This window comes from Thamnophis sirtalis, unplaced genomic scaffold, assembly GCF_051295495.1.
Source record: "Thamnophis sirtalis isolate CommonGarterSnake01/CBP01778 unplaced genomic scaffold, rThaSir2_p1.2 scaffold_1, whole genome shotgun sequence".
Classification (NCBI taxonomy): domain Eukaryota; kingdom Metazoa; phylum Chordata; class Lepidosauria; order Squamata; family Natricidae; genus Thamnophis; species Thamnophis sirtalis.
This window is the reverse complement of record NW_028261381.1, coordinates 136,213,003-136,488,077: the sequence shown is the minus strand read 5'-3', so window position 1 is coordinate 136,488,077 and position 275,075 is coordinate 136,213,003. Positions and strand designations below refer to the sequence as shown.

The following is a 275,075-nucleotide window of genomic DNA, read 5'->3' as shown; positions in this document are numbered from 1 at the left end:
CATTGGCATTATAACCAGATCAATGCTCTAGAATTTATTTATCATACTTACCGTATATGCCCCCATCTCGCAAAAATGATCCTGAGCAATGTACAATAAAAAACAAAGTCACAATATTGAAAATTATTCTTAAAATATATTTTAATTTCAAAATTAAAACATTTAATTGCTAGAAAAGATTATTAGATGTTACAAGCAATGTAGCTTACCTCATTAAATCACCACTTGAATGTTGAATGTTTCTCACTTCCTTGAGATTCCCAAGCCTACCGAGAGCCAGGTTTTGGGGGACTTCTGCAAGGACATCAGAGATGGAGCCAATCTCACTCCCTCGGGAGGGATGGCATAATATTCCAAAGGGCAAACATTGCTTGGTTCATTGTCCTCCGTCAAAGGTAGGTGCTTGGGAAAATGCATGCTGAAGATACAGTCCCAATCCTGTAATAATCTGTAGCTGTCCAGAGTTGCCTTATAAGGGAGATGGACAGCATAAAAATTTAATAACAAAATGAAAATATGTTGTGATACAACAATTACCTTTGTATAAATAAGAACAAGCTATAATTTGAGGGCAAAGCAAAGCCCAGTTTACCTTCAGCTCTGTGATAACTAATGGCTCCTTTATGAACTTTTTGAAAATAATAGTGCATCACACAGGACAAAATGCATGCTCAATGTAAAACAAACAAACAAAGGACTATGGCCACTGGGCCCAGGAATATGATGTACTATATTATGGCCTAAATTAGCTTATATAAATTAACCCTGTTGGCTTCAGAAAGGGTTTTGAAATCTGGTTATACCTCTGGGCATTGGCCCAGGAAAAGCACAGCTCCATGGGGAGTAAAGTATAAATATGAGCCAGGGCGCCTATGATTACCAATTGCCTGGTTTTTTTTTTGTAAGCCACCTAGAGTTGAGAGAAGAATCTTCATCAGGTTTCTGACCATATTTGGTTTGAATCATCAAATAGTAGTGTTATGCTTATTCAGGTCCAAACATGAACTTTTTAAACGGCTGAAGTATGCATTTTCACAAAAAACACGGAAAAAAACCTGGGGAAAAAAACACTGCAAATGGGGACTTCTAAAGAAGAAATGGCAAACTGAAGACAGAGCTGACAACTCTGGCAGAAGAACTAACAAGTAGACTGTCTCTTCATAATTTCTCTTTGGACAGAGAAGACCCAGAAGTGCTCCGTACAGTACTCCTTGTGAGGAGAATGCAGTAGTCTCTGGTAGGTTTGGAGCTCTGGCAATGAGAATAGCCATCTCTCTCAAACCAAGTTAGGGCTTTCCAAATGATTCTGGGTTCACACACTTACTTTTCTAACCACTTTTAGAAATTGGTTGTTAACAGATATTAGGAACCTTTGAAGCAACCAGTTTTACAGCATCAGTCTTACCAAAAGACATTTTAAATCCAAGGACTTAATTTTTTTAAAAAGAAAATTCTTTTGAAATTAACAGCAAAAGGTGATTAGCACTATGATTTTGGATTTGAAATAATATTTTTCAATTACTTATAAGACTCCTTCCCGTGGGAAAATTCTTTGGTTTTGAAGTATCTTGAAAAGAAACATGATATATTTGAATATTGGACACTAGAGGGAACCTGAAAAAAGTTTACAATTAAATACTTAAATTTGACTTTCTAATAAAGAATGGAGCAAACTATTTTAACATTGGACATACTGAAGGATATTTTTGAACAATGGACCCAGAAGTTAATATTAACAGTGTCTGCCTCTATAAATAGATTGTTTTAATGTGATGGAAGAGGAACACATTTTTTTGGACAAGACTGACACTACAAAGTTCAAGGCTACAAAAACGATACAGAAAAAGATACTATATTGGATATACAAATGAAACTGGCTGATGTCTTAATAATGATCAGGGATATACAAATAACTAATCAGTAGCCTGGATAACTTTCCAATACTTTAGCAACCATTCAAAATTACAACCGCGCTGAAAAACAAAGTGACTTACAACCCGTCTTTGCGCTTATGACCGTCTAAAGATTTGGGAAACGGACTAAAAATGAAGACGGCATCTATTGCGAAAGTATTTTTTTTAATCGTACTGGAACTGAATAAAAAGGGCTCTTATTGTTCATAAACACTGATGAAATCACAAAGGAGGGGAAGCCACAAGTATTTCTGGATACCTTATAATCCTGTTAAATATTTCACATTTGTCTACGCGGGGAAAAGGTCTAAGATCTATCCTCAAAGAATAGGAATGCAGTTGCATGTCGAGCTGGGTTTAGCCACGGTAAAATGGATTTCCAAAAAGCGCCGTGATTGCGCCGCCCAAATTTTTGGAAGGACTGGGGGGTGGGGGGTAAAGCCAGGTGAAACTAAAGCTACCTTTCCGGTCCTCCTTAGGCTGAGAGCGCGCAACCTTTCCGCCCTCCAGCGTCCCGTCGACCTTTGTTTCTTGAGACGCCAACAGGGCGCTCTACCCTGTGGTGCTCTATGATGAGCTGGAGGTGTCATGGCGGCCGTTGAGGTGGCAGCTCGATCTGGAGGCCTTACAGCTGATTGAATAACCCCGGTCGTGACAGCTGGCCAGTAGAAATCCTACCCAAAAAAGTCACCCGGGAGCTTGTTGCTCTGCTTGAAGCGACTAAACCGAAGGGACGCACCCGACTTGGGTGTGGGAAAGCAGCGTCGGAGACCCCAGCTGATTGTTACTGCCGTGCTTTCTCTCTTTCTCCGGGGACTGTGTTGAGCCTGGACTGGGATGTCGTCGTGGCTGGGGGGCCTCGGTGCGGGTTTCGGCCAGTCCCTGGTGGGACAGGTCGGAGGCAGCTTGTCGACACTAACCGGGCAAATCTCCAGCTTCACCAAGGATATGCTGTTAGAAGGGACAGAAGAGGTGGGAGGTAAGAAAAGGCGGAGATGGGGATGGGGTGGGTGGGTGGGTTAGGGTTAGGATCAAGCGGCAAAGACCCAGAAGGTCAGGGTATGACAGGTTAGAGGTTTTCGGATTTGGCGATGGGGATTCCCCCTCCCCCCCAAAAAAAATTTCTCCAATGAGGTTGTGGAGATATTCTCTGTAAATATTAACCTGTGTCCTGCAGGTGGAGAATGGTGGCATATGTTTCCCTTATGTGGGAAAAACAAGGAAGAGATCTTGGACCAGGTACTTCTGAAAGAGAGGAAGGCAGTTGTTTTGAATGTAGGATGTTTTCTTTTTTAATTCAGCCTCTGTCCCTTAAATAATAACAACTCTGAATGTTGGAACAAGCAAGCAAAAGAATATCTCCCACCTGGTATACTACAAAGAATGTGGAACTGCAACTTTCATTATAGACTGTATTTTTTGGAGTATAAAATGCACCAGAGTATAAGACGCACCAAGGTTTTGAAGAGGCTTTTTTTTTTTTAAAGTAGGTAGGTAGATAGAGAGGGAGAGAAAGACAGAGAAATACAGTAGGTAAGTAGAGGGGGGGGGAGAAATAGAGAGAGAAAGAGAGTAGGTAGGTAGGGAGAGAAAGAGAGTAGGTAGGTAGGTAGATGTTTCCAGGTGTATTTATCCATGTGCCGGAGAAGGAAATCGCTGACAATCTGCAGCACCTAAGACTTTGTTTCTGCTGGTGCAGCACTTGATCAATGTAATTCTCATCAATCAGTTAAAGAGATTTCCAAAAGGGAAAAAAAAAGTTTTTGCACTCTGCAAACCTCCCAAAAACGACCCATTTTTTGCGAGAACGCGCCCGCCTTTTTTTCAGAAAATAAGGCATGAATAGCCTTGGGGGGCTTGCAGAGTGCTGGGGAGGGGGGGGGGCAAAACAAGCAAAAACATTGCATGGATAGCCTTAGGGAGGCTTATAGAGTGCTGCTGGGGGCTGGGGGGGAGCAAAAAAGGCACATTTTTTGCTCATTTCTGCCCTCCCCAGCCCTCAGGAGCTCTCTGAAAGCCTCCATAAAGGTATGCACTGCCATTTTGGTGAAGGAGGTGGGGCTTCGGGAGGCAAAAAATGCTGTATTCAATGTATAAGATGCACCCAGATTTTCAGCCTCTTTTTTGAGGAAAAAAGGTTCGTCTTATACTCTGAAAATTACAGTATTTAAAATATTTATATACTGTAGCCACTCGACATATCAAGCTCTGGGTTTCTCTCGGTCAACAATTAAAGCAAAGCAATATATATATGAATTAAAACTATCCCAGCACTTTAAGGAAGGCTGGGAAGGTAAAGACTGCCATGGAAAAGACATACTTCCTAGAGCAATAAGATGGCAATATTTAAGGGAAGGGACTAGGAACATGCCCACCCTATCTAGTCTAGTAGGGAGTGGCAGCCCTGCAGATTACCGGACCTCATTGCGTATAAGCTTTTAAAGGTAATAAACAGCATCTTGACTTGCATCCAGAAGGAAACTGGGAGTCATTGCATCTCACACAACAGAGGTCCAATATGGGTAAACCTAGGGACACTGATAACTGCTTGCACCACCATTTTCTGGACCAGGTATAGCTTCTGAGAAGTCTTCAAATGCAGCCACATATACAGCATGTTGATGTAATCCATATGGAAAGTGGTCAAGGCCTTACAGTCCACTTTACACACCAGATGAATCTGAACATAGACACACACCCCCCCACACCAATAGCAAGCTATATAACAACAGATGGGATAAAAGAGAGAAAATGCCAAAGTCCAAGACCCATGTTATAAGTATTATTATGGTATTACATTCATATAAAACAGCAGCATTCCATAATTCCTGTACAGATTAGTGTTTTCTTCCATATGGATTACTTTCTTTTCAGAAAAGCTGCTTAATTAATATGCACAGTATACAGGTTATAGAATAGATTCTATTCTCCATTTTAGATCCAAAGCAAAAGCCATAGGTATACAAGGTAGTAAACTATCGCAAAATAATTTCTTGAAACTAAAAAAATAATAGGTTCTTTCTGTACCTCATTATTTGTATAGTACTCATTCTTTTCTTGCATGGACATGGCCTTCCCAACAATCACGTATTAATAAAGTCACCTCTTAGATATCATAATTTGTTGTAGAAGTTCTTTATTTTATTCTGAAGAAATAAAGTTGGTTGGGAGGGCTTATATAGCCTTATGTCTTATCTGCTTTGGGCTTGTTTTGATAGTTGTCCCTGTAGGGAGTTGTTGTTTTTCTATACTCTGAGTGTTACAAAATATGATGCCAAACAAGAAAAACTGTCTGGATGAATTTGTACGCCAAAGAGGCAGACCAGATGATTGGCATTATAGTTCCAGATTTGAAATTAATCTGGCAGATTGGTTAGAAAGGACCTCAGTAGCTAAATTGAAAATTAATTGATAGATTATGTGGTCTTAAGTTTGTTTCCTCTCTTTGCAAACATATAGATAGACTTTCTTCAGGATGCTCTTGTATTCAGTCTGGCCTTTTAAAGTTTCTCAGTGATGTATTCATTACTATTGTAATCAACTCCATCCTTCTTATTGCTGGTTACTCTTTTAGCCTCTTTCTTTCTTCTTTTCCCAATGTTATGGATTTATCTGGGGATGTAGGTCTTTGCATAATGCATCCAAATTCTTACAGCTTGAACCTGGTCATTTACACCTTGACTAAGAATTCTGATTTATTCCCTGATCCATTTGTTTGTTTTCATTGCTATTTATTGTTTTTCCAACACCAAAATTTAGTGTTCTTTCTATTCTGCTTCTTCAAAGGTCAATCTTTCACATCTATGGAATGTCACAAGGAAAGCCAATGTTTATATGATTCTAATCTCTAATCTAATGACATGTTATAGCATCTGATTATCTTTTACAAAGTTTATTTGAAAATATAATCAGATGCTGTATATTTCATTTATACCCCACTACGTTCTAGTTTGTAGTGTATTTTTGACTGATGGTTCCTTTACTGTAGAGAGCTGATCCTAAAACAGAAAATATCTACTATTTCTGTGTTTTCATTGTCAGTTCTAAGGCTGTTTACTGAACCTTTGACATGGTCTTTTTAATTAACCACAGTCCTAGTTTTTCACTATTTTATTACTAGATCTTGCAAATAATTTGAATGTTAATAATAACAACAACAACAACAACAACAACAATAATTAAACTTGCATGCCACCCAACTATGACTGGGTGGCTGTGCAATTATCTAAATTATGTTAACCTCAAGGGGCAGATTATTCATGTTTCTTTCTTCAGTTTTAAAACCATGCTCATTGTTTCCAATTCAATGTACAGTATACAGGCATTCCTCGCCATATGACCAATATTGGGGCCAGAACATTTGTTGTTAAGCAGGGCAGTCATTAAATCAGGTTTCACACGATTGCATTTGATTTTATAAATATATTTGCCAGGGTCACTAAGCAAGAGATCAAATGACTGTGTCTTATAACCTCCTGGCAGTTTCCCTGTTGACTTTTCTTGTCAGAAACCAGCTGGGAAGGTTGCAAATGATGATCATGTGACCTTGGGACACTTCAAATATCATAAATACCTGCTGGTTGTTAAGCATCCAAATGATGTTCAGGTGACCACAGCAATCCTGTGATGGTCCTAAGTACAAGGATTGGTCATAAATTGCTTTTTTTTAATGCTGTTGTAACTTTGAATAGTCACTAAATGAATGGTCGTAAGACTACCTGTATTCAGAATACAGCTTGAATAAATAAGGAGAGAGTATGCAGTCTTTCTTATTACTTGACCACTTGACCACACCAGAGCCAGTCTGTTTTGCCATGTTCTGTTTGGCTTGTGGCTATCTGTCCTGCACATAGATTTGGCATGAGGACAGTATAATATTCTGGGATTTCTTTTTCTTAAGGACATTCTCAGAGCTGACGTAACTCAAAGGTTTTGTGTAGTAAGTGAAGCATATTTTGACTATTTCTGAGGATTTTTGGCTTTCTCATTTATACAGCATGCCACAGCAATAATGTATCTTCTTCCTCAGTCTTTTCTAAAGCCAGTTTGAATGTCTAATATTTCCCTTTACCTAGAGGACTCAAATCTACATTGGACGAACCTAAGTATTATATTTCTCTAGCATGGGAAATTATGGATATTATGCAATAGTTTGTACAGTTTGTTAGATTTCAGTTCTTTGCTATTGTATGTAACCCCGTCTCTTCCAATTTTTGGCTACTGTGGCTTTGCCAACTGAAAGTCCAATTGAAATTAGCCAGATAAACAGTATCCAGAAGCACCTGGAATTGTGAAGCTGCTAAATTCTCAGTTGCTTTTGTGAAATGGGATGCTTGAAACTGACTTATAATTGCTCAATCTTCTGATGCAAGGAAATGTTTCTTCAAGAGTAGACTTATAACTGGCTTTTTTAAAGCAGGGTGGAATATACCTCACCTCATCTAAAGGAGATATATATGCAGTAGATAATCTCCTTTAATTTTGGGTTGAGTCTTGCCTAACTGATTTAGTCATTCAATCATACAGTTAAAAGGGGCCATTTAGGCTATTGCGTCTAACATCTGTTCAATGCAGGGATACCAGATGGATTGCAGTCTAGCCTTCTGTTGAACAAAAGGAGCAAAAGGAAGAGGAATTTGTGAAAGAGGAGCCTGGCACTTTGTTGGGTATTTGGTTCCACTGTCACACTGTTGGGCTGGGTTTTTTTGTGTGTGATATCTAGTAAAGTTTCTGTGTCTGAACTTTGGAATGAGAAAGAGCAATTCTTGACTTTATGTATGATCATTGGGATTTGAACAGTGCAATTGTATCCCCCCCCCCCAAAGTTGGATATATTTTTCTAGATTAAACTTGCTCATCTCTTTTAATGTCTTTTCATAGGACTTAGTTTCTAGTCCCCTAATCATTCTTATTGATTGGTCTGAACCTATCATAATTTTTTCTGAGTTCTGTTCAAAGAGTGCAGGACTCAAGGGTGGAAATCTATTTAAAGAAAGATATAGTTGAATAAATACTTATTGTGAGTTCCACAATTCTATTTGTTTTGGTGCATTTGCATTTTTGGAGTCACATCCCACTGTTGGCTTAATGCTGAAATGTAAAGGCAGATTTGATCAATGTTATCTGCAAAAGATATTAAAGGTCATTCAAAGTGAGGCACTTTCATCTCCCTAGAATTAAATAGAAATCCCATGTTTGGTACTTGTGGTGGTGTAATGTGTGTGTGTGTGTGAGAGAGAGAGAGATAGAGAGGGGGGAGGGAGAGAGAGAATGACTATATAATATCTTCATCTTCTTTCCCTTTCTGCTCTTTTCAGGTGCTGCAGTTGATTTTCCTGTATCTGACAATAGTCTGAAAGATGTAGAAAGCCTTCATTCCACACTGCGATCAGAGGTAGGATGCTATTTCTAAAAAACAAATAAAAGCAAATAGAAAAAAATACATATTTGTTCTTGTGTTTGGAAGTCAGACCTAGTATGTATTCTGGGTTAAATTAGTTTTAGGCTCTTGTTTATTAATGTTTCAATGCATTTTTCTCTAGAATGAAAGGTTGAAAAAGATTTGTAATGATCTTGAAGAAAAGAACGAAGTAGCAGAGCTTCAGATAAAGCAAAAATCTATAGATTACCGCAATCAGCTACAGCAGAAAGAGGTAAATGATGGCTCAAGCTAGTTGAACAATGTTTAATTTTGTGACTTTATATACTAAATAGGATGGCAACCTATTTTGTAAAGACAGGGATGCAACATGGCTGTTTCTTGTAAAGGTGTGTTATGTGGCATCAAACCTTTCTACAAGTCATACTTTACCTTGAATTGTTAAGAATTGGCATAACAAGATATTCTTTATGTTGTCTTTATATTGTTCTACTTATGTTTAAGAAAGCTTATGGTTCATTGGTAATATAACTTTTTTTGAAACAGGAATAGCTACTGTTCTTTATGAAATCTGGAATTAGTTCAGGGAGATTGCTGAAATTTCTCTAGAGCAGTGTTTCTCAACCTTGGCCACTTGAAGATGTCCGGACTTCAACTCCCAGAATTCCATGGTTGAAGTCCGGACATCTTCAAGTGGCCAAGGTTGAGAAACACTGCTGTAGAGTATTGAACCCTAGTAATATGGTATATAGATATATAAAAATCAGTACAGCATAGACTATGTTTCAACAGCTGATATGCGGTATTCCGGGAGGCAGATCCAACTGTGAATCAGTTGCTTGTGCTAAATCAGGCTGTGCAGAAACTGACCAGGCTGTTTGCTGTTTGCTACAAGGAGGGAAATTACTGGGAGGCAGAGGCAGATTTTTTCCCCTCCTTATTTCCTCCCCAAAACTAGGTGCATCTTATAATCTGAAAAATATGGTAATTGATTTCATGGAGGCCTTATTGTAGGATTCTGATAAAAAAATAATCACATAAGTGATACTATTCAGCAGCCTTGACGATATTATTCATGTAAGATTGATGTATGGTTGTTGGAACTGGGTATGCCTAGTCTGATGAAAAAAGGACTAGGGGTGACATGATAACCAATTCTGTTGTATACTTGAAGTACAATGACAATAAAGGCTTTGAACTATGATAGCAGTCTTCCAATATCTCAGGGGCTGCTGCAAAGAAGAGGGAGTCTATTCTCCAAAGCACCTGAAGGTAGGACAAGAAGCAGTGGGTGGAACTAATCAAGGAGAGAAGCAACTTAGAATTAAGGATAAATTTCCTGACAGTTAGAACAATTAATCAGTGGAACAACTTGCCTCCAGAAGTTGTGAATGCTCCAACACTGGAAGTTTTTAAGATGTTGGATAACCATTTGTCTGAAGTGGTTTCCTGCCTAAGCAGGGGGTTGGTCTAGAAAACCTCCAAGGTCCCTTCCAACTCTATTATTCTATTCTATTATGAACAAGATAAGTAAAAGTGGCTTGATTAGTTTTCAGATGGGAGATAACCAAATCTTATCCTGGGAAGCCAGAAATAAAAGTCTCAAGAGTGTAGTGGATAACCACTATGTTGTTGACAAAAACTGACAAGGAAATGCCCATGCAATTGAAAGAAGTTGGTCTTAATTTAAGGGATTCTTCTTAGTACTGAAACAAAAGAAAAAGGTACAATTAATGAAATATTTTAATGCAATAAGGATAATTTTAGTAGCTGTTAGCTAAATTAAACAATATTTAAAAGATAAATTGAAATTAAAAGTCACCATTAATGTTGGATTGAACATTTTCTTTACTGAAATGTACATGTCTTGATCTAGGTGGAAATCAGCCATCTTAAAGCCAGGCAGAATGCTTTACAGGAGCAACTACAGAAAGTACAGTCAGCTGCTCAGTCATCACAGTTAAAACCCGTTGTTTCTCCATCAGCTTCTTTTGTTCCTGTTGTTAGACATCATTCTTCTGATTTTCATAGAGATGATATGGATTTTGGAGATGTGATCTGGTCTCAACAAGAAATAAACAGACTGTCCAGTGAAATTTCTAGGCTCGAATCTGAAATTGAGCACTGGAAGCAGATTGCACAGGTGTGTCTCTTTTCAGATTAACGTAATATAGATTACATATATCAGGGGTGTCAAACTCAAGGCCCAGGGGCCAGATCCAGCCCACAATGAAGCCGAATTCAGCTGTATGGCCATCCTGGAAACTATAAGGTCTGACCCGTGTCTCTTCGGCCCGACCCACACCATCCCTGCAAGCGCAGACAGGGTCAGTTCTCCATCGCCAGTAATCTGTGGGACTATGGTAAAAAAAATAGTTCAGACCGTCCAACCTCACGAGATCATTTTTTTTCTGTGAGAAGTTGGAAGACCTGAACTATTTTTTTTACTGTAGTTCCACAGACTACTTTAGTTGCCCTGCACGCGGTGACAGAGAACGTTCCTGGAAAGCAGGTTAGTGAAGAGGTGTGACTGCCCTAGGATGGTGGTTGAGGGTTTGGTATGGGTGGTCTGGCTGCAAGGCCCTTAGGTAAGCCAGGGTGGGGCAACTCCGCACCCCCTGCCTTGCTTCCTCCTCCACCCCCCCGCCTTGCTTCAGTCTTCATTCTTCATCACTTCTCGCTTGGCGCCATAACCTAGCAGGAGGCTGAGCAATGCACTGGTGCAGCGGCCACAAAGCGAGGTGGTGGTGAGTGGAGGACTAAGTTAGTCAGGGGGCGTGGAGCTAACCTGCACCAGCTTACTTGAGTGCTCCGCCAGGCACTGAAGCACTGCAACTGCCGCTGCAGGGAGACAGAGGGAGGAGGGGGGGCTCTTCAAACTGTGTGTGTGGTTGAGAGAGAGAGAGACTGCGATCCCTGGTTCAGCTGGGGCACTCATGCTGCTGGCAGTGGCAGGGGGAGCAGGAGTCACCTGAGCAGCCATGATCCTCCTCTCCCCAACCAGCCAGCCCCACCTGACCTGCTCCCTTGGTCTTGCCATTCTTCTCCTCTTCCTCCCCACTCAAGTAGTGGCAGGCTCTGCGGGACAGCAGGGCCTCTCATTTCTCCCCTGTAGTGATGAACTCCGGCTTCAGTTGGGTCATTCAAGCTGCTGGTAGCAGTGGCAGCCACCTAAGCAGCCATGATTCCCCCCTCCCCAACCAGCCAGCTCCACCTGATCTGCTCCCTGCCTTTTTCCTTTAAATGGCAGTATGACTTAGTAAGAGAGGTATTATTAATTATCTAATTTCTAAATTTAATATTAATGGAACTTGCCTGAGTGGCACAAGAGTTGTTTATTTCCAGTGACAGTGTTCTGTTTAATATTTGATTCAGAGTCCACAATTCTGCAGGTTTGTAATTTAATTGTATATCATTACATATTTTTTTTATTTGTGGCAATGAATAAAAAATATACAGGTAGTCCTCGACTTACAACAGGTAATTTAGTGACCATTCAAAGTTAAAACAGTACTGAAAAAAATGGCATGACCTTTTCACTTATGATTATTGCATCATCCCAATGGTCACATGATTTGCATTCATATGCTTGACAACCGACTCACGTTTACTTAACAACTGTATTGCTAATTTAAGAACTGCAGTGATTCACTTAACAAATGTGGTGAAAAAAGTTGTAACACGAGGCAAAACTCACTGAACAAATTTCTTACTTAGCAACATAAATTTTGGGCTCAATTTTGGTCGTAAGCTGAGGATTACCTGTACCAACATTGATAACTATGTTGCAGCCCCCCCACCCCCCAGCATCAGGATTTCTGAATAGTTAGCTGTGTATATTTCTGTAAAAGTTTCATCTTTCAGCATAAACATGAATCATAAGTTTATATTGGGAATGCATTGTTTCAGTATGTTTAATGAGGCAGGGTGGGGGAAAAAAGGCAAATTGTAAACTGCTGCACATAGAGCTGAGCTTTAGCTTATGAAGCTCCTAAATTATTAACTGAATTGAAGCTAACAGATGCAATTTGTATAACATAAGACACGTGCTTAATCCTTGTGGTGGTTCCTGGTGTTCTGTTCACTAAGCCACACTCGTCATATAGCTTGAAACTTTTGATTATTAAATACCATTCAAGAATAATTTTCTTAAGATCCTGCCTTGTTGCTGCTGCACATCATTTTTTAAATTTGTTAAGCGTAAACTACTTTCAGCATTTTAAATCTTTTTTCTCCATCATCTCATTTAGTTTTCTAAGCCTCAAGGAGAAAACAGTACAGATCAAAATGAAATCTGCAAGCTGCAAAATATTATCAAGGTAAAAAAACAACACCCACCCCTTTTTTCTTAAGTGAGATCACTCATAATTGCTATAGATTTAGGATAATCCTCTAATGCAGGGACATTTATGAATGCTTTTTGAAGTTATTTTGAATAAAATATTTGAATATGACTATGAATATAAATATACATCTTGAAATATTTAGAAATAATGCTTTCTTATGAAGGAAAGCAACGATTTGCATTGTATCTTTTGAGTGCTCCTTAATAAAACAACAAGGTACAATATCAGAATCACTCATGGACATTTTTTTACTAAAAGTTTCATATTTTCCTTTATAAGTGAGTGAGTCTTCAGATATTTTGCATTGTTAATGAATTAAGTATCCCAGAATGAACTTTAAACTTTAAATTTAAAATTTTAAACCATAATGAACTTTAAACTTTCAAATCATGAAATTTACTTTTCATTAATTACACATTTTAGGAAGTGAAACACAAGTTGAGCCAAGAAATAGACAAGCACCAGCATGAGCTTTCAGTATTGCAAGATGCACACCATCAGAAATTAACAGAGATAAGCCGACGTCATAGAGAAGAACTAAGTGAATATGAGGAACGAATAGAAGAATTGGAGGATCAATTACAGAAAGGTTTTTGTTTATTCTTCAGAATTCCAAAAGGATTTTTAAAAAGTTGTTATCATATTAAGCATGTAGAAAGAGTACCTGATTTCAAGTATAATTTTATTCCAAGCAGTAGTTTATATAATTTGCAAATTCTGGACTACTGAGCACCCAAAATGAATAATATCTTCATAGGTATAACCCTTCTAACTTACCAGTACAGTTCTCGTAAGAAAAACTGGAACTATAATATTTGTGAAACAGGAAACATTCATTATAATCAGTGAAATTATATGGCCAGTTAAAATCCTTGGAAACATAAATATCTCTAGTCCTGAAACTGGAAATGCTGTACTTCCAATGCTAGAAATATTTTTTAATTGGGATTATTTCAGAGACTTGATGCTACCATACAAACCTCTTACAGAAAACACAGATTTTGTCAGGATGACAAAATATGTATTATAATGTTATGATACATGCTTTGCCTGTTAAGTACCAAAGTGCAACATTGTGACACAAATACTAAAAATAGCATCAGTAAAGAAGTTCCTTAAGCTAAATCTTGATTCTTTGATTCTGTTTGGCTGGCTGGTAACCTGCAAGAAATAATTTTTAAAAATCATTTATTTGTTCTCTGTTATGTCCAACTGTAAATGAGTTTAAAAGGGAGCTTTATAAATGTGGAAATGATTGGACACCATGACCACATTGATGGTTGAGTTTCTCAGGCTTATGGTCTTGGGGACTTAACTTGAAGTAAATTGGTCATATGTATAAATATGATAAATATATAAATGAATAAACAAACCAACAAACAAATCTATCTTGAGCATAAAGTTGGAAATGGTTTAGGAATTCATGGCTACTATTGCAATTAAGGGCCTGACTTGAGCCATTGAGTGTGTGAAGTACATTGGGGTGGTGGAAGTAGAGCAGGATCTCAGAGTAATAGTGGCATGATGTGAATGTAAGGAACATTGCTATTGATTCTCCTGTTAGCCTTGGAATTTCATCCACTGAGATTCAGATCACAAATCCCAAAACTGTTAGCCTTTTGTAGAGTTGTGAAAGCATGCTTGTTCTCTTGTATATTGTACAGGATAGGTGGTAATTGAGCCTGTTTTCCTATAGAGTGATTACCTCTCTCATCCATCCTTAACTATTTTTATGATCGTTTTTGATATTTTGGTTTTTTATTACTTTTCATTTTTTGTTTCATTTTGTCTATTTTTTCTGTGCATATAGCTCACCTAGAGTCATAAGTATGAGTTGGGCAACCTTACAAATTTCATTCATAAATAAAATTTTTATGTAAAGTGAAACATTGATAAAATTAATTGATAATCCTTCAGTTAATTTCTTTAAAACTTAGGGTATAGTTGTTTGGCATTAATGGCATTAATGATGTTGTACTTCCTAGTTCTTCATATTCATGTGTTCTCCATTTTATACTATTAAAGATATCCAAGATATCTATTGTTTTCTGTGTAGTTTCTCTACAATGGAAAAGAGGAAAAGTAAGGAAGATATGCATGCAGGGCATATTATGTTTGTTTCAAGTATTTAGCAATATTTGCAAATCCAACAGAAAGGCCTTGCAATGCATCTCTCTTCATGTTATATAAACACAGAATGCCTGCTGTGTTTATAATGACTACTCTCCATTGTAACTACTAATGGAAAAGTATCCATTAAATCAGTAGGTCATGAGAAATAAAGCTTAATTTAAAACTATGAGAATATATACAATCCAGACATTTTTGTAGTGCAGTAAGCAATCAAGTACATTGCTTCCTTATCATTGGCAGTGAAAATTCTAATTTACCGGTAACCAAACCATGGCTGTGAGTTTCTACAAATAAGACTTGACAGCACCAGTAGAAATGCTGCAAAAAGCTTTGCAAAATACTTGTTTTTAATTTTCATGCAGAAGAAATTAAGAAATATTGAATTTTACAAAATATTTTGATTGATGTTTTAATTTTGTTATTTTTATTTATGTACTCAATATAATAATTATAGCATTATTATACAGTGCTTCTGGGTTCTAATATAAATTTATGTTTCCTTGCTTAGTTGGTGGAAATACTGAAGCGTCTTCTGAAATAGATCTACAAAATGGATCAAAACCACAAAACCTGAGTGACTTACAAATTAAAGTGGAATGTTTAAGTCAACAATTGTCTTCAGCAGAAGAGGAGAAAGATATTCTCTTGAAAGAACTTGAATTTGTAAAAAAAGAGAAAAATCAAGTAAGAGAAGAATACGAAAGTCTAAAATCTGAATGCCAAATATCTATTCCTGAAAAACAGGCCAGTGTAAAAGTAGAGGAAGTCCCTAGTTTTGTAGAAGAATCGTTGAAGGCTGAAGTGGAACGATTGCAACAAGCACTACTTGGTATGAAAACACTGCAAATTCACCATATGATATATTGTATTTTAACATCTGAACACAGTTCCATGAAACAAAGATTGGAGATTTATGCACAAAGTGCTTCTTCATTTAGCAGTGTTCTATTCTGGTACTTTCCTTTCGTGGTTTCCTCTGCCTCTTTCAGCATTAGAAGCTGCTGCTCAAAGAAGAAAGCTGAAAAGTGGTTGATTCCTATACTGCTTTTTGATTCCTAATCCAAGTATTGTATGTGAGGAAAATATTCATACCTAAAAAGAGATGATCAAGCCTTTCTAGAAAAAGAAGTTTAAGGGGAAACAAATCCCAAACCCGTTGGCCTGTTTGTATTGCTGTACTTTATTATATTGAAAAACAGTTCTTTTGGCTGTCTTTCTTCCTACCCCAAATTGTATTGAAATGCTACAAAAGATGATAATAAATGGACTTGTCATATTTAATTGTTGCTGTACTTTTACTCAGTATATTTCAAGAAACCATCACTTGACTCCACCTATCTGGACAATTTTTCATCTAGTTTCTCACCTTCCCTTTTTAGGGAAGGTGGTAGAAAGGTGGTCACATTGCAGCTCCAGAGGATCCTAGATGAAGTGAATTATCTAGACCCCTTCCAGTTGGGTTTCAGACCTGTTTAATTAGTTTGGGAAAGAAATAATATTGGTTGCATTATAGATGATTTCTAGCAAGAGTGGGATATGGGTAATGCCTCTATCTGGATCTCTTTGATCTTTGGGCAGCTTTCAGTATTATTGACCATAGCATCCTTTTGGGTCAGCTGCAGCATTTGAGGTTGAGGGACCCAGTTTTCTGCTGATTCAGCTCCTTCCAAGCTGGTCCCAGTCAGGGTTGATAAGGGAGTAAGAGGTCTAGCCCATGGATTGTCCTTTGTGGGGTGTTGCAGGATTGGCACTTGCTCCGCTTGTTTTTAGTATCTACATGAAACCACTGGGTGAGATCATCGGACACCATGAGACGAGAGATCTTCAGTACACTGATGATGCTCAACTGTATATCTCCATCATGGTTGACCCAAGTGATGCTGAAGTTGCCCTCATGGTGCTGGCATTTGTAGGGGTCTAGAAGGGGGACAATGGGCTTCAGCTGAAGCTTGGTAAGAGAGAGTGACTGCAGAGTTTCTTGGGATCTGGGAGTTCATCATCTATAGTTCTAGATAAAGTTGCACAACTTGGAGTCATCCTGGAATTACAACTCTTGCTTGCACCCTTTCCTGGATCGTGAGAACATGCACTCAGTCATTCATGCTTTAATCACCTTCCCTTTTGGACTATTGCAAGGAGCTTCAAGTGGGGCTATCCATGAAGAGTGTTTGGAAGGTATAGCTTATATAGAATCCGCCACTGGCCACTTTTAGCTGCTCCTAGAGTGGTACACATAACCTCCACATTATGAAATATGTCTGTATTTGAGGTCTACCTGGGTTGAAGTCTGCTCCCATATTTTTGGCTTTCTGGAAAAGAGATAAAACCTAGCTCTGCCTGTTGTCCAGAGACCTTAATGGGAGTGCTCCAAGTTGGAAGTTGTTAGTGAATTAACTGAGAAGATGCTACTGCTTTATTGATCTTCCTTTTTTTCCCTGCTTCTCTTTGTAGTTAATCTTTATAATATTTGTTATATTTATCATTTTAATTGTAAGCTGCCCAGAGTCACTTTTCAGAGTGAGATGAGCGGCATATAAACTTAATAAATAAAACTTGAAATATTCTATTAACAATTTGAATTCTCTGTTTCAATGAACTTTCTGCTTACATTTTTACAGATGCAGAAAGTGAAATAACAAAACTGAAAACATTAAATCAGGTAACTATGTAAAAGGTAATATAAAAATAATAAAAAATAATGTTCCTGAAATTGTATTATTGTATAGAAGTAAATATTTGCTATATGAGATAAAGTTTTTGAAATCAAGAAACCTGGTTCTATTTTGATTATAATAAAGACAATTCTCAGAAAATAAGACCAAGTCTTATTTTCTTTTAGACTTGAAAATAAGCACTTGGGCTTATTTTCGAAGTGGTCTTACTTTTTTTGAGGTGCAGCAGGCTGGACTTGGTGAGCTATAAGCGGCCCATCAAGCAGAAGCACTGCGCCCAGAAAGAGAAGGGCAAAAGTGGTATTTGCGCTGTTACAAGGAACCAGCGGGCTGCAGCTGGACAGTTTCCCCCCTGCGCTGCCACTTGTGTTGGCCACACCTATTCCCCCCGAACTTATTTTTGGGGTAGAGGTAATATTAGGCCCACCCCCAAAAAATTAGGGTTGGGCTTATTATTGGGGTGGGTTGTGTTTTTGGAGAAACATGATACTACCTATTTTTTTTAATTGGCACTACTATTGTTCTTATGAATAATTATTTGTATTCACATAAATACAAGCTTTAGTTATCTATATTTTTGGTCTGTAGTTCTTGCATTACCCCTTTTATCACACTATGTTCTACTCCCATGCAAACATGTTGCTAATTATGTTTAATTAATTTAATTGTTTTAACAGGTTTTATGTTCCAATTGTTAGTTTTATTGTACACTGCCAAATGTCACCTTATGTGAGATGAGTGGCCATGTACATTTGATAAATAAAAATAAGTACTATATGTTTATTTTGTCGTTTGCCAATAAGTATAACATTTCTGCATCAAATGGAGTATAGTGCAATATAGCATGCAAAAACTATGCTGTAAGTATAATTAGATTTTTGTTACATTTTAAGATGTTAGAAAAGCTAGTGTTCTTATATAAATAAAAAATTTAGAGCAACAGTTGTAAACCATTAACCTTCCAAAACTAATAACTAATATAACTATACAACTAATCACTTCAGTCTGAAATAAACAAAATCATATTGATAGACTAAGATAAGATAAAAAGAATATTATTAATGTAAAATTACAGAATACAGGAATTAAAAAACATCAAAACCTATCAAATTACAAATACTTTTACAATGAATTATGTAAATGCTATGAGATGTTAGTTCACTATAAAAGGACATAAATAATACTAAAATTTATAAAACACTACAAGAACAAAGCTTTTTTAGGATTGCTTAAGTTAAGACAATTATAATTCAACCAGTTATGACAAAAAATCAAAAGTAAATATTAAATATAGCCCAGTTCATATCAGAGCTGCAGTATGAGTAAACATAAACAACAAGTAATGTGCCTTACCTTGGTTTCTGTAACTCAATATTTTTCCTCTTCCCTCCCCCTTTTTCCCCTTCAGTATGCACATATCATTTAAGAAGTCATTGGCTTACATTTTCCACAAAGGGATACTCTTTTATTTTCAATTTAGCATCAGGCAAATATTTGAATTTAACTCGTTTTGGAATAAGGCAAGCAGTTCAGAGAATCAGTTATTGAACACACAAAAATCCTTTTTTAATAGTAATTTTATTAAAAACTGCAACTAACAAAACAAAAAAGAAAAAAATGAAGGTGCAAAAGAAAATAGAAAAATAGAAAAGAAAGAAAAAATAATATAGTAAAATGGAAGAGAAAACAAATATAAAGAGAACAAATATAATTTTTTTAGTAACTTACCACTTTTTCTTAAAATGCAGCAAATGGTATCTTCTTCCCATATTCCATCACTCCATAAATTACCATTCCATACAAAGGTACTTAAAAATCTCATCATTTCAGTCTTGATCAATAAAAGGTTACAAAAGATAACAATATAGCTATTTTAACCAAATAAACCAACTTTATATTCCTTCCATTTACTTTTAGCAATCTGAATCATTAGTTTTTTCATATAATGGTCTAAAATTTGAAATCTTTTCATTTTTCTCTTTGTCTCTTCTAACAAAATTCTTCAAACATCCCTCTTTTGTAAATCCAGTATAGGAAAATTAATCAGGTCACTCTCTTGGTTTGTTATTTGAATATCCTTTTTAATTATTAAGGCATCAACCAGTTTCTTTTTTGTGTCCAGTGTAGCATCTTTTTTCATACCATTCTTGTATCTTTAAACCTCCTTTCAGATCAGTCTCAGGCTTGTTCAATAGAACTTTTTCCTCTTCTGTAACATCTTTTAAACTCATCGTATCTCTACACCCTTAAAATTCATTTTTGGATCTATTGTTCAAAAATAACCTTCAATATGTCCAACATTAAAGGTCTATTGTTCAAAAATATCCTTCAGGATATTGAATGTTCTTCACCTTTAATTATAATATTTTGTTCCTTTTACTTCCCTCTAGTATCTAACCTTCAAAATCCCTTCCTACCATGTTTTTCCAATAGAAAGGATTCTTATAATTAAGAATCCAAAAGCTTCTTTCATATTTACCTGTCCCTGAGTCCATTTGAAACTTTCTAAAATTAAAAATGTAATCACTCCTTTGCTGTTTATTTCAGAAAAAAAATAAGTCTTTAAACAATTATGTTCAAATTGATTTTATCCTATTAAATTTAAGATATTTTTTGTGTCTAAATTAAGGGAGAAATTAACCAAGAAATGGGAGGTTTACAACCTGTTAGTACTATGAAAGAACAGAACTTGGAAAATCAGCTACAACACATGTTAAAGAAACAACATGAATTGAATGAAAGCAGTTCTGAAAAAGAAACTCTAATAGCAGAATTGGAAGAACTGGACAAGCAGAACCAAGAAGCTACCCAGGTGAGAAATGTAAGGAAGGGGCAAGAATACTGTGTAATTTACAAAAGATGTGCTTTTGTGTTTAAATATCTGCAACAAAACTATAAGAGTTTCTAGGCTTTCCTGATCAACTGTTGTTTTTTTAAATATTTCAAATGCCCTCTTCAGACCTCTTAACTAGTATAATTTACTTTTTCCTGGAAAAAGAGGAATTAGCATTTTTGAAAAAAGAAAAGATGAAAAAATACATTGAAAAGGGGGAAAGCAAAAAGGTAATTCCAGTAATTTTTGGCTGATGTCTCCTCCCCCATATAACCCCTAACAGATTTTCTTGAAATAATGCTCCCTCCCTTTGCTCTGATTTGTCAGTATCATGAATTGGGAATTAATGAAACCCTGAATGTCATTTTTCCTAGTTAAAAAATGGTAAAATGCAGTGTTGCTAGAGAGAGTATTTCTTTGGGAAAAGATATTGGCACTTTACAGTAACATAAATACAATGCTTTGAAAACATTGTGAAATAAGAGTATTTTGACTTAAAGCTTTACTTGTATGTCATAAATAAAAATATTTTTGTTTTATTTTAGCATATGATTATGTTAAAGGAACAACTAGCCAAACAAAATGCAGAAGCCGCTGAAGTTATCAGGCAGCTAAAACAGGATGTAAAATCTGGGGAAAAAACAATATCTATGTTGGAGGCACAGAAAATGGAAATGAGCAAAGAGGTGCAAAACCAGAAAGAAGCATTGAATCAATGCTCACTTGACCTTAACGATTTGCGCGTGGCTAACCAACACCAGGAAAATAAAATAAAAGAGTTGAAAGAACAACTTGAAATATCCCAACATTATAGCTCCAAAAATGAACAGGAAATTATAGAATTAAAGAAAAATCTAACTGAAAGAGAAGAAGAATGTTCTCTTCTCAAAAGTGAATTAACCAAGTTATGTCAAAAATCTGATAGTTATCAAGATCATTCAGTCACTGAAAGAGGAGAAGAAATATCAGTCCTGAAGCAGCAAATTTCTAAAAATAAATTAATAAATACAGATTTGGAGAAATCCATCACGAATCTTCAAACAGAAAAGGGAAGACTTCATTTAGCATGTGAGGAACTTAAACAGCAGTTGCAAATAGCTAATAGTGAGAAGAGTAAAATTGGTTTTGAAAAAGATACTCTGCTGGAAGCTTTGAAACTTGAGAAGGGACAGTTAGAAAGAGAATTAAACCAGACTGAAAAACGATTGTTGGAGCAGGCTCATAAATATGAACAGACCATTGAGGAGTTATCAAATGCCCGTAACATGGATACCACTGCATTACAATATGAACATGAACGGTTAGTAAAACTTTCTCAAGACAAAGACTTTGAGATAGCAAATCTCAAAAGGAACATTGAACAGATGGAAATAGATCATGAAGAAACTAAAGAGATGTTAACTACTAGCTTAGATGGGCAAAAACAACTGACAGAGCTCATAAAAGAGAAAGAAGTATTTGTTGAAAAATTTAAAGTCAGAGTTTTTGAGTTAGAGCAGCAACATGAAGATTATATTGAGAACATGAAAAGAATTGAGGGACTGAAGCAGAATTTAGAGGAAAGGGAGAAAAGTCTTTCAGCTATGAAAGAAGAGACCAGTCATTTGAAAGAAGAGAATGAGCGATTAAAAGAACAACAAAGTAGGTCCCCTCCTTTGGCTGAGCGCAAAACCTTGGATATCATCACAGAACTTGAAGCAGAAATAACACAAGTAACTATACTTAAAAATAGTCTGGAAGAAGAGGTGAAATTAAACAAAAAGACATTTGAGGATCAGAACTTGAAAATGGCTCAACTGCAGCAATCCCTACAAGAATACAAAAAGGAAACCGAGGAATCCAAATTTCAGCATGACCAAATGAACATAGTACATAGGCAGGTATGCATGGAGAAGGATGAAGAAATCCAAAGCCTGCAGAGAACAGTAGAACAAATGAAGACACAACTAAACAACCAAAGAAAGGTAATTCAGCAAGACTCTCCTGATCTTTTTCAGGAATCTAAAGTTCAGGCACTTAATGGTGAAAATGGGAATGAGAAGTATGACCTATCTAAGGTTGAAATTGAAAGGCTGATAAGAGGCATTAAGGAGAGAGAAAGGGAAATCAAGCTTCTGAATGAAAAGAACATTTCGCTAAGTAGACAGATTGACCAGTTATCTAATGATGAAGTTGGCAAACTTACCCAGATCATTCAAGAAAAAAACTTAGAAATACAAGCACTGCATGCAACGGTTTCCTCCCCATCTTACAAGCAAGATGTTCTTTTCCTTCAACAGCAATTACAGGCCTATGCCATGGAAAGGGAACAAGTGCTAGCAGTTCTTAGTGAAAAAACTAGAGAAAACAGTCAGTTAAAAACAGACTATCACAAATTAGTGGATATTGTTGCAGCTAAGGAATCAGCCATCAAAAAGTTACTAGAAGAAAACCAAAAGCTATCCAGCGAATTTGAAAGTAGCAGTCATGATATGTCTCGAGAAACTATAAAGAACTTATCCCGTATCATCCGAGAGAAAGATATTGAGATTGATGCTTTAAGTCAGAAATGCCAAACTTTATTAACTGTCCTGCAGTCTTCCAATATAAACTCAGGCAGTGAGTTACCAGGAATTAATAGTAATCAGTTTGAGGAACTTTTACAAGAACGTGACATGCTAAAACAGCAAGTAAAGAAAATGGAAGAGTGGAAGAAACAAGTAATGACTACTGTTCAAAATATGCAGCATGAGTCTGGTCATCTCCAAGAAGAACTACAAAAACTTCAGGTACAAATTTCAGTTGATAGTGAAAACAATTCCCACCTACAGCTAGAGTACAATGGCTTAATACAGGGCTATGAACAAAATGAGAAAAAGTTAAAAACCTTTACTCAAGAATTAGCCCAAGTTCAGCAGAGCATAGGAAACCTTAATAATACCCGGGATATAATTCTTGGAAAGCTTGACATGGTAACACCACCACGGTTGGTAACTTCTACTATTGAGGGGAAATCATTTGAAGTTCCCAGTAATACTTCTCAGATGTTTGACAGTGAGTGTAAATCAGTAAACGAGGGGCAAGAATTCATGAAGAAAACATTGCAGGAAAAGGATTTGCTTATCCAGACTTTACAAGAAAATAATCAGAGACTGTCTGATTCTATGGCTGTATCATCAGAGGCCGAAAGAAAGTGTCAACAGGAATTTGGCTTGGAAATAAAGCAGTTAAAGGAGAAATCTGACATTTTACAGATGTCCCTCAAAGAAAAAGATCTGCTGATAAAATCAAAAGGTGACCAGTTGCTTTCTCTGAGAGAAAATCTTGGTAATAAGGAGAGTGAAAATGAGTTGCTGAAGCAAAGTGTCACTAACCTGAAAGAGAGGACGCTGATTTTAGAAATGGATGTTTGTAAATTGAAGGAAGAAAATGACAGAATAGCAGCAAAAAGCCAGGAAAAAGAAACGGAATTCCGGGCACTGCAAGAGACCAACATGCAGTTTTCAATAATGTTAAGGGAGAAGGAATTTGAACATAATTCCATGAAGGAGAAAGCGCTTACATTTGAAAAGATGCTGAAAGAAAGAGAACAGGTATGCGATGAATTTGAATTCTTCTGCATCAAAGTCATACGATAGGAAGTGTGACTGACATTATGTCATGTTACTTAAACTTTGATGTAGGATTCCCATTTCCTATGCTGAATTCGGAAAGTGAATTCAGAACATAGGTAAGGAAAATGGAGCCTGGGAATGGCCACCTGACTTGAATTACTTTCTGGTTGGCCATAGGAGAAACACAATGGCAAATTTAGATGAGCCTTAATTGGATGTGATGGTCATGCAACATATAAATTTAATACTCCACTTATGACCACAATTAAGCCCAACATTTATGTTGTTAAGTGAGAAATTTGTTAAGTGAATTTTGCCCCATTTTATGACTTTTCTTCCCACATTGTTAAGTGAATCATTGAAGTTGTTAAATTAGTAACATGGTTGTTAAGTGAATCTGGCTTCCCCATTACCTTCGCTTGTCCGAAAGTTGCAAAAAGTGATCACGTGACCCGGGGGCCCTGCAGCTATCTCATGAATAATATGAACTAGCTGTCAAGCCTCCAATTGTAAATCATGTGACCATGGGGATGTTGTAACAGTCAGAAGTGTGAAAAATGGTCATAAGTAACTTTTTTCAGTGCCGTTGTAACTTCAAATGGTCACTAAACAAACTCTTGTAAGTCAAGGACTATCTCTAAATTATTTATTATCATCATGATCATCAACTCCTCACAGGGCTACACTTATATTCTTAAGGTCTTTTAATTAATTAATATGTATAGGAAGTTGGCATAATGCAAAACTTCAGTTTGTCAAATCAATTTTACTTAAAAGAATGTTTTGGGAATCCATGTGAGCTGCATAGGCAACGGCAGAAAATAAAATTGGTGGGTGGCCACATTTTTTTTGAACTCTTCTGCCTGTTCAAACAAACAAAATCTGCTTATCTTGACATGATATCCCAGAGCTTTAATCCGCTTGTTATTTTTATTTGTGAAAGGGAAAGACAGGAGAACTAAACCAGCTGCTAAATGAAGCCAAGTCAATGCATGAAAAAGCTGTTGCCTTTCAACAAGAGCGAGACCAAGTCATGTTGGCCCTCAAACAGAAACAAATGGAGACTAGCGCGCTACAGAATGAGGTAAATAAAGGGTGCAAGAATTTAGTGAGTGATTCATAGATGATAGTAACATAAGGAACTGAAAGAATATTGCTTCAATCCACATGCAGGTGCAATATTTACGTGAGAAGGAGCAGCGACTAAATCAAGAGCTAGACAGGTTACGCAATCATCTTTTGGAAAGGGAAGATACCTCCACACGTGAAGCTTTAGCCGCTGAGGATCGGGAATCAAAGCTAAAAAAGAAAGTCCGCGATTTGGAGGAAAAGCTTCAGTCTTCATCAACTGTAGTGGAAAATGTCAGGTAATAGTTTGTCTCCTCAGTAACTGCTGTTTGCATGGAGACATATTCAAAAAACGGATGCAAGAAATGTTACTTGGCCCAGTCATAATGGACTCTGGGCAGAGTATAATAAAGGCTCCTCCCCAAACATTTTAACTAGGCATGCGTGTAATAAAAGATAATACAAATTGGAAATAAAACATTAGTATTTCTAATACTATTTATGTTTTATTTGAAGCCATCAGGCAAGCATGCAGGTGGAATCTCTGCAAGAACAATTGAACCTTGCTACCGCACAAAGAGATGAGACTATGCTTCAGCTAACACTTTCCCAAGACCAAGTTAAACAGTATGCCATATCCCTCACAAACCTGCAGATGGTGCTAGAGCAATTTCAACGGGGTAAGTTTAAGTATACATTGCCATGATTGTCTTTCCTTGTAATCTAAAAATGTAATACTATTTTATTACTGATTTTTTTTTCTGTAGTGGGGCATTTTAAAATGGAAGTTCCATCCCATTCACTCTAGGGGCAGGGTTAGAAAAGTTTCTTTTCTGTAGCAGGAGATGTCTATGTTCTCTAATTCCAACACTTCCTTTTTTGTGGCAATTAGACACATTGTGAACTCTGCCGAACCTCCACCTGGAAAGTTCACTACACATATACCTTCATTACACATTTTGCTTGTTTGCTTTTTCCATTTGCTGTATTCTGGGCATCCTATAGAGTAACCTCAGGTCAATGACTAACAAAGTAAAGGAATTCCTTAAAGTTTTACAGCATCATATTCCCTTATCCCCCTCTTCTTATTCCTTCAGAACAATGCAATCAAACCAAAACTCCCAAATTAAACATTGCAGATTACTTTGACTCTTTCTGATTCAGCAACCATTTAAGTCAAATAAATAAAAAACCATGTGCCTCTTATCATTACTGGAATGTTTTATGGCTTGGGCAACCAGAGGAAATGAAAACCAAAGGCACCAGTTTTTCACCACCATCTCCTGGATCTTTGCCATCAAACTGGCAATACAATTAATCTTTGGCTTATTACCATAATTGGGCCCAGAATTATGGACTATGCCAGTTGTTAAGCAAGGCATTATGTGTACCACGATGACCAATTTTCTATCTTCTTTGCAGCAGGCATTAAAAGAACCACTGTGGTTATTAAATGGTTAAGTGGTTGTTAAGTGAATCCATTGTCTGCACGGACTTTTTTTGCCAAAAAAAGGAAGTAAATGCCAGAAAAAATGTGACCAAGTTTTCCTGTAATGAGGACTAGTTGCCCAAAAGGCGATCACATGACCTCAGGGAGTGTGGCGGCTATAGGAACTTCAAATCTGGATTACAAGTAGCCATGGGGAGGTCCATCATAACTTTGGTCACTAAGCTACCAGTTGTAAGTCTAGGACTACCTGTAGTCCCTTGTGAAGCATCAATGACTTTCTCTTCTCCAAAGAAGTGAAGGCAATAGGTTCCTAATATCAGAAGAGGTCCAACCCTGTGTCCACACACTCTTGGCAGAAACTGGAAAAGCAGGATGTCCAGTCTTGGGACCTGTAGCCAGAGGAGCAAGTAAAGTAAGGGGGAAAATCATACCAATCCCTCCTGTGTGTCCTGTACCTTTTTGGATCATTCTCATGACTCCTGCTGTAGAGGGTGAAGATTGTAGGAAAGAAAAAAGTCACTTGGTAGGGGCAAGGACATCTAATTCCACTCAGAGAAGTCTGTGAGAACTTAGGCCTAAAACACCAATGTTATTTTTCTACTGGGTCCCCCTTGGACATGCTAGCTACAAAGTTCTTCCTTGGTTTAGGAAGGCTAAAATCAGTTCATACATGCCGACAGTGAAAACATTTAAGGATGCTAGGATTATCTGTTTGATTTAATCATATCCCTGACTGGCAAGATGGTTGCACTGCTGACAAGATGGCACAGCCAGCTTGGCTCCCCTTGACATTTTTGGCACTCTGGTAACATTTGTAGGATTGCTATCTGGTATTTGTGCCATTCCTTATATAGCTCTATAAGATTAACTCTTGGCCAAAAGATCTTTTGCTAGGAATGTACTTCAGAAAATACTCCAGCAAAAAAGCCAGCCGCCTCCTCAGAGACTGATATCACACACACGCGCGCGCGCACACACACACACACACACACACACACCCCTATGGTATGCCCCATTTCAGAATTCCCTGGCTTCACTCTGAAAAAAAGACCTTCATGGTAAGCCCTGGGTACCGTTTTGATGACACTAAATCTGTTGAACAAGCTGTTCTCTCAATATCTGATTTTAATCATCAATGTGTTTTAAAGAGCTAAATAAGCATATTTTAACTTTAGAAGAGAAAGCCATGTATTCAGCTGAGCTACAAAAAGCCCAAAAGCAGACTGCAGAATGGAAGAAGAAAGCAGAGCAGTTACAAGACAAAGTGGTTTTGTTGCAAGTAAGTTGAGATGATTCTCTAGCTCAGCTTGTTTATTCAAACTGACTCAGCAAAGAAAAAGAATCAGAAAAATTTTAAGGAACGGTAACAGTTGTTGTACAATGCTGCTTAAAATCAGTGAACTCTTTTGAATTTTCAATATTTCTGCACAAATGCAACCTAAAACATGATCTGTTCTCTACGCAAGTCCTAACACTATGTAAAGACAACCCAGTTAAACAAATAAAACAAAAGTGTTATACTTGTTCATTTATTTATGAAGGAAAATGATCTGTGTACATATTTATGTGTGGCAAAAGTATGATTTTTCTTTCAGTAACCGGTGTGGCCCCCTTGGGCAGCAATAACTGCAACTAAATGTTTCCAATAGCTGTTGATCAGTCTAGCACAGGGGTGTCAAACTTGCAGCATCACGTTGTCATCACATGACATATCACGACTTTACCCCTTCACTAAAATGGGGGTGCGCATGGCCAGCGCATGACACATCCGACCCACGGGCCACGAGTTTGACACCCCTGATCTAGCACATCAGTTTGAAGGAATTTGAATCCCTTTCTCCTTAAAGAGCAATTTAACTCAGGGATGTTGGTGGGGTTCCTTGCATAAACTGTCTGCCTTGAGTTCTTCCCTAACATTTCTATAGGATTCAAGTTAGGACTTTAACTTGGCCATTCTAAAATATTAACTTTTTTTCTGCTTTAGCCAATCTTGAATCATACAGCTTGCTTGTTTTGAGTTGTTGCCTTGCTGAATGAGCCACTTTTTCTTAAGCTTCAGTTTACAGACCGATACTCTGACATTTTTCCTGAAGAATTTGCTGGTACAATTCAGAATTCATAGTTTTATTAATAGTGGCAAGCTGTCCTGGTCCTGAGGCAGCAAATTAGGCCCAAAATATTATATGCTAACCACCATGCTTCACAGATGAGTATAATAACTTTATTAAGCTGGGAAGTGGTGTTGCCTTTTGTTTAGTTTTCATTCAAGCCAAAAAGTTATATTTTAATCTACGTATTTATTCAGAAATATTGAAAATTCAAAAGGGCTCATAAACTTTTAAGCACCACTATAGGAAGCAAGATGCTAGATGACAGATTTAGAAAGATAAGAGTAAACAGTGTATGAAAGAATTTGTAAGAAGGATAGAAATGTCTCACTGCTTTCTTGCACTCACTGTCTATAACAAGTTTTACTTTAATAAAATTAATATATGTGTTTATGTGTGATCCATAAAAGTGAAATATAAGATAATTTTTTGTTTGCTCTGATAACCATGGTAAACTTACTTTAACAATTCATCTCATCATACAGGAAAGGTTGGATGAAGCAAATGACGCTCTAGGTTCTGCATCAAGATTAACAGAGCAACTAGATCTGAAAGAAGAACAAATTGAAGAATTTAAAAGACAAGGTAACAAGATTATTATTTTTTTAAAAAGTAAACAAAGTGCTAGTATGTAAATTATCTTCTATTTTACTAAGATTAAATGTCAGTATAAAGCTATGACTGAATCTTCCTCTTTAAAAGTCATTTTACTTTCTACAATTAATGAAAAAGAAAGTAAGTAGCTCCTTCGTATTTGTACAAATATTTCTTCCTTCATTAGTATTGTAGTGGATTCACTGATCACAACCACAGTATGCCCCATGTTGTTCTTACTCCAGTGAGGCAATTCTAGAATCAGAATAAGACATACTGTAACAGTTTAATTTAACAGAGTTGGAAGGAACCTTGGAGGTCTTCTAATAGAAACCCCTGCTCAAGCAGGAAACTTTATAACATTTCAGACAAATGGTGGTCCAATCTCTTCTTAAAAACCTCCAATGTTGGAGCATTCACAACTTCTGGAGGCAAGTTGTTCCACTGGTTAATTGTTCTCACTGTTAGGAAAATTCTCCTTGATTAGTTTTCCTCCATTGCTTCTTGTTCTGCTTTCAGTACAGTGGTAAAGCAGGATAAAAATGTGAATTAAAATATAAAAGAAAGACGTGGCAGAAGGGAGAGATAAAAGCCTGCTTGTAAGACTTGTACAAAAATAGGAAAATGTCACAAGCCCTAAACCACAGAAGTCCAGTAAAAGTTCCAGTAAAAGTTCTTATGTCAAATGTCCAAAATCACAGAGTTCAGCTAAAGTTCGTGCAGAGACACGTAGTCAGTACCTATGGTCCAAGACAAAAGGAGAAGACAGACAATATCTGCTTATGAGGCTTCTTTCCTCAAGGTAACCAATAAGAAATGAGTTGTTTCCATGTTACGCTGCCTTTGAGAATGTATAAGAATGTGTGCTTCAATGCTGAAGGTTGTTCAGAACTTGCAATACTAGCCTTTGACTAGTTTTCTGAACCTGGCTGCCAATAAACTTCTCCTTGAATCCCGAGACGTCTAAGCCCTGTCATTTTCTGCAACATTGGAAAATAGGTTGACCCCCCTCTTTTCTGTAGCAACCCCTTAGATATTGGAATACTGCTACTATGCCATCCTTGGTCTTTCTTTTCATTATACTAGACATACCCAATTTCTGCAACAATTCTTCATATGTTTTAGCCTCCATTTCCCATATCATCTTTGTTGCTCTTTGCTGTACTCATTGTAGAGTCTCAACATCTTTTTTTATATCATGGCGACTAACTGGATGCAATATTCCACGTGTAGCCTTACCAGGGCATTATAAAGTGGTATTAACACTTCTCATGATCTTGATTCTATCCCTATGTTAATGTAGACTGAGGCTGTGTTGGCCTTTTTGACAGCTGCAGCACACTGCTGGCTCATATTTAAGTGGTTACTATTATAATTGATTTAATAATAGTAATAATAGATAACAATACTATTACTGAGCCAAGTACCACCTATTCTATGCACTTGGTTTTTTCTTGTCTAAATGTAAAATCTTACTTTTCTTGCCACTGAATTTCACTTTGTTTGATAGGGTCCAGTGTTCTAGTCTGTCAAGAATCTTTCTGTATCTTGAGGACGTACAATTGAATTATTTCCGTATACTTTCATGAATATATTAATAGAAAATAAAAAGATCCTTTTTGATTGCTAACTTTTCCCTGAACACCATTAGAAATTTACACATATTTTCTGGACATTGTTTATTTTTATTAGAAAACTTCCAAAATAGGTAAGGTAAAATAGTTTCCTTAATTCTGTACTGCACATAAATTCTATTCTATAAAATCTATTGATCATTAAAATTAAGACATTTTGTCCTTGTAAGAAAATGGGAATTGGAAACTTGCTTTGTGAGGAATATAATCTAATCAAATTCCAACAATTTTTCATAAATAATATTTCATCAAAAAGTAAATCCTCTGTTTTCAACTTTTTTTATCTTCTCCAAATACAAATATTTAATTTCTTCATTGGGCAGATGAGAGCCAAGAATATTGCTACAGGTAAGGTATGTGTTAATTTGGTTTGTTGAGATTCATTGTACTTATGCTATAATGCTGTTTAATCCCTGCTCCCATTACATTCCTCTGTCAGGAAATACATTCCAGATACATACATACCTTTTTCAGAAGTTGAAAAGACCCTATTAATATTGATTCCTGCTACATGAAGTGCTTTCATTAATTTAAAGTTGGGTCAGCAGCTTGTTACCTTCCATGTATTTCTGAATTCTATTTTCCAGCATTTGTCATAATTGGCAAAACAACTGGTAACCATATTGGTTAAACAACTGGATTTGAAGCTGAGAGAAATGTGGTAGGGCCAAAGATGGTCGACAGCTGCTAAAATGTAGTGACGATTACAAGTATTATATTGATGCAATGAAATATGTATCAATATCTCCTTTCACAAGAAGAAACCTGTACTAGGTAGCTTTTCTATTCAGAAAATACAAACTTCTAGACTAAAAAACAACAATTTCAAGCACGCATTCGGCTGTACAAATATAGTGAATCCACTTGTGCATTTGCCTTCAACTTTGCCTCCTTATTTTTGGACTAAATATACTGAAGTGTTGATAAATGCTGTCACAATATATTTTATTTACATCTTGGCCAGACGGTAGAAAGATTTGCCAAGATAAACACTTTTTTTTCCAAAAATGAAGCTAATTCTGCTTATCTTAGTATTGCAAATATATATGTAAGAATAGCAGTGCAGACAAACTTATTTTGCATAACTCAGATGGAGATTGTTTCTTAATAGTGCAATTTAAATGTACTCATATGGACTTGTATTTTAATAAAATGTAGCCAAAATTCTCTTTATGGCAATATTTTTAATAAAATAAATATGCCTTTACAGCTCTCCTCTCATGGCAATCATTCGTTATTCTGCTGATTTCCTGAATGACGATTCTGTCAATCCAAAATGAGAATATTTACAGGAGAAAGAACAGCAGGCAAAAAGCCAGATTGTATTTTCATCATTACTTAATAATGCTCTCAAAAACATTCTGTTTTGTTTATTGTCCTTTAAAGAAAGCAGTTACCTCTACTAAGAAAAGTAAATAAAATCAAAGTGCTTTACAGTAATTAGAATCAGTTCAAAGCCTATAAACCGTATCTGGGTTATTCTGAGCAAGATACTATTTCACCTTACCCTCATGTAATGCACATCTGCTTTGATCATTAGATGTGAGAATAGTATTTGTGGTCTGTAAAGCAGTTGGGGATGTGGAGCAATTTGGGATTTGGCCACATGAGATCAGCAGCCACTGTACAAGAAACTGTGATGTTTATTGCTTAATTGCATAAACATTGCCCTAAATTCCAGCTGTGTGTTTTCAGTTTGTACTTTAATGGGATATTAGCACGTAAAGCACATAGTACATCCTGCAGCCAAGTTTCACTGTGCTTCATACCCATTGTTTTACCTTTGAATTGCCTTCTTGTAATTGGCATGCACAACATATTTTAGGTTATGGGATATTCTTTGCCATATCAAATCTTATTCTGAGATTTGTAGATCAGTATGTCAATATTTTCAGCAAATGAAGTGGCTGAAATTTCGTTCTCAAAAGCAATATCACAGAACAGATATATGGCCCAGCAGTTGGACAGGAGGGAACGTTCTGTAGTAGAACGAATCAAGCCATTTGGAGATGAACAGCTCACTGATACGAATGTGATGAGGCCCCCCTTTCATACACCTTATATTGCCTTTTGTTGGAATAAGAAGGAACATTTAAAGCACTTTTGGTCTGTTTCAACAGTAGTATTATATTGAAATGGGCATTATGATGTTATATTTCCTGCAAATGGTCAGTGAAGCAACTTCGTGCAGCAGCAAGCAGAACGTGTGCCTGAACTCAGAGTTTGGCAGCTGTCAATGCAGTTGAGCTATTCTATTCTGTAAGGAAGTCATTGGCTTTAAATCCAAGGAAAAGGGCAAGTGCTCCTTTTGAATACACAAATATTCAGGGCACAGGACAAAGCTTATCCCACAGAGATATGCTTTGCACTGTATAGGGGGAGAAAATTTGCAAAAATACTTCAGTAAATTACTGTGTAATAGACGAAGAACAATACTCTATATAGCCTGTTTCTTGATAGATTCAGAGCTATTAAAATATACTAGAGAACCCATGCCCTAATGGCATTGTTTCAGAGATATTACATTATCTTAGCAGAGCTTCAATCAGCAAGACAGGCAAAAACCAGTGGAAACAAAAACTGGTAGTTCCTGCCAACTTCTCCATTGAGTTTCCTTGTGGGAATCTGGAAGGGATGATCAGAAATCTTCCCTGTTCCTTTCCCTAAGCCTAACACAAACAGTTGTCAGCAGGCAGGTGGCTGCTCCTGGATGGCCACATGAGATCAGCAGCCACTGCACGAGAAACTGTGCAGTGAGGGAGCAAGGGATTGGGTGATTGGCTGGGAAACTCTCAAGGAACGTTGAAATGAAAGTTCCAATCTCAGTTGGTCACCAGGACCAAAGTTTTATTCTTCCAAATTTTTGGGCTCATGCTGGAGCCCATCATCAGGGAACCTTTCTCTCTCTCCAGAATATATGCACAGGGCAGTTCTATTTGCACATATTCTGGAGAGAGAGAATTTCCCTGATGATCAGCTCAAGCACGAGCCCAGAGTTTAGAAGAATAAATATTTGGTCCCGCTGACCAAATCATACTGGATCCTGGAACATTATCCTCGGTCACGTTTATATACCGTCATTTACTGAAAATGAAAATCACATGACCGCAGCAACAGCCATTAGCACTGAAGCATCCACAACTTCCCCAAATTTCATTCCTTTGGTAATTGTGGGTCCCAGATTTTGGACATATTCTGTAACCCCTTTAAGGTAACTTGGTTCAGAAATTGTTACCCTATGACACACCGTTTCGCCCAGTTAAAGGTCATGACAATGATTGGAGGTTAATATCTATCAAATTTTACCTTTAACTAGTCTACTTTTTTTCTTTTCTCAAGTAACGGAGACTTTATTCAAAGACTATTATTTGCACAAGAAAACATATAATGTCGTGTTGAATAGTGGCCAAATACATTCCTAGACAAGGTTTTCTTGGCCTGAACTGCTGAAGGATTTTTAAATTGATTATTTTGGCACCAGATATTACAATTGTGGAAAAACAAAAGACATACTAGATTTAGGTTTTTGAATTTCCATAAATGGTTAACAAATTGAAAGGCAATATTTTAAGCGTCTGGGTCAACAGAAGTTTTGAAATTTAGTCCTGTCTAAATCAGTTTTGTCATTGATAAAGTATTATATCAATTCCTGAATTTCGTCCTGTGTTAGAATAAATTGAGGTAGGCAGATACTTATTGATTAAATTAATTCACCTTGTAAGCACAGGGCACTTACAGAATTGTATTATCTAAAATTTACAGGAGTCAACTTTAAATCTAAGTATTTTATTACTCTTTGTTGTTGTTAGTCGTGAAGTCATGCTCGATCCATCGCGACCTCATAGACAATGTTCCTCTAGGCCTTCCTGTCCTTTACCATTCCCCGGAGTCCATTTAAGCTCACACCAACTGTTTCAGTGATTCCATCCAGCCACCTCATTCTCTATTGTCTCTTTCTTCTTTTGCCCTCAATCTTTCCAAGTATTAGGCTCTTCTCCAGTGAGTCCTTCCTTCTCATTAGGTGGCCAAAGTATTTGAGTTTCATCTTCAGGATCTGGCCTTCTAAAGAGCAGTCAAGGTTGATCTCCTCTAGGACTGACCGGTTTGATCGCCTTGCAGTCCAAGGGACTCGCAGGAGTGTCCTCCAAAACTATAGTTCAAAGGGGTCAATTCTTTGGCGCTCAGCCTTCCTTATGGTCCAACTTTCATAGCCATACATTGCGACTGGGAAAACCATAGCCTATACACACTTTTGTTGGCAGGATGATTACTATTCTAGAGATGCATTATTTATACTGCTGCACTAGAGGTATTGTCAATTAGACTTGTTTGGAGCTCAGTTGGGACTCGACAGCTCCTTCATCTCTTTGATCATGTGTCACTTGACTTTTAGCAATGGCATGGATATATTTTTCCCCATGACAGCCTGTTCTTAATCTGGTCTTCCAATGACACACTCTTGCCACTATTTTAATACATTGTTTATGAAATGCAGTATGTTAGTCACCCTTGACCACATTAGCTTTATAGTTATGGGTTTTATGATGGTCTTTTTTTAATGACTTTATTAGATCTGTGAACTTTTTATTCTATAATTTATGAGATTTTTAAAAAACCTCGCTCTTGCTTCATGCAGTTTTATTTAATGGTGCAAACATTTGAGAATCTATCTTTCTCAAATGACAATTCTCCACTAGATAGGGAATGGGTTATATCTAGTTGTGACATTGGGTAACATCTGGAAGAGATTGGAAGTGCACATGGAATGGGGAAAAAAGACAATTTCAACATCACTAATGTATTTAATCAGAATCATATTTTTTATGGAGGGAACTTAATTTCTCAATTTTAATTCATTTAACCGAAGCTGAATGGCTTTCATAATCTCACACCTTTAATGTATACCCTGCTGTTTGACAGAATCTGACAGATTCTAGACAGTGAAAAACACAGCACAAAAACAAATCTAAGATAATAAAAACGATTAATAGAAATTGAAAAACATGCTTGTATATGATAGCTTTTACTTATTCCTATTAGTGCATATCTCATTTTTAGAAATCTTTTTCCAGCTGAAGACTCAACTAATGCATCTCTTTTTCTTTTTGTCTTACTTAATACAATAAATATAACTTTTTTCTCTAGGTGCACTCAAACAAGAAATGTTGGAAGATGCGCAAAATAAATTAATGAACCTCATAAATAGTACTGAAGGAAAAGTAGATAAGTGAGTATTTGCTTTTCTACATTGTATTTTACTTGTAGATGCAAATTCTTTAGTTTGAGAGCCAGCACAAGTTCATAAAAATAAAACCGAACTAATTTTTAAATGGTCTTTAAATATTATACACTATTAAATTCATTATTCAATATGTCCAATTAATTAAAGTGCTCTTAATGGGAGGGATAACAATAATTTAAAACAGGAAGAGAGATGACATTTTTCTTCAATGTAATATTTTATTAACAGGGAATAATTTAAAAAAACTAATTTAAATAATTGAATTAGTTGAAGAAATAAAGCACTGCAAATTAAAAATTAGCTGTATTTTATTTCTGCAGTCTTGTGCTGGTGCTCAGAATAGAACTTTTGTAATTTCTGGCTTATCAATTGCATGTGCTAATCCTGTCATGATCTTTTAAGGATCATTCTTTTGGAAAGTTAGTTAGCATTAAATGTATTAGTTTAACTTTTTGTAATCTGGACCAGATTATTTGGAAATACTGTATGTTACTTTCTTCCGTAATGAGTACTTTTACATAAACTTGATTAACTGACAAAAATCAAGCAGCAAAATAATTAGGTATCAATACTGGTACTCATGATTACATGATTACATGATTATTTTGCAATACCATAGTGCTGATGATGGTTGAGAAGGCACAGGGCACACATCATCACTTCTAGGCTATTGTGTTGCTACGTAATTTTCATATCAAATGTGATGTTTGTTACAAGTAAATATATGCAAAGCTCTGCATGGAAGTTCTTCATATTTTTCATGATAGCCATTAATTTTAGTGCAATTGGGATAAACTTGCATTTTTCTTCATATATTTTCCCTCAGGCTAATACATTATCAGTGGCACAGAAAATATGAATTAGAGTTAGTGTATAACGTGTATCAAATAGGCGACAGTATACAAGAATAGCATATGCACTGCTTCCGTTCTGTGCTTGACACAGAATAGGAGAACACATAATCTTTATCCTTCATTCCCTATCAGGGTCAAAATTGCTTTCAAATATATCCATGTTCTAATCTCTTATTTAGAAATCCTTTCCATTCCTCTTCTCTCCCCTCCTTTTAAACTGCCTCCACATTATAACTGATGTTCCTTGTTATTTAAAAATAGCATTAGGAGAGATACACAATCATGGCAAAATACATATTGTATGCTTCCCCATCTTCTTTTCTCAGATTTAAGCCATTTGTTTTATTTTCATTTTAATAGAGTCTTGATGAGAAATCTTTTTATTGGGCATTTCCATACTCCAAAGAATAAGCGTCATGAGGTACTAAAGCTAATGGGAAGTATCCTAGGAATAAAAAAGGATGAACTGGAGGAGGTAATTTTTTTATCTCTCTGTGTTTTGTGTATTTAAATATCAACAATGTACTCTTATTCTTATTTAAATGCTGGGCTAAACTTGATGGATCTAGTGCCACACGTTGATTTAATTATTAGTGAGAAGAAAAAAAGTCCTTTGAGACAAACGTTCTTCCACTTTCTAGCTGTAGATTCTGATAAACATGGGAGAACAACAGTATTCCATATGGAAGAGTAGATTTTGCAATCTGAAGCAATGTAGTATTTCCATTCTTTAAGCATAAATTGTTTTTTCTTGTCAATAATGAAAAAGAAAAGTCTAATACTCTACTTGAAAAATAGCCAATTTGTATTTTTCCTTTTGATTTAAATTGCTTTTTAGTTATTGACTGAAGATCACAAAGGTGTTACACAATGGGTAACTGGTTGGTTTGGCGGAAGAGCTGCTGAATCCAAAAGTGTCCCCAACACACCTCTCAGACCAAGCCAACAATCGATTTTCAACAGGGTAAGTGTGTTAAGTAATTCCTCTATAGAAAATGTAGAACATTTTATGCCGTAAAAGCTGATGTTTGAGCCATTACTCTTAGACTTTAAGGGTTGAAGCTCTACTTTTATATTTTTATTTTACATTTACATTGTTGATAAATTTTTGTTATATACAATTCATTCAGGATTTTGCTCCAGAACTTTCTTCTTAATGTCTGTTGATTTTTATTTTAAAAAAAACACAAAGTGACAAAGATATTGTAATTAATGAGAATCCCAGCTGGTTCTGATTTTCTGTTCATAGGCTCTGGAATCATGGTGACCAAGTTAAAATATTATTTCCATAACAATATCCTTTTAGAGTGGGTAACATTTATTGGTTAACTGAAAATCTGGCAACAGAATCAAGTATTGAATAGAGAGGGAATATCATAAACTCAGGTTACTTTCCTTTCAAGTAAATATACTGGTAGACAATTTGATAAATTAAGAATATTCTTTTGGGCATTGGCCTTCATATGATCCAGGAACTTGATTCCTAGGAATTAGCTACCAAGTTGTCAAAATTTTAATGAAGGTGTCAAATTCTTAAGCAACCCATCTTGAATTGATAAGTGAAACGCATAATGTCTTGTACTGAACTGTTTGCAGTACTTTAATTGGGATCATCTTTTCAGTCTTTCTCAGAACTGTTTGTGAAGTTCCTTGAAACAGAATCATGCCCAACTCTCCCCCCACCAAAACTTTCTCTTGATAACATGAAGCCTTTAGGAATGACAGGAAGTACTAGTTCTTCCAGCAATGTGGCAGGTAATGTCTCCCATTTTCATAAATGTTATATTACATTGAATTTTATAATATTATATTGGATTTTCAAGGCTGTATTTGTTTAAATGGTTGCAGAGCATAAGGTGAAAGGTGAGTAGATTTAGACATGCTAATATGGCAATTTTTAATACTCTATTACCTGCACTAAGTGTGATATGAGCTCATAGAAATTATAAATGAATTCATTATAAATGAATTTTCTGATTTTTATTGTTATTACAGGATTATGAATTATGATCTGCATTTCAAAGGCAGCAAAATAATACATGGGGTATTGAATATAGTTTTTAATATGACATTAAAAGCTTGGTCCTGTAAAAAGAACATTGCTTGCTGCAGAGTTGCTAAAGTTTAGCACTTATAAATGTTGGCTTTAAATTACTGTAGTAAACTTGAAAGATTTCCAGTCTGAAACCTTATCTTGAAAGTTTGTATTTTCAGTCATTTATGTTTTATATTCCTTTTGTTCTCTTGTTGCTGTTAGTATAATAGTGAAAGTGCCCTGTTTTGCTTGGCGATCACCCAGTTTTCTTGTCTGGCTAAATCTTCGGAAAGACAAGTTCTATTCCAGGAATTGGATTGTTGCCTTTTAGAACCAGACATATACCCTCTATCCCTTAATTGTTTGGATAATGGATTGCTTTTTATATTAACAGTCGATTGACAGCCACAAATACATTTCTCATATCAATTTCTATGAATGAAAGATTTGTGACTGGTGTTTGTGAATTCTGTTTGTTTTAAAGAAAACAAAGTTTATGTTCAGATTCTTTAGAGAAAGCAAAGCTAAAGGCCTCAGTGGCAAACCTTTATGCAAATGTATGAAGCTCTGAAGATGCTTCTTGGGTGAGAAGCAAAATGTCTTCAAAGAAAAGCCAAAAAGTCTAGTTGCTTCTTCAAAAAGCACAGTTGAGACAATAAATAAGTTGTTGCACTTTTTAGACTGGAAAATTGACTTGATATTATTGGTAGGGCATTTGGACCAGAAAATGGACAGGGAGAATGCCACACACAAAAAAACCACCTCTGATTGTCTTGGATCTCTTAATGGCATTGTGTAATAAATAACTTTGACATGAAAATACTCCGATTCCAGAAACATAAATGACTAGTTTCAAAAAGATTAGACAAACGAGGATCCAGACAGAAGTCCAAAATTAAATTGTTGGCCACTGTAAGTCTCATGTTAACTATCGATATCATTATACAATCAATTTTTTATCAATTTCATAGTAATAGAATCACCAGAAGCATTTAACATTAACTTTACATTTTTCATCAGGTTTCAGCATTACAAAATTACAATTCAATTTCATAGTTAAATTTTATACGATTATATTTTAAAAATGATATTTTTGTTGTTAATTCACTTTTCATTATTCATTATTTTCTGTACTTCATTTAGTTATAAGCTTCAAATACCTGTAAAATAAAATGTTTTTTTTTACTTTATTATGATTTGCCTGCATATGTATATGAAATGTATATTGGTTTTGTCTCTCATATTTTTAGTGCTTGGAAAATCTTTAAAGGTGTTTCTTCTTTCTTCCAGGCTGTAAATTAATTTACTGTAAAATTTACAATTTACATGTCATTGTAGAGTTATTTCTTTATATTTTGCATACCATTCTCAATATTCAAATGGAAATGTGAGATATAAACTAAATAAATAATAATGTGTTATTAATGTCTGCATATTAAATCTTTAGAAAGGATTAAATTGGTCTTGTGGTGGATAAAAGAACAGCATATGGAGTTGTAAACTGAAAAGAAAACAGTTGTGAAGAATGTCTTGTGTGTTGTTGAATAATTAATTGTGTTACTGTGTTTTGTATTAAATGCAACAGGTTCAACCAGTCGAAGACCAGATATAAATCCATTCCTTGCGCCTCGATCAGCAGCAGTCCCATTCATCTCTCCAGCTAATCTTGGAACTAGCGGATCTGGGCATCTGCTTATGAAATCCATTTCAGATGCCTTGCCCACCTTCACCCCAATGCCAGTAGCACCTGATGCTAGTGCAGGTGCAGTTTTAAAAGACCTATTAAAGCAATAGACTTGGATGGATTGAAGAGAAAAGCACTTTAAACATACTATACTGTATTGATCACAAAGAGGCCTTTTGTAAAAAGTTGTTAATTTTCAATAACTTTAAGAGTAAAGCATTGTACAGGTAAAAACAAAAAAGTATTGGCTATCTAAATCTTTTATTCATAATTCTTCAACTATGCAACACCAGTTTCTACATACCGCTGTCAGTCTAATCACACTTTATCCCCCTTTCCCTTTCCTTTTCCTCAATAGGCATCTGCTGTTTGTGTTATTTTAATGTGTCCTTATGTATAAATCCAGTTTGATAGTGATAGAAATAGATGGTTTGGAAAACCCATCTGGTTTAGTAAAATACCACTGTAGCTATTCCCTCTCACACCTTAAGAGGGCCTGGAATGTTCAGGCAGGAACTATCTTCTGCTCCGTGTGACATCCCAATTCAGTCAGATTCTGATCTAATCTGGAGCAGAATTCTGTTAAATGAGGAATTGCATATTATCCAATTACAGTATCAATCTGGAATATTTTTGTGATCAGAATTAGATCAAAAGAAATTATAAAAGAATATGAATCAACTGATCAAGTGTATTTGGGGAGCATAAAATATTAAAAACAAGATAATGTCATCTCTGGATGGCTAAGTAATACTTGGCTGAGATAGAACATATACATTAGGAGGGGTTAGTTTTGTCTTCATTCTCTCTCTGTCTCTCTCTTTCAGTCTTTGTTTCTTTTTCTCTGACCCCACTCTCTCTCTCAAACACACACACACCATTCTTGAACTCTGATATAACTGGTTGTAAAAAAAAGAATGCTTTCTTAAAGTTCTGCAAGAACTAGAAATGCCATTATTTTTTGTGCAAAATGCTTTTGAATTTTTATTTATGAGTTGCCCTTTCCAAATGGACATTAAGATCATTAAGGAGATTGTGGACATTTTTCTGTTTTCTGCTGACCATATTTAGTGGTTGACCACTATTTAGAAATCTGATATGTAAATTCCTGGTGTAAGAATGTTTAACATAAAGTACTGTAATGACTTAAAATGTATATTTAAGAGATAATCATTTATATTCATAAGTTTCAGTGAGAATTTATGAATATATGTATAAAGCTGCAATGAGGGATGATGCTTAATCCAAATATGTAAATAAGCCCAAATAAGAACAAATAGATTTCTGCAAAACTATCTGTACAGATTTGTTCTTTTCCTTTTGGAGAAATTATTTGAGACCCAACACATTTTTCTACAAAGTGTTTTTTCCCATAAAACTATGGCATTATTCTTATGATTAGGATTAAATGAAAATTTTACATCAAATCCAGTTAGTTATTCTTGCTGTCGAATGGCTATCAGCTGAAGAGAAGTATCCCTCCCCCTTCCCCCAAATCCCTTATGTTTCAAAATATATAATGGTGGAGTAAATAGGACTGGTGGATGGTAGAACAAGGGGAAGGAAGTAGAAAATAATGTTATGTTGAATGAACAAAAGTTATTTAATAAAACCTTGGATTTGGGGTAGATGGTTTTTTTGAATTTGGAGCCTTGTTTTCTGCCATGCTTATTTTTTTCTCTGTTGTTTGAATTGATATTTAAATATAAAGTGAATCATGAAAATGTAGTTAGATACATCCAAATGCTTTAGATGCTCCCAAATGCATGGGGAAAGCCTTTTGCTTCTATTTAGAATTCCACATCCTTACAAATTTGCCAATCTTGCAAAAGTGACCATTAATAATTTTCATTTTTTTTAACTTTCATTTTCAGAATTTTTCATTGGTTCTAGTTTTTTATACATTGGAAGGGGATGTTTTATTCCAAATAGAAAGTCAAGAATGAATTGTGGCTTAGGAACTTTATATCAATTTCTGAAAAGTTAATTCTCAATATTAATTCATAAGCAATTTTTACTATCGCTTTACTATATGTTATATATCTATATTCTTTTGAATACATTTTTATATCAAAGTTTTTAGCATAAGGCCCAGATTGTTTATTGCTTATGAATGTAACAGATGGTACCTAAGAACAAGTAGAAGCTGCATTTATATACTAGTTCTTTTAATAAGAATTCTATACATTTCATATTTACACATTGCAAATACATAAATATGGCTACAAGTTCAGGTTGTTGGGATATCAGCATTCCTATTTAATCTTTAAATAAAACTCATAAACCTTAGCATTGTCAAGAGGGAGATGAAACCTTCTCTACAATAGTCCAAAAATTAATTCGCAGAATTTATAAGATAACAAATGATTTATGAGATTGAAATATTTATTTTTTGCATGCAATTTAGTGCATGCAGTCCTTTATTACATATAGTCCAACCTGTTGCCCAATAGCTTATAAGAAAACATTATTTAGAAGCCTTAAATGAAAATACTAAAATAAGATCATGGTTATATTAAAAATAAATTTTCATGTCCTTTCCTGAAATAATGTTTTTTATCATAACACAGGACTTGGTATCATTAGATCAGATCTTTGCAATCCTAGTTCTAGTATTTTCATTTTCCTTTAAAGACATTCTAGATATGCAAATTTATGTCTGATTGTGGCTTAACACTGCTACAAAATAATGTTCATTCTAATTGAAAATGAAACAGATGGATGACTTCTGGATTCATATCTGTGAGTATTAAAATACCTATCCATACATAAATATTTGGATTTAAATTTAGGTGCATATCCATAGGGAATGTATGTGTAGTAATACATAAATATATCTCATGAGTGGCACTTTATAATTATAGTAATACATGCAGATATACACATGATTACATAGGTGGTTTCAGTGAATTTTGTTTTTTGTTAACAATTAAAAACAGTTTAGGAACTTAATCTAAAAGGCAGACAGATGATTTTAGGAAAGTAATACCACAGGGCTGTAGTGTACATCCATATTTGAAATTTGACAATGATAAATTGTTTTTCATTAATGATTAATTTACAGACATTTGTTTATAAAGTCACTTCTTGCAGTTACTGTAAATTACAAATGTTTTAAATAAAACTGTTTAAAAATAATAATGTTTTAAATTTAAAAAATAGGGCAAATTTTCCTTTTCATTATGCCTAACTATCTTAACTATCAGTTTTACTTACTTTGTATTAGTTGGATAGTTTTTCACTCGATCGGTTTTCCTAATACTCCATCATTCATACAGAACAAATATCCTTGTTTGAAAGTGTCCCGAGTGACTGGAAGGGCTGAGGATGGGTCCAAAATACTAATCTTTTATAAAAATATGAAATTGCTTGAAAGCAAAATAACTAAGATTCACATTGGAGGAGGTTTGAGGTTAATATTTCTAAAATAACAGAATAAAATAATTATTTGCTCATGTACTTTCAACATTCTTATACAGTACCATCAAAAATATGTTGTTGAGTTCTCTATTATTTAGTATTAATTTGTTGTTGTTGTTTAGCTGCTACATATTAAATTAATTGCACTTATCTACATTTAAAGAAAGATGCCATGTTTTGGCTAGGTAAATGTCATTTTATAACTTTTCAAAGTCAATGTTACGAATACAGCATAAGACATTGGTAGTAAATGGTACTCAGTCCAGTGGCAATGTTCCCTCTAATTTTTTTTCAGTGTGTGCGGAAAAGTATAGTATTTGAGCAGCACATTTTCATGCCTGACCACCTGAATTTTTTTCACAGATGTTTCACAGAGCAATTGATTTATAGGATCCGAATTGGAATGGAGAAAAATGGTTTTGTGCGTGAGTGTGTGTGTGTGTGTGTGTGTGTTTGAGTGAGCGAGGGATCCAGTAAGGGAACTGCGTTTATTTAGGAAAGAATGTAAATTATTGCAAACATGATCAATCGAAGATAAGTATGGGGACAGGTTGGGCAGTAGAGAGAAAGTGATAAAAGAGTGGGAGAGAGGAAGAAAAAAGAGGGAAGAGAGACAGAAGAGAGACAGAAAGAGACAGAGAAGGACAGAGAAAGTGACAGAAGAGTGGGAAAGAAGGAGAGAGAAAGAGAGACAAAGAGAAAGAGGGTGAAAGAGACAGAAAGAGACAAAGAGGAGAGAGAAGGGAGAAGGAGAAGGGAGTGACAGAAGAATGGAAAAGAGGGAGAGAGAAAGAAGAGAGACAAAGAAAGAGGATGAGAGAGACAGAGAGAGAAGAGAGGAAGAGGAAGAGAGAACATCTCATTTCAACCCTGAGGTGCAAATATTCTCTTTGATTGGTAATTTTATTTGTCCATTTACTATCCAATACTCTCATTTCTCCTTAAATTTATCAAGAATTCCCTTCTTTTTATTGAATTTATCACAATACCATGAGAACAACTTTTTCAGCTTTACAGCTATTTAAAATATATAGTAATTTAGGTCAGGTTTTCAGAACATTAGTCTATTTATAAGTCACTAAGTGCAAAGAAACAGATTCAGAAAGTTGGCTTCCCTTTTTGTAATTGCCTATTGCCTGCTTAATTTTCTACCTACATTTTTGATAACTGATATTCACGTTGACCCAAAAAGCCCATCATAGAAATAAACGCTCCCTATGAACTTTGTTGGGTTTCCATGGAATGAAGTTTGATCTTTTTCTCAACCATACAGTAGCATATTCTTTCTAAGGAGGATATAATCAAGATAGTCCATAATTGCCTATCAATCTAACAGTATGGCGATTGACAATCTCTTTATATTTCAACTCTAACTCTTTCAGTCTTAAAGGTTTGGTGAGGAGAAATCCAAAAATTCTTTTAAAGAGGAAAAAAATGCTTGCACAATTGCACCTATTGAGACATGTATATATACACAACACACAGAGAAACAAACTTAACAAAGTGCTAAATCTGCCCACCAACTAACTAACTCTCTCTCTCTCTCCCTCCCTCTCTCTCTCTCTCTCTCTCTTAGAGAGAGGGAGAGAAAGAGAGAGAGAGAGAGAGAGAGAATCCCTCCTTCCTTCAGCCCAACACTCTTGCTGGCCTCCTGGACGAATGAGAGGGACTGCAGAGGGTCTCCTCGAGTCTAGGGCAGCGAGTCATTCGATGGGAAAGTTGCCTCTTGGAAGGAATGACCCGGATTGGCTCTCGCTTCATCTCTCCTGCTTTGTGTCTCCTGCCTCTTTGCTTCTCCGTTCAGTCTTTGTTTTTTTTTATTATTATTTATTTTATTTTATTTTATCAATTTCATATATACATTCACAATTATATGATCTCATAACTTATTAATAATATGTATTTATAACAATTTTTCCCTACTGTTAACAATATACTTGAAGATTGCTTTTTTAACATCCCATAGATCCATCTTATCTTACAACGGTCCTACTTCTTCTTCCCTCCCTCCCTCTTTCCTTCCCTTGTTTCTTCTCTCCTACTCCCCTTCCTTCCCTCCCTCCTTCCCCTTCCCTCCTTCTCTCCTTCCCTCCTTCCTTCCCTCCTTCCTTCCTTCCCTCCTTTCTTTTCTCCTTCTCTCCTTCCTTTCCCCCTTCCTTTCCTCCTCCCTTCCCCCTCCTTCTCTCCTACATTCCCTCCTTCCTTCCCTCCTTTCTTCTCTCCTTCTTCCTTCCCTCCTTTCTTCTCTCCTTCTCTCCTTCCTTCCCTCCTTGCTTCCCTCCCTCTTTCCTACCCCCTTTCTTCTCTTTCTTCTCTCCTTCCTTCCTTCCTCCTCTCCTTTCCCTTCTCTCTTTCCCCTTCCTGCCCTTTACCCTTCCCCTCTTCTTCCCATTCCTCCCCTCTTTCCTACTCTTACATTCCCTCCCATTCTTCCTCTGCCTTTCCCTTTCTCCTATTCCTCTCCTTTCTCCTCTCCTTCCTATCTTTCCTTCTACTCCTCCCTCCCTCCACTCTATCCGTTGTTGTGTTTACATATTCTTCTCTTCAGGGGATGACCTGGTTCTCTCTTTTTTTTCCCTTATTTGAAAGTTATATAAAAAAAGGCAAGATTTACAAAATACAAGATACAAAAATAGATAAAGCTCTTTACATATTTTCATCTCCCATTGCTTATCTCGCCTTACCTAGTATGAAACTAGGTTGCTAAGTCCATGCAGGTAGTTATAACGGATTACCTATCAGCTTTTCAAGTTTTTCCAACGTTGTGGTCTAATGGTGTTACTCAACGGTGAATTCTCACCTCTAATACATTTCTACTCTCATTTGTCCCTCTGTCTTTGTGTATTGTTTATTTGAGTTGTTGCTTAGATCATTTTAAGTTAGTCAACTATCTCCTTTTATATCTGAATCCTCACTGTCTCATCAAGCCATTTGTACAATTTCTCCCAGACTTTGTAAAAGTCTGTGTCTTCTTTATCGTTAATCCGCATTGTCAATCTGTTCATTTCTGCTAATTCTAAGATTTTGTTCATCACCATTGTGCTAGTGGGGGCATTTTCACTCTTCCAGCACTGCGTGTAAGCGATCCTTGCCGCCGTCAAGATGTGGACGAGAAGGTATTGATTGGTTTTACATATTTTTTGATCTGTTATCCCTAATAGAAACATTTCCAGCTTAAAACTTAATTTAATTGACATGATTTCATTCAGCCATCTTAGCGTTCGCTTCCAATATGTCTTAGCCACCGGACACGTCCACCACATGTGGTAGTACGTGCCCAGCGTTGTTTTGCATTTCCAGCATTTGGCCGATAATTTTGAGGAAATTTTTGCCAGTCTTGTCGGAGGGAGATGCCAGCGGTAGAACATTTTGTATATATTTTCTTTATAGGCCGTCGATTTTGTTAATTTCAGGTTCCACTCCCATACCCTTTCCCAGTCATCCAGGTCAATTGTGTGGCCGATATTCTGGGCCCAGGGTACCATGACTTCTTTCACTCTTTCTGCTTCCATTTTTCGGATCAGCAAGCAGTTATATATTTTTGAGATTAATTTCTCGTCTGGTCCTATTAAGATTTTATTCAATTCCTGGTCCTTGTCCTGAAAGCCAAATTGTGCTAGATCTGATTTGTATTTATTTTGTATTTGAAAGTATGGCCACCAATCAATATTTATTCCCATTTCAGCCAAATTTTCCCTGGAATTTAGTCTATTTTGGTCATCTAACAGCTGTTTGTAAATAACATTTTTGTCAAAATTTATCAAATTTGGGTATATCAGGGCTTCCGTTGGGGATATCCATTTGGGTAGTTGGATATAGAATTTCCTTCTAATTTCCAGCCAATCCTTAATCAGTACCCCTCTTAAATGGTGTCTTCTAAAATAATTGTGGACTTTATTTCCCTCACACCATAAGTAATTGTGCCAGTCTTTGGGTGGCAGATCGAAAGCGGAAGCTCACGTTCTCCCTCCCCTCCTCCTCCTCCCTCCCTTCCTCTCTCTCTCAATCAAATGGCAAATCCGAGCAGCCACTGCTGGGAGCCGGCCCGGTCCCATGCCTTCTCCCAACCCCCGCACCCCTTCTCTCAGCTACTTTCTGCCGTGATTGCTGTCTCCAGGCTGGCTCTTCCCTCGTGGAAAGCGTCTCACAAAAACCACTGGGAGTTGCAGTTAGAAACTGCTGCGCGGTGTTTTGTTGCCACGTGCGCGGCCGCTCACCCGCGTACCTTAGAGGGAACAGTGACACACACACACATATACACACTCACGCACAAAACCATTTTTCTCCATTCCAATTTGGATCCTATAAATCAATTGCTCCGTGAAACATCTATGAAAAAAATTCAGGTGCTCAGGCATGAAAATGTGCTGCTCAAATACTATACTTTTCCGCACACACTGAAAAAAAATTAGAGGGAACATTGTTCAGTAATCTTCTCTTTTTTATTTATATCCCCTTTCTAACCAATCATAAAAAATTAGGGAAGCTCTTCTGTGGAATGAAACCAGGCCCATGGCAAGGAATCGAGGTTTAATGCAGTGTTTGTTAGACAAGAAATGCTGGTGGGACTCTTTCCAGAGACCCCTGAGAGAAACTCCTCTCTACAAAGGGAGGCATTGTTATTGGTTGCTCGCTGAAAGGCGAGAGAGACTGCATGAGAACAGATGGTGTAAACCAAACATATTCATAGATAAAGGATCTGAAGTTATTACTTTCTGAAAACAGAAAGTTCTCCGCCCATTCAAAGTCTGCGGATCTGTGGCGACACAGTAATAAAAGTTTGTTTTGCATGGTAATAAAAGGCGCAATAGATGGAGAGAATTGGCAGGTGCTTATCTTCCGTTCTTCTGAGACTAGTAGCTACAGTGTTCTAACCAGATCTTTGGGGGTGCGGTGCATGTCTGCTGCAGTAATCTAACCTGGAGGATCGTGAGACTGGAGCTGGGACTCTCACTCAAGGACAGAGGGACCAGTGGTGGGTTGCCAATTTTCTTACTACCAGTTCAGACGCGCTCCCGCACTCGCTCGTGCTCAACGCTCTTACCACCGCTACTACTAGTTTGCCTGATCTGGGCTGAACTAGCAGCAACCCACCTCTGACTCAGTCCCTTGGAGAATTCCTAGTTATTTCTATTCATACGTAACAAAGAGACAATATTGGGAATGAAGATGTGACAACTGAAGAATAGCCTCTTAACAATGTCACTATTATTGTAATTCTCATGCTTAAATAACAATGAATCTACCAAATAATTGGTACATTCATTCAATATGATCCAATAGTCCATGATTTACAAATTATTCTGGCTGGATTAATGCCTTACACTAAGCCACAAACAAAGCAGTTTGGTTTTGTATGTTGTGTGAACCTAGTCAAATTCAAAAGTGGGGAGATGAAGAAGAAATCAGTTATCCACCAAGGATAGAAAACCTCAAAGTTTCCTTCCAAACTTATGATTCTATGGTAATGATCCAAAAATCAGGAGAGCTTGGAATTATAGCCACTTTCCCTTCAGGTAATAAACACTGGTCTGCACTTATTCCAAGAATCAAGACAAACTTACTGTGGATTATTTATTTATTTATTGAATTGTTGAATTATATTGCCACCTATTCACCCATGGCAACTCAAGGCAGCTTAGAGAATATATTGCCATAATATATTACAGTATTTATACTTACAGAAATTATACTGTGCATGTGGCTTATAAGTGTGCTTTAAAAGTTGAGATCATTTGAATGTGTTACAAAACAGTTGCACTAAGCAGCTGAGATCCAACTGGTGGTGTCATTTCATTGTTTACTTTATTGTTTGGAATTATTTGTATGACAATGTTAGTATTACCTAACATTGCCTATTTATATTTGGCATCTTCCTTGTTTTTGTTACTTTACTGAAAGATTATCAATATAAAAAAACTAACTGAAGATGACCTCTGTGGCAAAGGTCATCTAGAACTCTAGCAGTAAAAGAACAAAGGATAAAAATATATCTATAAATATAATCCATATAGAGTATAAAAATGGTAAGTATTTGACTGCTTTTTCAGGTAAAATGAATATTTAAAAAATTCAAAACAAATAATTTCTCAAAATTCATTTTAAGATAGAATTATAGTAAAATTCAATTAATGAATCTATTTATGTCTTCAATTATAGTACCTTAATAGTGACTTGATTTTCTCCATCAATAGTTAGTGGTTGTTAATCCACAATTTATTGGCATCGGTCAGAAGAAAATCTTAATTTAAGTTTGATGTCAGCGGTAAGATGTTCTTTGGTATAGAAATCACAACCAAAGTATTCATTTCATTATATTTCTCATAGAATTTAGTTGAAGTGTGTAATTATTTAAAATTTCTCCTATTGATAATTGTTAATAGTCCATAAATAAAGCTTTTAAATGGTTGTTTCAGAATTTTCATGAACATTAAATGTGTTTTGTAAGTAATTTCAGATTTACCTCTCATAAAAAGCGAGTACCGTAACCCACAAATGTTAACAAAATGAAATTAAAACCACAAAACCTGGCTTTAAACTTCAAATATTTTGACTCGTGGAGGATGTAATTCTTCATTTCAAAGTTCTTTCAAAATGTTTCTTTTAGATAGCCATCACAACTCCCAGTGTAAAAATAAATCATCATGTCATCATAATACTTTGCCCAAAGCAGTACATATTATGGAATGTAAGAGATGAGATTTTATATAATTCATAAAATACATTTTTGAAGAATGGTATTCAAAAGAGGGTACAGGTACCACAGTGTTTCTCTGCAAATACTAGAGTACAATCATACATAGCCTAGGACTCTGCTGTTGCTTCAGTCCAAACATTGTTCAGTCCAACACTTATTTTCCAAGTTATTAGTGTTTACAATAATAAATTCATCAATTAGCCTAAAATGTTTTAGCTGTTCTTGTTGGAAGTAGTTTACTAAAGGCAAGTAGTTTACTAATGGAATTTTTATAATCATATACAAAAAAAAAACAGAATTGCCAGTGTTTACTATATTAATGTTTTCCTCTACTTGCAGTGCAAATTGTCTCTAAAATTGGAACCTTACAAAACATACAGCAGGTTTAGTGACTTAAATAGAAATGCTTCAGTCACACTCTTATCCTTACCTCACTCTTACCTTATCATAGTTTGCATCAATTTAATATGCAATTTGTGGTGTTCTAGATGTTGGTTACCTCAGAAGTATGGTCACTGATGATATGATGATAATGGAAATACAATATTTGCTTAACTCTGCCTTTGTGCAGTGTATGCACAGTCAATATTATATATTTTCCATTTATCTCCCTCTGTGCCATCTAGTAACCCAGCCAACAGACTTTCATACCGTATGCTGCAAATATGTTGGGATCTTTCTGGAAGGGAGGAATGAGTTTTGGCTTAGAAGAAGATAAATCATGTGATGTAGGGCTACCATATCAGGTTTACAAAAATCCAGGGAACCTCAAAGTGGCCGCAAAGAGACTCAGAACTCCACCTCCACCACCATCACCATATAATGGACAGATTTTAGCAATACATATATGGCAGTTAGCCATACATATATGGTAGCATATATCTGCAGTGGACAGATGTTAGCAATACATACGTGATGTTAATCCTGCAAGGAAATGTTCACATGACTCCATTTTGGCAAAGTGAAGTCTTCATCCCAGACTTTTAGAGTATAAAAGTTCTTCAAACACTTTAATTTGTTACATATTTTGAATAACATACAATACAATAATTATTTCTGATCCTTGAAGTGGAAATTGACCAGATGTGGTATTCAGCCAGTTCGGACCGGTTTGCCGAACCGATTGCAGAAATCACAGGTGGGTCCGCCCACCCGCCCCGGCTCTATGCCGTCCTATATAGGCATGTTTTTGAGGCCGGACACATGCGCAGAAGGCTCATGCATGAGAAAAGTGCATGTGCGGAAGGGGCGCATGCAACAACAGCGAATCGGTGATAAAAAAACTGAGAAGTGACCGTGCGTGTAGAGAACTGGTGGTAACGATGTGAAACCCACAGCTGCAATTGATGTTAAAGTTATATCAGTTGGATGAAGCTATTTTCCGCATATTCTATTGGCAACAAATGGCTGATACCGGAGAAGAGAATGAGCCTCAAATAAGGTCTCAAGCAGACTTTCACAACCTGATGCCCTCCAAATATGCTGGGGTACAATTCTAGCATTCCCAGGCAGTCAAGACACTAAAGCACGGGTGTCAAACTCACGGCGTCACATTGCCATCACGTGACATATTGCAATGTTTTTCCCCTTCGCGGAACTGGAGTGAGCATGGCCTGTGTGTGACACATCCGGCCCGCAGGCCACAGTTTGACACCCCTGTTCTAGAGGAACAACTCAATATTTGCATATCTCTGCAGAACATCTTGATGGAAGTTGATTGCTCATGACAGTGTTGCCAAACCTGTAGTACACTGCTTAGGAAGTGTTTCTCTTGCTTTTATTTATTTCATTTTATTTTTCATCTGACAGGCTTCTTAGGAGTGTTGTAAGGAGTCTAGTCAGTTGGTGAGCTCTCTAATCTAAACCAGCTGCTCCTAGATTGAGGCCTCCCATTTGCATTGTTTTAACATACTTAGAAAATGAAGTATTCATTTTTAACATTCCTCCTCCAATTGGTTTAATGCTGAATTACAGAAGAGAACTAAGCAAAACCAGGTGCTTTTGCTGTATTCACTCCAGTGTCTGAGGAGGAGCAGACCTCTCTGATTCCCTTTCCTCTCCTCCCCTCCCTCCTCCTTCCTTCCCCTTCTTCCCCTCATTCTTTCTGTCTCTCTTTCTCTCTCTCCCCGCTTCTCTATGATTTGGCCTCTCATTCTCTGGAAATTAAATGATGGTAGGTCTGAAGTTCTAGCAAAAGATTTAATGTACAAAAGTATTTTTAGATATTCAGCTGTACGGGCATTATTGTTTTACCTCCTTGGCTTTATTCATCAGTTTTGGACATGACAGCATTTAAAAGGTATGTTCTTTGCATTACGTTACTATTTTGTTTCTTTTTTTGATAGTCTGCTGAGTGCAATTCTGAGTCAGCTACTTAAGTTATACATCCCATTATATTTTCAAGAGATTGTGTGGGAGAGAGGAGAAATAATTTTATTCCTTTAGTATTATGTAGATCTAACATCTGACAATATGCCTCTTTGTACTAAATTCAGTTGTTTATCACTGGAGCTATTTACAGAGTCTATGAAAAGTTTTTGTGCAAGAAGTGCATCAACATTTATTGTAGACCAAAATCAGTTTACAGCAGCGGGCTGTGCTTTTAAAAAATATTTTCCACTAATATGCTGCTGACTGACTCAATTTCTCCTGAGGGAACTATACAGACATATCATATGCTGTGGCTATTATTTTTTCCCGTGAAGATAACTATCTTGAAGAAGCAGTTCCAGATTGAACTCTTATAGGAGGACATTTCTCTTATTTTTCAAAGCAGGAAAAAACAAATTGCTGGAAACAAGAGGAAGTAACTGAAATTATAAAGAAAGATTGGATTGGTTTTTACATTGCTATTTACTATTTCAATAGCTGTGCTCAGTGTTCTTTATGGGGTTTCATAAAGGAAAGATCACGGCAGTAAAAAAGTACAGTTAGATTTTTAATAGAAGACATGACCGAGAAAGGGATACAACAATAAAAGGGAAAATACCTTGCACCTTCATGCTATTAGATTTACTTTCCTTCAGGTGTGACCTCTTTTTTCTTTTAATGCCTATGAAAATGAGTCCCTGTCAAGCAATGGACACAACTCAGAGGAATGCGAAAGTAGCATTTTTTAACATAGGAGTTTCTCTCAGGAGGAAAAATTATTTAATGACTGGATATTATAGGAAAGATTCAGGATTCAGCAGAATTTTTCCTGCTCTAGTAGAGTAATTATTTACCTTCATATGTTCCAGTCATGCAAAGTTCTTATGAGATATGACTCTAACCTGTATATGTATATCTAATCTAGATATGAATTTGCTTGTCAGGGTGCCTAAATTGGTTGCAATGAATTGCAGCACTGGCTGAATTGGACACTGGCTGGTTGAATTGGACATTGGCTGTCGCTTATGGCCAGTGTTTTGTCTTTCTTTTTGTCCTGTGAACTGACTCTTCCGTGAATAGAACAGAATAATAAAGTTGGAAGGGACTTTAGAGGTCTTCTAGTCCAATCCCCTGCACAAGCAGGAGACACTATACCATTTCAGACAATGGTTAAGATGTTTATCTCATCTTAAAAGCTTCCAGTGATGGAACACCCACAAGCCACTCCACTGATCAATTATTCTCACTGTAAGAAAATTTATCCTTAGTTCTAGGTTGCATCTCTCCTTGGTTAGTTTGCATACATTGCTTCTTGACTTGCCTTCTAGTGGTTTGGTTTCTATTCTTCTTTGTGGTAGCCACTCAAATATTGGAACACTACTATTATGTCACCCCTCATCAGGGTGGGTTCCAGCAAGCTTTACTGCTGGTTCACTCGTGCACACACTGTGTGTGCATGCACAGGTCAATTAAATTTGTTCTGCGCATGCGCAGAACTTAAAAACAAGATGGTGTTGTCGACGGCATCAATCAGAGAACTGGTTCAGGGACGTCACAGGCCTGGGTTGCTGCCATACCACTAGCAACCCACGCTGCCATACCACTACCGGTTCCGCTGAACGGGGATGAACCGGTAAGAACCCACTTCTGCCCCTTGTCCTTCTTTTCACTAGACTATACATATCTAATTCCTGCAACTGTTCTTCATATATTCTAACCTTCAGCCCCAACGAATCATCTTTGTTGCTCTTTTTTGCACCCTTTCAAGAATATATCTTTTTTATAATAGGGTGAGCAAAACTGAATGCAGTATTCTAAGTGTGGTCTTACTAAGACCACAATCTTACAATCTTCCTTGGAATACCATCTTCCTTTGGGATATGCATTTTGCCTTTGGACTTGCACCATTTCTCTGGAAAGATTTCAAAAGAAAGGAAATGATGGATGATACAGAAAGTTTACCCAGATGGGTACCTCTGATTATGTTGGAACTCCCAGCATCCTCACCCATTTTTCCTGCTCAGATTCTGCTGTCCTCAGTCCTCATCCATATCAATGGCTGTCTTCCTGTTGAGTGATGAACCATGGGGTTTTCCTAGGTGAAAAAAATACAATGAGAGGACCACTCGAAACTGGGGGGGGGGGGACAGTTATAAAGGAATGGATGAAAATTCATCTGAATTGCAGCCACTTTTGTCCAACAATCTTCTTCAATGTGCTGCCCTCTAGAATACTCAGACTGTAACTCCAAGAATTCCTGACCAACAGGATACCTGAGGTTTATAGTCCTAATCTCTCTAGGGGGAACTGCTACTGGAGGCTGTTCTGTTGGAGATCCAGGTTCCTCAGCTATGGGATCATACATTTTGTCTCTGAGCTGTTACTCTCCTGGCTATTTGAGACTTGATTTCAGGCTCTTTTATGTATAACATTTAAATATAATTTGAAATTACCATAAATTCAAAAATGGCAAAATAAAAGAGACCGATACAGAGTCAGTGTTCTTGGCAATTTCAGCCTCTATTATTCTGCTGTTTGTTTGTTTGCTTGCTTGTTTATGGTGTCTGTGCTGATTCTTGGCATCTGCCTGGACTACCCCTGCAGTTTACTTGGCAAAAGTTTTTCAGAATTGGTTTGCTTAAGGTTGAGTGTCAGGCTTGTCCCAGCTAGGGCATTTAGGCAAAAATGACTCCATTTATAGCAAAGGTACATTTAAATAAAGCCAAATGGTTACAACATAAGCAAAGCTGGATCTCAATATTCCCATTCAAAACCTGTCTTTTCCCTATTTCCTGTGCCCCCCCCCCCGCCTTAAACAATTCACGAGTGTCCAATGTTATTCAAATTTGGTGTTTTGGTAACAGCTTTAAGGTTTGATGTCTCTTAGGTGTAGTTTCGCATCCTATTCTCATGCTCATGTCCTTAGATACGCTGGCCTGTTCTGGATTGGCACCTCTGGTTCCTGTCATCCTGTTGTCCCTCCCCCTACAATCTCTTTCTCACCATTCCCACATTTTATGGAAGTATGCCAGCAAAGCGAAGCAGGCTGGAGCATTTCGCATGGCAGACTTGACACTAAGAGAGATTGAGTAGCCCAAGGTCACCCAGCTGATTTTGTGACTAAGCCAGAATTCAAATTCACAGTCTCCCAATTTCTAGCCTGATGTCTTAATTACTATATCAAACTGATTCAGTTCTGCCATGTCAACTATAAATTATTGCAGGTATTGTTATATATTATCAGAATGCAGTACTGAATTGTTTCATGGTTGGGAATCTGTGGCCCTCCAATTTTTTGTTTTGTTTTTTTTAAGATTTTTTTATCCTGTCTTTATTGTTTTTATAAATAACTCAAGGCAGAGGACATACTTAATACTCCTTCCTCCTCTAATTTTCTCCAAAATAATTTCATGACATAAATTGGGCTGATAGTGGATGGCACAAAGTCACCAATCACAGTCTCCTGTTTTCTAGCCTGGTGCTTTGATCATCAGATCAAATGGATTCTCTTGTTTTTTTGTTTCTTTCAAGTTTGATGCATTGTCTATGCATTGTTTGTTGTATTAGCAATGTCCATTTTGCTGTCTGGGAACTCGTGTTTCAGCCATATTAAATGATATGTATTCCCACTCTTGCTTTAGACACACTTCTTTCTCATGTAATTTTGGAAGCTGTGCTATTGTGCTTAAAAACAGCTGGTTTCTCTATACTCCAAATTGCTTTGGCAAATATATATATAATAACTTTGTTATACCTCTTGCAGGTTAATGCCCATTTTCATGGCTCTTGGTTGCCTCATTGGTCATGGAACGACACAGGTGAGAAACGGACTGTATGCGAAAGAAAGAAAAGGGTTACATGGGCTGGCATACAGGAAAGAGAATAATAACACAAAATTAAATTTATTATAAACTTTATCAAATATAAAAAATGCGTGTGGCTGTATCATCTCATCTTGCTAGCTTTTGTTCAATTAGCGATTAGGTTTTTTCATGTCTATTGCTACCAAGGGAAAAATAAAATATGATATTCACTCTGATTTATAATTTTGCATTCTTCCAATGATTCATTGTCTGATCCTCTTTTCTTTTCTGTTTAGCAACAATGCTCAAATGGGTTTGAGATGGATCGTTCGTCAGGCCAATGCTTAGGTAAGATTTTGATTATACCAGTTCCTCTGAGCTAATAGTGTACCACATGTTATAAGCAATGTGTGCTGGAAACTTTGGGTTATGTTTATTTGAATTAAAAAGTATGATTTATTAATTACATCTTCAAATCAATAAGACTAGATTCAACTAATTTAATTGGGTCTAACCATAAAAGGGAAGAATCAATGTCTTAATTGCTAAATTTGAAATATAACATCCAGTATGTATAGCTACAAAAAGACTAATTCTGAAGTTCTGCTTTATAATCAAGAAAATAAAACAAGAGCAAAAAATAAATAGAACTACTGCTATTGAAAGTCTGAAAATATTAAATAGAGATATAGAACTAAGACATTACAGAGCTTATGGAGGAAAAATTATTTATTTGTTTATTAAACAGATTTTTGTAGCTGCCGAACTCACACACAATTATTCTTGGTGACATACAACATTAGTTAAAAATTTACACCCACAATGACAACGACACAATTGGGCAAACTCTTTATTAAACAGAGCAATATATAGAGAAATGTATTTAGATTTAGTGCATTGATTCTGATGCAAATCTAATAATCAACAAAATGACAGCTTCCTTCATCACATCAGTCCCATTTGTAAATAGTGGAATAATTCAAGGAATGCCAATATGACATAAGTGTCTCTAAATACTATCTAGCATGCATTGCTAACTTAATATCCTCCAGATGTATGGCCTGCATATCTCATTCTCATTTGCCAACCAGGCACAACAAATGTCCATCCTGTTTACAAGTGATGGCAGTTGTCATCCATGACACTGGGCAGGAATTAAGTTCGGAAAGTTTGTCAGCAGTTTAGAAAAGTTAATTTTCTGAAACAAAAAGCCTGAAACTCAAGGACCACAGGACTTTTAGGTACAGTACAGCCACGAGAAGACCTCTAAACAGCATGGCCAAATCATAATCATTTTACAACAGAAAAGAAAAACTAGGAAATAATTGTTTTAAAATATTTAATTAATTAAAAGCATTGGTGATATAATTAAAATGTCAATTATATTAAATCCAACACATTTTTTTCCTGGCTCCATCCACTTCTTTGATCTGTCTCACTGTTTTTTGGAGGATGACCATTCAGAGTCAATATTTGTCTTCTGGGTCACTTTGGCCCTGCCTGGACAATGCAAGAGACTTGGTGGTCTCATCTCCTAATCATCCAACCATTTCAGTTTGTGAGTGTACTCTTTCTACACAAGGGAGTTTTGAGAAATTGCAGCCTCCTCTTTCTTTTGTTATTGTTGTTCTAGGCATCTTTATTTGCCATTAAATATAAATCAAACATAAACACAAATTTATAAAGCATTATTCAACTCTAATTGCAGCTAATCTCATTCAAGGATCATGCTGAATAAGCTGTTTTCTAGGTCTCTGCAGCAATTACCCTGAATCCGCTTTTCTAAGAGTTATGTTATAAATCATATCCTAAAGGGACAGAATGCACATCTCCTGCTGTGGAAAAGAGGTCATGATTTCCAAATGCTAATGATGTTGCATGTTATATCCCAGGCTTTGCATTCTTTCTCTCAAAGGGGACACACAGATGCGTGCATGTTCAAATAACAACATTGGTTTATTATTCTAAATGGGAATAGCCTTTGTTCTCCAAAATGGCTGTTGCTCTCTGATCTTATTCTTTCGTTTGTTCATGCCTTTCTGAGGTCAGTTTACAGTTTAGTACTCCATGAAAGTGCCTAAAATGTTGCTGAGAGCTAACAGAAGAATAGAATAACGGAGTTGGAAGGACCTTGAAGGTCTTCTAGTCCAACCCCCTGCTTAGGCAGGAAACCCTACACCACTTCAGACAAACGGATATCCAACATCTTCTTAAAAACTTCCAGTGTGGGATCATTCACAACTTCTGGAGGCAAGTTGTTGTTTCACTGATTAATTATTCTGTCAGGAAATTTCTCCTTAGTTCTAAGTTGCTTCTCTCCTTGATTAGTTTCCACACATTGCTTCTTGAACTGCCTTCAGGTACTTTGGAGAATAGTTTGACTCCATATTTAATGATTTAAGATCATTTAAGATCTTAAATGAATCTTCACAATCCAACATTTTGCAGTTTACACAAAAAAGAATATAAGACATGAAATTCTACATCAAAAGCCAGATTTTACAACCACCAAATCAATTCTTTGCTGCCGTCAGAAAACAAGCCAACCTAAAATGTGTGTGCCAATGCTATGACTTGAACAGGAAAAGGCTGTCATTTTTATAATTAGAAATAAAAAAACTACATTAGATGAAGAACAGGAAATCAGACCATTTCTACTTTTACTGGAAACAAAGGGCAAGGTAAGATGGATTTTTACTCAGCTGATACCAAAATAAGGTCAAAATAGTCTATGCCTTAATATATGGGGTGATCAGAGACAACTATGGGTGTTCACCAAATCATAATTTTGCAAATGTCTTAATTCACAAATCACATGTGCCAAAATGAAACAATCCACTTTATGAAAGGTAAATCAGTCTAGGGCTGGACACAGTGACGTGCGGTGAAGTTTATGGCTGGTGAGGTAAAAAGAAAGAAAGCTGCTTTTGGCCGCCCTGCCGCTATGTCAGACATAACAGCAGGGAAGCTTTTGCCCGCTTTCAAGAAAGCTTTCTTGAAAGCAGGCAAAAGGCACCCTGCCGCTATGTCCGACATAGAGGCATCCCGCCCCGGTGCTATGTCTGACATTTAAGAAAGTCTGGTCTAAGAGAAGAAGTAATTTCCTTGGCTCCATTTCTGAATTATCAGTCTATGGACAAAGCTTAAATTTGACAAAATTGGACATCTGAAATTCCAAAATAGTTGGGAGTAATAGAGAGGTAGCCTACAATGCCCTCCTGATCTATGGGGGTGTCTTACCCCTTATGGGGAATCTGCTGACTGGGCTAGCCTCAGGTAGCCGAGGAATCTTCCTGACTCGCGTAGGCTCCCTTAAATTCAGCTGCTGGACTTTTGGAGACCTCGACGAGCAGTGAAACCTCCAGAGCCTCATAGCAAGGCCCGATGGCCATTTTGAAACCTCCAACAGCAAGGTCTCATTGCAGCGGCCATTTTAAGTGCCACCACGTGGAGAATGCTGTGATTGGCTTAGAGATAAGCAGCAGTGGCAAGAGGCAAAGGAAAAAAAGCCTCGGAAGGTTCCCAATGCCGGAAACATCTTTGGAGCTATTCTAAGGGCTGTGAGTGCAAAGCCTGGCATAGCCATGGCCAGCGATAGCCCCATTGGGTAGCCAGGCATTTCCAGGGCTCAAAGCCACTGAAGTAAATTGAAAATGAAAAGCAGGATAAATAAACACATTATTTAATTAATTAGCTGACTGCAACAAGCGATTAATAGGACACAAACTATCAATCAGCAGAGACCCAAATTAATATTTACATTTCTATATTATTTCAGATGTTGATGAATGCCGCACTATTGCTGAGGCCTGTAGAGGAGATATGGTGTGTGTCAACCAAAACGGGGGCTATTTATGCATTCCACGAACAAATTCCAACCAGCGATCCCCATATACGAATCCTTACGGACCCAGTTTGTACCCACCGCCTCCAGTTCCAGCTTCTGTTCCAAATTATCCTTCTGTTGGAAGAGCACCTGCCATTTGTCGATTTGGGTATCGTATGAATGAAAACAACCAGTGTGTAGGTAAATAGCAAGATCTAACATTTATGCCTGTCATGTGTCGTTTTTTAGCTGATTGTCATGATGGCAAACCTATGGCACGCATGCCATAGGTCGCACGCAGAGCCCTCTCTGTGGGCACACAAGCTGTCACTCCAGCTCAGCTCCATCACGCATGCACATCCGCCTCCCGCTAGCCAGTTGTTTTTTGGGTCTCTGGTGCGCATGTGAATGCCTGGTGTGTGTGTGTGTGTGCAGTGTGTGTGTGTGCAGTGTGTGTGTGTGCAGTGTACCCCCCTGTGCCCCCTTTTGTTCCCAGGAGGCTTCAGGAAGGCCTACTAGGCCCAAAATGGAGCACGGGGGGGTGTTGTCACACACGCATGTGCATGGGGGCAGGACACATGGGGGATGTCAAGCGTGCGGGCACGCTTTCGGCATTCGATAACAAAAAGGTTAGCCATCACTGGCCTATTACAATTTGCTATCTGAACTGTGTGTGAGAGAGGAGGGAGACTGACAGATAGAGGGAAAGAGAGAGTACAGGTAGTCCTTGACTTACAACCATTCATTTAGTGGCCATTTGAAGTTACAACAGCACTGAAAAAAGTGACTTATGACTGTTTTTCACACATACGACCATTGCAGCATTCCCAGAGTCACGTGATCAAAATTCAAATGCTTGGCATCTGTCTCACATTTATGATGGTTGCAGTGTCCCAGGGTCACGTGATTACCTTTTTCAACCTCCTGACAAGCAAATTCAATGGGAAAGCCAGATTCATTGAACAACCATATTACTAACTTAACAACTGCAGTGATTCATTTAGCAACTGTGGCAAGAAAGGTCGTAAACTGGGGCAAAACTCACTTAACAAATATCTCACTTAGCAATGTAAATTTTGGGCTCAATTGTAGTCATTAGACAAGTTTTTTAGCTTGACTATGCATTGGTCCAAGTTTTCATGACTGAGGAGAAAAACACTGGGAAAAAGCCTACACAGGATTTTCCTGCTTTATTGTGCCTTGTTTATCTTTTAATAGGTCAATGGCTTCTGTACCACATTTGAATTGCTTATTCTGCCAAAGCAAGATATTTATCATGGATACATTTTTATGTTGTTATCTTGTCTTTTGGACTCTTACTTTACACGTGAGGCATGTAGATTCATGCTGATGGTTCTAACTGCCAGCTTTTTGAACGGTCTAATGGGGGATAAACAGTGGTGAAATTCAATTTTTTTTTACTACTGGTTCTGTGGGCGTGGCTTGGTGGACATGGCAGGGGAAGGATATTGCAAAATCTCCATTCCCTCCAAACCCTGGGGCCAACCAGAGGTGGCATTTGCCAGTTCACCGAACTACTGAAAATTTCCGCGACTGGTTCTTCAGAACTTGTCAGAACCTGCTGAATTTCACCCCTGGGGATAAATAGTAAATACACTTCATGTGTCACCTGCCTTCATGATGAGCTGCGGTGGCACAGTGGTTAGAGTGCAGTACTGCAGGCTACTACTGTTGATCGCTGGCTGCCAGGAGTTTGGGAGTTCAAATCTCACCAGGCTCAAGGTTGACTCAGCCTTCCTTCCTTCCGAGGTGAGTAAAATGGGGACCCAGATTGTTGGGGGCAATATGATGAATCTGTAAACTGCTTAGGGAGCGCTATAAAGCACTGCTATTGCATTGCTATTGCTATCAGGAAATACATGATTCTGAGTACAGCTATGCTGTTTTCTTTCAAACATCTTGGTGATTTGTTGCTTTAACAGCTATTTATTTGGGCAATTGCCACTTCCTTGCATTTTTTTAGTATACAGGTAGACCTCATTTAGCAACCACAATTGTCACTGGCAACTTGGTCATTAAGCAATATGGTCACTAACTGAAACCACAAGTGCACTTATGGTTTTCATTTAACTTTTCTTTTCGGTTTGTGCACTTGCAAAGATTATAAATGCAAAGATTGCTAATGAAATTGCACTTTCATCTCCTTTGTAAGTGCAAATGGACACTAAATGAGGCATTCACTAAATGAAGACTGCCTGTAATATGCTTCATAGTTGCTGTACAATCTGTTTTGTTTGGGAGACATTAGTCAGGGATCCTTGAATGCACATTCCTTAACCAGGCAATTTCAACTTAAAGAGTGTTCCATCCATTTTGTAAAACTGACTAAAAGAAATAAAGATTACGTATGTTGACATATTTGGATTATGAAAGTAGGCAACTCCAAGAAAAAGATGGATAGGAGAGAACACTTTGTTCTGTTCCTCAAAGGATGTGTGGTCAGGAAAGAATCCCCCTCCCCCGGTTTAACACATGAAAGAATAAACATGTAGATATTATTTATTGAATTCGATTTAAATAATACCCCCTCCCCCAACATCCATAGTAGATTCTGCACCCTGCAAGGTGACTGCTGATCATGATGCCTCATTCTGAGGGAAGACTCTTGTTTTTGGTCCTATGAATTGTCTTGATTATTGAACAGATACAGTAGCAGCTGCTGAGGAGTGTCATTAATGGTTCCTTACTGGCATTATCATGGGTTATCTTACAATGCACGTTTATCCAATTAGTAACTGGAAGTCTTTCAGCTAAAATTAATTCATGATAAAATTATGTTTTTGAAAGTTATTTTGGAATAAGCTATTTGTTGTAAGAGAGAATTGAGGAGGAGGAGGACTAAGGGAATATGCTGATAGTGAAACCTTGGCTGGATAACTTTTTGGAGGTCGTTATTCTGTCCCATGCCAGATGACGCCGATAATGCTGGTTGCATTTCTTGTTCTTTCTTTATAATTAGGCTAATACAGATTGGTTTATTCTGAATGTTCAGATTGACTACGCAGTACACCAAATTAATGCTTATTTGCTTTCTTTACATTGATTACCAATTGACTTGGTAATAGGTACCTCAAACAACTGTAAAGCCTTTAATTGCATCTGCACTGGATAAACGTGCTGTGGTTATGTTTACTTATTATGCGTGAGCCTCTGTGAAACTATATTTTAATGGTGTGATTTTGATTTATTGCTCATTGTTAATTCATTATCACTTAAAGATATACCTAGGAAAGAGATATGCTTACATCATAGTAGCAGAGAAGCATCTTTTCCAGAGTTGTTACACAGCATTATACCTTTGACCTCCCTTATTGTTTGAGGGTTACTGTCAGAGGTGGGTTTCTGCCAGTTCTAACCTCTTTTATAGAAGAGGTTCCACAAATCTATAGTGTCATTTAGAACCGGTTCCAGCTCCCTTCCCCCGCCCGCCCACACATCATCAAGATGAAAAACGAGAGGAGGAATTCTGGGAATTGAAGTCCACAAGTCTTAAAGCTGTCAAGTTTGAACACCCCTGGGTTTTTTTTCTAAAGAGTTAGGAGTGCAAGAGTCTTGTAACTTGACAGCTTTAAGACTTGCATGCTTCAAATGCCAGAGTTTCTGAGCCAACATTTTGGTTGCTAAGCAAGAGCATTGTTAAGTGAGTTTCACCACATTTTACAAGTTGGCCATGCCCACCCAGTGACATTGCTGGCAAGCCACTCCCACCCAATCACATGGCCGGCAACCCACTCTCACTCAGTCACATGGCCAGCAAGCCACTCCCACAAAGCAGGTCACACCTACAGAAGAGGTTCTAAAAAAATTTGAAACCAAATATCATCTCTGACTAATTCAAAAAAGTTGCTGGGAATTCAGCATGGACATTATGCCTCACAAAAAGTAATTAATTAGTCATTATAACTTCTTGGTTCTGGAGATGTTAGTTTGCAGAATTGTGGTTTACAGAGAATAGTAGAAGGGTGATGCAAAATTAGTCCCAGAACACTCAATATCAAAGAATCACTGAAGTGAAAAGAACAAAGTATGGCCCACTAATCTAAGAGATGAGAGAAAGATCAAAGGTAATGTTCCCTTTTTCATGGAGGTAAGATTTGATCTCTGGCAGCCCCCAGACATGAATTAATTGGACCACAGTAAACTGGAAAGATGACAGCTGCATTGAAAAATTTCAGCTGTATGAAAAAAATGCAAATTTCAATCTGGCAACTAAAAAAAAAAGGTTACACATCCTACACAGCCTAAATATAATGTTCCTAAAATACAGCAACCCAAATGCAGGCTGTTTGGCTAGATTCCTTCTCTTTTACACCATTGCAGGTGACTGCCTTTCCCTGTAAAATAAGTTTGGCGTATTAAATCAGGGGAGCCCAATCCCCAGTCCGTAGACTGGCACCAGTCCGCAGCATGCCAGCAACCGAGCCACACAAACAAGCCAAGCCACATCCAAGGTATGCAGGCAGGCTGCAAAACCACGCCTGCTCTGGGCCATGGAAAAAACTTTCTCCATGGAACTAGTCCCTGGTGCCCAAAAGGTTGGGAGCCTTTGCATTAAATGCATCAGTGATGGATTCACTTTTTTTACTACCAGTTCTGTGGGCTTGGCTTGGTGGGTGTGGTGTAGATTGGTGGGCATGGATTGGTGGGCGTGGCTGAGGAGTGATACTGCAAAATCCCTATTCCCTCACCACTCCTGGGGGGAGGATACTGCAATATCTCCATTTCCATCCCACTCCTGGGGGAAGGATACTGTAAAATCTCCATTCCCTCCCTACTCCATTAATCTGCTTTCCAGCTCTGTTCTGTGCAGGGCAAAAAAAAAGAAAACCCAGCCGATCAGCTGCGACTCCGATCAACTGGGACTCGGGAAGCAACAAATAGATGGAGGTGGGGCTAGTCAGAGATGGTATTCGACGGTTCTCCAAACTACTCAAAATTTCCGCTACCGATTCACCAGAACAAGTCAGAACCGGCTGAATACCACCTCTGCTATGCATGTCATGACAGGTACCATGTCTTCTTGCATAAAGATTGATGGAAAACAATCAAGCTGACCAAGTACCTGGTAATCCTTCCCTAATTATTGTCCTTGCTTCTTTGGAACAACCCTAAATTTTCAAAATTTAGTGTGGCTAAGCTAAAATGTGCACACATAAAGGATTTCCTTCTCTTTTAGTTCTAAGTCCACCCTCCTACATATCTCCCTAGGTCTCCTTAGAAATGTTTCCAATTTTACATTGGGATGGTGATTCCCTGCCCAAAATTAGCCTTCCCATTTTTTAAATCCCTCCACATCAGTATTCTTAGCACTTTATGCTTCTTAGTTTTTTTCCCCTTCTTTCTACAATCAGCCTTCAGATTCAGCCATCCTATTTTTACAGATGTAGAATTGAAGCTGAGGCATAATGTTTTTTCCCACCCAATGAGTCCATTTTTATGAGCTGGAATTTGAACTACTATTTCAGGTTCCAAATGTAACACCCTATCCTTTGGCTCTTCCCTTTCTCCATTTGTTTTTCATTCCTGATTGTTCATCTGGGACTAGAAGTACTAAATTTTAATATGTGTTGTCCCTATTCTTAATCATTTTTAGGATGTTTTTCAGTGTTGAAAGCACTAAAAAAGCACCATCTAATTCCAAATTACAGATTTATTGATTTTTTTTAAACAGTTTCTTGGCTTTTCCTTTGCTTGCTGATCTCCCTTAGTTGTATTCACTTTTATAAATGTGCAGTGAAGAGTTGGTTTCTCATGACGTTAAATTCCATAATTAAAAGTCAGTTTTCCTTTCATTGGGCAACACAGTCCTCACAATGCAACTTCCTGTCATTTGGGCTGGTTTATCAATCATAAGAGCAGGTCTGAACCGGAAAAAAAAACCTGATTCTCAAGACATGCAGAATTTAATTATATATTAAATTTTTGTTCTACTTTTCTTTCTGAGAAATTAGAACAGTGTTCATTTTGCATATTGCCTTTATAAAAATCCTGAGAGAAATGTTAGACTAAAGCCTGAAGCCAAAAGTTTCATTTCTGAGCAAGATTAAAATCTAGATTTGTTCAAACCTTCCATTGTAGCAAATGGAATTGATTATCATGTATATGATTTAGAGTGATGTGAATGAACCAGAGGTGGGTTTCTGGCTCCACTACTTCAGGTTTGCTCAGGGATGCGCTGCAGGCGCGCAGGCGCAGTACTATAAAAATGCTCTGTGCATGTGCAGAAGCAAAAAAACAAGATGGTACCACTGATAGAACCAGTTTGGGGGCATAGCCGGCCGAGTTACTACCTACTCAGCCGAACTGGGCCGAACCAGTAGAAACCCACCTCTGGAATGAACCTCAGAGTAATTTACTTCCTTCTCTTTCTTCATCAGCCCAGGTTTGCAATTTACTATAAAAAAATACCAGGAACAATTAAATTACATTGACCATTAGTAACTTTTGGTTATGTGCCATGAAATAATTGCGACAAAATTATCTGCACAGTGCACCAAAATCTTTTGCATATATATTTATGCAGGGATGGGCTTCAAAAATTTTAGCAAGGGGTTCTCTGTCCAGTTGCTGGGCAGGCATGGCCATGATGAGGGTAGCCAAGTCGGCCTCCTGCACCATGGCAGAGTGTCATTTTTGCCCTCCCCAGGCTCTGGAGGCTGGAAACAGTCCTGTTTCTGGCCTTCCTGAACTTCCGGTAGGCCCAATTTTCACACACATCCCCAAGCCTCCACGCGCACCCTGCACTTACCTCCATCCAAAGTGTTTGTGTGGGGCAGAGGTGGGTTTCAAAAATTACTCTGTGGGCGTGGCCTCCTTTGTGGGAGTGGCTTGCTGCCCATGTGACTAGATGGGAGTGGCTTGCCACCCATGTGACCATATGGGAGTGGCCTGGAACCCATGTGACCTGGTGGGAGTGGCCAAGACGATGTTATTACTAGATATTACTAATTACTAGATATTATTAATATTACTAGATCATTATTAATGTGTAGATAACTGCGGGACATTACACACACACACACACACATACATACACACACACACACACACTATGACAGTGCTAGAAAAACACCAAAAGAATAAGAATCCCCCCCCCAAAAAAAGACTGCCAATGAAACCACTTTTTTTTCCTAAGCCTAAGGACAGGAAAGACAAAGTCACTGGAATAAAAATCATCAAGGCAATGTGGAAAATTATAAATGACAGGTGCTCACAGAATCATCAACCACCTCAGAATTACCTAAACAAGGAGGGTGAAACACTGCCTTGCAACAAACCTGGCCTGCCCATAGAAAAGCAGCCACTTTGAGACACATAAACCTGGTCTGAACACTTAAAAGCAACATATTGCATCACAAATAAAACATTTGCAAAAAGGAATAACATTTCTTGTAATAAAGATTCTATAAACAATAAATAAATAAAAATTCCCTAAAATAATTAAAAACCACCACGTTCAGAGAACACCAAAGGACCCCACAGTCCTCTCCCTCCTTATCTTTTTCTTTTTTGTCCTAACTTTCTCCTCCTTCCCCCCCAACCCCACTCCCTTCTAGCACTGATGATGTTACCAAACTAGGAGTGCTGGAGAGGAGCTCTCACAGGGCGAAGAGCTTCCCGCTACAGGCACAATCTATCTGCAGCAATAAATGACTGCAAGCAGCAGCTTCAGGGACCTGCTCGCAGCTGACAGTTGCGTTTGGGAGCGGAGGTGGCGGCAGCGGAAGCAGGCACAGATGGGATGTCCCCGCTTGCTGAGTAGAAGGAGGCGGTGGGGATGTGTTGCTAGGCGGCCGGCAGGGCGGAGGTGGGTGCGGCGCTGCCGCACTTGCCCTTGGGGCTTTTCTTATGGACATGTTGGCTGGCGCTGCTTCAGGGTACCCCAGGCGCCGGCTCCTCTGAGTGCAGCCCATTCCCCCTCCCAAGAAGATCGTTTTCTTTTTAAAAATGCCTCTGCAGATGATCTTGAAAACCTGTGAGGTTGCTTTGGGAGGGGGAAGACAGGCAGCATTCCCCCACCCCATTTCTGGTTGCCTGCAGCCTCGGAGCCTTCTGCAACTTGCACAGTAAAGGCAATTAAGAACTTCTCTCGCTTGTGAGATTTTCTTTACTGTGCAAAGGCTTGCTTTAAGGCTGCAGGCTCCGAGGCTGCAGGCACTCAGGGAGGGGGTGAGTGGGACATCTGTCCCCTTCCAAAGCAACCTTGCAGGTTTTCAAGATCACCCGGAGAGGCGTTTTTTAAAAAGAAAATCCTGAAAAGCCACAAGATTTGGAGAGATGGGCAGCTGATCTTTTTTTTGGGGGGGGGGGAATCCCCAGAACCAGGAGTGCAACCCGCCAGTTCCTCTGAGTGCAGCCCATTCGCCCTCCCAAGAAAACCGTTTTCTTTTTAAAAACACCTCTGCAGATGATCTTGAAAACCTGCGAGGTTGCTTTGGGAGGGGGAAGACAGGCAGCATTCCCCCACCTCATCCCTGGTTGCCTGCAGCCTCGGAGCCTTCCGCAACTTACACAGTAAAGGTAATTAAGAACTTCTCTTGCTCGTGATATTTTCTTTACTGTGCAAAGGCTTGCTTTAAGGCTGCAGGCTCCGAGGCTGCAGGCACCCAGGGAGGGGGGCAGGGGGAAATGCTGCCCATCTGTCCCCTTTCAAAGCAACTTTGCAGGTTTTCAAGATCATCCGGATAGGCGTTTTTTAAAAAGAAAAACCCTGCAGGCACCCAGCGACAGGGGCCGGGAGCGGTACCGGCGTTCCCGGAAGTTAATTACTTCCAGGTTCACCGACCATCCGGTTCGCCCGAACCGGGGCGATCCGGGAGGAACCCACCCCTGGTGTGGGGCCAGCCAGGAGTGGGATTTGGGGGTTTTCCGAACTGCACAGAATCTTAGCTAGAGGTTCTCCCAAACCCCTGCGAACCCCCAGCAGCCTACACCTATATTTATGGCCTTGGATTAAGTTGGAGAAGTGACAGGTAGTCCTCAATTTACAATGGTTCATTTAACAATGGTTTGAAGTTACAACGGCCTTGGAAAAAATTGCAATATATGAACCATCCCTCACGGTCATGTAATTGCAATATGCTTTCTCTGGGGTACATCTTCTGTCAAAACTCTGAGAAAAAAGAGCTTGCAACGAAGGCTGTTCCAAGTTGCTAGTTTGGGTATTTTCCATGTTACTCTCCACTATGGAAACTTTCCTGAAGTCTCCACATGCCTTCTGTCATGTTGAAATAGTCTTCTGGAAAATCGTGCTGTCTTAGCTTTGATATAGCATCAAGAGATGGCAGCACTCTTATTGACACATCAAACGGATTGCTATTCTTGGCTTCTAGGTTTCTTGGTTCAGATTTATTTGTTCGTTTTGATTCCAGATCTACATCTGGCCGCATTCCTATGCCACAATCAAGATGTTTGGCCAAAATATATAGAAATATGAATTCGTTTATCAACATTTGCAGATTTGCCAGACAGCATTTTCAAATTTAAAGGGCACAGAATTGGCCAAAGCTGCTATAAGGAAAGGCAAACTTTGCTTTATTATCTTGTCTTAAGAACAAATGTATTTATTTTGCCGTTTAGAAACAAAAATACTGCATTTCACCTTGTGGACTTTTAATATACAGTATCTAACCTATTTTTTTCGCTGATTCTTACAGTTATATTCTTTTACTGAGCCTCTTTTCACATTATATGTGAAATGCATACATGCATATATGTTTTGTAAATGATCCAAATATTTAAAGTGTAACTACAACTAGAAATACCAATATATTTATCATAGAATCAATACTAACTGCAACATGCTGTTGATTGTATACTCAGTGGTCAACAAAAGATGTAACATGATATGGTATTTAAATTTCACAGGAAGCAATCTTCTTTTCCTTTAAGTGTCCTCACAGTCTGGGTAAACTATAAATATGCTATTTGTGATTTTATTGCATATGACAATTGGTGGAGTGTTTAAGTATTTAGATGTTAAGATATGCATCTCATTTCAATGTTAAGTTTAGTAAGAATCAATATAGGCATATGGAATTATTTTTAAATGTCCCTATTTTTCCTGTGTCCACCATGAGCTCCTTAATTTAGGATTCCCCCCCCCCCCAATAGTCAGTCATAATCTGTCCTCCTGCTATTTAAAACCATTATTTCATGTATTCTTCTCTAGAAAGAGAAAACAGATCTTGATGTTCTTCTATGTGACAATCTTTCAGATATTTGAAGAGCATATCATAGTTCCACTCACTAGTCATTTCTCAAAAAAAATGTCACACTTGGGTCCTTCAGCCTTTTTTTTTTGTAGAGTTTACTTTCTCACCTTCTGATCATTGCCCTTCTTTGAACCTGATCTGATTTATGTAAATTCTTCTTGAAGTGTGGTCCTCAAAACTGGTCATTGTACTTGAGATGGGAGTTAACCAGGGAACCCTTACTACAAATGATTGGGAAATAGTATTCTGATAAAGCTGTTAAGATTGCAACATCTTCTTTCAGTTCATATTGTTATTGTAATCAGATTGCAATTGAATCATATTCCAAGATCATTTTTTATCATTACTATTATCAAGCCCAATATTCATATACTATATTTGTGTATTTGGGTCTTGTTTCCTAAGAGAACTTTGCACCTTTTGTTAAGTTTTATTGCTATTTTCAACCCATTTCTCCAACCTATCAAGATCATTTAAAATTTTAATTCAGTATTCTAGGATATAAATTTTTTCATAACATTTTGTGACATTGCAGATTGAATAAGAATTATATCTACTTCTTCTTCCAAATCTTGCTACTCCAATTTGATGAGCGTTCTTAATTTTCAAGACAACTATGTAACCACTTTATTGCCATGACATCCAGCTCATAAGCTAGTTTCTCTAATAAGCATTTAATGGGATAGTTCATCAAACACTTTACTACAATCAAGATGTAATGTTTATACATGCCTGCCATCTAATAAAAATGAGTTAAGATATAAAGATTAATAGGATACACACATTTGCACACAGACACACGTGCTCAACATAGGAGCCAAATAGGATATGGGTCCAGCCCACCAATGGAAGATTTCTTACTACAAAGCATCCTGTCTATTTCCTTAGCTTGCACAAATTCAGAAAAATCTCAGATTACATTGCAAGATATCACTGTATGCATATTGCATGGCTCTGCCCAAATGTTGTTTATCTCTGAGTGAACATGACCAATTTTATCAACAAAGAAATGGACAAAACCATTGCAGTGGCTTGCAGGCTTCTTGCCCCTTATATCCCTGTTCCTCCCCAAATAGTTTGTATCATCCTGAACAGAGTTGTTGGGCAGGAATCTCTGGACACAACTTTATTGCAGTCTTACAATAATGTAGAATTAGCCATCTAGTTATATTTCCTGTCTGATTTACCTGGGAGGATGGACTTAATGCTTTGTTGCTCTGAAGTGTTTGTCAATGGAATAACGGTTCTGAGAATATTTCTGCAAAAATGATTGTCTCCGGCTCACTCAAATACTGTTTTGCATTTCCCTTTAGCTACCTTTTTGAGAATTTTATGGATTAGTTATGGCCCAATTCTACTTCCATTGTCATTCTACCCAATAGAATTATGCATTTCACAGTTACTTAAATATCTCTTGTGACATTTATTTTCATAACATCAGGTTGTTGTTAACATTTCATGCCAAAGCAGATAATTTCTATGTGAACAGGCCCTGCAGAACTATACATTATATTATGTGTTATCTGCAGCCACATTCTATGAAGTACCAAGTCCATTTTCTTTGACTTTGACAATATAGCAAATATGATGTATTGCAAAAAATAATCATCTGCAAATTCCAATTCTGAGACCAAAGACACAATAATAAAGCAAATGGCATGGAGCTTATAGAAAGAACTCAACTGTGCAAGGATTAAGCCTATTCTTCCCCTCAAGCTCCAGATGTGGATCCTTGAAATAGCCAAGGGATTCTTGAGCCAATATTCTTATGTGCAGAAATAGTTAATATCTAGCTTGATCCATGGTGTGCAGTGATATATTATTGCTTCAGTTGATGCATTCACTTAATGTAAAACGACAAAAGGATTCCTGCATGAGATGCTTATAATCTGAACTTTTGCATAAGAGGCAACGTGGAGTGGTGCAGAGATTAACAGCAGAGAGAACATGTATTCAGATCATAGATACATACCATCACAAAGATATTAGCTCTGTTGCAAATTTACCATTTAGTGTACAGCCCTAAGAATAACTATGATATTTCATTTTGTTCCTTTTCAGCCCTTTTCAGAGATTAAGATCTGGGCATGCTTATATACAGATGATCGCCTCTAGTTTCTTTTGGCCAGTAGCACAGAGAGCTATCACCCATTCAATATCTATACCCCTGCCATTAACTGACTGTCTGAAATCTGACCCCCAGTTCATGCTTACACTCCCTCTCCTTTTTCACCTGATTATATGCTTCCAATCTCTTCAAATTCTGATTGTCCAGTTCATAGACTTTATTATTTTGGGAGTACCATCATAATAATTCTTAGATGCATAAACAAATAACAACATATGCATATGTGGACCTAATAAAGCATTAGGCTATTTTATTTTAAATTAAAAGTCACGTAGAAGTGAAAAATTATTCTATGTGTTTCTCTGCCAAAATCTAACATAGCTTTGTTACTTTATCCTGCTAATTGCCTTCTTTAAACGTTTCAATACCATAAAGCAGTTTATTAAATGAACTACTAAGAATAAACTACACTCAACTAAATATTACATCAGATCCTGATTTCTTTCATTTATTCGTGTTTTAAAGCACCTTTTTAAATAAGTACTACCGGTAAATTGCAGCATAAATGAGTTATTCTTTGAACTGATATTAAAAGCATTTCTAAATAACTTTAGTACTTGAAAGAAGTAAAAGGGGATAAGGACTTTGTAATGTGTACATTTGTAAAAACATTACATAGACTCTATCCATTTAATGGCAATGAGGACACAGCTGTTATTTTTCAAGCCAAAACCACTCAAGGATGTTTCTCCAGTACTGGCATTTGTCCAATACATCTTCTTTGCTTAAAAAGAATCCCCAAAGCCACATTACTTAGAGAAGAATTAGTGTAGCTTTATGAAGGTTGCACTTGGAGCACAGCTGGCTAAGGAACAGACCCAAAATTTAATAACGTTTGAAAAGCAATTTACTTTCCCCTACATAAGCTGTCTGGCTTCAGCAAAGCCAAAGATCACACATAAAGAATGGACGATCTGTCGTTTTCCAGATATCAAGATTTTTCCCAATGCAACTGACAAGATGGTGGGTCATAGACACCAGTGAAAAATTCATCTTTTCCACCAACTCTCTTAAAGGATTCTTGTTATTTTTGAGCTAAAAGAAAATTCTTAAATATCATAAAGCTCATGAAAGCTTATGCTTATAATTAAAACTGGTTAGTTTTAAACAGCTTCTACCAAACTCTTTCTAAAAAATCATGCGTTACCATAATAGTGGCTATCAGGCACCAAGGCCAAAACACCTGTTCTTCTGATGTTTGGAACTAAGTCTGTTAGTCGGCTACAGAATACAAATGAGGCGTGCTGTGATTCAAGAGCTATCTGAGTTTGTTCCTGGGCTGGTTGTTATAATATAAAGCATAAAGTTGCACAGGCAGTCAGTAGTGTGTAGTCTCAGAATAATTTCATTTGTGCCCCATCAGTTGTTCCTAATGAGGAGTCTGTCCAAAAACAACATTCTGGAATATACCATTTGGTCACCTCACCTCGAAACGGATATCCTAAAACTAGAAAGCGCGCAGAAAGGGTCAAAGAAAACAAAGCTTAATGTCATTTTAATATTCATCTTGGTGGAAAGCCAACAAGCATTTCCAAGCATTCAGTTGGGAAAAATCTTCTGTGGGAGATGAGAATGATTCTGGAATGTTCACATGAGGGTGGGGAAGAAATTGACCATGAACTCTGGTCTAAAAGGACAAGCACAGGGAGAGAATTAGTATATCAAGAGAGACAGACCATTGCAATGTTACAAGACCAAAGGCAAGATAAAGAAGCTCCAGTATTGGTATAAATGAAAGCCAGAAGTTTGCTTTTATTTGTTTAAGAAATGCTTTTAATGGGGATGAGAGTAGGCAATTGAACAGCTAAACCGAAGGAAAAAAATAAATACGGTAGAAGATTGAATACATAAAGACACACTTTCCACATATGGGGATGGCTAAAAGAAATGTGAATTGATAAATCTGGATTGATGAATCTGAACTTGATGTATAGGAATAGTTTGCTGATGTATGCTGTTTGTCAATATTTTAAATAGTTTTTTTTTTCAGCCTTCCATATTCAAATGCTGATTAAGGTGCTGTCATTTGCCTTACTTCTTCTGTACAGTAATTTTATTTTTAAAAAAAGCAAAATACTCTTAGCAATCTCTTAATTTCCTTCTATTCTCCTGTTATTACAGCTGCTGTTATGGTTGACATCTTGCTTCTGATATATTAATATTATGAATGTTTTGGTATGATTGCATGGTGGAACAGAGGTTAGAATGCATACTGCAGGCTAACTCACTGCGCACTGCCAAGAGTTCCGTTCTCACTGGCTCAAGGTTGACTCAGCCTTCCATCCTTCCGAGGTTGGTAAAATGAGGATCCAGATTGTTCGGGGCAAGATGCTGACTCTGTAAACTATTTCGACTATAAAGCACTATGAAGTGGTATATACAAAATCTAAGTGCTATTGCTATTATTACTATCATCATCAAGACAGGCAGGGACTGGCCAATCAACCAGACATTATGATGGTAGACAAGGACCAGAAGAAAGCAGGGTGTCAGGCCTGCAATTATATTTCTTTTAGAATTTTGGCCTGCCACACTTTCTCTTATTTCATTATGCTGTTTCTTTAGTATAGTTGATGGGAGGGGGGAATAGACAGGAGTAGGATTGTGGAATGTGTTATTGTCATTCTTTTCTAGAAGACCAAGGTCATCTTTTGTCTCCGCACTTTTACACCTGACAGGAAGCAGCTGGGTGGAGACACCAGCGTGGAAGAAGAAGATTGGACCATGTGATGGATTATGGATATGGGGACAAGTTCATGAACTTTAACTGGGTGGAATTCTGATGTAATTTCCAAAATTGGGATTAACACAGATGTGCTAAGATGTCTGCTTTATTAAATTGGAACTTTAAGGATTGTTTTGCCTTGGATTCTGATTTAATTCTACATGATACTTGGAACACTGACACAGGGGTGATAAATGTAGTGGTGCCAAGTGACGCCAACATCAGGAAGAAAGAGTATGACAAGCTGGAGAAGTACCAGAGCCTGAAGGAAGATCTAGAAAGGGTGCGGAAAGTAAAGACTAAAGTGGTTTTAATGTTGGTAGGAGCACTTGAGGTTGTAAGCCCAAAACTGAGATAGTAGTTCCAACAGATCCCAGGAACAATATTGGAACTCTTTGCCCAGAAGAGTGTAATAGTAGGAACAGCTAAGATGCTGAACAGAACCTTCAATCTCGCAGCCTCTGATGGTGGGTCTGAGATTGAGGAAGACACATACCACTCATAGGAAGTTCCAAAGGTGCTTTTTCAAGAAGCAACTGGACTTTCTGGTTTTTCTTTGAAGACGTTTCACTTCTAATCCAAGAAGCTTCTTGGTTGAGAAGCAAAACATCTTCAAAAAAATGCCAGAAACTCCAGCACCTTTGGGACAAACATGACGTGGATGAGAATGGGAATCTCCATAGTCACTCGTAGGAAGAGAAGGTTTTTTAATTTATTTGTTGTATTATATTTTTATTCAGACTGATTTCATTGTATACCACCCAGAGCCAATTCAGAGTCATGTGGTGTCTAAATGGAATAAATTAAATGAATATGAATAAAAAGCAAAGGTTGCTGGCTTGGCCTTAAGAAAAAAATCCAAATCCGTATTAGGTAGACCATTTATTAGACCATCTTTACATTATAATGCCTAATGCAGGCTTTGAAAGACTTAAAAATGCTTTAAGAGGACATTTTACACATTTTTACATCTTTAGTTGAACTTGAAAATTACTGTCTTATTAAGGATTTTAGATTTTTTTATACATATACAGCCATTTTTCATGAGTATCCTGCTGATTGTTTGCATTATCAACATTACTGGGTTAATGTATTTGAATTTCTTTGTATAACTAATTCCAAAATGTCAGGAATCTAAGCATTTATTTAAACACAAAGTATGCATAGAAATCTACAGGCAGACTTGGACTTATGTGGGACAGTCATTAAGCAAGTCATCACATAACCGTTCTGATTTTACAACCTTTTTTTTAATGGTGATTGTTAAGCAAATGTGGAAGTCATAAAACAAAAGCCAAAGTTGTAAAGTGAATGCTGTGATCGTTAAGTGGCTGGAAATTGGAAGTAAATGGAGGTTTCTGGCAAAAGAATTATAAATTACATTATAACAATCATGGGACTACAGAATGCTACAAACAGCCTGGTTGCTGAGTGCCCAAAATGTGATCATGTCATATGGGGTAGGGGGTGGGGGTGGGGGAATATTACAACTTTGAATCCAGGTCATAAGTAGCTTTTTTGAATTGGTGAATTCTAGATTCTTTGAATTCTTGACTGTTTAAAAGGCTTGCACCAAACATTTTCATGACTTAGAGTAACAATCTCGAACCTTTTTGGCTTTGTTGAATGGCAGGGGTAGAAGGGATGGTTTTGTGTAAACGGTGAGGAAGTGCACATGCGTGGCTCCATTTGCGCATGCAGCGGGCATGTGTGCCCACCGCTTGCACAAATAGAACTTCTTATGTGCATGCTCACAGGGTACAAGTGGAGCTGCGTTCTGTGTACACGTACTCACCCACTGCTTCCGCAGCCCGGTTCTGAACAGTCTGTAGGCCAGTAATGAGCCCCGGTCCAGGGGTTGGGGACTCCAGACTTAGAGCAATTGTACCATTAGTAATTCACAAATTAATGGAATGTTAAGTGATCACGATTTGGAAAATCTACGAACTGTTGTTGGTTTGAGCTCCGAGCTTGGCAATTTGCTCACAAACATTTCATCCCCATTTGAGGAGACATCTTCAGTGCGCTTTTGATTGTGCTTGTCTGAGGGAGCACTGGCCTTTAAATAGCTTTCGGAGTCCTGGTCTGATTTCAGGTTATGTGATTGGTTGGCTATAGTTGGTGAGTCATGAACTGGCATTTCCCTTATTTCTACTAATGATTAATCCAAGCATCTTCAGGAAAGATAGCAACACAAATGGAGTAAGTCCAGCTGGATGTTATCAAAGGCTTATATTTACATATAATGTCTTTTGTACCGTACTCTGGAGTTTTAGAATGACTTGCCATTAATTTTGTAATTATGTAATTTCCAAGTGTTTAAATTATGGTTTTTCCTCATATGAGCAAACCTTTTCAACTAGATCATTGGATGCAAACACAACATCATATACAATGTGTTTCTGTAGATCAGAGAAAATTATAAAAGGTTATGACATAAACATGAAGCTGACAGTATAGAGGAGCAGTGTCTAAAAAGAAGAGATTTAATTTATCTTAAATATTGTTCATATTCTGCCAAATTTTGTTCAAGACCAGCGTTCTCAGAGAGTTCTATGTGCAAAACAAAGTCAGACTCCAATAAGGAATTAAAATAAAGGGTATTAAAGTAAATAAAGGGATGGTTAGTGAGTACAAGAAGGTCATTTGAGTGAAGGATGGTTACTATAATTAACATTGAAATTGTGCTGTTTTTTCATATTAACGCAGTATTAACATTGCAGACGATCTGCTTCTGGGTCACACATGGTGATTACTTTCTAATTTGGCCCATCAGACAAATTCTTTATAAAAGACAAAGTGAAAAAGTTGATAAACCGTATTTGGTTATATATTTCAGGGATGTTCCCAGTTCAAGGCTCTAGCAGCAGATTGGTGGGTTGCATTAAACTAAGCAATTGAATGGGGAAGTTGTGTTTGCATAATACTCTCTGGTCCATTTACTTTGCTAATAGTTTTCCAAAGAACAAAAAGATGCCAAAGAATGTCCTTGGAACACTTGTGTGTGTAGTTTCTCTCTTTCTCTCTCTCAGCTTTGTTTGATTTGATATTGTTTGGGTTTTGTGTATCTAGCTTCCTATAGTCAATAAGCCTACAAATTACTGTCTTTTCTAGAACAGTTGTCTTTGCTTTTTTCATATTATATTTTTTATTTCATCTCAATCCCCTCTTCTAATTTGACCTCAGGTTAAATATGGGCTACAGAAGACAGAGATGGGCTCAGTTTCTGGTTCTGAATGATGACTCTCACTAATAGAGGTAGCCCTTGACTTACGACCACAATTGAGCCCAATTTTTTGTTGCTAAGTGAAACATTTGTTAAGTGAATTTTGCTCCATTTTATGATCTTTCTTTTTTTTTTTAAACTTATATACCGCTTCATAGGGCTTTCAGCCCTCTGGGTCCTCATTTCACCCACCTCAGAAGGATGGAAGGCTGAGTCAACCTTGAGCCGGTGAGATTAGAACCACTGAACTGCAGATAACAGTCAGCTGAAGTAGCTGCAGTACTGCACCTTAACCACTGCGCCACCTCAGCTCTGTCACAGTTGTTAAGGGAATCAATGTAGTTGTTAAAAAAGTAACATGGTTGTTAAGTGAATCTGGTTTTCCCATCGACTTTGCTTGTCAAAAGGGGATCACATGACCCTGGGACACTACAACAGTCATAAATGTGAGTCAGTTTCCAAGTGTCTGAATATTGATCATGTGACCATGGGAATGCTGCAATGATTGTAAGTGAGAAAAATGGTCATAACTCACTTTTTCCAATGCCGTTGTAACATGGAATGGTGATGAAGTGAACTGTTGTAAGTACTATCTGCATTTCCTCCTTTCCTACTGACAATATTCAGTAGAATGTATTCAAGTAAAGCTGCCTTTTGCAATTGACTGATGGTGATTTTGTCAGTGCTGATGGTGTTAGTGGTACTCCAGTGTTTTGGGGATTGTACTCAAGCACCAATTACTATTGCCACCATCTTTGCTTTCTTTTGCCACAGTTGTTCTATATCTATTTGCAGGTCTTTGTATTTTGTCCATTTTTTTTCTTCTATTCTGCTGTCTCCAGATACTATCCAGATTTCTTTGTCTTCATTATCAGCAATTATTAATATTATTATTATTTTACCCTGCATTTTTTATATAAAATTCAAGGCATACTTAATTTTCTTGCCTCTTATTTTGCTCACAACAATCTTCTGAGGTGGGTTGGATTGGTCCAAAATTTTTAATAGCATTTATATCCTGTATTTTACTGTTCAGCCTTTGATCACATGACTGAAATTAATGGCAATAATAATAATAATCATAATTGTCCATGGTAGTAATAAGTCAATTAACTCTTAGCATAAAATTGTCACTGAAGTAGAAGCAGCACCAAAAAGGTGGATACATAGAGCTGTGTAAGATTGGCACCAAGTCAGGGAAGGAGTTCCATCAGTTATGGTGCTTATGAGACCATTCCCTCCCAGTGTTGTCTATCCATCCTGTGAGATATGGCAGGAGAGGCATGCTTTGTGTCCTGTCTGTGAAAAGATGTCACCTGTCATCATCCAAGAGGGTGGTAGCTTTGTGCTATGACTCACATCCTCTGGAATAACATCTCTTTCCTAATTAGACTTGCCCCAACCATGCTGCTTTTTGCAGGGCATAAAACCCCCGTTTTGTCATTAAGCCTGATCCCGTGTCATTGGTTGTGAGTTTTCTTAGCTGCTATTTTTACATTGTTTTTGTTTGGGCTATTTTGGTTGTGTTTCACTATTTATATTCTGTTTTAATTGTGTTTTAATTGTGAGCCGGCAAGAGTCATGTATATAAGATGGGCAGCCTATACATTTTTATCATTGACACCAATTTTTCCCCACTGATGAGGATTCTCCCCAAACTCTACCTCATTAACGTTCTTTTCTTTGCAACTGCTAAGCACAGTACTGTTACACTCAGTTTCCTAAATAATGCTGAAGAATGATTTTGCAGCAGCTCTTTCCATCCCTTGGGCTTTCTTCCCTGTAAAAACAAATGTAATGAAAAAGGACAGAAACAGGATGCTGGATGCTGAGTTGGTAGGAATTCAGAAATATTGTTTTCCAGGAATTGGACCAGTCAATGTAACACAAGAAATTACGAACACCCCCTGACATTGAATCAACTTGATAAGAGACAGAGTATCTGGTGGGTGTAGTACTGTCAATGATTTTGATCCATTCAGATCTTGGCACAGAGTGAATTATCTCCAAGGCCTCAGAGACATCCTGAAAGCAACTCCAACTTTATTTTGGCATTCCTTTTGATTTATTTAGTTACATGAATCTTTTTATGCTGTATCATAGGGATGGGACCCAGAACTTAAAATAAATGTGGCTTTCCTTCTGAATAATCAAGTAATCCTATATTATTCCCTGCATTGCAGATGTCGATGAATGTGCAACTGAATCACATCAATGCAACCCTACCCAAATCTGCATCAACACTGAAGGAGGATATACTTGTTCCTGCACTGAAGGATACTGGCTTTTAGAAGGCCAATGCTTAGGTAGGTTACAATGGGATCAGCTTCTCTTAGAAATGGCTTTCCGGAATTCCTACAGGATTCCCAGAAGAAATACCAGTGACCCTCCCCTTCCAAACCTCTATGAAATGGTAAGGATAATTTGGGAAAAGAAGGGGGAAGTTAACCTTACAAGTGGAGTTGAGCAAAGTAGTTAATGTTTTCCTTTCAACACAGGTAGTCCTCATTTAGTAACCAAAATTGGGACTGGCAACTTGGTCGTTAAGTGATATAGTGACTAAGTGAAATCGTGACTGTGCTTACCTTATTTCAGCTTTTTTTTCATTACAAGTCTGCAAAATTATTTTTTCATCACTGTAATAACTGTAAATGGTTGCTCAATGAGGCAGTTGCAAAATGAGTACTACCTGTAATGACTTGAGAACTTCTTGAGAGTGTTTCTTCTTGCTATTACTATTGAATGTCCCTCTCCAGATTCTGTCCAAACTCCAAGAGACATAAACAACATCAAGAGATTAACATATTTTCCTCTCTTCATTAGGGTGGAAAACATTCCCTTTACTTATTTAGTTACGCAATACCAGCACATAGCCAGATTATGGTGTTACATTGCCACTGTCACATTCATGATATGTTTATCAATTAATGAGATCATGAATTCCAACTATAAAGAGGAATTTTAAAAAATGTTATATGAAAGGACATGAAATTTGGGTGATCTTTTAAGAACCCCCAAAAACATGTGAGCTAGATCAATCATTATCAAAGGAATAAACTAGCTGAAACACTAGGAAAGTTCTATAATGGATTCTTTGCTTTGAATGCATTGCTTTTGTTGGCTGTGATTGGTTTTTCCAGCCTTTTAGGTCTGCTTTGAACTTTTGCAGTGGTCTAAGTTCCAGCTGATTTCATCAGATGGTAAAATACATTAGTACAGTCTAACAACCTTACTGGGAACAGCAGATAGCTGGCTTCTCTCCCTTCAGAACAATTTCCTGCCACATACTTTTGCTCATCATATAGTCATGATGACCAGACTGTGTATCTGTTTGTCCGACTGTCTATTATCTATCTCTCATCTCTCTCACACACTCTCTCTCTCTCTCATCTATGAATAAGCAAGGAGTTTCTTTTCATTCCTTTCTTGCTGCATTGTGCTTTTAAATTGCAAGGCATTGTGATTTTTCTATTCTTTCTATAGAATGAAACAAAATCTTTAGAATACTCCACTTATTATTTTCCTTTATATTGGTGCCAAATCTTGTGTGCTCATCAGGGCCGTGTTCCGGAAAAGCAGAACGTCTGGGTTCTACCACGCATGCACACCCAACAGCTGTCTGTGTAGTTCAGGATTTGCTTGGATTTTCATAGTTTCATGATAACTATGAGTTTATTCCAAATCATTATGGGCTCAGCATACATAGGGAGTCACTCTTGGGCTCCAGCTCTGGAATAGTGAGAATGTGCTCTGGATATGGAGAACATCATCATTTTTTGTCATGCTGACTATTCTGTGGTTACTATGAGTCTATCTTCGAAACATTCTTCAAAAGAGACATGAAGTAGGGTGTACTTTAAAAGATGTCTAAAATATTTGGGTATGGTGCGTTGGGCTGTAAAATAATATATATTTAACTGAATGTATAATATACTGTATGTTATCAACTGCTACGGATTTGTGTTTCTCCAGCTTTTTAAAACTGACCATATTATGTATATATATTTCGTACAACTGGAGTAGGCACAGTGCTACAATTGGCTTCCTCTTCCCAATTTCATTTTCAGGTGTTTGGATCCAGGCTTTCAATATTCTATGTACTGCATTATCATTTTCTTGTTCTTTGCTCATTCAAATTCAAATCTTTGCTTGGGCTATCTGGATGACTAAGTACATCCTTTAACAGTTGGAAGAACAAACGTTGACCAAGCATTAGGTGTTACTAATATTAGTCACCAATGTAGGAGAAGGGGTGGCAAAGCCTGGGGAGAGGAGGGTCAAAGAGAAGCTTAGAGTTTCTAGGTGGCATAAGCAGACTAAGTCCAACACATTTTGAATTCCATTAACCCTTATCTAGTGCCAAAATAGTGATAATCATTAGTTGGCTAGATTCTTGTGCATAGGCATGAGCACTAAATCAATTTAATTGGAACTTCACATGTGGCCCTTGACATATGCCTAATACTTCTGCATTTCTGCTCTAGGTGACAATTCAATTTTTTTTACTATCATTCAGCTGATAACAAAGTTATTAACTATGTTTAAAAAAATACATGCACCAAGCGGACAACAATCAACCTGTTAGCTGTTATGCCAAATAATCTATTGGTTATTTATTTATTATTTATTCATTATTAAATTTATTGGCCACCCACCTTACTATTACTTCTCTATTAATTTCATCCATCCATCTGTTATTCCTTTCTTCCTGATTTTGAATATTTGCCAACAATCTTAACACAATTTTAACAATCTGTGACCATTAAGAATTTGTGAATTAAATTTGTGCTAAATAATGCACAATTGCCTGAATTTGCATATTTAACTAAGCCATGCTTTACCAACCACAGATGTTCAATTAGGACAACCACGTAATGAACTGTTTTATATGAACTTCACCAGAGTAGATTGAATTATCTAAAGTAGCTATCCTCTAACTAGTACATTAGAGTATAACTCCCAGAATATTCTGTCTAATATCTGGCAGTTCATGAAGATGATCAAAAATGCCTTCCCCTATATACCTTTAAGTCTATTTAGGCATTTCAGTGGTCTTTTCCTCAAGAGAACTTAACAGAATGAAAATAACTGTCTACCATTTGGTTCCTCAATTGTGTTGTTGTGTCATCTGGCATGAAATAAGATTCAACTGCCAACCAATTGACATCTGTACATAGAAATGGAAGGGTAGCACCAGTTTCATTAACCCGGGAAGCAAAAAGTTTTGGACTTCATCAGCAGGTCATGCAATCAGGCCCTTCATATCTCAGCCCAGCTGTGTTATGCTTATCAAAAGCTCAAATAGGTATTTTGCTTATTGCCAGCCAAAGTTCCTGCCAGAGGATTTGCAGTATGGCCAAAAATGATCTGTGCTTCAGAGGAACATGTCAAACAGTTTGATCTCTGCTTGCATGGCTTGAATTAGGCTAAAAGCAAATAGAGTGCAGTTATAAAGAAGTGCCGATACCACTTGCCTGTAGTAAGCTGCTGAATGAGACTTTAAATGAAAGGAGATTGTAATATGTGATGAAATAAAATTGTGCATGCAATCTGATAGCAGGAACAACATACATAACTATTGATTACACCATATTATTTAAGGTCTGTTAATAAATATTGTTAAGAGATATTGGCTTCTAATTTTTTTCCAATGTGGCAAATGGTTTCACTTCTAATTCAATTCTTTTACTAGACATAGATGAATGTCGCTATGGATACTGTCAGCAGCTCTGTGCCAATGTAGCTGGCTCCTATTCCTGTACCTGCAACCCAGGATTTGTGCTAAATGAAGATGGGAGATCGTGTCAAGGTATTGTGTAGAGGAGGGGAGAGGGAGAAAAAGCAGGAATTCATGTCAACATTCATATAACATTCTACCAAGTTCAGAAAGCATCTCATTTCAACTCTGAGCTACAAATATTCTCCTCTATCAGTATTTACATAACATTATGTATATAATATTAACTGCATTAAACTCCAACCTTTAAGTATATATGCACATTTACAGGCTGGAAATGCCTAGGGATGATATGACTAATGTTTAATGGGAACTGAAAGCCACTACAACACATATATTTATTACTACTTTTTAAATTACATACTGAAGTGGCATGTTCTACATTTATTCTTTATGTCTGCTTTTTCCTTTTAGAAAAAATAAGCTCTCTTCGCCAGTAAAAATTGGATTCTTTGTATAAAATGGTTATTAAGCAAGTTCAAAAATGGGTCATTGGTCATGAGCACTAAGGGAATATTTATTGGTAGAATTCCATTTTATGTCTTGAGCCACAGAATAGTTTTTCAGGGGAATGAATTTGGCTTAAAAATAGAACAATCTTTTGAATGGCTATGTAATAAATGTTATGAACCATGGCAACTAATAAATATATGGAAATCAGAAGGAATTATATGTGAGTCTTCTGCTTTTCCACCTATGATCACAGGATTTCTGCTCATAAATGACTCTCTCATTGGCCTGCATTCCTCCTGGGTCCAGTACCACATATTTAGTAGTAACTTCTGATAGCATGTATAGTGCTTAAGACCACATTAAAGGATGCTTTATTGTACTTGGGGCAATACAATGTGTTTGTATTAATTCATTTTTCAATGCTTGTATTAGTTTCCAATGTTGTTTAGGCATTCACATTGTTAATGTTGAGAAAATTGGGAAAAAATATTTTACCCCAATCTATGTTTATCCTAAACTGACTTTTTGAAATATCTGTCCCTAAATGAGAGAAAGAAAAGGAGCACTATCTCTAAAGAAGAGAGATTAAACAACTGATACACATGTGCCAGATTGTAACCATGATTTATATATGTTTGTATACAAACACACAGTGTATGTGTGTGTGTGTGTGTATGTATGTGTGTGTGTGTATATGTGTGTGTGTATATATATGTATATATATATATATATATATATATATATATATATATATATGTATGTATGTATGTATGTATGTATGTATGTATGTATGTATGTTTGTTTGTTTGTTTGTTTGTTTAAAGTCACAACCCCTGATATGCCCAAATATGGGAGGAAGTTCACTGCTTCCATTCTCTGTCCATCGGCTCGTCATAAGAGACCATCCAATTATATATATATATCTCCACACTTACACATACCCATACACACACACACAAATCTTTATCAAAAGTTGGTTACTTTTGATTAAAGTTGGTTACATTTGGCTAACCAACAGATGATCTGGAAGGCCAATCAATGGGGTCAACATTTGCTACATTGTTGCAGATACTCATCTGTGGACTAATAGCAGATAAGGAAAAAAATTCAGATCTCCTGTATGAAGATTGGAGTACTGTGCATAATTACTTTGGAATAGAACCAAACAGAAATAAAGAGGGATTCTAGTTTTAGGATTTTGAGGGTGGGAAGTAATTATATTATTATTATAAACATCTAAGAGTACGCTTAGATTGCAGTATTCATTGTAGATATTTTTTCAAAGTTGTAAATATTAATTAAAGTTTGAGAAAGATCTTAATTTTCTAAGAACTGACTATCCACAGATGTGAATGAATGTACAAGTAGCAACCCATGTGTACAAAACTGTATGAACACCTATGGCTCATTCCTTTGTCGTTGTGATCCTGGCTATGAGTTGGAGACCGATGGCATCAGCTGTAGTGGTAAGTAGAAATTATTGTGGAGCATCTTGACTTTGGGAGGTAATAAATCTTTTTTGGAGGGGGAATAAACATGTTTATTTAACATTGAAGATAGAAATTCTGAAACTGTGTTACAATTAGTAACTTGATCATGAGCATACATTCGCTGTTCAATCATTTCAAATAATTCCACAGTACAGTAAATCTAAGGTTAGAAAAAGGAAAGGAAACCAAACTTTGGAGAAGAATGTATTCTGAAAGAAATTTTCAATTGGGAATTGAATCAAGTGGAAAATATATCTGTATCTAATAATAGTGGGGCAATTTGATGTAGTCGTTGAAGGCACTGGGCTTGAAATTGGAAAGCTATGAATTCTAATCTAGCTGAGTGACCTTGGGCCAGTCATTTTCTCTTAGCCCTAGGAAGAAGGCATTGGCAAATCACTTCGGAAGAACATTGTCAAGAAAATTGAAAGGACTTAACTATATATTGTAGTTGCCAGAAGTTTAGATTGATTTGAAGACACATACAAAGTAACTGTAAGCATATACAATGAGCACATTTGTTCTTCAGTTCTAAACATAATTTTATTTTGTTCTAAAAATATTTCAGTTCTAAAGATAAATTATAATTGGTCTGAAGCAGAGGTGGTATTCAGCAGGTTCTGACCAGTTCTGGAGAACCGGTAGCGGAAATTTTGAGTAGTTTGGAGAATGGTAAATACCACCTCTGACTGGCCCCGCTCCCATCTATTCTCTGCCTCCCAAGTCCCAGCTGACTGGGGATTTTGCAGTAACCTTCCCCTGGAGTAGGATGGGAATGGAGATTTTATAGTAACTTTTTCCTGCCATGCCCATCAAGCCATGCCCACCAAGTCATACCGGCAGAATTGGTAGAAATGTTTTTGAATCCCACCACTGGTCTGAAGTTCCCATCAATTGAAAAATTGTGTATGTATAAAAATACAACTTGTAGTATATCTGCTGGTGATTAGCACTGAACAATTACTCCCTGTAAAACAGGACACTCTGACCATTTGTCTGGGGACAGAGCACAAACAAACAATACTGACCTTGGATCTGTGGCATGCAAAGCCACCCATCCATCAGGGCCATTCAGAACTGGGCCTCTCTTTTATATCAGCTTATTGATTTATTAACTCTATCTCTCTGGTGAGGGGGGTTATGGAGGAATGAGAAAAAATTATACGTACAAAGAGAGATGCACCTCCAATAATCTTCTTCCCTGGTTGGTATAACCTAACAATATTTTTGAATTTTCATACTCAATTATTATTTGTCTTTGATATTTCTGACTTCATGTTCATCCCCAGTTTGGGGAATCAGATAAAACTTTGCATACTTGATGAAGTGGATTCCAATTCATGAAACTCTATGCCACAGTAAACACATTAATCTTATGCCCAGGGTTATAGCTGTGTATATTTTGTTGCACAAACATTCTCAGTTACAGATTGCTTGGTTTTCAGCAGTGAAACTGAAATGCATCAGACACAAAAGCTTTTAAAAATGACTACTTGAGTCAATTAATTTGAGCCCAGAATAGCAGCAAAAATTATATAATTATATTTGGAAAATTATGTGGTTTTTTTGGGGGGGGGGGTTCACACAAAGCATTTGGTTTAATATGAAAATGATATCCTATCCATTGTGCTTGTTTAAATGAAAATGCCTACTCAAGCAATGCAAAAAATGAGTATCAAGGCAGGGTGGGAATTCTCTTTTTTCCAATTTAATATAAGTAACTGTTACTTTTGCCTCCTGGAAGCTATAGGAACATGTGTAGAAAGTTATTTTAAACCACTTCAAGATCCAGACCTGGAGAAGGACATTTGACTTTTCTGCATCTTCCTATATTAGCATTTTCCCCATAATGTTGCACTGGATCAAGAATTAGCACAACTCATTCTAAACACTTATTTTTGACACATCACTCTAGGATAGAGCTGCTTATTTTCTTATTGGGGCAAATAATGAATATAAATATATCATTTACAATCCTTTTTCCAGAATCTGGTTTCATTAGTTATACAGTCCAAGGATTACTATATCTATGTGCCAAATCTCAATGCTCACATTACTTTTTATTTAAAAAAATAATGTAGAACTTGCTCAAAGGTTTAAAACAATGCTCTTTTATTTAGCACTCTTAAATATCTTTGCCTTCACCCCATTTTCATTCATAAATTTAGCAACTGGCACATATAAATGCCATACTTTCTCAAACTTAGTGTGGATAGTAAAACAAAATCTATATCAGTGTGGTTGATTATGGTCCACAAGAGACTTGAATCAGACTGTCAACAATGGTTTTACGTATGGCATCTTCAGGCTAAAGAGCTTTCTTTCTTTATTACCAGAAAATAAATTTACGCTAGTCAGATTTAATTCCAGGAGCCCAAAAATGAAAAAAAAATGCAATTGACTGTCTTAATTTCCTCTCCCCTATTATTGTCAAAGTGACTTAAACTATTATTGTCTTTTTCCCACTTGATTTATGCATTAAAATATTTTTGGCCTCTTTTCCCTAAATGTATTAAGTAACACAAATTGCATCTGGATTCCATCAAACTTTGTGAAGATTGCATAATCATCACAACATTGCAAAATTCTTTACTTGAGTAGCCCTTTGTAGAAATGACATTGAATTATTTATGTTCACAAGATTTTTGTGACTTTTCCAATATGCTATAGTCCAGATTTGCTGAAAATTAAGTTGCAAGAATTACCAGCTAGCAATGGCACATTAGGAAGGTACCAAGTTATGGAAGCCTGTTTTACAGAATAATTTATACAAAACAGAATCCCTCTTCCAGGAGAGAGAGAGTTTTAGAAAACCTGTGAATCACAAATACACGATATGAATAGACAATATTTGAACAGATTGTGAATTTATTTCTGAATGAATTCTGTAAGCAGAAAAAAGAAAAATAATTAGGAAGATTAAAATTAGTATGTTAGGAAATTATACTATACTGTATAATGAGGAATATGATGTGGACAAATGCACAATCAAGACTGATAGAACATGGAAAGTTATTTCTTCTTGCAGGCTTATCTAAGATTACATGGTACATTGTCATTTTCTATGAGCCTGACTCCAATCCAAGCAGTTATGAAGCATCCTTACAACTATTTTTCAGGAGCTTTAATCCCTATTAACTAATAGCAATTTTAGATAACAAGTAATAGCATTTCTATCAAGAATGAGCAAACTTTTTTTTCATATTCTTATATTTGTAGATATGGATGAATGCAGTTTCTCAGAATTTCTCTGCCAGCATGAATGTATTAATCAGCCAGGGAGTTACTACTGTTTCTGCCCGTCTGGCTACGTTCTTGTTGAGGACACTCGATGTCAGGGTAAGAATATTCCATACACTTTGTCTTTTAAATATAATTAGAGGGCAAATAAGTCAGTAGTTACTCTTCTGTAAATAGTAGAAATAATAGTAATGCATAAGGGAATCAGATGTTGCAAACTTCATTACAAAAAGATAGAATTGAAAGCTATTACACAATACCACTGAAGCATAACTAAATGAGAAATGTTAATGGATTTTCTGGCTAACCAACTATTTTCCAGAGCAGCTAAAGTTTACCTAATACTTTTCTACACATATTGTATATTGCATCATATTTTGCAATGGGGAAGGTTTTTATGGAGAAAACTGATTCTATACTAATTGCATTCTTATTTACTAGCAGAGGATTTTTTAAACATTCTGCAAGTATTTTATGGCTGCAAAACTTTTCTTTGTGCATCCAGGGAGCACATTTCAAAAGAACTGTTGATTGACTTACTTGGCAGAACTAAACTTTTATAACACAATTTCCTTTTCAGTAGTTTTTGTTTGTTTGCTGATGGGTATACATATAAGATTATTCGGTACATATCCTTCATGTGAGTGTACCATACCAGTAGTTCATAAATTTTCTACTTCATATTTAGGAAGAGGCCAAGATGCTTAAGCTTGTTGCCTTTCTTCCTCCAAAAAGCAATACAATTGGCATAGCTAATGCAACACAAATAAGTAGATTTACAGACAACCAATTGTTTATACATTTATATCCAAACTGAGAAAGGATAGTATAAGACTTTTAGTGAAAACTCAGTTTCTATCAGGGATATCTGCAGGCTATGGTTAAAAGTTCAAGATGTCAGCTACCATGGCTTAATCAAAGTTCCATCTGTTTTTTGTTTTGTTTTGTTTTTTTATGTGCAGGCTTTGATCAAATGTTAAATGAGAGCCAGTCTTGTATAGTAATTAAAGTGTTGAGCTAGAAATGGGTAAACCCAGGTTTAATGTAGTTTGGAAGATGTAGTGCACCTATCAAGATTGTGAGGCCAGTCACCCTCTCTCAGCCAAATCTACTTCACAGGATTTATTATTACAAGAGATGGTGTAGAAATTTGATAAATTAAATAAAAAATTAAATATTATGGAAAAACATAGGGGAAGTGTGATGCATACTGCTTTGAGTTCCTAAATGAAAAATAACATTTTTAATGAAACCTATATGTACTAAATGCTTATTTTTAATATAATTATTTGCTGCATTTCTATACTACTTTTCATTTAAAAACTTGAAGAAATTATCAAAAGATTATGCTAAAAAGGGGGAAATTGCAATAGAAACAGAAAAACCCTGAAATGACTAAAACACCAAAAACAAATTAATAAAAAATAATAACAGTAATTAGGGCATATAATAAAAAGAAAATAAAGAAACCAATAGAGGGCTTGGATAAACAGATAAGTTATTAATTTATGGTGAAACCCACCTAGAAAGGGAAAAGATCAACAGGTAATTGCCCTCACCTTTCCACGCCTCCTATTTACCCCTACAAACTGGAAAATTAAACAAATATATAAACGTACACATCTGCCAAAGTTATATCTGCATGATTTTTCCTAAGATCCTCAAACCATCCACAAACCGCCATAATTGACCTTAAACTGTCTACTGTTGATCTAACCCCAATCCTAAATGGTAAGTAGGGGCGTGCATACGTGCACCAGTGTGCCTAACGTTCCTGTCCTACTGTTCCCATTTATTTGTACTTGTTTCCCATGTTCTTATTTATGTTTATTCTTATTCCTATCATCTTGTACATGAGTGACAAACTAACTAACTAAATAAATAAAATAAGATATCCACGATAGGCAGAGCTAGTTAACTTACCTGCAAAGAATATTATTAATGGCTCACAATCTATTCCAGCTCCCTCCCTCAAAATATTGATGGAGAAGATCCTTAGCAATGTGTGGAACAGCAATATTGGCTTGCTCTTTGCAGATGCAAAGGAGGCAGAGAAGAAAGCATTGTAATCACTCATTGAATAATTACGGCAGCCCCCAACATGAATTGTAAAGTCCCCTAGGATAATTGTTTCGGCTTTTCCAAAGTACATCTGACATCCACACAGACAATAAAATTTAGGTGAGAAAAACCATCACAAAGCCTATCCTTACTTACTGTAGTACTATATTATGAACTCACATTCATAGTATGCAATAATATGGAATGAACTCGAGTGAGCTCACATCACAAAGATCAACCAGCCATTAGAGGTTAACTACTGCAAGTCTCCATAAACTCAACTGGTTATATTGACAGACTGGTTGAAAGAGGCCCCAAACATAAGAGGAGGCATAATGAATTATACAATTTACTCATTAGTAGTCAAATTACAAAAGCAGGGATCCTTTTTTGATGCTTGATAGTCTTCTCTCCTAAATTCTTCTCTTTATAATAAAATCATGTCCAAGTGATGCCTTCAAAACTTTTCAAGTATCTTCCTAGAAACTGTGACAAAAAGCCCATACAATTAAAAACTTAGTACATTTTGTAGAGATTTCAAATTTGAAAGCATGTTAAAAATGTAGAAAAATAGGGACCACTTTGGTGGGAAGGTAACAGTGTTCCGTGCATCTTGGGTGTTTATTCATGCCAGCCACATGACCACGGAGACATCTTCGGACAGCGCTGGCTCTTCAGCTTAGAAAGAGAGCTGAGCACCCTCCCTAGAGCCAGAAATGACTGGTACACATGTGCGGGGGAACTTTTACCTTTAAACATATTTCAATTATTAGTTCCCAATGCCTGTCAATGGCAATTAGCAAGAAAAAAAGGATTTTTGTTTTAGTTTGTTAAAGACAAGAGTGATGATTTTGTTTTAAATGTACTACTCTGAAAAATTATCAGAAGTGAAAGAAGTTATGTCCATTGGCTAACCAAAGAAGTTATATCAGAAGTGAAAGAAGTTATCACAGATGAGCAACAGGTGGTAGATAAAAAATAAAGATCTATATTCTCTCTTTATCCCTCTGATTGCTCATTATTTAAGAGATTGTTTTATTTATTTATTTAGCGTATGGCACACAATGTCAGGGAAGTCTACATATACTAGATACAATGCAGTCCTGACAGCCTAGATTGCTAATTGATTCCATTTGGTGCTTGCGCACCTATCCTTGGTGCACTGTGGAGACAAACTATCTTTACATCAATTGGCTAGCAGTGTTCAGGTTGTTGGCTCTTCCAGGCTCCTCTGCCGATCTCACCTTGCCTCATCTTGCAATGCCTTGCATCTGGCCAAGCCCAGCTTCCACTTTCCACACAAACAAATGCAGCTAAGTGCTGATCTTCTGCCTTACTTCCTAAACAAACTCAGAGAAAGCATTTTTTTTTATTCTTCTTATAAAATCTGCTGTAGTGATCATTGTTCAGTTATTGTTCTCACACATCAGAAAGCTTCATTCTTCAATATTATGCATAATGGAAACATGGATGAAGTTGTGGGTACATAAGCTCCCTAAGGATGCCCAGTGAGCTTCGTAGTGATGAGATTCAAGTCCAAATTTTCATGATCCATTTCCAATATCCCTATCTGTTACTCTCCATAGCTGTGTTAGATTTATATCAGATGATATTGCTATCATTGTTAACTGAAAGCAGGAATTAAAACCCAATACGTCCAAGACCACCAAACATTGAATAATGGTTTGGAAAAGACTCCATTAAACATACTAAATGTCATATTATGGAAGGGGACTATCTGATAGGACTGTTGCAAATTATGCAGTCATAAACCTTAGTCATGTAAAACCTCCCAGCCTTTATGGCAAATATTCAGACTACAAACTATGAGACTCAGGCAGACTTTCTATCATATATATATAAAAAGAGCTGCCTCCTCTTTGTTGGATTCATGAATTTGGGGGCTTTTTGGAAATTTGGGACATCATGGAAGGAAGCATATTCAAGAGATGTTGCTAGACCAAGCCATAAATCAGTGGCGTTCCCTAGTTTGCCATGGAATTAACTTATTGGTTTCCAGGAAAAGGGTTAATCCAGGTAGAATGAGTAGAATGAAGTAGGAAAATATCTATTTCAAGAGTCTATTTTATTCCATAGAAATAGATTAATGTTTTAACCAGGAATCTTACAGCTTTTCTACAGCAGTTTATAATCTTGCTCAATGCAAAGAATAAGCAAAGTGTAATAAATCACTGTGATCTGAATGTTGCATTACAGTTGTTTTATTTCCAATACTGAATTTCTGCAGTCTTTAAGAATTAAGGGATTAAAGGGAGATTGTAAGTAAGTCACTGCAGGGTATGAACTGGCAGTCCAAATCACCAGGCTGCTATTCAAAGCCAGGAAGGCAGGGCCAGAATATGCAGACCCAGAAGTGGGAGACCCCAGTCTTTCATCCTATGGGCTCAACTACAGATGGTATTCAGCAGGTTCTGACCAGTTCTGGAGAACCGATAGCGGAGATTTTGAGTAGTTTAGGGAACTGGTAAACACCACCTCTGGCTGGCCCTGCCTCCTTCTATTCTCTGTCTCCCGAGTCTCAGTTGATCAGGAGGGAGTGGGGATTCTGCAGTAACCTTCCCCTGGAGTGGGGAGGGAATGGAGATTTTACAGTATCCTTCCCCTGCCACACCCACCAAACCACGCCCACCAAGCCTTGCCACGGCCACAGAACCAGTAGTAAAAAAATTTGAATCCCATCACTGGGGTCAACCCTACAAGTTTTTAAAAACTTTTGTTTATATTATGAATGAACAATGTGCACTAACACATTTATTACAATGCCATGTTTTCTGTTTTTTTCTTTGTTTTAGATGTTAATGAATGTGAAGTTGGGAATCACACTTGTAATGTGCAGCAAACATGTTTTAATGTCCAAGGAGGATTCAAATGCCTAGATCCAGTAAGATGCGATGATCCTTATATCCGGATCAATGAAAAGTGAGTAATATGTAATAGAAAAAATTAGGGCAATCATGTTCTCCAGGAAGCACATTGTACAGTATAATGTGGCTACTTTTCAAATTGGTTACTTTTCAAATTGCACTTCCTATTTTTGGTAGTTAACCCTATTCAATCTTGATTTCAGAATGTTTTCTTTTATTTTTTTGAGAGATGAACTTAATATGAAATTCACCAATGACTGAAAATATTTATTTCCTAAAGATATCAAGGCTTGTATTGTTCAGTGCATAGTGATTTTCAAATCCAGTTTCTTGCTGTTTGTGAAATAGCAAATAGCTAAAAATGCAGTTTTTATGACATGCACATCTTTCTAAACTAGCATTTTCAAATATACAAAATACTTGTCAGCATGGTTTGTAATTTTCCATAGTTTCATTCTAAGCTCATTCCTTCAAGTTTTCTCCTCTCAGAATGGAAATATTCAATAATAAAAATTTATAAAATAGTTCTTTATTGGGTCACCAGATGGCAGAATACTCACCTATTTACAAGTGAAATAGAAGTGCTTAAGAAACAATGAGCATTTACCATAATCATGTTCTCCTGTAATATATAAAATTGCCTTTACAATTCAGTTTTTAATTAGATATATTTTGTAATAATTTTATTAATATATTGCTTATCACCCACCTCTGTTAAAGGCCCAACAAGTCGTCTCTTATCTCTTTTCAATGTTAAAAGTGCAGTTTCATATACATAATTAAACACCTAGAGAAACAAAAGAAATGGAAAATAACATTTTTAAAATGTTTCTTCAGGCAATGATTTATGCCTGAATTTAGAGTTATGAATTCAAACACTAAATATTTTGACAATAATTTATGCTCAAATAATTTGTGCAGACCAAATTAAATAAGTTATGGAATAAACCTGATAAGCTTTTTTACTTTCATTTTTTTATCATATATGTTACATTATAACAAGGATTGTCATCTTATTTTTGAAATGAAAACTATCCTTTTATGTTCTGCAATATTTTACTCTTAATATTATTCTTTATATTTTCACATCATCCACTGACCAAGCCTTTGAGAGGCGTGGTAGCTTAGTAGCTTATTGACACTTTGCTTCAGTGGTTCAAGTACTAACACTTTGTGGCGAGATGCGGTGAACTTCCATCACTTGCCTCAACTTCTGTCCACCTAGCACTTTGAAAGCATGTTATATGTGAGTAGATAAATAGTAGATAAATAGATACCACTTTGGTGGAGAGATGAGTTGGTGCTTTGTGCAGACAGTCAGATTCCTGCTGGATCTGAATCTTCCCGGTTGTGACGCCATTTGCAAGGCAGCTCCAGGGAAGGAAAGGGGCCTTGGGTGATGCTCAGAAGTGGTTTATCTTTCTTTCTGATATGAAGCCAGCTTGCCTTCTTGTGGTGCACCATAGGAAGTGCATAAGCATGTGTCACAACAGAGCTGGTAAATTGGTAGCCAAACTACTATTCTGCAATAGCATTGTGATCTCCTGGATAATGTAACAACACAATACTCTAATAACAATAACCACCAACAATAACAAATCTTTGGGCCATTTGCAAAATGTGTAGATCAATAAAATACAAAATAAAATATTAAAACATCCAAACAGATACATCAAGATTTAACTATCTCAGCATAAAAATAGCACTCATGTGTTTGCTGTTCAGCAACAAAGAAAGTAGCATCCTTATTTGCTTATATTAATTTGATCATAACAGCAAAAACAATAAAAGTATGAAATTATTGCTGATATAACAGTTCACCATAATGCACCATAATACATTTGTTAAGTTTTATTAAAACCATATTAAAAATATACCACATTCTTGTAAGTTGATAGATGGACAAAAATGTCAAGTGCCACCTAGACATTTGGCTAACTATGCAACCATAGTCAATAATAATAGTATTCTTCTTTTTGTTCTATCAGTCATTGTATATGTCCGACTGAAAACCCTAGCTGTAGAGACCAGCCATTCACCATCTTGTACAGAGACATGGATGTATCAGGACGTACTGTGCCCGCTGATGTATTTCAGATGCAAGCAACCTCTCGCTATCCTGGTGCTTATTACATCTTTCAGATTAAATCAGGAAATGAAGGCAGAGAATTCTATATGCGGGTGAGTGAGATTTACGAATAGACCCTTTCATCGTCTTCTTTTCAAAATAATCTGTATTATTTTAAGGTTACTGTTTAAACAGTAAAATCACAAAAATATTCATATTATAAAAAACACTAGATGAATGCCATTACCTGAGATAAAGAAAAAGACATTTTCAGACATTCACAGGCAGAGTTGTCTTTATTCAGCAAGTACTGGAGATAACATGTATGTTACCTCCAAAACAACCTGTTTGTGACTTTTTCAGGGAGCTATATGCTAATTGGGAAAATGGTGTTAATTAGATGGAATTTCCACCTTACTCATTTTATTTTTGAGCACTTTAGAATAGGCAGTGATGCAGAAGAGAGAGTCTTAATTTTCTCCAGAACTTGACACAGTGAATTAAAGTCTTTCCCCCCAGCAAACTATGAAGGGCTAGATGGGGATGTAATTTTAAGTGGCCTTTGACAAAGCAATTTCCACCCTCTCAAATGCTTCCATCAGTGAAAGAAGGAAAGAAGCAAGGGAACAATTCAGACACCTATTTCTTTGAAACTAAATTTATACACTCCCTGGAAACCAAGACTGGCTCTAATATTTCATTTTGTGTTTGCACAAAATGGGAACCAAATCAGGTGAAAAATCAGTTGTTTAAATAATCAGTTATTAAATAAATATGATCCTCCGTTGACCTCTGCCTCTTTTCTTTTGAACTATTTCCCCAATCTGTTCCTTCCCCACAAGGCAGGGAAATATCCATCCTATTTGCTACTCCAACTCTTGCAGAACATTAGTAGCAGTGAGCAAATAAAGACAATTAAAAAAAAGGAACCAGAAAAAGCAGTAGTCAATGTGAGTCACAGTTCTTTGCATTCACACATTTATCCAACACTAGATCTATAGAAGTGAAATGGCAACTTGGTTTCAGTGCAAACTGCTGGTGCAGGACTCAGTTCAGATGCAATCCTCTCTCCCCCAACCAATACATTCTAGCTCAGTACCAACACCACACTCTGGTTTGGCACAGATCTGCTATAAGTGTTCTTCATAGTGATTATGGTCACAGCCTCCAGACACCAACAAAAATAAATCTTCCATAACAGAGCCATGATTTGTTACATATATTTAAGAAGACAGCTTTTGGCCACATCCTATGCTTGAAGTGCTTCAACATTTTTCCTTGGCTTTCTCCATGCAGCAAACTGGACCTATCAGTGCCACTCTTGTGATGACCCGTCCTCTGAAGGGGCCACGTGATATGGTGTTGGACCTGGAGATGGTCACGGTTAACACTGTCGTCAATTTCAGAGGAAGTTCTGTCATTCGACTGAGGATTTATGTATCACAATATCCCTTCTAAACTTAGACGGGCATTGCTTTTTTTAAAACTACCACAGCAGCAGCTGAAAATGGACCCTTTTCTGCCTAAACGTTTTTTTTTCTCAGGAGTCAATTCTTCTAACAATCCAACCTGATATTAGTATTAAAACATGTTACAATGGTTCATATTACAATAACTGGACAATACCTCTTGTGGTTTAAAGACACCTGTGCTTTGAATTATCAGTGGATTCCATAGAGTTATTTTATTTTATTTTGCTCATGAGTGTTTAGATACTTTGGTCTTCCTTTCCAAACTTTTTCTAAAGTGTGATTAAAAGCTTTAAAAACTGTGAAGATTTTCACTGTAATGGCAACGCTGTTTAGCCAAGACACTAGAGAAACTGGGAAAAGTTAGCTTCTACTGTTCTGTTTTCTAAAAATGAAAGAAAAACAAGTAAAAATGCTTGTGGGATCAGGAAAGCATCAGCTGCTCTCTCTCTCTCTCAAAGAAAATGGAATACTCTTACATTCTGAAGCTTGGGTCTGATTCAGGGGGAATAATTCCTTATTGGCTTTGCTTTATACTTTTCCCCTTTCTTACTTCTGAGCCAGGGAATTGACTGCCTGGAGATCTTAACTAGAATCTAAACCAACCACAGCTATTACGCCTGCTTAAGAGAACTTTGTGCTCCTACTTCTATACCCACTTACACTCTAGTTCTTAAAATAGAAATAATTTTCAAAAACAGCTTTTTCAAACAACATAGATGGCATGTCAAGCTTAATTGTCAACTTTAACAGATTTTTTAAAAAATCACTTCAGGCACACATAAAATAATTCTTTGGCCATTATGGATAGTACACATGTAACTTAATGACATACTTTAAAATATTTACTCAAAAGGAGGCTTATCTTTTCATTATCTATTCCAGGCTCATTTCCTTAATAGCCTCCAAGCAGCCCACTGCTGCGTAATCATAGCTCAATATGAAGTCAGCAGAAAAAAATCCACATTTACAGGTCATTTTAGCAACTCTAACATAATTTTATTATGCTTATTTTATATTACTCTTCTTTTTTTCTGCATAGGAAAAGACTTGCATCTGTAATTCAAGAAAAAAGATACCCAGGCTAGTAATAAGGATGGCTTAATAAGAGAGTATATAAGTTCCTAGCTTAGTCCCCATTCTTTCTAATTAAAGACCTCAGGAAGTAGAATGGCAAAACCTAATGTAATGCCTCAAGTAACAGCCACAGCCATTCAATTGACTAGTGGTTTGACCTTGAAAAAGATCACTTTTTCTGCATATTAAAAAACTAGATGTGCTGTATTCAGTGACCTATGTTCTATATACAGATAGTCCTTGATTAATAGCCACCCATTCAGCAACAGTTTTAATTCAGCAATTTATTAAAGTTTTGAATGGGGCAACTTACAGATGGTCCTTAAAGTTGCACCTGTCGTGGCATCTCGTGTGTGTGTGTGTGTCACATGTTCACAATTTGGGTGCTGGCCTGGGAATGCAGTGGTTAGAATACAGTATTGCAGGCTAACTCTGCCCACAGTCTGGAGTTTGAGGTTGACTCAGCCTTCCATCCTTCACTAAAATATGCTGATTCTATAAACAACTTAGAGAGAGCTGTAAAGCACTGTGAAGCAGTATATAAGTCTTAAGTGCTATAGCTTGGCAACTAGCTTGCAATTATGACACTATATGCAATCACATGACTGCATGACATGTCCTGTAGTCATGTGATTGCCATTTGCAACCATATTTCTGGTTTCTTGCAAGCAAAATCAATGGGGAAACCAGCAGGTCACAAATGGTAACCATGTGACATCATAACAAACACAGGATTTGCCTAATGACCTCACATGGAAATGCCAGGTGACACATTTTATAACCGTGTTGGTTAGTGATGGACTTCCTCATCCCAATTATTGTTGTTACCCGATGTCTATCTGCAGACATTACATTAAAACATATAGGTAGTCCTGGATTTAAGACCACAATTGGACCAGAATATTCATTCTAAATTGGTGCAATTATAAAGCAGTCATCTAATGACTGGGCCCAATTTTATGATCATTTTTTACCGTGGTCATTAAGTGAATCACTGCGGTTATTAATCATGTGGTCAATAATGTCTCTGGAGATTCTTAGTCAACCACGTCATGTTTGTCCCAAAGAGTCTTTTCAAAAGGCAACTGGACTTTCTTGGTTCTTTCCTTGAAAACATTTCGCTTCTCATCCAACAAGCTTCTTTGATTCTGACTGAATGGTGAGGAATGGAAGGATTCATATTCTTATATTTATATTCTTTCCACCATTAGCCTTTTGAAAAACACCTTTTGGACTATGTGGCCAATAAGTGAAGCCAAGTCATCCAGTTGGCTCTGTTCCTAAGGTGTGGCTAGATTTCACTGTTCAGAGTTTTAGCAGTAAACCAAACTAGCTCTTTTACAGCTCTTTTATATATAGGAATAGTTTATCTCTTAGATATTCCAATACATGAATTACTTCATACTTTACTATATTATGAACATTTTAAAGATTGCCACTATGGATTACATAGGGTTAAGGAACACTAACTAGCTATGCTAACTCTGATTTCTCAATGCATATTCAAAATAATGTATGTGGTCCAAATTTCAACAGAAGCTCAATAAGAGTTAGATTTTTTAAAAAGCTGATTGCACCTGTCCTGGGATTTGGGATCATAGTTGTGATTGCATTTGCACATATATTTAGGGAACATTTATTTATAGGAGTAAAAATCAAAACAATCATAGTAGCAATTCTGTCATTTGCTCAACATGTATTTTTAAGAGTTGCTTTTTAGCACTTATGCTTTGTAATACTTTCAATAGCTCAAACAATACACTGATTTTTAAAAAATAAAACCTGTATTTTATTTTTAATTGTTTTAATTTTTCACTGGTTTCACCAGGTTTTCTGGAAGAAAAAAATATTGTTCAGAACCAAATTGTGAACATACAAGTTCACTAAGGGACTATATATTTCTGAATGTTCTGATCACATAAGAGGTTCTATTCCTAGTATAGCTGTGCTTAATTTATAAGTTGTTTAAACTTTTATTAAAAGTTAAAAAAAAGATGTGCAGATTTTTTAAAAAGGGAAATTATATTTGGCAACTTATCAAAGTTTGGGCTCTAAAACAGCAGCAAACCTTGGATAACTTCTTTCAAATAATTATAATTACTTCAGACTATGTGAAGATCATGAATAGCTTCCTTGCCAGTTCAAAGAAAGGCTTGAGAACATTTTTTTTCTCTTATCAAAGTTCCAAAAACGTATTCCAAAGTTTTACTGTTGCTCATGCATATAATGCTGAACTGTCTTTTCGCTTATGTCCAAAACAGTTATTTTACATGTGCGTGTGGAAAAATATGTAATAGTTATTTGATTGTCCATTTTCTGGAAGGGTACTTTTGTACTATTGGTTAATAACAATCAAATGACCATCTACTAGTGCTTTACTGAAATGATTTTATTTCCTGCTCCACCTCACCCACAAAAGGAAAAAAAATATTTCCAGTGCATTATATGATGAAGCAATGCAACTGTGTCAGTGTTGCTTCGACGCAAAGGGTCAGAAATACTTTTTCTTTGCTGTGTAAAAAGCCAATATTAATGGCAAAATACTTCTATAAAAAAATGTGCTGAGGAAATTATTAACCGGAGAAAACCCTGCTGAAATATATGGAAATTATTAAGTAAATAAACTATGCCTGAAGACATGCTTTTGCTTCTGGGTGGTTCTCACACATTGCTGTAGGTTTCCAGCAGAATTTATCAGTAGATTGTGCTGCTTGTTTACTATTGTAGAGATACAAGGTAAATTCTTCCTTCTTTGCTATCAATTGTTTCTTTTCATTTTATTATTACAGAAAAACAGAGTTGGGTAATTGAATATTAATTGATTATTTTATTTGGAAAAAAAATAGGATTAGCCAGCCATAAATTGTTACTTTTCCATACGTTGCTGAGGTTAAATACATTACGCAAACCAGCAAACTGAGTCAGGCACTCAGATAACCTTCTGATGTGGGTTGAGCTGAGAGTGACTGGCCCAAAACCATTCAGTTGAATCACAAAGAGACAGGAACATGTTGGTTTTGTCTTTAAGTACGAATGATTAATTATATGTTTGCCATAATAAAGGCAGAAATTAATTAATTAATTAATTAATAGTACAGTTACCCTGAAAATAAGACCTCCCCGGATAATAAGACCAATCTGGCTTTTGAGCGCATGCGGTAAAATAATCCCTCCCCCTAAAATAATCCCTCCCCAAAAATATTGCAACACAGCAGCAGCCATGAGGTGTCTATGCTCACCGCCTCCTATACCTCAAAAACAATAAGGCCAAGCACTTATTTCAGGGAAATACGGTATTATAATCAGACAGTTAAACCAGTATTTTCCTTCATCCATTCTTCTGTTTCAGCCATAAAGGAATAGGAATCCAGGAGTGATTTATTGCTATCTGTACCAGTATTGCAAATTTAATCCTTTTCCTCCCAAGTCACAATTATGACTCTACAGCAGACAGCTATTTCCAACTCTTCTTTCTATCACCTGTAGAGTTAAGTGAAACCATTAACTTGGTTAGCAATATCTCAGACTGGCAGACCATTATCTTCAATTGTCTTCCAGAATGTGGACCTTTGGTGCAGATTACCATTTCCTTTCTCTACTACTTTGCGGTATTCAGGCAACTCTGTTACTCTTCAGCCCAAGTAAAGTAGGAACAAACAAGCCTTCAAGCAGCTCCAAAGCCTAGTCCAGCATGATTCTCAGTCATCTTTTGTTCTTCCTGGTTGTCCTTTTGCTAACCAGTTTAGTCACATTTATTTTCTTCCCTGCCTTTTATGACAACTGCTGTCGTAATACTCTTATCTCATTAGTTTATTAGACTATCATCATAAAGCGTAGGTCTGATGAAAGAATGGCAGATAGTACAGCTGCAGTCACACATATTGAATGCATGCGATCCATACACATTAACATAGCAGGTAAATGACATGGTTTGCTGGTCTGATAAATAAACTTTAATTGGCTAGATGCCAACAAACTAAATCACAAATTACAGATTACAAAGAACAAATCAAACTATAACATTGCTTGTCATGTTGAACAAACTAGGTCTTAATGTGACTCATATTGTTTCATTTTACTTATTTATGCTAGAATGCATCTGCTCTTCCCCCATATATTCTTCATAAGAAAAGAGAATCTATTTATTAGTGTTAAGTGTTCCTAAGCACCAAATGGATAGTAGAATTAACTGGGTGATTAAGACCAGATAAAGTGCTCCAAATATGTACAGACAAAAGCAATGTTATGCTAAATGAATTATGACAATTCTAGAAGTCTAGTTGAATATATTATTACTGTAACATAGATTAGCTTGCTTGAGCTTCAAATGTACGTTTCCTTTTCTGAAGTTGTGTCTCCAAATAACACTATAATTTGTCTTTTATTTATGAATTGAAAATTTTTATACCTGCTTCTACATTCCATGCAGGCCTTCTCCCAGAACCTAGGACCCTCTTCCCTATTTCCTCATTCTTGTTCACTTATTGCTGCTGCCTTATTTATGGTTTGTTGCAATCATCCAGATGTTTAGTCTGGATTTGGCATTTTTATTCTGCCTATCAAATCCTTCCCAAGGATAAGATATAAGCAGTTGTTGTTTGAAGATGTTAAATGATAACCATAGATTGATATCTCGATGTATTAATTTAGTCGCAATCAACCTGAATACTGTTTATCTGGGAGTAAGCCAGTGGTGGGTTGCTAACCAGTTTACTACTGCTTCGCTTGTACGCGTGCAACACTTCTGCGCATGCACAGAAACATCCGGGTATGTGAGTGGAGCCTCCTGCTGCTGCCACTACTAGTTCTGCTGAACCGGGCCGAACCAGGAACAACCCACCTCTGGAGTAAGCTCTATTTACGATAGTAGGATTTACATCAGAATAAGTAGAGAATTTATTAACAATAATTGCAGAGACAATTTACTTCAGAGACAACTTACCACTTTTAAAAAGTCCACTAAATACATGAGACTTGTTTTTCAGGAACTTCAGGATTAATTTTCTTGGCCAATAGTCATTCAGCTTGAATTATGTCCTCTGGTCATTCAGGCTTCAAGTAATCTTAAATAATTTTATGCAGTCTATAGATTAAGAAAGTAATGAAATTTATAAATTTCAAGCACATTTTCTGAAATTTTCTATCCATTAGTTACTTCATATTTTTTTCAGATTGTATTGTACTTACACAGGAAAACATTTCAAGTTGATCTACATGACAGATTTTTCTCTTCTCTACTGGAATGTTCTATAAAGTTTTATGGGGTATATTGGAATGTAGTTTAGCCTCTAACCCAGTCGCCCTCAATCTTCCAGACAGGGTTGCTATGAGGAAAATATCTATGGAGACTCTCAGTCATCCAGATCATGGTTGTTCCAAAGATCCATATTTTTTTTCAAGAGGCAATTGGACTTTCTGGTTTTTCTTTGAAGACATTTTGCTTCTCACACAAGAAGGTTCTTCAGCTCTGTGGAGAAAATAGGAGGTGGAAGATATATTGGATAAGTTCCCCGCCTTGAGTTATTTGTAAAAATAATAAAGTTAAAAAATAATAAAAGTTGGGATACAAATAAATATATAAATAATGATATACTGGATAATAATAATTTCTACCCTAAATAATTCTGGGAATTGCACATCTGAAGTGGTTCTGGTTGAGGAAGGTTAATCTAACCATACTTATGGTCTCTGGGCCTTTACTTTATGCATTAAATAAGCCACGTTGGGTCTCAATATATTAACATGGTCTTTACAAAATAATAACTGTTTATAAATAGCTGTCACAATATGATAAATTAAATACTCAAAAGTATAAAGAGACATGGAATATGCAACTGGAACATCTAATTAATAAATACCAATGAAAGGCCACTACCACTTATCCTTCATATTTCTATGAGCTCCGACCCTTTGGAACGATCCCCCCGTGGAGATTCGTACCCTCACCACCCTCCAGACCTTCCGCACAGCCCTTAAAATCTGGCTATCCCGTCAGGCCTGGGGTTAAAGAATGTAACTCACCCCCACCCGAATGGTATGAATGGTGTGCTCTATTTTTAATTATGCATTGCTCTTATGTGTTATTGTTTGTTATTGTTTGTATCCCCCCTCCCCATGAGTTGTGAGCCGCCCTGAGTCCCCCCAGGGAAAAGGGCGGCCTATAAATAAATTTCAAATACCAAAATATCAAAAAAAAAATTCATTTAACATTACAATTAATTCAACAAATATTATTGCATTACATGTATTTTTCTCTTATTTGTTAATTGATCCAACATGGATTTATATGGTATGGTGATGTGCTACAGTGGCTTCTTTTAGGGAAGTTATTTCATATATTAATTTTATTTTGGCGCATACACAGTAATTTGTATGGACGTTTAGAGTTTTTGATTATGAGAACTTCTATGCTACTTCACTCAAATGACACTAGGTAACATATAAAGATCAACAATAAATGGCAATATAACAATGCATCAAAAATTAACTTGCAATTCCCTGTCATTAAAATCATATGATAGACAATACCTTCCTTCTTTTATAAACAGGAAAAACAATGACATTTCCAGAAAATTCCTATGGCTACTGTTAACATTGGAAAGAATTCCAGAAGCTACACTATTCATGCTTTATCTACCTTATTTAACTATATATTAGATACTGTATAAAATACAGTGTATTTGCTGTATAAAATACAGTGGTATTGTGGTACTCAATTGCTTTGAAACTCATCGAGTTTGGTACTCCACTCATTTTGACATGAACATTTTTGTCCTGGTACTCATTATTTGTTTAGTACTCAATGCACACGCTAGAATGTGTAGTTTGGCTGCCTTTGACTCACTACATTATTCCTTAACAGAAAAATTTGTTTGGTACTCATTGTTTTTGGTACTCAGAACCAATTAATGATGAGTACCACGGAACTACTGTACATGCTCTGTATTGAATGTAATCCTTCCTAGTTCAGATGATAATGTTACAAAGACCTTCATAGGTAATTATCTAGTTCCTTCCCAGTTCATATGAAAATACCAGTTGAAACACATCATCTGAGTACACAAGTTTGTTGGAACAAGGACAGGTACTGGTAAATAAATAACTAGAACATATGAAGGGCTGAAAATCAGGCAATGAGAAGTCAATTAAGTGCTTAAAGATGAGTGCCACAAAATTGCTTTCTGAATCTGGTGGAGGGAATATTTCAACTTCCCCTGTCATTTTGCATATGGCAGGCATGCACTGAAAGTCAAGTTGATCTCTAAGCTGCTGTGAAATGAGTGCCTTCTCATGCCTGAGAATAAAAATAAGGCATTGCTAGCCAGGCATCAGAATAATTTCAACAGAAAGACACCTTCAGGCAATATGATGTTGGCGGATTTGAAAAGGTTTTATTTGTTAATGATCAAAAGATAATTAAGTTAATATCTTTGAAGTTGCATTTGTCCATCATGTTCTAAATGAATATTTTAAGAACCTAATCAACTGGTGAACAAATCCTTTTTAAAATGCTATTCTATTTTATTACATTTCAGGAACATTACAATTAAGACATTTTTTTAAAAAGGAAATGGGAAAATGAAAATAGAAAATAATCCTATAGCTTAAATCATAAAGTTTTTATAAAAGCAACACATCTATGACAGTGGTGGAATTCAATTTTTTTTACTACCAGTTCTGTTGGCATGGCTTGGTGGGCGTGGCTTGGTGGGTGTGGCAGGGGAAAGATACTGTAAAATCTCCATTCCCTACCCACTCCAGGGGAAGGTTAGTGCAAAATCCCCATTCCCTCCTGATCTGCCTTGGATCGGACTTGGAAAGCAGAGAATAGATGGGGGCAGGGGCAATCAGAGGTAGCATTTACTGGTTCTCCGAACTACCCAAAATTTCCATTACCAGTTCTCCAGAATACCTCCTCTTATTTATGCTGAATACCACCTCTTATTTATGAGCCTCAATTATAGATCTATTTCTCTGTATATTTAGCATGATAGATAACATGCTATTAATATGCAACACTTTATATATTTGTGTTGCGATTCAGTTTTAAACAGTGAATTGAAAGAAGTTGCTGGGAGTTAGGGCAGCAACTGAAAAACTACTTAAACACCATTGGTTTGACAAAATCACCACCAGTCAATTGCAAAAGGCAGCTTTGCAATTAGACCAACATCTGCTTATCCCTGGTCCTTTGGAAAGACTCAATAGGTGGATAAAAATGCCAAATCCAATATAAATACCTGGCTGACTATGTGATGAACCATAATAATAATAATTAAACTACAATACAATCGGAATTGTATTGTCCAGTCTTGCTACTCCGTCAGTGCAAAACTAACTGCTGACAATTTTTTTAAAATCAACATTCAGAGTCAAAATACATTCTTCAAAGTGTACACGTAACAGCTTTTTGTATGGTCCAAATGTGATATATTAAATGTCCTTCAGAGATTAAAAATGAGGTAACGTGCTCATTATATAGAACAGTATAAAATACCTTGGCTTTCAAATCTGAAAGTAGTCCAGTTCTTTACTGTGGCTCGATGATGCCCTAACCAAGTGTTACATGAAGCCAATTTTGTAAGTGCTCAAAACTAGGACCAAATCATTGGCCACACACCTCTGAATTTCTCAGAGATCAGCAATATTTTTAAGTATAATGCCCTGCTGATTTATGTCTTTAGACCTGTCTGTGCACAAAGCTGTCTACAAACATCATGTTGTGGCCTACCAGCAGCCAGCAGAGCTAGCAGTAGTTTCAGACAGTGTGGAGGTTGGGAAGCCATATGGCTCTGGCTCTTGGGGGCCAGAGCCATATGTCAGTTATCAGCTGCCTTCAGAGTCAGACATCAGTGAGGCAGACGAACAGCTGGAGCCTGTTTCCAGTGTGCGCATGCGCAGAGTTGCCAGACGAAGGGAACAGCTAAGGAACAGGGGTCAACTTGGGAGTAACGCCACAGGTGGACGATGAATGACCCCTCCCAGAGGAAATAAAAGAGAAGCGAAGGGGGAGTAGAGTTTGCAGGAGACAATTAGTTTGCTTAATTGGTTTGTGCCTCTCAGAGGCTCCTTGTCAAGTTTTGCAGATATCCACCTGTCAGCTCTCCAAGCCAGGTAAGGTCAGTGAATGTAAGTCCTCTCTTAAAAGACTTTGCTGAATGTAAATGACCAGAATTCACAGTAAATTAATAAAAGGGTTTTTTGTCAGGACGAGAGTTTGCTTCATGCGCTTGGGAAGCCTTGATCAGAATATATCATACATTTCATATAATCATTGCTATACAGAAACAATACTTGGTCTGAATTTACATAGAACCATTACTGTTCTGCAATAAACAAATCCATGTACGGTATTTAAAAAAATAATTTTGGAGACACCTGAATTGCTTTATGAATTTTATTTCTATTGCTGAAATATGTGTAATTACATAGCCACACAGCTTAATATACTTTACAGATATGTTTCCTTTGCATTGTGGGATCACTGTTCTGTGAAAATGTATCAAACAATATCCTCTGATATGACAGGTGAAAATAACTGCAGCAAATCCCTATTGTATAACAAGCAGTTAAACTACTATATCTTACTGATAGAGCAGATTCTGTTCCTAGTATCATAGACAGGACGAAAACATAGTTTACTTCAATGCTACCAAACACTGAAAGCAATAGAAGCAAAATTAATCCCAAATATAACTGTTTATGAAAGACACACACACACACACAAACAAATTAACCAATCACATTAGTTTGTTTTGAGAATTGTTTTGTTCATTGCCTAATGTCAATTAAAAAAGGAGGTTAATAAATGTGTAATTTGCATGTCTGCAGCTCTGCTGGAAATCTTACAGAACCATCAGGCAAAGGAGATTGTCTAGTTTTATAATAAAATATAAATGATTTTTAATTCAGTTGCATGAATCAAAATTATTTTAATTATCCCATTGTATAAAACTTGGACAAATGTTCAGACAGATAAAATTCCCTTAATAGTTTTGTTGCTCATATAAACACCATATATTGGCACATATATCCAAAAAACAAAACAGAATTCTAAATAATAGTTAAATCTATTTTACCATAAATGGCAGTTAATACAATCTTACAAATGAAGCATTTCTCTTGTAATAACATGATTTGCAGTTGTATCATCTTTCCAAATTCAAATCAAAATAATAGTTCAGTCTTTCAATAAGTAAGATGGCTTAGAACTAATGTTAATCTAATCTCTCCACACATTCAACTTTATGTTCAAGAACTAGCTTATGGCAGAAGTTCACAAAAGTGACACTAGATTGTAATTAATGAAAGCATGTATTCACAAAAGATTTTCAGTACACAGAAATCAAAGTACAGTATCTTGAACCCTTTGGGTAACCCCTTAGGGTGCCCTCCTGAGATGGCACTAGTGGCATGACAGCCTACTAAAAGATACGACTTAAGGCTGTGTTGATCGGTGAAGTGTATTACTCAATTCTATTTGTTGTATTACTCAATTCTATTTGTCGTCCAATCTGAAGTACTGCACATCACAATTCAAAGCTTTAAATGCTGAGCCTTTTCAAATTAACAAAAATTTGGCAATTCTCTTCACAACTTTAGGAAACACCTGTGCAACATTGGCATAGCATTTGTTTTTCCTCACAATAGTACTTCCAGCTCCTTCAGCATCATCCCTTACCCCAATAAATATTAAAAAGTATTGAAATAGCAGCAATTCTAGGTTTAGATGCACTTTAGAGAAGCAACTCAATTATTTTCAGCAATGAAAATTTCAGGCATGAAACGTCTTGAAGCCACATAGAAAACATGTGGCATTTTTTTCATATAACCATATACGCCCATACTATATGTCTCAAATGGAAATTGATGAAACAAGAAAGGAATTAGTTCCAAGTACCTTGCAACAACCATCTCTATTTTACAATACTATTTTTGTCACTTGTCTTCCTTATTGTGGGTCATATTATTTGTCAAGGATGGAGTCCATTGCCTCATAATGAGGCCTGAGGCTGAAACTCATCTGAAAGATAAGAAATATGACAAGGTCTTAAAAAAAATAGGAGAAAGCAAAGTTATCATTTCAGGATGCAGCAGGATGATGTAACAGAATCACAAAAGCTCAAAGGCCTACTTTTGTTACTCTGAAAGTTACTTTAGAAAAAATAAACAAAAATTTGCACTTTATGATTTATATAATTGCCCATTTCCCATAAGTGACTGGAGGGCTTATAAAGGTAAAAACAGCAAAATGTTATTTTATTTTCTTATTTTTATTTTCTTATTTTTCACACAAAGATAGGAAAAAGACTTGTGATTATAGAATGGTTATTGCCATTTAATTACACTGTCATTATAATTATATCGTGTGCCCACAAAACTTTGAGTGCTAAGATATCCTAATGTATGGTGCTTATCTCTGTTTGGGTTGCAATCTTATTGCAAATGGGGTTATATTTAATCATTTTATCTTAAGTTTATTAGATACCTGTTTATTGATTCATCAAATTTATACAAACAAGTGACTTTGGGTGATATATAAGGCTAAAAACAATAAATAAATAAATAAATAAATAAATAAATAAATAAATAAATAAATAAATAAATAAATAAATAAATAAAAGTTATTATTAAAAACTTAAAATACAGAAAACTAAAAAACAAATATTAGGCAAAGAGTTGATGTTAACAATAATAGGCTTCTGGGGCGGGACTTTGCTGGCGGCGGCGGCTTAATTGAGCTGCCCCCAGATTTCTGGTTCGTTATCTGCTTAAACACCTAGCAGATATCTCATTCTTCAGGCAAGAAGATTGAAGAGAGAGATCCAGCTGGTAAGAGCTTTCTTTGAAGTTTGCACCTTTTTTTTTTTTGCTGCGAACAGAAGGGGGGAGACAACCAAAGCTGAGTCATATCTCTGGCCAGAAATCTCGGCTGTTTCAACAGCACAAGGCAAAGAAACCCCTCTTAGGACAATTTTTGAGACATTTATCTGAAACTAATACAAGCAGAGCCCGTACCTGAGAACTTTATTTGCTTTTTCTAGAAAAAATCCTAGCTTCAGTTTTATAAAAGTTTCCTTTGTGCAACTGCTCCCAAGATGGCGATTCTGTAGCTTCCGCATTTGCAATAATGGTACATTCCTATTTCCTTGGCAAAGAATCAAAGGAATAGCCTCCCACTAACTAATTAGCTCCACTTCTCTGAAGATTCTTTCTTATCAACCTCTAAAAGTTTTCAAAGACTCTTTGCTAATATAGAGACATTCCAAACAGAGGGTTTTTTTGCCGAACTGTTTTGGTGTAATGCCAGTCTTTTGAAACCTTCCGTAAACTCTCTGCAAAAAGGGAGGTGAAAAACTTCTAAGAACAAATAAAGGGGGGACTTAATACTTTCTTCTCTCGCAAGCTACACAACGAGCCAGCAGAGTTTGAATAATTGTTGAATAATTGTTTGAAGAAAAGAAATAATGGCATCAAAATCAAAGTCGGGGAGACGTCCTTTTAGGAATACACCTCACGCACTTGGCACAAAGTTGCAACTCTCACCCTCTACGCCCCCTACTGGAGATTTGCTAATGAAAGAATTTTTTTTTGAGACTCTTAGAGAATTTAGAGAGGAGATAAAGAAACTTAATGCAGACTTATGTGATAAGCTTGATAGTAGGATTGCCAAAACAAAGGACGATATGGTGGGACATGTAACTGTATTGACAGAATATGTTGCTGGAATGGAAGATAAGCTAGAGGTTCTTGAGGAAGCCAACACTAACTTGACATCCAAAATTGAAGTGATGCAACAAAAAGTTGAAAACGTAGAAAAACAAATTGTTATGATACACTACAAACAGATGGAGCTTGCATTAAGAGTCAGGGGGCTGCGTGAAGATGAACAGGAGAACTTGAAGCAGATTTTCTCAGAGGCCTTTAATCGTCTGGTGGGAAGACCGGGGATCAACTTTGACTGGCAGATCGAAAAAAATTATCGCATTAACTCTTGGGCGGCAAAACAGAGACAACTTCCTCGAGATGTAATTATATATTTTACTACAAGAGAGTCTAGAAACGTGATACTACAAGAGTCTTATAATACCAGGCTACAAATTGGCGGACAGGACTTGATTGTCTTGAAAGAAATACCACCCCAAATGCTAAGAGCCAGGAGAGATTATGCTTTTCTAGTGGAAGAACTCAGAAACCGTCAGATACAGTATAGATGGGATGTGCCATTTGGTATTATAATTACATTTGATAAGCAAAAGTATCGTCTGAACTCTGTATGGGAAGCCCGAGATTTCTATCACAAGACCCTGAAGGTGGGACACCCTGAATCATCTGGATCTGGAGAAAGACTACGAGAAGGACAAGATAAACAGCAAATCACACAACTACCAGACAGAAAGCACCATTTCTTCCTTCTGGAAGGGCAAGGGACCAGAGAACAAGGACCTAGCCGTACGACTACCAGACGAATGGGAAAACAAGGCAGAATGCAACAACCTCAATAATCATCGGCCATTGATCAAGGAGTTATGTCTGAACTTTTTACAGAAGAGAAAGAAAATATTTTACTATCTCAAACAGTTCAAGAACGATATAACTTGTCTGCAAGAAATTCATATTAAATTAATTGATCCAAAATATCTGTTCAACCTTGAACTTGGTCAATATTTTGTGACCTCTGCTACGCAAAAGAAAAATGGTATAGTTGTATACTTAAGAAAAGACATTAAGGCTGAGTGAACTGAAGCAGATCCCCTTGGAAGATATATCGCATTAGACCTAATTCTAGAAGGGAAAAAGACTTGATGGATAACTTTGAATTTTATACAAATCACTAATGATTTATCTTTTAGGGTGAAGAAGACAAAGATTACGGCGAGGGTTCTCTTGGATCATAACCCAGTCTGGACGGAATTGGGAAGGGTAGTGCAGGCAAGAAAGTCTTGGAGGTCGAATGGGAGTTTATTTTGATATGAAAAGTATATTAATTATCGTAAAAAAATTGCTATCTGAATACTTTGTTCTGAATATGAATAAGGGTATATTCAGGGAATTTGTAGGAGATGTAAGTAAAGCATATATGAGAGGAGTACTGATGAATACAATATATATATATATATATATATAGACATAAACAAGGGCAAAAACGATAAGAGTTGGAAGAGGATACCAAAAGAAAAATTTGAAATGTATCCAAATTGTGTTATAGAGGAAGGAGGCACAAAGGGGACAAAATTAAGGGTTTAGAAACAGACAGATACTTAGATAAAGAGATAAGGCCCCTAGCTAGAGAAGAGTACAGGCAAAAGCTGAATCAATAAATAACTTCTGGGGAAATCCTGCAGGTAATCAAACAATTAAGATTAGGAACAATGTAAACTGCTTAAAGTTTGTGTAATGGTAAGAAGCTGAGTTCAACGCAGAGATTTTGCTGACTTTTTTTCCTCTCTTTCTTTTTTCTTTTCCCTTTTTTTTCTTTATTATTTTTTTCCCTAACTTTCTTGGTTTTAATACATCTTAGACTGTGTTTGATAAAAAGCTATACCGTGTATGGGCTCTGGGAAGTCGGGAGGGGGGAAGGGAGGTGGGTTCATAGGGGGGGGGAGGGGGGAAATATAGTATGTGCCAGATTTTAAAGTAACATGATTGCACTTGTATACTGTTGCTTTTTTTTAATTTTAGCATAAAAATAAGAAGCTGAGTATATCGATAGATAGTAGAAATACACCGAAGGGGGGAGTAGAGGTAAAGAAGAGGGAGGGGTAGAGAGGGTGGGAGAGAGGATCGGAAGGAGGGTGAGATGGAAGGGAGGGGGAGAAAGGAGTGATAGAGGGGGGAAAAGAACAATAATAGAACCACCTCAAGCTCTAAATCCCAATGACAAAGCCTACTCTGGAAGGACTTTTGGAAAGAAAATAGGGATGGAGCTGACCAGTGGTGGATTTCTACTGGTTTGGACTGGTTCAGCCGAACTGGTAGTGGTTTAGCAGTCTGGGTTGCTGGAACCCACAGCAACCCTTAACTGGTTTTCCGGCCAGCACCGGTGGGGGGTGCCATCTTGTTTTTAAATTCTGTGCATGTGCAGAACAATGTAAGTGTGTGCCACAGTGCCCAAATGAGCGAACCGGCAGTGGTGTCTGCCGGAACCCACCCCTGGATCTGACCTCATCTCAGGGAGGAAAGTATTCCATAAGGCGAGCACTACAGCAGGGAAAAAACGTCTGCTTAGCCCACCAAGTCTAATTCTCTAACAGATGGGCCCTAAAACATGCCTCTTTTGTTGGTGTTGATGTAATTGGCATGAAGCAGTCAGTCACAAAACCCCAAGTCATGTACGGTTTTAAAGGTCAAAAACAGCATCTTGAATTGGACCCAAAAATGAAGAGCAAGAGTGTAACATGTGTTGTTTTAAGTGTCCCCATTGCTGCCTACTTAAGTGTCCAGATGCTTTTTAAGGGCAGCCCGATATAGCAGTAATCTAATGGTGATGTGATGAGGGCATAAGTGAGCATGAATAAGAGCCTCTCAAACTAGGAATGCTCTTCAAACAGGATTTGTGAGTCTAAGAGGACACCCAAATTGTGTATGGTGTTAGTTTGGAGCAGTGGCATAATCCTAGAACCAGTGGCCCTTCAAATCCAAAGGGCTCAGTCTTTCCAGGGGTCAGTTGAACTCTATTGTTCCCGATGTGAAGCCTCACAGCCTCCAGACACTGGGATAAAATGTCACTTAATTGGCCAGGGGCCAAGATATGAGCTGCCTGATATGGATGCACAATTCCCATCGTCCCCACACCAGAGATTATCCAAAAGTATGACCAATGCTATATCCATCCCATACCAAGATTTGAACCCTGACTGAAAAGGATTTAAATAATCTGCTTTGTCCTAAACACTCTGAAGCTGCTACACAACCATTTTCTCAACCATCTTCTCAAAAAAGGTGGAGGTGAGATACAGGATGAAAACTGTCTATATAGTGAGGTCCAGTATTGGCCTCTTGAGAAGAAAGCAAACCAAAGCCTCCTTAAGAGGTAAATGAACAGCCCCCTTACCCAAAGAAGAATTGACTAGTAGAACCAGTAGAACCCACAGAATGTGAGAGGTGTTTGTAAACAAATTGGTATATATCGCCATCTTTGATACTCAACCATTCTTCATGGTCAAGACATGTTTAAAATAAAATAGGAAAATTATTCAAGAATCTCTGATAACTAATCTTGTTTATGATTTACTATATCTCCTAAAACATATAAACCAAAATTTATGTTATTAAGAGTTCAGATTATTATTATCAAGTGGAAAACTAAAGATCACATTTCTCCAGGAAGTGATATTTAAAAGTGTTAGAAGTTGTTTTCGCTCAAGAGTTAATCAAGTGAAAGTCTCTCTTGCAACAAAATCAACTCCTGATAACTACATGGACATAGACTTGAAGTTTTCTTAGCAATACAGAAATGTTTTTTTTTTTCATCTTTTGCAATTTTTACTTCCCGTCTAGTCTGCATCTCTGGGATTTCTAAGGAATTTGGACTAAACTTACAAAGACAGGTACACACAGACTGGTCACCGTTATTTAGTCATTTTAACTGCTTTTCATAAATAATTGTCTTTATTATTCAAGACAGACATGGTAAATATGATTCTTTGCTTAATTTCTATTATTCAAGACAGACATGGTAAATATGATTCTTTGTTTAATTTCTTTTCTTATGCTTTTATTTTTCTTCCCACTTTTTGCATTCGAGTGTTGTTGTTTTTTAATGCAATAATTAAGGAAAATAAATTCACAGGACTTTGAAGTGTTGTTGAGATTACTTTGCCCTTGTTTTGAATTCTGACGTGAAACTTAAACCCATCAATATAATCTGCATAATCAACCTGTCATGGCCACTCCTTCGGTCTCACTTTACATTTTACATTATGTAGTGAGTTAGTCTGAGAAAGTGAGATGTAGCTTTTCAGTAAAATGTATCCGTTAAGAAAAGATTTTTAGCTTCCATAGATTTAATACTCTCCCAACAACTGCTCAAGTGCCGGAGTTCACTTTAACTAAAACAAAGAAAGTTCTATTATGGCTTAGCCACTGAACAGAGCCATTATATTTGTTCTGCAAATCACAAGGTGGCAACTTTGGTCTCTTTGTTCCCGATTTAGATAATCACTAACTGATCACGATTTGCTGCCTCACCTAAATCCTGTAAACGAGGGAATTTCAATATTTGCAGATCAAAACCTGAGACCTTTAGGGCCTATGCAAAGAGTTTAAAGAGAAGAAAAAGTCCCAAGCACTTAAGGAAGTTAAAACCTTTCTGCCTCAGGAATCAATTCGGGAGCGGAAGGGTAGTTACACCTGCCTGCAACCTTCAGGGGAGGGAACCAGACGCGTTTTTGCGAAAGAGCAATAATAATTTACCAAGAAGGAAAGTGGGGGGGAAGCACACCACACTCAAAAGCCTGAAAACCTGTTCTGTTACTTAGATGAGGAGCAAATGTGGCTTGGAGCGGGTGAGAGACTCCGGAGAATCCAGACCAAGGAGGTCGAGGCCGGAGCCCAGATGACCCGGGCGAGGAAAAAGGTCTGTCAATCCGGGAAAAGTCATAAAAGGCGCCACTTTGCCGGCTAAAACCTGGCAAACGACAACGGGGAAAATCTCCCGGGCGCAAACGACGGCGACTCACGGGAAAACCAAGCACAAAACCTGAGCAAGACGATTTGCTTCGCCAAAGCCCCTTTGGAGGAGGCAAGCTCCCCGCCGTTGAAAAGGGCAGCACGAAGTGTCCCGAAGGTGGTGGGGGGCGATTAATTCTTTACTCCCGGAGGAGGGAAGAAAGTGGGGGGAAAGAGAAATTACACGTTGGCGGAAGAAGAGCACATTCTTTACTCTGCACACCCCGAAAGAAAAGTTTTCTCCTGCGGGCACGGAAGCCTTCCTCCTCCTCCTCCTCCCCTCTTTGGCCACCTGGGCTCCGGCGTCGCTTTTCCTCCTCGGGCGAAGGGGGACTCGCGTCTGTCCCGAAAGCGGAGGCTGCGGCCGAGGCTTGTGCGCGCTCCCGGGGAGGACGCAGGCATTTGTGGCCCGAGGGCTGACGCGCGCGCCCTCTCCCCGGCTGTCGGTTTGCCCCCGGGCAGGGCTGCGCTGGAGAAGGGAGCGAAGAGGCGGACGATGAAGAGAAGCGACCGGCGGAGTTTATTGTTGGCCGGCTGTCCCGAGTAGCCGGTAGCTTCTTGGGTGAGTTTTCTGAAGGAAGGTTGCTGGAAGGGAATCGGGATTTGGGTCAGCCGGGTCAGATAATAATACCCGTTTCTTAGTGCGTTTGAAACAGGAAAGAAGCCGGCGCGGCAGTCTTCGCCTGGCCTGATATTAGTAGGGAGTGTTGCATCTGATTGATTCAAGAGATTAGGGCGCAATTCGGGAAAAGGTGCCGGAAGAAAAGGAGTAAAAACAGTAACAGAGTTGGAAGGGTCCTTAGAGGTCATCTAGTCTAACCCCCAGGACGCTATTTTCTCGATCTGGAGGGGGAAATGTGTCTTTTTTTGCTTTGGAAGCGTTTGGGAAGCAAGTTCATTTCTTGCTGATAACCTTAACGCTTCTCTTAAATTAATTACTTTAGTGTTGTACCTCCTCTGTTCGTTTTTGTTTGTTTGGGGGCTATCAACTTGGGGCTGTGTTGGCATCACATAGAGCCTCACACTGGCCAACAACACTTTTAGCGGGGGGTGGGCAACGCAGCCTGTTTGAATAACGTTTCCAGAATATATTACTTTCTCCTAAACGTGTTTGTATTCTACACTTCTTTGTTCAAAACCTTTGGCTAATATTTTAAAAGCAATGGGATCTTAACAAATCCCATCTTTGCTACAGTAAAACTAGCAGCTATTTAATTTTCTTGTATTACTGTGCCCGACCACTTTAAATGCTAACCTTGCCGCCTACAAATGAATAACCGTGATTGAATTTTACCAACAGTGTTGAGTCCTGATTTAACATCTTCATTTATTTTAATTGGGCAAGAGGTCTTAGATTATAATCTTTTACAATTTGCAACCTAATCAATTAAAACATTTAATTATAGATTTTCCCACAGTCTGTGTCATAAGACAGGCTAATTATTTTTGAGCAGCAGATATCATATAGGCTTGATACCCAAATGCCATATCTATCTTACATTTCAGAATGAGCTGTTATAGGGTAGTGATGGTTAACTATTTTGGTGCCGAGTGCCCAAAACGTTCGTGTGCAAATTGCACATGCACGTGACCCAACTCCAAAAATGCAATGTGGGTGCCACCCTGCGCATATGCCCCATCCCCCTGCCCCCCGTTTTAGCTTCCAAGTTGGTACAGGAGGCTTCCCAAGCCCAAAATGGGGCGCAAGGGGGCCTCCCACAGTGCCCCCGTGCTGTGTTTTGGCTTCTGTGATCTCCACAGTTTCTCCCCCCCCCCAGTGCGCCCTAGTTTTCTCCTGCATTCTTGCCATGGAGAGGCACCCTTAGGAAAGGGAAATCTGCAGAGATCGGGGAAGGAATGGGCGGAAGAAATGGAGGAGAAAGGTTGTGCATTCTGGGGGGGGATTGCGGAGTTTGGGAAAGGCCCTGCCCCCCCCCATGCATGCATGGCAGAGACCTGAAGACTAGCTGGGTGGCAGGAGGCATGAACAGATGTGTGGTGGAGCTGGGCTGGGGCGATGGCTGGTGTGCCCACAGAGAGGGCGCTATGTGCCATGTATGGCATGGGCGCCATAGGTTCACCATCACGGTTATAGGGTAACCAAAATCCAGACCTTAGCTAGGTGGCAGCACAAAACTTGGGTTGTTTATCGTTGCCATTAACTGGTCCTCCAGAGTTTTAGCAATAGCAATAGCAGTTAGACTTATATACCACTTCATAGGGCTTTCAGCCCTCTCTAAGCGGTTCACACAGTCAGCATATTGCCCCCAACAATCCGGGTCCTCATTTTACCCACCTCGGAAGGATGGAAGGCTGAGTCAACCTTGAGCTGGTGAGATTTGAACAGCCGAACTGCAGAACTGCAGTCAGCTGAAGTAGCCTGCAGTGCTGCATTTAACCACTACGCCACCTCTGTTTTCCCGTTCGGATGTGGCTACTCTGCTGTTTGGTTGTAATTAAACCTTTTCAATCTTAAAATGTGCTGATAAGAGGAGAATTTTAAAAAGATTTAAGATACATCATAATTAACTTTAAAAGGTATCTTTCCCTTCTAACGGCTGTATGTACGCAATATGGTAGACCATGAACAATTCTGTATAAACTGTCAAAATGACATTCACAAAACACAAATAAACCAAGTTTGTTACTTAACATCATTTGAATAAACCTATATAGCAGTGAGTGGGAATGTAGTTTATCATATAGGTAAGAGCTGTCTTCAGGATCATCAAAAATATATTTTCGTTTGGCAAAAGTGTACACATTTTTGTGTAAATCCAGATCTATTGTGTTTTCCCCAAAATAAGACCTAACCAGAAAACAAGCCCAAGCATATTTTTTTCAGGATGCTTGTAATATAAGCCCTACCCAGATCGTCAGTCTTCGGGGGTGAGGGGGGGCTGCATAGCCAGCACAGGAGGCATTAAAACACATGGGAGCTGACAGTTTCTTTGGCCAGCATACTCTGGGGCTGCCCAGCCTGTGCAGTGCAGGTGAGTCTGAGTGTTGCGACTTCTGGGGTGGCCTCAAAGCAGCAGGCAAAGGCAGAGGTGTGGTGGAGAGGGACGCAATCCAGTCCCCAGATGTGCTGCATGGCCACCTATCCCAACCCTACAGCAAGCAAAGGCAAATGGTATGATGGAGTGGGCAGGAGGTTGCGCCATGCATCCGGTGGGCCAGATCATGTGCCTCCTCCTGTGCCTCCCGCCTGCTGCTTAGAGGGATGACCCAGCAGTCGCAAAACTCAGACTCATCTGCACTGCACGGGCTGCGCATTCCCAAAGTGCACCGGCCAAGTGGCTGGTGGACTGCGGCTGCTGGCAGACACTGTTGGCCCCTAGACCGCCTACTGCCAATCACCTCCACTAGACCGATAAGATCGCATAGATTAGGCCTCCTCCGAATTCCATCAGCCAGCCAGTGTAGACTGGCAACTACTCGGAGGAGAGCCTTCTCGGTGGCTGCTCCGACCCTCTGGAACGAACTCCCTGTGGAGATCCGGACCCTCACCACCCTCCAGACCTTCCGCGCCGCACTTAAAATCTGGCTATCCCGGCTGGCCTGGGGTTAAAGACTCTAACCCCTACTCGAATTGTATGACTGTTGAGTTCTTAAATGATGTAGTGCTTTTATGTTGTAAATTGTTTGTCCTTCCCCCCCCCTTTTGAACTGTGAGCCGCCCTGAGTCCCCCCAGGGAAAAGGGCGGCATACAAATAAAGTGAAAACTAAACTAAACTAAACACGCTTGCCACCTCTGGTGTGTGCACTGGGGGATGGGCCACCTGGTGGACTGGGGCGGGGGGGGGTGTCAGTGCCTCGCCATAATCCTGACAGCATCTTTTCCCAAAAATAAGCCCACATAAGACTAAGTCTTGTTTTCAGGGTAACATGGTATCAATAAATGAAATGTTTAAATCAGTGGTCAGTCCTCTAAGTGGATTGTTTTTCTGTAAAGCTGAATTTTTCATGTGTAATGGATTTTAAAGAAAAAGAGTCATGCAGCCCTGGCAGATCAGTGTTCATATCCTGTCCTAGTCAGTGAAACTTATTGAAAGGATAGTATGAGTCATAAACACTCCCTATTTTTTACACCGCATTTGTCAACTTTACTCTATTGATGTATTCTTTGGCTCAAGGCTTTTTATCCATAAGAGAATATTAGTTCTTATTGCCTTTATCCCATTACTGATATTTATTCAGAATGGATAAATATGGATAGCCTGTGCCTGCAAATTGTTTTACAATTACTTTATTACATTTACTTTTAATGTGACTACAGATATGTATAGTTGTAACTCTTGAATTAGAGATATGAATTCAGTTGATTGCTAACTTATGCTTCTTTAATATTTTCTGAAGTTCATTGCAGTTAAAAGTCAAAATGGTATTTCTTCTTTGCTATGTGTTATAGCAAGAAATTATAGACCCTGTATGTGCATTTTTTTAAATGCACATCTTTCTCCTTAAATGGCTACACATTGGATTACCCTTTAACTACTAAAAATAAATAAAATAAAAAACAACCTCAAACCCACTTGCTTTGAAGTTTTTTCCTTACCTGCCCACAACACTTTTTATCTAAATTCCATTGCTAAAGATTTGTACTATCAGGACATTCTGTTCTGATGAATAACTTTGATCACCCAGCTGGCTGGGTGTGCTTAGAGTATCTAGCCATGTCACATAGCTGTCTAAAAATAAACAAGTATGATACAATTAGTTTTTAAAACTTACTTTCAAAGGAAGTCTTGGCAAATTCTCATTTGGGTGCATTTTTCCTAGTTAAATCCTAGGTATTCTAGGAGAAGAGGTCCTCGAGTTGTCATTCAATTTACTTTTTAAGGTAGAGAGTAGAATCAGCCACTAAACCATAGGTGTATTTGAAGGGACCACAATAATAGTATTGATTCAATTACCACTGTTGCATAAATAGGCAGAAGTGGGTGGTTTTTTTGCAATATGATTCTCATATGAACTATTTTATTTTATATTTTAATTGATGCATTAATTTTATTGGATATTGTGATTTCTATACATTGTTCATAGATAAATAATAAATAAATAAATAATAAATATTTTGCCCTTTCCTTTACACAGCTCCTTATTTTTTTCCATTTTGAATTTTCAATGGTTAAATCTGTAAATAGGGATGAGTGAAGCTATCAGTTTAAATTAAGTTTGCTTTTTTGCAATTCCAACTTGAAATCCAGACGGAGGTTATTTGAATTCTTTACTGTTCAATGAAACATGCTGTTAAAACTCAGGCTGACTTTTCCTTATTAGAAATGTGTATTTAATGGAAGTAAACTCCAATGCGTGCAAATAATTTACAGTATTAAAAACATACCTTACGGCCGAAAGTAGAGTAAATAAATAAAATGTGCCCCACGGAATGTGTTTAATTCTATTTAGATTCCACAGTACATTGTCTCATTTCTGCCATATTGTCTGCTATTGGTTTTGTTCCAGTATGCTATTTGCATTTTCTCTGAATTGAATTTATTAAGAAACTATTTTTCAACTGAGCTTATGGCTGTAGACAATGTGTTTGCTACTTTTAAAATTTTGATTATGTTTATGCCCCATACTATAAGAAAAATATGATCACGTTCTTCCTATTCTCACAGGTGAGACCAGTTCTTCTCTGCCTTCAAAGTATGAATTATTAACAGTTTAAAGGGTGATTCTTATCATCTGCCTTATACTCCTTACCCGCACAATAGGGTCATCATTTGACCCTATTCCCTTCATCCTTAACCTGTGCTGCTTTAAAAATTTTAAAGTTGCAAAACTGCTTCTGGGTTGATGGTTGGTTTATAATGTTAGAATTCTTAGCCAATCGCTGTCATAAACAGATTCTTTCTGCCAGTGGCAGAACCAATTTCTCTTAACATTCATCTTAGTCAGGAAAGGATGTACAATGTACAGATAGTCCTCAACTTACAACAGTTCTTTTAGTGACCATTCAAAGTTGCAACATTGCAACAGCATTGAAAAAAGTGACATGACCGTTTTTCACACTTACCACCACTGCAGCATCGCCATGGTCATGTGATCAAATTTCAAATGCTTGGCAAGTGACTCATATTTATGACAGCTGCAGTGTCTGGGGTCATGTGATAACTTTCGTGAACTCCTGACAAGTAAAGTCAATAGGGAAATCTATAACAACTGTGTTACTAACTTAACAATTTCAGTGATTCACTTAACAACTGTGGCAAGAAAGATCATAAAAAGAGGCAAAACTCACTTAACAAATGTTGCTTGGTTAGCAACAGATATTTTAGGCTCAATTATAGTTGTAAGCTGAAGACTACTTACAGTTAATTTGACTAGCATTGCAACTACTGTATGTATTATGTGTCTCTAGACAGTGGAGAAGGATTAACTAGTGACTCTTTTAAGTTATGAAAATTACCCATTCACTTTAAATTTTCGCAATAGGGAAGTTTCCGTTGAATCACGTTTGACTCCTGGTGCCTACGTGAACAGAGATATATGTTTTCTTTGCAACAAGACTTCTTTGTATTCTTCCAGGGTTTATTTTTACTTTCAGGTCTAGTTCTGAGATTTTTTTTGGTGGCTTCCCATACAAGGCTATCTGCTTAGAATCAAAGGAATTTGTGCACACTATTGTTGGCAGCATATATCTTTAAAGATAAATAAACAAAAATGATATGAAATATATAAAGATAAATACAAATTCACACTAGTGATATCTAACATTATTAATTTCACACGTGAGAATATGTAAAACATTTCAAATTCAAATTGTTTGGAGTTTTAAATGCTTAATTTGAATGCAAAACTGTTGCATTTCATGGTGTTGTATAAATGAAATGGTTTATTTTATGATTTTGGAAGTGTCTTAAGTTTGAAATAATGCAACCCTAATGTAAGTTATGAACTTGAAATACTTCCAAAATGATCAAAACTGATTTGCAGTTGAAACATGACTTAAAAGTAGTTAAAATCTAAAATCTTATGAATTGGAAATGTTTTGAATGCCATACAATTATAGTTTAACTAAAAAGGCTGTCATAATATATATATATATATATATATATATATATATATATATATATATATATATATATATATATATATATATATATATATATATATATATATATATATATATATATATATATATATATATATATATATATATATATATAGTTTTTTTTCCATCTGTTGAATTGTGTCTGATTTTTGGAGACTGTCTGGACAAGTCCCACAATTTTCTTGGAAAGGTTTTTCATAAGAGATCTGCCATTGCTTCCTTCTAGGGCTAGGAGAAGGTAACTGGCCGAAACTGGCTTTGCGCCTAACATGGAACTACCATAGAACTCACAATCTCTTAGTTTCTAGCCTGATGTCTTAACTACTACACTAAACCTGCTCTCATAACCACCACAGTTTGAAAATAAATACTGTAAACATCTATAACAAAATACTAGAATATCAAATTATACTGCAAGAATGGAATGTGTTTATTTCTGAGACTGCATTACTGTATTTATGGTGCATAAATTACTTAACATCTTTTGAAGAATTAATCTTCCTTTGTAAACCATTCATTTACTAGCAGGACAGTGACTGGGTATGTCTATAAATTATTATTATTTTATTTATTTAATTCATAAATTGCCTTACTGCACAAAATCTGTGGGGCTACCACCAGAATCATTTTTACTCCCTCATTGCATAGCATTAGATAAATTGCTATCCTATACTACAACAGAATACAGGTAGTCCTCAACTTATGATCGTTTGTTTAATGACACTTCCAAGTTACGATGGCCATGGAAAAAGTGATGTACGACCTCTCCTTGACATCACAATTCTTGCATGAACCTGTGGTCACATGATTGCCATTAGGGCTTACATTTATGACCGTTACAGTATTTTGTGGTCATGTAATTGCGATTTGTTAGCCAGCTTCTGACAAGCAAAGTTAATTGAGAAAGCCAGAATTGCTTAATGGCCACGTGTTATGCTTAACAACCATCTTAATGCCCACAGTAAAAATGGTCATAAAGTCAGGTCTGCTCATGTGATGGCTCACTTAATAATCACATCCCTAAATGACTTAAATTCTGGTCCCAATTGTGTTTTAAGTAAATACACAGGAATAACTGTGTATTTTACTAGTTGGCTTAAATATAGTTTACTGAATAACTAAGATTGACATTATTCATATAATACATTCAACTATAATACTGTATTAAAGGTCATAACAATTGAGTTTGCATAGTATAATGGGCTAAAGTTGGCATGTAATAACATATATGAAAGATATAAAGTTTCATTGGAACTTTGCAAATCAACCCAAGAGAATAATAGTATAATATTAATACTTTGAAAAGTAATTAGATTGTATTCAGTATAAATTTAAGTTTCTTAATCTTGAGACATTCAACTATGCCAGTACTCTTCTGCACACAAATCAAATTACCAAAAACTATGATTTTTTTAAAATAAGAAAAATAATTTGTGATATTTTGTTTTTAGTTTCAGATATGAATTTCAGCCAATATCCTATCTCAAAGATTCTTTATTCATTACTGATTAGGAATCTTCAAATTTATTCATTTGCTCATGGAGGAATATTTTCTGACCTTTTCCAGTGCTCATAGATGCTCTTAGTTTATGCAGAGCTTTGTCTAATAAAGCCCAGATTCTGAACAATTAGTTTTATGATCTTGCATTAATTCTTACAATCTTAAATTTTCTTAATTTTTGTTATGAAAACAGTTGTGAAATGACTTTTTTTTTAGTTTGGCCCCTTCTTTTGGGTCTTAATTTGCATGAAACTATCTGCATATATTTTAATTTGTAAAGTAGAATAAAAATGGTTTCACTCTCCCTACACTTCCCAGTTTTCAAGTTCCATTCATGAAACTGAGTTCATCCAGCTTTTGTTGAGCTCTTAGTTAAATGTCAAGTCGCTTAGACCTACACTATGACATAAAGAGTCATGTCAAAATATGATTAATGAGTTGTCGGCAAACGGAAATGATATCATCAACTGCCTATAACTGAAGAAAAACAATATTTACAGAAGTTGTGGTGTTATCAGTAACTGAAGAGCTGTTTTTTGTTCTTAGAAAAGACCATTTTGAGAAATAGGAAAAGAATAGGATATGGTTCCAAAACACATAATTATGCAATAAGCAACCAAAAGAGGAAATTATCCAGTTAAAAGCAATTAGTGGTTTTGTTGATTAACAAAGGGATAACATTGTGAGTTTTAATCCGGACCAATAACAGAACTGGATATCTTCATACATGTTTATGTAATGTGTAATAAAAGATTGTCATTGCCCAGGTGGTTTCCATAGCAATTTGAGTCAGTCATTTATTAAAAGGTTATATTTACGGTATATGTTGTTGCTTGGTTTTCTTGTATTTCATTTTCTTCCATATCCTGTGCAGCCATTCCAGATGGGCCACATCTTCACTTTGTGTTTTACTGTCGGTATGTAGTGTTTGGAGAGACCAAAAATAATGCAGGATAACTTAGAGATAAAAATGATGCAGCAAAGTATGTTTCTTTGGAGAAGAGACAAAGTCCATTACCCAAGGTCAACAGCTCTGGATATTTGTTGGCTTCTGCCTTGCTTTGATTCAGCTGAAGCAAGATATGATTGAATGGATTTTCTAGGGGAAGAAAACTCAAGAACTCAAGAGGTTTCACTTATAATTCAAGAGAATGTGAAATTAAATTGAGCAGGATAAGCAGTGTTTTGTTTGTTTATTTATATGTGTTTTATGCTGCTCCATGCCAACTGAAAGGAATTCTTCATTCTTGCAAATGAGGTTGGATAATACAGAGATAATGGCAAGTTGAACCACCTAGTAAAGAGTAATTTTTAGTATTGCATTTGTGGTAGATGTGAACCAATATGCTTATTTTTATTAAAAGAGGTGAAAGTGTAAAGAGAATCTGACATTTAAGAAGCATGGCATTTGAAAATGAGACTGCAGAAAAATACTCATAGCTATAGGTAAAAGTGCTATTGTGGTGAAATGCAATTCTAATAAGTGAACAGGAGAAAGAAGACTCAATTTCCTAAATAATAAAGATCCCAGAAAGAACAAAAGTAAGAATTAGCTGGGTAGTGAGGAAAAACAAGCTAGGAAATCAAGCATTGATTGAACGACTAATCATATATGGAGTACTTAATTAATTACATTAATTAATTACCTTAAGTGTAAGCCAAAACTGATATCTGCTTAGGTTGTTTTGTATATTCTGCCTGTAGTTGCCACTAAAATAAATATAAATAATGTCACAGATAATTGAGAAATAATGTTGATTTTTACAAGTCATAATTAAAAGCAGTCAAAATTATGTTTCTGAAACAGTTTTTTTTTAAAATCAACTATATTACAGTATTGGAGCTTTTAAATGTAGAGCGATAATGGAATAAAAGGGGAATAATATTGTTAGAGGTCTCTGAAATTATGCATAGATGGGGAAAATTAGACATTACAAAGTTTTCTTCATAATAATAGAACAACGATTCATTCAACAGTACAGATTATTACTGAAATTCAGAATTTACAAAAGGATGTATTAGTTTAGATGTGATACATGGAGTTTAAGGGAAGTGCTACTACAGATATGGTATTAGTTAGCAGTTTGAACCATCAAATAATCTATTTGGGATTATGATTGCTTGGGGAGAGATTGGATTTGATACACATATTACTCTGCCATGAAGCCTAGGTGTTATTAATGATGTTGGGACATCTGTGAATTGAAATTCAGACATTTTTAAAACAGTTTTTATTTTAATTATGATTATTAATCATGACATTTAAAAATAGTTTTTATTTTAATCATGACTATTAGTTATGAGGGCTGTATAGGGAATATACTTTTCTAGGGATTCTATTTACAGGTTGAGGATTTTTAGTTATATAGACTGCATGTTAGTCTAATCATTTTTATGATTTGCTAAAAGTCATTTTCTTCCAGTAGGAATGTAGGAATGGTTATGAGCAGAGAAATTACATATTCAATTAAGAGTCTTCATCTCTTCAGTTCTATGTCCTTTTCCCCTCATGCATAGGCATTCAACTAAAGCATAATGGGTATTTTATTCAAATTATGAAGTAAGAAGACAGTAAAGTTACTGCGCAAGGACTTTATCTGCCACCACCTGCACAAATCTATTGAATCTGCATTTCCAGTGCTCTAATTTTATTTGTGACATTAGTTTGCCTAGTTCGTAGTGCATTTGGTCTGCGATCAGCTAGTAAATTCTCTATGAGGAATGCTAAATAGTAGGTTGTGGCTATCGTTGATGTTGGGCATGTATGATCTAAGTTTTTCTGAAAAGTTGCTTTTTTGAATTAGGGATTTTAAATGTTTTAGAAGGCTACACAGCAAATTTAAGCAGGCAATTGTTGTGACCATATCCATACTATTATGATAAATGGTGCATTGTCTGAAATTTGCAAGTGAAATTAAACTGATGTCTGTCCAAAAATGAATTAAATAATGTAATTTTTTTTAAAGAACCCAAAATTCAGGTACAAGCTTAGAGGCTAATAGTTAATTAAAAGTCATTTCCTTCCAGCAGGTTGCTGTTTTTTGTTTTTGCTAATGGCTTTTCCATTTCCAATGGAAATTAGTGGTAGGGTAGAAGCTTGCATCATGCAAGCTTATATACCATTTTTAATGTTATTAAGACATGACCAGGCTAGGCACATTATCATGCAAAGAATGAATGATATGGATCATCAGACATCATAAACAGGTTGTCCCAGAATAATAGAACTTGGGTTACTAAGGTTGTATTTTAACCAGAATAGTATTTACCCAAGAATGTATAAATAGTTTGTGGGTCTCTATAAAATTTTAGCAACCTATAAGATATCTGTCTGACTGTCTGTCTGTCCATTCCTCCCTCCCTCCCTCCCTCCCTCCCTCCCAGGGTGAGAAAACCACTCTTTAAAGCTGGCATCCTTCTTTATGCACTGTTGCAAGGCAAATACACTAAAATTCCATTGACAAAGCACCTGCCCCTGTTGTGCTAAGAAACAATCAGCCACATGTTGTAAATTTTATAAGGTTTTTCAGATCCATTTTATTTTACCCCTATTATGTAAACCTGTTGAAGACAATTAGACCTTTTGGAAGATTTGAAATCTTCCATCATTCACCTACTAGCTAGGTTCTGAGTTGCCACAATGAAAATAAGGCAAAGGCTGGGACAAAGATAATGTTGATTTTTTTTCCAGTTTCATTGAACTCTTAATAGTATGGTTGTTTGTTGAAATGCTCTAATAATATAGTTATTTTGTTGAAATAATTCCTAAGAAAATAATTCTTAGGAGTTATTTTACAGTGGCTTTATTTGTGTTGTGATCAAGATTATAACATAATTTTAATGCTAAAAATATTAAGTTTTTGAGAATTGTGCTGGTTATTAGGTAAATTAAGATGATTTAACTATCATACTAAAATATTACCATTATGTACCATCAGAAGCAATAGAAGATAAATAGGGTATGAAAGTAGGGATAAATAATAGTTAAATATACCCATTGTTTGGGTTTGAATGGCAGATATATTCTTATTATCTTATGATCTGTGTACAGTTTGGGGTCTGCCATTTTTAATACCCAATTTAATAGCTAATTCACTACAGTATTTACAGAATATGATCTATTTCAAAGGGATTTTTTTTATGAGTACCAAGTATATTTCCTTCTGGAAGCACAATTTAGTTAAAGGTATTTCCTTTTGGAGAGAAAATAATAACACACCAGAGAGTGTCAGTCTGAATTTTGTGCTAACTCAAGAGCAAATGATTATGTTGAAGATGCCGTATATCAAGCTACTTCTGAAACTTCATTTGTATAAATTAACTATTGTATCCACATTGCTTTGAATTAGAAAAGGAGTAAGGAGACAAGTTAATTGATTAAACATTTTAGCATTCACAGAATATGCACATTATCAAATAAAGAGTCAGGCTGTATTTCCACTTTATTTTTATTTACTTTTTAACCATGCCTGCTGATCCTGTTCTGTAACTGAAATAGGAATGCTGCAGTGCCATGTAGTAACTTCACTTACAAACTGCTGTATACTCTGCTGACTGGCACACCATTTGCAGTGCAGATAGTTGGGAACCCATATAGTTGAAAAGAGCTTGCATAAAAGAAAGCTTTGTATAGTGGTTTCACATTAATCTCTGGGAAGTGGCCCCCAACCTTTTGGGCAGTAGGGACTGGGGCATGGTTTCACACATTACCTAGTTCCATTGGGGACCTTGGCCTTAGAGCACTTGGGACAATGAGTATGCTGGAATATTGTGTATAGTATCCACAGGAGATAAAATTTGTAGCTCAGGGTGGAGCTGCTCCCTGGTGCTCTTTGAGCTTGGTTATTTCCTTGCAGATAGTTCACTACCAACTAGGTAGTATCACCAATGATAGTAGGAAGTGAGTTTTGCTTTCATTTTATATACTAGTGATTTGCCCTGTCAGTGTTGGTGGGAGTGGTCTTGGTGGTTCCTTAATTGGACTGTTGTTTACTGTTAGCTTGTTTGTCTGATTTGGTAGTTCCTTGGTTGGTTATTGCTTGCTTCTTGATTGTTGGTCTAATGTTGATCTTGCTGTTCATCTCTGTTGATATGGGTGTTGATTGCTGGTGATGAGGTTTTTTGGTCTCTTTGTTTCCTTATTGGCTCTTTGATTGTCTCTCTTGAAATGGTATATAAATGTTGTGTATCTCTATGTACTTGTTGATGGCCAATTTGTCTGAGAGCCAATTCTCTAAAAATGCTCTAGCTTTTTTGGACTTAGCTTGTTCTAGAATGCCCACAGTTTCCCAGTTTAAGCTATGATTAAGTGTGTCCATGTGTTGTGAAATTAAGGAATTAATTGTTGAGTTGTGTAGTATCCAATTAAGTACTGTTGATGTGATGTGTCTGTCATTAAAGAACATGATAGGTGTTCATAGGTGTTTTCTCCTTATGAGTACTAAGTTTATTTCCTTCCAGGAAATACAATTATTTAAGGGTATTTCCTTATTGGAGAGAAATTAAAATAGTAACAAACCAGATGTTTTCAGTGTGACTCTTGTGCTCACTCAGGAGCAAAATGATTAAGTAGGGTAAGGTGTCACATTTTGTTCTGTAGATACCCTTGCATTAAAGTAAATTCCTACACTGCATTATAGCAATACTTGCTTTTTGCCATTCTGTTTGCAAAGGTAAAAGCAGTTCATCCTCAACTTTAATAACAATTAAAACTGAGCACAGTAACTTATTATGCATAATAGAATATTTAACCTATGTATGCATAATCTAGCCATGAATATTTACTGAAGTTCATTTAGTACTGAAATAAATTATGCTTTGTCTGCTAACGTAAGACATGCCGCAGGATGGTATTTATAGAAAGACATTGCTTCACACCTATATTTATCACTCTGCAAGCAGAGAAAGAATTCATTTAACTACCGTATAGTTGCCCATTGCACTTAAAAAACCTAGCTTTAGGTCTTTAGGGCTTATACTGACCACGCTCCCAACTGTGCTTCCCTTTTTCTGCCAGCACTAACAAAGGGAACACTCATACACACAAACACACTGTTGTCAAAGCAAAAGGAGAATCTCTGGGATCATTAATAATTTGGAGTTCATTCCAAAGGTGCTGGAGTGCTTTTTCATAATCAAGGTATAATATGTGATTTCTTTTCTCCACTGATAGATCTCTCTCTCCCAATTAAGAAATAGGATATTTCTTCCAGGACCCTGTATAAGTAATGGTCTCTGATGAAAATCTTTGTCACAACAGTAGAGAGCAGCTCTACTGGCGCAGTGGTTAGGGTGCAGTACTGCAGGCCACTTCAGCTGACTGTTATCTTTCATTTTTTAAAATTTTTTTTATTTGTATGCCGCCCTTTTCCCTAAGGGGACTCAGGGCGGCTCACAACTCAAAGGGAGGGAAAAACAAACAAAGTTACAGAAAACATAAAACCATACATAGTTAAAAAAAAAAGCACAACAGTCATACCATTCGAAGTGGGGCAGCGAGTCTTTAGCCCCAGGCCTGTCGGAACAGCCAGGTTTTAAGGGCTGTGCGGAAGGCCTGGAGGGTGGTGAGGGTACGAATCTCCATGGGGAGTTCATTCCAGAGGGTCGGAGCAGCCACAGAGAAGGCCCTCCTCCGGGTAGTCGCCAGTCGACACTGGCCGGCTGATGGAATTCGGAGGAGGCCTAGTCTGTGGGATCTAATTGGTCTAGTGGAGGTAATTGGCAGTAGGCGGTCTCTCAAGTACCCAGATCCAATACCATGAAGGGCTTTGTAGGTGACAACTAGCACCTTGAAGCGTACCCGGAGATCAACAGGCAGCCAGTGCAGCTCGCGGAGGATAGGTGTTACATGGGTGAACCGAGGCGCACCCACGATCGCTCGCGCGGCCGCATTCTGGACAAGCTGAAGTCGCCGAATACTCTTCAAGGGCAGCCCCATGTAGAGCACGTTGCAGTATTCCAGTCTAGAGGTCACAAGGGCACGAGTGACTGTTGTGAGAGACTCCCAGTTCAGGTAGGGACGCAACTGGTGCACCAGGCGAACATGGGCAAATGCCCCCCTGGTCACAGCTGACAAATGGTGTTCAAAAGTCAGCTGTGGGTCCAGGAGGACTCCCAAGTTGCGGACCCTATCTGAGGGGTGTACTGTTTGACCCCCCAGCCTGAGAGGTGGAACACTTGGCCAATTAGTAGGAGGGAAGCACAGTAGCCACTCAGTCTTATCTGGATTGAGTACAAGCTTGTTAACCCCCATCCAGTTCCTAACAGCCTCGAGGCCCTGGCACATCACGTCCACCGCTTCATTGAGTTGGCACGGGGCGGACAGATACAGCTGTGTATCGTCCGCATACTGGTGGTATTTTATCTCGTGCCGTCGAATGATCTCACCCAGCGGTTTCATGTAGTTCTGCAGTTCAGCGGTTCTAATCTCACCGGCTCAAGGTTGACTTAGCCTTCCATCCTTCCGAGGTGGGTGAAATGAGGACCCAGACTGTGGGGGCGATATGCTGACTGTGTAAACCGCTTAGAGAGGGCTGAAAGCCCTATGAAGTGGTATATAAGTCTAACTGCTATTGCTATTGCTATTTTAGTTTTTAGTTCCAGTGAGCAATAGTAAGGGTGAGTCATCTGTTTCAGAGATCCATTTCATGTTCCTCTGGAAGTACTCTACTTAGCTCACTACTGTGAACCTTAGTAACTAGGTTTGTGTATATTACACTAATCTGTAATTTCTTTTTAGTACCATATGGCTTGTTGAAGCCATAGTGACCTGATTCACACATGTTGCAGAGCTGGAGTTGACAAATAAAAATGGTTGAGTTCAGAGGTGGTATACATTTTCCTTCCCTACCAGTTTGCAAATTTGAGAACACATGGCACCTCTGCGCATGTGCAGATCCTTCCGTGCATGTGCTTTTGGTGAAAAAAGGGCATAAATGGGATGCGCAAGTGGGCAGAGCCTCCCATGATTTCCACTACCGGTTCGGGTTATCTGGTCTGAACCGGTAGAATACCAGTTGTGGTTGTGTTCATGCATCACACTAAGCTAACACCAAATGAACTAATAAAAAGAAGCACCAGCCCTTTGCTGTTATGTATTATATTTGGATTCTGAAGAAAATATTGCAAATATTCAGGGACATGATGGGAGAGAGCCCAGGAGTTATTAGAGTGCCATGGTAGGAAGGATATGAAGTATTGTTATGTTGTTGTTTAATTCATTTTATTGTGAACTGCCTAGGATTATTGTGTAAGGTAGGCAGCTTTGTAAGTTGTATAGATCAGAATTTCTCAATGTTGGCAACTTTAAGATGGGTAGGGTATAATTCCCAGAATTGCCTTGTCAGCTGTGTTGTCTGGAATTGAAGTCCACCCATCTTAAAGTTGTGAAGGTTGAGAAACACTGCTCTAGGCAATAGTAGGCCCTCTATTGGACCATACATTCTGCACCTACTAACACTAATTTACTTTAGGTTTCAGTCTTAATATTTAAATAGTTTTAATGTTCCAGTCTTCCAGAGTTTGTGCTGAAGAAAGCTCTCCAGTAGATTTTTAAATTTCCTGCATATTTTACATTTTGCAGTTTAAAAAAGATTAATTTATTTTTAAATTTAATGTAGTGTAGGATATTGATATAAAAGTGAAAAGTTGGACTTAACATTGTTCTCATGTTTTAATTCGGGAGATAGAACTCCTAAGCATTGCATAAAATGAGCAAAAGGAGGATTTTTCCTGTATTTCTGATCTAATTTTCTAATAATTTTCAGGTCTGCCTTCTTCATTGCGTCCAGTTTGCTTAGAAGCAGTAATGGCAACAGAATGCATTAAGAATTGTTGTAGAGGATGTTTATATGCTAATAAAGAAAAACACGATGGTAAGTTTAACTAATTTAAATATCTTAATTTTTTAATGTGACATGACAAAACTAGTAGCCATTGCCTGGGAGGAGCAATTATCACTTTCAACAGTGTAATGGGTAAAACTTGTGGCTATCTAATTGTGATGTCATAGTATCTGATCCTAAAAGAACCAATTATAGGTATACTTATCTATAATTGAATCACTGCAGTTAAGTTAGTAACATGGTTGTTAAGTGAATCTGGCTTCCCCACTGAGTTTGCTTGCCAGAAGGTGACAAAAAGTGATTACATGATCTTGGGATACCACAACCATCATAAATATGAGTCAGTTGTCAAGCATCACAATTTTGATCAGTAAACGTGAAAAATAGTCATGTCACTTTTTTCAGTGCTGTTGTAACTTCAAGTCATCATTAAATGAACTGTTGTTAAGTCGTGACTACATGTATCTCTTTCCAATTTGATGGGAAGAGTTTCAACTCCATTTTTGATCAGTTATTCACTCTCATAGATTGCCATGATATTAGCCCACACTTGTGGCTAGGATGTCCTTAGTGGCTAAAATTGGCCAACTCCAGTCAATTTGGCCCTTTACTCCTTTTCCGGGATACATATATAGCGTAATTATTGGAATTAGGTTTTGTCTGTATTTATAATTTTAAGTAAATTGGTAGTTTACTCTTTCCAAGACCTTTTCTTAACTAGCACTGACAAATAATTGAAATAATCAGTTATAATATTTTAGAACCATTGCAAACTCTCTCAAAAATGATATATTTACCATTAACTGCTCCATATTCCAATCAATATGTTGGAAAACTTTATTTGTCTTTGGTCCTATTAAAATACAAACGATCATGAATTAAGTACTGAATGCATTTGCTTCTTTTTGTATTATATAACAGCATCTCTGGAGAAACAGCCTACAGTTACTGACAAGTATACATCAAAAGTAGTGAGGAAACCTCCTTTGTCTTCTGTGTCCATGAAAAGACAGGTTGGCTGTTCAGAAGATTATCTTCTCTCTAAGTTCCCACCAGATGGCAAAGAAATACCATTTGTAGTTCCTCAGTTCAAACTTGCTTACATCCAGCCTCGGAACCTTGGTAATCCACATCTTGGGGGACAGCAAGGTAAAAAGATGAAAGATGAAATTAATGTGTCTTTTTGAGAGGCTGCTTTTAGATGCATTGGAAAATTGCTTATGCAATTGATTATTTGTTCAAATTGCTAATTGAGACTTAAGATCCAACTATACAGATCAGTGATGGCGAACCTTTTTTGGCTCGTGTGCCATAAGTGGGGGGAGCGCAGGGGGGGCATGTGTGGGCGTACTGCACCAATAATGCAATGTTGCCTACACCCTCCCATGCGCATTCGTGCATACAGGCACTCCCTCCATTTTTTGCATGCTTTTTTCGCCCTTCCCAGAGGCTTTCTAGGAGCCTGGGGAGGGCAAAAACAGTCTCCCGTCCCCCGAAAGCCACCCAGAGGCTTCAGGGACATTCAGGAGGCTTCCCTGAAGCCTCCAGAGCAGTCAAAACGAGCCTCTGAGCAAACCGGAAGTGATTTCCGGTTTGCTTGGAGGGTCATTTTAAGCACTCCGAAGGCTTCAGGGACCTTCAGGAGGCTTCCCTGAAGGCTTCGGTGCAGTCAAAATGACCCTCCAAGCAAACCAGAAGTCCATTCCCGAACTTCCAGTTTGCCCATAGGGCCAGTGTTTTGCATTCCAGAGGCTTCAGCGAAGCTCATGGAGGGCTTCCGGGGGGGGGGGCAGGAGAGGCTATTTTCATCTTCCCCAGGCTCCTATAAATCCTCTGGAGCCTGGGGGGGGGGCGAAAAATGGCTTTTAAAAAGGGTAAAGTCAGCTGGCCAGTACGCGCATGTACGCTAGCCAGCTGACAGGGCAGCGCCTCACGTGTCCTGACAAATGGTTCTGCGTGCCACCTGTGGCACGCGTGCCATAGCTTAGCCATCACTGATATAGATGCACGCAACAAAAAATAATCTTCTATCAGACTAGGTCTTCCTTTGGTTCTCACCTGTCTCCCCTATACATACAGCATTGAAATAGAAGCAGGCCATTGATACCCTTTAACCTTTAATGAATAAAGTAAAAAACAGCTTTTCCCCATGGGCTTTGTTTTATTTTATGTTGTTATTTGTGTCTGATCCTTTTGGATTGTTATCTGTTTTTGACCGTGGCTTAAAAGCTAAAAAGCAAGACCAAAAGTAGTATATTTGTTGTTGCCACAAAGAAGAGGGAGTCAAAATATTCTCCAAAGCACCTGAGGGTAGGACAAGAAGCAATGGGTGGAAACTGATCAAGGAGAGAAGCAACTTAGAACTGAGGAGAAATTTCCTTAAAGTTAGAACAATTAATCAGTGGAACAGCTTGCCTCCAGAAGTTGTGAATGCCCCAACACTGGAAGTCTTGAAGAAGATGTTGGATAGCCATTTGTCTGAAATGGTATAGGGTTTCCTGCCTAGCCAGGGGGTTGGATTAGAAGGCCTCCAAGGTCCCTTCCAACTCTTCTATTGCATTGTATATGCTGTATTGATTTGGTTTGTTTCTAAATTCTATAGTGAATTGTAGGTTGTTAAAGTACATATTTTTTCTTACTGTTTTGGATTATTCTGTGACTTCTTGAAATCTGTCCTAACCCCCACTTGTTAACCTAAAATACATTTCATTTATGATGTCCAAGAAGGAAAATTCCTGTCTTCTACTGAGATTGGTTTTAGTTCTTTTTATTCTTTAAACATGCAGATCAAACTGGTTTTCTTTTTTAAAAAACCTGCTGTTTCTGTCAGATGATAGTTTTTATTCCAACTGCATGACTTAATCTGGATTGGACAATAAAGCAAAGGTCTTGTTTCAGCCAGATATATTTCCCTTCTCATGACAATATGCTCTTTTGTTCATACTTCTGAACTTGCTAGCCTTATTAGTCCCTAGAGTCTGTTGAATGAAAGAACAGAATCTGCCTGCACCTCAAGGACTCCCAGAGCAGAGAATTGTGCAAGCCAGAAGTTTAGAGCACAATGCATTCCTGGAATTACAATCTAAAAAAAAGTCAAATGTTTTGTGTTACTGGAAATTTTAGCTCTGAAACATTTAAGCTATTCTTAAACATAGTTTTAACCACATAACAATGCTAGAATAATTGGCTCGCACATTAAATCTGCACTTATTGTTTTATGATTCAGAGTAGTGCTTCTCAAACTTGGCAGTTTTAAGATCCAACTCCCAGAATTGCCAAGCTAACCATTATGATATATAGAGGATACTTGCAATTCCTTCTTTTTCTGAAATGCTCAATTCTAAGCATAACAAACTGGATCATGAAAGTGAATCTTGTAACCCCTTCGCCTCTTTAATGATAAGAAGAGAAATGAGAACAACCTTGAACAATTTCTAACCATCTAAAATAAGCCATGATCTAAAGTTAACTTTTATATATTAAGTTGCTTAAGTGATTAAGTATAATTTCCGCTTGGTATGAAACAAGATACCAAGGGTGCATCTGAAGAGCAAAGCAACTTACAAGCGTGCTTACTTGTTTGTGTTATTTAGGAACTGCCTAACACCACAAATCTCTTCTGGAGGTGCCCCTCAGATCTATTGCCAGGTTTAAAAATCTAACTGCATGGTTTAATGCCTTTCTGATGAAAGTAGTGAGGCTTTCAGGATTGATGCCAGCCCTTTGAAATAGGCCAAGTCAAGAGACTGGCACTGTAGGGATTCTAGGCATGCTGCTTTATTGGGGTGGGGGGGAGTAGAATAACAGAATCTTGAAAGTGTTTCACTTTGCCGTCTCTCTTATTTCTCTCTTTTAGCAGAAAGAAATCCTGAGGGAGTTATTTCAAATTTCTTCCTCATGCTTTCCATATTTTTTGGACTGAGTTGCTGTTTCACTTCCTTTAACAATTCACGCCTTCCTTGCCCAAAGCATCCCCACATTCCTTTACAGGGAGAGATGGTTACATTGCCTCTTACAAGCTTTCCACAAGGGCTCCCTGTGCACCTAAACAGAAACGTTTTGAGGACTTCACTTGGAAACAACCCTTGCATATCAAATTGAAGGTTCCTTAGTGCTCTCTGAGCTGGGGTGTTTTCTTGTAGATGTTTCATTACACAAACTAGGTAACATCATCAGTGTTTGCAAAGACTAGCACGATCAAGTTACCTAGTTTGGGTAATGAAACATCTTCAAGAAAATTAATCCAGATCAGAGAGCACTAAGGACCGCTGATTTCAACCCTGAGCTACAAATATTCTCCTTTATTGGTATTATTAAGTATCATTTTGTGATACTTGATGCATCTCTTGCTTCTCTCTACAGTCATGGCATTCTTTCCTTGTTTGTTTTCCCCAAATGTTTTTCTTTAATCCACAGAAGCAATTTATGAAAGTCCTAACTATATGTCTATCTTAAAACATCCATACTACTTTTAGACTGAGGCTCCTTCTTGTTCTTTCTGTACCACCCCAAGTTATTTCATGGTTGATAGTCTTTTTGGTAGCCATGGCATTGGTGTGTCAACCTGGTAAACTGTTTTCCTTATAAAAAGATCCTTTCTTTCTTTCTTTCTTTCTTTCTTTCTTTCTTTCTTTCTTTCTTTCTTTCTTTCTTTCTTTCTTTCTTTCTTTCTTTCTTTCTTTCTTTCTTTCCAAAGTCAGTATTGGCCTTCTGCTTGAATCAGGTTTTCCTCACCATCTCGGCCATCTTTGGAAACATTACCATTTTTTGAGTGGAGGGAGAATATCTCTAACACTGAGTTGTTATTTGGACTATTTAGTATCATTTCAGTGGGACCAATGCTTATTCCTTGCTTTCCAAGGCCAATCTTAAAGGGCCAGTGGTGGGTTCCAGCAGCCGCTGCTGCCGGTTCACTCAGGGACACGCCTTGCGTGTGCACTTGATGCATGTTGTGCACGCTTGATGTGTGGTGCTGTGCATGCGTGCGCAGCACAATGAAAATTGCTCTGGGCATGCGCAGAAGTAAAAAACAAGATGGCGGCACTAATGGCGCCACCAGGAGAACCGGTTCAGGGGTGTGGCAGGAGTGGGTCACTACTGGTTCCAGGGACTCATGCCACCAAGCTACTATTAGTTCGGCTGAAGTGGCAGGAGTGGGTCACTACTGGTTCCAGGGACTCATGCCACCAAGCTACTATTAGTTCGGCTGAACCGGTCCGAACAGGTAGGAACCCACCACTGTAAAGGGTATGATCTTCCCTTCGACATTTCTCCAAATGGATAATGGCTGCTGTCAAGCTTTGCTATAGATTGGCCAAACAGCAATATCCAGTCTGTGCTTATACCACAAGATCAATAGCAGCATAGACATCCTTCCTCTGGGTTATTTCTCTACTTGGAGCCAACTCTTCCTCCTCCCCTACAACTCCTGCTGGAACAACCAATTAGTGTAGCTAGTAATGCTTTACAAATGTCAATAATATACCAAATAAGGAACATGCTCTTAATTTTCCCCAACTTTTAAAATGTCTAATATCAATATGGAAGTACTTGACTCTACTAGCAGTTTTTATTTTTGTGAATATTTTATATTAAAATACTGATTTCTATATAGCCATGAAACATAGGAAAAAGAAACATGTTTTTTAAAATCTGTTTTAGGTTGACCACCTTCTCATATTTTACATATAATTTCAGTTCAGTGTTGATTTGCTTAATAATATATCATACTTTTCAGGTTCGGTGGTAACATCTTTCAGTGATCGGAAAGCAGAACTTTCCAATATATACCATCAAAGACCTGCTGATGTGGTGTATAACCCATTCTATATGCAACTGCCACCTCTTTCTCCAGATATCAGTCAAGGCCACACAGAAAAAATGGTGAACAAGAGATTATATGGGTCAGGTAAAAGATTTCATCAGTTGCAACACCATGTGTTTCCCCATTTTAAAGAATAGTATTAAAAGACAGCAGACATGAATTCTGCCTTTTTATATTAGTTGTGAATAAAATAAGCCTACATTAAATTAGGAAAATAAATGTCCTAAAAATTATTTTCCACAACCAGACTAATATTTTTCTATATGTTTATGTGTCTATTTTTGATTGTTTTCCCAAATAGCCTTCCATTCAGGCTGCCCCTATTAGTAGAATTCTGTATTTTGGTCTTTCAGGTTATTCTTGTATTTGTATTCAGTTCTTGGGCAAGACATTCAAGCACTTTATTACACTAAAGCTACATACTCTAGGTACAAAACTCTAAAAGGAAGAAGAACAAGTTCATTTAAAGAGCAGCTTTACCTGAGGGGATAAATCTGTGTGGTATTTATATGGACTGCATTTCTTTAGAGCAAAAGCAGAAGCTACAGATATTGTCTAAGGAAGAAAATAGTTTAAGGATTATCACTATTTGACATAGACCAACCAGGTGAACTACAGAAAAGTCCATGCCCAATTGAATGGTTTTGTTTTAGGGAATTAACCAATGAGTAGTTTTTTACAAGCATACTGTAACACTTTAGAGCCAGTTTGGTGTAGTTGTGTTATTTTAAGAATTTTGTACTGAAATAGAAATAAATTTGCTGTGTTTTTGCTATTGGAACCAAGTTTAGATATTATGTGGGGCCTTGCCTTTGATTTTTTTAAACTGCTACTTTCATACTACTTTCTGGCCTTTAGTTGGGTTGCTTTCCTTACAAATATTTTCCAGCTTAGCTAGTATAGCAGTAATCACAGATATGTGCCTATGCTAGTTTAGATTGGTTGGAGTGATGTGTGAGTGGAAAATTGAAAGGCAATACATTAAACACAAAGACAGACAGAAGAAGGCTGGTTGTATCTGCATGACTGCCAGTCTTCCTGCTAGGTTATTTGGCATGGGATTTGGCATAGGAAAGTAAGATATTTGGCATAGGAAAGTAAGAAGTATGTAAGCTGCTGTAGCATTGTACCATGCAAACAGTGTATGTCTCCATCCAGCCACCTCATTCTCATGTCATCCCCTTCTTCTTTTGCCCTCAGTCTTTCCCAGCATTAGGCTCTTCTTCAGTGAGTCCTTCCTTCTCATTAGGCAGCCAAAGTATTTGAGTTTCATCTTCAGGATCTGGCCTTCTAGAGAGCAGTCAGTGTTGATCTCCTCTAGAACTGACCGATTTGATCGCCTTGCAGTCCAAGGGACTACCAGGAGCCTTCTCCAGCTCCATAGTTTAAAGGCCTCAATTTTTGGCACTCAGCTTTTCTTATGATCCAACTTTCACAGCCATACATTGCAACTGGGAAAAACATAGCCTTGACTATACGCACTTTTGTTGGCAGGGTGATGGCTCTGCTTTTTAGTATGCTGTCTAGATTTGCCATAGCTTTCCTCCCCAGAAGCAAGTGTCTTTTAATTTCTTGGCTGCAATCCCCATCTGCGGTGATCTTGGAGCCCATAAAAATAAAATTCTCTCACTACCTCCATTTCTTCCCCTTCTATTTGCAAGGAATTGAGAGGGCCGGATGCCACAATATTAGTTTTCTTAACATTGAGTTTCAAGCCAACTTTTGTATATCTATAGTAGATACTTTTTTATACAGTACATGCATGTCCTTATTAGACTGACTTAAACTCAGATGTTGCTAATGCTATTCAGGCTGTATAAAATTATTTAAATATCCATAGAACATGAACTGGGGTGATTGGTTGAACTTTAATTTACTGTTTGCATACTGTTGTGTCTTTCTGATGCTGAGTGTCTGAATGCAGGTAAAAATGCGGAGTCTTCATGTTGGTCTGGACAATCTTGTTGCAATTTTGGGCACATGTCTTCCGCATAGCCTTGAAGAACTGGCTCGCCCGTCAGGCCTGGGGATAAGGACTGTTACCCCGCCCGAATGTAGTATGCATGTTGTTTGCTATTTTATTATGTGTTGTAATCTCAATGTTGTATTCCCCCCTCCCTTGGTTTGCTGTGAGCCGCCCTGAGTCCCCTCAGGGAAAAGGGCGGCCTACAAATACAAATAAAACCATATAAAACCATATGTCAACTTTTTATATGCCCTGTTAAAATTTAAAAAGTATATTTAAAAATCCTAAGCTGAAGACTTTTGTTTTCATTCCTTGCTCTTGATTCTGCTGTTTAACTTTTGCTGACTTAGTTCTTGGGGGCGGGGGTTAAGCTTTTTCAGACTTGCTTGCTGCTCCTAGAGCTACAACAGGACTTCTTGTTAGCTTCTTGCGTTTTTTGCTTCTTGCCATTGCAATCTTGTGCCAGAGAGTCATATCCATTCATACAGGGGTTAAAGTGTGGCTCTCTTTGCCTTCTGTTACCTTCTTGGCAGGGAAAATTTAAGGGAATGCAAGGGATGAAAAGGAAAACTATCATAAAGCTGGGTAGAATCTGTTTCTAATAAAAGATTCAACCTCTGCTTGTCTTTTCCCCATGTTGTTTTTGTTTTGTTGGCAATTATTGTATGTTTCCAGTTTTGTCTGTACTAGCAGTCAGCATAGACCTACTGTACTGGCCTACTGTTGCAACACTAAATAAAAATCAGGGAACAAAGCTCTGATCTTCTATTGCCATTGTTTGCTACTGTTAACATTGGAAACCAGGAAGAATCTGTCTAGGGAGATTCTCAGTCATCCATGACACGGCTGTCCCAAAAGTGCTTTTTCAAGAGGCAACTGGAAAGTCCAGTTGCTTCTTGAAAAAGCACCTTTGAGACAGGAAGAATCTGGTAGCACCTTTTTCTGACTAGCAGGTTATATTGGAAGGCATAAGCTTTTGTGAGCTACAACTCACTTTATCAAACACTTCTGCTGTAAAAGTCTGTAGAGATTCTCAGTCATCCAGGTCATGGCTGTCCCAAAGGTGCTTTTTCAGGAGACAACTGGACTTTCTTGTTTTTCCTTTGAAGACATTTCACTTCTCATCCAAGAAGCTTCTTCGGCTCTGAGCAGGATAATGGGGAATGGAAGGATTGATATTCCTTGCAGATATCTGGTCATTTGCATCCTTTTAGAGGGTCGTTGAAGCACTTGCAGGCTTATGTGTGTCCTCAGGGTCACCTGAGTAGTGCTCCTGGTTCCGGTAATCTGCAGTTTTTCTGTGGAAATCCAGAGAAAGGATTTTTTCTCTGAAAATTGTGCTGTAGCTCAAGAAAGTTCATGCAGCTTAATGATATTTGTTAATAGGAGAAGATGCTACCAGACTCCTCCTGATTTTTTCCAGAGTTAGACTTGTCTGTTTTTAGGAAGTGATAGCAATTGCTCACTTGATTATGAATCAAAGTAATGTATGAAATTTTATAACATTTTATAGCAACATCATATCAAACCCATTCCGGTATAGTATTTTTTTCAAATTTAACATTTTTATTGAGTTATAAAATATTGTATAGAATTTTAAAAAAAACTAAACTGCTCTTGACATTTCTGTTTGTTTTTTCAGTATGTGACTTAAGAAGTAGCACATTGCCTTGCTCTTCCTCTTTAAGTCAATCTATGTTTGATCTTACAAGCCCACCCCACCGATTTATTCAGGTAAATAAGTGTTATTTAGTTTTATTAATAATTGTAAATGATTGATTACAGGTACTCTTTGACCTATCCCCACCAATGAAACTGGAATTTCAGTTTGCCGAATGATGTGGCCGTTAAGTGAATCATCATGTGACTGGATCCAATTTTGTGACCACTTTTACTGCAATCATTAAGCAAATCATGTGGTTGTTAGGCGAATCACTTGTTTTTAAACAAATCTATCTTCCCCAATTGACTTTGCTTTTCGAAAGCCAGCTAGAAAGGTCACAAATCACGATAGCATAACTAAGATACTGCAACTGTCATAAATACAAGCCAGTTGCAAAGTGCCTGAATGACTGCAGGGGTAGTGCAATGGTTGTAACCTTGAAGACAAGTTGTGAGTCACTTTTTCTGAGTCTGTCATAACTGAATTGTTGTTAAACAATCAGTCATAAGTTGAGAGCTACCTGTAATTCCTTAATATATTTCAATCTCACAGCTAGGTCTGTATTTCCTTGTTCTTGTTTTGTTTTTTATTAACTAATCAGGCTTTCTTTTTTCCTAGAAGAAATATGATTCCGCCTCCAGTACACTAAGCAGCATCTCCTCCAGAAAGAATTCACAAGGTAGTAACAGGAGTTTAGGTAATGAGCACTATTTTCTTGTCTGTCTTCTGGTAGAAATCTGGCAAACTGGCCTCATATGATGAGAGGGGTCTGTGAAGTCCAGAAATACCTGGTACAAGCAGGCTATAGATGTAGGCCAATGTAGGTCCTACATTATGTTTTTATAAAATCAAAATATATTTTGACTTAGAAGTTCCAGAATTTCTGTTATACTTCTTTTTCTAGCTTTGTTAGAAGTGGAAGTTACACTGGTATCTTAATGACAGTTAAAAATAGACTTCACCAGAAGAAAAATATGGGTTGGAATAGCCTTAAGCCTTAACTTAAGTTGATTGAACCCAACAAATATAAGACCTAGTTAAAATATGTTGCATTACTTCCTAGACTACAATATTTGATATAATAAATAGAAGCATATGGTACACATTTTTAATACTCTGTATTAAAAAAAGAAAGAAACTCTCTCCCTTTAATGAAAAGCTAATATATCCAGAGTAGAAAAATTTCATAAAAGTGGTTTGCTGATCTCCTTATTCTCCACATAGAAACTTGTTTACCTATGCAAACTCAAATATGTAACTACAATATGAATTGGTACAAATGTGGAATGGCTTAACCATATAATCCCTTCAAAAGCCAATCCAAAGTCATTGGAAATTCTGAATGGTTAGGGCACGGATGTCAAACTTGTGGTGTCACATTGCCATCACGTGACATTTCACGACATTTTTTCCATTCGTGGAGCTGGGGTGGGCTTGGCCTGCATGGGACACATCTGGCCCACAGGCTGCCAGTTTGACACTCCTGGGCTGGGGAAAATGCGGGCCAAGGACTGGGAAAATCCACTGAAGCAAAAAAAAACACCTCTGTCTATAGGAAATAGGCAAATATTGAGGTTACCACGTAGAAAATAAAAGGATTAAGAGAATGAAATGCCATGTCAAGTTGAAGCTCATAAAATCACTGCTCCAAAGCTGACAGCAAGGAAGAAAACATTTTATTAGTGTAAAGAAATATTCCTCAGACTGCACTGGAGTGAACTTCATTGAACGTGTTTTTGATGCAGTGCATCCTATCTTAAGTCATCCTTGCTCAGAATTCTGGGAATTACAATCCTACTGCATCTGAAAAATGGCAGGTTGGCGAAGATTGCTGTAGACTTTAAAAAGTACTTTCAGAAACCTAGCATGGTACATTGTTTTAGATTCATTTGCCTGTTCCTGTTCCTTTTAGCATAAACTTTGCTTGACAGAATGATACAACACTGGTGAAAGGGTTAATCTGTCTGGTTCTGCCAGTGCAGGTGTATGCTGAAGAATGTTGGCAACCCACTATCTTGTTAATGTAGTTTTGAAAACACTTTTTATGATGCATTAAGGCAGGATTAACCATAAACAGCTGAAACACTGACAAATTTGATTTCTATCAAACACATGTATTTCCTTATACATAACAGCTGGCATATCCTGGCAGTAGGGAGAAATATTTTAGTAATGAGAACAGATTTTTTTTTAAAGTCTGACTTTACTGGATAAACTAATGTTTTTTCAGCCTTTGAGAACAAGTTCCAAAAGTGTTTTTGGATTTATCTCCAGATACAATTACATTATCAGGTGATGAAAGAGAATTTGGCAGGCTGAACGTGAAGGTGTGCTACCTTTTTCCTGTAGAACAGATATGGATCACCATCTTGAAAGTAAGTAATCCTAAAAAGCATTCAGTTACTGGTTCTTCGCATTTAAAAGTTTTTATTTTCCATTTTCCATTTTCATACACTCACATATATACTGTGCATAGCTGGCGCCATACAACATTAAACAATAATCGCAGCAATTCCTCTTGTCAACAATACCCCCCAAAATACAAACCCAATATAGCTCCTCCACTCTCCCTACACCTCTTTCTTCCACCCCCCTCCAACATTCTATCTTCCCTCCATCATCCCCCTCTACCCTACTTCTTCTCCCCCTCTACCACTCCTCTCTCCCGATCCACTCCCTCCCTTCCTTCTCGCCCTCCCTCCCATCCTCTCCCCCGTCCCTCTCTACCCGTCTTTCTTCTATCCCACTCCTCCTCCCCTTGGTGTATTTCCACTATATGTCAGTGTACTTAACTTATCCTATTTTTACAGAGAAATTATAGAAAAACAGTATACATGTGAAGTCACATTACACTGAAATCTAACCTAGTATATATCCCTCCCTCCCCTCACCCTCCCCCCCAACCCCCCATCTCCCTCCCCCCTGACTTCCCAGAGCCCGTACATGGTATAGATTTTTAACAAACACAGTCTAAAATATATTGAGAAAGAAAAAAATATTTTAAAAAGGTTAATAACATCTCTACATTGATCTTAGCTTCTTCTTGCTAAACTAACTTTAAACAATTTAAATCATTCCTGATCTTAAGCATAGGCTATCTGGAATTTCTTAGTCCTGTATTTGTTTTGTATATAGTCAATCCATTTTTTCCAGTCTCGTTTATATCTCTCATTTGAATGATCTTTAAGATATGCCGATATTTTAGCCATCTCGGCTAAATTTGTAACTTTCAATGTCCAGGCAAGTTGTAGGCAAGTCTTCCTTCTTCCAATATTGCGCCACCAACAGTCTTGCTGCCGTTATTAGGTACAGAATCAAGTTAGTCTCTACCACTGTAAAATCAGTACTTATACCTAGTAAAAATAACTGAGGAGTAAACTTTATCCTTCTTTTAAAGATATTTTGCATAATCCACCATATTTTTATCCAAAATGCCTTAACCTTTTGGCAGATCCACCATATATGAAAATATGTAGCATCGAGAGAACCACATCTCCAACATTTAGGCTGTAAATTCGGATACATAGAAGCCAGCTTTTTAGGATCTAAATGGCATCTATAGAACATCTTATAAAATTTTTCTCTCAAGTTTTGAGCTTCTGTAAATTTCACATTTCTTACCCAGATTCTTTCCCATGTATCCAATATTATTGGTTCTTCAATGTTTTGAGCCCACTTTATCATGCAATCTTTAACTAATTCTGTTTCCAAATCCATCTGTATTAATACATTATATATCCTCTTTATATGCATTAAGCTTTGATCTCTTATTTGTTTAAACAGATTATCCTCAACGTGGATAAAACCAATTTTTTGATCTATTTTCCACCTGGCCTGTAATTGCCCATACTGGAACCATGTTTGAACTACCTTCTCCTCTTTTAATACCTCTAAAGATTTTAGTTGTAGTACCCCACTTTCCAAAATGAGAAGCTGTAGGTAATTCTATCCTGTTTTTGTGCTATATTCATATTTTCAATTGCATGTCTAGGAATTGCCCACATGGGTATCTTGTCATTTAATTTATATTGGTATTTTCTCCAGACCCGCAGTAAAGCATTTCTTAAAATATGACTTTTAAAATTCTTGTCCACTTTTTTGTTGAATAACAAGTAAGCATGCCACCCATATACCAGATTGTATCCCTCAATATTCAATATTCTATCATTAGTTAAATGAGTCCAATCACTAATTACAGATAGCGCCACTGCATCATAATATAGTTTTAGGTTAGGTAATTTCAAGCCTTCTCTCTCACGTACATCTTGCATTATTTTCAGCTTTACCCTCGGCTTCTTTCCTGCCCATAAAAATCTGTTGATACCCTTCTGCCATTCTAAAAGATTCGCATCTTTTTAAAGTATGGGTAACATTTGGAAGAGAAATAAATTTTTTAGTAAGATGTTCATTTTCACTGCCGCTATCCTACCCAGCAAAGATAAGTGCAATTTCTCCCATTTTTTCATCTCTATCTGTATACTATGCCAAAGTGGTTCATAATTATGCTTATATAGTTTCCCATTTGAAGTTAAAATATTAACTCCAAGATATTTGACTTTTTTGACTACCTCACATCCTAGCATCCCTCCTAGTTCTTCCTTTTGTTTAGTATTCATATTTATAGCTAATATTTTTGTTTTTCCTAAATTTATTTTAAAACCAGACACTCAACCATATTGATTAATCCTATTCATTAAAACCATACTGGATTCCTGTGGTTGTTCCAATATTATGACCAAGTCATCTGCAAAAGTGCGCACTCTGTATTCTTGCTGCCTAATCTTGATCCCTTTTGGACCATCCAAGCCCCGTATTTTATTCAACAATACTTCCAGAGTTATAATAAACAATAGTGGGGACAAAGGACAGCCCTGTCTTGTATCTTTTCCAATTTTAAAAGAATCTGTTAAACTTCCATTGACTATGATTTGTGCTGTTTGCTGTTGGTATATTGCTTTAATTGACTGTAAAAAACTGTCTCCTATCTGCATTTTTTGCAGTATCTTCAACAAAAATTCCCAGTTAACTCGATCAAAGGCCTTCTCAGCATCCAAAAATATGAACGCAGCAGGAATTTGGTTGTTCTTTCCCAAATATTCTAATGCATTAATAATTAATCTAATGTTACTTTTCATCTGTCTCCCCTGTATAAAACCTGTTTGGTCGGTGTATATCAATTGTTGAATAACCAGCATTAACCTATTTGCTAGTATTTTAGTAAAAATTTTATAATCTACATTGAGTAATGAGATAGGTCTATAATTTTTTGGTTGGGTAGTATCTTGATCTTCTTTGGGTATCAAAGATATAAACGCTGTCTTCCAAGATGGAGGCACCGTACCTTCCGTTTGAATCTTATTAAATAATTCTCTAAGAGGTTCTACCATTTCTAACTGTAAATTTTTATAGTAAACAGCTGTCAAACCATCTGTACCTGGTGCTTTCCCTAACTTTAGTTGCTTAATTACCTGCAAAATTTCCCCTGAGGTTATTGGTTGGTTCAATTTTTGCCTGTGCTCTTCTCTAACTGAGGGTATTTTCTCTTTGTCTAAATATTTGTCTATATCTAAACCATTAATTTTATCCCCTTTATACAATTCTGTAAAGAATTCCCAAAATGGCTTTTGAATCTCCTCCTGTTGAAACGCCTCCTTCCCTCTGTAGGTCAGTTTAGATATATTTCGAGTTTTCCTTCTTTTCCTAATCTGATAAGCCAACCATCTGCCAGGTTTGTTTGCGTTACAAAAAGTATTGTGTTTTGCATATAATAAACTAGTGGCTACCTGGTCAGAGATCAACATGTCAAATTGAGATTTTAATATGGTGATTGCTTCCTTAACCTTTGTATCACCTGGATTCATTGTTAACTCCAACTCTTTCCTCTTAATTTCCTCTTCCAATTCTGTTCATTTTAGTCCTTGTTTATATCTATGTGCTTTATTTATATTCATCAGCACTCCTCTCATATATGCTTTGCTTGCATCCCATACAAATTCCATAGGTGTACCCTTATTCATATTCAAAATGAAGTATTCAGATAACAATTTTTTACAATCATTAATATACTTTTCATATCTAAATAAGTTTTCATTCAATCTCCAAGACCTTCTTGCCTGCACTGCCCTTCCCAATTCCATCCAAACTGGGTTATGATCCGAAAGGACCCTAGCTGCAATCTTTGTCTTCTTCACCCTAGAAAGCAAATCATTAGTGATTAGTATAAAATCAATCCTTGAAAGGGATTGATGTCTATCAGAAAAGAAAGTGAAATCACATTCCTCTGCGTTTCTTTCTTGCCAAATATCTCTCAATTCAAAGTTATCCATCATGTCAAAAAAAGATTTGGGTAGCTTTGCTCGCATCTTAGTATTTGGGTGAGAGGTCTTCTTATCTCTTTTAGTGTCTATCACACCATTCCAATCACCCACTAATATACAAGACCTATAGTCCCACTGTACTAATTTAGCATGAAGATTTCTATAGAATCCGTCTTGCTGTTGATTAGGAGCATAAATTCCCAAGAGTAATGTCTTTTTCCCTTCTAAGATTAGATCTAACGCAATATATCTTCCAAAGGAATCTGCTTCAATTAATTCAGCTTTGATGTCTTTTCTTAAGTATACAACTATACCATTTTTCTTTTCCATAGCAGAAGCTACAAAATGTTGACCAAGTTTTGAGTTAATCAAATATTTTTGATCAGTTGATTTGATATGAGTTTCTTGCAAACAAATTATATCATTCTTAAACTGTTTAAGATAGTGAAATATTTTCTTTCTCTTCTGTGGAGAATTCAGTCCATTGACATTCCATGTTAGAATCTTAGTTGTCATCTTTGGTTACCTGAAGCTTTTTTAGAGCCTCCTGCATGGCCTGTTTAACCTTTGGCCTAGCTCCTCCCACGGCTTCTGAGCTTGTTGCTGTAACTCCTTGATCGATGGCCGGTGATTGTTGAGGTTGTTGCCTTTTAGCTTGTTTTTCCATTCGTCTGGTAGTCATACGGCTAGGTCTTTGTTCCATAACACCTTGCCCTTCTGGGGAGGGGAGATGGTACATCTTGTCTGGTAGTTGTGTGGTTTGCTGTCTGTCTTGTCCTTCTAGTGATCTTTCTCCAGATCCAGATTGTGCAGGGTGTCCCGCCTTCAAAATATTGTGATAAAATCTCGAGCTTTCCATACGGAGTTGAGACGATATCTTTGCTTGTCAAATGTAAATATAATATCAAATGGTGTATCCCATCAGTACTGTATCTGACGGTTTCTGAGTTCTTCCACTAAAAAAGCATAGTCTCTCCTGGCTCTTAGCATTTGAGGTGGTATTTCTTTCAAAACAGTCAAATCCTGGCCCCCAATTTGGAGCCTAGTGTTATAGGACTCTTGTAATATCATATTTCTGAACTCTCTTGTTACTGGTTCTTCAATGGTTCCATTTGGGGCACTTGTGGGGAAAAAATCTAGTTTATACCCTAAACTCAGCTGTTAGGCAAGAGCCATTAGGCTGACAACCACAGTTCTAAAAACCACAATGGTTCTATTTGCTATTGAATAAACACTGTACACTTACTGCACAGATTCAAATTAAGCAGACAAATAATATGTGCAGCTTTTTTAAAATTTTGTCTCACCCTACTTTAATTTCATGTTATCCAGGTTTCATTCAAGACTGGTGCATTTGGCTCCTGCATGAAAAAATAGAAGCATCCACTGGAAAGCTTAATAAATTGTTTTAAATGATAACCATTCTAAATAAAACAATGAAAATATGTGTGAGATTTTCATTAATTATTATGCATAACTTCCCAAAACCCCATTCAGTTCCTCTTTTTGCTGATATAGAAACACACATACACATACACACTCACAGGCAGCCCCATCTACTGTATCGTTCTTTGTGTAATCCCATACACATCCTGAGTACCACATCCTGGGAACAATAAGACATTTTTTATTTTTATTTATTTATTGAATTTGTACAATTGCCTGTCTCACCAACTGTGACAGTGGGCAGGCGCAATCATATAAAACACCAACTGTAAAAATAAATATGTTTTAAAAAATCATCATCACACACACAGACATACACACACACACAAACACAAACAGACCCCTTGTGTGAAGGGAGGATATAATTCCTCCACTCAACAATGGCTCCATCTAACAAGTCTTAATGGACAGTGGCACTTTTTATGATATATATTAGCATCATTATTGATCTAGCTAGATTTTTATTAGCAATAGAGGAAACACCATACAAACTGCTTTATACTGAGTTGGAACATCTTCCATCACATCTACTCTGGATATAGACGTAAAACTAGAATTGTGTTCAAAGTACAATCCCTGATTCCCAGGAAAAAAACTATAGGAAAATGTATTTTACCCCTGCGCGATCTCAGTTGACAGGAAATGCATGAAATCCTTTTATTTGAAAATGAAAGGAATTGAATTGAGACTGTATGTACAGAGTACATCTTTAGACATAACATTATTTGGAAAGAGAGTACTTTGTGCTTTAACCTACTTCAATTCATTATAATTTTTATTGTGTTAATTCATGATTATTAACTATTCTGTATTCATGAAAGTATGAGAAAGAGGCATTATTGTAACGTATATCTTAGACAGCCAGTATTAAACCACTTTTTCAGCAATAATTATTTAAAGCAATAATTTGAATTGGCAACATTGATGGTTCAGTTGCTTTGAGATTTTATGAAGTTGAAGAACCATATTTTATAGTAAGATGAATGGTAATGTTAATCATAAATAAAGCAAATGGACAGAAGGAGACTAAGCATGTAGTTGTGTTTTCCTAGTTTGCATTGTTTAATTTTCAATTTTGTAGTGCAAAGATTTGAACTGGTCATCTACTTGTGAAGAACACCCTCAAATTTCCATCAAAGGAATCCTCACCCTACACAAACCAGTGCAGTTCAGATGTTTAGCAAAAGAAGCTTCCAATGTAAGTGGCACTTAAAAAAAAACAAAATCTATTTCAAAATTCTTCTATTTATAATATGTGAATTGATAAAAGCAGAGAGACGAGTGATTATGGAAAGGATTTTCCCCCCCCAAATATCACATTTGACTGTCGCTTGCTTCTAGGACATCCAGTTCATGGAAACCTTTGTGTTTGCTATTAAACTGCAACTTCTCCAGACTGCAAGACTTGTGTTCAAAGTACAATCCCTGATTCCCAAGAAAAAAACTATAGGAGAATGTATTTTATCCCTGCGTGATCTCAGTTCACAGGAAATGGATTATTGGCTGATGATAACACCTCCTTCCAAAGCTTCAGTAAGTTAAAATATCCCAAGGATTCTTGAAGGGAATACATGGGGCTTTATGCAGGAACAGAAATCTAGAATTGGTTTTTGTTGGGTCCTTTTGTTTACATTCATTGATTCTTCCCTGCTTCTGTCAGGAGCCCCCAATGCTGGGAGGAGGGAGAAAAAAGAGGTCTCTTACTTGTAGCCTCTAACAGCTAAGTCTTCCACACTTGTTTCTCCCATTGTCAAATTGCAACCTGTTCCTTTTCATCTAGAGTTAATGTCTGAAAAATTATAAACAGGGTGCAAAGCTTAGAATTCTTTAGATGTTGCAACTCCTTCTTCCCCTTCACCTGTTATAAATTCATCTCCATCCTAGATATAAATTCACAATAGCTTTATATCTCTAATAGTAGTTTTTATTCATAGACTGGTTTATGTAACAATTTGGCCTGTTTCGAAAAGGATGGCCTTAATAAGTCTGTTGATTTTCTCTGGTCTGGCCTACCTTGAACAGCTGATATCTCCACAAGAAAATTAAAACTATAATTTCTTGAGATAGCCTACAGTGAGAGATTCTTACAAGGCAGTTACCCTCTTTCATTTACTCTATGAATCATAGAAGTATTTGTCTGCTCCGGAGGGCCTCCAGGGGGGGCGAGGGAGGCTCTTTTCGCCCTCCCCAGGCTCCTATAAATCCTCTGGAGCCTGGGGAGGGCGAAAAATGGCTTTTAAAAAGGGTGAACTCAGCTGGCCAGTGTGCGCATGTGCACTGGTCAGCTGACAGGGCAGCGCCTCGCATGCTCTGACAAATGGTCCGCGTGCCACCTGTGGCACACATGCCATAGGTTCGCCATCCTGGCAATAGGGTTTTTTAAACATCCCAATCTTGATTCTGCCAAATTTGGAAGGATTCGATTTATAATTCTATAGCATACAAAAGTAGCATTATCTGGTATTTAAAAAAACATAGAGCTACTGTTTGATTAAACTGATGTTTCTTTGTCAAAATGGAAGGTCTGATCTTTTCACTTCACACCTGTGTAACAAAATGTTGGCTAAGAAGAAGATGGACCATTTATTTGCTCTTTGACTCTCTGTGCAGGTGTGTTCTGCAGAATTGAAAATAGGCACCTGTTTTCAAGCAGTAAACAGCCGGATCCAGTTGCAAATCCTGGAAGCTCAGAACCTTCCAAGTTCATCCACACCATTGTCTTCAAGTAAATACTATAGTCTTATTGGTCAAATTCCATGAACTAGAGCACGTTTAAATACAAAACCAGACATCTCTGTGTGGCTGCTATTGTTCCTTTATGATTGTATAATGGCTTTTATATAAAGGCATGACATATCTTGATTTACTATCTGGGCTTCTCACATACATAAAAGTAAAACTAAAAAGAAGCCATTTCTTCTGCATCCTGTCAGTTGATCCTTTCTGTTTTAAAATATGCTTCCTTAAAGCCCGTTATTTAATATTCAAATACGCTTATAGCAGGGGTGAGTTGCTGCCGGCATTACTGCTGGTTCGCAACCCGCATGCAACATGCACATGCGCTCTTCAATGTAAATTGTTCTGTGCGCGTGTGCAGAACAATTTACAGTGAACTGCGCACGCACATTCAACAAAATCTAAAATGGCAGTGGCCAAGCGGCAGGGAGGGAATCAGTTCAGGGTTGTGGCAGGCCTGGGTTGCTGCCCATTCTGCAACCCAGGCCTGAATTCCACTACCGATTCGGCTGAACCGGCAGCAACCCACCTCTGGCTTAGAGGTTTGAGTAGATTTATACAGGTATGGGGATGTTGCAGTCAAGATAGCAATAGGCTGCATTTTCTGTTACACTCATTGACTGACATGGAGAAATTTAACAGGGAAAACTCCATCGTCCAGAAAGCTTTCATTAGGAAATAGTCTCACTTCAGAAAGTATGTCAGTGGGCCAAAAAGCAACAAAGCTGCACTTTAAGTAGAAAGGTGAATTCCATTGGTTTTTCTAACAGTCTAATACTGGGAACTGAAGCTGCTTTCCAGTGAGCAGAGTCTTGTTTCCAAAGGTTGAGGAGTGAATGTCTATGCCTTAAAATGCATTCACCCTCTCCTGGGTGTGTGTGTGTCCCTCTCTCCCCATTTGCCAATCGTATTATAATTAACAATAACATATTCTTTCACTTTTGGATTTCAAACTTCACACAGTGAAAACATTCCTCCAAAAATGTTGTTAATTCTACCGTAGATTTTTTTGTAAAGATTGTGATGCTCAGCACTGAAGGATTGGTTGATAAGAAAAAAACTCGTTTGCTGAAATCTACTAACAGTCAAGTAAAATGGGGAGAAACCCTGATGTTTCCTGTGAGCCAGAATGAACATGGAATAAACTTTCTCATCAAACTCTACAGTAGAAGCTCAGTGAGAAGAAAACATTTCTTGGGACAGGTTAGTCCCCCCTCTCATGACACCCAATGCAAAAGTTTCTGAATTCTAAACTTAAAATGTATGTAGACCATGAATTTTGCTTTTTACCCCCGCCAAAAAAAATGTTACCATTAATATAATCCTGATTGAAATAAAACAGGAATAGGAAGCCTGAAACCCTCCAGATTTTGCTGAATATTGTCTAGCCAGTTGATATTCAGAAATTTCTTTAAATATGGATTTAATTTCATTGCTATATCTTTTAAAAAATTTATCTCATTATGAATAAATAATTTTGTACCATAAACAATTTCCTCTTATGCAACTTTATATCAGAAATCTCAGATTTACAACTAATTGTCAGAAGATACAAATTTCCATTCCATTCCATTCTATAAATTGTCAGGAAGTATAAATTTGTGAATAGTTCAAAAGCCACATCCATCCATCCATCCAACACAAAACTATAGATATCATAAATTGAATTCAATAAAGCTAAATTTTGAAGGTAAGTTATTTGTAGATTTTACAGATGGCATGACATAAAATACAATACCTAATAGAAAATAGAAATGATATTCAAAACAATCTTAATAAGCTAGAAGAATCACTATTAGAAAGAGAATGCAATTTTATAGGACACAGGTAAAGTATTATTAGGAGATAAAGATTAAATGCTACGAAGGTATTGAAGCAGAAATCTCCAGATCATGGAATGTAAAAATTTCAGCCTATGTAATTTTTTTTTCAAAATCCTAAAAACATAATAAAAGAGAACATAATCTTTTTAAAATCCATTTTAATGAAATGCATATTTTATCAGCACATGCTGTCACTCATCTTAGCATACATGTTCTTGATTCATCTTCTATATTATATAAACATGATTTTTATACACTGATCAAGATAAATGTCAAAACAGCTTTTGGCGTCATCTTTATAATGATTCTTTGTTTTCCTTATCATGCAGGTTTGGTTAAGCAGTGACAGCAACAGTGCAGAAGCTGCTGATCAATGGATGGACACAATTGCTAATCCAGAGAAGGTTGTGGTTAAATGGCATAATATCATTCCAGCATGATACTGCTTTGAACAGTCCTTTTGGTACTGATTTGGACTTGAGCCCAGAGACTTTTGCACTTATTTAAAATTACCAGCCATCAAACAACAAAGAGACAGAAAAGAGATATCTATATGGATGCATACAATAACATCTGCCCAAGAAAATCACAGAGGAAGCAATAGATTTGAAAAAGGAAGTTGGAAATCCTAGCAAAGTACATGAAAATTCAAAAGCCATGTTGAAAAAATAATGGCTTGATTATTAATTGACTGTTATTCTATAAGGCTTACATGTAAAACATTTTAATATTTATATTTTAAAAAAATATTTTTAAATTAATTTAATTTTAAATTAATTTCAAAACTTTGTATAGATTTTCATGAAAAATACCAGTGAAGGACTATCCTTCAAGAAGATTTCGCTCCATGTATTGGTTGACAACCATGTTCCAACTATTGTTTTGCTTCTAAAAGTATTCTGTGAACACTTTATTATTTCCACCAACATGTTGAACAAGTGAGTAAGGTAGGCAGGGAGGTAGAAATAATACTTTACCATTTAAATTGAAATAAACATTTCAAGGTAATTTTTAAGAATAATTGTTTTGTTGGATAGTAAATTTGAGACATGGGCAGGTAACAATTCTTTTGTTAATGAATTCGATTTTACAGTCCTTCAGCATAAAATTTGCTTTACTGTTTTGAATAGAGATAGATTAATAAGAAGTATTCCAATTATGAAATTCAGTAGAATCTGATATCATATTTAAAACTAACAGGGACCCAGTATTCTGTGTTTTAGGAAAGCTGAATTCATCAGTCCTTATAAAATGAAAAAAACAACAAAATATGTAATCATGATTCTAACCAATTATTTTAAAAAATACGTACCTTCCCACCCTTCAGTATTTTAAAATAATAAATAAAGGCTAATAGAGCTTATATGTTAAACAAGTCCATGGATAACTAAACTGGCACCACTTATACAGTTTTGTAGAGTGCCCAGATGCCAAAATCTGAACCATGTGAGACCAATGGCCATAATCAAGCAGGTATCCTGACTATTTTAATAGAGATAAAGCATTTTAAGGCACAAGGATCTGCATTTACTGCATGCAATGCAGTATCTTGATAACTGAGATGTTTGGCAAAAGGTTTGATGGTTGAAATAGGCACTCTGCAGCCATTGGGAAAAACAGATCAGTAACATCTGAAAAACCTTCATGGGGATTTGAAATGCATGATTTAACTTGAATGCCTTTGTTGCCTCTTTCATTAAAGTATCAGTTCACACTGAGCTTTCAATAAATAGGATTCAGTTTGCCTCAAAGCTGTTACCATATGAACCTGGAAGGGGACATTTAACATCAGCCCTCATGCTGATGTAATCTCAGGAGTATTTGTCCTATGATGCCCAAGAAGGGCATGAAACAATTCAGCCAGAGTTCAGTTCTTTATTTGTTTTCACATCACAGACAGATTCTTGCCAGAATAAACCCTTACTAGTTCCAGCTTTATGGATGCACCCTGAGAGGTTCTAAGGAGTTACTATCCTTACTTTCTTCCTCTGTCTCCTCTCCAGCACCAAGATGTGCTGCCTCATGTCTCCCATCTCTTTCTGGAATATGTTCCCTCCTTCGTGAGAGACTGCCACTTCATTGTAGTCCATCACACCAACTCCCCCTCCGTGGGAACCATTTCCCACAATACCATTCCTATTTCTCATAACATCATTGCATATATGCAATGATCAGAAATGAAAATATACATATTTCCAGCAAATTGATATTTTTATAGATCATTAAACTTCAGAAATTCTATTCTCTGCAGTCTCTGCTGAAAACATTAAGAATTGCTACAGGCAGTATTACACTATTTTAAAATGCACTGGTTTCAAAAACAACAAGGCTGGTATCTGAATTCTGTTTTGGTCAGATTTTGTTGGTGTCGGTGATGCATAAAATAGAGAGTGTTCTAAGTGCATAATGAACTATGAATCAGAAAGTATAGTTTGAGAGTGATTAGCTGGAAGAATCCAGATTTTCATGAGGAAGGAGGGGAAAAAAGGCATGGGTAGAAAAGGTAGTATTAACTACAAAATGATAGCATAGAGAACCACAGTTCAGGACAGATGGGAAGAATGCATTAAGGAAAAAATGATCAAACTAAAAGCCATACTAAGAAAATGAAATGAAAAGAATAACAGGAACATAAAACTGGAGAAGACCTAGAACCGTACTTACTCCAAAACAATGAAATCTGGAATAATTCAGAAAAAAATGTCTGTGTATCCTCAAAAATTATAATTAGGTAGCAAATTATTATTTTGTTATGCAAGCTGTCCTTGCTTAACCAGTCATTGAGCAACCATTTGAAGGTACAACAGACTTCCCAAATGATACTTACGATCCAATTTCACCCCTATATGGTCGTGTGATCTCATTTTGGACACTTGGCAACCAGCTTGCATTTACAGCTATTTGCAATATCCAAAGGTCGTGTGATTGCCATTTTTGCCATTTTTGAGTATTTGTTTCTGACCAAAATTGGATGAACAGGTTCACTTAACGCCCAACACATTCACTTAATGATCACCATGTTTGCTTAATTACTGCTACAAAAATCAGGCATGGTCACCTGGTGACCTACTTAACGGCAATGGTTTATGATTTTATGAACTTTTTTGTGGCAGCTGTTAAGCAGACAGTAATTCTGTGCTCAATTATGGTCGTACATTGAGGACTACCTATATGAATTAAATGCTAAGTTAGTTGGATTTAAATCTGGGGGAGCAAAGGAAATAGTGGTAAGATGTAGCAGCTAGTCTTTCTGAAGAGCATTGGTCCCAGCAAATAAAAAGCAAATAGAAAATGTGGCTTGCAATGCATTCAATATTGTCATTGTACAGTTGAAAAAAATGGATTGGTTAGAAGTTGCATTAAAAATTTAAATCCAAATTTAAATATCCTGCAGTTCTTTGGTTAAGACTTTTATTATCAATGTACTTTATGTGCATCCAATTCATAGTAAAAGTCGTATTAGTCTGTCACTGTGAAAAAAATTTTTTTTTATCTACTGTATTGCAAAGTAAGCAGTAAAAAGAATAATAGCGTCTTTTTAAAGCAAAATAATCACTGAAATTAGAACAATGAAATAATGAGCAGAGCTGCTTTAACAGTCTTGGTACAGTATTTTATTTCCTCTTTCTTCTTTTTCATAAACATTGTACATGTTGTCTAGTAGGATAAATGGAGATTTTATGAGGGCTTCATGCAATAACAATACTCCTAGGGAGCTCACATTCAAATATCAGAATATATAGAATTTTTACTGAATTTATAGTACTGTAATACACAAATGACCAGATGTTTTATTATAAATGTATATCTTAATGCATATTTTTATGAATGTATACAGTATGTATGGGTGTGTTGATGCCCCCCAGAGTCACCCTGTGTGAGTTGGGCAGTCATATAGATATGTTTAATAAATAAATGCAATAAATATAATGATTGAAGCATTTGTATACATAGATTCTAGTCTGACTTTGCCTTCTTTCAGTGGTCTGATCTGTTTAGCAAAAGTCTCTAGTCAAAGATATTTGGCATGCTCTTCAAATGATAAAAACATGCCTGAGGAGTTTCACATGGGGACATACACATGCACATACAAAAACACATACACACACACACACACACACGGAAATTATTTTATTGAACAAAACTCAAGCAAAGGGGGGAAAAAATCTCTTTCTCAGAGCTTCCTGATGATAGTGTAAAGCTGAGTATCCCAGAATTTCACATTATGCAACATGTCAGGCCTCGTGCCAGGACTTTGTTTAAGAAGGGTGTGAAATGAATTGACCAACAAGCTAGTGATGCCAAATGTTAACGATGATGTCACTGTTAATCTACCTCATGAATAATCCCGGATCCTGGCACAGCTGTACAGTACACTTCAAGTCTTATTATTAACCTACATGCTACATTGCCAGGACATATTTTTAATTAATTATTAGAAAACTAGCAGAGTATGCCTTCTTGTATGACTAGTTACACCAATTCTGCAGGCACCTGCATTTTTTTGAGAATAGCCTGCTTTCTACAACCTAATTTTGTAGAAGTGCTATAAACGGCATCAAAGTAGCACCTGGCCTTAGAAATGGTCTGACTTCTGCAGTATGCTGAACCAAGAGACCTGATACATTTTGGATCTCTTCCTAAGCTCTTCCTTTTCTGTTGGCCTCTCCATATTACTTGTTTTTATTTCAGTTTATAAAATGATAAAATGCTTAAAATAAAAAGTTGATTAATTCAGTAATTAGTGTTGTTAAAATTAGGACCATTCTGAAAATTAAGAAGTCGAAAATTATTTCAGAAGTTTTTACATTCCAACTTGTCATTTGCTGACTGGTCACTCATTACTACATTGTTGTTGTTGTTTTTGTTGTTATGATGATTATTATTATACAATTGTATCACAGTGGCCAGTTGTTTCACCGGATTTGGCATTGGTTACTAGTCGGGCCCCACCCAGGGGCCTAGGACGTCGTAACGTATTTTCGTAATATGCGGTATTTAGTGAGGAATCGGCTTTAGTGGAGGAAGGTGAACTTATTGATAGGGAATTTTCTGATGATGAAGGCCTACCTAAAGACCAGCCTACTGCCCCTGGGCTATTCCGGCATGCTCTGTTCAAATTTTTACTGTATAAGGCCAAGACCACCACCCACATGGGGGAGGTGGCTTCTAAGGAGAGTACAGCTGTGGGTCTGGATGCCACCGAGCACCTCTTTGCTGAACAGGTGGCCTTGCAGGATGTTATTCCATCTCCCAAGCTCTTTCTTGATTTGATTCAAAAGCAGTGGGATGAACTGACTGCGGTTAACCCCCCCCCCCCGGTAATGGGGATAGGAAGCTATATACGTCTACTCCAGAATTGGAGGGTCTCCTTCAGTTTCCCACCGTAGATGCCCCTATTGCTGCTCTTGCCTCGCCAGCATTAATTCCTTCGGAAATTTCAGAGGGCTTGAAGGCTGAGGATCGCAAGGCCGAGACGGTCATTCGCAAGACCCATCAGGCTGCGGCCTGGGCTTTACCCTCGGCCACTGCGGCTTCCTTCTTTAATAGGACTTCCTTGGTTTGGCTTAAGCAGTTGCAGAGTAGGCTTGCCCCGGAGGAAATGCGCCTTCATCAGGATATCACCAAACTGATGGCGGCATTGGAGTTTTCAGCAGATGCCACTCTTAGTGCAGCAAAGTTTGCTTCCCGGGCCGTAGTCTCTAATGTGGCATCTCGGCGTTTGCTATGGCTTCGCCATTGGCAGGCTGATGTCAAGTCTAAGTGGCGCCTCGCATCTACACCCTTCAAGGGCGGAGCCATGTTTGGTTCAGTTCTGGATCCCATCCTCATTGAGACAAGGGATAAGTGCAAGGTCCTCCCTTCTACCAGTGGTCGTGCCAATAGGAGGCAGCAGCCTTATAATAGGCGACAGCCCTTTCGTGCTGGGAACTCGGGATTCGCCCCTGCTCCCTATGTTCCCAACTACACCAGGGGTTTTTCCCAGGTGCAGGATCGCGGCCAGGACCGCGCCGGAACCAGGGATAGGGGTCACCAACAGAATCAGGCGCAATCCCAGAATAGAAGGCCCTTCCGTGGAGCAGACAACCGGTCCAACCGGGGGTAGGTCCCATAGGGGGGTGTCTCCTGGCCTTCGCTCATCAGTGGGCAGAGATCACGTCCGACGCCTGGGCCCTTCAGGTCATGAGACTAGGCCTCACTTTAGAATTTCTCTCCATCCCCCTGAGAAGGTTCATCAGGTGCCCCGTGCCCAGGTGCCCGACAAAGCGGCGCCTCATGAACGCCGAGATACACCATCTTCTCACCATCAGGGCCATAGAACAAGTGCCCAAGGGGCAGGAAGGCCTAGGGTTCTATTCCATCTTGTTCCTAGTACCAAAGAACTCCGGGAGATGGAGAGCTATCCTAGATTTGAAACGGCTCAATCATTACATCAAATATCAAAAATTCAAAATGCAATCTCTCAAGAGCATATTGGCCTCCATCCGCCAAGGCGACATGATGACATCAGTCGATATCAAGGAAGCGTACCTCCATGTGCCCATACATCGGAAGTTTCTGCGGTTTCAATTCAATGGCCGCCATTTTCAATATCGGGCCTTGACTTTTGGCCTATCCTCGGTTCCATGCACGTTCACCAAGCTCCTGGCCATGGTGGCAGCCTCCCTTCGCTCAATCCCAATACGCGTCAACTGTTATTTAGACGACATATTGGTGCTGTCACCCTCTCGAGACCAGGGATTTGCAAGTCACAATGGACTCACTGCGCAGTCATGGGTTTGTCCTCAACCTGCCCAAAAGCCATTTGCATCCAACCACATCCCTACTTCACCTAGGGACCATCATCAACTCTGTGATGTGCGATGTTTCCCTGTCTCCGGAGAGACGGCAGAGCATACAACACCTGGGGCATCAAGTGCTGTCCCAGAGACTGTTCCCGCTAGCGATGCTGTCCAAACTGCTGGGGAAGATGATTTCCTGCATCAACGTGGTTCCCTGGTCCAGGTTCCATGCGCGTCCGCTCCAGTGGTTTCTACTACCCTTCCAGAGAGCGCACACCAGTCATTCTCAGATCAAGGTGCGACTTCCAAGCAAGCCCCTCAGGTCCCTGCATTGGTGGATGTCCTCCAGACTTCTCCAAGGATGCCCCTTCAAGGAACCGGAATGCATCCAGGTCACGACGGATGCCAGCCTGTTTGGATGGGGAGCCCACGCCCTGGACAGAGTGGCTCAAGGGCGCTGGTCGGACCAGGAATTGACAAACAGCATAAATTGGCTAGAGCTGCGTGCCATCCGCCTAGCCCTTCTAGAGTTTCGGGACATTGTGACACACAACCACGTGTTGGTCTTGACTGACAATGTGGCCTCCAAGGCTCACGTCAACCGTCAGGGGGGCACCCACTCCAGGGCCCTGATGCTGGAGGCGGAGAAGTTGCACCATTGGGCGGAGACCAGACTCTTTTCGATTCGGGCGGAGCACATCTCGGGCGTGGCCAACATGCAGGCAGATTGGCTGAGCAGAGCCACTGTGGATCAAGGGGAGTGGCAACTTCACCCCGTTCTCTTCAAGGAGCTCTCTCGCTGGTTCGGCCGACCCGAGGTGGACCTGTTTGTGCATCTGCACAACGCACAACTGCCACGCTTTTACACCAGGTACCAGGCTCCCGGAGCAGAGAGGGTGGATGCTCTGCGCAGTCCATGGCCGGCCGGCCTTCTCTACGCCTTTCCCCCTCTTCTGATCCTTCCGTCGGTCATTCAGAAGATCTTGACAGAGCAGGCGGAAGTGCTGCTAGTCGCTCCGATGTGCTCCAGACGGCCCTGGTACGCAGACCTCGTCCATCTGTCAGTTTCGCATCCTTGGAGGATTCCGGACGATCAGATCCAGCTCAACCAGGGAGTTCTCGTCCACCCAAACCCCCAGTTGCTACAGTTAGCCGTGTGGCACGTGAGCGGGCTATTTTAACGGCCCTTCATTATTCCAGTGATGTTATTGACACTATACAAGTGGCCTGTCGTCCATCCACTACTCATATTTACGAGGCCACATGGCAGGCCTTCTGTTGGTGGTGCCGCCGTACCGGGATCGACCCCATCACGTCCTCGGTGCCCCAAGTTTTGGACTTTTTGCAATCCGGTCTCAACAAGGGTCTGGCGCCAAACACACTCCACCGGCAGGTCACAGCCTTGTCCACGGTGATTGAAGGAGGTCAAGGTCGCTCCTGGTCTCAGCACTCGGGGGTCAAAACTTTTTTGAAGGGTGCTTCTAACTTACGACCGCTGACGGTGCACCGTTATCCCACATGGGACTTGACCTTAGTTCTCAGAGCGCTCACATCTGCCCCCTTTGAGCCCATCCACTCCATCAGTCTTCAGTTGCTGACGCTCAAGAATGTGTTTCTGGTGACCATTACTTCGGCCAGAAGAGTGTCGGAGTTGGCTGCGCTCTCTGTTCGTGCGGATCTTTGCATCTTCCATTCGAACAGAGTGGTGCTTCGTTTGGACCCGACCTTCCTTCCTAAGATCAACTCATTATTCCACAGGGCTCAGGAACTCGTCCTGCCGAACTTTTGTCTGCATCCCTCCCATCCTCAGGAATGTCAGTGGCACCATCTGGATGTTCGTAGGGCTCTCCGACGTTACGTGAAGCGCACGGCATCGTTCAGAAGGTCAGAGGCACTGTTCGTTTCCTTCCAGCCATCGTCCATGGGACAGAAAGTGTCTTTCCACACCATCGGCCGATGGTTGAAGGCCTGTATTGCGTTGGCGTACGACAGTCACTCGCGACCGGTTCCCAGACGTATTACTCCTCATTCTACCAGGAGTGCGGCCACTACAGCGCCCTGGGCTATGCAAGCGTCGGTGGAAGAAATATGTAGGGCGGCCACCTGGGCATCGCCCTCACATTTATTCGACACTACAAGATTGATGAATATGCCTCGGCTGAGGCCTCCTTTGGGCGGAGAGTGTTGCAAAGGGTCCTTTCTTCTACGGAGGATCCTGACCAGCCTAGCTCCTGCCCTGGGAATTAATTGCTTTGGCATGTCCCATGATTGGATTCCCCGAGCAGCACACAGGAGAATGACCATTGTCTTACCTGAACGGTCCTTCTATGGGTGCTGCGAGGGGAATCCAAACTCGCCCGCAGCTTTGGCTGGTCAGGGCTCCACCTTGATTGTAACTCTGTGACTAACCTTTCATCTTTTTCCTGACTGGACTTCTGAACGTGACTTAGTACCTGTATTGCCTACGGCATGATTGACATTGACATACATTTTCTTCGGCGGACTTCGTGCAAAACTGAATCGGTCCAGTCAGAGGAGGCGTGGTCAAAATTTACATACTCAGTCTCCAGGCTAATGGACAAAGTTAACCCATGATTGGATTCCCCTCGCAGCACCCATAGAAGGACCGTTCAGGTAAGACAACGGTCAATCTGCAAACAGTCTCACAAATATGTGGCAGCAGTCAGTAGGAAGATTGGCTTTTCTATTTTTACCCCCAAAATAAGAATCAACTTAATGGTACTTTACAGGAGGTGCAGTAAAATATAGAAGTAATAATATTAAATGTTCTGACCCCCTCTCTGTACACCAAAGCACGGCGAGACAAAGATACAGCAAGGATTTATTAATACACAGAGGAGACCTTGGCAGCAATCTAGCACAGATTAGACCTTGGCAGCAATCCAGCCTGCCAAGAAAACCTCAATAGCTTCTCCAGCTCTAGTAAATACATTGATTCCTGTGAACAGCTTGTGGAAAGTTATTCCTTTTATAGTCTTGAGAGGAGCCTAATTACCACCACCTGAGTTCAATTATCTCCTGTAACTGTGTAACTGTTCTTTACGCTTATTAGCCCTCCATTGCCAGGCATCCAGAACCAACTCCCTAGTCTCCTCCCCACTGCTCCAATGCATGACATCAGGATCACACTCCCTTGTCTCCTCCCCACTGCTCCAAGGCTTGACTTCAGGAGCACACTCCCTTTGGTTTTCACCACTGCTCCAGGCCTCAGGCACCTCCTGGTGGCCAACCAGCCTCTCTGATCCCTGCTCAGAGTCGGAAGCCTGACCAGGGTCCTCCACATCATCCAGAGCCGACTCATAGGGCCCCTCGCTGTCAGAGTCTGGTGGCAGCTCCAACGGCTCCTGCTTGGCCACAACACTTAAAGATATAGTATATTCATTTCTTTGATCACATTTATTCTTTTATGGTACCCCTGCTATATTGTTTCTTCAACTGTCTCATTCCCTGGAGCTCTTTGGTTTTCCAAAGAGATCTGCAAATTAGGGTAGGCCACCTGAGGGAACAATTTCACCCAATGCTCTCGAGAGAAGAATTCCAAAGCAAAATTAGAGATGTGGTAAATCTTCCTTTCTGATATCTGGGGAAATCCTCAAGGACATTCAAAAATCCACCATCCCCCAGGTGCTTGGGATGGATCACAGTCATCCATCCAGTTTTACTCCTGGAAGTTGAGGGCAGAATAAGTAAGGCTTGTCTCATGTGACCTTAAGCCCAACCAAAATGTAATTTCAAAGCATGGAGATTGAAGATGTCAATACTGAACATTCGGAAGATTCCAATACCAGGCCAGATATGAGTTCCAAAAGGTGATGCACTGTTGCTGCCAGCCAGCAACAATTCATTCGCCTTTCAACCCAAATTGCATATGGAAATAACTCACACTTGGTCACCTGTAGGGCGGTGCTTCTAATTAGAAGCAAGGAAGGAAGGAAGGAAGGGAGGGAGGGAGGGAGGGAGGGAGGGAGGGAATGTTGTCATGTTCCAACTCCAAACGTGGAGTTGTGTTCCAGATCTAAACTACAAAATATTGTACCACCAAGTATTTGCAAGTCAACCAAACATTCACACAGACCTAGATATCCATTGGGTGGTAGCAGCAATGTCTCAAGCTGTCATGTGAATGAGGCTATGGCTGTTTTGGTGGTAACAATCTTGCCTACAGCGCAACAGTACTGCAACAGTAACTCAGGACCTCATCACTATGTACTAATCACCTCTTTATAGAGCTGCCTTTGAAAACTTCTATATTTTGTATCTATAATTGATACAAAATACAACTGTTGACAGATACTGATTGTCTTGAGATATTACTCCTGTGCTCAAGGCTTGCTCTACTTGCTAATAGGTTCTTAGGGCCATTGAAAGACCTGGCTTTAACTTATAAATCCATCTACAGTTTGGCATTTGAAGCATCTTCTTTGACTAGACTTTATCTATTTGACATGCTCATAATGGGAAAAGAATTTGGAAGTTCTACATTTTCATGAAGTAAAGGGAATCTAAAGCTAGAAACAATGTTTTTAAGGCACTTATATTATAAAATACAACTCTATTTGGATATTATGTTAGTCTCCATGGTAATAAAATTTCAGAAGGCAATGGAAGCAATTTTTTTATGGAGAGCCTTAGTGGAATATTGTCTTGTATATAATAATGAGATTGTCCTCTGTGGATTTCTTCTGTATTGTTATCTGTTCTCTAATTTAATTTGTATTGTTGATGTAAGTATAGCATGAGAATAATTATATAATGTTTACTGATTGAAATTGTGATAGATGTTTCAGTTTTATTTTTTATATTTTTATTATACATCTTTTATTATTTCATTTTCATGTTGTACTGTGGGTTTTTTATTTGTTCCGTAAACTACCATGAATCCAATTGAATTTGGCAGCATGCAAATTCCATAAATGTATTGAAGTGTGATTCACACTTCAATAGAAGAAATATTTTCAAGTCTAATTTGGATTTATATATTCATAATTTATATGCAGTAGTATAAAAGTATACTTCAATTACAGCAGAAAATATATGTCCCAAATATGGCCATAGCAAAAATGGAAAGGTGAAAGAAGTATCTAACTAGAATTGATACAGTAATTTAGTTGATGGGAAAATCTTGGACACAATTATATGGTAGTCTCTACAACAGAGGTGGGTTGCTCACAATTCAGCCCGGATTGGGCGAACCGGTAGTAATGGTGGTGGGAGGCTCCACCCACCTGCCTGGACTGCTGCGTGCGCACACAAGTGAACCGGTAGTAAAAAAAATGAAACATCTGCAAGCAAATAACCAGGTTCATAGATCACAAAAAACCCATCAGTTTCAACCTGACCTACATATACACTCTTCTATTGGAACAACCATACTGATTTATCTATCCATCTCACATGAAAGAGACTCTGGGCAGCGAACACCTGATAACAATTTTATGAAATGCCAGGTGCACAATAGCATCCAGATTTGTCTTTCATGCTTTGACTAATCTTCTGAGAGCTCATGTGTTGGATAATTTCCAGATACTCCAGGAATTTAGGTTTGATGGCATGAACTATAGTAGATGTCTTTTCTTGCCATCTGCTAATGGAGGAAAATTAGCTAATCAGCCCTCAAACTTGGGATGAGGTTTTGAAATTTCACAACTTCACACCTACATCCAAACCTTGGATTTAATCTAACACTCTACAACCAAAGTGATGTAATGGTTATTAAGATAATTTACATTGGGATGCCTTAACAGTCGTCCAAAAAAAGAAAAAGAAAAAAATAGATAGCAAACAGTGTTTAGAGAGCTTCATAGAGTTGGAGCTCTATGGGTCAGTCAGATCTGAATGAAACTTATGAACATCAAGTCCAGCCAGTAGATTCTGCAATCTCCTAACTGATTTGCTTCTGGCTGCGATAAGACCAATTAGACAAATGTTTTTTCAAACTTGGCAATTTTAAGATGGATGGACCAACTCTCAGAATATTTTTTTTAAGTTTTTTACTTTTATTTTTCAAAACAAACACAACACATAAAATCTTCCTTTTTTACATACTGTAGAAAGTGTATCAGTTGGTTACAAAAGGCTTTCGTGCATCTCTTCCATAGTCATCAAGCATAATTCATATTAACTCAAGTATTTTAACTCAAATATTTATACGTTACCGTCATCATACCTCCATTTTCATTTGACTATAGTTGTTTAAACGTCCTTCATCATAAAATATACCAAGATTTAATACATAACCACATATTGGCATTTCATTTACTATTTCTAAAATCCTCCAATGACACTAAATCCTTATATCCTATTCTAGCTAAACATTTATAATATTTAATAACAAAGTTTTCTATCCTTCTTTTAAAACCATTGTTTACAATTTACATCTCATTTCCTTATATTGTACACATACATACATACATACATACATACATACATACATACATATATATATATATATACACACACACACAGACATACACGTTATTATCATTAAGCCTCCTTTATTTGACTATATCCTGCATCATATCATTTCCCCCCTAGTAATCAAGACTTAACTGAATCTAACTTAATTCTTTTTTTATTATTATTATTAATCTTTATATATAATCCAAAAGGGTTTCTAATCTTCCTTTCATGGGTGCCATTCAATATTCATATCCAGTTATTACTTCTCATAACACTACACATTGTAAACATTATTACCATTATCAATTATTTATTCAACTATATCTATTATCACTAAATTTTGCTAAGTTTTGCTCTAATAATAGCAGAACAGTTGAAAAAATTCCTTATATCATTCATCCACAGAGATCAAAATGGATTCCTCCCCAGAAGAGAAATTAAAAACAATATGAGAATTATCCTGAACATCCTTGAATATTATGAAGTGCATAATGAAAAACAGGTTGCACTATTTTTTCTCGATGCCCAAAAGGCATTCGATAACGTGAACTGGGAATTTTTGCATCAACAATTGAAACACATGGAATTTGGGGATAAATTTATAAATACGATTAGAGCAATATACACAAATCCAAAAGCCAAAGTAATAATTAATGGTCAATTAACGTAAAGTATAGCAATCCAGAAAGGTACAAGACAAGGTTGTCCATTATCCCCACTACTGTTTATATTAACCTTAGAAGTTTTAGCCAGGAATATATGTAAAGCGGAACAGATAAAGGGACTAGAAATCAAAAAGGAACAATTTAAATTACAGGCCTTTGCAGAAGATCTAGTGTTTGTGTTAGAGGATCCTATAAAGTCAATAAAACTTATTGAGGAATTGACAGAGTATGGGAAAATAGCGGGTTTAAAGGTAAATATGACAAAGACTAAAATGCTGGTTAAAAATATGACCTCAAAAGCGAAAGAGGAGTTAACGAAGAAATTTGGTATCCAAACTGTCAAAAAAGTCAAATATCTTGATATACATTTATCTGCGAGTTGTGTAACCATCAAAGAAGATAACTATATTAATTTGATCAATAAAACTAAGAAAGACTTAGAAAGATGGAAAAACCTACAACTGTCCCTGATGGGTAGGATCGCAGTCATAAAAATGAATGTATTACCAAAATTTCTTTTCCTATTTCAGAATATTCCCATTAAATTAGAAAAAGATTTTTTTAAGGACTTGAATCAACTGGTTTCAAAATTTATTTGGCAGGGAAGAAAACCAAGAATAAAACTCAAGGCTATGCAAGACACTAAGGAAAAAGGAGGATTTGGCATACCAGATTGGGAACTTTATTATACTGCGGCCACTCTAACATGGCTAAGAGAATGGATAATGTTGAGAAATAAAAGATTACTCAAATTGGAAGGTCATGACCTCCAAGTAGGATGGCTTGCCTGAAAAAGGACCTACACATAAATATTTCAGTAGACATTATATCAGACAGTCTCTGTTATTAATATGGAACAAAATTAAACATGACCACTACACCAAAATACCCATTTGGCTATCTACGATGGAAGTATAAATACATCCAAATTTAATGAATATGGAAAATATAGTTATATATAAAGAGTTATTGAACAGACAGGGGGAGATTAAAACTAGATCAGAATTGACATCACAAGGGGTACAAGTAGAATGGTGGACTTATTACAGATACAGTCAAGGTTTGCACAGGATAGGAAGAAGGAAGGTATTGCCAAAGACTACACAACATTAAATACAGTTTAGATACAGACAGAAAACAGGCTGATCAAAGTGTTGTATAGATTTTTGTTGGAATACAAGTTAGAGGAGGAACATGTCAAAGAAACTATGGTTGCCTGGGTGAAAAATTTTGGTTACAATGTGGAATTGGCTAAGTGGGAAAGACTTTGGATACTTAATCAGAAACTAACAATGGCTACGGCGTATAAAGAAAATCTTTATAAGATGTTCTACAGATGGCATCTTCCCCCCAGCATAGCTCTCCAAAATGTTTAAAAATCTGGCCCCAAATTGTTGGAAGTGTAAAAAAAACCACCAGGCAGTTTTTATCATATGTGGTGGACGTGTAATGAGGCAAAAATTATTGAAAAATGATTCAATCATGGTTGGAACAAATGGTGGAAGACCAAATCTTGTTTAAACCGGAAATTTTTCTCCTAGGTATGATACTGGAGGGGTTTAAGAAAGATACACTTTATTTAATTATACATATACTAATAGTGGCACGCATAACTTATGCACAATATTGGAAAAAAGAAAATACACTATCACAGCTAGATATAATCAGAAAAGTGTTGGCCTGTGCAGAAGCAGATAGGCTCATTCTTGAACTTAAAAATAAAGGGGAATCAGCATATTTTGAAGTCTGGAACAGATTTTATGACTGGTATAAGATAAGGTTACAAGACTGGAAAAAACTGTATATATTGTGATTGGACAGAAGGATAGATAATGTATTAAGTAGGCTAATTGTTAATGGTTGAGACTAGCTGTATATAATGTGAATGTATGGTCACTTCAACTTCGCGGTACTGCATTGTTTTAAATGTAAAAATAATAAAAATATATTGAAAAAAAGAGTCCAAATTTAATTCCGCCACTTATTTCTTCTGTTCTCCAATTTAAATTAATTTTAAGGTTTTTTTATAGGCAGTCACTTTTAAAACAGTAAAAATTCCTCACCAGCTGAAAACACTTTCTCTTTCCGTATCCTTCCATTTTGGAGCCTCCCTGACCTCATCAGCCATTTGGCTGGATTTTTTGTCACTGGCTTGAAGAACTTCTCTTGGATCAATCAGGGACTTTGCAATGTTCCTGTGATCAGCAAGATGTTTTCTTCCTGTTCACCGTCTCTATGGGACAGTTCAGGGCCGTTTGGACCACCCAGAGACAAAAGTGTCGACTGCGATCTCAGAGCATTGAGATTTCACGTTCGTGTCGTTGCGACTTCGGCTCCTCCTTGCCAACTCTCAGAATATTTTTCTATACTGGTAGTTGAAGTCCACACATCTGAAACTTTCCAAGCCCTAAAAACACTGAATTAGACTGCACAAGTGGAACAAAAATTTCTACTCTCTTCCTCAGTTGCTATCAAGCCCACAGAAAATACTTATATTAATTCAGTTTTATGGCTCTTTGCCCCACTGACAAAGCATCGAGGTCAGAGGTGGCATTCAGCAGGTTCTAGCCAGTTCTGGAGAACTGGTAGCGTAAATTTTGAGAGGTTTGGAGAACCGGTAAATACCACCTCTGACTGGCCCCACCCCCATCTATTTCCCAGCTGATTGGGAGGAAATGTGGATTTATCAGTAACCTTCCCCTGGAGTGGGGAGGGAATGGAGATTTTACATTATACTTTCCCTGCCATGCCTACCAAGCCATGCCACACCCACCAAGCCAAGCCCACAGAACTGGTAGTAAAAAAAATTGAACCCTGAGATATGCAGTTAAGCTAACTGCAACTTTATTCATTTACTTCACTAAGTATCAGTTAAAGGTGATACAAAGATATTTTGTGTCAAAAAGTAAACGGGAGATTATTAAGAAGAAATGTTGCTGTTTTAGCCATGCTCTGGCTAAAGTAGCCCTTAAATAACAAGATCAAACTCAATTTTGGACATAGAATAAAAATATATGTTTCTATGCTAGCAGAGAAAAGTGAACTTATAAACAAATTTAAACTTGGCTTTTAGTGGAAGCTGATTTTATAGGAAATGTTTTTTCAAAGTTCACACTGAGTTGTATTTGCTGATTTGATATCCATTTTTCTGGTCAAGTGAGATCCTTTTATCGTTCTTCACTGAATGACAAAATAAAGTGATAATGAAGAATTGCTACCTAACTGACTGGGTGGAGTCACTTTAGCCCCACGCAATGACATTCGTTTTTCATTGTTTTAGCCAAAACAGACCTTTGTTTGTTTGGAACTAAAGCAAAATTCACCTGGTAACCCCACCAGGATCACTCAATAGAGTCAGTTGGCCAAGTTAAAGTACTGTAATTGCACAACACATTTCTCTCTCCCTCATGGTTCAGCGTGCTATAAACAGTGAACAGGGCCAAGAATTACTTAAATCACCTTTATCTGCATGTGTTTTTTTTTATACTGACTGGATTCACTCATCATTTCCTGGCTTGGAACCAAACCCATCAGAAAATAGAATCTTTATGGCATCTTAAGAATGTGCAACATTCTTAAGACCTGCAATTGGTATTTAAAGGAAGGTGTCAGAGATATTGGGAAAAGGGCTTCAAAGCCAGAAAGAGTATGCATGCCAGAGCATACAGACAAAGCTCTCTTGCAAAGGATCACTGAAAAGTCGGATGAAGGTGACTTTCTGGGCTCCAGATCTCACCCAGTCTTTGAGTCTGTGATGGGGGCCAAAGCATAGAGGGACGTGCAGGCAGGGGAAGCAGGGGAGGAAGGGCCTCACCACTGTCATCCTGAAAAGAAAAAAATTAAAAGGAAAAAGGATGAGGTAGTTTGCTGCCAGAGTCACAGTGGATGATTCTGCTTAGTGCTTAACTGCAGGAGGAGGCGAGAGAACCACGTGCCTCCTTTAATCTATCTTTATGATCACTTGAGCAGAGTTAAGCAAGGGTTAAAAGGTGAAAAATTCCTTATGCAAAGGAGGCATGCAGTTCTCTCGCCTCCTCCTGCAGAGGGCACTTTTTTTAGAGGCTTTTTTTTAAACAGTTAAGCAGAGTCATCCATTGGAGGCTCTAGCAGCAGCAGCTTTTGCCTTTTTCTTTTTACATTTTTTACATTTTCATCATGGCAGACAAGAGGAGAGTTGAAATCCTCTGTGACACAGCTGGAAAAGGTATGTGGGTCGGACGGAGGAGGGGGGAGGAATTCCAAATTATTGTAATTTGTAAGCTCCCCCCCACCGGGAGCCCCGTCCTGCTCCCTGCTCCCTTTCCTCCTCCTCCTCCTCCTCTCCCCTTTCTTCACTGGCTGCCACCTTGCCCCCCGCCTCCTCTGTCCCCGCCGCTGTGTCCGACAGAGGTGTCTCACGTCTATGGCGGACATAAATGTGAGACGCCTCTGTCGGGGACAGCAGTGGGGGCTCTGCTTCTCGCTGCTGCCACACTCCGCTGCCTCACACCCCACCTCCTCCATCCCTGCCGCTGTGTCCGACAGAGGCGTCTCGCGTCTATGGTGGACATAAACACGAGACGCCGCTGTTTGGAACAGCGGCGGTGACACTGCTTCTCACCGCCGTCGCGCTCTTGCCTCACCAACCGTAAACCTCACTGCACGTCACTGGTGGGTGGGCTAGGGACAAAAGTTGAATGGGAGAATGCATTTAGTTAAATATAGTTGACACTATTATTCATAATCTTCTTCTGTAAGCCTAAACATTAGCTTTAGATAATTTATTTATGTCCTTTCATTTGTTTTAATTTATATCCCTCTTTTTCTCTAAGAGTTCAAGGAAGTTATAGTTCAATAGTCCATTGTTTAATAGTATGACAACAATTGAGCCCAAAATTTACTTTGCTCAGCAGGACAGTTATTAAGTGAGTGTTGTCCCATTTTATGACCTTTCTTGCCATAGTTATTAAGTGAATCACTGTGGTTGTTAAGTTAGTAACACTAACTTCACTAGCTTCCCAATTGACTTTCTTGTCCAAAAGTTTGAAAATCTGATCATATGACACACACACCCAGGACACTGCAACCACACGACAGCTGCCAAGTGTCCAAATTTTGATCATGTGACCACAGGGATGCTACAATGGTCATAAGTGTGAAATATGGTCATGTCACTTTTGTGCTGTTGTAACTTTAAGCGAATGGTTGTAAGTCAAGGACTACCTGCAGTTTGATCTGCTTGTATGACATGACGGTTGGAAGAGAATCTGCATCCTTCTAACTGCCTTTCTGAAGATTCAAATGTAAGAATCAGTTAGCTGGCTCTTTCAAAGGCGGGAGGGGCAGGAAGAACTCAGCAAAAGCACAGGGGAGAAGACCCCAGGAAGCAGAGAAAGGTATTGTTCGTCCTCGCCCTCTGTTTCTCATCATTAATATCATCAGCCAGTTGTTATAGTACTCTGACTTTCAAAAGGTATACCATTACAAGGTAGATCTACTAGATAATCCTTCTGTTAACAAAGCTGCATCTCATTTAATCTCTCCTATTAGTAAAGTCAGCCCTGGCCAAGTTAGGTAAGATTTATATATTTCATTCCTTATTTATTGCTTTTAGCCCAATGTGTTTAGCACAGGACATGATGATTCCTTATTTATATCACATCCTCAACTCAGTAATTCTAGGCACCTCACATATTAAGGTTAAGGTTTAGACAGCAAGTAAAGCAACATAGATAACACACTAAGAACAAGAATAAATATTGTTCCTTGGCAAAAAAAAAAAAAAGATAGAGAAAAGCAAAAAAAAAGGGACTAAAAGAGAGAATTTTAGGCACAGAATACCCTCAGGGAGCAAATCAGCACTCCCAACCCCAGGAAAGAGCCATCAGGGGGATAGTGTTCCACAGCTGCAGAGAAAGCACTTCTCCCCCTCTCATTTCTTTCCAGAACAATGACATCCATCTGGGTCCATGAAAAACTATAGTTGGGAGGAAGTCTGTTTATTAGGCCATTGCTACTTTGCAGTAAGTAGCAAGTACGATTTTGTTTCCTCTAAAACCTGGTTCTTTAAGTCCAGTGCTTTGCTTTTACTTATGGGAGATTTACAGACATTCACTAGTAGTAGGAAAAAATGGAAAGTCAGTGGGGTGTGGTAGAGAAGGTGCAATGCTATAACCCAGTGGTTCCCAACTTTACCAGTGGCAGTGGTGGTAGCAGGGGAAGAAAGGGGTAGTTTCGTGCACGGGCCCAACATTTGTTCAAATGGCGCTTCCTGTGCTCTTGCACTCGACCATCACTTGCGTGACCTGGTTCCCAATGAGGTGCAACCCAGTCCTGGGCTATGGACCAGGGGTTAGGGACCATTGAGCATGTCCCTAACTATTCATTCTCCAAACCTTTCTTTCTTTCTTTCTTTTTCTTTCTTTCTTTTTTCTTTCCTTATTTCTTCCGTCCTTCTGTCCATCCATCTATCTATCTATCTCTACCATCTATCTATATATCCATCCATCCATCTTTTCTCTTATATTATACTATTGTTGCCTTGATGCTAAAAGTTTAAAGTGAAAAGAACATACTGCTCCTTTGTTAGGTCCATAACAATTTTGTGGCAATGAAGAGCTGACAGGTTCATAGAAGAAAAAGAAATGGGATTCATTGAAATGTTGTGGCTTCATTCCAACATGCCTAAGTTGTAGTTTAAAGATTTAAAAAGTGGGGAAGACAACTATTGTAATACTGGGGGTATTAGGACAGAAGGAGAGGAGAATGTACTTCTATCAGCCTAAGCAGAAATAAAAAAGAAGGTGTTTTCAGGAGATGTAAAGATAACCTGGAGAAGAGGTAAGGAAGCTGGTGGAAAAAACAGAGTAGCCGGGAGATTTTGCTGGATTCAGTGATCAACTGGGTTTTTAAAAAGGAAAGTACTTATCCCCCGAGGACAGCACAGCCTACCCGCCTGGTCTAAACAGGTATGTAACGTATCAACCAGCCACTGGATCAAAGGATACAGCACAGGAAACAGCAGTGTGCTGAAGTGCCATCTGCCCATGCAATGCACATAAAAACAGATGCAGCTGGGATTGCACTGTTGGGGCTACCATCTTGACTTTATTTGACCATGTCTGGAACAGAAAGTAAAGGTTGATATTCACGTTTTCTTTTCTTCTGTCATAGATGGAGCTGCTATGGCTTTACATTTTGCTTGGAGCTGTTTTGAAACTTTCTTCAGGCATTACCTACAATGAAGAAGGCAAGTTGTGATTTCAAACGCATTCATTCCTGATTGTTAGAATGATCAAAATGAGAAGATGGACGCTCAGGCTAGGGGATTTGCTCATTTTTCTCTTTCTTTGCCTGTTTATGCCATAGGAAGCCTTGTGCTGGCTTTTTTGTGCTTTTTTGTGATGTCCTGGGCAGCTACCATGACCATCAATCATTTTCCTGACACCATAAGGAAATTTTGCTTTAAATGACAGCTGAAATCATGCTTTTGTTAGGTTTCATAATGGATTCTATTTTAGTTGTTGTAATGTCCTTGTTTTATTGTGAGATCTCATTGGCTTTGTCAAATTGTTCTTGAATGTTTTTGTTCTGCTTTACTTGATTTCAGATCACTTTTACTCTGTTCTGTTTTCCACCTGGTTCCATTTTCTATAGTTACATTCTTTGCAACATAAGGACCTCAGGCTATCCTTCTTTAAAAGATCTCACCCTGCCACCGTTCATCCATTAAACCAAAGTGAAACTTAGTTATACGAGAAGCAATAAATGAATATTGATGTTACAGTAAGAATTATCTATGAACATATGTGATTCCAGGAATTAGAATAAATCCATCTGCGGCACAAGTACTAATTGATATAGTGCATCATTCACCACAAGGGCATTCTCAGCTTCCTGACTAGACTTCTAAAGAATCACTTTACCAGTATATCCCAGGTCTAGCAAATCCAGGCTGCAAAAATTCAGATGAACAATGGATCCTGGCAAAGAACTCTTGGCTGCCATCTAGTGGTTTTCCAGGTTTCTGCAGCCCAGATCTGGTAGTCCTCCTGGAAAAGTTGTGACTATCTTGCAGATATAGCTATTGAAATTTTCAAAACAAGACATATTATCTTAGAATCTATCTCTTCTGTGAATGCATCATATGGAAACTTTTGCAGCCAGAACGGAAACAAATTAATATTAATTGGCCTCAGTGTGTGTGTGTGTGTGTGTGTGTGTGTGTGTTGCATTTGTGTTGATAAATAAATAAAGGGAGACTAGTATAGATCTATTTCAAGCTATTTAGCTCTCATCAGCTAGCCATACCCGTACTGAAATTCAAACCTGGGCTGTTTTTACATGTTAGGCAGTTGTATTAGTCTCTAAGCCACAAGCTCTCCTCCCTTATCAGCTGAGGCAAGGAAACGATTAAGCATTATGTCAAAGCACCTGGTATGGCCAAATATTGGAGGGAGAATACTGCTTTCCTTTTGCCTTTCAGCTCCACCCTAGGAGCCTTCCAGGCAGAAAACCATTTTTGTGAAGCAGTGTATATACCAGAAGTGGGTTCCTACCGGCTCGCATTAGTTCGGTAGAACCGGTTCATCAAATCTATTGAACCGGTTAAAAGAGGTTCCACCAGTGGACCCGGAAAGCAGGCCTTACCTACAGAAGAGGTTCCAAAATTTTTTGAAACCCACCACTGGGATATACATACACATACACATACATACATACACGCACGAGCGCGCGCACACACACACACACCAGGACAATCATTCTTGCACTAAAGTTTCATTAGAAAAGGATATCAATAATCTATTTCTGATCCAGTGCAAAATTTGTTATTATTCATTAAGGTGTTGTTCTGTAAATTAAATTTAATTCTTTAAATTAAAAGAATAACTCTATGGTATATGAATTTTTTGTTAGCAATTAAGCATTTGATTTGGCCCAAAAGAAGGAGCAAGGAGGCAATTTATATAAACTAATTTTTACTACAAGCCCAGTGATAATATTAACAGTAGATGACACCAAGAATGTTTTGTCTGTCTGTCTGTCTTTCTTTCTTCCTACTTTCTTTCTTTCCTTCTTTCCTTTTTTCTTTCTTTTTCCTTCCATTTCTCCATCTCTCATCCATTTCTCTAAACTGTTTATGTTTCTCCTTCATGCTTTCATTTATATTAAACATCAAACATCATGGATGTACAATCTAAGTTTCACTGGCTGCATACTGCTTTCCCAAATCTTGAGCATTAGTCCTAGAATGCATACATAATCATATTGTAATATAACACAAGAGGAAAAATACTATAGTCACATCATTATATTAATTACATTTGATTTCATTTTAGTTAGATTAAAATTTGGTTTTTATCCTGCTACCCTTCTAGTCATAGGTGTACATGAGCAAAGACCAGATGCAGCCTTTAGCCCACAAAGTTTGTACATCCTTGGTATAAATAAACATGTTTAGAGATGTTGTTATAGTAATTCTGTATTTTCTCTCAGATGCGGACACTTCACGTTTTTCTTGCTACAATGATTTGTTCTCAAGTGAGATTGCAAAGTCCAAATCAATCAAACTGTTTCTTTCATGGATAGGCTTAGTAAGTTTCTCATTCATTTTCATATACTGTGCAGAAAGTTAAATTATAGCAACTAACAATGACTTTTTAAAAACTCACTATCCAGTAAATAGGTTTACCAAATCTCTGTTTCACAGACTTCTTAAACAACAGGCAAAATGCCATTTTATTCATGCATTACAGCCTTCCACACAGGCACTATTTTACATTTGATTGTAACCGATCCATCCTTTCGCTCCCATGAGTCCGTTAAATCAAGGATTTCTTCTTTGTATGAATGAAATTATGTTATTTCTATAAAATTATTCTTTTGTTGTTATTTTTATAAAGTTCAGTTTGAATAGTTATATACAAGTATTTTGGATAAGAAACATCCCTGAAAATAAAGAATAGTTTTTTACTTGCTAGGGGAATTTTTTAAATCTATGGATGTATAGAAAGGATACGGTAAATAAAATGTAAATTAAAGAAATGGCTCTCAGCTATCAATTTTGGTCTAGTGCAGTGATGGCGAAGATTTTCGGCACTGAGTGCCCAAACAGGAACATGTGTGCATGTGTGTTCGCGTGCCGGAGCGCCGGAAACCAGAAGACCAGCTAGCCGGTGCACATGTGTGCGCCAGTAGCTGGTCTTTCAGTTTACAACATGCACATGCATGCTGGCCAACTGGTCTTCGGGCATGCCGGAGCACCAGAAATGCTAAAAGTGGCTGGCCGGCGCAGCCTGGAAACAGTCCCAAAAATGGCCTGAAAAGAACCCCCCAAATGGTCTGGTTTGGGGGCATTTTTAAGCCGTTTTCTGGAGCTTCGGTGCCTGTGAAGACCAGCTGGATGGTGTCCATGTGCATACCAGAAACCAAAAGATCAGCTGGCGATGGCGCATGTGTTCACACAGAGGGCTCTGAGTGCCACCTGTGGCATGCGTGTCATAGGTTCGCCATCACGGGTCTAGTGGTTAAGACAACAGTTGAGAAACCAGGAGACTATCAGTTCTATGCCTGCCTTAAGCATGAAATCCGCCTGGTGATCTTGGGCCAGTCACTCTCTTTCATCCCAAATCACCTCACAGCAGTGATGTGTGGTGAGGTTCACGGCCGGTGAGGCAAGTGGGCAAAAGCCGCCCTATGTCTGCCAGCACTAGCCGCCCGTGTCGGGGCTTCGGGTGCGGCTTTGGCGGTGGGGAGAAAGAAGGGGAAACACGGGCCTAGGCAGTCCGCTCATACACGTGCGCCCCCGGCCACACACTTCCCCCTTTGCAAAAAGGCAAAGTCGAAGCAAAAGCAGGGAAAGCAGAGCCAGACCCGAAAGCGTTTTGAAGGGGTTAAAGAGAAAGCGAGGGCCGGAGAGGAACGGGGCACAGTGCTTCTTACCCGACTTGGAGAGGCATGGACGGTGGGGTGGGGGACTCCTGGATCAGTCCTCCCTACCCTGAGTCAGGGCGGAAGGACGGCCGGAGAGACTCGGGCGAGCAAGCCATGCACAGCGCACAAGCGGCACCCCTGCCGCCTTCCAGCCTCCCTCCGCCCGTCTCCTCTTGTTCTTGAGCTTCCTGTGAGGGTTGTAAATTGAGCCCTGTTTTTGATGAGGGGTGAATCTTGGTTTTTCCTTGGAGTATACCTTATGATTAAGTAAAATAAACCTGAGGTACATTCTAAGAAACATATTTTACTGTAAAATAAATAACAAACAAACTTACTGGCTAATAACTACATTCTTGTAAAGTTCCTAGCCTACCTCCTCATGGCAGGCAAAACAGAAAGAGAAAGAAGAAAGCAAAAAGACATGCATACTAGGCTCACAGAGAAGAGCCAGCCTACCGTATGTCTTAGAATATAAGCACAACTGGCAAAACAAAAGAAAAAACCATAGTGACACTGCCAAAATAAAGTCTTCTGTTTCTTTTTTCAGTACTCCTGATCTTAACCAGCTCCAAGTTAGCTTTTGGTCAGCTTTGCCTTCAATACTTTTCAAGCATTGGCTATGCATAGCTTTGTTTTTCCAATTTTCATCTCGCTTCTCAATTACTTCTTTCTTATATTCAGCTATATTCTTTCTTTCTTTCTTTCTTTCTTTCTTTCTTTCTTTCTTTCTTTCTTTCTTTCTTTCTTTCTTTCTTTCTTTCTTTCTTTCTTTCTTTCTTTCTCTTTCTTTCTTTCATTTTGGAAAAGTACCAATCTGACCAACAATATTATTTATGTTCTCAGGATTTCTTTGCTTTTTCCAAGTTTGATTTATGGTTGTGGGTTAGATAAATTTAACTTACCAACCTTTCATCTCTTCCTGTTCCTCCTCCTGGTCCTTTTGCTTTGACAAGAAGTTCAGCATTTTGTCAGCCATATTTATAGGCTGTCGCCCTGACTCCGATTCAAAAGACAAATCTCTCACCTGCGAGGGATCTGTTGCCTCCCCCTGGGTCTGATGAGACGCTGTCACTGTTCCCTCTAAGGTGCGCGGCTGCGCGGCTGCGCGGCTGCGCGGCTGCGCGGCTGCGCACATGGCTGCAATTCCCCGCACAGTAGTTTCTAATTGCCGCGCAGAGGCATGTGGGGCAGGCACCTGGACACGAACTACAGAGCGATCGCAATCAAAACCTCCTCCAGCTAAACTTTTTCTACTGCAGTACATTGCCGCCCAACTTCAGGATTCTCTAATCAGTGTAGGTTGAAAAGAAAAACGGAAAAGGGATCTTAAAGATTTAAAACTCTGGAGCAAATGCTTCAGAGGCAACAACAGTTTTCACGGGGAATTACAAGAGTCAGAGAGCCCTGCCTGGAGTTTTGCTCCCCCTCCCCCCCAACTTCAGACCTGCTGCGAGATCGGCTAATTTGCTATTGCCTGGGCTGGCTCTCCCCCGGTTACATTTAGCAACAATGTAGCTCTTTTGAGCTCTTTTTCTCCCTCCTCAGCCCCGCCCGACTTCAGGATTCTCTAATCTGTGATTCTGTGTAGATCGAAAAGAAAAAAGGAAGGAGGGAGGGGGATCTTAAAGATTTAAAACTCTGGAGCAAATGCTTCAGAGGCAACAACAGTTTTCACGGGGAATTACAAGAGTCAGAGAGCCCTGCCTGGAGTTTTGCTCCCCCCCCTCCCTTTCAGACCTGCTACAAGATCGGCTAATTTGCTATTGCCTGGGCTGGCTCATTTAGCAACAATGTAGCTCTTTTGAGCTCTTTTTCTCCCTCCTCAGCCCCGCCCGACTTCAGGATTCTCTAATCTGTGATTCTGTGCAGATCGAAAAGAAAAAAGGAAGGAGGGAGGGGGATCTTAAAGATTTAAAACTCTGGAGCAAATGCTTCAGAGGCAACAACAGTTTTCACGGGGAATTACAAGAGTCAGAGAGCCCTGCCTGGAGTTTTGCTCCCCCCCACTTTCAGACCTGCTGCGAGATCCGCTAATTTGCTATTGCCTGGGCTGGCTCATTTAGCAACAATGTAGCTCTTTTGAGCTCTTTTTCTCCCTCCTCGCTTCTCGGGGCTCCACCAATGGGGGAGCAAAGCCCAGCGCCAGGCTTTGGGCTAACACAGGGATCTGCAAAGTTGGCTGTTTTAAGACTGGTGGACTTCAACTCTCAAAATTCTGGAAGTTGAAGTCCACCAGTCTTAAAAGAGCCAGCTTTGCAGATCCCTTGGCTAACATGATTGATGCCCTCGGAGGTGGAAAGAGGCGAGAGAGCCCGGTCACATGAGTTTAGTTTAGTTTAGTTTAGTTTAGTTTGTAGTTTATTTATAGGCCGCCCTTTTCCCTGAGGGGACTCAGGGCGGCTTACAATCAAAAAAGGAAGGGGAGTGTAGGACAATACAAAAAAAAGAAATGTGCACAAAGTAAATTAAACTATAAAACTCAACATTCACTCAGCATTCGGGAGGGGCAAAATAAGATTATCCCCAGGCCTGACGGGTTAGCCAGTTCTTGAGGGCTGTACGGAAGGCCTGGACGGTGGTGAGGGTACGAATCTCCACGGGGAGATTGTTCCATAGTGTCGGAGCCGCAACAGAGAAGGCTCTCCTCCGAGTAGTCGCCAGTCGGCACTGACTGGCGGATGGAATACGGAGGAGGCCAACTCTATGCGATCTGATGGGACGCAGGGAGGTAATTGGCAGAAGGCGGTCTCTCAAATAGCCAGATCCACTACCATGGAGCGCTTTATAGGTGGTGAGTAAGACCTTGAAGTGCACCCGGAGACCAACAGGTAGCCAGTGCAGCTCACGGAGGATCGGTGTTATGTGGGCGAACCGTGGTGCGCCCACGATCACTCGCGCGGCCGCATTCTGGACTAGCTGAAGTCTTCGGATGCTCTTCAAGGGCAGCCCCATGTAGAGCACATTACAGTATTCCAGCCTAGAGATCACAAGGGCTCGAGTGACTGTTGTGAGGGCCTCCCGATTCAGGTAGGGCCGCAACTGGCGCACCAGGCGAACCTGGGCAAATGCCCCCCTGGTCACAGCTGAGAGATGGTGGTCAAAAGTTAGCTGTGAATCCAGGAGGACTCCCAAGTTGCGGGCCCTTTCTGAGGGGTTTAAATTTTGTCCCCCCAGCCTGAGTGATGGTATGGTGGTCAAATTTTTGGGAGGGAAACACAACAGCCACTCGGTCTTGTCTGGGTTGAGTATCAGCTTGTTCGCTCTCATCCAGTCTTTAACGGCTTCCAGTCCCCGGTTCATCACGTCCACCGCTTCATTGAGTTGGCACGGGGCGGACAGATACAACTGTGTATCGTCCGCATATTGGTGATATTTTATCCCGTGCCTTCGGATGATCTCGCCCAGCGGTTTCATGTAAATGTTAAATAGTAGGGGGGATAGGACCGACCCCTGCGGCACCCCATAGGTTAGGGGCCTCAGGGACAATCTCTGCCCCCCCACTAACACCGACTGCGACCTGTCCGAGAGGTAGGAGGAGAACCACTGCAAGACAGTGCCGCCCACCCCTATCTCCCGCAGTCGTCGCAGAAGGATACCATGGTCGATGGTATCTAAAGCCGCTGAGAGGTCAAGGAGAACTAGGATGGAAGCATGGCCTCCATCCCTAGCTCTCCAGAGATCATCAGTCAATGCGACCAAAGCGGTTTCTGTGCTGTAACCGGGTCTGAAGCCAGACTGGAAGGGGTCAAGATAGTTAGCTTCCTCCAAGGTACGCTGAAGCTGGAGAGCCACCACCTTCTCAACAACCTTCCCTACAAAGGGAAGGTTGGAGACTGGACGATAGTTATTAAGAATAGCTGGATCCAGAGACGGCTTCTTCAGGAGGGGTCTCACCACCGCTGTCTTAAGCGCGGTGGGAAAGTACCCCTCCCGAAGAGAAGCGGTAACAACCACCTGGATCCAGCCTCGTGTCACCTCACTGCTGTTGGCAACCAGCCAGGAGGGACACGGGTCCAGTATGCAGGTGGAGGCACTCACAGCTCGCATAGCCTTGTCCACATCCCCAGAGGCAACTTCCTGAAACTCAACCCAGAGATGGTTTGCCAAGTTTTCTCCTTGTGTCTCGGCTGGATCTACTGGGGTGGAGTCCAGGTCCGCTCGAAACCGGGCAACTTTGTCCGCCAAGAACTGGACATATTCCTCAGCCTTACCCTGTAAGGAGTCCCCCGTCTCCCTCCTATTTAGGAGGGAGCGGGTTATCCTAAACAGGGCGGCTGGGCGGGACTCGGCGGACGCTACCAAGGAGGCAATGTATGTTCTTTTTGTTGTTCTTAGGGTCCGAATATACTCCTTGGTGCATGCTGTCAAAAGTGCCCGTTTCGACTCGGACCTATCGGACCTCCACGAGTGCTCTAGGCGTCTCCTCCGGCGCTTTACCTCCCGGAGCTCCTCAGTAAACCAAGGAGGCCTCCGGGGGCCGCTGACCCGGAGGGGCCGTAGCGGCGCAATCCGGTCGAGAGACTCCGAAGCTGCCGAGTGCCAGGCAGCGACGAGGGTCTCCGCCGAACTGTGGGCGAGGGTATCAGGAATAACCCCAAGCTCCGTCTGGAACCTAACAGGATCCATCAGTCGCTTGGGGCGGAACCAGCTGGTCGGTTCCACCTCCCTACGGTGGAGGTTTGGCCTCCGGAAGTCTAGCCTCAGTAGGTAGTGGTCTGACCACGACAGGGGTATGATCTCATTACCCCTCAGACCAAGATCGTAACTCCACTGCTCCGAGAGGAATACGAGGTCAAGCGTGTGACCCGCTGAGTGAGTTGGGCCTCGAATTACTTGAGTCAAGCCCATGGCTGTCATGGAAGCCATGAACTCCTGCGCTCCATCAGAGTGTTCACCGAGCGAAGGCAAGTTAAAGTCCCCCAGAACTATAAGTCTAGGGAACTCAACCGCCAGCTCGGCTACTGACTCGAGGAGCGAGGGGAGGGCTGCTGCAACGTAGTTGGGAGGCAGGTACGTAAGCAGCAGACCCACTTGACCCTTGAGGTCCAGCTTCACTAGCAGGGACACACACCCGACAAGCTCCGGAGCAGGGATCCTACGAGGTACTAAAGACTCCCGGACTACGATAGCCACACCGCCACCCCTTCCCTGGGCTCTCGGCTGGTGTAGCACCTGAAATCCGGCTGGGCACATCTCGACGAGGGGGACTCCTCCCTCAGGGCCCAGCCATGTTTCAGTAATACTGAGTCATGACACACATCAGCTTTGTGACCACATTGCTGAGTAATAAAAATTCCAGTCCCATGTTGTAATGAAGGAATACCTATATTTGATCTCATTGGGATTTTCAAAGTCATTGAGAATATTTTTGCTTTTAATCTAATTAAACTTCCTATCTGTCCGTTTAAAATAGTGACTTCCATAGAGCAAACTAAAATCACTACTTTATAAACAAAAGGAAGGTGTTTTTTTTCTCTTATTTGGTTATGGTAGTGCCATTTTAACAATCTATATTTGCAAGTAGTATGCAGTTTTGCAGTAGTAGTAGGTTACTGAAACCCTCTGTACAGAAAGGAGCAAATTCCCACAAATTTTTAAACAATCAACAAGCATTGTTGAACATGCAGGCAATAAATCCTTGAGTTTACAAATTAACGATGGAAGAAAACTCTTAGATGTGAATGAGACTTTAATTATGGTGATTTTAATAATTTTACTCATTTAAAATAGCAAATTGCATATAATACATTCACAGAAGCATACAGTGTATAGACAACTTTTGCAATTGAATGTTAACTCATTAAAATGAAGTATATCAAGTGAAATTCATTAAAATGAAGTATATCAAACATTTACTATTTTAATATTAGTGATATTAAGTGCCATTTATATATTCATTTCAAAGCTCTTTTTTATTTAATCCAAAATGAATTTGAAAAGATAATTGTAATAATTGATAAACCCTAACCCTATAGGTACATCATCAGTCAGTGCTGATGTCAAAACGTAAAGCTGGAGTAAATGTTGTTACGAAGAAAAAGTGCAGCTGGAAGTTTAAACTAGAATGGTCTTGGGTGACATCTGTGAAAAAAATTCAGGTGCTCAGGCATGAAAATGTGCCGCTCAAACACTATACTTTTCCGCCTACACTTAAAAAAAATTAGAGGGAACATTGGACGCTGTCCTCTTTGCCCCCCCTCCAGGTGGGGGGTTCTGGTCCAGACGGACTTTGGAATTGGTTTGTCAGACAGGGTTCATGTGAGGCTCTTGAGAGCCCACACCCCCCACATCTGTCCAGCTGAAGAACTTCCTCTAACTCTATATGAAACTATGTGAAATTTTAAAAAATATACATAAATCATTAAAATCAGTAAAATCAAGCCTTGAATTTTGAATCCAGAGAAGCAAATAGCTATAGAAGAACTCAAAGAAGAAAGGGGGCAAGACATTGAAGGGGTAGAAGCGGAGGGAAATAAAAAGCAGAAAAAACACTCCTTTGATCCTGGCAGTGGTGTAGGGAAAATTGTGATTCTTTTCCGTTTTGTTTCCCCAACAAAAGGGAAAAGAAAGCTCCAAAAGTGATCTTGGAGGCTTTTAGTACATAAGGAAAATTGAAGCAGGAGGTTATGCCCCAACAAAGAGGAATATAAATTATTCCTTTGGTCACCTGGGGAAATTTGAAGGGAGTGGATGTGTCAAAATAAATTATTATTTTTATTATTATTATTAAAGAGCCGAGGTGGCGCAGTGGTTAGGGTGCAGTACTGCAGGCCACTTCAGCTGACTGTGATCTGCAGTTCAGCAGTTCAAATCTCACCGGCTCAAGGTCGACTCAGCCTTCCATCCTTCCAAGGTGGTTGAAATGAGGACCCAGACTGTGGGAGCAAGTTGCTGACTCAATTTGCTAAAAAAAATTGTAAACCGCTTAGAGAGGGCTGAAAGCCCTATTAAGTGGTATAAGTCTAATTAATAAATAAATAAATAAAATAAAAATAAAGAAAAGGGAGAAGATAGGAACAGAGAAGTGGGACAAAAGACTTACCAGGAAAAAAACCAGATAATTAGAAACTAATATATGGGAAAATATAAAGTTAAGATAAGAGCTTTATTCCTAAATATAATAATTAAATGGAGTTGCTAACTGGTTGAACATGATAATGGAAAGATAACTAAATAAAAATTAAAATATATGGAATATGGATAAATATGAAATTGATATGGGGAGCTTGTAAAGCAGAGGTTTGTGATTTACCTTTTTAACATGATAATTAAATTGAGCTGCGAATTGAGTGAATATGACAATACAAGGACAACTAAGCATGGGTCAAAATCTATGAAACATGGACATATATAGAACCTTTTAGATGATGAACAAAGTGAGATGTTTACAGCTTGTTACTTTATATTACATTAAGGGAAGTGTAATGAACACTGAACAGCGAAGAGTGTCATCTAGAGATAATTAAGGCTAATCTAATCCAAGATATAAAAAATGGAGAGGAAACATGGAATATACCTACAATGGGAAACTATTGTGATAAAAAGACAGAATCACAAATAGGGGGCATGTAAGGATGTATAATTATATAAAGATAATAATGACAATAGCTGAGAATTGTAACCAGGTCCACAGCTTGACCAAAATTAGGTTGGGGGGGGGGCGTTTAAAAGCACAATGACTATATATGTATACTCTTCTGTTATATTACCTTTTTTTACTAAAAAGGAGAAAAATTAAATATGTGTATTGAAAAAGAATTATAAATACCATTAACATAAAAAGGAGCTTGCTCAGAAGCTGAAATACACCAAGTAAATGAGATGAAGAGTGGGAAGTAGAGGAGAAAGGGAAGGGAAGAAGAGAGGGATAGGAGAGAGGACAAGGGGGGGGGAGAAATGAGGAGTGATAAGGGGAGGGAGGAGAAGGAGAGAGGAAGGGGAAGTTGAGAAGAGAAGGATGACAGAGGAAAGAAAGAAGGTAGGGAGCGGGAGGAGAGAGGGAGAAAAATGTGATGGACAAAGTACAGATATGGTGTATGGAGAGCAGAAGAGCCAATAATTGGTTCTTGGGAGTTGTTGGTTAGATGTATTGATGTAAATATTTAATAATACAATATGATGTTGGCTATGTAATAGTATACATGTGATTATATGTTATGAAAATGGGGGAAAAACTTTAATCAAAATAATAATAATAATAAAGATACAGATTGAATCTATTTAGCTATATCACAGAAGCAGCAACTTGGAAGGTGTTTTTGTAGGAATTAGGAATTTGTGTGTGTGTGTACATGCGCGTGTGTGCAGGCATGTTTGTATTGGCATATTATTTAACATTTTAAACATGTTCAGTGCTATGGTTGGACAATATGACTTTGTGTATACCTTTTTTTCCTTTTTTTGGGGCGTGCATCTCATCTCAAAGACAGTCATCTGCCATTTGTATGACATTAATGAAACTGATACCAAGGAGAACAGAAGAAAAAATCTACTGCGCTATTCTTCAATAGGTCTTGCTCCCAGCATACAGATCTTCAATAGCACCTACTCAAGAGTCTTCTTCTTCGAAACGTCTCTGGTAAATAAAATGACTGGGGAAGGTAAATTGTTCAGTGGGAAAGAAAGTGCAAGGTTAGATTCCTTTCCTGATATACAATGGCAGAGTTGGAAGGGACCTTGGAGGTCTTCGAGTCCAACCCCCTGTTGGACAGGAAACCCTATACCGTTCCAGACAAATGGCTATCCAACATCTTCTTAAAGACTTCCAGTGATATCTTCAGTTAGATTCAAGTGGCAAATGATTGAAATATGTAAATAGAGAGAGAGAGACTTCCAGTAGTATGAGGCAACAATAGATTAAATATTAAAATAGTCCTATTCGGTGTACAGCAGCATCTTGCCTTTCTATTATTTTGTAGCAGAAGCCAGCAATCTTTTCAGATGATGGGCATTATTATCTAATTGTACATGTTATAATAGGTGCTACAAAAATATACAACATTTCTAAAATGTTTTTTCTAAAACTTTTTTTTTAAAGCATTTAAAAAACAATTTGCAGTTGTGCAAAAATAGTGATTTTAGAAGACTCGGGTCCTTTATATCCCCCTAACATTGTATAGGATTTGGCAATCTCGTGGAATTTCCACCATTTATTTTAAACAAGTTATCTTCCTTTTTAATTTACTTTTGGTTTCCTTTAAGAGACTCATGTGTGCCATGATTCCTGCAAGAATGGGACTACCAGATATTTCAGTGCTTGGAAGATTTGAATTAAAAATTGTGAGGAAAAAGTTGAGATTTACAACATTGCTCAGGCTGAAAGTGAAGTTTATTGCAGTTGAAAGAGAAGGCATATTTTGATCTCTGTACTTGATAATATTAAATCTCAAGGAAATACACATACAACACATCTGCAGACATACAGTATGTGTCTGTGTACATGTGGCATTCATGATGATTGATACTACTTTCAGGATCAGATCTAAGTTATCAGTTACTGTGAATTACAGCAAGAGATGATTTGGTCCATTTATGGGCCTCGATAATCAACTCTTTGGTACAATTTGCATTAATCTGAATTAAAATTTTTACTTTACTTATGTATTATAAGTTTATGCTGCCCGTCTCCCCTATAAGCTGACTTAAATTAAGATGTTCATTTTTGAAGTGGCATAAACATTGTTATTTTAATTTGATATTCCTACAATACATACTCATTTACTTTCTTGGCCAGAAGTGGAGTGCCACTGTTTTCTTCCAGTATACAGTATATACCGTATCTACACCTATAGTCTATAAACTCGGGTTTCCATCTGAATACTAATCATTGACCTCATGTAGTTATTTTAAGATATGAATATAAATAAGAAAATTGCATTACTTCTGTTTTTGATTTTTCCCAAGGAGCTTATAGCCTATTCAAGAGTAGTTTCTCCCCACCTAAGCATCAAGCAATAAATTTGGTTAAAAGATTGACTCATGCAGGCTTAGCTAGTAAATTTAGCTGAGAAGAGAACCGAATCTAAACCAACCATACCATACAATACTAAATGCATATTAAAATTATGATGTATAAATGACTATAGCTGTTTAAACTTTAAGTCTGAAAGTCTTTTTCTGACATAATTTCTAAAGGCAGAAGGAAATGAAGAAGTGGATTCATGGTCTATTACAATCCCTAGAGAAACTATTACAAATAATAAAGGTGAGAGATTGCTATAAGCCATGGTGGGTGGCACAGTGGTTAGAGTGCAGTACGATGGGCTACTTCCGCTGACTGCCGGTTGCCTGCAATTTGGCAATTCAAATCTCCCCGGGCTCAAGATTGTCTCAGTCTTCCATCTGAGGTGGGTAAAATGAGGACCCAGGTTGTTGGAGGCAAAACGCTGACTCTGTAAACCGCTTAGAGAGGGCTGTGAAGCACTGTGAAGCGGTATATAAGTCTAAGTGCTAAATGCTACAATAGCACGTTTCTTCTAATGGGATTATTTCTGCTTCCTTAGTTTAATTTGCACCAATGCCCCATAGTGTGTCATATTAACTATAAACAATATAAAATGATAAATATAAATGTAAACATGAATATAAGTGAGAAAATGGCATGAACCCCCAAATATGAAAACATATTCATTATTGAAAAAGCAACTGAATAAGTCCACTGAATATGCCTGGGTGTATTGTATATTAAAGAAAGATGTTAATATATTTAGATGTTCATAGGAATTATACTCATATTCTATTTCCTGTTTGACTAGATCTTGGTTCAGTAGAGGAATGGTTTGTAAAATTCAATATGCATCATGGGTTAGGTATGTTCACCACTGAAGGAACATTATTGGATATAATGCGAGGTAAGTTTTAGCTACAGTCCAGGGAAATTACTTGTAGTAGCTACATTCCATTCAAAGCTTTCTGAAGGTGTTCAGATATTAAATGGTGGTCATATGATTGACTAAGACACTACAGCCATGAGGAGAGATTTGTTTGTTGACAGCTGAGATAGATTATCAAGTGACTTTTATTACTGGAATTTAGGATAAATAACTCCAAATCAAATATGAAGGACAGATAGCAATTCTTTGTTTATTTAAATGGCATTATTCTCCAGGAAGTATTGGAATTTAGACACTAACTAGATACATAGTATTTAGGATTGGGCTCATAATAATGGGGCTGTAAATATATTTTCAATGATTTTAACAATGAAAATCTTTATTTTCATTCTGTATCTGTATTTTATAGTAAAGTTGAAAACTGTGCAGAATACACATTTCTTATATATTAACCTCACTGTCTTATATTTTACAGAGCCAATGATTTGGTGGATTTTTGAAATGGGTAAATACGTAGATATTACTATGACAATATCTGAGATAATAGATTTGGAAATCACAAAGAGTCCTTGTGCAAGTGATATAGCAATAATTGGTGTGATTTATAAAAAGAAAGATATGGGTAAGTGCATCATCTTGTCAAAACTGCATATTATTTGATGAGTGTTACATAGCTACAACCCCCAATGATGATAGATTTGCTACCCAACAAGGTAATCTGATATATGTGTACTCAGAACCAAATGCTACTACATGTCCCTATTCATACAGATAATCCTAGACTTATGACCACAAATACGAAATTTATGTTGCTGAGACAGTTGTTACGTGAATTTGGCCCCATTTTACAACCTTTCTTGCCACAGTTGTTGAATCACTGCAGTTGTTGAGTTGGTAACATGGTTGTAAAGTGTTACTTTACAACTTCCCCATTGACTTATTCTTGTCAGACGGTGGCAAAGGATTATTACATATCCTGGGATACTGCAACCGTCATAAATATGAGTCAGTTGCCAAGTATCTGAATTTTGATCACATGACCATGGGGATGTTACAACAGTCGTAAGTGCAAAAAAGCCACTTTTTTCAGTTCTGTTATAACTTTGAACAGTCACTAAATGAACTGTTGTAAGTCAAGGACTATCTGTACTTACTTAGGAATAAGTCACAGTGAGCTCAGTGGGTTTAATTTCTGAATAAATAAGTGAACTCGTAACAGACTTTGTCTTTTAAGCCTGTAAAGGATTACACAATTATGTTTTGCTTAAGATTGCAAGATATTTTACTGAGGCCAGAGATCTATAAACGTTAGAATTAAGTAAATTTATTTCAAATTTACCACACATACCCAGAGACAAACAAAAGTGTAAGAAATTTGCCATCGTCCAAATTTGTCTTCTTATTGGTACTTCATCACCATATTTTCATTTTTTTCCCAACAGAAGCTGAACAAGGAAAGAATCCTGTTGGGCAGGATTCTGTGTTGGTAGTTGTTTGTGTTCTTTTTTCTCCATGAGGACATCCTGTTTTGGGAGGAAGTAACCGCCCTCTGGGGAAAGGAGAGAAGATCCCACTGCATCAGGCTTCTGAGTTGATTGACATTTGCCTTCCTACCTTTCTACTTAGCTATAATGTCCAAGAGGCAATTGGTTATAAGTTATAACTTATAACCAGGGGTGGTATTCAGCCAGTTTGGATAGTTTGTGCGAACCAGATGCTAATTTTACATCTGGTTTGACGAACTGGTAGTTGCAAGGATTAGCTGGCCCACCCACCCTGCCTCGCCCCACCTAGGAGTCTCCACGTGGCCCATTTTGGATGTCAGTTAAATGCAGGGCCTGCACAGAGGCTCTGGGAGGGAGAAAAACGGACCTCCCAGAATTTCCGGGAGTTTGGAAACAGACCCATTTCTGGCTTCCATAAGGCCTCCAGAGGCCGTGGGAGACCGTTCTTGCCCACCCTGAGACTCAACAAAAGCCTCCAGAGCCTGGGGAGGTCAAAAGACAGGCCTCCCAGAAGTTCCCAAAGTCTGGAAATGGGCTCATTTCCGGCCTCCGGAGGGCCTCTGGAGCCTGTGGAGGCTTTTTTCACTCTCTTGGAGGCCCGAGAAAAGCCTCCGGAGCCTGGGGAGGGTGAAAACGACCCCCCCCACACATACCATGGTGCAGGAGACCGAGTAGGCCACGCCCACCATGGCCACGCTCACCCAGCACCAGGCAGAGAACTGGTGGATAAAATCTTTGAATCCGACTCCTGGAGTAATTTCAAGAAATGCTAAAATGATGAATCTTGTAACTAGTTCTAAAACAATTTGCATAACTTTCTTCTGCTGGTTGTCTCAAAAGTGGTTTTTTTTCCTCCAAAAGGTAACTGGACTATGTTTTTTCCTTGAGGAAGAAGACATTCTGGTACTCATCCAAGAAGCTTCTTCAGTTATGGCTATCTGGGGGTGGGGCGAGGGGGGGGGATGAAAGGATAGGTTCTGACAACTGTGCACAACTAAGCCTTGCATCCCTCCACCACCACCATCTAGCCAAAACTGATGAAGTTTTTTGATGCAAAGCAAAATCTCTTCTTTTTCCTCAAGGAAAAAACACAGTTATACTTTTTGGGGGGAGGAGGGGAAGCAACTTTGAGACAACCATGACCTGGATGACTGAGAATCTCCATAGAAATATTTCTTCTGTTGAGAAACCTGTTGATTGGGGACACTTCCACATGGTCTTTGAGTTGGTCTCTTTCTGGCTTAGCTGAATTGAATTCAGAATCTTGCTTATACAGTACATAAAACGCCACTGTGATCTGTTTAGCTACTCACCTCTACTTGCCACGTTTTGTTACGTTTTCGGTCAGAACAAGAAATTCAGTTGAGCTCTTATGTTCTGCAAGCTCCTGAAGATGCAGAAGGGCTTCCAACTAGAGATGAGCTATGACTATAGTAAATGTTGCTCCCTTTGCAGTGTCATGTCCCCACCTATCCTGTAAAACCAAATATAAAAGAAATGCCTTATTTCTCTTCATCCACGGGAACCCAAATCTGTTTCACCTCTGAAAATTCTAGATGACTTGTAGAAATGGGAAGCCTACAGCACTGTACTATGTATTAATATCATGATTTGTATATAATTCTGTTTTTATTTCTGTATTCTTTTTCTGGGGATTCATAGGACTAATTATAGGAATGACCTACGATGGATTTATGACCTCAGATGTAATTTGGCGTAATTTAACAAAAGACATTTGTGTTCTCCTGGATTACGGTAATATTTTATTTTCAATTAGGATATGTCTTTTTTCATTTTCTGTATTCCTAAATTTTATGACAGAAGCCTAAGACTCATGTAGCCCTAAAAACTTAACTATAGGCTTCAGAGGTCTCTCCCAGATTTATATACCAATTATCATTTTTGATAAGTCTGGAGGGAGAAAATATTAAATAATGTGATTGGACTGTAAACATACTATAACTTAACTATAGCTTAATTAAGATAAAAAGTAGGCTCAAGATAGAGAAGTATCTTGACAGACTTGAACATTGGGCCCTATTTAACAAAATGAAATTTAATGTAGAGAAAAGTAAGGTGCTATACTTAGGCAGACAAACCAAATGCACAGGTATAGAATAGGTGGTACCTGGTTCAACAGTAGTAACTGAAAGAGGGATCTTGTAGTAAACAATCACTTAAATATGAGCCAGCAGTGTGCTGCAGCTGTCAAAAAAGACAATACACTCCTTGGATGCATTAATAGAGGGATAGAATCAAGATAAGATGAAGTGTTAATATCACTTTATAATGCCTGGGTAAGATCACCCTTGCAATATAGCGTCCAGAGACTCTAGTAAAGTGCAGAGAAGTGCAACAAAGATGATTAGGGGATTGAAGACTAAAACATATGAAAATGGTTGCAGGAATTGAGGGTGTCTAGTTTAATGAAAAGAAGGACTAGGGGTGACATGCTAGCAGTGTTTTAATATCTACGGAGATGCTGCAAAGAAGGGGGGGTAAACCTATTCAACCATTGCTTCCTGTCCTGAAGGCAGTACAAGAAACAAGGGATAGAAATTAATCAAGGAGAGAACCAGCTAGAACTAAGGGCAAATTTCCTAACAGTTAGAACAATGAATCAGTGGAACGACTTGCCTCTAGTGGTTGTGGGTGTTCCAACAATGGAGGTTTTTAAGGAGAGTTTGGACAACCATTTATCTGAAATGGTACAGGGTTTTCTGCTTGATCAGGGGGTTGGACTAGAACAACACCTTCAAAGTTCCTTTCAAATCTGTTATTGTGTTATTAAATTCGGTTTTTCTTTCCTGGTCTGGTCTGATGCTTTTTGGGGAAAGGGCCGGAAAAAGTTGTATGCTCCATTCTTTAAGGCCTATTAGAATTCTGTATGGTAATTTTATGCTTTGGAGAGAAGATCCCGATGCATCATGTCATCTCTTCACTGACTCAGAATAATCGCTGTTCTTTTAATCCTAAAAGATAATGGCCAGTGCCCTTATAAGCAGTTGGAGTTAAGGGGATTTCAATTAATGCCTCATAACCAACTGGCTTTTCCCATGAATTGTCCTGCTGATGTTTCAGTCACGGTTATTTAATTGCCAGATCCAAGCTCGAGTGAGTTGATGCCCCTGTGCATGCCCAAATCTTTCCCTCTGTTTTGTACCATCCTCCTATCAGTGCTCCTTTCTTCTTCTTCTTTTTTCAGAAATGCACCCAATTTGCAGTTTCCAGATTAAATATATGGGTTCAAATACATTCTGCATTTCTCTCAAAATTTCAAACCAGAAAGCAAAGTGTTCGATCACATAACCGGTTGTTAAATCAGTTGTAGCCCACCCCTAAAGACACTCCTGATAGGACTCAGAAAACAAGCATATATATTATATTGAAGTTTTTAATCTTCAATAAAATTTTGCCAGGAAACAAATGTATTTGCTTTAGGTGTTTTGTTCTTGGTGCCTTGCTGTTGTTCATTTATCTGTCAGCTCCAACTACACTGGTCTTTAATATATTAACATAAATGTCCATTCTCCTTGTTGCATCATACAGTCCATCTAAAATCCATTGTAAATCATTCAAGTTCTCAGATAGCAACACAATATTTTCGGCATACCTGTAAATCTACACAAAACTTGACAAGCATTCCTTACGCTTATCTATCTATCTATCTATCTATCTATCTATCTATCTATCTATCTATCTATCTATCTATCTATCTATCTATCTATCTATCTACCCACCTACCTACCTACCTACCTACCTACCTACCTACCTACCTACCTACCTACCTACCTACTCCCTCAATCCTCAAATTTGGATGTTTGAAAAATGTACATTATTTGCCTTATTGGTAGAAAATAATGTTAAAAGATATAAAGAAAAATAACCACTCTCCCATGAATCTTTTTCATTTCTACAGATTGCTCTGGTCTTGCACTTGTGGATGTCCTTCTAATAAATACACGTTTAATACTACTTACTACATTGGGTCTATTTGTCAGTGAAGATATGCGGCATTTTACTGGAACGAAAATTAAAGTATGTTTTGAATATACCCTTCCCCTATGATCTGGTGTAGTAAACAAAGAACATACTGAAAACATGTTCAGAGAATGTTTGAAAACAGACATTTTAGACTTTTAGAAATCTTTTGAAGGAAACTGAGGGGTGCCTATAAGTGAGATCAAACTAAAGAAGTAGAACACAGAGTTAGAGGAAAAAGTTAGAAAAAGTGTAGTGAGGAATCGAAAGAGATTAATGCATTGTTTATTTCCATAGAAAGATATTCACAAACTATTTCATAGCTACTCTCTCTGCATCTTCTATTAAAATGAAAACTAGTAGCAAATCTGATGATGGGCGTATATTGAATCATCCTGAATCAAGAGTATAGCTCAAGATTTGGGCTTGCTATAGACAAATGAACTCTTTTCTTTCATGCATTTATTTTAAAGATACATAGCCTATATTTCTATTTAAGTCAGTGATCTGCTGTAAAGCTATTAACTTGTTCTCATGGCAAGTTTCTTCTGTGAATTTAAGGCAATCAAGCCTTTTCCCTCATGGCACTTCAGAACAAACACCTGTGTAAGTCTTGGAGCTGGTTAAAAAAAACAACACTTGAATTAGATACCAACTTTCTGGTAAGAATGTCATGGTTCCACTACAGTTTCCACTTGAAGTCTTTTAGTAAAAGGCTTTGTGATCTAGGAATACTTTCTATGGTATAAATCGACCGTTGACTTACCTGAACGGTCCTCCTATGTGTGCTGCGAGGGGAATCCAAGCATGGGTTAACTTTGTCCATTAGCCTAGAGACTGAGTTATGCAAATTGGTGACCACACCTCCTCTGACTGGTAAGGTCAGTTTTGTACGAAGTCAGCCGTTTAATGATGTATAACAATAACAAAATAGGCCGGAGCCTAACAGGTATACAAACACGGCAACAATAACAAGATACAACCAGTCACAAACAGTCATAGTCAAGTCAGAGATCAGAGTCAATCAGGTGAAAGTCATGACAGCCCTGCCCAGCCGAAGCTGCGGGCGGGTTTGGATTCCCCTCGCAGCACACATAGAAGGACCGTTCAGGTAAGTTAACGGTCGTTCTCCTGTGTGCTGCTTGGGGAATCCAAGCATGGGACATGCCAAAGCAACTAAGAGTCAGGGCAGGAGCTAGGCTGGCCAAGATCCCCCACAGGGGGGAGCACCTGTTGCAGCACACGCCGCCCAAAGGAGGCCTCAGCCGAGGCATACACATCAACTTTGTAGTGTCAGATGAATGGTGAAGGTATAGACCAGGTTGCCGCCCTACAGATTTCTTCCACTGAAGCTTGCGTGGCCCAGGCCGCTGTGGTAGCCGCACTCCTGGTAGAATGGGGAGTGATGCGCCTGGGTACCTGCCAAGATTGACTGCCATAAGCAAGGGCGATGCAGGCCTTCAACCAGCGACCTATCGTATGGGAAGAAACCTTCTGCCCCATCGACAATGGCTGAAAGGACATGAAAAGCACCTCCGAACGCCTGAAAGATGCTGTGCGTTTCACGTAGCGACGAAGGACCCTGCGCACATCCAGGTGATGCCATTGGCGCTCCTGCGGATGAGAAGGATTGGGGCAAAAGTTCGGGAGGACGAGTTCCTGAGCCCTCTGAAATAACGTGTTGATTTTTGGAAGAAAGGCAGGGTCCAAATGGAGAACGACTCTGTTGGGGTGGAAAATATAGAGGTCCACCCGAACTGACAGCGCTGCCAGTTCAGAAACCCGTCTAGCTGGTGTAATGGCCACCAAAAACACGGTCTTAAGAGTCAGTAGTCGAAGACTGATGGAAGTAATAGGTTCGAATGGAGAGTCCATAAGCGCCCTGAGCACTAAGGTCAAATCCCATGTAGGGTAGCGGTGCACGGTCGGAGGCCAGATGTTGGCCACCCGCTTCAGGAAAGCCTTGACTTGTGAATGTTGAGACAATGAACGACCCTGACCGCCCCCAATCACCGTGGCCAAAGCCGTGACCTGCCTGCGAAGCGTGTTGGGTGCCAAACCTTTGTTGAGACCCGACTGCAGAAAATCCAAAACTCAGGGCACCGAATCCTGCAGGGGGTCTGCCCCCGCCCGGCAGCACCATCTGCAAAAGGCCTGCCAAGTAGCCTCGTAAATCCGAGTGGTGGAGGGGCGACGAGCCGCTTGAATTGTGGCGATGACCTCGTTGGAGTAGTGAAGCTCGATCAGCAGAGCCCGCTCACGTGCCACACGGCTAACTGCAACAACTGGGGGTTTGGGTGTATGAGAGCCCCCTGGCAGAGCTGGATTTGTTCGTCCGGAATTCTCCACGGGCGTGAGATCGACAGGTATACAAGGTTGACATACCAGGGGCGCCGCGACCACATCGGAGCCACCAGGAGGACTTCCCCCTGCTCCATCAGTATCTTTTGTATGACCGCCGGGATCACTGGCAGCAGCGGGAAGGCGTAGAGAAGGCCGGCTGGCCACGGGCTGCTCAGGGCATCCACCCTCTCCGCCCCGGGAGTCACATATCTGGAGTAAAAGCGAGGCAGTTCAGCGTTGTGAAGTTGTGCGAACAAGTCCACTACTGGGCTGCCGAACCAGTGAGAGAGCTGTTGGAAGAGCTCGGGATGGAGTTGCAACTCCACATGATCCACCGTGGCTCTGCTCAACCAATCTGCCTGGACGTTGGAGTCGCCCGAGATATGCTCCACCTGGAGCGACAACAGTCTGGACTCCACCCAGTGATGCAACATCTCTGCCTCCAACATGAGGGCCCTGGAGTGCGTGCCCCCTTGGCGGTTGACATGCGCTTTGGCAGCCACATTGTCCGTTAGGATCAGTACGTGGTTGTGGCTCACAATGTCCTGGAACTCCCGTAGGGACAGACGGATGGCCCGGAGCTCTAACCAATTGATGCTGTTGGTCAGCTCCCGACTCGACCAACCGGTGCCACCCAGTTCAAGGCATGGCCGCCCCACTCGAAGAGGCTGGCATCTGTCGTAACCTGGATACGATCCGGCTCCTTGAATAGGCAGCCTTTGAAAAGCTTGGAGGATGTCCACCACCAAAGGGATCTGAGTGGCTTGGACGGTAGTCGAACTTTGAGCTGTGAATGACTGCTGTGAGACCTTTGATAAGGGAGCAGGAACCATTGCAGAGGTCGTGCGTGAAATCTGGCCCATGGAACGATGTCAATGCATGAAATCATCTTGCCTAACAGCTGGAAGAGCAGGGCCAGGGGCACAAGGCGCTGAGCTGACATCTGGGTCACCAGTCGTTGGATGCTCTGACATCTCTCCAAGGACAGGAAAACCTCGCATGTGGCAGAATTGATAACGGTCCCTAAGTGAAGCAGCGATGTAGTAGGCTGCAGATGACTCTTGGGAAGATTCAGGACAAAACCGTGCCTCCACAGGGAGTCCATCGTTACTTGAAGATCCCAAAGGGCCTGTTCCCGGGACGGTGACAGGACCAAGATGTCATCTAAGTAACAATTCACTCTCATGGGAAGCGAGCGAAGGGAAGCCGCCACCACTGCCAGGAGCTTGGTAAAGGTATGCGGTGCCGAGGAGAGATCGAATGGCAAGGCTTTGTACTGGAAATGTCGGTCTGCAAACTGGAAGCACAGAAACTTGCGATGTGCCGGGTGAATGGGCACATGGAGGTACGCTTCCTTGATGTCGACTGATGTCATCAAGTCACCCTGGCGGATGGCTGCCAGGATGCTCTTTAAGGACTGCATTTTGAACCTTTGGTACTTGATGTACCAATTGAGTCTTTTCAGATCTAAAATGGCCCGCCATCCCCCTGAGTTCTTGGGTACCAGAAACAATATTGAGTAAAACCCCAGGCCTTTCTGCCCTCTGGGAACCTGTTCTATGGCATTGATGGATAAGAGATGATGTATTTCGGCTTCCATGAGGCGCCGTTTCACAGAGCATCTGGGGACTGGACACCTGATGAATTGTCTCGGGGGGATGGAGAGAAATTCCAGGGTGAGGCCCAGTCTCACCACCTGAAGGGCCCAGGCGTTGGACATGGTCTCCTCCCACTGATGAGCGAAGTCCAGCAGGCGGCCGCCCACTGGCACCTCGCCTTGGGAGTAACCGGTACCTTCAAAAGGACCGGTTACCAGATCCACAAAAGGACCACCTATTATGGGATTGCGCCTGATGCTGTTGGCGTCCCATATTCCTGGACCCCGCACGGTCCTGGCCGTGATCCTGAGTCTGGTGGAACGGCCTATTGTAGTGGGGAACAAAGGGAGCCGCTGAATATCCCGAGTAGCCACCTCGAAAGGACTGGCGTCTACCATATGGCTGCTGCCTCCTGTTGATGCGTCCCCCAGTGGAGGGGAGAACATTGAATGAGTATGGGATCAAGAACGGCCCCAAACAATGCCCCGCCCTTAAAGGGTGTGGAAGCTAAGCGCTATTTAGACTTAACATCTGCCTGCCAATGGCGAAGCCACAGCAGTCGCCTGGACGCTACATTGGAAACTACAGCTCGGGAAGCGAACTTGGCCGCATTAAGAGTGGCATCCGCCGAGAATTCCAGGGCAGCCATAATTTTGGTGACATCTTGGTGAAGACGCACCTCATCAGGGGCTAGCCTTTCCTGTAATTGCTTGAGCCAAAGAACTGAGGTTCTATTAAAGAACGATGCTGCTGTCACAGCGTGCAAGGCCCATGCTGCAGCCTGGTGAGTCTTACGAATGACAGTTTCGACCTTGCGATCCTCCGCTTTCAGACCCTCAGAAATCTCAGAGGGAATGAGGGCCAGGGAGGCCAGAGCCGCTACTGGTGGATCCACAGTCGGGAACTGCAAAATGCTCTCCAAATCAGGAGTGGAGGTGTACAGTTTCCTGTCCCCATTGCTTGGAGGGGTAACCACAGTCAGTTGATCCCACTGTTTTTGAATAAGATCCATAAAGAGTTTTGGAGAAGGAATCACCTCCTGCAGTGAGACCGGCTCAGCGAAGAGTCGCTCAGTGGAATCAAGGCCTATTGCAGAACCATCCTTAGAAGCCATGTCTCCCATATTGGTAGCGGCCTTAGCTTTATACAACAATGACTTGAATAACGTGGGTCGAAATAAGCTCGAGGAATTAGGCTGATCGAAGATCAAACTCTCATCATCAGAGAACTCCCTATCAATCAATTCCCCTTCCTCCACTAATGCTGAATCCTCGCTGTAAGTAGAAGGAAGAGGCAAAGAAGACCCAGCTGTAATATCGGGAAGATCCATCTGTGGGTCCTGAAGACTAGGCCCACTAGGGGCACTGGTAGTCACAGGGGGTTGGTTTCTACGGATCAATTCCGTAGCTGCAGAAATCATCTGGTAAAGATCTGGGGAAAAACCCTGATCATAGGCTTCTATAGGCCTGAGGCCTGCAGCAGTGGGAGTAAAGGTGGCGGAGGGCCCAGCACAGGGCATCAAGTAAGCTGAGGTAGCCTGGGCTTCAGCAACAACTGGGGGAAGTTGGATCCCCAACCCCCCCACCTCAGCCTCCGGAATAACGGGCAGTGGGCAATCAGGAGACCAGGCCTGGTGTCCTGCAGGTGATGGAATAGGAGCTGGAGAAATACGCTGAGAAACTAGCATGGAAGGAGAAACTCTACCTTCCCCAGAAGCCTTAGAAACGTTCTTTGATTTATCTTTCTTTTTATGGCCTTTATCCGGAGCCCCAGATGCCTCCCTGGGCCTCTGGCTAGTGGCTCTAGATGCAGCCCTACCAGGACTCGAACTAATCCCCGTTTGGGCAGACTGCTGGGCCTCAGTAGATGACTCTACAGTACCCCCTGAGGTGGATTGATCGGCCATTGTAACTTTAAGAAGTAAAAAGACTCAAATAATACAAAAAGGCCCCAGTTTACTGTGCAAGAACTGCAGCCTCATGGTTAACAAAGGCAGCGGCAGCGCGATCCTCTCACCAGGCGATCAAGCTCGAAGTGAGGGAAGTGGGAGGGGCGATGACTCAGCAGCCTTCCCGGCGCGAAGAGACCAACGCCCCATCCCAAAGGCCTAGGGCGCATGCGTCGGAAACGGCTCCAAAATGGCGGGCGCAATTCAAGCGCCAAAATTCAAACCAGCCGTTAGATGGCAAGCCGGTCCGAGACTCCCCCGCAGGAAGAGAAGCCGGCGGCAGCGCTGTACGATCCTGTCACTCCCAGCAACAATGTAGCCAGGCAAACCGTGCCGCAAACAGCGGGCGAATGTGGCTGGTTCCTCCCGGAGCAACCGCTCCACGAACGGGGGGCATTTCCGGTCCTCCGATTCGGTTGGCAAAGGCTGCAGGCACAGCAACAAGCCATCGGCTACAAACCTTATCGCGAAGCCCAAATGGCAAGCACATAGGGTAGAACGGGCGCTAAGCCCAGCGCCAAACCTCCCATCCAATGATCCAGGCTAGTTCCAAGCCCAAATGCAGTGGCTGTAAGAGCCAGCAATGCCTGCCACGAATCCAGGCAGTCAGGAAAACCGGCAGACAGCGAACTGCCACCTCTCCTTACATGTAATAAGAAAACACTCACACACATCACTTGAAAATCCAAATAAAGGCAACTTTATCTCAGAAGACTGGAGAGAAAATTGGTATACGTCTCGTCTGGCTGGACTGAGTAAAAAAACTGACCTTACCAGTCAGAGGAGGCGTGGTCACCAATTTGCATAACTCAGTCTCTAGGCTAATGGACAAAGTTAACCCATGCTTGGATTCCCCAAGCAGCACACAGGAGAAGTAAGAATTCCTATGTTGGACTGCTATCTGTGGCAGTCATTCTAAGAAAGTAGAAAAGATTTAACTGAAAAAAATTAACAAGGTTAACTGGATAGATAAGCAGTTGTGGTGGTGGAAAAAAACCACAAAGAATCTACAACAAATGTGTATAAACATTTGAGAGTAGAAACCTAAGAATGATGATGTAACTGCCCTCCTTTGCAATTCCAGCAGCCAAATTCCTCAATTAAACCAAGTCCCCATGCCTGAAATATTTGGCAATTAAATGCTAATACAAACTCAGGAGAAATGTATAATATTAGGACACAGCACTGTATCGAGGTGGTCTATGTATTAGCAATAGCACTTAGACTTATATACTGCTTTACAGTGCTTTACAGCCCTCTCTAAGTGGTTTACAAAGTCAGCATATTGCCCCCAAAATTTGGGTGCTCATTTTACCGACTTCGCAAGGATGGAAGGCTGAGTCAACCTTGAGCCTGGTGAGATTCAATTGCCAAATTGCAGTCAGTCAGCAGTCAGCAGAAGTAGCCTGCAGTACTGCACTCTAACCACTGCGCCATTTCGGCTCTTAGGTGAATATGTAATATAATATATAATATATTTCTGCACTTGCTTTGCAAGCTTTAGAAGTTTTAATTTCTCCATACATTTCTGCTTTTTCATTTTACCTTTTCTTTCTTCCAGTTCAACAAACCATCTTTATGTGGCTTTGAAACGGTGAGAAATTGCTAATATTTTTGCTACGGTCATACTCATAACATTCAATTATTTGACATGCTATTTCACAACATAATCACAAACACTTGAAAGAGGTTTAGAGGTTTATTGGATTTATATGCCACCCTTCTCCCAAGGACTCAGGGCTGCGTACAACATAAAAGAAAACACATATTACAAAAATTAAAAGGGACATTAAATAAAGTATCCAAACAACCCAATTGATATTTACTATAAAATTTTAAAAATTAAATTAAAATTAACAATCAAATCAATCCTATATTTTATATTCTTCAGGCCAGGCAGCTTCTGACTTCTCTAAGTACTTGCTTTCAACATCTTTCTTTTAAAAGAAAAAGAAAAGAGAGGAAGGAAGGGTCTTCAAAATGATACATTAGAATATACAACCAAATTATGAAATGCAGTATACTTAGTTTTCAGCCTACTTCTTGGTAAGACAGAACAATATGGGATAGACAGTATCATTACCTGATGGATTTGTAGTTGGCTGACCAACCACACTCAGCATGTGGTCCTTAATACAACTACATATACTTGGAGGGAATTATGCAGAGGGGTTCCCCAGGGTTGTTTCTTGAGACCAACTTCTTAATAAATGACCTAGATGAGAGGATTGAAGGGGCACTTGTCAAATTTGCAGTTAACACAAAAGTGGGAGGAATTGCAAAGATACAGGATTCAGTACTTTGCTTAACACTGCTGTACTGTTCTATATGGCACTTGTGAGCAACATTTGGAATAGTGACTCCAGTTCTGATCACTGCAATACAAAAAAAGCCCTAGGAAGAGTACAGAGAACAACAAAGATGGCAAGGAGTCTGGAAACTAAATCCTATGAAGAATGGCTAAAGCAATTACTGTATATACATTTAGCTTCACAAAGATAAGACTGGAGACCTGATATCAGTCTTCCAAGGAGAAAGTTTCTGACAGTGAGAATGATCAATCAATAGCACAGCTTGTCTCTCAGAGTTGTGGGTGCTCCATTGTTGGAGGTTTTCAAGAAATGATTGAACAACCATTTGTCTGAGATGGTATGAAGACTCCTGCCTTGGGCAAGGAGTTGGTCTAGAAGACTTCCAAGGTTCCTTCCAATTCTATGATTTTATGATTCTATTAAATAACTTTTGTGAAGCCATATTGTTGCTGGGCAAGTTTGATATTCTTAATACAGAATTGATCATGATTCAGACAAGAAATGAACAGGCAATGTTCTAATAAAATTTAAGATGCCAGTTAATGTCTCTCCTTCTCTTGATATATTTCCAGTCTTGCCTGCTTTATCCCACCCTTCAGCAGGTTTATGTTGCAGAACATATTATTGCTGAGGGTCAAAATCCAGTAGCACCTCAAGGCCTACTGGTCACAAGGACATTGTATCTGCTATAGTCACTCTCCTATTTAAAGATTACAGTGGTTGCATGAATGATTTGGGAGGGATAATGAGCTAGCAATTTGTAGGCATTTGGTGTCAAGATTATGTTGGTTACAAGTGTTGTTGCCATCTGTGGAGTTATGTCTGTTACTGACATAAAATGAGGATATAGTAGTAACCCTTGAACAAAAGCAAAGAGTTTAGAGATTTCTGGGTGTTGGACAAGATTTTTTAAACTTGATAGCCCTGTTTTATATTGTAGTTTGTGACATACGTATGTACAAGTAATGTTCCCAATTCCCATCATTTAAGAGTAAACTTTTTTTAATCCCTAGTAAGAGTCAAATATCTAAGTAGCATCAAGTAGGTTCTGTGAATGTATTTCTTATTATATGGCCTACAGGCTTCTTTTTATTAACCATGATTGGTTAATTCCATTTTATTCTTGAATTACTGGATTTACTCTTCCATAATAAGGTTATAGTGATGGTCTCTGTTGTTAATTGCCGTTGTCACCAGAACTGCAACTAGAGATCCTGGGGTGTCATCTAACCTTGCTGGCATTTGATAATCCTAACATCTATCTTCCTCCGTTTCACTTGTGGCAGAAGGAAAATGAAATTCAGATGAAGTGGGTCCAATCATATATAATACTTACATACATCATGTTCCAATTTATATGTTAAGTATTCATTTCACATTTTGATTTCCACAGGCTGATTATTATGAAGCAAAAATCTGGTATAATCTTCAGTGTTTAGCTAACAGAGAAGCCCATGAAGGTAAGAAAACCAGATTTTCCAGCAGTAAAATGTGTGATGCACAAAGGTATGTCCAAAATAGTAAATGAGAATTATTTTATAAATTATCGGTGCTTTTTAAGTGATTGCCATGATATATGTCTACAACTTTGTAAGGTTTAGTAATAAAGACACTATAGCTGAACCTACTAATAAGAATTTCATGAGGTTATCAAGGCCATATCATATCATTTGTGTAAAAGTTCTTAGATCTGATCCCCTCAAGAGTTCTATTTAATCTTTACAAAACTAATAGTGAGTATTCATATTATCTCAAAATAAAATGCTAAAATTGTAAGTATGCAGTTAATTAAGGTAGCAGTATAAAAAGTTTAAATTCACATTAAGAGTTAACAGGTGTGTGTTTTAAGATCAATGATAGTTCGACTTTAAACCATATTGGAACATTCAGGTCCACAACAGTTGGCCAAAGTCAATCAAATACCCAATCTTTTGTTAAGTCCATTAAAGAATGAACAGTAAACTCACACATAGTTGAGTTTAAGGACAGAACTTCAAATTATCTTAGCGCAAAGCAGGACCCCACAGCTATGAACTGTAATTATATAAATTTAGCATTTTTTATCTTAGTATTTTTGTCTACTACAAAAACTTGTTATTTTTATCTACTAGGCCAATGTGACTTGTTAGCATGTTGTCATTAAGAAGAAAAAAACTGGGATTAGAGTAATCCCCAAAGTTCCAAAAGTGGATAGAATTTATTTTGCAAGAGGGCAATGTTGAGGTGTTAAAACTTGAGCAGGGTTGAAGCAGAGGTGGGTTCCTCCCGGTTAGGCCCAGATTGGGTGAATCGGTAGTAGCGGCGATGGGATGCTCCGTCCACCGGCCTGGACGCTTCTGCGCATGCGCAGAAGTGTCACATTCGTCCACGAGCGAACCGGTAGTAAAAAAAAATTGGCAACCCACCACTGAGTTGAAGCAAATATTATGCTCCTGAATTCCCCCTATAATTGAAAAAAAAAATGGAAGGGGCCCTAAGTACTACCATGAAGATGCTGATAATCCTCTGGCCTCACATTTTATATCCCAGTATAACCTCAGTATTAATATAAGCCCAGTAAAGTTGCAATACTTGGAATAGAGTACCACAATGTAAAATATTTTGACCCCACATAGGAAAAAAAAAGAAAATTTCTTATTCACAAGTTTGGTTTCCTAAACCAAAAGAGCAACAAAATGCTTTACTTTATTTAATAATGATACTTATAATGGATGTAAACCTTTCTTTCTATAGAATATTTCATACACAATATTTAGTTATAATATTAAAGTGTTGGACAGATCCAAATTCAAGGTCACTCCCAGTCATGGAAGTTTATGATGCTTTCATCTCTTATTTGAAGGAGAGACTAGTATATAACACACTTCAAACTTTTTCAGAAAGTTTTACGCAACAAAATATATAATAGCCACAGATACGATCCCATTAACCTAATTTAAATGTTTAGTACAGTCTAGGAAAGCTTTTCTGCCAAATATTTTAGTTCATTATACATTATACGTTAATAATTTATATTTGATGCTAAAAAGTATGGAGTATGAAAATGCTACAACGCTACTGATAATTTTATTTATTAAATGTTTATGCTGTCCATCTTCCCTATAACGTGACTCTGGGTGACTAATCAAAAGTGAATTACTCATCAAAAGATTTCTAAAAACAGAAAGTCATGTCAATTTGTGCTACATTGCTTTTTAAAAGAAAGAAGCTACCTTTTTGTACAATTGTTCACATGTAACTAGATATGTACATCTTTGTACTTTAGCAATGTAAGCAATTGAATGCACTTCGTTTTTCTTCTAGTGGATTATGTCAGCCTCACATTCAACAAAGATAAGTCATTGAGTCAGGTAAGACAAATAATGACCATTTTTATCATAGCTTCCTCTATTTTGTTCAATATAGAAGCTGACCCAGGAACATCATACAGAGGATTGAGCACAATGTCCATAAAAATCCAATTTTAGTAATTGATAACCATGCAGAGTCATTTCTGCCACTGCTGGAGAGAAGGTTTGATGCTATGTGGGAAGGAAGGAAAGAAAGAAAAAGGAGAGGGGGGGGAGAGAGGGGGGGAGGGGAGGGACAGAACAAGGGATGTGTGTGTGAGTGTGTGTGTGTGTGTGTGTTCTGACCCCCCCCTGCCGAGACAAGCTTAAGTGGAATGTACTTTAATAGCAAGAAACCAAAACCTCGGTGGCTGAAACCAAGCATAAGAAATAGATAAGGACCCTGGCAGCAACTCAGACAAACCTTGGCAGCAATCCAGCCTGCCAAGGTAGTTACAAAACTTTTAGTCAATGCGTTGACTTCTGCAAAGAGGGGCGTGTGCACAAGTAGTCTTTTTATAGTCTGGAGAGGAGCCTAATGACCACCAGCTGAGTGCAATTATCTCCTGTAACTGCGCAACTGTTCCTGATGCCTATTAGCTCTTCGGTGCTAGGCATCCAGGAATAACTCACTGCTGGACCCAGGCTCATGCTCCCTTGTCTCCTCCCACTGGTCCAAGGCTCAGGCGCCTTCTGGTGGCCAACCAGCCTCTCTGCGCCCTGCTCAGAGTTGGAACCCTGTCCAGGGTCCTCCACATCCTCCAGAGCCGACTCATAGGGCCCCTCGCTGTCGGAGTCTGGTGGCAACTCCAACGGCTCCTGCTGGGCCACAACCAATGTTTCCTCTAAGCTGCGCTGGTGCGCGGCCGCGCACGTGGCAACAAAACACCGCGCAGCAGTTTCCAATGGCCACCCAGTGGTTTTTGTGAGATGCCTTCCACGATAATGGGAGAGGAGAGCCAGCCTGGAGACAGAAATCTGTTCTAGGTCCACAAGGCAGAAAGTAGCTGAGAGAAGGGGTGTGGGGGTTGGGAGAAGGCATGGGATGGGCTCCCAGCAGCGGCTGCTCGGATTTGCCATTTGAGAGAGAGAGAGAGAGAGAGGGAGGGCGGGAGGGGGAGAACGCGAGTGTGTGTATCCCTCCTTCCTTCAGCCCAGCACTCTCGCTGGCATTCTGGCCAGGCGAGAGGGACTGCAGAGAGTCTCCTCGAGTCTAGGGCAGCAAGTCATTTGATGGGAAAATTGCCTCTTGGAAGGAATGACCCACTTGGCTCCCGCTTCGTCTCTCCTGCCTCGATTCTCTGTTCGGTCGTTGGGCGGCAGATTGAAAGCGGGAGCCAAGCCAGGTCAGTCCTTCCAAGAGGCAAGTTTCCCATCGAATGGCTCGCTGCCCTAGACTCGAGGAGACCCTCTGCAGTCCCTCTCATCTGGCCGGGAAGCCAGCAAGAGTGTTGGGCTGAAGGAAGGAGGGATTCTCTCTCTCTCTCTCTCTCTCTCTCTCTCTCTCTCTCTCTCTCTCTCTCTCTCTCTCTCGGCAGGCTTAGCACTTTGTTAAGTTTGTTTCTCTCTGCATTGTTTATATATACATGTCTCCATGGATGCAATTGTGCAAGCATTTTTTTCCTCTTTAAAAGAATTTTTGGATTTCTCCTCCCCAAACCTCTAAGACTGAAAGAGTTAGAGTTGAAATATAAAGAGACTGTCAATCGCCTGTTAGATTGATAGGCAATTATGGACTATCTTGATTATATCCTCCTTAGAAAGAATATGCTATTGTATGGTTGAGAAAAAGATCAAACTTCATTCCATGGAAACCCAACAAAGGTCATAGGGAGGGTTTCTTTCTACGATGGGCTTCTTGGGTCAAGAGTGAATATCAGTTATCAAAAATGTAGGTAGAAAATTAAGCAGGCAATAGGCAATTACAAAAAGGGAAGCCAACTTTCTGAATTCTGTTTCTTTGCACTTAGTGACTTATAAATAGACTAATGTTCTGAAAACCTGACCTAAATTACTATGTATTTTAAATAGCTGTAAAGCTGTGCTGAAAAAGTTGTGCTCATGGTATTGTGATAAATCCAATAAAAAGAAGGGAATTCTTGATGAACTTAAGGAGAAATGAGAGTATTGGATAGTAAATGGACAAATAAAATTACCAACCAAAGAGAATATTTGCACCTCAGGGTTGAAATGAGATGTTCTCTCTTACTCTTTCCTCTTCCACTCTTCTCTCTCTGTCTCTCTCATCCTCTTTCTCTTTCTTTCTCTTCTCTTTCTCCTTCTTTTCCATTCTTCTGTCACTTTCTCCTTCTCTGTCTCTTTCTGTCTCTCTTCCCTCTTTTTTTCTTCCTCTCTCCCACTCTTTTATCACTTTCTCTCTACTGCCCAACCTGTCCCCATACTTACCTTCGATTGATCATGTTTGCAATAATTTACCTTCTTTCTTAAATAGGCGCAGTTCCCTTACCGGATCCGTCGCTCACTCAAACAGACACACACACACACACACACACACACAAAACCATTTTTCTCCATTCCAATTCCGATTCTATAAATAAATTGCTCTGTGAAACATCTGTGAAAAAAATTCAGGTGCTCAAGCATGAAAATGTGCTGCTCAAATACTATACTTTTCCGCACACACTGAAAAAAAATTAGAGGGAACATTGGCCACAGCACGCACACACACACACACACACACACACACACACACACACACTAAATTACAGGTAGTCCTCAACTTACGACCACAATTGAACATTAAATTTATGTTACTAAGTAAAATGTGTTAAGTGAATTTTGCCCTATTTAACGACCTTTCTTACCTCAGTTGTTAAGTAAATCACTTCAGTTGATAAGTTAGTAACATGTTTGTTAAGGGAATCTGGCTTCCCCATTGACTTTGCTTGTGACAAAGTTGCAAAAGGAGATCATGTGACCTTGGGACACAGCAGCAGTTATAAATATCAACCAGTTGCCAAGCATGTGAATTTTGATGACATAGTCATGGAGATGCTGCAAAAGCCGTAATTGTGAAAAACAGTCATGTCACAGTTTTCACTGCCATTGTAACTTTGAACGGTCATTAAATGAACTGTTGTAAGTCGAGGACTTACAACTATTTACTAAAATCTACCCTATTTACTAAACTATAAATTACGTTATGAGATGTTAGCAAGAATACTCAGACAGAAGAGATGGGAACATGAAAGTTCTATCAAATCTCAAAACAAGTCGAACATATTAAGCAGTGCACCAAATAGGGGTGAAGTGAGGAAAGCAGACATGCTCAAAAGTTTATACTTGCATTAACATATCAATTGTATTCCCAATATTATTAGCCCTCATTGACTGCCTCCATATGCAATTCTAATCTATAAACATTATTTGCCAATCACAAGTTGTTCACACAATTAGAAAACCTCCAATATAGCTGAATATAATATGTGTATTCCCAGAGAGGGATACTTGGCCTTTTGTGAATTCAGTTTTGTTTCTGTTTTCTTCATCTGCTTTTTAGAGACAACCATACTTTTTTTTTTAAAGGTTTTTATATGTACAGGTATTTTCCAATTAGAAATGCCATCATCTGGTTTTTGTACCCAAGGCTGTATGGGAACAAGCAGAAGTTGGGGGATGAATGGCGAGAGGAATAATTTTAACCAGAAAATCGATACAGGGTCCCAGTGCATTTCAGAAGCTCATTCTGATTGGAAGCTTGGACTCTTGGCCTCGATCCCTTTCTTTCTGGTTTGTTTTAATATGCTGAGCAGATTATTTGGCAGCCCATTTAAGTCAAGAATATAATATATTTCTAGATATATTAACAGTTTAATATCTTGCACTTTTATATTTATCTTTCTCATGCTTTTACAGGAATCCACCTGCTTCTATAGCAATGATTCGTTTACAAAATGGCACAGTTGCTTACCATATAAATCCCAAGCTGAAAAGCATATTTCTAGACGGGTAGTTTCTTTTGTTGTTGATTATGAGCAGAATACTGGTATAGCGCTATTATCGCAAAAGGTAAGAATATTAGAAATGGTTCTTTTTCAATTACTAGTTCTATATATGTATACTTTGTTGCTATTCTTCTCTTCCCTTCTCTTCATCATGCAGTTTTAAAAAGTGTGCTTAGTATTAAAATGATTTGATCAAGATTTTTCAATTGTGTTTTAATACATGGAACAACAATGGGATAACATACGGATTCTGAAGCAATCTAGAACTTTACTTTACTTTTTATTCTCTGTGTTCCTCTCTCTCCATGCCCACACTCCAATTCTAGCTTTCTGAGTACTAACAAAAATTCCAGTTTCTTATAATGGCCTCATAAGCTCAGAAGAATGCCATTCCACTGGCAAATTTACTTGCTAAGTTACATGTCGTTATTGTTAGTTCATTCTGTGCCTTTGATAAGGTACAAAATTTAATATTTTTTTCCTTTTCTTCCCAGGACCAAAAACTTGTATCTGTGCATAAATTAACAGATGGTGGTGCATTGAATAAAAAAACCAAGTTTCCTCCTTTCATATTTCCATCAAAGACTTTTGTACCAACTGGATTATTTTTTCATCAAGGAAGCCATATTGCATATGCTTATGGAAACGAGGTGTGTAAAATGGGAGACACGTGAAACTGACAATTTCGACTATTAATTCTTTTAATTGTTGCTTTTGGGGGAAAGAAATATAGGGATACATGAACAGAACAAAGAGTGTCAGAAAACAAAGAGAGATTACATCCTGATGCCATTTGGAACCTTGGGCCATTTATAAATCCAGTTATTCTTCTGCAGCTGAGACAAATACAATTTAAAAAAAAGTTTTAAAAGAAGTTGCAAAATGTATTTTCAAGATGGTGCAGCAGGACACTTTTCAACTGTGTGTAGAACTACTGGTGTAGGATACGTGTTTCTTCAAAACAAGGGAAGAAACATTGTGTTGGTATTCTTATGATTCTAAGTGATGCAGATATCTGATTTAATAATTTTTAGTGGACATGTGATAATGTGAATACTATGGATTGAACTCTTATATTAAAATGATTGTAATATACTTTATGCAGGGGTGGGTTGCTGCCAGTTTTACTACTAGTTCACTTCACACGTGTTATGTGCTTGCACAGAACAATTTGCAGTAAAATGCGCATGCAACAAAACATGGTGAGGAAACCGATTAAGGGGCGTGGCATGTCTGGGTCACCGCCAGTTCTGCGACCCAGGCAAAAATACCAGGCTGAAACAGGAGCAACCCACCTCTGACTTTATGTATGTTTTTCTTAAATAATTTTCTGAATCCAATAATAATCCAGTAATTCTCATCAAATCTACTATTTGTTTCCATCTGGTGGAATCCATCTGTCCTTTTGTGGACAACCTTCAAACCCATCTTATTAATTATGTTTGTTCCCAAATGTAAACATAGACAGTTTTCCGGTGATGTAAAGGGAGGGGTCACGGCAGGGTTTTATCACAGCCTATCCCATTGGCTCCCAGTTTCCTCTCAGTCTTTCTGGTCCTAGGACTGTTGATTTGGCTCTCTAGGCAGGAAATATTTTTACTAGTGAGATTTCTACAATTCCTTGCTTTAATTTGTGTTATTGGCTATTCTAAATTGTCTAAATTGCTTAAATTGAGCAAATTTGGCTGTGCCCAGATAGGACTGCCCTAAAACGGTGGGGGAGGCCCGTAGGGCAGCTCCTCTTTCCCTCCGTGGGCCAGGCTCCCTGTGCTGATCCCCAGGGCCATTGTCGAGGGTGCCAGGGGCGGAAGAGCCCACAACACGGGCGGCTCGATTTGGAGGCTTTTTGGCACGAAAGAGGCAAGGGGGCGCCGAGTGCATCGTGCCCGCTGACGCAACGTCCTCAAGCTTACCAGCAACCCAACCAAGCCTAACAGAGAATTTCCAGCCACTCCTTCGTTGCAGGCTCCCTCCGAGTCCTCAGAAGCTCGTGGAGGCTTTAGTGAGCCACCAGCGGCTAGCCCTTTCACGTGGCAGCGAAGCGGAGCATTTAAAAAAAAAATCCGATGGAGCTCTGGTGGCCATTTTGAAATTGACACGTGGCCTAGCCCAAACGCACCTCGCAGGTCCTGGTCTACTGTACCAAACCGACTTAGGTCCCGGTCTACTGCACCTATGCATCTGCCTGAACACATCAGCAAGCCTTGCAGAGAGGCCCCGGTCTACTAACGAGTGAGTGCCACAAAATGGCTGCCAGGGCTGACTTTCTGCCAGTGGAGGCCAGCCTAACCTTCGTGAGCATGGAGAGCCTCCCAGACCAACCCAGGTCCCGGTCTACTGCGCCAGACCAACCCAGGTCCCGGTCTACTGCACCTAAGCCACTGGCTAGCACAAGACCATCCAGAGTGGCTGAAAAGGATGAGCTTAGTAGGGAAAAGGCCTTGGAGAAGACAATTGCTAGGGCAGAGAAACAGGCCCAATCCAGCAGGCCCCGATCCAGGTCTTGGTCCCCAGTAGGGCCCGATCCACGACACTCACCTTCTCCTTGGGGTCGCTTCAGTCCTTCCTCCCCATCAGCTTCCCCTTCCAGATCCTACATCAGTTTTAGGAGGGAGGGGTCCCCTTACTCCCTGCCAGGGTCCCCTCTACCTCAGGTACATGCACCTGAAGATCCCTTGGAGGGTTCCTCTAGAGGCGTCCGCCCTGGGTCTCATCAACGTGATCCAGATCCCTATCAGGACATGGAGGATCTAGAACGCCTCCCAGAGAGTATCAAGAGGTTGATCTCAACTGCCATATCTCGTGGCATTGTGCAGAGAGATAAACCTTCTTACCATGCCAAGTCTCATTACTCGTCAAGGTCTCGGTCCAGGGATGTCTCTCCTTCCCTAGTTAGCGAGGGTTCCACGTGGGGTGATGGAAACCGAAATGATATGGGGTTCTCCGAGGATGAGGACTCTGCTCTGGATTCCCCATCTTCTAACCTTCTTCCACCCACAGCGTTCAAGACCTTGCTTCACAAGGCACGCAAGACCACTAAAATAGGGATCACGTTCCCACCCTAGCTAGTTGAGTTAGGGTCCAGGGGAGGGCCAGGAGGTCTCTCCTGGGTCTCTGTGTGTTTTGTTCACAGATAAGGACACTGTTCGCCATCGAGGAAACTGGGAGCCAATGGGATAGCTGAAGGCTAAGAAGTTTTCTCTCAGTCTAACGGACCAATCAGGCTGTGATAAAACCCTGCCGTGACCCCTCCCTCCACATCACCTAAAAGACACGTTCAGGTAAGACCAACATTCTTTTCCAGGGGAAATAATTCAATTAACTTCAAAAGAATTAATCTGAGTCCCTCTGAACCCATAGTGCATTTCAAAACTTCATGTCCAAAGGTTGAATCAAGGCAACTGAACCAAACTTTGTTAATCTGAGATTTTTCATTGCTCATCCAAGCAACTTTATCAGTCAGATCAAATTAGTTAGGCAGAGAGTTATTGGAATGCACCAATTCTTGCAAACCAATTTTAGGTGTTTCTCCACAGAGTGGCTTGAAGTATGCCAATGAAGACTCAATCATCCAGGCCAAAAGTGTCTTCACTGAAACATTTCAAAACTTCCTTAAATCAATACTTCAGTCAAAACCCATTCTGACTTCCAGTTCTCCTTGTTCCTTTCTAGAGGCTCATAAATCCGCTACTTGATTATCTTTTCCAGGATTTTCTTAGGTCTTCATTTTAAGCTGAATGGTCTGTAGTTTCCTGGATACATTTCCCCCCCACCCCTTTTTGAAGATTGGAACCACACCAGCATTTTCCAATCTTCTGGCTCCAGGATCTCTGAAAGATTTCACTCAGGGGTTCCAAGATCATATCTCCCAGGTCCTTCAGCAATCTGGGATGTAAACTACCTAGTTCCAGATATTTGAACTCATCCAAAGTAGATAGGTGTTCTCTTATCAATTCCTTGTCTACTTCGATCTGCATTCCTGTTCTGTTTTCCACACAATGCTGTTTTTGATAGGTTGGCTCTATTTTTCTTTTGTCTAAAGACAGATGCAAAGAAAGAATGAAGGAGTTCTCTTCCTCCCTCCTGTCACTTTCTTGCCATCTTCTTCCATTAGTGGCCCAACCATTTTCCTGAGGTTGTTTTTTCTTATTCCTTACATATTTGAAACAAACTTTTTGTTATTTTTGGCATTTGTTGCAAGCCTTAGTTCATTCTGAGCTTAGCTTTCCTGATTCAGGCTATTTACTAGTTTCCTTCTCTAGATATAGGCCCCTCTTTCCATTTTTTTTTTCATTTGTCCTTTTTATCCCTCAGCTTGTCAGAGACTATTTGTGCAACCATGCTGGTCTTGTCTGGAGTCTCTTGTTTTTCTTTCTCTATGGTATTGTTTTTATGTTTTGTCTTTATTATCTTGCTAAATATATTTGCTTGGTTACTCTCCTCAGGCAATACAGGACCCTTTACAAGCATACATTTATTTTTAGATCTCCTTCTAAATTGCTCAATAATTCTACTTTGAACGAGTTTTTTGCATTCATGGTCCTAGAGCTTTATCGTGAAACTAGTCTTTTTGAAGAAGGGACCGGTAAACTTACATTTATCCTTTTTGATAATATATGAAAGAAATAAATCTAAAAGTGCTTTAGAATCAGGGGAACTCCTGCTGACTAAATTGGACGGCATCTTTCCATTTTCTTTAAGACAGTTTTACACTGCCATCTTCTGGGACATTTTTTCTTTGTTGCTTTCTTAGAAAAGGTCTTAATTTCTTAATTTTCCTCCAACCACAAATTCCTGCTGAGTCCCAACAAAGTAATTAAAAAGTTTAAGTCATTGTGATTTTAAAGTATATCCAATTTTGACTTTTTTCAGGTATGGGCTTCTTTTGATGGAGGCAACTCATTTGTACCATTGATTAGGCTGACTAATGAGACTATTATAAGGGCAGATTCATGTGTTTACACTCAGGGAATTGTCTATGTTTCGGACAAGGCAAATATTTATTACACTAAAGCAGGTAAGAAATTCTTTTAAAATTAAAATTACTCTTGGATTGTGAAGCTTTTAAAATCTGATCTGATGCAAACTGTTGTCTTTCCCCATTAACATATAGAATAATAAAACACCCAATTGAAAGTTCATGATCTTGTCCCCACACCCCCAAGTCAATCACATGGTCCAATCTTCCATTGCCACGCTGGCATTTTCACCCATCTGTTTCCGGTCAGGTGCAGAGGTGCGGAGACAAAGAGTGACCTTGGGCTTCTAGAAAGAAATGTTTTATTTTGACAACACACATTGTACTCCTTACTATACTCCCTCCCAATTCTCCACTAATGAAACAGCATATTAAAGAAAGAGAGAGAGAGAGAGACAATGTGGCAGGCCAGAGATTCTAAAAGGAATACGACTGCAGGCCTGATAGAGGTTTTTTTTTAAATTATAGCCAATTTAAAATTGAAGATCAGTATAGGTTGGCTCTATGCTGTCATCAAACTGGACACCTAGCCAATAAAAATCTTCCTGTATGAATGTATCCCCTCCACATGGATACCCCTTTGTCATGGGGGAAGGGCTTCTGTATTCTGCTAAGGTTGAGAGCTATGCTGGAAGTATATCATCAGAAAGTAAAGCAGAAGAGTCACCCAAGCAGATAGGTCTCAACTGAGGAGCCACACTAAGAGTATTCGCAACCCATTGGCCATGAAGAGTCAACAGAAGAAGAATCTCATATGAGATTGGACATTGCCCAAGTTAACAAAGACCATGGTAGTTGCTGTGCCTGGGCAGCTGTTTGCAAAATGAGTTACAGGTTTCGAGAAAGACCTGGCAACAGAAACAACCATTCTGTTAGTTTCTGGTATTTGGTTGGTTTCTCTAAATATTATAGCAACTTTCAGGGAAGGGGATCAGAGTTAGAGTCAGAATTATTGATTTTCATTAGGATCAAAGTAGAAAAGGTGTAGATCTCTTTTGTTCCCTTTCCTATGCTTAGTTCTTCCTGTTAATTTGGTCTTTATTTTATTTTACAATATTAATTAAGTTTATAAGATTGTTCACATTTATCCACTGAAATTCTGAGCAGCAAAGGAAATAAGAGATACTACTATATCATATTATTATATAACACCCAAAATCACTGCAGTAGGTGAGATAGGCAGCATATAAATTTAATTCCTCAAAATTATTAAATACAAAATAACCCAAGTCTAGATTCCTCCAATTTGGTTATTTGGTAGTATCATATCGTTCTGGCGTTATTATTTAAGTGATTGTACTATATATATTTGCTATGCTTAGAGTTTTATGACTGATGTAATTTAAAAATAGGATATGTACAACAAACAAACAAAGCATTGAGATAATATATATTAAAATCTGTGATTTAATAACATTTTCTCTGTCATCCATTTTTTTCCTGGAAATTACGGTGTCTTTACATTCATCTCAGTTGTTGATTTTCCACGCTGTCCTTATTGGCTAGAATAGAAGAAATTCAGTGCAATCTTCCATTGGCTCTTGAATGTTTTTCATTCATTAATTTTTTTATGCAGTTTCTATCTAAAGACAAAAACCTGTCAAAATTGCACTTTATAAAATACATATATTTTATATGTACTTATAATACTTACAAATATCGAACCACTCCAAAACGAAGCCATCAATACTGCCAATCTCCTTTTTTGCTGGTGAAGCACTTTGTACATGTAGATTGGTTTTAGAAACTATTGCTTTAAACATTTGCATTCACTTCTTTCTAAATCAAATATCTTGTATCCTGCCCTACATGGCATCGGACCTGAGAGACCGCCTCCTGCCGGTTACCTCTCTCAGACCAATTAGATCGCACAGGTTGGGTCTCCTCCAGATTCCATCTGCCAGCCAATGTCGGCTGGCGACTCCCCGGGGGAGGGCCTTCTCTGTTGTAGCTCCGGCCCTCTGGAACGAGCTCCCTGCTGAGATCCGGACCCTTACTACCCTCCCGGCCTTCCGCAAAGCCACCAAGTTCTGGCTGTTCCAGCAGGCTGGGGGGAGCTGAGAAGCATCTACCTCCACAGAAATTGTGAATGTTGGTTTTGTTTTTAATATGTTGTCTTTGTCTCGTTCCCCCTCTTTCCTTTGTCTTTTGTGAGCCGCCCGGAGTCCTCCGGGAGTGGGCGGCATACAAGACAAATAAATAATAATAATAATAATAATAATAATAATAATAATAATAATAATAATAATACACAGAGCAAACTCAATTTGATTAGAAGAAATGTTCTCTTTGAAGATACTTCTGTGTGAAGTCATAGAGTTTATAATAATAACATAAGATACGCACATGTAATTTTTTTTCTCTGTAGGAGTAGTTAGATATACCTTTCTTAGAACAATGCCACCTGGTGTTTTCGGCATGTACTTTGATCATCTGGGAACTTTAAATCATATAACTTTTAATAGCACAACTGATGATATTTTGTGGGTTTCTACGGTGGATATCAGCACTTTAATGAAGGTTTGACTTTTATCATTTATTTGATGTGCTACTGAAGATGATTTATAAAATGTTACGGTAATGTAAAGATTATTCGGTTTTATTGTATGAAATGCATATTTACTTGCTTTGTAAAGATATTATAGCTACAGTAATTTATTGTATGACCAGCTGGTAAGGCAAAGCTATGACAAAACATTGAAAGAATTAGAGATTTCTTAGAAACTAATAAGAGTTTTAGAAATTGTTGGCTTTTATTGAATCATATACATTTCTTAAGTATTGTCAGCAACTATTAGATTTGTAGTTGTAACTGTAACACATAACATATAATTTTAAGATCTAAATTCCCTTAGAATTCTTCTTATGGCTGAATATGAAACATCAAACGTAACTTTAGAAAAACACTGGAATGGTCACAACCTGCAAAGATTCCATTTGTCTGCTCAGATATAGAACTGAGCAGCATATTAGCCAGTACATGTAGTTCTTCCCCCCCTCCCCCAAGGTTTCTATTTTTTATTGCAAATTTGTACATATTTTATGAACAGTGTTCTCCGGATCTTTTCTTTTACATCCTCTCATATGCATAATACATTTTACATTATATCTCTGTTTCCAATTTCAGCCATATTATTCTCTTTCCATATTTTTTATCTTAAACGTATTTTCTTCTTAGTACATAAACCATATCACTAACTGCCCTTAATTTCTAATCTCTTACAATAACATCACTCCATCATTAAATATGTTTCTCAAATTCCCCATTGCACTCTTTAACATTTAATCTTTGTCTCTTAATTTATCTTCAAAGTTAAACCAAATTGCCATTTCACATTTTATCTGTTGTTGATCTGTTTTGATGTGAGTGACATACATTATCAAAATCATTTTTTTACATAAAGATCATGTTGCTTTGATTCATGTTCCAGTGTTGGATATTTTTATAATGTGTCGGCAAAACAAGAAGAGACATTATCAAGAATTAATTGGTTGTGAATAAATAAAAATTGAATATGGACTGAATATAAGAATGAGTGGTCTGTATGCTGCCTGGAGACGTGAATGTTCGTGCATTTTGGTGTATATACTGTGCCATATTGTTGATCAAGTACCGTTTAGATTTTTTTCCTAAAATAGTTAAAAATGTGTACATCTATTTGAAGGACTTAAATAATTACATCTTCACTTTATTTCAGGAGACTGACTTAGGTTTTGATGGTCCTTTATCTCCACATTATGTTACTGAAGAGCAAATGCTGTTTTTTCACCACGGGCCACCAAATACTGTGCCAACATTCTCCAACTTACAAGTTGGAAAGCGCTTAGATTACAAGTAAATACCAATAGTATATAAATTATTTCAGCTTTTTAAAAATTACTCTGGTATTATGAATTTTAAAATTTTGTCTAATGTTTAAGAAAAATAAATAGCACTCATCCTTAAAATACAGATTTAAGGGATAGAAGTTGTATTATACCTGGCAAGTCTTAACAGACTGGCACAAATAATTTCAAAATGAAATCACATTTGTCAGCATCTGAAATTAAATTATTCCAGTAATGCAGAATTGAGATTATGCAAGAGTCCCTTAACATTTCTTTTTGATTAGAGTATAGAGACCTGATTCTGCACACCATGGTAAAGTATAATATGATTGGTTGGTTTGGGTTCAGCACGCTATATGAATAAGGTGACCAGATTATAACATTGGTAAAGAGGGACACCATTGACCGGGAGCGGGGGGGTTCTTGATTAAAAATGTAAAAAAAAAAATCGGGAGTTTTTTAAAACGCCGCGGGATGCGGCACAAATTGTTCAAAAGTGGGACTGTCCCGCCAACAGCGGGACGTCTGGTCACCTTATATATGAACCCAGCCATTGTGGTTTGGGAATCATACGTAGCTGGAGGATTGGCATAAGAGTAGCAATTTTTTACAGGCTACTAAAGGTGTAGAGTGGACAGGGCTGATATTTTCAGCTATTCTTGATGCCAGGAGGGACTTGTCATCTCTTATTTTAAAAGGAAGACAATGAAATCCCGCGTCACTTAAAATGCTAAAGTATCATTAGATTTCAGAGGTGTGATCCTGAGGGGCTTTTGAGTCTCATAATGTGGAACAAAAGTCATAGATTTCACATCCCTTAATGATAGGTGCAAATATCTGCAGCTTTTAAAAAAATATTAAAATAAATCTAATTCAGAACCCAGTTTTGGAGATGTTATTTTAGTATTTTACATTGTCACTACTGTTGGGCCTTGGTAACTGTTTAACAGAAATATGTATGTACTGAAATACTTAATAATAAAGCTTAATAAAGATGTCAACTTATATCTTTTGGGTTTTAGCCTTGCTGGATTTGTGATTTTAGGGTTTGTTCCCTTCTTCTTTTGTTAACAGTTCAAGGCACCAACAGTATTTTTTTTTTATTTCTGTGAGAAAATGTTCTAGTGTGGGAGTTGGAAAAAGATTAAAACTAAACTCCAGATTAATAGAAGTTATGGATAGGTTGTGTAAGACGTTTCAGTACTTATAGAGTTATAATTAAATATAAAACTTCAATTTTATTAAAGTTAGTTAAAGTAAGCAAATTCATGGAGAGGTTTCAAATCTATTCAAAATGTGGAGTTTGACCCACATATTAGAACCCCGCTGCTTAATAAAATGTCCTGGAATAGTATCAAGCCAATTACCATAAAGTGGAAGAGACTACTGATGGCCACAATGTGTCTGCTACAATGACTTTGAAAAGGAAAGATATTATGACTCTTAGTAAATCCTTAATAAAATCATCATCTGAACAGCTTATAGAGGAAACTTTAAATCAAAACTCTTTCAGACAATTTCCTGAGGAAGAACAAGTTGATATTCTTTGGAGGCTAGAAGCTGTAAAACAAACCGTGTTAGAGCTTCATGCTGACCTACAGTAGTTCCTTTCAAAGTTCTACCTACCGCTAATAGTCAAGATTCAGAATTATAAGATACATACAATCCCCTGTTAATTCTTACAACTTATTGATAACATGTTACCTTGTGACATGTCAATGACAAATAATTTCAAACTTATCTTCCCCTTCCTTAAGCTTTGTCCCTTATCTTACAAACAGTAGAATTTAGGAGGAAAAACAAGCCCACAAATCCTATGAGGCAGTGGTGGGGTTCAATTTCTTTTTACTACCGGTTCTGTGAGTGTAGTAGTAGTAGTTGTAGTTGCGTTTATTTATAGGCCGCCCTTTTCCCTAAGGGGACTCAGGGCGGCTAACAACTTATGGGAGGGGAAGACGTACAATAACATAAAAATACAATATGTAGTTAAGATCAGACAACATTCATTCAACATTCGGGCAGGGGCAAACTATGGTCTTTACCCCCAGGCCTGGCGGGATAGCCAGATCTTGAGGGCTGTGCGGAAGGTCTGAAGGGTGGTGAGGGTACGAATCTCCACGGGGAGATCGTTCCAGAGGGTCGGAGCTGCTACAGAAAAGGCTCTCCTCCGCGTAGTTGCCAGCCGACACTGGCTGGCAGATGGCACTCGGAGGAGGCCTAATCTGTGGGATCTTATGGGTCGAGAGGAGGTAATTGGCAGAAGGCGGTCTCCCAAGTACGCAGATCCACTACCATGAAGGGCTTTATAGGTAGTAAGAAGCACCTTGAAGCGCACACGGAGGCCAACAGGTAGCCAGTGCAGCTCGCGGAGGATAGGTGTTATGTGGGCGAACCGAGGTGCACCCACGATCACTCGCGCGGCCGCATTCTGGACTAGCTGAAGCCGCCGGATGCTCTTCAAGGGCAGCCCCATGTAGAGCACGTTGCAGTATTCCAGCCTAGAGGTCACGAGGGCGCGAGTGACTGTTGTGAGAGCCTCCCGATTCAGGTAGGGTCGCAACTGGCGCACCAGGCGAACCTGGGCAAATGCCCCCCTGGTCACAGCCGACAGGTGGTGATCAAAGGTCAGCTGTGGATCCAGGAGGACTCCCAAGTTGCGAACCCTGTCTGAGGGGTGTAAATTTTGACCCCCCAGCCTGAGCGTTGGAACACTAGCCAAATTTTTGGGAGGGAAACACAACAGCCACTCGGTCTTTTCTGGGTTGAGTACAAGCTTGTTAGCCCGCATCCAGTCCCTAACGGCTTCAAGACCCCGGCTCATCACGTCCACCGCTTCATTGAGTTGGCACGGGGCGGACAGATACAGCTGCGTATCGTCCGCATATTGGTGGTATCTTATCCCGTGCCTCCGAATGATCTCGCCCAGCGGTTTCATGTAGATGTTAAATAGTACGGGGGACAGGACCGACCCCTGCGGCACCCCATATGATAGGGGCCTCGTGGCCGATCTCTGACCCCCGACCAACACCGACTGCGACCTGTCCGAGAGGTAGGAGGAGAACCACTGTAAAACAGTGCCTCCCACCCCCACCTCCCGCAGTCGTCGCAGAAGGATACCATGGTTGATGGTATCGAAAGCCGCCGAGAGGTCGAGGAGAACCAAGATGGAGGCATAGCCTCCATCCCTGGCTCTCCAGAGATCATCGGTCAATGCGACCAAAGCGGTTTCTGTGCTGTAACCAGGTCTGAAGCCGGACTGGAAGGGGTCCAGGTAATCGGCTTCCTCCAAGGACCACTGGAGCTGGTAGGCCACCACCTTCTCAACAACCTTCCCAATAAAGGGGAGGTTGGAGACTGGACGATAGTTGTTTAGTACGGCTGGATCCAAAGATGGTTTCTTCAGGAGGGGTCTCACCACCGCCGTTTTAAGTGCGGTGGGGAAGTGCCCCTCCCGAAGCGAGGCGGTAATAACCGCTTGGATCCAGCCCCGTGTCACCTCCCTGCTGTTAGCAACCAGCCAGGAGGGACACGGGTCCAGTACACAGGTGGAGGCACTCACAGCCCTCATGGCCTTGTCCACGTCCCCGGAAGTAACATCCTGAAACTCAACCCAGCGATGGTCAACCAAATCGTCCTCTCGTGCCTCGGCTGGCTCTGCAAAGGTGGAGTCCAAATCCGACCGAAACCGAGCAACTTTGTCCGCCAAGAACTGGGCATAGTCCTCAGCCCTACCCTGCAAGGGGTCCCCCGTATCCCTCTTATTTAAGAGGGAGCGGGTTATCCTAAACAGGGCGGCTGGACGAGACTCAGCGGATGCAACCAAGGTGGCAATATAAGATCTCTTTGCTGCCCTAAGTGCCCTGATGTAATCCTTGGTGCAGGTTGTTAAAAGTGCTCGGTTCGGTTCGGATTTATCGGACCTCCACAGGTGCTCTAGGCGTCTCCTCCGGCGCTTTACCTCCCGGAGCTCCTCGGTGAACCAAGGAGGCCTCCGGGATCCGCCGCCTCGGAGGGGCCGTAGTGGCGCAATCCGGTCGAGGGTCTCCAATGCTGCTGAATGCCAGGCGGCAGCCAGAGTCTCTACCGGACTGTGGGCGAGAGTATCAGGAATAACCCCAAGCTCCGTCTGGAACCTCAACGGGTCCATAAGTCGCCTGGGGCGGAACCAATTGGTCGGTTCCTCCTCCCTACAGTGGGGGTTTGGTCTTCGGAAGTCAAGCCTCAGTAGGCAGTGGTCTGACCACGACAGGGGTATGATCTCATTACCCCTCAGACCAAGATCACAAGTCCACTGCTCCGAGAGGAATACGAGGTCGAGCGTGTGACCCGCAGAGTGAGTTGGGCCCCGAATTATCTGGGTCAAGCCCATGGCTGTCATGGAAGCCATGAACTCCTGCGCCCCATCCGAGTGTTCACCGAGCGTAGGCAAATTGAAATCCCCCAGGACCATAAGCCTGGGGAACTCAACTGCCAGCTCGGCTACCAACTCGAGGAGCGAGGGGAGGGCTGCTGCAACGCTGTTGGGAGGCAGGTACGTTAGCAGCAGGCCCACTTGACCCTTGAGGTCCAGCTTCACCAGCAGGCACTCACACCCGACAAGCTCCGGAGCAGGGATCCTACGAGGAACCAAAGACTCCCGAATAACAATAGCCACACCCCCACCCCTTCCCTGAGCTCTCGGCTGATGAAGCACCTGAAATCCTTCTGGGCACATCTCTACGAGGGGGACTCCTCCCTCCAGGCCCAGCCAGGTTTCAGTAATACATGCCAGGTCTGCCCCCTCGTCTAAAATTAAGTCCCGGACGAGGGGAGCCTTGTGAACAACAGACCTGGCATTTAGCGACAACAGCCGGAGACCAGGGTCCTGACTACTTGCGCCATCTGGCCTCGGAGTGGGACCCATAGGGCCGGAAGGAGGGATCGCTGTGACATAGCGAACCCTCCTTCCCCGGTAATGGCCAGCCCTAAAGTCCCCGCCATATCTGCCCCTCCCCGTTATGACCGTAATGCTCCGGCCCACTCCCGTGTCCGTGGTTCCCCCAACCACACCTATAGCTCCCGCATTCCCGGTCAGGCCCTCCGAATCAGACACACTCATTCGTTCACTCAGACAGTCCCCACGTGATAATTAAAAACACACAAATACAACAATATAGGATAATAAAAGTGGGCGCTTTCACTCAGTCACATGCAGTCTCATACACTCATCATACCAATTTAAAATAAAAATTTTAAATTTAAAAATTAAAAATTGCGCAGCGTGCAAAAAGCGTATAAGGCTTGTATAAGGTCTTAATTGTCTTAGTCTTCTCTTCTACAAATCTGGTGGGAGTTCTGGCAAGAGTTCATTGAGTTCAATGGGGGGGAGCAGTTCAATGGGGGGGAGCAGTCCAGAGAGGGGTATTCCGTCCCTCTCCCTTCCTCCACGTCCCAGAAACTGTGCCCTAAGCCGGAAGGGTTTCCTCTGAAAGGGCTGAGATGACATCTCTGGGCCTCCATAGATGATAATAAACCCACTAGGTGGCCAGATTGCAAGTCCAGGCATCCAGCTACTATAAATAGAGGGGGCCAGGTGGCAGAGAGGCCCCGAAGCCGTGGGAAAATCACACAGGACAGGCCACACCAAAGGGAAGGCCAGTTCAAATGGGGCGAAGGGGGGGGGCATCCAAAAGGGGCCACGGAGGCAGCAAAGACAACTCCCCAATCTCGCCCAATATTCTGCCAAGCCAGCCCCTTCTCTGGGATAGTCTAAAGTTCGTATAGCATAAGAGAGCAAACAAAGATTGTCAAAAGGAGCCGAGGGCGCCGCGTTTCGCAAGCCAGCAGAGCCGATAGAACAGGGGGGGGGCGCTTAAAGAGGCAGCGGTCGCAGCAAGCAAGCCGACTGCCCAGCTTCGTCCAGCGCCGTTTCAAATCACCTACCGCCTCCCCAGAATTAGAGTCACAGCTGCCAAACACCTTCCAAGGCTCCTCATAGTCGACAGAGGGAACGGGGCTAAAATTGTAAAAAGAAGCCTCCAAAGACGGCGCCGTCAGCGCGCCGCCGCCATGATCTTGGTTTATGCCGCCGAACGTTGTCAAAAATGCTGCGGGTGATTTCCTGGCCCGGAGGCTGCTCAGTCGCGACAACTCTCCAAATAAACGATGGTTCAGGTACCCCAAATGTCGCTCTCCCGCTGGGGCTCCCTCCTGCATAGTCTCGAGCCGGGTCGTTAGTATTTTTTGGGTGTTTTCCGCTCACCCAGACCGGAGAGAAGAAGATAGCGGCCATTCGCCTCGCACATGCGCAGAGTGTGGCTTGGTAGGCGTGGTATGGTTTGGTGGGCATGGCTTAGTGGGGGTGACAGGGGAAGGTTACTGCAAAATCCCCATTCCCTCCCAATCAGCAGGGATTCGGGAGGCAGAGAATAGATGGGGGTTGGGCCAGCTAGAGATAGTATTCACCAGTTCCCCAAACTACTCAAAATTTTCGCTACCGGTTCTCCAGAAATGGTCAGAACCTGCTGAATACCATCTCTGCTATGACAATATAGCAGCAATGAAAAGTATGGAGGTGCTCTTAAACTTGACATCCTGCTGAACTCCACTAAACCCCAATGAACAGAGAATGAGTTTATTTATCATGGTGATTGTTCCAGAGTTTTTAAATCTGAATATTAAAGATCAAGATCACCTCCTCTTATAATATAGAGAGTCAAAGATGAGTTATTTCCCCGAATGGGAACCCCTTAGAACTGTGATGGCGAACCTGTGGCACGCAGCGCCGTCTCTGTGTGCACGCGAGCCTTTGCCCCAGTTCAGCTCCCAGCAGCCAGCTGGTTGTTGGGTCTCTGCCATGCATCCGTAGGTGTGGGGCACACATGGGGGCCATAAGAATGGGGGATGGGGCAAGTGCAGTGGCCCACACATGCATGCATGTGGGGCGTGTGAGGGGTGTCTGCACATTGCATTTTGGGGGTTCAGGCATATGTATGTGCATTCATGTGCCTAAGCGCATGCTTTGAGAAAACAGAAAAGGTTAGCCATCACTGCCTTGGAAGACAGGTGTTAGCAGCAGAAACACATGCTATCCCAAAGCAGAAAACAGGACCAAGCCTAGAAGGTTTCTGAGAGAAGAAGCTATAATTGTGGTAGATATAAAATGCAATTGGACAAAACTATCAAGATAATAATATTTACTTTTTTTTAAGTCCAGGAGGATCAGGTATAATTACCCAACTCTTCATACATGCAAATCCTGAAGGAACTGTAACATCTGTCTTGGTAGATGTTCTGGAGGATTTTCCTGTTGAATCTGTAACTGACAGCCCTTGTACAGCAAATACTTTATACATTCTATCTTCTAATTCTTCTTCTTCATTATATGAGCTTGCACTTGGTACTCCAGGTATGTCAATTGTTCGATAATGAAAAACTTTTGTTCCGAATTTGCTTAGGTGAGTCCTGCTTCTGTGCCCTTCAGTATTTCTCTTAAATATCAGGATTTTATAAATTCTGAACAGCTATACTTGTTAATGCCTTAAGTGTACTACTGAAATCTAAAATCCTTTGGAAATCCTATGCGACCAAGAAAAATTTGTTAAGCTTAGAATATTAGCAGCCATATTTTTTGTTATACAAAATAAATGGTTTTCCATTTCAGCTGGATACCATTGGTCAAGTTCCAATTTAACAAATCTCTTGAAACATTGTAAAATTCCAAATTATGGTTTCTCAAACGCACATTCAATGTTTCCTCAACCTAATCAGGGAGCCAAATCCTACAAATTCTCTCAGGTGTTTATTATGCTGAGACTTTTGAACTAGCAAGACTGAAATTTCCCAGAACCCAGGAAAAAATAACAAGCAGTAAATGGCAGATCTTCCTGATCAATTCCCTATTCTCCATAAAGCCCAACCCCTGCTTTAGGTAGGAGCTGTGTCTTGATTTGTTCTTTTTCATGCTATTACATTGTCTGCAATCTAGTTGATTTTCTCAGAAAGTGGGGAATCTTTGACGCTTCCCCACCCTATCCCCATGGCTGTACATCCCCTCTTGTGTATCAAATCTAACTGCATGATTGCAAGTTTTGCAGTGCACTCTGCGCACCCACAGCTCCCTCCTGAGAATACAAGACCAGAATCAGATCATCATTATCCCTTCAGAAGTAGGATGCGGATGGCAGATCAAGGGAAGGAATGAAGGATATAGTCTTTGCAATCTGGTCCGCTTGACGTTCAGTCATTTCAGCCCACAGGGTCCAAAAGTTCATTTAGCAGGACTGGGTCTGTTCCAATGGTGGGTTCCAGATCCCGTCGAAACGGGTATGCTGCGACGGAGCCAGGCATCCACCATGTGCACAAGTGCTGGGCACGCATGCGCACCCACCACCCTGCAATGCTCCAGCTGCTCAGCAGAGCATCACACAGACACCGTAGGTTGCATGTGCAAATGTCCCGGTTGGTACAAATACCGGTAAGGCATGCAGGTGGGTGGGTGGGCCCTCCAAAGCACTGTTCCGGTAGGGTGGCTACTGCTCCCAGCAGGCACAGGTACACCCATACTGGGGCTTACTGGCCGGAACCCACCACTGGTCTGTTCTGTTTGCATTCAGACTGCTTCCAGCAGTCTCAAGTCAAAAAGAGCTCTACTCCAACCATCACTTCTCCTGTGAAAGGCACTTATATATTTCTCCACATTCCTGTGCACACTTTGACTACTGATTGTCTCCTGATGGATGTATAGGTTACACAACTGGACTACCAACCCCAACTGGCTCCTCAGATGTGTGCCCTTCCCCTGTACCATTTCTTCACATTGTGTTCTCTTCCAAGGGGTTATCAGATAGCATTTACCTCCTCCTGGCTCCTCAGTTGTCTGCCTCCTTCATCAGCCTTTGTTTTATTCATATATCTTTGCATTTCTGAGTCTGAAAAATTGATTTTTGTTGAATTAAAACTTTATTTCCAGTGGCTATAGTCCTTTTCAGACACATTTTTAGATAAAAAAACCATGGTTTCCCTCATTTCAGAAGGAGGCACAGATGCCAAGCTAATAAGGCTAATTATGATCTTTATTAAAGGCTGATAATGAACCCTAAAAAATCCAGGTAATATTGACACTTGGAATGCTTTAGTTGCTTTAGTGCTTTAGTTGGTTGTGGGCTATCCTCAATAGTTCATTGGTTACTTTGCAGAGAATCATCCATTCAACTGGGCTAATGTTGGTGGTTTTTTTTTTAATGTGTAAATATGTTTTATTTCCATTTCATTTCGTACAGTCACATGTATACTGTGCATAACCGGGGCATATAACATTGAACAATAAACACAGCCCTCCCTCTTGTCAACAATACCCCCCAAAATACAAACCCAATATACCACCTTGACCCACCATACACCCTCTTTTGCCCCCCTCCAACTTTCGTTCTTCCTTCCAACATTCCCCTCTACTTCCCTACTTCCCCTCCCCCTCTATCACTCCTCTCTCCCAATACATTCCCTCCCTTCCTTCTCCTCCTCCCTCCAATCCTCTCTCCCACCCTCTCTACCCCTCTTTCTTCTTTCCCTCTACTCCTCCCTTCGGTGTATTTCTACTGTCTATCAATATATTCAGCTTGTCCTATTTTTACACTAAAATTAAAGAGCCACAGTATACAAGTGCAATCATGTTACTTTAGAATCTAACACATACTATATTTCCCCCCTCCCCCCTCCCCCCTAAGACCCCCCTCCCTCCCCCCGACTTCACAGAGCCCGTACACGGTATAGCTTTTTAACAAACACAGTCTAAAATATATTAAAACAAAGGCGATTAAAGAAAAAAAAAGAAAGTCAATATGATCTCTACGTTGGACTCAGCTTCTTGCTGTTACCCAAACTTTAAGCAGTTTAACTTATTCCTAATCTTAAGTATAGGCTATCTGGAATTTCTTAGTCCCATACTTGAGAGACCGCCTTCTGCCGATCACCTCCCTACGACCAATTAGATCGCACAGACTGGGCCTCCTCCGAATCCCATCTGCCAGTCAATGCCGACTGGCGACCACACGGAGGAGAGCCTTTTCTGTTGCAGCTCCGACCCTGTGGAACGATCTCCCCGTTGAGATCCGTACCCTCACCACCATCCAGACCTTCCGCGCAGCCCTCAAGATCTGGCTCTCCCAGCAGGCCTGGGGATAGGTTTCCAATTCACCCGCCCGAGTGTTTGATTGCTGAACGAAAGTTGTGTTTTTACTATTTTTCTTTGTTCACATTTTGTTTTGTTTTTTTGACACTGCACCCCCCTCCCTTGTGGTTGTAAGCCGCCCTGAGTCCCCTCAGGGAAAAGGGCGGCCTATAAATCCCAATAAATTATACAAAAAAAAATTATATTTGTTTTGTGTATAGTCAATCCATTTTTTCCAGTCTCGTTTATATCTCTCATTTGAGTGGTCTTTAAGATATGCTGATATTTTAGCCATCTCGGCTAAGTTTGTAACTTTCAATGTCCATTCTTGAGTTGTAGGCACGTCTTCCTTCTTCCAGTATTGCGCCACCAACAGTCTTGCTGCCGTTATTAAGTGCAGAACCAAATTGGTCTCTACCGCTGTAAAGTCAGTACATATACCTAGTAAAAATAGCTGAGGAGTGAATTTCATCCTTCTTTTGAAGATATTTTGCATGTTCCAGCACATTTTTATCCAAAATGCCTTAACCTTTCGACATGTCCACCATATATGAAAATATGTAGCATCGAGAGAACCGCATCTCCAACATTTAGGCTGTACATTCGGATACATAGAAGCCAGCTTTTTAGGATCTAAATGCCATCTATAAAACATCTTATAAAAATTTTCTCTCAAATTTTGTGCTTGTGTAAATTTCACATTTCTTATCCATATTCTTTCCCACGTGTCCAGCATTATTGGTTCTTCAATATTCTGAGCCCACTTTATCATACAGTCTTTAATCAATTCCGTTTCCGAATCCATCTGTATTAGTACATTATATATCCTCTTTATATGCATTAAGCTTTGATCTCTTATTTGTTTAAACAGATTATCCTCAACTTTGACAAAACCAATTTTTTGGTCTATTTTCCACCTGGCCTGTAATTGGCCATACTGGAACCATGTTTGGACTACCTTCTCCTCTTTTAGTACCTCTAAAGATTTTAATTGTAGCACCCCCCTTTCTGAAGTGAGAAGTTGTCTGTAAGTGGTTCTATCGTGTTTTTGTTCTATATTCATATTTTCAATTGCATGTCTAGGAATTGCCCACATGGGCAACTTATCATTTAGTTTATGTTGATACTTTTTCCAGACCCGCAATAAAGCATTTCTTAAAATATGATTTTTAAAGTTCTTATCCAATTTTTTGTTGAATAACAAGTAAGCATGCCAACCATATACCAAATCATGTCCCTCGATATTCAATATTCTATCATTGGTTAAATGGGTCCAATCACTAATTGCAGATAATGCCACTGCATCATAATATAATTTTAAATTAGGTAGTTTCAATCCTCTTCTCTCACGTAGATCTTGCATTATTTTCATCTTTACCCTCGGCTTCTTTCCTGCCCATACAAATTTGTTGATACCCTTCTGCCATTCTAAAAGATTCGCATCTTTTTTAAGTATTGGTAAAATTTGGAAAAGAAATAAAAATTTTGGTAAAATGTTCATTTTCACTGCCGCTATCCTACCCAGCAAAGATAAGTGCAATTTCTCCCATTTTTCCATCTCCATCTGTATACTATGCCAAAGTGGTTCATAATTATGCTTATATAATTTCCCATTTGAAGTTAAAATGTTAACTCCAAGATATTTGACTTTTTTAACTACCTCACATCCTAGCATCACTCCTAATTCTTCCTTTTGTTTAGTATTCATATTTATAGCTAATATTTTAGTTTTTCCTAAATTTATTTTAAAGCCAGAGACTTGACCATATTGATTAATCATATTCATCAAGACCATACTGGATTCCTGCGGTTGTTCCAATATTATGACCAAATCATCCGCAAAAGCGCGGACTCTATATTCTTGCTGCCTAATCTTGATCCCTTTTAAACCATCCAAGCCCCGTATTTTATTCAATAATACTTCCAAAGTTATAATGAACAATAGTGGGGACAAAGGACAGCCCTGTCTTGTACCTTTTCCAATTTGAAAAGAGTTTGTTAAACTTCCGTTGACTATGATTTGAGCTGTTTGCTGTTGGTATATTGCTTTAATTGACCGTAAAAAGCTATCTCCTATCTGCATTTTTTGCAATATCTTCAACAGAAATTGCCAATTAACTCGATCAAAGGCCTTCTCAGCATCCAAAAATATGAACGCAGCAGGGATTTGATTGTTCTTTCCCAAATATTCTAAAGCATTAATGATTAATCTAACATTACTCTTCATCTGTCTCCCCTGTATAAAACCTGTTTGGTCAGTATGTATCAATTGTTGAATAACCACCATTAACCTATTTGCTAGTATTTTAGTAAAAATTTTATAATCTACATTAAGTAGTGAAATAGGTCTATAATTTTTTGGTTGGGTAATATCTTGATCTTCTTTGGGTATCAACGATATAAACGCTGTCTTCCATGATGGGGGCACTTTACCTTCCATTTGAATTTTATTAAATAGTTCTCTAAGAGGTTCTAACTGTTCTAACAGTTCTAACTGTTCTAATAGGTTCTAATAGGTTCTAACCATTTCTAACTGTAAGTTTTTATATTAAACCGCTGTCAGGCCATCTGTGCCTGGTGCTTTCCCAAACTTTAGTTGTTTGATTACCTGCAGGATTTCCCCAGAGGTTATTGGTTGGTTCAACTTTTGCCTGTACTCTTCTCTAACTAGGGGTATTTTCTCTTTATCTAAGTATTTGTCTATGTCTAAACCCCTAATTTTGTCCCCTTTGTACAATTCTGTAAAAAATTCCTGAAATGCCTTTTGAATCTCCTCTTGTTGAAACACCTCCTTCCCTCTATAACGCAATTTAGATACATTTCAAATTTTTCTTTTTTTCCTAATCTGATAAGCCAACCACCTGCCGGGTTTGTTTGCGTTACAAAAAGTATTGTGTTTTGCATATAATAAACTAGTGGCTACCTGGTCAGAGATCAACATATCAAATTGGGATTTTAATATGGAGATTGCTTCCTTAGCCTTTGTATCGCCTGGATTTATTAGTTCTAACTCTTTCCCTTTAATTTCCTCTTCCAATTCTTTTCGTTTTTGCCCTTGTTTATATCTATGTATTTTGTTTATATTCATCAGTACTCCTCTCATATATGCTTTGCTTGCATCCCATACAAATTCCATAGATGTACCCTTATTCATGTTCAGAACAAAGTATTCAGATAACAATTTTTTACAATCATTAATATACTTTTCATATCTAAATAAGTTTTCATTCAACCTCCTTCTTGCCTGCACTACCCTTCCCAATTCCATCGAAACTGGGTTATGATCCGAAAGAACCCTCGCCGCAATCTTTGTCTTCTTCACCCTAGAAAGTAAATCATTAGTGATTAGTATAAAATCAATCCTTGAAAGAGATTGATGTCTATCAGAAAAAAAGTGAAGTCATATTCTTCTGCATTTCTTTCTCTCCAAGCGTCTCTCAATTCGAAGTCGTCCATCATGTCAAAAAAGGATTTGGGTAACTTAGCTCGGATTTTAGTACTTGGGCGAGAGGTCTTCTTATCTCTTTTAGTGTCAATCACACCGTTCCAGTCACCCAATAGTATACAAGACTTAAAGTCCCACTGTACTAATTTAACATGAAGATTTCTATAGAATCCGTCTTGCTGTTGATTAGGAGCATAAATTCCCAAAAGTAGTGTCTTTTTCCCTTCTAAGATTAGGTCTAGTGCGATATATCTTCCAAAGGGATCTGCTTCAATTAGTTCAGCCTTAATGTCTTTTCTTAAGTACACAACTATGCCATTTTTCTTTTCCGTAGCAGAGGTCACAAAATGTTGACCAAGTTTGGGGTTGAACAAATATTTTTGATCAGTTGATTTGATATGAGTTTCTTGCAGACAAATTATATCATTCTTCAACTGTTTAAGATAGTGAAATATTTTCTTTCTCTTCTGTGGAGAGTTCAGTCCATTGACATTCCATGTCAAAATCTTAGTTGTCATTTTTGGTTGTCTGAAGCTTTTTTAGAGCCTCCTGCATGGCCTGTCTAACCTTTGGCCTGGCTCCTCCCACAGCTTCTGAGCTTGTTGCTGTAACTCCTAGTCGATGGCCGGTGATTGTTGAGATTGTTGCATTGTTGCTTGTTTTTCCATTTGTCTGGTAGTCATACGGCTAGGTCTTTGTTCCCTGACCCCTTGCCCTTCCGGGAGGAGGAGATGGTACGTTTTGTCTGGTAGTTGTGTGGTTTGCTGTTTATCTTGTCCTTCTCGTGGTATTTCTCCAGATCCAGATGATTCAGGGTGTCCCACCTTCAGAATCTTGTGATAGAAATCTCGAGCTTTCCATACAGAGTTGAGACGATATCTTTGCTTGTCAAATGTAATTATAATACCAAATGGCACGTCCCATCTATACTGTATCTGACGATTTCTGAGCTCTTCCACTAGAAAAGCATAATTTCTCCTGGCTCTTAGCATTTGAGGTGGTATTTCTTTCAAGACAATCAAATCCTGTCCGCCAATTTGAAGCCTGGTGTTATAGGACTCTTGTAGTATCATGTTTCTGAACTCTCTTGTAGCAAAGTATATAACTACATCTTGGGGGAGTTGCTTCTGTTTTGCCGCCCAAGAATTAACGCGATAAATTTTATCGATCTGCTAGTCAAAGTTGGACCCCGGTCTTCCCACCAGACAGTCAAAAGCCTCTGAAAACATCTGCTTCAAGTTCTCCTGTTTATCTTCGCGCAGCCTCCTGACTCTTAATGCAAGCTCCATCTGTCTGTACTGTATCATAATAATTTGTTTTTCAGCATTTTCAACTTTTTGTTCCACCACTTCAGTTTTAGATGTCAAGTTAGTATTGGCTTCATTAAGAACCTCTAAGTTATCTTCCATTCCAGAAACATATTCTGTCAGTACATTTACAAGTCCCATCATATCATCATTCATTTTGGCGATCCTAGTATCAAACTTATCATATAAGACTTTCATCTCATTCTTTATTTCCTCTCTGAATTCTCTGAAAGTTTCTAAATTTTGCTCTCTAAATTCTCTAAACGTTTCCAAAAAGAATTCTTTCGTTAGCAAATCTCCACTAGAGGATGGAGGCTGCAACTTTGTGCCAGGTACGGGGGACGTAGCCCTGGGAGGTAATTTCCCAGGATTTAATTTTGATGCCATTATGTCTTTTCTTCAAGCAATTAATCAAACTCTGCTGGCCCGCTGTGCAGCTTACAAAAAAAAAGAAAAGTTCCTCCCTTTTTGCAGAGAGTTTGCGGAAGGTTTCAAAAGATTAGCATTATACCAAAACAGTTCAGCAATTACACCTCTGTTTGGAATGTCTCTATATTAGCAAAGAGTCTTTTAAAACTTTTAAAGGTTGATAAGAAAAAAAAATCTTGTAATCTCTTCAGAGAAGTGGAGCTAATTAGTGAGAGGCTATTCCTTTGATCTTTGTTATCACTGTCTTTGCCGAGGAGTTAGGAATGTACCATTATTGCAATTGCGGAAGCTGCAGAATCGCCATCTTGGGAGCAATTGCACAAAGGAAACTCTTGTAAAACTGAAGCTAGGATTTTTTTTAAGGAAAAGCAAATAAAGTTCTCAGGTACGGACTCTGCTTGTATTAGTTTCAGATAAATATCTCAAAAATTGTCCTAAGAGGGGGTTCCTTGCTTTGCGCTGTAAAAACAGCCAAGGTTTCTGGCCAGAGATATGACTCAGCCTTGTTTGCCCCCCCCCTTCTGTTCACAGCAGAAAAAAAAGCTGCAAACTTCAAAGAAAGCTCTTACCAGCTGGATCTCTCTCTCAGTCTTCTTGCCTGAAGAATGAGATATCTGCTAGGTGTTTAGGCAGATAACACAACTAGAAACCTGGGGGCAGCTCAATTAAGCCACCGCCAACAGCAAGGTCCCGTCCCAGAAGTGCTAATGTTGGTTTGTTTATGTCCTACCACTTTTATTTTTAGAAATAACTCAGGGTGGTTAACATATCTAACACACCTTATCATGTGAGCACTCTAAAGTTTCTGCAGTATATCTTTGCTTTACCAGTACTGCTGAAGCACCATAGTGGTTAAGAACTTCACTTAGCATAAAGAATATTGTCAATTTGGAAGACTTTATCTTGGTTTTCTTTCCCACATATTTACCATTTTCTGCATCACCCAGGACAGAACACTTTCATCCTCAGTTCCCAGAATGCCAATAGTTGTGTTTGTTTTCTCATTCTAAAGAAGAATGACAAGCTGAATTAATCTGAGTTTGCTGTCATACATGGCTAGCAAACTATGGTGAAAATGTATCTTTTATTGTTAATTAAGGTATAAAACCTTAGGTTCCTTACAGTAAGTGAAGCTGGCATAGGCCAGGCAATTATTTTTGAATAAATTAGCCTTATTCATGTTAATGTCAACTCATTTTAATGACAGCTCTCTGTATGTAATTTTTTTTTCCAGGTACTAATGTATTTAAGCCAACTGATGTTGGAAAGACAGTGGTGATTCCAGGCAGTAGAAGTTTCTTTATCACTAAGGTTGTGGATGAATATAATGCTTTAGGAAGGGCCACTTTGCCTGAAAAAATGCTTCTATTAACCCCTATTCCACCCGATGAGTGGTTTCTGTATGACTTTGGCACCACAAATGGCAGAAAATGGAAAATTGTAGTTGACAAATGTAGATATGTAGTACAACAGTTTGATGATCTACCACTCCATGCCATTAAATACCTGGATCTTAGGGGAAAATTGAATTTTTCATTCAGAGTAACTCCAGTTAATACTGGTAAGAACCACTGGAGTCATGCATGTATCTTTCTCTCTTTTCTAACTCTCAATGTATTATAAATATATGTACAATAGGTTTTTACAGCAGGAAAATATTAATTTAAGTAAAATGTATGTTTAGTAATCTCAGTGCAAATATTCATTGCTATTCATGGGTAGGCAGCTGTGCCTTTTTTATCTTTAAAATTTTCAAAATAGAAACATCAGTCTCTGAAATGCATAATTCATTTATCTGCTTCTCAATCTATAGAAAAGGCTGAAAAATTTCATCCCTGGCCCCCACTACAACCTTCTGAAGCAAAATTTCTTAGATGGTGATTGACTCTATATTGGGAAAAATACTATCCTTGCCTAATTAATCATTAATTGCCTTTCAAGGGCTTATCAATTTAATGTGAAGGGCATACATGTGAGATTGCTTGTAAAATGTTCATCATTGTAATTGTGAACAATTGCTACAATGAGCACTCGCTAAATGAAGACTAGTACTTTAAAAAAAATAATGAAAGAGATGGGCTGGCATTGTAGTTTCCATAGACAACATTAAACCATCACCTAGCTGTGTCAGATCTCTGTAAAGCACAATGCATCTTTCCAATCCTTTCAGTTTAATGAAATAGGAACAGGCAATCTTATTTTAATGGTATGTATAGAGTAATAGAATAATAGAGTTGTAAGGGATCTCAGAGGTCTTCTAGTCCAAACCTCTACTCAAGCAAGAGACTCTATACCATTTTGGACAAATAGCTGTCCAATCTCTTAAAAATCTGTAATGATTGAGCACCCACAACTTTTAAAGGCAAGCTGTTCCACTGGTTAATTCTTCTCATTGTCAGGAAATTTCTCCTTAGTTGTAAGTTGGATCTCCCTTGATTAGCTTCCAGGCATTGCTTCTTGTCCTGTATTCTAGTGCTTTGGAAAAGAAGCTTGGGAAATTTTGAAAAATGAGATTACAAAAGCCCAGTCTAACACAATTCCAATGAAGAAGAAAAATAACTGCTCTCAAAAGAAACCAGCATGCCTGCACAAAGAGCTCTCTGATAAACTAAGGACAAAAAAGACAAGTATAAAAAGTTAAAAGACAGGTACATAACTAATGCAGAATATCCTGAGCCTGCAAAGATGAAGTCAGGAAAGATGAAGTAAGGCTTGTGACAAAAGAAATAAATAACAAAAAAGCTTCTTTCAATATGTAAAAAACAAGAAAAAAATCAAGGAAAAAAATTGGTCCATTAATGGGAGAAAATGGCAAGAAATTTGTTTTCTTTATTTTATTTATTTATTTAGTTTGTCAAACATGTACGAGATAATGTGTATAAGTATAAACATGGACATGAGCACATATAAAGAGTGCAAATAAATGGGGACAGTAGGACATGGATGGTAGGCACAGTGGTGCACTTAGGAGGAAAAGGCTCCACAAAATTAGGATAACAACTCTTAATGCCTTTTTGGCAATGTTGTTACAGTGAGCTCTGGGGCTTAGATCATTTAAGATAAGTACTCTTAGGTATGCAACATGTTGATATGCGACAGGGAGAACTGCTTAATTCATTTTTTGCATCTTCTTTACACAAAAGGAAAAAATAGTCCAACCTATCAAAAACAGTACCATAAAAAACAGATTAGGAATACAAGTTAAAATAGGCCAAATGGTAAGAGAACACCTGTCTATCCTAGATGAGTTCAAATCACCAGGACCAGATGGATTACAAACCAAGGTCCTGAAGGAACTGGCAGATGTGATCTCAGAACCACTGAACTATATCTTTCAAAGATATTGGAGCACTGGGGAACTACCAGAGGACTGGAATAGAGCTGATGTAGCTCCATTTCCAAAAAAAGAAAAAAATGGATCCAGCAAACTACAGACCTATCAGCCTTACATCAATACTTGGGAAGTTCTGGAAAAGATAATCAAGCAATGAATCTGCAAATACCTAGAGGCAAACAAAGTCATAACCAAAAGCCAACATGAGTTTGTCAAAATCTGATCATGCCAGTCAAATCTTATTGCATACTTTGACAAAATGACAAAATCAATGGACCAGCAAAATGCTGTGGGTATACTATACTTTACTTGGACTTCACTCTGTCTTAATCCTAGTACTCTTCAACATCATCATCAGTTATTTAGATGAGGGGATAGATAAGTAACTCGTCAAATTTGCAGATGACACCAAGCTGGCAGGAACAGCCAACATCCCCAGAGATAGGCTTAAGATACAGAAGGATCTTGACAGAATTGAACATTGGACTCTATCTAACAGAATGAAGTCCAATGGTAAAAAAAAGTAAGATTCTACATTTAGGCAAGAAAAATCAAATGCACAGATGGTGGTACCTGGCTCAATAGTAGTAATTATGAGAGTAATTTTGGAGTCCTAATGGAAAATCACTTAAATATGAACCACCAGTGTGCTACAGCTGCCAGAAAAGCCAACACAGTACTAGGCTGTATTAGCAGAGGGATAGAATCATGAAGTGTTAATATTATTTTATAATGCCTTTGTATACCACACTTGGAATATTGCATCCAGTTTTGGTCGCCACAGTGTGTGTGTGTTTGTGTATGTGTGTGTGTGTGTGTATGTATGTGTGTATGTGTTATATATATATATATATATATATATATATATATATATATATATATATATATATATATACACACACACATATATATATACACACACATATATATACACACACACACACACACACACACACACACACACACACACACACACACATATATATATATATATATATATATATATATATATATATATATATATATATATATATATATATATACATACATACATACATACATACATACATACATACATACATACATACATATATATATATATATATATATATATGTCTTTGGTTATTTCGGTTCTGATTGGTTGGGGGGTTTGTGCTTGGCTTAGTCTGGATTGCTGGGGGATTTGTGCTGATGAGCTGCGTTGCTGTGGTTTGGCTTCGTGTTTGTGGCCATGCCAGGTCTTCATGGTGGGTGTCAGTCTGCTTCATGTATGGAATGAAAGGGTTCAAAGTGGCTAATGATGCTGCTGCGGTTTGGCTTCTGGTACTTGGTCGTGCCTCATCATCAGTGTGGATTTGAGTCTGCTTTCTGCATGGATGTGTGGTGATGACATCCTGTGTGGGTCTCGTGAGTGTGGGTCTGGTGTCATTCCTCATGTTTGGGGCCCATTTGTCAGTAAGGGCAGGTTTCCAAATGGCTGGTAGGCGGGAGGTATCGTCTCGTTTGTTCATGCTGTGTGGGCGTTTTTCTATCTCGATGGCTTCTCTGATTATTCTGTTGTTAAAGTGTTCAGCTTTGGCGATAGTTATGGTCTTTTTAAAGTCAATTTCATGTCCTGTGGTTTTAAGGTGTTGGACCAGGGAAGAAGTTGGTTCCTCTTTTCTGACTGCGTTCTTATGTTCTTCAATGCGTGCACTTATTCTTCTGTTGGTTTGTCCGATGTATGTGGAGGGGCAGGTGGTGCATGGGATTTCATATACTCCTTGATTTTCTAACTCAATTTTGTCTTTGGGGTTTCTTAGGATGGTGGATATTTTTCGGTTTGTGCAGAATGCTGTCTTGATGTTGTGTTTGTGGAGGATTTTGCTGATTCTGTCTGTGGTGCCTTTTATGTATGGGAAGAGAGCTTTTCCGTTTTCTTGTTCTCTGTCTTGGATTTTAGTGGGGGTTTCTTTTTGGATTAGGTTGGTAATCTTATTTCTTTGGAATCCATTGGATGTCAGTACGTTAGTGAGAGTGTGTAGTTCGGTTTTTAGGTGTTGTTCATCAGTTAAGCGTTTAGTTCTGGAGATGAGTGTCTTGGCTACAGAGTTGATCTGGGCTGGGTGATGGTGTGAGAGTGCGTGCAGATAGCTGTTAGTGTGTGTTTTCTTCTGGTAGATGGTATGTCCTAGGGAACCATTGGATTTTCTGTAGACTAAGATATCCAGGAAGGGAAGTTGGTTGTTCACTTCCGTGAACATGGTGAACTGTATTTTGGGGTATAGGCTGTTGAGGTGTGTAAGGAAGTTGTCCAGTTTTTCTTTCCCATGTGGCCAGATTATGAAAATGTCATCTACATATCTGAGCCAGAGTTTGGGTTTGTGATCAGATTTTTCTAGAGCTTGGGTTTCAAAGTTTTCCATGTAGAGGTTGGCAATGACAGGTGAGAGGGGTGATCCCATGGGTGCTCCTTCTATCTGTTTGTATTTTTGTCCATTATAAATTAGGTATGTGTTGGATAGGCAGTGGTTGGTCAGATCTAGGATGTGTTTGGAGGGGTTATATTTGTTTTGGATAGCTGTCAAGGCTTCTTTGATTGGCACTTGGGTGAAGAGGGATATGACATCGAAGCTCACAAGTAGGTCGCTGGGCTGTAAGTTTAGTTTCTTTATGATCTCTATGAACTGGAATGAGTTTTTTTGCATGTGAGGTGATGGATTCTGCATAGGGCTGTAGTTGTTTGGTGAGAAATTTGGCTAGATTTTGTAGAGGTGAGCCTATGGAGCTGACTATGGGTCTAAGTGGAGTTCCTTTTTTGTATATCTTGGGGAGACTTCAAGACTCCAAGACTCCACTTACAAATCCCTAAACACAGACCCCACCACGTATCTGGAAAAAACCACTAGATCCAAAATAAAAGCCTCCCCCATCAGCGAAGAGATCCAGCAAAGAATCATTCCCAGAGAGAAATCATCCAGATGCCCTAAGCTCTATGTTTTAGCCTCTAATCATTTTTGTTGCTCTCCTGTATATTCTTTCCAGAGTCTCAACATCCTTTTTATATTGTGGCACCACAACTGGATGCAGTTTTCCAAGTGTGGTCTTACTAAGGTGTTATAAAACGGTACTGACACTTCGCATGATCTTGAGTCTATTCCTCTGTTAATATAGCCTAGGAATGCATTGGCACACTGTCACACCGCTGGCTCATATTTTAATGGTTGTCTAGTAGGAGTCCTAGATAACTCACAGTTGCTTCTATTGAGGATCCACCTATTCTATTCCCTTTTTAAAAGTTTTATTGTAATCTTACCCCTCACCCCTCATCATACATACTTTATGGGCAGAGTGCGGACTGGGTTACATTTTATGCATCTCATTTATAATCAGAACTTCAGTATATTCTAACCTCCCCACTTTCATCAATATTCATCTCTTTTATACAATCTTATCTTTCCCATTAATTCATTTAAACTTACCTATCTGCATAACTGGTCTGTAAAATACTAGGTGTTCCTCTTCTTACGTGGAATTATTCTGCAGAAAACCAATAGTAAAGATAAATATAATTTTCATGGTTGTTTCAATCCACAGCTTTCGTAGTGTTTCATCAGTATCTAATAAGAGTACTAGTTGGAAGGCCTAATCTACTGGAGCTGACTACAGAAGATTACTGGGATGATAATCATAGTTATATATTTAAAATCGTTGTTCACAGTAAATTTTTTGAACAGGTAATACCCAAACTATTTTATTCAACTGTTGGATTTTACTGTGTAGTAGATCTCAAATGTTTAGGCGAGCCCTTTCTATCCAGTATATATTACACAATAAACTTGTTTTGATCTGCTTAAGTGTAAATCTCTTCTCAGGATAGGTATAATATAGGGAATGAATATTAAAGGAGTATTACAGAGATTTCAATCTGGACTAATATGCAGGACAGAATAAATGTGGAGTAGTTCAAAGAGTTGTAAACAAATGATCTTCTTCAGGCATTCTCAAGCAGTGGTTGTTATCCCTTCAATTCCCAAGTTTATTCCTGCCACCACAAAGGTAGATAGTGAACTCTAAGATGAAGGAAGCTTTGTGCTTCCTGCCAAAATAGACTTCCCAGGATCAATTGCCATGAAGGAAGGAAGGAAGGAAGGAAGGAAGGAAGGAAGGAAGGAAGGAAGGAAGGAAGGAATGAAGAAAAAGAAAGAGGGATAGAGAGGCACAAGAAAGAAAATAAGGAAGGAAGAAAAAGAAAGGAAGGAAAGAAGAAAGAAAAGAAAGAGAGAGAGAAGAAAGAAAAGAAAGAAAAAGAAAGAGAACTTATGATCACAACTGAGTCCAAATTTTTGTTTGCTAAGCAAGAGCGTTGTTAAATGAGTTTCACCACATTTTACAAGTTGATCACTCCCACCCGGTCACATGACTGCCAAGCCACGTGCACAAAATAGGCCACACCTACAGAATAGGTTCTAAAATTTTTTGAAACCTACCACTGGAAGGAAGGAAAGGAAGGAAGGAAGAGGGAGGGAAGAAAGGAAGGAAGAGGGGGTCCATATCTGACTCTGCACAACAATCAGATAAAATAACAATGTAAAAAACACATATATAAATTGTAAAATTTCATATTAATATTAGAAAAACCAAAGATATAAAACCCCAAGCAACAAAAGGATAAAAATGGCGAGCTCAACAATCGAACCTTGTCAGGAATTTCTACCGTGTTTCCCTGAAATTTTCTTTTCACTCCCCAAACCAGGGATTATTTTAGCACATGCACTCAAAAGCCTGATTGGCCTTATTATCCAGGGAGGTCTTATTTTAGGAAAAACAGGGTAGCACCCTGGGAGCCCCAGGCATAATAACTAAGATATGAGGGCCTTTTGGAAAAGTAAATTCCAAACATTAGAGCATTAGCACATAAAAGAGACTATTAACTCATATTTAGTTTTAATCCCTCTTAGTCACAGTCTCTATTTGCAAATATAGAAGGACCCCTAAACCATGATCGTGTTCCTGGACAGAAAATGACTGTCTGTTTAGGGATAACACTGATACCAAAGAAGAACCACGATGTATAAACTGCAACTCGTTCTTGCTTTGATTCAATCTGAACCTTTTCTTTCCTGTTCAGACCTTAACAGCCTCCAAAAAGGCAGCAAATGAGAACAGCAGGATCTTCCTTATAGACCAAAAGAGTAGAGTAGAGTAGAGTAGAGTAGAGTAGGGTAGGGTAGGGTAGGGTAGGGTAGGGTAAAGTATTAGCATGGCGTGGCATGGCATGGCATAGCCTAGCATAGCCTAGCATAGCCTAGCATAGTCCATCAGCACACTGGATGACTCTCCCAGTAGTTTCATATAAAAGTTACAAAGCAAGAGGTTGATGTATGCCTTAATGAGGAGTTATGGGACAACCTCTCCTTCTCCACTGCAACAAATAGAAACCATTCAGAAGTAATGAGCAGAACTACTGCAAAACAATGCCCAAAAGCCTCCCCGCAGGTGGTCCAGAAGATGCTATGATCAATAACATCAAAACAGGCCAGAAATGCCCAGATGTATAAGACAGCACCTCAGAAACAGGTGTTTTCCTTTCTGCAGATTTTCTCAGGTGGAAACCAGGCAGCTTAAATGGAAACTTTGCTCACATGTACTTAAACATGTTATAATTTTTTATGAGATTACAGTGCATATGTTGATAAAGCAGAATCTGCAATTCAATATAGAGTTTGACTCACATTCAAGCAAACTGCCAGCAGAACTCTTCTTGCTCTGCTCAAGCAGAAAGAAGAACAGTTAGGGAGGTAAGGATGAGTGACCAGTGTGTACAGACCCATCACTCTCCATACATAAGCCACTGCCTTCTAGAAGAATGCCTGAAGAAGTTTGTATGAAGGCGGGAATTCATCTGATCCAGTCTAACTACTGTACATTAAATTGTGACATGTACTATCTTGTGCCAAATTAAATTCCTAGTATTTCTAGGACTGCACTGCAAGATTTCTGAAAGCAACAATATATATATTTTTAAATTTTTTGTGTTATTGTTTCTCTTGTTAGCTGACTTGAAAAATTCTCTTAAAATACATACATTATATTTGCTGCATTTCAATGTACAAATAATGTCACCACTGAAGATATATTTCTCCCACCTAGAATTCTTGAACGATTGTAATGAAAGACAGCTTAGCTATTTAACCATTTTAATGGTTGAGCTTTTGTATATAATGCCTTATGATGGGATAATAATTATATGTTTAATATTTGGGCAAATTAATATTATGCTTTTTAATTGTCATCCCTAGGGTAAAACTACCATAGCTGTGACTTTGCCATATGGCAGTCTCTTATGTGATGTTCTATGTATTGTATTAACCTTGAAGAGTTCCTGCTCCTACCTTAAATCAGCACACTATGTTCTACCTTATAAACTGTCTTCAGCCAACTGGCTGTCTTCGGAGAATACCCTCGGGTACAATTATTCGGGGATTAGTAAATATTTGAAGGTTCTGCCGGTAAGGATACTGAAGAATTTTCAAAATGCTCTGGACAGGAGAAAACAAAGATGTAGCAGTATGGTCTCTGGCCACCACTGTTTCAGAGATGGACCTAATCTGGGATGAAAGTATGGCACTGAATTACATTGTAATCATTCCTTTAATTAGGAAATGAATTATTACTTTTAAAGTATAAGGAAACTATAGCAAATTTGTCCTGAGTAAGATATAGCTGAGTGTGCTTTGCTTATTTGTGAGATGGCATTGCTTAGCAACTTATCAAGTGTAATTATGAGGTAAACAAGGTTGAGAGAATTTGACGATCTTCAGTGTACAATCTATTCCAGTAGTGGCTAGTCTTCCTGACTCTCCATATGGAAGCTAGAAGTTAGGAGAAACTGTATGTATATGTATTTCCTGAAGGTAACCCATTTGCCTTCTATGAACTAGATTGCTTTCAATAGTCTAGTAAGTAAAAAAAAACCTGTGTGTTTAGTAGTAGCATATCCCTTATATGTAGGTAGAGATTTTCTTTCACTATTCTTTATCTGAAGTTTGTTGACCTCATCACTTTGCTTTTGAGGAAATTACTATATACGTGTGTCTCTAAGAGTTTACAACACTTCGTCATAGTTACAGACATTAGTAACAACTAGCTGGCAAATGTTTTTTGGGATGGGGAAATCTCCTACACATGCATATTTGATTACATAAATTATATTGAAGACTGCAATTTCTAGCACAATTTTTAAAGACCACTTTCAGTGGAAACAGGGTAGCGTAATTTCATAGGAATCAATAATACTAATAAGTAGGAATTTGGGATTAGAAAAAGGATGCTGAAGTACACTTCGTATTCCTCAACAGTTTTTGTTGTTATTGTTGATATAGGTGAACTATAGACCACCATCTGCAATGGGAATTGCTGTTCCACTCACAGATAATATTTATAATGCAGATCCAAGTAAACCTAGATTGAGAGATTATTTTGAAGGATCAAAAGTAAGTTTTGGTTATTAATCATTTTTGTCCTTTGAATGCCATGGTTTTTAAGACTTAAATAAACTTAAAATACCTTGCTGCTATACTTTTTTTCATGTACAATGTTAATATACAAGTGTATTCATAAATTACAAGTCACTTATAAGAATGAAAAGCAGTTGCAAATCCCTTTCCATCCCTACTCTACTGTTTAGGAGCCTACGTGAACCAATGATAGTCAAAAAATGTCACTGACTTAAAAACCAGATCACTGTTCAGTCTTAGATCAATGGATATCTTTTCCACAGGCCTCTGGAAAGTACAAACAGTGTGCTAACAAATCAAGCCGAGCCGAGTGCATGTGTACTGATAATATGAAGCTGTCATTTTCTGTTGCCTTTTCTGACTGTAAAGAGAAGGTAAGCTTTAACTGCCGCCTACTTAAATTAATGTGTCTGGAAAGGGCTTCATTCTAGAAATAATTTGGGGAGATAGGGACTGGGTTTACAAAGACACAGTAACATTCAGAAATGAATATAATCATCTATGTCATATTTAATTAGCAATAATTAAATATGACATAGCACATCTCTCTAAGAAAATAATTCCAAAAATGGAATGTTCAACTATTTTTTTACCACCCAATATGGATCAAGAAGTCTCTACACAGGTAGTGTGCATCCTTAATACTCTCTGAGCTTGGTTGTTTTCTTGCAAATGTTTCATTACTAAACTAGATACGCCAAGAATCCCACAGTTTAACCCTGAGCTACAAATATTCTCTTCTTTTAATACCCAGAAAGTTTAATATGCAAACATGCCTTCCTTGAAATGACAAACTTGACAAATCTAGCAGACAGCTTTGTCTCCCAAAGGTAGAGATGGGAACTAGAGCAGGGGTTTCCCAACTTGGCACCTTTCAGACTTGTGGACTTCAACTCTCCAACCAGGACTTAATTCTCACTAACAGAAATGAAATTATAGAAGGCGTTGAAGTTACAGGAACCTTGGAGGGAGTGTCAATGCCATATTGGGATTCAACATTATGCAAGCACAAGGAATGGGAGGGGGATGAGGACTAGAGTCTTAAACTTTAAGAAAGCTTATTTGAATAAATTTAGAGATAAACAACCCAAGAAGCTTGGGAAACTTTAAAAGTGAGCTTATAAAAGCCCAGTCTAGCAGAATACCAATGAGGAAGAAAAATAAGAGAACTCAAAAGAAACCAGTGTGGCTGCACAAAGAACTCTCTGATAAACTGAATGGCAAAAAGGACAAGCATAAAAAGTGGGGAAAGGGCAGATAATTAAGGCAAAATATCAACAAATAACCAAAACCTGCAAAGATGAAATCAGGAAATCTGAGGCTCAAAAGGAGCTAACAATTTTGCGACAAATGTCAAAAATCACTAAAAGTTTCTCTCAACATGTACAAAGCATAGAAAAAAAGTCTAGGAATTGATCCATTAATAGGAGAAAATAGTAAGAAGGTGACAAGCAGCAGAGAGAAAGCAGAACTGCTTAACACAGATTAGGAATGGAAGACAAAATAAGCAAGAAAATGATAAGGGAACACATATCCAGTCTAGATGAGTTCACATCACCAGGATTACATCTCAAGGTTCTGAAGGAACTGGCAGATGTGATAGCAAAACCACTGAACCATATCTTTCAAAGATCCTGAAGCACCAGGGAACCATTAGATGAGTGCAAAACAGCTGTTGTAATTCCCATCTTCAAAAAAGGAAGGGGAAAATGGATCCAGGATATTACAGACCTATCAGTCATACATCAATACCTGGGAAGATTCTTAGCTAAGGCTAAGGATGGTAACTAAATCCCTAATATGGAATGTTAAGTGATTGGATTAATTTAGCAGGAAATGGAGTGTTCAGTATTGAAGGGTTTGATTTGGTATATGGCTGCTTGTTTGCTGTATAATAAAGAGGTGGATGAGAACGTTAAAGGTCATGCTCTGGGGAATGCCTTGCTACGGGTTGGGAAAAAAAACATTAATATTAATTACATGGTAGATTTATAAAAAGGTTAAGGTATTCTGGACACAAATATGATGGATTATGTAAAATGCTCTCTCTCTCAAAAAAAAAACCACCTATTCTTTGTTATGTATAATTACTGACTGTACAGCAGTAGAGATTAACTTAACTTTGCATTTGGTAACTGTAGCTAGATTGTTGGTGGCGCAATATTGGAAGAAATAAGATTTGTTTACTATTTAGGAATGGATATTGAAGACCACAAACTTAGCAGAGACGGCTAAAATAGTTGCATATCTCAAGGATAACTCAAATGAGAGATATAAACCAGACTGGGAAAAATGGATTGACTATATTCAAAATAAATATGGGTCTAGGAAATTTCAGATAGTTTATGACTAAGATCTGAAACGATACAAATTATTTATAGTTAGCCTAGCAAGGATGAGCTAACATTAATTCAAAGATGTTATTAACTTTCTACGTTTTCTCTTAAGTATATCTTAAACTGTTTTTGTTAAAGATTTATACCTTGTATTGGTTCTGGGAAGTCAGGGTGGGGGAAGATTAGGGGATTGGGGGGAGGGTGGGAGGGAGTGGAGTTTACTAAGTTGGAGGAGGGATGTTGGATGATTGTACATGTATACTGTTATTTTTTTCTTTTTTATGTATATTGAAATGGAATTATAAATACCATCAACACAAAAGGGATTTTGCTCAGATGCCGAAACACATCAAGTGAATCAGAGGAAGAGTGGGAAGTAGAGGAGAGAAGAAAGATAGGAAGAGAGGGATAGGAGGGAGGGGGAAGGGGAAAGATGAGGTGTATAAGGAGGAGTGGTAAAGGGAGAGAAGAGAAGGAGAAAGGAAGGGGAAGTAGAGTAGAAAATGATGGAGGGAAGTCAGGATATAGAAGAGTTGGAAGTAGAGGAGAGAAGAAGATAGGAAGAGAGGGATAGGAGAGGGGGTGAAGGGGGAAGATGTGGTGTATAAGGAGGAGTGGTAAGGGGAGAGAGTAGAAGGAGAAAGGAAGAGGAAATAGAGTAGTATGGAAGCGGAAATACACCAACGAAAGGAAGAGTGGGAAGCAGAAGGGAGAAGAAAGGTGGGAAGGGAGGGATAGGAGAGAGGGGAAGGAGGGGAGATAAGGAGGATGAGGATAAGGAGGAGTGGAATGTAGAGAGAGGAGAAGGAGAAAGGAAGGGGAAATAGAGTAGAAAAGGAAGAGGGAGGGAAGATAGGAAATAAGAGAGAGGTAGAAGAAAGAGGTGTATGGAGAGTAGAAGAGCTAATAATGGGTGTTAATCTTTTTGGGGCGTTGAGGACAAGAGGAATGATGTAATCATTATTTAATACTATATGATATTGGCTATGTAGAGTATACATGTGATTGTATGTTATGAAATGGAAATAAAAATATGTTTTTAAAAAAATACCTGAGACGATTCTGGAAAAGATTATCAAGCAATGAATCTGCAAACACCCCCTAGAGGCAAGCAAAATCCTAACCAGAAGCGAACATGGATTTGTTAATAACAGATCATCTCAGATTATGCCGGATAAATATTACTGCATTCTTTCACAAACTGACAAAATTAGTGGGTCAGCAAAATACTGAGGATATAGTTTACCTGGACTTCAGCAAGATGTTTGATAAAGTAGACCATAACCTACTACTTGATAAAATAGAAAAATGTGGGTTAGACAGCATCACCATCAGTTGGATTCACAACTGAACTGCATCTACATGGAGGTAAGTATGCAGTGGGGTACCCCAAGGCATGACCCGTCAAAACCGCGGTCGACAAAACCGCGGTCGACAAAAGCGCATACCTGACATCATCAGCAGCGTGACAAAAAAAATTAAAAAATAAATAAAATTAAAATTAAAATAAAATTAAAGCAAGCCGATTCACATAAAGGTAAGGGTTAGGGTTAGGGTTACGGTTACGGTTAGGTTAAGGGTTAGGGTTAGGTTTAGGGTTACGTTAAGCATTAGGGTTAGGTTTAGCGTTAGGTTAAGGGTTACCGTTAGGTTTAGCGTTAGGTTAAGGGTTAGGTTTAGGGTTAGGTTTAGGGTTAGGTTAAGGGTTAGGTTTAGAGTTAGGTTTAGGGTTAGGTTTGGGGGGGGTTAGGGTAAGGTTTTCGCTTTAATTTTAAATTTACCGCTCACAGCGCGATGTTTTCATCGTGCTGTGATGACGTCACGTACGCGCTTTTGTCGAGCGTGCAATTGTCTACCGTGGTTTTGTGGTGGAACCCCCCAAGGCTCTGTTGTAGGCCAGTACTCTTCAACATCTTCATCAATGATTTAGATGAAGGGATAGAAAGGGAATCACTGGGAGTCCTGTCTGAAGATCTGATTACGGAGTGACTATTGATGTCTAGAACCGACCTGGGCATTTTACAGCCCCCAGGCTACATCCAGCCCTTTGGCTGTCCCTGTCCGGCTCATGTAAGGTTAATCAGTAATTAAAAATCAAATGTAAATTACCATGCCACATGGGGAGGGGGGAGGTGAGTCGAGTCCAGCTCTTGCACAGTCACTGTAGTCAGCTGGCAGTCACAGAACAGTGGAACACAACAGCTGTGCAGCCCTCACCCCTCACCTGGAAGGGCCTAAGGAATGAGGTGGTGGTCCTGGTGGCAGTGGTCATCGCGTGAGGGGCTTGGGCTCAGCCACCCACTGTTGCCTGGGTTGAAGTATGGCTTCCTGGGTGAGTGGGGAGAGTGCAGCCAGGAGTTATTGGTTTGGTCCTCCACAACAATCCCAAATGGCCCCCTGGGAAAATTAATTGCCCATTCCTCTCCTGTAAGACATCTGTGAATGGGAGAGGAAGATGCAAAATAATACACAAAGTATCTCTTCTTAAGTCAGTTTCTCTAACTTCTTAACTTTCAAATGAAAAAGATATTCTCAAAACAAAAGTCCCACTGACCCTTGACTTGAAGTAGGCAACTTTACATAGGTTTTTGTAGACCCTATGTTGTCTGAATGCTATCTCATTTGAAACCGTGCACTTACATTGGTATATAATATATAAAATGATTTTAACATCTCTGTCTCGATGGTGCATTTGTCTTTAGGCGCTGCGGATGAAATTTCCAGTAGAAAAGCTTCCTCTCTATTTTGTTGTGGAGGATGACGGTCATTTTGTTAATCTGACATCTCCTTATTTTGTCACCATAACCGAAGTAAACAATAGAACAAACTGGATAATTTCAGGTAAGACGCAGACTGCTGGGGTTCAGAAGGAATCTTTCTGAGAAATTCTGTTCAAAATGTTTGTGTTGCCATGTCCTTTTGTAGGAAGTTAGCACCCACCCCCTCCCCTAGGAAAATGAAATATCCTGAGAAATATTGAAAAGGCAGAATATTATATTTCTCTGGATGCAAAAAGGGAGAAACATGTTTTTAAAGACAAAGTAGCTCCCTGCAGCTTCGTCCCCCACTTTTGTCAATGAGCTATTAAAGCCTGGGCTATTCTACTCTACATAACAAAGATAGGATTAGTTTTCCACAGAAACTTACCACATGGCATATGGGAACTCAACCAAGTTTGGGATTCAAAAAGACACACAATCTACAAAGTTAGCTAAGACCTCCACCCCTGAGAGTCTGACAACCAATCAGAATCCATTCTTACAAAGAAACAGGAAACAGAAAGGTGGGGCCGAATCAGGGGTAGGTTCCTGCCTGTTCTAACTGGTTCGCTAGAAGAGGTTCCACAAATCTAGCATGTCGTTTAGAACTGGTTCCACTGGTGGAACTTGCCCTACCCCCTCGCTCGCTCACCCCCGGGCCCAGCCCATCTGGTAGCCACTCGCTCCCCCCGCCCATCTGCACCACGCCTCTAAGAGCTGCCTCCTGAGGAGATAAGTAAGCTCTTTGCTGGCGCAGCTGCTTTTGGGGCTAATGGGGCTTGGTTCCCATCCCGACAGTCCCCGCCGCTTCTGGACATCTATTGCAGTTGTGAGGAGCCGAAGACAGCGCAGAGAAGAGCATGAAGGTTCTCGGCGCTCTAGGAAGTCGCAAAAGTGGCTGGGAGAAGTGTGCAGCTTGGTTTAGCCTCCCTGGACATCACAGCAGACACAAGCGTGCCGATCTTGGCATTTTTCGCATCAGGGTGTGCTGCAAGGGGGAGTGAAGACCTTTTCCCTCTTGCAGCATGCCCTGATGCAAAAAACACCAAGAACGGTGCGCTTGGAGCTGCTGCGACATCCAGGGAGGCTAAACCAAGCTGTGCTCCTCTCCCTGCCACTTTCATGGCTTTCTGGAGTGCCAAAAACCTTGCTGCCTCTGCTGGACTCTGTGCTCTTCTCTGGGCTCTCCTCAGCTCCTCCTCCATCGCTTGCTTGCTCGCTTGTTCTTTCACCCGCCCGGACCACCTCGATGCCACTCTGGTTACCTCTGTCCATCCGCGCCCGGCAGCTGCAGTGACATCATCAAAGATGAAGAGCAAGAGGGAAGAGCCACGCTGGCAGAGGGCCCTGCCGCCACTTAGGCAAGGGCACCAAGGCCCCTTTGCCTCCAAGCCACTTCATCATGATGACGTCGCCGCAGCTGCCGGGCGGAGATGGACAGAAGTAGCCAGAGCGGCACCAAGGCGGTCTGGGCGGGTGAAAGAGCGAGCGGGCAATGGATTATCAGGCAGCCTGATCCTCACTTGCTTGCTCGCCCGCTGGGCTGCCTCGGTGCAGTTCTGGCTACCTCCATCCATCTGCGCCCAGCAGCTGCAGCTACATCATCATGATGAAGAGTGAGAGGGAAGAGCCCGGCCAGGAGATGGCCCTGCCGCCGCTTCGTCTGAGTCGTGAAACCTCAGGGGGAGTGGGGGTGGGTGCGGCTTTTCCTTCTGGCTCGCTTGGGCATAGCCTCCTGTAAGTGACCGCGGGCTGCATGGATGTGTGAATGATGAGAGTCAACCGAAAGAGTCTATTGCCTATCTTTACGGCACCCCCTTGGTGTTTCTTGATGGAAGCTCTTTCAGGGCTGAGAAGAAAAGTTGAACGGGAACTAAGAAGCCTTTTCTTTTGTTTACATCCCTCCCCACCTTCTCTGTTTCTCCATTCTGGTGGCTGCGCCTTCTCACTGCCTTCATTAACTCTGCTCCTTCTTGTTTACCTCCGTGCGTGGCTTCTTTTGTTAGGCTCCACAATTAGTGTGTTCACTCTTAAGCAGGGGTGGGCTCCTGCCAGTTCTAACCTCTTCTATAGAAGAGCTTCCACAAATCTACAGTGCTGTTTAGAACCGGTTCTAGCTCCCTCTCCCCATTCGTCCGCACATCATCAAGAAGAAGAGCGAGAGGAGGAATTCTGGGAGTTGAAGTCCACAAGTCTTAAAGCTGTCAGGTTTGAACACCCCTAGGGTATTTTTTTCTAAAGGGTTAGGGGTGCAAGGGTTTTGACAGCTTTAAGATTTGTGTGCTTCAAATGCCAGACTTTCTAAGCCAACATTTTGGTTGCTAAACAAGAGCATTGTTAAGTGAGTTTCACCACATTTTACAAGTTGGCCACACCCACCCAGTCACATGACTGGCAAGACATTCCCATCTGGTCACATGGCCGGCAAGCTACTCCCACTTGGTTGCATGGCCGGCAAGCCACTCCCACAAAGCAGCCCACACCTACAGAAGTGGTTCTAAAAAAATTTGAAACCCACCACTGCTCTTAAGCAACGTGGAAATGACCGTGGCTTTGGCTCTTTCAAAGTAGATGTCAGGGACATGCAGTCACTAGAGGCAAGGGAAGCATGGCCTCACCAGTCATGAGGAAAAGGAAAGGATTTTAAAGAATTATTTTAAAATAATTAAAGCCAAGGTAGTTGGTGCCAGATTCACAGTGACTTGGAACAGTGCTGTGTTAACCATAGGAGGAGGCCAGAGAACTAGGGGCCTCTTTTGCATAAGGAATTTTTCACCTTTCAAGAGATAACCAAGAGTTAACAAGCAAAATATTCCTTATGCAAATGAGGCACGTATTCTCTTGCCTCCTGTAAAGGGCATTTTTAGAGGCTTTTTAGAGTTCCCTGAGAGCAACTAGCTCCGTCTGACTTCAGAGCTCTGGCCTTTCATGAGGGGAGGGCAGGGCAGGGCAGGGCAGGGAGAAGCAGAGTTGAAATCATCGCTGAAACAGCTGGAAAAGGTCCGTGTGTGGAGAGGGGGGAGGAATTCAAAAAGTTTGATCGGAAGGCAGCAGGGGAAGTGGGGGTATGGCAGAGGAGCTGCTTTCAAGCCTTTGGAAAATATATCCAATCCAACTTCTGTGTTTGTGTTTGAGAGTGAGTGAATGAGAGAGGGATTGAAGTTCTCTGTGTGTGTGTGTCTGTTTGAGAGAGGGGGGAGGGAGGGAGAGAGGGAGGAAGGAGGGGGAGGGAGAAGAAAAAGAATGGGAAAACTTATTTTGCAAGGGGGAAAAATGCTGTTGCTTTAAAGCGGAACTGAGCATGCCTGGCTGTGGAATTGTGGGAGTTGAAGTCCAGAAGTCTAAAAAGTGCCTCACCGGGCTTAAAGCTGACTGCACGTCACTGGTAGATGTATACTTTCTCTTGAGAGCAAACAAGACCATTTCATTTTTAATAGATGCCAGCCAGTGTGCTCACCGTAAAGACATGACAACAAAGGTTATCTTAACCTGGAGGTTTTTGTAAGAGTAGGTCAGGGGTGGGTTTCTCGCCCCGTTCCAACCGGTTCGGTTGGAACGGGGATGGCGGCGTCCTCGTGCACGCGTGTAGTGCACACATGCATACTAGTGTCTGTGCGATGCTCCAGCTGCTCCTGGAGGATCGCGCAGGCGCTGTATGCGTCCTGCGCATGCGTGGAAGCACAGAACTCGTCAAAACTGGGTAAGGAGCGCGGGCGGGCGGGTGGGCCCTTCGATGTTCCCGGAAGTTACTTACTTCCGGCTTCGCCGACCAACTGGTTCGCGGGGACCGCCGCGAACCGGTTGAAACCCACCCCTGGAGTAGGTGGAGGGGATAGCAGAGGAGTTATCCCTCCTAATCCCTCCCATCTCCAAACATTTGCAGTTAAAGTGGCTACCTCTAGAGCAGTGTTTCTCAACCTTGGCAACTTTAAGATGTGCAGACTTCAACTCCCAGAATTCCCCAACCAGCCATGCTAATTGAGGAATTATGGGAGTTGAAATCCACAAGTCTTAAAGCTATCAGGTTTTGAACACCCCTGCAGTTTTTTTTCTAAAGGGTTAGGGGTGCAAGTGTCTTGTAACTTGACAGCTTTAAGACTTGCAAAATTCAATGCCAGAGTTCCTGAGCCAACATGACTGAAGGAGGAATTCTGGGAGTTGAAGTTCACAAGTCTTAAAGCTGTCAAGTTTGAACACCCCTGGGCTTTTTTTTCTAAAGGGTTAGGGGTGCAAGTGTCTTGTAACTTGACAGCTTTAAGACTTGTGTGCTTCAAATGCCAGAGTTTCCGAGGCAACATTTTGGTTGCTAAACAAGTGTTGTTTTGTTTTAATTTTTTTTCCCAAAACAAATATACAACTCCTCCTTCTTTACATATTGTAAAAAGTGCATCAGCTGGTTACAAAAGGCTTTTGTGCATCTCTTCCACCGTCATCAAATATAATTCATATTAATTCAAATATCTTAACTCAAATATTTACTATATTAACATCATCATACTTCCACTTTTATTTGACTATAGTTATTTAAACATCCTTCATCCTTAAATATACCAAGATTCAATACATAACCACATGCTGACATTTCATTTACTTATTTGTAAAATCCTCCATTAACATTAAGTTCTCATATTGTCTTTTAGCTAAACATCCATATTTAAGACCAACATTTTCTAATCCTCCATGTATATAATTTATTATCATTATCCTTTCTTTATTTAACTATATTCTATATCATAACATTTCCCCCCTATTAGTTAAAACTTAACTGTATCTAGTTTTGTTTTTTATTATAATTATTATTGTTATTAATAATCTTTATATATAGTCCAAAAATATTTCTGACCTTCCCTTCTCATATCCAATTATTATTTATCATAACAGCTCAACATTGTATACATTACTATCATTATCAATTTTTATTTAACTATACCTATTACCACTGGATTTAACTAAGTTTAGCTAATTTTGAATTATACTCTTCCATCTATCAACCTGTATCTCTCCAATAACAAAACAATCTTATATCTACTGCCATTTGTGGATCCAATTCTCCAAACATCTTTTTAAACAAGTCTGTACGAAGTGATCTTTGCACCTTCTTGTTTGCAGTATCTCTCATATAATGTTGAAACCCTCCTTTTGTTTCCTTTATCAGCTTGTCTTTAATTCTCAGCAGTGTTATAAATATTTTGCAAATAGTATTTCATAGTCCATAAGTTCTTTAATGCTTTCTTCTCCTTCTATGTCCTGTCCTTTGAAATAAATTTTTTCTCCATTTAATTCCTCTTCAAATATTCCATTCTTTCCTCCCTCAGAAATAAACCAATTGCCACGAATATCAACAAGCTCAAACTTTTTATCTCCGTTTTCCATTTCAATTTTTTGAATTTCTATCTTCTTATTTTGTATTTGATGAACATCCTCAGTTTTTCATCACAATTTGTTGCCAAATACACCAAATAATCCAATTTTCTCTCAATTTTTTCCTCTGTATCAAACACCCTCTTCAAAGCTGAAAGTATCGCTTGGAGAGACGCTTGAAGAGATGCCATGTTTATACGCAGTTGTATTTTTTCTTAACAGCTCAGCAAGACTGAAACACTCGCAAGTGAAAGCAAACTACAAAGGAACAGCTGTACAATCTTATCAGATCTTAAGCCAGAACAGCCAAGCAATAAAAGTGTTGAGATGTAAACAGTCAATTTGTAGCTTACTGAGAGTCAGAAGAAATGTTAGAGTAATCCATCCATTTGAAAAGGTTTACTTAGAATCAATCCATGTAAATAACATTTAAAAAGTAAGGTAACCATTAGAAAGATCAAAATCACCGCTAAATTCTTCTATTCTTTGATTTAAGTTAGTTTTAAGATTTTTTAGGCAGTCTGTTTTTTTAAAAAAAATAAAAGTTTCTTACCAGCTTAACACTTCTCCTCCACATTGTCCTGACTTTGTCAGCCTTGAAAGACTGGAATTTTTACTGCCAGCAGAAGACTTTAGACCTGCTTTTCTCGGAGATTTTGCGATATCCCTGAGATCAGCAAGATGCAATCTTCCTGTTCACCATCTCTTCAGGATGATTTAGGTCCGTCGGAACCCCCCAGCAATAAAAGTATCGAGTGCGATCTCAGACCTTTGAGATTGCACGTCGTGTCGTCACGGCATCCAGGCTCTGCCACCCAGCAAGAGTATTGTTAAGTGAGTTTCACCACATTTTGCAAGTTGGCCACGCCCACCCAGTCACATGACTGCCAATCCACTCCCAACCTGGCACATGACCGCCAAGCCTCTCCTATACCTACAGAAGAGGTTCTAAAAAATTTGAAACCCACCACTGGGCCAGAGTATTAAAAACCCAGGAACTCCCAACAAAGCCCTTTTCCCACCTCTTCTTCACCCAACATCTGGAAGCATGTGGTCTCCCTTTTCTGTTCAGGAGCTCAAGCCATGTATGTGATCCTGTCCACCATTAAACCATCTTTCCAAGCAGCCTCCATGTTTCCAGTGTCTTTTTCCCCACTTGGAACTGAACCCACAAGGACATTTCTTCCAACAATTTAATGCTCTCTTCAATGCCAAACCTACAATAACTTAAAATGAAAAATATTGTTTTCCAGATCTATCTACTTTCATTTTCCTGCACATTGCTTAGAGAGTCCAAGCTGTGGGTTCGTTCAGTTTGGTTGCCCTGAAACTGAGGAAAGACTTTTCTTTGGCCACGCCTCCAGGCATGCCTAATCCCCAGAAATTTTCCTCAGTTTAGCCCGTTTGGAAGCTGTTTTGGGAGCTTCAGCTGAAATAGTGCTTTGCTTGGACTCTCTTTATTACTTCTGACTTTTCCGGCTGAGTATATTTCCCCTTAGGCATTCTTGCCTTTATCTTAACATTGTAACAGGGAGGGGCAGATATGGCGGGGACTTTAGGGCTGGCCATTACCGGGGAAGGAGGGTTCGCTACGTTACAGAGATCCCTCCTTCCGGCCCTATGAGTCCCACTCCGAGACCAGATGGCGCAAGTAATCAGGACCCTGGTCTCAGGCTGCTGTCGCTAAATGCCAGGTCTGTGGTTCACAAGGCTCCCCTCGTCCGGGACTTAATTTTAGACGAGAGGGCAGACCTGGCATGTATTACTGAAACCTGGCTGGGCCCGGAGGGAGGAGTCCCCCTCGTAGAGATGTGCCCAGAAGGATTTCAGGTGCTGCACCAGCCGAGAGCCCAGAGAAGGGGTGGGGGTGTGGCTATCGTTGTCCGGGAGTCGTTAGCACCTCGTAGGATCCCTGCTCCGGAGCTTGTCGGGTGTGAGTCTCTGCTGGTAAAGTTGGACCTCAAGGGTCAAGTGGGTTTGCTGTTAACGTATCTGCCTCCCAACAGCGTTGCAGCAGCCCTCCCCTCGCTCCTCGAGTCGGTAGCCGAGCTAGCAATTGAGTTCCCTAGACTTATGGTCTTGGGGGACTTCAATTTGCCTTCGCTCGGTGAACACTCTGATGGGGCGCAGGAGTTCATGGCTTCCATGACAGCCATGGGCTTGACCCAAGTAATTCGGGGCCCAACCCACTCAGCGGGTCACATGCTCGACCTCGTATTTCTCTCGGAGCAGTGGATTTGTGATCTTGGTCTGAGGGGTAATGAGATCATACCCCTGTCGTGGTCAGACCACTGCCTACTGAGGCTCGACTTTCGGAGACCAAACCCCCACTGTAGGGAGGAGGAACCGACCAAGTGGTTCCGCCCCAGGCGACTTATGGAGCCTCTGAGGTTCCAGACGGAGCTTGGGGTTATTCCTGATACTCTCGCCCACAGTCCGGTGGAGACTCTGGTTGCTGCCTGGCACTCGGCAGCATCGGAGACCCTTGACCGGATTGCGCCACTACGGCCCCTCCGAGGTGGCGGATCCCGGAGGCCTCCTTGGTTCACCGAGGAGCTCCGGGAGATGAAGCGCTGGAGGAGACGCCTAGAGCACCTATGGAGGTCCGATAAATCCGAATCGAACCGAGCAATCCTAACAACCAGCACCAAGGAGTACATCAGGGCACTTAGGGCAGCAAAAAGATCTCATATTGCCACCTTGGTTGCGTCCGCTGAGTCCCGCCCAGCCGCCCTGTTTAGGATAACCCGCTCCCTCCTAAATAGGAGGGATACGGGGGAACCCTTGCAGGGTAGAGCTGAGGATTATGCCCAATTCTTAGCGGACAAAATTGCTTGGTTTCGGTCGGATTTGGACTCCATCCCTGCAGTTCCAGCTGAGGCACAAGAGGATGAATTGGTAGACCACCTCTGGGTTGAGTTTCAGGATGTTGCCCCTGGGGATGTGGACAAGGCCATGAGAGCTGTGAGTGCCTCCACCTGTGTACTGGACCCGTGTCCCTCATGGCTGGTTGCCAACAGCAGTGAGGTGACACGAGGCTGGATCCAAGCGGTTGTTACTGCCTCTCTTCGGGAGGGGCACTTCCCCGCCGCACTTAAAGCGGCGGTGGTGAGACCCCTCCTGAAGAAGCCATCTTTGGATCCAGCTGCCCTTAACAACTATCGTCCAGTCTCCAACCTCCCTTTTGTTGGGAAGGTTGTCGAGAAGGTGGTGGCCTTCCAGCTTCAACGGTCCTTGGAGGAAGCAAGTTATCTCGACCCCTTCTAGTCGGGCTTCAGGCCCGGCTACAGCACAGAAACCGCTTTGGTCGCATTGACCGATGATCTCTGGAGAGCCAGAGGCCATCCCTCCATCCTGGTTCTCCTTGACCTCTCGGCGGCTTTCAATACCATCGACCATGGTATCCTTCTGCGACGACTGCGGGAGGTGGGGGTGGGAGGCACTGTTTTACAGTGGTTCTCCTCCTACCTCTCGGACAGGTCGCAGTCGGTGTTAGTGGGGGGGCAGAGATCGACCCCTAGGCCCCTAACATATGGGGTGCCGCAGGGTTCGGTCTTATCCCCCCTACTATTCAACATCTACATGAAACCGCTGGGCGAGATCATTCGGAGGCACGGGATAAGATACTATCAATACGCGGACGATACTCAGTTGTATCTGTCCGCCCCGTGCCAACTCAATGAAGCGGTGGACGTGATGAGCCGGGGTCTTGAGGCCGTTATGGACTGGATGAGGGCTAACAAGCTTGTACTCAACCCGGAGAAGACCGAGTGGCTGTTGTGTTTTCCTCCCAATGATTCGACCAGTGTTCCATCGCTCAGGCTGGGGGGTCAAATTTTATACCCCTCAGAGAGGGTTCGCAACTTGGGAGTCCTCCTGGATTCACAGCTGACTTTCGACCACCATTTGACAGCTGTGACCAGGGGGGCATTTGCCCAGGTTCGCCTGGTGCGCCAGTTGCGACCCTACCTGAACCGGGAGGCACTCACAACAGTCACTCGGGCCCTTGTGATCTCTAGGCTGGAATACTGCAATGTGCTCTACATGGGGCTGCCCTTGAAGAGCATCCGGCGACTTCAGCTAGTCCAGAACGCGGCCGCGCGAGTGATTGTGGGTGCACCTCGGTTCGCCCACATAACACCTATCCTCCGCGAGCTGCGCTGGCTACCTGTTGATCTCCGGGTGCACTTCAAGGTGCTACTTGTCACTCATAAAGCCCTCCATGGTAGTGGATCTGCGTACTTGAGAGACCGCCTCCTGCCAATTACCTCCCTGCGACCAATTAGATCGCAGAGATTAGGCCTCCTCCGAGTTCCATCTGCCAGTCAGTGCCGACTGGCAACTACACGGAGGAGAGCCTTTTCAGTAGTAGCTCCGACCCTTTGGAACAATCTCCCCGTGGAGATTCGTACCCTCACCACCGTCCAGACCTTCCGCACAGCCCTTAAGACCTGGCTAGCCCGTCAGGCCTGGGGACAAAGATAACTGTCCCCACCTGAATGATGAATGAATGTTGCTTACTATTTTACTTCTATGTATTGTTTGTGTCTATTGTCTGTATACCCCCCCCTCATTTTATGTAAGCCACCCTGAGTCCCCTCAGGGAAAAGGGCGGCCTATAAGTATTAATAAATACTCAAATACTCAAATCTTTGTCGTTCTTTCACTAATTGCTGTATACAAGCCTCCAGGAGGCAGGAGGTAAGTGTTTGGCTGGGGGAAGGGCCTCCTTTGTCGATCTCCTCAGGCCGATCTCGGAGGCTTGCTGTGCTTTTTAAAACGGCACGAGCGACGGCAGGAAGGCTCCAGGAGCCTGATTAACCCCTCGGGTTCCCTTTTTATTGTTTTCTTGCGAGTTCTTCATTTTTTCAAGCCCCTCGCTTATAAGAACTGCCGCGGAGGCGCGTGTGCGATCGCCGCATGGCCCTTACTATTCCCTCATGGCGCAGCGGCCATTTTAGGTGCGAATTTGCCGTTTAGGCCCAGCTGCAGGCCGCGCATCCACACTACAGCAGGGATTGCTGAGGGGCAGTAGGCCAGCAAGGGTTTCGGCCCTCTGGCCTTTGCCTCTCCTCTGTCTACTTATTTTTCGCCATTCCTGGGCGAGCGGAGCTGGTGCCTTGGCCTAATCAAAGACCTTCGCCCAGCCTGGGAGGCCTACAGTAATCCTGACCTTCCCAAGGCCCAACCCTCCCCTCATCCCTGCCAGGCTTGTCTATCACTGACTATACGCCTGATGTTAATAAACCTCCAACTCAGGCACCTTTCTGCTCTTCGCTCTTTTTTACATTATACTTTATATTTGTATATGGCTGTTTACTGACTTTTCTCTCTTATCCTTCATCTACTGCAGCTCTCTCTCATTCGGCCCGTGCTTGCTTGCTCGTGCAACCTAGGCATGGAGAAATCGGGACCTCTGTCCAGTAGACCGGGACCCTCCCAGTGACTGGATCAGGTTCCTTCTATATCTTGGGGGGGCTAGTGGAGACAGGGCTCCCTCCCAGACCCCTCCCCTCAGAACTCCATCTGCTGCTGAGGCTAGGGACGCTGCCAGGCGCCAAAGGGCGCTTGACAAGCAATTTGAAAAAGCCCGTCGCAGAGCGGCTAAGGAGACTCCCTCAGGGGATTCCCTTGTCCTCCCACATCCCAGAAGGGATTTGACAGCCATTATGGCAGAAGAGGTTGACTCTCAGAATCTGTCCCTTGACCGGTCTTTTTCTGAACCTCCCTCACCTGCCAATTCTTGGTTCCCTGAACAAGAACCAGCCCAGGAAGCTGTTCCCCCAGAGGATTCTCCTTCCCAGGGGGAGGAGTCCTTGGGCGCTGATGGTGACTCGGACCAGGATCCCGAGCTGTCTCCTAAGATGCAGGCGATAGTGGAACGTGCCATAGCCAAGGGCATAGCTGATGCCATGCAGGCACGGGATAGGCAGGTGGCTCCTTCGATTCCCAAGGCTCAGGGCGGTCCTCCCCCTGGCCAAGCAGGTGCGCCATCCATCCCTGGAATCCTCCATTGTGAGCGAGGCCTTGGCCTTGGAGGCAGCGGATCCCATAGAGCAGGGTCTGTCTGAGGATGAGGACATCTCCCCGGATACCACCTCTTATTCCGGCCTGCTCAAGCCCACCTTGTTTAAGTCGGTCCTACGCAAGGTGAAGACCACCACTATGGTGGGCATCAAACCAAAGCCCACTACCACTCAGACTGATTCGGCCCCAGTAAACCCGAATGAGGTCATGTTCGACGCTCCAACTTCCCAACAAGAGTTGGTTCCCGTTCCCGGGTTGTTTCTAGACCTTATCTAGCGTCAGTGAGGTCAGCCAGCCACCTTGTCCTCACCTAGCAGGGTAGACAAGAAACTGTACACAATGGAGCCTGTCCTGGAAGACCTCCTGGCTCTCCCAGCAGTGGATCCCCCCATTACGGCCCTTATTTCGAACGCCTCCCTACCTGCGGACCTGTCTGAAGGCCTCAAGGCGGAGGACAGAAAGGCTGAGAAAGTCTGTCACAAGGCTCACCTGGCGGTGACCTGGGCCATCAGGGCCTCTTCTTCCGCCTCCTTTTTTAGTAGAGCGTCTGTAATCTGGTCACGCGACATCATAAATAAGATTCCCCCAGGGGATACCCATCTTCATCAGGACGTGACCAAGCTCATTGCGGCGTCCCAGTACGCCGCGGATGTGGCCCTTAATGCCACTAAATTCGCTTCTAGGGCCCTAGCCGCAAATGTCACCTCCCACAGATTGCTCTGGCTCCGACATTGGCAGGCGGACCAGAAGCATAAATGGAAATTGGCTTCTGCCCCCTTCAAGGGGTCCAAATTATTTGGTGAGGTCTTGGATTCTTTCCTGATCGAATCAAAGGATAAAAGAAAGATCCTTCCCTCAACATCCAAGAAACAGGACTGCAAGTCCACCCCTTATGCGAGGCGGCAGTCCTTTCGGCCCTCAGAGCCCTCCATGTCTTCCTCCTTCTACCCCTCTAACAGAAACTCTGGGCAGCAGGGGGAGAGGGCTCAGGACAGGTCTTCCTTTCAAGACCGCGGTAGGCAACAGTTTGGCTTCTGTAAGTTCAATTGAGGAGGCGCCTCCAACAGGCCCTTCCGGAAGTCCAAGTGACTCCCCAAGCTCATCTCCAATCAGGGGTCGACTGCAGCTGTTCGCCTCCCACTGGGCCCAGACGGCTCACGATGCCTGGGTCTTACAAGTGGTCAGGGAGGGTCTATCCCTAGAATTCCTATCCTCTCCTCCCAGAATCTTTATCAGGTGCCTCACTCCCTCATGTCCCACCAAAAGGGAGCAGATGAACCAGGAGGTCCTCCACCTCCTGGAGATCAATGCCATCGAGCAGGTGTCCCCGTCCAGGAGGGGAGAGGGTTCTACTCTATTCTCTTCTTGGTCCCCAAGAACTCGGGGGGGGTGGAGGGCCATCTTGGACCTCAAGAACCTCAACAGGCACGTTGCCTATCGGAGGTTCAAGATGCAGTCCCTCCAGTCCATTTTGGCGGGGATCCACCAGGGAGACCTCCTCACCTCCATAGATCTGCGGGAGGCTTACCTACACATCCCAATTCACCCCCGACATCGGAAGTTCCTGCGCTTCTTTTATGCAGGCCGCCACTTCCAGTACAGGGCCCTTCCATTTGGCCTGTCCTCGGCCCCCAGGACCTTTACCAAGGTTCTGGCGGTAGTGGTGGCCCACCTCCGCCGCAGGTCCATAAGGCTCCAATGCTAACTAGACGACATCATTATTCAGTCATCGTCTAGGCGGCAGGCCTTGCAGGATCTCCAGATAACCATGAGGACCTTCAGGCTTCACGGGTTCTCCCTAAATCTCGAAAAAAGTCACCTTACCCCAACCACCAAGATCAATCACTTGGGGGCAGTGATAGACACCATCTCCTGCAGGGTGTTCCTCTCCCAAGACAGGTTGGAGGCCCTCTCTGTACGGCAAGCAAGGCAGGTTCCGATTGTCCTCCTTTCACAACTACTGGGGAAGATGATCTCCTGTCTGTCGATCGTCCCTTGGGCTCATCTCCACTCCAGAGCCCTGCAGTGGCTGCTTCTTCCTCATCAGAGGGCCAACAGGAGCAACTCACCAAGACTGATTCCAGTACCTCAGTCAGTCAAGAGGTCCCTCCGGTGATGGACTTCTCCAGCTCTGACCAAGGGACACCTGTTCAAGGGGCCTGACTGGCTGGTTATCACCACCGATGCCAGTCTCGCAGGTTGGGGAGCGCACATGGATCATCTCGTGGTCCAAGGCAGGTGGTCCCCGGCGGAATCGCGTTGCAGCATCAAACTTCTGGAACTGCGAGGTTGGCCCTCCGTCATTTCCACTGTCACATACGCCACCGTCATGTCCTATTGATGACGGACAACGTCGCCATGAAGGCGCACATCAACCGCCAGGGCGGCACCAGGTCAAAAAGGCTGATGGCAGAGGCGGAGGCCTTGGGACTATGGGCGGAGCGGCACCTGGAATCGATCCGCTCTGACCACATCTCCGGCGTGGACAACACCCAGGCGGACTGGCTGAGCAGGACCACCATAGACTCCGCGGAATGGCGGCTGGATCCTGCTCTGTTTCAACAACTTTCTCGCCGGTTCGGCCTACCGATGATAGACCTGTTTGCGACAAAAACCAACACGCACCTTCCACGCTTTTTCTCCCGTTTCAAGTGTTCGGGAGCAGAAGGAACGGATGCTCTTCGCTGCAGATGGCCTCGCGGCCTCCTCTATGTGTTTCCTCCTCTTCCACTCCTTCCCCGTCTTCTAATCAAGATCATAGAAGATGGGGCGGAAGTTCTACTCGTGGCGCCCCACTGGCCCCGGAGGTCGTGGTTCGCCGACTTGGTAAGCCTGTCGGTGTCCCCGCCGTGGCGGATTCCCCCGGATCAGGTCTCCCTCACCAAGGGGCCATTGTCCATCTGGAGCCCCAATGGCTGCAGCTGGCCGTTTGGCACTTGATGGGGACCTGCTAAGGGCTGAAGGTCTGTCAGATCACGTCATCCACACCATTCAAGCGGCTCGGCGTCCGTCGACGACTCACATTTACGACTCCACTCGGGCTACCTTCGCCCATTGGTGTGAAGACTCAGGTCTTGACCCCGTCACTGCTCCAGTGGCAAGGGTGCTGGATTTTCTGCAGGGGGGCCTTGAGAGGGGTCTTGCTCCGGCCACGCTTCGTTGCCAGGTGGCGGCCTTGTCTACCGTTTGGTCCAGAGACCCTTCTCTTCCTCTCAACAAGGTTCCCAGAGTGCGCTGCTTTCTCAAGGGTGCCTCTAACATCCGGCCTCCCACGGTCCACCGTTATCCGACATGGCAACTTTCTGTGGTGCTACAGGCTCTCATGGGTCCACCGTTTGAGCCTCTCCAGACAGCCTCTCTCAAGCACCTTTCACTAAAGACTTCTTTTCTCATCGCCATCACCTCTGCCCGTTGGATCTCAGAGCTGGCGGCTCTGTCTATGCGCCAGGACTTATGCGTTGTACATTCCGACAGGGTCGTTTTGCGGCTTGATCCGACCTTTCTCACCAAGGTCAACTCCTGGTACCACAGGGCGCAGGAGGTTGTGTTGCCGAACTTTTGCCCGCATCCTTCGCATCCGAGCAAGCGCAAGTGGCACAAGCTTGATGTGCGACGAGCACTAAAAATCTACGTCCATCACACCTCCGATTTCCGGAAGTCCGAGGCTCTCTTTATATCTTTCCAGCCCGGATCGCTAGGGAAGAAAGTCTCTTCGTCCACGATTGGCAGATGGCTCAGAGCCTGTATTGCATCTGCGTACGAACTACAGTCGAGAGCGGTTCCTATCCAAATTACGGCTCACTCGACACGCAGTGCGGCGACTTCTGCAGCTTGGGCCACGCAGGCGCCGATAGAGGAGATCTGCAGGGCAGCCGCGTGGTCTACACCGTCTCCGTTCATCAGACACTATAAGTTAGACACGTTTGCTTCAGCTGAGGCCCATATGGACATTAACTTGGGTATGTCCCACAGCTTGGACTCTCTAAGCAGTGTGCATGAAAACGACCATTGGTCTTACCTGAAGGGTCCTTTTCTGCACACTGCGAGAGAGTCTAACCCACCCTGGTCTGTCCGGGGTTACGGATCGTCGCGTCAACACGGTTCCATTCTACGGTCGTCTTCAGCTGCATCTCCATGGCCAAAGTGTCTCAAATTTCTGGGGATTAGGCACGCCTGGAGACGTGGCCAAGGAAAAGTCTTTCCTCAGTTTCAGGGCAACCAGACTGAAATAACCCACAGCTTGGACTCTCTCGCAGTGTGCAGAAAAGGACCCTTCAGGTAAGACCAATGGTCGTTTTCATTTTCACTATTCTTGAAGTTTCTACCCAAAAACTCATGATAAAGAGTTTTGATGATACTTTGCTTTACCAAGTTTTAAGTTTGCCCTTTCATCATAACTTATCATCATAACAAAAAATCTGCTACTGATAGATCTCCATTTCTGATTTCTAATCTAACTTTTTAGTTTTTACTAAAGGATAACTTTATTCAAAGCATTGGCTAATCACCCATTATGTAAGATTAATTTATTACTGGAATGTATAGTCAGACAATGTGTAGAACTATAACTCAAAGATTATTTTAAATATTTTTTCAGGTACCAATGAAACGTTAAGTTTGATGAAACTAAGGACATACTTGGAGAAGAAGATCAAAAGCAAGTTGTATAATCCAGATGGACTAACTATATCAATAACTGTAAGCTTCTGATAAAATACTTATTTTGAATAGAAAGGCCAAAAGTGTTGCAACAATCTGGCACACCATATTTTGAATCCTACCCTGTTTTAGGAATACAATACCTTGGCTCCAAAATTCTGAATGATCATTAGAGAGCAGTGAGGTGGTACATGTCAAGTAGCTACCATCCAGGTTTTTGCAGCCCAAACAGAAACTACATTTGTAAACCCCCCTCCCTCCATGGATCTCAAAGATCTGCCTGACACAAAGAAAATCCAGCAAGTCAAGCAGGTTGAAAAGAGCCTTTAATACTGACAGTCTGGGAGAAATGTGAATGCCATTGGCATCACAAGACACAGATAGGTTAAAGCTTTCTTCCTTGGTCATGATTTTGGTCAAAACGACCAATCAAACAATTGGCAATCTTAACTCTAGAGAGAAAATCTTTGTTTTCACACCAAAGGGAGAATTTTTCCATCCTAATGTTAATTACTACCCTACTGGTATATCTTAAATTGGATAATCAGATTTGTTAAAATTGCATGATTTTGTTATCTATGATTTGTTGAATAAGCTACAATTAATTAGTATACACATTGCAATAAATAATTCAGGACGAATATTTTCAGATTGTTCTCTAATTTTAGCTGTTTCCCAATGCAAAGAAAAAACTGCACCATGATATTCATATTCATGAATATTCAGAGAAAGCCAAAATTGGCTAGATCAGTGGTGAAATCTAATTTTTCTTACTAACGGTTCTGTGGGTGTGGCTTGTGGCGTGTTGGGATCGTGTGACTGGGTGGGCGTGGTTATGTAGTCTTGTAACTGGAGGATCAAAAGACAGAAACTCACTTTAACAATGTTCTGCGGAGCAGGGTTGGTCCCTTCCAGGCCTGGATTATCCTCTGAAGCTGCGTTTAGTGCCAGGTTTGTAGTCCTTCTTTCAGCTCCTTTTTCCCTCCCTCCCTCTCTTTCTTTCTTTTTCTTTCTTCCTCCCTTCTTCTTTCCCTTTCTTTCTTTCTTTCTTTCTCAGCACCTCCCCGCCATTTTTGGCCTAGCAGGCTTCAAGGAAGCCTGCTGGGAGCAAACGCAGACACCCACCCCCACCCCTGCATTTCTGGAGAACCTGTAGTAAAAAAAATGCTTAAAAAGAAAAAAAAAGTTCCAAAGATCAGCTGTGCGACGTGCGATAGTTGGAATTTCTTTTTTTTAACTTTTTAAAGTATTTTTTTTTTACTACCAGTTCTGTGAACCGTCCTGAACGGGTAACATTTCACTCCTGGCCTAGCTGGACAGACAATAGATGATAAACGTAGCTTAATTTAAATCCCTATCCATCTGTCCAAATAAAGACACCTATTTAAACAAATCAAGTTATTTAGGGCAGCAAATTCCACTTTTGCAAATAAAGTAAAATAGTAATAGAGAAAACCATTCATTCAAAGGCAGTTGAACTTTCTTGGGTTTTTTTTCCCTTGAAAATGTCTTGCTTCTCATCCAAGAAGCTTCTTCAATTCTGTTTGAATGATGGAGAATGGGTTTTCAAAGGAAAAAAAACAAGAAAGTCCATTTGCCTTTTGGAAAAGCCCCTTTGGGACAACCATGACTTGGATGACTGAAAATTCACATAGACATTTAAATTCATACCCCTCAAGATGACCTTCAAAATAACATTAATTTTAGCAGATTAAGCAATGTTAGAAAATGTATTTGTAGCAAAAGAAATATTATTAGGCACTAATAAAAATTAATGTTTCTTTTTAACAGGGATCGGAACTTTTCCATTTCAGAGTATCCACTATTCCTGGAGTCTCCTATTGCAATTTATTTGATGAATTTCAGGTATATTTTTCACAGTATTGAAATATAGAAGAATATGAAACAAATCTCAAATACATAGAATAATTACATTGGCAAAATTATTTGTATACAGTAACTTAGTACAGATATAATCAACAACAATCCCATCTTCAACAAATTTAAGTGATATTGTCTGAAGTTTCCCCACAACAATTTCTGAGTGGTAACATTTCTACAAATGAATATTGATAGAATGCAAACACTGCATCCAGTCTTCATAGCCCCCAACATAGCAAAAGAGCCGTGAGCACAGGAAGACTCTCTATTCCTTTCCTTGTAGCAAGTGGAACCTTTCTTGCTTCAAAGATTGTTGTAACAGAAATACACAGAATACAGAAGAACAGAGTTGGAAGGGACCTTGGAGGTTGCACATAGTTACATTGAGAACTATAATGGATGTCCCACAAGTCTGAGCCCCTACTTGTCTCTTTCTAGAATTTAAGCAAGTTAAGCAAATATACCATTAAGTAATACAAATATAACGTTACAAGACTTTGACACTGATTGACTGATTTATTGATATTCATCAATCCATTTATTCAGTTCTTATAATATACATATAAGCTCAGGTTACAACTGTAATGGAACTTGTCCATCACTATCGTAACTTCTGCTGGGTATAAAATGATTGGTTACATGACCTTTTATAAAAAGGTTACAAAATGTGTTCATGTGACCACAGAACATTGCAAATTGCCATAGAGTGTGGTCAGGTGACCACAGGGGATACAACTACAGGATCTTCTAATTCAGGTCATAAGTACCACCACTACCCAGGTAGGCCCATCAGAATATCGAACTGTCACTAATTGGTCATAAGCCAAGGATTACGGTACCTGTACTGTATTTTAAAACATTGAATAGTCCTAAAATGAAAATTTAGCTGCTCTTTCTACTTCTTTATTGTAATAAATTTTCAAATCCGTATTTAAACTTGCAATGCTAGACTTGCCTTCAAAGGTACATTTACTAATGTAAACTTAAGTTATCTATCTCAAGATACAACTTTTAAAGCAGTGTGAACTTTCAGTTTACCAGGATATCTTTTTATTGCAGATTTATGTTGATGATTCACCACTGGCTTTTCCAGGACAGTATCTCATCAGTACAGTTGTAGCTGTCTCAATAGGAGGCATTCTCTTTATTGCTTTTCTTCTGCACATGTATGAAATCCAGATAACAAATTTTTTTAAAAGGAAGAAACCCAGAAACAAAGTAGAATCAAAAACGTCAGTTGCCAGTGAAGCATCCTATGAAAGCAACGAATCATAATTGTCAATTATGCCACAATGTTCTAGTATGTGGCTATTTTGGTTTAATTTGGCTTACAAAAATTGAAGGGTTTTGTTACAGTTTTTTTCTTGTTACATAACAAAAAGAATATTCTTTTATTTCTAAATATGACATTATTCTAGCTGCTGTTGCCATGAACTTTCTAGTTTTTGAGTGAGGAAGCCAGTTATGTATGCATTTATTTTTGCCAAAGTGTAGACTAATGTTCAGAAAATGTCATTCAACTGTATACAATAACCTAATTAAAATGTCATAGAAAAGAGTTATTAAATATATACCTATTCTATCTCTGTATTTATTAAGTACCAGTTATTTCTTGATTAAAAGCTCTGTAAGCCAAATCTAGCAGTTATTGCAAGCATTGTCATTTATGTTAATACATTGCAAAAAAAAGTAACTAAACAAAGTTAAGAACAAACAAGATTAAAAACAAATAAATTTTAAAACAAAATTATGAATGCATTCTGTATTTTACTGTAGGAATTTCCTAATTATGAGGCTGATAAAATATAAATTAAACTATATATTACACTGATATCTCCCCCTCCCTGCAAAAGTTAATAAATTAAGCAGGAACATTTTTAAATTTTAAGAAGTTATTCAGAGATAATTTCAAAGAAAACAAAAGTATATATAGCAAAAAAGAAAGAAAAAGAGCCATGGGGGTGCAGTGGTTACAATGTAGTGTTGCCTGCTAATTCTGCTGATTGCCAGGAATTCGATTATCACCAGGCTCAAGGTTGACTCAGCCTTCCATCCTTCCGAGGTCCGTAAAATGAGGATCCAGATTGTTGGAGGCAATATGCTGACCCTCAAAACACTTAGCGGGGGATGTAAAAAGCATTGTGAAACAGTATATAAGTCTAAGTGTTATTGCTATTGCTTAAAAAATCCATCAACTACTGTTACATATGTGCTTGATACATCCAGGAATTTGAAACAAAGGGCAAAGATTCAAAATATAAATTTTTAAAATTATGTCTCTACAGATTAATATAGTTGGTTCATTGCCATACAGTATGAGGATGCCTAAGAGAAAAAGATACATGATATAAAATGGAATCTGAAATAAAAATTAATAGTAAAACAACATTCCTGTTCAAGGATTCGATGCAATACTTAGTTCTATTCCTCTCGCTTCCTCCTCTCAAAGTGATTCCCAAACTATCCGTGAATTGAGGTGTAGTCATTCAGCGAAAAAGGAAGCATTGCAGTTTGCTTGACCTATGGATATAATGCAAAACTTAGGATTTCCCCCAAATAAGTTTATTTTTCACTGGGCTCCATTTAGCCTAACATGCAGTATATCACGTGAGTTTCCCACTTGAATTATTCTTTTTTATTATTATTACCCAAGACTAATCAGTAAAGACTGGTATACGTATAACATCAATACAGGAGCTATCCCACCTAAATTTTACAAGCATAGCCATTAAAAAGGCAGTAAAAAAGGCCTGGGAAAAAAGCAGAACTATCAAAACATGGAATGTTCAGAGATGATCTTCATTGGCCTTTACTAAAAGAAGACCAATTCAAGTGCACACAAAAGTCAGGGGCAGATTTTTTGCATCCCAGTGTTGCATGACAATTGTTTAAGTCCTCTCCCATGACTGAAAAGATCCACTGTTTTGATAGATGGCAGATTTCAAATGTGAGGATATAATCAAAAAGAACTTAGGCATCTTTGATATTGACCCAGAGGCTAACAATGATGTGTTAGCTCCAGTGGTGGGTTTCAAATAATTTAACAATCGGTTCTCTGCCCTAATGACTATCTGGGTATGTGGGGCTCGGTGGTCATGTGACTGGGTGGGCGTGGCCAACTCAAGGTCACTCAGGTCGATGGGAGCTTCGCCTTAGCTGTTATAATGTAGTAAGGGTTAACCGGAGAGGCAGTTTCTGTAAGCAGGTCAATAAAGATTAGGCTAGAAACAACACCAGACTGTTTCCTTCCTGCCTTACTTACAGGATTAGCCCTGTAAAGTGGAAAAAAATGAAAAGAGATTTCTTCCAACAACCGGTTTTCTGAACTACTTAGAAAGTTACCAACCGGTTCTCCCGAATAGGTGCGAACTGGCTGAATCCCACCACTGGTTAGCTCCATAGGATAATCATATTGATTACAGTTCAAATTTCTGTCTTTCATGTCCAATAATGACATGATTATACCCAATCTTAATTAATGTTCTTTAGGATATACGTAGTAAATGGTTGTACATATCACATTTTAAAACCATAAACAATGAATTTCACATTGTTTAATATAGCCTGCCATTGGTTTACCATGAAAGGTCATTCAAACTTGTTATTCTGAAGGTTACATGCATAATATCAATTCATTCAAGTTCTTCTAAGAAAAGGTTGCTGGCTTGGGAACCCCACATAATTCTCTAAAACCTCTTAATTTCTGTAAAGTATCAGAAGTTGCAATCAGATCTTAATAAAATAAAAAAATATGTAAGGTGACTATATTGCCAAAAACTGAGTAGATTTCTAATTTTTCATCCTGTAGAACCAGGCAGAAGACAAGCCTCAGAAGTGCAGAATAAAATAAAACATTACCATCTAGTGGCAACTATAGAAACTGCAGTTTGCAGAAATGGTGTGCCTTAGATCTAAATTTGACTTTAAAATCAGCTGGGGGGGGGGGAACTTGAATTTAAATTGGCAGGCACAGCACACAGTATTATTTTTCAGACAGAAAAAAAATAAGTAAGTGTCATGATAAGACATAAAAACTTTCTTTAACATGGTAAAGAAAGTAAGTACTGAGACATATTAAAGATACATTTTTGCTTGTCTTTGAAAGATATTATTGGCTTTGGCTCTTATATCCTAAAGTCTGCTTTGTTAGACAATAGGACAACAACTGGCTGAGTTTCATTGCCAAGATGATT

General features: G+C 39.4%; 4 protein-coding genes across 10 annotated transcripts; all 4 read left to right on the top strand.

Annotated features, from left to right (window-relative positions):
* The first annotated feature begins 2,525 nt into the window (after window positions 1–2,525).
* TRIP11 (thyroid hormone receptor interactor 11) lies at window positions 2,526–42,166 on the top strand. The gene is made up of 20 exons (XM_087725606.1): window positions 2,526–2,892; window positions 8,231–8,307; window positions 8,456–8,566; window positions 10,169–10,435; window positions 12,543–12,611; window positions 13,062–13,227; window positions 15,280–15,600; window positions 17,390–17,430; window positions 20,073–20,255; window positions 20,822–23,848; window positions 24,813–24,953; window positions 25,043–25,236; window positions 25,454–25,617; window positions 27,563–27,666; window positions 28,981–29,080; window positions 35,869–35,950; window positions 37,180–37,294; window positions 37,658–37,783; window positions 38,442–38,574; window positions 40,440–42,166. The coding sequence occupies exons 1-20, from the start codon at window positions 2,751–2,753 to the stop codon at window positions 40,646–40,648; spliced, it is 5,772 nt and encodes a 1,923-aa protein (XP_087581732.1). The 5' UTR covers window positions 2,526–2,750; the 3' UTR covers window positions 40,649–42,166.
* Window positions 42,167–52,652: 10,486 nt separating this feature from the next.
* Window positions 52,653–102,087, top strand: FBLN5 (fibulin 5). The gene is made up of 11 exons (XM_014061712.2): window positions 52,653–52,954; window positions 56,789–56,843; window positions 57,125–57,176; window positions 60,607–60,855; window positions 81,152–81,274; window positions 84,661–84,777; window positions 86,505–86,624; window positions 89,868–89,987; window positions 94,763–94,889; window positions 96,823–97,015; window positions 98,199–102,087. The coding sequence occupies exons 1-11, from the start codon at window positions 52,938–52,940 to the stop codon at window positions 98,358–98,360; spliced, it is 1,335 nt and encodes a 444-aa protein (XP_013917187.2). The 5' UTR covers window positions 52,653–52,937; the 3' UTR covers window positions 98,361–102,087.
* A 14,824-nt stretch (window positions 102,088–116,911) lies between these two features.
* Window positions 116,912–160,244, top strand: TC2N (tandem C2 domains, nuclear). 7 transcript variants are annotated; one of them, XM_087725568.1, is made up of 12 exons: window positions 116,912–117,026; window positions 134,449–134,556; window positions 135,448–135,675; window positions 140,264–140,434; window positions 143,959–144,050; window positions 144,598–144,676; window positions 146,254–146,354; window positions 152,824–152,940; window positions 153,084–153,275; window positions 154,353–154,467; window positions 155,482–155,681; window positions 156,631–160,244. In XM_087725568.1, the coding sequence occupies exons 2-12, from the start codon at window positions 134,490–134,492 to the stop codon at window positions 156,739–156,741; spliced, it is 1,473 nt and encodes a 490-aa protein (XP_087581694.1). In that variant the 5' UTR covers window positions 116,912–117,026; window positions 134,449–134,489; the 3' UTR covers window positions 156,742–160,244. The 7 variants fall into 7 exon arrangements, with proteins under 7 accessions (XP_087581694.1, XP_087581717.1, XP_087581712.1 ...); XM_087725591.1 differs by lacking the exon at window positions 116,912–117,026 and adding an exon at window positions 117,062–117,236 and having other exon boundaries at window positions 144,601–144,676; XM_087725586.1 differs by lacking the exon at window positions 116,912–117,026 and adding an exon at window positions 117,063–117,236.
* Window positions 160,245–161,903: 1,659 nt separating this feature from the next.
* LOC148049746 (cation channel sperm-associated auxiliary subunit beta-like) lies at window positions 161,904–272,263 on the top strand. The gene is made up of 30 exons (XM_087704634.1): window positions 161,904–162,403; window positions 162,532–163,078; window positions 163,458–163,954; window positions 164,284–165,173; window positions 179,643–179,740; window positions 189,505–189,679; window positions 191,230–191,283; window positions 191,834–191,929; window positions 192,387–192,533; window positions 195,079–195,171; window positions 197,336–197,454; window positions 198,571–198,579; window positions 204,848–204,880; window positions 206,992–207,058; window positions 208,902–208,948; window positions 212,804–212,956; window positions 213,387–213,542; window positions 217,765–217,909; window positions 220,239–220,390; window positions 221,569–221,705; window positions 228,889–229,085; window positions 238,261–238,587; window positions 243,937–244,076; window positions 246,642–246,851; window positions 247,725–247,835; window positions 248,123–248,233; window positions 252,898–253,036; window positions 268,940–269,040; window positions 270,793–270,867; window positions 271,942–272,263. The coding sequence occupies exons 1-30, from the start codon at window positions 161,904–161,906 to the stop codon at window positions 272,155–272,157; spliced, it is 5,742 nt and encodes a 1,913-aa protein (XP_087560760.1). The 3' UTR covers window positions 272,158–272,263.
* The last annotated feature ends 2,812 nt before the right edge of the window (window positions 272,264–275,075 follow it).

Coding starts and splice junctions, on each gene's coding strand:
- TRIP11 (XM_087725606.1), top strand. CDS start 2,751: ATGTCGTCGTGGCTGGGGGGCCTCGGTGCGGGTTTCGGCCAGTCCCTG. Junction 35,951..37,179: donor ACTGAAGGAAAAGTAGATAA/GTGAGTATTTGC, acceptor TCATTTTAATAG/AGTCTTGATGAGAAATCTTT. Junction 37,784..38,441: donor AACAATCGATTTTCAACAGG/GTAAGTGTGTTA, acceptor TCATCTTTTCAG/TCTTTCTCAGAACTGTTTGT.
- FBLN5 (XM_014061712.2), top strand. Junction 57,177..60,606: donor TTCGTCAGGCCAATGCTTAG/GTAAGATTTTGA, acceptor ATATTATTTCAG/ATGTTGATGAATGCCGCACT. Junction 94,890..96,822: donor TATATCCGGATCAATGAAAA/GTGAGTAATATG, acceptor TTGTTCTATCAG/TCATTGTATATGTCCGACTG.
- TC2N (XM_087725568.1), top strand. CDS start 134,490: ATGGCAACAGAATGCATTAAGAATTGTTGTAGAGGATGTTTATATGCT. Junction 144,677..146,253: donor AGGTAGTAACAGGAGTTTAG/GTAATGAGCACT, acceptor ATTTATCTCCAG/ATACAATTACATTATCAGGT. Junction 154,468..155,481: donor ATCCACACCATTGTCTTCAA/GTAAATACTATA, acceptor ATTCTACCGTAG/ATTTTTTTGTAAAGATTGTG.
- LOC148049746 (XM_087704634.1), top strand. CDS start 161,904: ATGCGCCTTCATCAGGATATCACCAAACTGATGGCGGCATTGGAGTTT. Junction 163,079..163,457: donor GACTCACTGCGCAGTCATGG/GTTTGTCCTCAA, acceptor TGCCCCTTCAAG/GAACCGGAATGCATCCAGGT. Junction 229,086..238,260: donor GCTTGCACTTGGTACTCCAG/GTATGTCAATTG, acceptor TTTTTTTTCCAG/GTACTAATGTATTTAAGCCA.